This window comes from Anomaloglossus baeobatrachus, chromosome 10 (genome assembly GCF_048569485.1).
Source record: "Anomaloglossus baeobatrachus isolate aAnoBae1 chromosome 10, aAnoBae1.hap1, whole genome shotgun sequence".
NCBI classification, from domain to species: Eukaryota; Metazoa; Chordata; class Amphibia; order Anura; family Aromobatidae; genus Anomaloglossus; species Anomaloglossus baeobatrachus.
Window position 1 is genome coordinate 87793522 of NC_134362.1, and position 269205 is coordinate 88062726.

General features: G+C 45.0%; 1 protein-coding gene across 2 annotated transcripts; it reads right to left on the bottom strand.

The window, feature by feature from the left end:
* Positions 1 to 45187: 45187 nt before the first annotated feature.
* LGR4 (leucine rich repeat containing G protein-coupled receptor 4) lies at positions 45188 to 185799 on the bottom strand. Of its 2 annotated transcripts, none has more exons than XM_075325498.1 (18): positions 185386 to 185799; positions 127538 to 127609; positions 103222 to 103293; positions 99806 to 99877; positions 82139 to 82354; positions 81054 to 81125; positions 65922 to 65990; positions 65652 to 65723; positions 64267 to 64338; positions 63060 to 63128; positions 54724 to 54795; positions 54573 to 54638; positions 54356 to 54427; positions 52063 to 52134; positions 51491 to 51616; positions 50172 to 50293; positions 49751 to 49828; positions 45188 to 48693 (listed from the first exon to the last, which is right to left on the bottom strand). In XM_075325498.1, the coding sequence occupies exons 1-18, from the start codon at positions 185589 to 185591 to the stop codon at positions 47417 to 47419; spliced, it is 2877 nt and encodes a 958-aa protein (XP_075181613.1). In that variant the 5' UTR covers positions 185592 to 185799; the 3' UTR covers positions 45188 to 47416. The 2 variants fall into 2 exon arrangements, with proteins under 2 accessions (XP_075181613.1, XP_075181614.1); XM_075325499.1 differs by lacking the exon at positions 185386 to 185799 and adding an exon at positions 130143 to 130230.
* Between the last annotated feature and the right edge of the window lie 83406 nt (positions 185800 to 269205).

The window sequence follows — 269205 nt, forward strand, 5'->3', positions numbered from 1 at the left end:
GTCTGCAGTGTGAACACAGTCTCCTGCACACATCAGTGAGCGTCTCGGTCCAGGTTTCCCCAGTGTCACCGGTGAGGGCAGAGTGTCACCAGTAGAGATGAATCGAACCGTTCGCCAATTTCAAATTCGAGTGATTTTGGTCGGTGTTTGAGTCGTTCTACAGTTCGAGTTACGTTCGATAACAGTTTGATCACCAAAAGCATAGCTAGTTACTAGCTGGCTTTTCACTGTAATACTGTCAGTCACTGTTACTAATGATATTATCAAAATTCAGCCTATAGTGTGCAGGGGGGACGGGGTATAGATCACTGCTGCTGAGTGCTGAAAGAATGGCGATCGCCATTTTTTTTTTCCCCCTAACCGCGCGTACAGTGGGGCGGGCCAGGCTGTCAGCCAATCACAGACACACACAGCAAAGTGGATTTTTGACAGACAAGCAAGGGTATGTGTCATAGGCTGTGCATGTCACATGTCCTTGCCTTATAAGACCCGGCCATTTTCCCCATCGCCGCCATTATCTCTCTGCTACGGGTGTGTGTCAATCACCGCTCCCGCTGCTGCTGCTGTGGGCGCTATACACTTATACAGTGCAATCTGCACATCGGTTTATGGATTAGGGACTACTTGTAATTTCAGCCCTTTTCAGGGCTAGATTAGAGTTGTTCATAACCATTTTTTCTAGGCAGGTCTGAGCCAGTGCTGCGCAAGAGTTTATATCACAGCGTCTGGCTAAATCATCTCAGGCAATTCTTTGGGGCATAGTTTCCTTGTCTGGGATAGTCAGTGACGTTCCTCTGCTGACAACAAAGCTATACCACCTCTGCATTCTACACCACCTCTCCATTTTTGATACCCATTTTTAAGTGCAACAAACAGTGTCCAATTTGTTCACAAACAAAATGAGTGGCAAAAGGCCAGATGCTGGTGGAAAGGAGAACAGGCGTGTATGAAAGGGGAAAAAGTTTGTGTCCGTGGGGTAGGTGGTAAAGCAACAGTAACATCTGCTGAAGAAAGGCCATCTTCCAGCAAAAGTAAGATGTCTACTACTTTCCGTGGACAATCTGATATGATCCCTTTGTTACGGAAACGATCATTGCTACCAAAGGTAGATGAGGCACAAAAACAGCAGATTGAATGGATCTCAAGTGCTCCATCAAGTGGCCTCTCCTCCACCTCTACTTCAACATCCCAAAGACTCCAGTCCTCTGAGTTGTCACCCCAATCTCACTTGCTTTCTCACAGCTCTCAAGTCTCCACCCGCCCTGCAGAGGATGGGGTAACAGAGATGGTTGAGTCTGCAGAGCTCTTTAGTCACACTATTGCCTGGGAATCAGAGGTCTGCTCCAAAGCTACAGTGAGTACAGACCAGGAAATGATCTTCACTGATGCCCAGAAGCTTTGTGAGTCAGATTCAGGCCCAGATGAAGAAGGTTCTGAGCATAATGTAGACCCTCATTCCCAAACAGTAACTCCTCTTGGTGGAGACAATGAGGAACATACTGATGACGATGAGACTCAGATACCCGATTCAAATGACAACTTAACTATTCGGTCAGGGCAGGAAGAGGTTGGCTCTGAGGACGAGGGGAGTGCAAACACACCGGGTGATGATGAGGTTGTAGATCCCACTTACTGTCAACCCACAGTCAGGCACTCGATGAGGTCAGCAGAGGCGGTGGAAGAGGATGCGACTGACGACGAGTTTAGCTTGCGCCATCCTGGACACAGACGGAGTACTGGAAGCACGTCAACAACTGCATCCTCAGCCACAACTCTACCTCTGAGCAGAAGTCAGGGTGGCTCTGCAGGTCACATGGGCTCTAAGCCTTGCCTAGCCTGGTCCTTTTTTGACATCGCAAAGGATCTCCCAACTCATGTCATCTGTAAGATTTGTCGCCAATCTCTAAGTAGAGGCCAAAACCTCACTAGTTTGACTACTTCGTCAATGAACCGTCACATGGATATGAAGCATAAGTCGCAGTGTGAAGCTCAATGTGCTACAATGCGGCCTAGCGAAGCGGGCCAACCACCGTCTGCCCCTTCAAGTGCATCCGCGCGCTTTTCATCCTCTATGACTGTGGGGACAGCAGTCACACATGCTTTTCGACGCAGACCTTCCACCTCTTTAACCACAACAGGCAGTGTGATTGGCAGGTCGTCAGTTGTTTTGGAAGTGGAAACAGCTGCTGGTGTTGAGCTCTCTCAGACATCGAGAGCACCACTTTTGGATGAAGGCAACATTATGTCTCCGCCCGCACTTTCCTCACAGACCAGCAGTTTTCCAGTGACACCCTACTCAATGCCGTCTGAGCACAGAAGCCAGCCATCGCTTCCTCAGATGTGGACAAGTAAAAGACCATTTCCTCCTAGCCATAACAAAGCTAAGAGATTGACTTTCATCATCTGCAAGCTGTTGGCTACAGAAATGCTGCCTTTCTGCATGGTGGACACAGAGGATTTTCGAGACCTTATGTCCGTCGCAGTGCCCCAGTACCAGATGCCCAGTCGCCACTACTTCTCCAAGAAAGGTGTGCCTGCGCTACACCAGCATGTCGCACACAACATCACCGCTTCCTTGAGAAACTCTGTGTGTGACAGGGTGCATTTCACCACCGATACTTGGACCAGTAAGCATGGACAGGGGCGTTACATGTTGCTGGGTAACTATGGTGAGAGATGGAGAAAGGTCTGCTGTACAAGTCTTGCCATCCCCACAAGTTGTGCATCAATCCTCTGTATTTAGAAGTTCCTCAACTGCTTCTGCCTCTTCCACCTCATCTGTGTCCTCCACCTCCGCTCAAAGCCTGTCTGGTCAGGCCACCCGCGTTGTAACTGCGCACAAGGAATCCCGCACACCTCCTTACTATGCTGGCAGCAGAGCTCAACGGCATCAGGCAGTCTTTAAGTTGAAATGTCTGGTAAATGTGAGTCGCACAGCTGCCCAATTGTGGTCAGCTCAGGAGATCGAGTTTCGTCAATGGTTGTCTCCACTCAACAGGCAGCCAGGGAAGGCCGTGTGCGACAATGCTGCAAACCTGGGTGCGGCCCTTCGGCGGGGCAATGGGACACATGTGCCTTGTATGGCTCTAGTGTTGAACCTTGTTGTCCAGCAATTTTTAACCCACTATCCCGGCATAGATGGGCTTCTGCACAGGGCATGGTCACTATGTGCTCACTTTCGCCGTTCACACGCCGCAGATGAACGACTTGCAACGCTCCAGAAGTCTTTCGGCCTGCCAGTTCACCACCTGAAATGCGATGTGCCGACATGCTGGAATTCGACTCTCCACATGTTGCAGCGACTGTGGCAGCACCGCCGAGCCCTGGTGCAATACGTTATGACGTATAGCCTGGGCCAACGAGATCCAGAAGTGGGGCAGATCACGCTGCTGGAGTGGTCTCAGATCAAGGACCTATGCACCCTTCTGCACAGTTTCGATATGGCGACGAAGATGTTTAGCGCTGACAATGCCATTATCAGCATGACAATTGCAGTCATTTACATGCTGGAGCACACTCTAAACAGTATTCGGAGTCAGGGGGTGGGACAAGAGGAAGGGGAGGAAGTACAGGAGGATTCATATGCGGAAGGGATACCAAGATCTACAAGGTCCAGATGTTCAGCATCACCAAGGCGGCAGGCATGGGACGGTGGGGGAGAGGGATTAACAAGGGTGCATGGTAGCAGCCAAACTGTTGAGGAAGGTGCAGGAGCCCAGGAAGAAATGGAGGACGAACTGGCAATGGACATGGAAGACTCAGCAGATGAGGGAGACCTTGATCACATTTCTGTTGTGTGAAGTTGGGGAGAGAGGGCAGAGGAAGGAAGCATGATTCTCACCTCGCCGCCACCAACACAGCAAGGACTTGGTCCTCCTGGATGCGCAAGACACATGAGCCCTTCTTGCTGCACTACCTACAACATGACTCTTGTATTGTCAGAATTAGAAGTAATGCTAACTACTGGGTTGCCACACTCTTAAATCCCCAGTACAAGTCAAAATTTGGCGAAATAATTCCTGCCATAGAAAGGGACGCATGTATGCAGGAGTATCAGCAGAAGCTGTTACGCAATCTTAGCTCGGCTTTTCCACTAAACACCAGTGGTGCACAGAGTGAATCTCACAGTTCTAACTTGCCAACCATGGGACTGTCGAGTCATCATCACTCAAATCATACCAGCAACAACGTATCTGGTGGTAACAGCAATTTTTTGGAATCGTTTCATGAATTTTTTAGACCATCCTTTGCAAGGCCACAAGACACAAGAAGTCTAACACATAGTCAACGCCTGGAGAGGATGATACAGGAGTATCTCCAAGTGAATATCGATGCCATGACTCTGCAACTGGAGCCTTGCTCATTTTGGGCTTCCAATCTTGAAAAATGACCTGAGCTCGCCACGTACGCCTTGAAGATCTTGTTTTGTCCCGCAGCCAGCGTTCTCTCGGAACGTGTCTTCAGTGCTGCTGGGTGTGTGCTGACAGATAAGCGTACGCGTCTGTCCACTGACAATGTGGACAGACTAACGTTCATCAAGATGAAGAAGTCATGGATCAGCAAGGACTTTTATACCCCTGTGTCATCCTGGGGAGAGGAAAGGATTGTGGATTTTGATTGTGCTTCATGCAAATCAACATGTTAAGTTTGCAACTGTGGGACAATTGATGCCACTTAAGTGGTGTCTGTGGCCCAATTTTTGGAAAAAAGGGAGACTCTGGTTGGAGTCCACTTGCTATGTTTTAGATGATCGTTCATCAAGATGAAGAAGTCATGGATCAACAAGGACTTTTCTACCCCTGTGTCATCCTGCGGAGACTAAAGGATTGTGGATTTTGATTGTGCTTTATGCAAATCAATATGTTAAGTTTGCAACTGTGGGACAATTGATGCCACTTAAGTGGTGTCTGTGGCCCAATTTTTGGAAAAAAGGGAGACTCTGGTTGGAGTCCACTTGCTGTGTTTTACATGATTTTAGAAGGGCATGACATGCCTATATCTGTGTCTCCTCATCCTTTTACTCGTCCAGCTCTTTTGTTTTCGCATGAGTATATGTACTTGTCACTTTTCCATGTGTTCGTGGTATCTTGTGAGTTGTTTGTCACCTTTTGGATACCTTAGAAGGTGTTTTCTATGTGTTTGTATGTGTTTGTGTTTGCCTGTCATTGTTTTCAATGGGGTTCGAAGGTGTTCGTCGAACATTCGCTGAACACACCCGCCATTCGACGAAGCGAAGCGAACTCAAACACTAGGGGGGTGGCTCATCACTAGTCACCAGTTTTCTCTGAGTTTCCTCAGCTTCTATCAGTCCATGAAAAGCGGATAATAATCTGTTGGCCTCTTAGTGCTGTACAAATTTTTCATGGACCCTAAAGATTTTCATTGCCATATTTAGTCTGACACATGTATCAGCAGCAGACATTTTTCCACAGATCAAACAGTCCCCAAGAAATCACTGACACATGAATGACCCCATAGACGTGCGAAAACTGAAGTGTGAATGAGCACTAAGGCGAGACCGTCAGGTTTTCAAGGCGTCAGATTATCAGGATTTCATGGTGTCAGATGGTCAGGTTTTCATGGGGTCAGAACGTCAGGTTTTCATCACGTCAAATCATCAGGTTTTCATGGTGTCAGATCATCAAGTTTTCATGGCATCAAGTGGTCAGGTTTCATGGCGTCACATTGACAGGATTTCATGGGGTCACATCGTCAGGATTTCATGGGGTCAGATCATCAGGTTTACATGGGGTCAGACCGTCAGGTTCTCATGGCATCAGATCGTCAGGTTTACATGGTGTCAAATCGTCAGGTTTTCATGCGTCAGAACGTCAGCTTTTCATCACGTCAAATCGTCAGGTTTTCATGGCGTCAGTTCGTCATGTTTTCATGGGGTCAGATCGTCAGGTTTACATGGGGTCAGATGGTCAGGATTTCATGGAGTCAGATCATCAGATTTTCATGGTGTCAGGTCATCAGGTTTTCATGGGGTCAGAGCATCAGGTTTTCATGGCGTCAGATCGTCAGGTTTCATGGCGTCATATTGACAGGATTTCATGGCGTCACATTGACAGGATTTCATGGCATCACATTGTCAGGATTTCATGGGGTCAGATTGTCAGGTTTACATGGAGTCAGGTGGTCAAGTTTTCATGGTGCCAGATAGTCAGGTTTTCATGGTGTCAGATGGTCAGGTTTTCATGGCATTAGGTCGTCAGGATTTCATGGAGTGAAATCTTGAGGTTTTCATGGGGTCAGATCGTCATGTTTTCATGGTGTCAGGTGGTCAGGTTTTTATGGCTTCAGGTGGTCAGGTTTTCAGGGGTCAGATCATCAGGATTTCATGGAGTCAGATCATCAGGTTTTCATGGAGTTAGGTGGTCAGGGTTTCATGGCATCAGTTGGTAAGGTTTTCATGGTGTCAGATCATCAGGATTTCATGGGGTCATACCGTCAGGTTCTCATGGCATCAGATCGTCAGGTTTACATGGTGTCAAATCGTCGGGTTTTCATGCGTCAGAACGTCAGGTTTTCATCACGTCAAATCGTCAGGTTATCATGGCGTCAGTTTGTCAGGTTTTCAATGGGTCAGATCGTCAGGTTTTCATGGGGTCAGATCATCAGGTTTTCATGGGATCAGATCGTCAGGATTTCATGGAGTCAGATCATCAGATTTTCATGGGGTCAGATCATCAGGTTTTCATGGCATCAAGTGGTCAGCTTTCATGGCGTCACATTGACAGGATTTCATGGTGTCACATTGACAGGATTTCACGGCGTCGCATCGTCAGGATTTCATGGGGTCAGATCGTCAGGTTAACATGGGGTCAGATCATCAGGTTTACATGTGGTCAGGTGGTCAGGTTTTCATGGTGTCAGATGGTCAGGTTTTCATGGTGTCAGATGGTAAGGTTTTCATGGAGTCAGATCATCAGGTTTTCATGGAGTTAGGTGGTGAGGGTTTCATGGCGTCAGATTGTTGGGTTTTCATGGGGTCATACAATCAGGTTTTCATGGCGTCAGATCATCAGGTTTTCATGGGGTCAGATGGTCAGGTTTTCGTGGGGTCACATCGTCAGGTTTTCATGGCGTCCAGTGGTCAGGTTTTCATGGTGTCAGATGGTCAGGGTTTCATGGGGTCACATCATAAAGATTTCATGGAGTCAAATCATCAGGTGTTCATTGCCTCAGGTTTTCATGAGGTCAGGTAGTCAGGCTTTCATGGCGTCAGGTCATCAGGATTTCATGGGGTCAGATCGTCAGGTATTCATGGGGTCAGATCGTCAGATTTTCATGATGTCAGATCATCAGGTTTTCATGGTGTCAGATGGTCAGGATTTCATGTGGTCAGGTGGTCAGGTTTTCATGGGGTCAGATCGACAGGTTGTCATGGCGTCAGATCATCAGATTTACATGGGGTCAGATCATCAGGTTTTCATAGTGTCAGGTCATCAGGATTTCATTACGTTACATCGTCAGGTTTTCATGGTGTCAGGTGGTCAGGTTTTCATGGTGTCAGATAGTCAGGTTTTCATGGGGTCAGGCCATCAGGTTTTCATGGGGTCAGAGCATCAGGTTTTTATGGGGTCACATGGTCAGATTTTCATGGCGTCAGATGGTCAGGTTTTATGGTATCAGATGGTCATGTTTTATGTTTAATCTCTTTTTATTAAACTTTCAAGATATTACAATACAAAATTAACAGTATGTACTGTATAGTCACCTTATATCAACTATCAAGTTATAACCAACTACATATTTTGTGAAACCAAATGTAACGAATGATGATCTGGAAAGATCTGGAAAGATATATGGGTCTCTGCAAAAACAAGATTAACCATCGATTAGGCTGAAGCTGATCGGACGTGTCCCGGGAGTCTGCAGAGAGGTGAGTATAGTTTTTTTTCTACTGATGCATCAGCTGATTGGTTAAACGTTTTTTAAACAATCAGCTGATGTGTCATCTGATTCAGGTCCTTGTACCTGACACATCATCTGATCGGTTTGTCGATGACTTTGGATCCGTATTGGACAATGCGGGACCTCAACCCAGGACTACGGCAGAGGGGGAGTTCTTTCATTCAGTAAAGATGGAGTCACTAATTGTGTTGTGTATTATTTCTAATAAAAATATTTTTCTCTGTGTTGTGTTTTTTTTATCTTTACTAGATATTCATGGTGGCCATGTCTAATATTAGCGTGACACCATGAATTTCGGGCTTAGGGCCAGCTGATAATATACAGCTGGCACTAACCCAATTATTACCCAGCGAACCACCGGCACCAGGGCTGCTGGAAGAGTTGGATACAGCACCAGAAGATGGCACTTCTATGAACGCGCCATATTCTGGGGCGACTGTGGACTGCAATACACAGCGGGGGGGCAAAAAGCTTGGGCCACCCTGTACTGAGAATTCCAATGCCCAGCTGCCTTGTTGTACCTAGGTGGACACAAAAACTGTGCAAAGTTCACGTAATAAATTCATGAAATAATTAAAAAAAGGACTTCCCTATATTTTTGGTTCCCAGCTGGGTACAAATAGGCAGCTGGGGCTTGGGGCAGCCCATACCTGCCTGCGGTACCTTGTTGGCATCCAAAAATATGGTGAAGCCCATGTCGATTTTTTCTAAAAAAAAAAAAATTACAATATCAAAAAAAAAAAATCCCAAACACATAACCCTAAACCTAGTTATAGTATAGTAAGCCTAACCTAACAAGCGGGTTACTATTAGAGATGAGCGAACCGGTCCCGGTTCGGCTCGAGGCCGGTTCGCCGAACGGGGGTCCCGTTCGAGTTCGGTTCGTCGAACGTTCGACGAACCGAACTCGAACGTATAGGCTATAATGGGAGGCAATCACAAACACATAAAAATGCATTATAAATGTACACAAACAGTTAATAAACATTGCCATAACACTTACCGGTCCTCGCGATCCCTTCTGCACTCTGTCTCCTGCCGCTATTCCATCCGATGATCGCTGAATCCTCCCGGTGACCTGCACTGCCAGCAGAGAAGCAGGACCTATCGTGACGTCAAAATAGCCATGTGACCAGTCACGTGGCTATTATCTCATTGGCTACAGACTGGTCACATGACTATGACACGTCATGTAGGACCTGCGAGTGCATCTCTCCGGTACACGGTGCACATATGTGTATCGCCGTGTACCGGCGACATGCTCTAGCACACGGTCGACTCCCCGTTCCGTTAGGGACCGGCTGACACAGCCGGTCATTAACGGAGATCACCGTTGCCATAGCAACGCAGTTAGCGGTGACGTCACCGCTAACCGCAGCTCCGTGAGCACCGTTGCTATGGTAACGCGTCTGTCAGCGTTACCGCTAGCAGCCAGCAGTGATCACTCACGGAGTGAAGGCTGCACGCTGCTTCCCGATTGTAGTGAGCATTGTAGTTAGGATGGAGGTTCCCCAGCCCCAAGTGATGCCCCTCACTACAATCGTCACTACTACTACACTAGAAAGAAAGAAGACAGAAGAGCAGGATCGTGGAGGGCTGACAGGGGTAATAAAGATGGAGTCTCTAATGTGTCTGTGTATTTATTTCTATTAAAGTATTTTTTCTCTGTGTGGTGTCTTTTTTTAACCCTTTATTGGAGATTCTTAATGGCCGGGTCAAACGTGCCTGACATTAAGAATCTCTGGCTTAATACTGGCTGGTAAAACAAAGCCAGTATTAACTCATGATTACCCAACAAGCCACCCGGCTCCAGGGCTGTTGGAAGAGTTGGATACAGCGCCAGATGATGGCGCTTCTATGAGAGCGCCATTTTCTGGGACGGCTGCGGACTGAAATCCGCAGCAGAGGCGCCCACAAACCTCGGGCTAACCTGTGCTGCGGATTCCAATCCCCAGCTGCCTAGTTGTACCCGGCTGGACACAAAAATAGGGCGAAGCCCACGTCATTTGTTTTTTAATTATTTCATGAAATAAGTGAAATAATTAAAAAAAACGGGCTTCCCTATATTTTTGGTTCCCAGCCGGGTACAAATAGGCAACTGGGGGTTGGAGGCAGCCCGTGGCTGCCAGCTGTACCTGGCTAGCATACAAAAATATGGCGAAGCCCACGTCATTTTTTTGGTGGGCAAAAAACTTCTGCATACAGTCCTGGATGGAGTATGCTGAGCCTTGTAGTTCTGCAGCTGCTGTCTGCTCTTCTCCATACAGACAGACAGCAGCTGCAGAACTACAAGGCTCAGCATACTCCATCCAGGACTGTATGCAGAAGTTTTTTGCCCCCTGAAAAAATTATGTGGCTTCGCCATATTTTTGTATGCTAGCCAGGTACAGCAGGCAGGTACGGCTGCCCCCAACCCCCAGTTGCCTATTTGTACCCGGCTGGGAACCAAAAATAAAGGGAAGCCCTTTTTTTATTATTTCATGAATTTCATGAAATAATTAGAAAACAAATGACGTAGGCTTTGCCCCATTTTTGTGTCCAGCCAGGTACAACTAGGCAGCTGGGATTGGAATCCGCACCACCGGTTGGCCTGAGCTTTCTGGGCCCCACTGCTGCGAATTGCAGTCTGCAGCCACCTCAGAAAATGGCATTTTCATAGAAGCGCCATCTTCTGGCGCTGTATCCAACTCTTCCAGCACCTGCCTGCTATACCTGGCTAGCATACAAAAATATGGCGAAGCTCACGTCCTTTTTTTGTAGCTTTTTGGCAAAAAAAAAAAAAAATGCTTCCCTGGATTTTCCATTGCCAGTGAAGGTAACACCAAGCAGTGGGGGTTAGCAGCCAGTAGCTGCTTGGATTACCCTTAGCTAGCAATACAAAAAATGCAGTGGGAGCTAACATATATTTTTTTTAATTATTTATTTAAATAACTAAAAATAAAATGGGCTTCCCTGTATTTTGATTGCTGGACATCACAGTGCTGTAAAAATAAATCTTTAAAAAAATGACGTAGCGCTCCGCGGTATTTTTGATTCTCAGCGCAGATAAAGCAGACAGCTATGGGTTGCCACCCCCATCTGCCTGCCGTTACCTTGGTTGGCAATCAAAATACAGGGAAGCCCATTATTTTTTTCTATTTAAAAAATAGTTAAAAAAAAAAAATTACGTTGGGTCCCCCCATTTTTGATAGCCAGCTAGGGTAAAGCAGACGGCTGTAGCCTGAAAACCACAGCTGGCAGCTTTACCGTGGTTGGGGATCCAATGTGGAGGTCCCCTCAGGCTCTTTTTTATAATTATTTTATAAATATTAATAATTACACAATAAAAGTAGGGGACCCCCCAAATTGGATCACCAGCCAAGGTAAAGCGGACAGCTGTGGTCTGGTATTCTCAGGGTGGGAAGGTCCATAGTTATTGGGCCTTCACAGCCTAAAAATAGCAGGCCGCAGGCACCCCAGACGTGGCGCATCCACTAGATGCGCCAATCCTGGCGCTTCACCCCAGCTCATCCCGTGCCCTGGTGCAGTGGCAAACGGGGTAATAAATCGGGTTGATACTAGCTGTAAAGTCACCTGAGATCAAGCCCAGCAGTTTGTGATGTCATGGCGTCTATTAGATACCCAACATCATAAACTGTCAGTACTAACAAAAACAAAAAATCGACAAAAGAAATTTATTTGAAAAAACAGTCCCCAAAACATTTCCTCTTTCACCAATTTATTGTAAGAAAAAAAATAAAGGGGTCCCACGACGACTCTGGACCGTCTAGAATATGGGGGGGAGACACTCAGGGAACGTATCCCCCATTTTCTAGGAGTGCGGACCCTTCATGTGAGGAGTGTGGGTGCAATGAATCTGCACTCACTCTCCCCGGCTCCACAGCAGCAGAGTCCATGTCGTAATGGTTGCTACCAAAGCTGCAATGCCCTGCTCATGAGGTAAGGGCATGCCTAATCAGGAGAACTACTGTAGAGGAAGCTCTGCTCACTGGTATATAGGTGCTCAGAGGTAATAATAGATAAAATTAGTGAGTAACCTCGGCACTCTATATCTCCCAGACTAAGTCAGTAAGTCACAACGGATAGTAATGCAAAATCACTCTTTATTGGTCCGTATTAAGAAAAATTTTTTTTCATAAGCATATATGTTTTTGTCCAAAACAAGTTACAAATGACGTTTCGGCCTGAGCCTTCGTCAGATTGGACTTATCTGCATGTAATCATGAAAAATGACAATAATCAGTATCACATAAGAGTGAGAGAACAATAACATAAACTCGAACAATGTAGAGGTACAATTGGGATGCAGCAAAAAAATTGCAACACAGCAAGAAATGAAACACATGATACAAATGTCATAATACAGTACAAGGACAATATAGTAATGACAAATATGGGGTCAGAGTAGACTTAGACAGCTCTGGTACGAAAGAGATGTCAATCATAAAGTAACATGTGCAGTAGGTGTAGAGCTACACTATGCATGGCAGAGCTAATGGGTAGACCGACCATAGAAAAAGTAGAGAAAAAGTGGAGAAAAAGTGGAGAATAAGTGGAACATAAGAGGAGAAAAAGTGGAGAAAAAGTGGAGAAAAAAGTGGAGAAAAAGTGGAGAAAAAGTGGAGAAAAAGTGGAGATTAAGAGGAGAAAAAGTGGAGAAAAAAGTGGAGAAAAAGTGGAGAAAAAGTGGAGCATAAGTGGAGAAAAAGTGGAGAAAAAGTGGAGAAAAAGTGGAGCATAAGAGGAGAAAAAGTGGAGAAAAAAGTGGAGAAAAAGTGGAGAAAAAGTGGAGCATAAGAGGAGAAAAAGTGGAGATTAAGAGGAGAAAAAGTGGAGCATAAGAGGAGAAAAAGTGGAGAAAAAAGTGGAGAAAAAGTGGAGAAAGTGGAGAAAAAAATGGAGAAAAAGTGGAGAAAAAGTGGAGAATAAGAGGAGAAAAAGTGGAGAAAAAGTGGAGAAAAAGTGGAGAATAAGAGGAGAAAAAGTGGAGAATAAGTGGAGAAAAAAATGGAGAAAAAGTGGAGAAAAAGTGGAGAAAAAGTGGAGCATAAGAGGAGAAAAAGTGGAGAAAAAGTGGAGAAAAAGTGGAGCATAAGAGGAGAAAAAGTGGAGATTAAGAGGAGAAAAAGTGGAGAAAAAGTGGAGCATAAGAGGAGAAAAAGTGGAGAAAAAGTGGAGAAAAAAGTGGAGAAAAAAGTGGAGAAAAAGTGGAGAAAAAGTGGAGCATAAGAGGAGAAAAAGTGGAGAAAAAAGTGGAGAAAACGTGGAGAAAACGTGGAGAAAAAGTGGAGAAAAAGTGGAGCATAAGAGGAGAAAAAGTGGAGATTAAGAGGAGAAAAAGTGGAGAAAAAGTGGAGAAAAAGTGGAGAAAAAGTGGAGCATAAGAGGAGAAAAAGTGGAGAAAAAAGTGGAGAAAAAGTGGAGAAAAAGTGGAGAAAAAGTGGAGATTAAGAGGAGAAAAAGTGGAGCATAAGAGGAGAAAAAGTGGAGAAAAAAGTGGAGAAAAAGTGGAGAAAGTGGAGAAAAAAATGGAGAAAAAGTGGAGAAAAAGTGGAGAATAAGAGGAGAAAAAGTGGAGAAAAAAGTGGAGAAAAAGTGGAGAAAAAGTGGAGAAAAAGTGGAGCATAAGAGGAGAAAAAGTGGAGAAAAAAGTGGAGAAAACGTGGAGAAAACGTGGAGAAAAAGTGGAGAAAAAGTGGAGCATAAGAGGAGAAAAAGTGGAGATTAAGAGGAGAAAAAGTGGAGAAAAAGTGGAGAAAAAGTGGAGAAAAAGTGGAGCATAAGAGGAGAAAAAGTGGAGAAAAAAGTGGAGAAAAAGTGGAGAAAAAGTGGAGAAAAAGTGGAGATTAAGAGGAGAAAAAGTGGAGCATAAGAGGAGAAAAAGTGGAGAAAAAAGTGGAGAAAAAGTGGAGAAAGTGGAGAAAAAAATGGAGAAAAAGTGGAGAAAAAGTGGAGAATAAGAGGAGAAAAAGTGGAGAAAAAGTGGAGAAAAAGTGGAGAATAAGAGGAGAAAAAGTGGAGAATAAGTGGAGAAAAAAATGGAGAAAAAGTGGAGAAAAAGTGGAGAGAAAGTGGAGAAAAAAATGGAGAAAAAGTGGAACACCCTTTGGTACCTTTCATGTGGCACTAAGGGGTGCTTAGCTTTGTATTTAGCCAAAAAAATGAAAAAAAATGACATAGGGTTCCCCCTAGTTTTGTAGCCAGCTAGGGTAAAGCAGACGGCTGCAGCCTGCAGACCACAGCTGGCAACCTCACCTTGGCTGGTAATCCAAAACTGAGGGCACCCCACGCTGTTATTTTAAATTAAATAAATAATTAAAAAAAAAAACACGTAGGGGTCCCCCAAAATTGGATCACCAGCCAAGGTAAAGCAGACAGCTGGGGCCTGATATTCTCAGACTAGGGAGGTCCATGGTTATTGGAATCTCCCCAGCCTAAAAATAGCAGGCCGCAGCCGCCCCAGAAGTGGCGCATCCATTAGATGCGCCAATCCTGGTGCTTCGCCCCAGCTCATCCCGCGCCCTGGTGCGGTGGCAAACGGGGTAATATTTGGGGTTAATACCAGATGTGTAATGTCACCTGGCATCAAGCCCTGGGGTTGGTGAGGTCAGGCGTCTATCAGATACCCGACATCACCAACCCAGTCAGTAATAAAAAAAAATACACGACAAACACATTTTTATTTGAAAAAACACTCCCCAAAACATTCCCTCTTTAACCAATTTATTAGATTGAAAAACAAATCCAGGTCTGGTGTAATCCAAGGGGTTGCCATGACGATCCACACTGTCCCAGTCAATGAAGAGCAGGATGTTCCCCATTGGCTGGGAGAGCAGTGCAGTGACCTGAGCTAACATCAATGGGTCAGCCCAGGTCACTGCAGGGGGGTGACAAGTGCTGCTGTCAGTGAGGTACATTACCTGCGCTGATCTCCAGCACACTGACAGCCCCTGTCACTGAGGTCAATGACCGGCGCCTTCACATCAAGTATCGCGAGAGGTCCGTGACGTCACCGCCAGTGTCAGTCTCGGGTCGGAAGCGATAGGTGATGTGACAAGCGGCGGCCATGGAGGACAGTGACAGCGCTGAGGTCGGGATGGCGGGACTTCATCACCGCAGGTAAGCCGAGCGAGCGAGCGAGCGAGCGGGCGGGCGGGCGGGCGGGGGGGGGGGGTGGATGTGTGTGTGTGTGTTTGTGTATGTGTATGTATGTGTACATGCCGCGGGCAGGAGGGGGCGGAGCGAGCTGAGCGGGAAAGTGTGGGCTTCCTGCACGTAACTAAGATAAACATCGGGTTACTAACCAAAGCGCTTTGCTTGGATACCCGATGTTTATCTTGGTTACCAGCTTGTGGCAGGCTGCCAGCGATGGCTCCTGCTCACTGTAGCTGTAAAAAGCCCTGCTTTTTGCTGCTAGAACCGTTCTCGAACGTATCTAGAACTATCGAGCTTTTAGCAAAAAGCTCGAGTTCTAGTTCGATCTCGAACAGCCCAAAAATCACTCGAGCCTAGAACTGGAGAACCACGAACCACGAACCGCGCTCAACTCTAGTTACTATAGCAACGGTGATCACCTGATACCCGGCGTCACTATTCACTGTCTCCTGCATAAGTCGGTGAATACCGGTGCCGGTAAACAGGGAGTTAACTGCTGCAGCTCATTAATAATCTGAGAGCCCTGAGATCCACAGAGGAAGAAGACAGTTCTCAGGGTGTCCAGCCGCCACAGATTACTGGCATGGCCGATATACTGGGTCGTGCAAAACGATTTGTACCAACTGTATTCTGTGTACCTGGAAGTGAGATGGTTGGCTGGTCTAGAAAAAATATTAAATGACGGACGATCGACTGGATGTGGCCGATCAGTGGTCGTTTAATAGACATTATTGGCCATTGTAAGCGTACTGTGCTTCCCACTACTTATAAAACTGTATGCAGATGAGAGCAACTGGACTCATCATTCCCTTAGCTCACAATTACTGGCTGATTGGCCACCAGTGATACACTTTACATTAGGGCTACACAGCGGCATGTACGGGCGACATCTAGATCATGTGTCTCATTGCTACATTGAAAGACAAATGTTTCCAAATGTGTTTGATTTTCTGTTTTTCTTTATTTCAGGAAAATAAAAAAGACGACATAAAGTTATATTATAATATTCTACCTTTTATTGCTGCCAAACTTACTATACTTATAAATGTGAGGTTCTTAGTGCACATTTTAAGCAAATTGTGTAAGCCCATCTGCCAACGACAAGGCGACCTCATCAGATGGGGCCCTACACAAACCTATTTATTGTATTTATAATATTATTCTTATTAGCCTAGTAACCTACTCATTACTATTACAATATTATTATACTTATTACTATCATTACTCTAGTACTATAAGATCACTAGAATTAAAGCTGTTGATCCTGAAGAAGGCGAAAGCCCCAGACACATTCAGCCAATTTATGTCAAAGGGAAAAACTCCTTCTCAACCCTGGGTAAAGGCGATCAGTCCAAGAACCCTGGGTCAAATCTGAAGGTACCTAATAATATATTATGCTATTATTATTTTATTCCTAATAATAATGTAATATTATATATTACTATTATTTTTTAAATTACTATTTCTATTCTTTTAACTTATTCTTTCTAATATTATGAATATTATTACTAATATTTCTATTATTTCTCTATTTACTATTAATTAAATCCCTATTCCTAAAACTGTTGATCCAGAAGAAGGCAAAAACCCCTGGACACATTCAGCAAATTCATGTCACAGAGGAAAAATTCCTTCTCGACCCCGGGAAAAGGCGATCAGTCCAAGGACCCTGGATCAAATCCCCTAAAACCTATTAATTATATACTAATTATTCTAGTCATTACTATAAATACTATATTATTATTATTACTAATATTTTTGCTATTTTTAGTTTGTTGCTATTTTACTGATCTTATTACTATGCTATTATTATTATTCTACTCTGTAATATTTTCTTTTAGATATCTTTGGATTATTGCTATTTTATGATTACTATTATTACTAACATTTGTATTGATACTTTACTAAAATTATAACTTAGATTCCTATTCCTAAAGCTGTTAATCCAGAAAAAGGCAAAAAAAAACAAAACTGACACATTTAGCCAATTCATGTCACAGGGGAAAAATCCCTTCTCGACCCCAAGAAAAGGCGAGAACCCTGGATCAAACCTGCTCAGATTATTTTTATGGCTCTAATTATCATCATTATACAATTAATGTTAGAGTTACTGCTCTTATTATGATATTAGATACTACTGCTCCTACTATAAGTCTTTTTAATGTTTTTACTACATTTTTAACCTATTTCTAAACCTAATAATTACTATTTTATGTTTATTATTATACTTACTAGATTTGATGCTGTTGATGTTCTTACAGCTTGTTTGTTGGGGCCACACAGTTTATCAGCGTCTCATCGGTTTGAGGATTATGGTCCACATGGTGTTTCTAATTCCTCTGAGCTTTCTGCTGATGTATTTGAATATGGACTGCTGGCGGATCATCTGTCTCCGTGCCAGCTGGTTCTGAACTTGTTGATTCTGTGCCAGCTGGTTCTGAACTTGTTGACTCTGTGCCGGCTGGTTCTGAACGTGTTGACTCTGTGTCGGCTGGTTATGAACTCGTTGAATCTGTGCCAGCTGGTTCTGAATTTGTTGACTCAGTGCCAGCTGGTTCTGAACTCGTTGTCTCCATACCAGCTAGTTATGAACTCGTTGACTCAGTGTTGGCTGGTTCTGAACTCGTTGACTCTGTGCCAGCTGGTTCTGAACTCGTTTTCTCTTTTCTGCCTGGCTCTGAACTTGTTGACTCTGCCTGGCTAGTTATGAACTTGTTGTCTCTGTGCCTGCTGGTTCTGAACTCGTTTTCTCTGTGCCGGCTGGTTCTGAACTTATTGACTCTGTACCGGCTGGTTCTGAACTCGTTGTCTTTGTGCTGGCTGGTCCTGAACTCGATGTTTCTGTCCCGGCTGGTTCTGAACTCGTCTCTTTGCCGGCTGTTTCTGAACTCGTTGTCTCTTTGCCGGCTGGTTCTGAACGCTTGTTGTTGTTTTTTGCACCATTCTTTTTTTAACTCCTGAATCTTTCTTTTTTTTCTTCTTAGTGTCTTCTTTTTCATCTTCTTCCAGGTCTTTCATCTCCTGATACTTCATAGGTTCCATTATCACCAGTTCATTCTGCTGTACTGGCGTCTTCTTAGTGTCTTCTTTCTCATCTTCTAACTCTTCATTCTGCTCTTCTGGCGTCACTGTTGGCGGCTCAGGTCTTTCTTCATATAAAGGAAACAGCAGTTATTTTTCCTGGTCTTCGCGGTTGGTTGGCATCAGGCACTAAGAAAAGAAGAGTTAGTTAATTGTATGCTGAGATGTTCCTTTACATCTATGGACAGAACATGAGGTTATAATATGTGGTGTGATCAGTCACCTCCATCTTGAAGATCGGTGATGGGAGATACCTGGTGCAGTAAATGAGAAATTGGTTTTCCGCCTCCTCCTTTGTGCTGGGACAAGCTGGAGAGAAAACAAAAGCAGATAATGGGATCAATCATACAATGTCCAGAAGGCGTCAAATCCTGAAAATTGCAGGAAAATTCCTTTAACACAAATCACCATGACCTGCTGGATTCTGAACGATTCTGTGCACAGAAAATCACACAAATTACTTTGGAAAACTATTTTCTAACTGACTTTCTGCTCAATCTACAATGTGTTACATATGGAGGAGAAAATGGGTTTGGTAGGGCCATACATAGTAGGAAACATGAAAAATGCACCCAAACAGTATAAATAAATAATATATATTTATTATATCATTATAACATTACAAATAGGGGCACTGTCATAACCTAAGTTTATAAAAGTATAACAGTAGCTGAAAGAAGAAACAGAGGTATCCCCACTAGGACCTCAACAGCATGTGAAAAATCAATGGGGTAGCCAAAGAAGATTGAAAAATGGTAATATATAGCACAGGAGCACAATATGACATGTAAACAGACCGAAAGGGTATAAAGTGGACAAAACCTGTCATATCCTATGCAGAATATAAAACAACTGCTTACCCATAGCTAAATGCCAGTGCAGTCACCGTATCAAGGGTCCAGTGGAAAGGAGGGGAAGCCCCGACGCGTTTCGCTGAAATGCTTCCTCGGGGGGAAGTGTGACCCTGCCTGGTGTGCCCCATCTATATATACACAGAATAATGAATGAATAATTGCCGGCGTTTAAACACCACATGCGCCGCGACGATATCCGCGTCCCGTGCATCACTTCCGGGTCTCCCGGCGGAAGTGACGTCCACAAGGGGGACGTCACTCAACGTCAAACGGAGTTCCCTCAGTGCGCACGAGAGTGCAGACAGCGAGGGGCTTGCGAAACACGCACGGCCATCTTTAGTTCTGGCAAGCCAATAGGTAAGTAAAGAAAAAGTGCCCATAATGATAGTTAATTAAATATGCAGGCGAACATAGTCCCCATATCATGTCACTATCCGATATGGCAGTATAGAAAACCATGGAGGAGACAGTACCACAAAATACCCCTTTGCCAATATCCTAAAACGCAGGTCCTGTGCAGCCAAATTGGGTTCTGGCACCCAAATAGGACAGATATCCAGCATACTTATCCATATTTAATTATACCTTCTATAAGGCAAAACCATACCCATAAGGCAAGCACATATTCAATCCTGCATTCAATCAGGGTAAGGGTAAAAACACCAAAGGACATAATCTCCAAAATGAACACTCCCCTAAGGGGAGAGGGGGGAGGGAAGGGGGAGGGAAAGGGGGGGGGGATTGTCTATCAATCTACAATGTGCTGTAATGCAGTGTTGGACTAATACATGTTCTGGATTATTAAATGCTAGATTATAGAAATTACACTTTATTCTCAGATTAACTGGAAATCCTTATTATATAAAATAATAATCTTACATGAGAAGTATCCAGAACCGAAGACGCATTCCTGGCGGCGGTAGATGTACTAAAGAAAACATAATCCAGTGAGTGTCCACTTATAACTCATCAGGGACGGACAATAGGACGAGGCGCCGCCAGGTGGTCACACACAAAATAGACCCCCACACAACACCTTCCCTCATAGGGTTACACCGAGCCGAAAAAACCCTAGTCACCCCCCCAGGGTAGGAAAGGCACACCAGTGGGAGGGACCAGGCGGAAGGAAAACACCCACCTAGGGGTCTAGAGGATCCGGGGCGGGAAAAAGAGTAGTGAGTGAGTGCAGAGTGCAGAGAGCAGAGAGGAGAGGAGAAAGTGAAGTTGAAGTGGAAGCCAGAGAGAAGAGGCATTGGGGTTGGAGCCCCGGCGTGCTGGCTAGGTGACAGACGGTGGTCCGAGTCTGTCAGGAGACGGGAAGACGGCTGCTGGAGATCCGAGGTGGACCGGGACATGGTAGGAGCCCACCGGTACTGACACCGGATAACCGACCTGGAGACCCTGAAGCAAGGACCAGAACCACCGGCTTTGTTAATTCACCAGTTGAGGACAGGATGATAGGTCCTGTCCCACCCAAAGTCCCAAAAGAGAAGACCAGCAGCCCACCGAGGGGGATAGGGCATCCGCCAGGGCCCCTTTAGATCCCACGGGTCAGCGTTTGCGGGCAAGGCTCCAAACCGCAGTTCTGGGAGCGGACTCCCGTGTTCCACACCGGGAAGTCCAAAGAGAACTAAACCTTGCAGAGGAAAGTGACACAGACCATCACCCCGGGTGAGGGATCAGAATACACCCGGCCGCGGCGGCCGGCCACTGGCACCTTGGTTTGCCATTGGACTTGCGTGATTTCTTTGACTGTGAGTACACTAGCATCCCCCGGTCCGACCAGGCGCGCCGGCCCCTGCAGCCACCATCCTCAGCACAGTGACACTGGGCCCTGGGGCATCCACCCCTACCCACGGAGGGTTAAAAACAACTAGCTGCCATTCCAATGCCCCCGGGTGCTCCCTAATAGCAGTGGTGGTACCCCACCTTACCACACGCTGTGGGTAGCGTCACGGACTATACAGAAAATCCCACATACAACCAATCCCCCTTTTTATTCGAAGTGTCCGCGAGAGCCCCGGGTCCGGAGATCCCTCAAGCCACACTGCAGGTCCGGATCCGAGCAGCCCGGCTGCTGGCTTGGGGACGGCACATATAATACAGCTGCAGACCTCCAGAGAGCGGCGGCTCGCTGCCATCCTATAAATGTCCTGAATTGTAGAATCCATAGGAAAATCTGTGAATCCAAAAAAGATTTAGTCACAGATTTGATAAAAACACAAACACCGCAGCTTCCCCCACATATTCATAGTGAGCGTACCCCAGGTATTGGACCCCATTACACCCATACATGGAGGCAACATTACCACATGGAGCAAAGTCTTTACTGGGTGTTTGTAGTCTCCAGTATTGGTAATACCACATGCAGAACATTGTACATTGGATTGTACTGGGGCCTGTAAATAAAGATATATGGCATACATGGATTTCTATGCTCTTCATGCAAATAAATACAGGTAACCCTACAAAAATGGCAAAGAAAGTAACTTCATAACCAGCACATAGAGCCTGACCCCCGATAACAGGACACTAATCCCACTGACATTAGTGGTAAATAATGCCCCAATAAATAATACCGGCAGCAGTGTCCTGTGTAACCTAAACATGAAATTCTGCTTTCCTGCAGCCACTAGGGGGAGCACAGTGCACCAGTAAATACAGATTACACAGATAGCACCCCCTAGTGGCCGGTGACAGCAGCTGTTGTGGCAGAATTCTCTGCTCTGCCCGTTGTTCTCACCTATTTTGAGTTTAGGTGAAATTATAAAATCATCAGCGGATTCCAGATTACAGGAAAGAAGCATCGAGGAGATGAGATAAATCAGTGTCAGGTCATCAGGGGATGTGATGGCAGCTACTCACCGATATATAACTCCACTGGTCACTGTCTGCAACAGACTGAGGACGAGTGACAGTTTGTTTGTGTTTTCTATCAGATTCAAATCCAGCAATCTTATTGGCTGCTGACCAGTTGTCATGGAACATATAGAATTTAAAGGGACAGGACGCTCTTATTTCTCCACAGTGCATTTCATATAGACGTGCTATGACTCTGCTTAATATATAAAGCTGGGGAGATAATCTCGGGGAGCAGCTATATGTTTTCATACTCAGCAATTAAAATGTCACTATCGATATTGTCAGAACATTATAGTCTACATATATTATTAGAGTATCGGTGCATGAAGGAGTTAATTATAAATTACATTATTTTCAATTACCTCTTCCTGAACAGGGCATTTTACAAAATTTCCTTTTTGTCACACGGCTGATGGTTTATTTCTACATTACTGACATGTGAATTAATTAAGCTGACTGCGGCCGAGGTGTCAGCCTGACTCCAATATCATCACTGGGATCCATTGGTTGCAATAAGTTCTGAGCTGATGGCGCTGAGGAATATTTTCTGATTCAGAAGGGAAGTGATCATGTTATGTCTTTCATCTGCTGCACTTTCCTTGACCAATCACTACATGTACAGTGCTCAATGTTTCCCATTTCTTGGTGCATCTTTGCATATGGATCTGAAAAAAGGAGCCTTTGTGCTCTGAAAGCTTGCTAATATAATTTTTCTGGTTAGCCTATAAAGGTATCACTCTTAATATACTTTTGTCATTTTTGGGACATAGTATTTCAATTGGTGCATATTTAAAATTCCTTGAACAACAAATCATGGAACCCCAGTCTGCTTTGAAATTGTTGCCACTTTTTGCTGTGTTTTGTCTTGACATGATATTGTCTTCATCATCCTCACCTTTGTGGTTGAGTTTGACTTTCCTCACCCAGTTTTTGTTTATTTACTCACACACCTGACTATAATCCCTCATAATCCCTGACTTTGTGTTATGGGCAGCACAGTAGCTCAGTGGTTAGCACTGCTGCTTTGCAGACCTGGGTTCAAATCCCTCCAAGGACAACATCTGCAAGGAGTCTGTATGTTCTCCCATGTTCACATGGGTTTCCTCCGGGTGCTCCTTTTTCCTCCAACACTCCATGATATCTATGGATCATCACACCCTGTACCATGGTGGTCAGAACCTGGGCAATCATTAATCAGCAGTTCCCAGTAGAGCACAGTTTTTACAGCACAGTCATTTTCTATTTAAAGAGTCACTGGGTAAATCTCTTTCTTCTGTAGAGTGTACGCTCTTATGGTCAGCGGGATTGTCTTTCTTCTGTAGAGTGTAAGCTTTTATGGTCATCGGGGTCCCTTCTCTCTTTCCTATAGAGTGTAAGCTCTTATGCTCAGTGGGGTCCTCCTCTTTTCTGTAGAGTGTAAGCTCTTAAGCTCAGTGGGGTCCTCCTCTCTTCTGTAGAGTGTAATCTCTTATTGTCAGCAGGGTCCTCTCTCTCTCTCTCTCTCTCTTCTGTAAAGTGTAACATCTTATGGTCAGTGAGGTCCTCCCTCTCTCTCTCTTCTGTTGAGTGTAAGCTCTTATGGTCAGCAGAGTTCTTTCTCTTCTGTAGAGTGTAAGATCTTATGGTCAGTGGGGTCCTCTCTCTCTACTGTATAATATAAGCTCTTATGGTCAGCAGGGTCCTCTCTCTTCTGTAGAGTGTAACCTCTGGTCAGCAGGGTCATCTCTCTCTCTCTTCTGTAGAGTGTAAGCTCTTATGGTCAGTGCGGTCTTCTCTCTTCTCTAGAGTGTAAGCTCTTATGATCAGCAGGGTCCTCTCTCTCTCCTATAGAGGTCAGCAGAGTCCTCTCTCTTCTGTACAGTGTAAGCTGTTATGGTGAACGGAGTCCTCTCTCTGTCCTGTAGAGTGTAAGCTCTTATGGTCAGTGCGGTCTTCTCTCTTCTCTAGAGTGTAAGCTCTTATGATCAGCAGGGTCCTCTCTCTCTCCTATAGAGGTCAGCAGAGTCCTCTCTCTTCTGTACAGTGTAAGCTGTTATGGTGAACGGGGTCCTCTCTCTGTCCTGTAGAGTGTAAGCTCTTATGGTCAGTGCGGTCTTCTCTCTTCTCTAGAGTGTAAGCTCTTATGATCAGCAGGGTCCTCTCTCTCTCCTATAGAGGTCAGCAGAGTCCTCTCTCTTCTGTACAGTGTAAGCTGTTATGGTGAACGGGGTCCTCTCTCTGTCCTGTAGAGTGTAAGCTCTTATGGTCAGTGGGGTTCTCTCTGTCTCTTCTGTAGTGTGTAAGCTTTTATAGTCAGCAGGGTCCTGTCTGTCCTGTAGAGTGTAAGCTCTTATGGTCAGCGGGGTCCTCTCTGTTCTGTAGAGTGTGAGCTCTTATGGTCAGCAGTGTCCTCTCTCTCCTGTAGAGTACAAGCTGTTATCCTCAGCAGTGTCCTCTTTAGAGTGTAAGCTGTTATGGTCAGTGGGATTGCCTCTCTTCCATAGAGTGTAAGCTCTTATGGTCAGCAGAGTCCTCTCTCTTCTGTATAGTGTAAGCTGTTATGGTGAGTGGGGTCCTCTCTTTTCTGTACAGTGTAAGCTGTTATGGTGAGCGGGGTCCTCTCTCTGTCCTGTAGAGTGTAAGCTCTTATGGTCAGTGGGGTCCTCTTTCTCCAGTAGAGTGTAACCCTTCTGATCAGTGGGGACTCTCTCTCTCCTTTCCCCATTTACATTTTCTGAACAATTACAAGTTTCCCAATATTGGGATTTATGCAAATTTGTTTACAGTTGTCCATTCGGAGAGTCTTTTAAAATCATCCAGCAGCTCTGCTCCATAGAGGCTGAAAAATTGCTAAAAAATTGCTTGTAACACACTTTTTCATTTGCATTTAAAAACGAGTTTGCAGTTCTTACATTCAGGCTTCTGAATCTTCTTTTATCTTCAGGTTTCCATACATGGCAAGCATTTAAACAAAGTGATCGGACCATTCTTCTGGAATTTTCTACTATTAAGTCATTCTATACTTTAGAATAGAAGTTAATTAGAATGCAAAAAAAAAAAATCACAAAGTCGTCTTGGTGTGTTTACCTAATTTTGGAATATTTTTCCTTACTTAATGGATTAAAAAGAAAACAAAAAAATGGGCACAAGAAGCACTTAAAAAATTGTTAAAAAAATGTTAACAGACAACAATTTAGAGGAACCATTAGCAAAACGCTACGTTAAATGTAAAGACGATGGTAACAAAAAAATTGTGAGGACAAAAAAATGCCAAGAATTGTCACATAGAAGGAGCAATTCCGGAAGCGGTTTCCACAGAAAAACTTCATATTTGAATTCAATGTGGGACATGATCGAGAAATGTAGGAAATTATGGGGCAATGGGGGACATTATTGGGTAATATGGCACATTATAGGGCAATGTATGATATTATGGGGCAATGTGGGACATTATGGGGCAATGTGGGACATTATAGGGCAATGGGGGACATTATTGGGCAATGTGGGACTTGCTAGGGCAATGTGGGACATTATGAAGCAAATAGGGACATTGTAGGGAAAAAGTGAGAAATGTGCTCTGGTAGTGATCGGCTATAGGTGACTGTGTTATTTTCTGTAGAGTCGAGTCATGGCAGGAAGAAATGATGGTGGTCAGCGCCAGATGAAGAAGAAAATGAAGATGAATAACTTCAGTTAGAGAGGTCACTGGTAAGTCCGTGTGTTACATGTACACACACTATACACTATATACAGAGTTCCTGTGTATAATGTCACTAATTAATGTCACTGGTGATCACTGTATTTTCTGAGCACTATATACAGATCTTCTGTGTATAAAGTCATCGGTGATCACTGTATTAACTGTACACTGACACTATATACAGAGCTCCTGTGTGTAATGGCACTGATGGTAATATTAGTGTTATTAGTATTGTGGTTTTTATTCATGATCATTATTGTATTTTATTCGTGCACTCTGTGGTGATAATATGTGGTCTGGTCACAGTGTGGGGGTATTTCTCTGTTGTATGTGGTATTATTTGGTAATTTATGTGGTCTGGTCATAGTGTCGCAGTATTTCTCCCTTGTAGGTAGTAATATTCGGTCACTATGTGCTCTGTTTATGGTGTGGCGGTATTTCTCTCTTGTATGTGGTTGGTATTATTGGTCTTGGTATAGTGAATTGTGTTGTGTCTGGTGGTCATTTTTTCTCTCAATAAAGGGAAGACTATTTCCAGTAGAGATTAAATACTTGAATGTTTTACCCCTCCCTGTCCTGTAACTATTACACGGTAGCAAATATTTTAAGTAATCACCTATTCTAAGGCCATGTGCCCATTTTGAGTATTTAGTAAGTATTTTACATCAGTATTTGTAGCCCAAACCATGAGTGGTAAAATCAGAGGAAAAGTCTAATAGAAATGCCTATGCTTTTTCAACCACTCCTAATTTTGGCTTAGAAATACTGATGTAATTTTCTGACCAAATACTGAACGTGTGAACGTGACCTAAGGATAAGTGATAACTTATTCATCTGTGGGGACCGATTGCTGGGACCTGCACCGATCGTGCAACTTTTATCCCCATTAAAGTGGAGCACATGTGCGACTTGACCACTGATCCATTCATTCAATAAGTGATCACCTGACTAACCTGTGGATCAGTGATAACTTGTTTTCACCAAAGATGCCCCTTACTGCAAACTACTGTAATTGTATATCAGTTATTGTGAGTGCACAGGAGATGTGCAGGAACCGCCTGTGCTTTACAGTCAGTGCTACACTATAACGGGGATAACGGCAAACAGGTATCTGCATATCACTGTAGGGTGGGCCCCTGGAGTCAATTTCCCCTGTGGGCCCCAGAGACCCCAGTCCGACCCTGACTATGACTACGCAGAAGGGACTGGAAGAGAACACTCAGACTGGGCTGCGTAGCGCCAGAAACCCCTTCCCCAGATCACCTCCTGCCCCACGATCCTCTTTCATCTTCTGAGCTGCAGTGATCCATATCGTCAATATAGGGAGGAAGAGACCCAGAAATTCAATGGGTGACATTGGGTAGTCTGTTATCTAACAAAAACATTTCCTATACCTACATATAACACTATGTTTTTGTAACAGAAATTCATTGTTGAAAACTTTAGTTTCTCCATGGATTTGCACCATTTAGGTCAATACTGCATACTAAGCCACTGATTCATCTGTGTTCTCCAGCTTTATCATAGAAAACGTCTTGTAATATTGCAAAAATTTTGCGTAACTGAAAAGCTGCACAAAAATGTTCAGACTTTTGATGTTTTTACTCCAGTTGTGACCACCCGAAGGGGCGAGGTCCAGTGCGGCCAAAAGAGTCATCATTATTTAGGCAAAAAAAAATGGAATCAATTGTGTTGATGCATGCTAAAAGATATGCCAATTAATTAGGAGGCGCTCCAAAGCACTATTCATCAGGCTAGAATACAAAATTGAAGTTTTAGTGAAATGGGGACTAAGGGGGAGATTTAGTAAGGTTTTTGACAGAAATCTGGTGTAAACACCTTAAAGAGAACCAACCACTAGGAATTTGCTATGTGAGGTGCAGGCAGTGCTATACAGGCAGTAAGATGCTGAATCTAGACATACCTGTTATAGAAAGATCCGACGCTTGGTTGATGAAATATCTTTAATCAGAGTTGTAAAAATGCCCTGCACTTTGATTGTGTGTATCGGTGCCGGCCTTTGTGGGTCGGGTCCTTGGCATTTATGTCTCCTCCATCATCCTCTTGGCTTGCCTCCATTTATTTATTTGTCTGCAGCAAATACTTGTGCATATAGCCTTAAAGTTTTTGACTTTCCTGCATTGACTCTATGCAGTATGAAAGGGGACAGCTGTGCTATTATGACTGATCTGTCAATGGTTGCCATTAGATAGGAGAAAGTGCAGTGTGATGAGATCCATACATACTGAAATAACCCCTGTAATAGGATTCCAGTATTTTTGATGGTAAGAATAACCAGTTTGGCTAACAAAATACCCTTGTCCAAAGAGGACGAGGAGAGTTTTCCAATTGATGGCATAAAATAAGCCTGTGTTGTATAAATATCTATACTGGGGAGAACAAAATTTACATCATATTACTATTAAAAACATGTGTCGAATATAGCAAAATTGAAAAGTGGCATGCCAGAAAAAAGACGAACATTACCTAAGGCTTTATATACTATAAACTGGTCTGATGACAGATTTCCTTCTATAAATTTCAGTGTGTAACAAGAATGAATTTTTCACTTTTCTCAGAAGCAATAAAACAAAGGTATTTCAGGTCAGATCCCAATGCTCCGGTAGTTAACATGTTAAAACGATAACTGACAAACCCGAAGGCTTTCCTGGGATAACGTGAAGGAATCGTTCCTTAAGCCCCTGTTATGCTTCTCATTAAAACTGATAATCTTTTAAGAAATGTTCCCACAAACTGCATATACTAAAGTGTCTTAAGACAATTAGTTCAGCTGTCAAACATTGTTAACTTTTATTTCTTAAAACACTAAACAATATAGAGTAAATCGCACTGGCGCCGGTGTATCCATGTGGGTGTGTAATTCCTGTGGTGCATCCTGTGCTCACAGGTACAGAGTGCTGTGTCTAGTAAACCCCAAAAACAATGAGTAATTGGAATCTCATGAATTCTATGTGAATACGTGTCCTCACGAGGTAACAGTATATTTACAGGGTTCTTACGTGACATATATATTGGTGGTCTTAGATACCGTACTGGTCATAACTTCCATACTACAAAATACTCCCACAAATGGGGGCCCTTGATTACAAACAAGATTTGTTAGTTTGCACATCAAAAAAGGAATTTTCCTAACAAATTAATTCAAGACCATGTTGCAAAAATGAGGAAATCCCAATGAAAGTGTTAGGAGCAAAATCCAAAGTTTAGGGTGGCTTCACACATCCGGCATTTCGCCGGCTTGCCGGATCCCTCACACTTCAGTACAGTGCAATACAGTACAATGGGCATTGCGGAAAGTCAACATGCTGTCATAAGACCGGAGCATGTGACTGGAGCTTGCCACGATGCCATTGTACTGTATTTCACAGTACTGGAGTGTTACGGATCCGGCAAACCGGCGAAATGCCGGATGTGTGAAACCACCGTTAGATTCCAAAATTCCAATTAAGAAGAATTCAACCATAGGGAAGTCTAATTATTCATTACACAGGTGTCAAGCAGACAGTTGGTTATAATAAGCCATTACAAAACAAAGAAAACTGCTTCACATTTCAGCAATTGCACCACATGGAAAAGAAATGTCACAAGACCTGAGAATGAAAATACTTTCTTTAGGCTATGTGCGCACTTACCGGATTTTGCCGCAGATTTTTTGCGGTTTTGCTGCATGTTTCGCTGCAGAAAATGTTCATAACATCTCTGCAGTGAATCACCAGCAAAACCTATGGGAAAAAAAAATCCTGTGCGCACTAGGCGGATTTTGACAGCTGCATGTTTTGCTGCGGGATTCCCGCAGCAAAAACAATTGCATGTCACTTCTTTTCCGCACGTCGCTGCGGGATTTCACTCCATTGACTCCAATGTAATCGTGAAATCCCGCAGGGAATAACGCAGGCAGCAAATTCTGTGCGGTTCACTGCGTTTTCCTGCGTTATTCCCTGCGGTATTTTGCGGTTTACCTCCGGTAATGTACATCGCTTGTCTGCGGTTTTGCAGGGAAGTGATGTCATTACAGGAAGAGGAAGCCGTGCAGAGAGTAAACAAACACACAGATCACAGACACAGACATAGAACACATAGACACAGACACATAGAACACACATAGAAAGCAAACGGAAATATAGAAAACAAAACACGTGGGCTCCGCTGTATATTTACCGTCCAGCCAAGGTAAGCACACAGCGGCGGCCCAGTATTCTCAGGATGGGGAGGGAGAGGGGCAGGGTTAATGTCCCCCGCCTCACTCCCCCTCCGGCAGCCGAGAATATCAGCCACAGCTGCCCCGGCACTGTCGCATGCATTATGCGGCAGTACCGGCGTGTCCCCGGCTCTTCCTGCCGCCGTGTAGCAGTGGCAGGCAGGGTAATACAAGGGGTTAATGGTGGTGGATCACCGCCATTAACTCCAGGCTTGATCATTGCAGCGTCTATGTGACAGCTGACATGATCAACCCGTAAGTAAAGTGAATAAAACACACAGAAAAATCCTTTATTTTAAATAAAACACAAACAAGCCTTGTTCACCCTTTTATTAACCCCTACCGAAACAAAGCTCTGGCGTAATCCACAGCTCCGACGTCCTGCGAGGCTTGCATCCAGCCGCGACTGACACACAGCGCTGAATGAATGCAGCCTCGCAGCAGACAGCAGAGGTAATTACCGGTCATTTCCCACGGCCGGTAATGTGAACTCACTGCCGACCGTGGGAAATGCAGCGATCTGTCCTCTATCTATCCCTCTATCTATCTGTCTATCTATCTATCCCTCTATCTATTCTTCTGTCTCTTTATCTATCTATCTATCTATCTATCTAAGAAGGAAATGATTTTTTTTTTCTTTTTTTTCAATGTGCTTTATTGCATTGAATGCAATAAGCACATGTACCAACCCACACGCGGCAAAACCGCGGCAATACCGCGAACAATACCGCGGTAAAACCGCAGCAAACTGCGGCAAACCGCATGCGGTTTTCGGGTGCGGTTTGCCGCGTTTTTTAACGTGGGTGCGGTAATCTTTGAGAGCATGCGGAATTTTCTCAAGAAAATTCCATTTCCCAGTGCGCACATAGCCTAACACAAGAAAGGTGAAAGCTACAAGATCAGTCAGAATATATATCAAAAGTGAAACAAAAATGAAACAAAGTTGGAACTTCAACCACCTGACAGAGACATCCACACCGACAACAAAGGTTACTACCTAAACAGGAGCGTCTTTTGATGAGAAGGCTTTAAGAAAAACATTATGTAGGTTCATGTCAATTAGCTAAAGTAGTAAAAGGGCAAACTGGGGTTAGTTTCAGGGCCGACGCTGAATAATAAAAAGACTACTGGGATTCTATACTCTGGAGTGATAACAATGAGGTATATAGATTTAGAAAAGAAGGTTTCAAAACTGCATAGCTTTGCAATGGTGAGTAATTCAAAGAAAAATGCATGGTGTTTACAGTGAAACATGGTGCTGGCATTTCCTTATGAGGGGCTATGTGAGCGCTGTTCATGTCGGGGACATACATTTTATTGATGTTATCATGAATTCACAGGTGTACTGCTCTATATTGAACAATAAGATGTTACCATCACTCCGTGTCCTAGGTAGATGTGCATTTTTTCCAACTTGACAATGATCGAAGAAACACATCTAAGGCCACTGTTGTTTTACTGAAGAACAGTGTGAACGGGATTAATTGGCTAAGTATGTCTCCTAATCAAAACCCAACCAAACACCCATGGAGAATTCTGAAGAAAAAAGGTGAACGGCACTCTCCATCCAGTATTAAGGCTCTAAGAGGTCGTTCTTGAAGAATGGAAAAAAGATAGATGTTGCAATATGTGATTTGTTCATTCCATGCTTAGAAGACTTTGTGCATTAACTAATTTTAGTAAAATTGAAGATTTTGTAATGAAAGTCACAGCAGGTGAAAAAAGTATTGAGCATGTCACCAATTTTTTAAGTAAATATATTTCTAAGGTGCTATTGACATGAAAGTTTCACCAGAATTTAGTAACAACCCATCCAATCTACACAAGTAAAGAAATCAAACCATAGATGTCCATAAATTAAGTTATGTGTAATAATGTGAAATGACACATGCAGAAAGACAGGTGCAAAAAGCCATGGAAAGTCATGACACCTGCTGAAATCTATCATTAATTAGAAACCAATCCTGCTACTTAGAGAAAAAAAATATCAGCTGGTTCAACTGATGGCCTATAAAATGGTTTCTCATTACCAAGGTGCACACAAGAAACATCTCATGATGGGTAAAACTTGTGAACTGTCTCAAGACCCTTGCAACCTTAATGTTGCAAAACATCCTTATTGCATTGGTACAGGGCAATTTCTAAACTACTGAAGGTTCCAGTGAGCACTGTTGGGGCCATAATCCAGAAGGGTAAAGAACATAATTTTACCATAAACCGGCAACGTCCAGGTGCTCCCTGCAAGTTGGCAACCAGAGGAGTGAAAAGAATTATCAGAAGAGTTGTTCAAGAGCCACAGACCACCTATGGAGGGCTACAGAAAGACCTGAAATCAGCAGTTACAATTGTTTCAAAGAAAACAATGTGTTGCACTCAACCTTCATTGCTTGTATGCACACTCACCATGCAAGACTTGATTGCTGAACAAAAAGCATGTTCAAGTGTGTTTAACGTTTGCTCAACAACATTTAGACAAGTCTGTGAAATACTGGGAGAATATAGTCTGGTCAGATGAAACAAAAATTGAACTCTTTGGATACCAAAGATTTCCACCCCATAAATACCATAGCAACACTGGTGTTTGGAGGAGGGAACATCATGGCATGGGCTGTTTTGTGCATACGGCATTGAAACATAATTTCGTTAAAAGAAGCATGAATGGAGAAACTTACCAAGGTATTCTTGATAAAAATCTGCTGCCATCTACCAGGATGATGAAGATGAAACGAAGGTGGACATTTGAGCAAGACAATGATCTCAAACATACAGCCAAGGAAATTCTCAAGTGGCTTCAGAGAAAGAAAACAAGGCTGCTAGAATGGCCGAGTCAATCACCTGACCTGAATGTAATAGAAAATTTATTGACGGAACTAAAGCCTAGAGTTCATAGAAGAATGCCACGAGACCTTCAGAATTTGAAGAGTTTGCGTGGAAGAATGGGCCAATATCACACCTGAGCAATGCATACAGTTGGCATCTTGAAGCTGTTATCACCAACAAAGGCTTGTGTATAAAGTATTAGTTATATTTTAGTAATTGTGTTTAATACTTTTTTCCTGTATCATTTCTCATTATTACTTCATTTATGGACATATATGCCTGTGTGTATTGAATGGGGTGTTACCAATATCTGCTGAGAAATTTATGTCAATAGCATCTTTACTTAGAAAATTGGTTACATGTTCAATATTTATTTCACCTACTGTATGTTAGTAAGCTTACTTTCATGTTATGGGTTAAAAAATGTTCTATGAAACTCAGCCTTGTCAAAATTTTTGAAATTGTTCCTGCATTGAGTAAAATGTTGCTTAAAATCTTACTATTGATAGGTTTTTTTTAAGGCGGATTTTCCTAGTTCTATTTAGGAAAGTCGTGGCTGTTCCAGACCGTATTTGTTCTGTTAAAAGTCCCTTTCCAGGAGGGGATTTCATTTCACTATACATTAGTGATCAGTAATTCATGTACAGTGTATGCATTAAAACACTTACCAGTCACTGTCTTCTGCCGTTTCCAGCAATGCTCCGGTCCCTTTTCTGCATCAAGAGACCACAGGTCTTTTATACCAACTCACAAAGCCGATCATTGCTTCCTTTCTTATTGTAGCATATGGACGCCTCATTCTTTTTCATAGACTTACATTGAGTAAGTGACTTCTGCACCACACAGGAGACGCTGCAGTGAGTTGGCTTGTCACAACTGCGGCCATAGGATGCTTATGATCAGAGCTGTGCTGTAAACAGCACAAGACAGCAACAGGTATTTTATTGCATGCACTGTATATACAGAGCTAAAAAAAAATACAGATAGTGAAAAAAAGGAAAACACTGGTGTCGTACTTTCAATGCAGAAGCGTAAAACCGACCCAAAGCTGGGGCTCTGTGGTGACACGTGTAATGATGCTCTGTGACAGGACAAACTGGATAAAAGTATGTGCTATGTACAAGGGTGATGTTATGTGACACCATATTGCAGAAATTTATGTTTTGCACATGCAGATTTCTACAATGTGTTTTCAAATAACATCCAACTGTATGACATTAAAGGGGTGGTCCACTACTTTAATAAGTCATCAAAGTCTGATTTGTTGGGGTCTGACATCATGCACCCCCGCCGATCCGCTGTTCTTGGGGCCAGCAGCAGGAGGCCAGAATTGCTCAGTTCCGGAGCTGCCTCGTCCTCTGATAGCAGCCATGGACGGGTACTGCACATCTACCTATCATTCAAATCAATAGGAGATAGATGTGCAGCACCCGGCTGCAGCCACTGAGGATGGGGCAGTTCCGGAGCTAAGCATTTCAGGCCTCCCGCTGCCAGCCCCAAGAACAGCTAATCTTCAGAGGTGCGGATCGGGCCCCGGCCGATCAGACATTGATGACCTATTCAAGAATCAGCCATCAATGCAAAAGTAGTGGACAACCCCTTTAAATGGAGTTGATATTGCAAATGTGAATTTCTGGAATCTAGAGTTAAAACCTTTTTTGAAAAGATAATAAAAAAATTATACTGGATTTAATGTGACTCATTTTATTAGAAGTGTCATACACCGATCAGTTACAACATTAACATAACCTGCCTAATATTGTATAGGTGCCTCTTGTGCTGCCAAAATAGCCGACTTGTTGAAGCTTGGCCTCCACAAGACCTGACCAGAAGATGTCCTGTGGTATCTGGCACCGACACGTTCACAGCAGATCCTTTAAGTCCTGTAAGTTGAGGTGCGGCCTCCAAGGATCAGACTTGTTTTTCCATCACATCCCGCAAATGCTGTGATTGAGGTCAGGGTAATTTGGAGGCCAAATCCACACCTTGAACCTTTTGTTCTTCCAACTATTCTTGAAGTGTTTTTACAATGGGGCAGGAGGGCACATTATTCTGCTGAAATAGGCCACTGCAATTAGGCAATACCACTGTTTTAACCAATTCATTAACAGGTGATTTTCCATTGGTTGTTCTGTTTTTTTTGTTTTGTTTTTTTTTATGTTTCGGTTGACAAAGCCATATGAGGGCTTGTTTTTTTCAGGATGAGTGGTAGTTTTCAATGACACCATTCATTTTACCATATAATGTATTATAAATAAAGGGAACAATTCTAAGTGCAGTGCTATGCTGGGGAAAAGAGATTGCAAATCTCTAGATTGTATCACTTAAAGGGGCTGTACAGGAATGAAGGAACACAACCCCTATTTATCATGTTAGGTCTTGAAATGTACAGGGTGTGTGGGCTAGTTTATAGAAGGGAGCCATGTAATTTAAACTTGGACATAAGATCCATGCTCAGTTTGTATGTATATTCAAGAGATATATAGAAGGGGTTAAAGCCGCGCATCAGCCACATATGAAACTGTAGAAACGTTGATGAAGGATAACAATCTTTTTATTTCAATTTCTTTTTATTTCATCGGTCAGTTTGTATGTATGTGATATATCGATCATATATATAAAATGGCTAACATTATTTGCTTCATGCAATCTTCACATACTTGAACAATCCAAATTGTGTACTAGGATAGGTAGAAGAGCTGCCTTTATAGATAATAAATGCCAAAAAACACAGCAGAACACTAACTATGTGCACGAGGATACAGTCATGGACACAAATAATTGGAATCCTTGATATTGTTACAGAAAATGAAGTATTTCTCCCATAAAATGATTACAATTACACTTTTTGTTATATACGTTTATTTCCATTGTGTGTTTTGGAACAACATAGAAAAATGGAGGGGGAAAAAAAAGGTAAATTGGACATAATTTCACACAAAACCCCAAAACTGTCCATAAAAAATTGTTGGCACGCTCATCTTAATATTTGGTTGCACACCCTTTGGAATAGTACTGCAATCAATCGCTTTGCATATTTGAATGCTCCTTCTCCCTACAGCAATTTTAAAATCTCTCCACAAATGTTCAATGGGATTTAGATCCGGACTCATTGCTGCCACTTCAGAGCTCTCCGGCACTTTGTTTTCATCCATTTCTGGGTGTTTCTTGAAGTGTGTTTGGGGTCATTGTCCTGCTGAAAGACCCATGACCTAGGATGAAAACCCAGCTTTCTGACACTGGACACTTCATTGCAACCCAAAGTCCTTTGGTAATCTTCAGATTTCATGATGCCTTGCACACAGTCAAGGTTCCCAGTGCTACAGGCAGCAAAACAACCTAAAAACATATTTGAACCTCCACTATATTTGACTGTAGGTACTGTGCTCTTTTCTTTGTAGGCCGCATTCCGTTTCTTGATTATATTGCACACCATGGACAAAGAGACAGCAAAATCTCTGGATATTGACTTGTAACCCTGAGATTATTGATATTTTTCAACAATTTTGGTTATTAAGCCCTCAGGCAGTTCTGTAATCCTCTTTCTTGTCTCCATGCTTAGTGTGGTGCAGACAGATACACAACTCAAAGATTGAGTCAACTTCTCTTTTTTTATTTGGTTTTAGGTGTGACTTTCATATAACACGCGTTACTTGCCACATGTGAGTTTGAACGAGCATCACATGTTTGAAACAAAGTTGTTTACTCACAATTTTGGAAAGGGGACAGCAATTTTGTCTGGTCCATTTTTGGAGTTTTGTGTGAAATTGAGTCCAATTGCCTTTTTTTTTCCTGTTTTTTGTGTTGCTCCAATGCACACAAAGGAAATAAACATGTGTATAAGAAAACGTGTAATTACAAGAATTTTGCTGGAGAAGTATTTAATTTTCTGCAGCAATGTCAAGGGTGCTAAAACTTTTGGCCATGACTGTATATGGTTTACATCTTGTGCATGAACTCTCCCATATAATTTCCTTTAAGCACAACTTTAAAAACACCGAGCAATGTATGTGATGTGATATGTATTAAACACTATGTTATTGAAGTCTACAATCTGGCAGCATTATTTCTGTGTTGGAATCAATTACACTTGATATCAATGGTGGCAGTAGGATGCTTGCCTTCTGATGGGCATTACACGTACATTGCTACTACCCAATGCACTCATGGGATTCGCCGCACATATGGCTTTCTCAAGGGAACTTAGGCATTGACATCATCACTAAGGCATATCATCAGGTGACAATCCAACTGGTCCTTCTCACTGCATCATTCTTCGTCACTGATTAGTTCTCACCACAGCCAATCTGCTGTCAATGGGGAGCCACTGTTCAGAGTGGACCTGCCCTGCAATCTGTCCAGTCACATTCTCTTCCAAGATATATGCAAATACCGAATAGAGAAATTCTAAATGTAATTACTGCTATAAAGACTAAACAAATTTTCAACCTTGTGTGTACCCACCAGCTATGCCAAGGAGTTTTTTTTTTTTTTTATTTGGTGTAACCCTATCGAAATTAGGCCTTATTCAGAAATCCATGTTTTGTCACAAATAGAACACCTACCCACTATTGTCTATAGAGCTGATGACACGTTCGACTTTTTATCCAAACACACAGGCCTAGATTAATCAAGAGCGGAGTTGTTCATGCAGTTCTTGAGGAGGAGATGGGTTGGAGTTACACGATCCAGATTCATGAAAAGGAGTATGACTCTTGATTCAGGAACGTAGGACAAGTGGCTTGCACGTTGTTCCTGCTGGAGTAATATTTGTGTAGTAGTGTTTGCTGCCGCTTGTCATGAATTTAACAAATGTTGTTCATCATGCCCATGTCCTGCTACAGCATCCCCCATTTTCTTGGAACTAGGCAAAAATGGAGAGACAATGCCAAAAGTTGCAACATTTTAGTGCAGCAGTGCTGCTCAAGAACTTTTACTTTTGAGAAACTTTACACCAGAATTCTGGCAGAAAAGCTATAATAAATCAGACCCAAAGGTCCTTAAAGAAAAAAAGGCCTGTCCATTATCGATCTGAATCATGCAAGTTTAGATGAAATGATACACTTATGTAATATTGTTCTGAAACCTTATGTAAAAACTCGATCCTGAAAATAACAGACATTTCTACAAACATTTCTAGATAGAACGTATGTAATGCTGATGTAACCCTTTGGGTAAAACTCATTCTTCATAATAGTTTATGGCAATGAGAGGATCACATTATTATTGTGGTTTGTTTTTTGAACACTTAGTGGGAGGAACATGATGGTTTGTTTTATACTTCACATTGTTATCACATATAAAGTGTAAACTTTTCAGCAAAATTTACAGTTAACAATAAAATATTTGGTTAAAATAAAGCTTTGCTTGTGCCAGTGAAGATATGACTGGAAGAATAAAGTCTGAAAAGGGCCAGTGAACAATCCTAGTGTGGTTTGATCTTGGCAAGTTATATTATCATTATGTTAAATAATGAAGATTTTAGAACTTGCTCGCACCTACGCTCTAGTAGAGCATGAAATAAACCTGGAACGCACAAGCCATGTTTATCCATTAATAAACGCACCTGCAAAGTGGTCATTGTTAACATCTGAAATATGTGTTTGTCATTGACAATCTGGAATGAAGTCAGGGTCAGTATGACTGGAAACACACGAGGGATCGCTGCTAAATACGCCTTCACACCAGTTAGAGATAAAATGGATAGGATTTGTCACATCAATTAAAATACATGTTACAATCATTCCTTTGTGAAAGATGGTTATGCAATTTAGGGAATGGAAGATTCAAGTTCATGAAAGAGTTCTCAAAAATAAACAAATTATCCACTTTATAAAGCATAGGGAATAAAATTGATTGCTAGAGGGAAAAAAATTCACAGGTATCCCCAGAACTGGGCTCTGCAAAACCCCATCTCGAATGGGGTGGAAGTATGTATGGTCTATCTCATTATCCATAGGACTGCTGGAAACAGAACAGTCCCATAGACAATGACTTCTCGTTTTCAACATTGCTTGAGGTTCCTTTGGTCAAACTATCAACAATCAGCAAGTTATCCTCCATCCATGATGTACAGTGGGTGCAGAAAGTATTCAGACCCCTTTACATTTTTCACTTTGTTTCACTGCAGCCATTTGGTAAATCCAAAAAAGTTCTTTTTTTTTCTCATTAATGTACACTCTGCACCCCATCTTGACAGAACCCCGCCAAATGTAGAAATTTTTGGAAATTTATTAAACAAGAAAAACTGAATATCACATGATCATAAGTATTCACACCCTTTGCTCAGACACTCATATTTAAGTCACATGTTGCCAATTTCCTTGTGATCCTCCTTGAGATGGTTTTTCTCCTTCATTGGAGTCCAGCTGTGTTTAATTAAACTGATGGGACTTAATTTGGAAAGGCACACAAGTCTGTATAAGACCTCACAGCTCCCACTGCATGTTAGACCTAATGAGAATAATGAGGTCAACTGAACTGCCCAAGGAGCTCAGAGACAGAATTGTGGTAAGGCACAGATCTGGCCAAGGTTACAAAAGAATTTCTGCAGTACTCAATGTTCCTAAAAGCATAGTGGTCTCCATAATCCTTACTACTTTCTGTACCCACTGTATGCAAACATGTATAACGGGTAAGCAGATTCTGGGAGTAATCCTTAAAATCCCCCGCCCCACCACCCCCCCTCCCCCCCCACAAAAAAAAATGTTATAATTGATGTTAATTTAAATAATTTTCATAATTGGATTTTATTAGATTTTATTACGGATTTTAAACGTGCAGTGAAAGTGACCTGGTCCCTTTGTTCGTCAGATCAATATACCTATTTTATGGCTTAAGAAGAGGGGAGAAAAAAAGGAGCTTTAATATTTGATTCGTTTTGCCATATTTTTTTTTTTTTCTTTTTACCAATGCCTTTTTTTAATCTTTCCCCATTAGTGGAGCAATTTGAGGGCATGTTTATTTTTCCCCACACAAGCTAAAGTTTCATTATTACAATTTTGTAGTACTTGATACTTTTTGATCATAGTTTCTTCAATTTTGTTGGTGAAGGAAGTACAGAATAAAAAAGGTGGAGGACTGCTTTGTTTGCAGTATGAGACATTTTTTTTAAAATATCCTAAATCTATGTCAGATTGTGTTTTTTTTTTTTTTAAAGTCCTGTTGGGTGGCATGAACTTACTGACATAGTATGCGGTGGTCAGAGGCAGATGTGTGCTGTGTAACATGCTGCACTTGCCATGTATAAAGCAGGCTCCGCTCCTTTGCCTGCACAGTGCCCCTGTACCAGATATGCAACATATACAGTGCCTTGCGAAAGATTTGGCTCCCTTGTATTTTAAACCTTTTGCCACATTTCAGGTTTCAAAAATAAAGATAACATTAAAATTGTTATGGTGAAGAATCAACAAGTGGTACACAATTGTGAAATTGAACAAAATTTATTGCTGATTTTAAACTTTTTTTAAAAAAAAAATAAAGTTTGAGCATGCAATATTATTCGGCCCCTTTACTTTCAGTGCTGCAAACTCACTCCAGAGGTTCATTGAGGATCTCTGAATGATCCAATGTTGTCCTAAATGACCGATGATGATAAATATAAGGCTAGGTTCACATTTCCGTTGTTTTAAATCCGTCAGCGGCGGATCAATCGTTTTTTTATATGTCAACTGACGCAACTGATGTGTTTTTCACAGGAATCCGGTGAAAAAACTGATGCGTCGCGTCCGTTAAGGCTGCTTTACACGTTACAGTTTATTGTGCGATCGCACCCGCCCCCGTCGTTTGTGCGGCACGGGCAATTTCTTGTCAGTGTCGCACAATGCTGTAACCCCTCGTCACACGTACTTACCTTCCAAATGACCTAGCTGTGGGCGGCGAACACGCACTTCCTGAAAGGGGAGGGACGTTTAGCGTCACAGAGACGTCACACAGCGGCCGGCCAATTGAAGCGGAAGGATAGAGATGAGCGGGACGTAAACATCCTGCCCACCTTCCTTCAGCATTGCCAGCGGCCGCAGGTAAGCTGCAGTTAATCGTTCCCGGGGTGTCACACAGAGCGATGTGTGCTGCCCCGGGTACGATGAACAACAAGACGTGCGATTTTTAGAAAACGAGCAACGTGTCAGCGATGAACGAGGTAGTGAGTATTTCTGCTCGTTCATAGCTGTCACACGCTACGATATCACTATGTCGGGTGTGCGTCACTTACGACGTGACCCTGCCGACATCTCGTTAGATATATCGTAGCGTGTAAAGCCCGCTTTACATCTGCTGTGCGTCCGTTTTTTGATGGATCAGTCATGATCAGTTTGTGTTTGGGACAGCCCAGTGGGTGTGCCAAACATGGTGGGAATGCTCAGTAGAGCATGACAGAATCCAGCACCATAGACCTACATTACAAGCTTGACGGAATCCTGCTCGGTGCGTTAATTCACGGCCAGAAAAACGTTACATTCTGCGCTGTTCCCGCCCAGCGGTCAGTCCAAAAACGACTGACCGCTGCGCAGCGGATGCAACACAAGATCATCACTCGCAATCCGCCACTAATACAAGTCTATGGGACACAACGGAATCCGCTAAACGGATTGCGTTGTTTACCAGAGCCGAAGATTGTGACTGATACATTTTAACGGTAATGTGAACCTAGCCTAAGCCACCTGTATGTCAAGTCTCAGTATAAATGCACCTGCTCTGTGATAGTCTCAGTGTTCTGTTTTAAGCACAGAGCGCATCATGAAGACCAAGGAACACAACAGGCAGGTCCGTAATATTGTTATGGAGAAGTTTAAAGCCGGATTTGGGTACAAATAGGTTTCCAAAACTTTAAAACATTCCAAGGAGCATTGTGCAAGCGATCATATTGAAATGGAAGGAGTATCATACCACTACAAATCTACCAACACCCGGCCGTCCATCCAAACTTTCATCTCAAACAAAGAGAAGACTGATCATAGATGCAGCCAAGAGGCCCATGATCACTCTGGATGAACTGCAGAGATCTGCAGCAGAGGTGGGAGAGTCTGTGTCCATAGGACAACAATTAGTCATACACGGCACAAATCTGGCCTTTATGGAAGAGTGGCAAGGAGAAAGCCAGTTCTCAAAGATATCCAGAAAAAGTGTTGTTTAAAGTTTGCCACAAGCAACCTGAGAGAGACACCAAACATGTGGAAGAAGGTGCTCTGGTAAGATGAAACCAAAATTGAACTATTTGGGCAAAATGTCAAACGATATGTTTGGCGTAAAAGCAACACAGCTCATCACCCAGGACACACCATCCCCACTGTCAAACATGGTGGTGACAGCATCATGGTTTTGGCCTGCTTTTCTTCAGCAGGCACAGGGAAGATGGTTAAAATTGATGGGAAGATGGATGGAGCCACATACAGGACCATTCTTGAAGAAAACCTGTTTGAGTCTGCAAAAGACCTGAGACTGTGATGGAGATTTGTATTCCAACAAGACAAGGATCCCAAACATAAAGCAAAATCTACAATGAATGGTTCACAAATAAATGTATCCAGGCATTAGAATGGCCAAGTCAAAGTCCAGACCTGAATCCAATTGAGAATCTGTGGAAAGAGCTGAAAACTGCTGTTCACAAATGCTCTCCATCCAACCTCACTCAGCTCCAGCTGTTTACAAAGGAAGAATGGGCAAGAATTTCAGTCTCTCGATGTGCAAAACTGAGAGACATACCCCAAGCGACTTACACCTGTAATCGCAGCAAAAGGTGGCGCTACAAAGTATTAACGTAAAAGGACACAAATAATATTGCACACCCCAATTTTCAGTTATTTTTTTTTAAAAAAGTTTAATAAGCAATAAATTTTGTTCAACTTCACAATTGTTTCCCACTTGTTGTCGATTCTTCACCATAACATTCAATTTTTTATCTTTATGTTTGAACCCTGAAATGTGGGAAAAGGTTGAAGAATTCAAGGGGGCCAAATACTTTCGCAAAGCACTGTAAGCATATAACATTTCAAGAAAGGCAGAACGGAGCACAGGCAGAGCCATAGGCGTAGTGACCCATGACTCTCCTTTGCAGGGCAACTAAGGGGTTAATTCTAGCTGCAGGGGGGGGGGGGCACCACTTCGGCGCAAGGTACCAATAGTGCAAGGTCCCGCCCTATGTTTAATCTTCTGTGGGGCTGGAAGGGGGTTGGGGGGGGGGGGGGGGGGGAGTTGGGGTAACTAATTTACTGTGCTGTGTTTGGGTCATTTTTGGCTAGCGGTGGCGAGGGGGCTTCTTGGAGTTGGTGGAAATGTCGGGGGGGGGGGGGGTGTAAATCGGATAGATGGGGACCACCCCCCCTTATTCTAGAATGGTAATTGCCTGGCGGACTTGGGGGCTCTCCAGGGTGGGGTCCCCTGAGAGTTGGTTAGGAACAAGATTTTCCGGCAATGGTGGTACCCCCGAACTTGTGGTTGCGGTTGGGGGCAAATATGCCGGATGGTTTAATAAACAGTATTTGGTGTCAGTCAGGTTTTGGGGCTCCAAGAACCTCCCTTGCATTTATTTAAATGGTTAAATGTATTGTTTATTAATAAAAAGGGGCCGATTTGGCCAATTTACCCAATGGTAATTAAGTGAGAAAGGGCATTTTTATGTTTTGGGGGTTTAACAAGCCGGTTGGAGAAGCCTCTGCAGTAGGACAAGTCAGGGCTTAGCGTACCCCTCCAGCATGTTTTTTTGTTTTATTTAATTGCTGGAGTGTTGCTTACATTGAACATCACCTGCCCCCAATCTTATACTCACCTGCTACCATTTTTTTTTCTGTTCTCTAGTCAATTTTTGGCAATTTGTGATCTGCCAGTGTTTCATGGAGTGTGCTAGAGGTCACAAATCAATACATCACTATGAAAGCTTTGTTCTGGCCTCGTTCTAGCTCCCAGACTTGTTTTGAAAGCTTGTGACATTTCTGACTTGCAGTCAGTCAGAAGTTATGGGCAATTGATGGCGCTGCAATGTGGAGCCGACAAAAAAAAAAAAAAAAAAAAGTAATGAAAAACGTCAGAGGGGGAGTATGAGGCTATGTGCGCACGTTGCGTAATTGCATGCAGTTATGCTGCGATCTGCACCGCAGCGTAACTGCATGCGTCCTGAGTACAATCTATGGAGATTGTGCAGGAGACATGCGCACGTGGCATATTAGAGCGCAGCGCTTCGACTGCTGCCCGAAGCGCTCGTTCTAAGAAGTGACATGTCACTTCTTTCCTGCGCTTTGCCTGCATCCCCCGCCCTGTCTATGGGAGGAGCTACAGTCAGAGCGCCTGGAATCCGCTTTTTTTCATTATGGACTATTTCTGCAGAGATTTGAAGTGCACATGTACGTGTGCTGTTCAAATCTCTGCAGAAATTTCTGCAGGGACAGTACGCAACGTGCACACATAGCCTAAAACTGGGGACAGGGGCTTGTAAATTCAAAGCACCACTTTAGCAGTGAAACAACAAACCTTGTGCCCTGTAGCTGTTCTAGCTTGGTCTGTGGACGGAGAAGCCACTGTCGCCCGCCACCCTAGGTCACAGCTATTCGCACGATACGGATAGTGATAAATACCTCTCTTTTTCCACCATTCAGCGTGTAAGATAGCGGTGTGAAGGGTCAGTGCAGTAGGGCAGCAGGGGAACTTCACAGAGGGGAGTATGCAGTTTTTCTTTCCTGTATATGAGCACATACTGTATATAAAGGGGGTTATGTGAGGATTAAAAATTATATAGGATGCTATGTGGAGCTCACATATAGAGGAGGCTGCATGAAACTAATGTATATAGGAGGTTATGTAGGGGCTCAAAAAATAAATAGATGACTATATGAGGGCTCATACTGTATAGGAGAGGCCATGTGGGGGCTCACTGTATATAGAGGTACGATGTGTGGGCTCACACGGTATATAGACATGCCGTGTAAGCTCATACTGTATATAGATGTGCCATTTGTGGGTTCACACTAAGTAAGGGTCTGAATTGGCTCATACGGCAGATAGGGAGCTATGTGGAGGCTCATATTGTACATAGGGGGCTGAGAGTGCACTCATACGGTACATGAGGGGATGTCAGCATATTTCATTTTGCTCAATATTAAATATTTTATATTGTAATATTAATATTGAGCATAATTAACTTCAGCCTATTTGTGTGGCCTCCACACCAGTCACGGTCTCTCATATGGCCCCTCGGAAAAAACAATTGCCTACCCCTGGTCTAGAGAATCAAAAAGTATCTGGCTAATAATTGCAATGGCAGCAGTTTTGTGCTGCATCAGATATACAGGATGAAAGTCTCTGTATGGTGCAAAATGCCATCTATATTAATAGAGCCCTACCTAGAATGATGTAGAGAGATTTTCAACATAAATATCTGTGCAATGACATGGGCTTTGGGGGGTAATAAAGGGTCCTCCAGCTACCCCAATTGAAACAGGTTATTAGCACAGCTATTATATATATTTTTTTTAAAAGGAATTTATGCCATTATCTGAGAATATCACCAACCTCTGATTTCTTTAGGCGTTTATAACGACACCCTCATCGCATAATTCAGACTATGCACAAATCATTACCCCTCACCCAAGAAGACAACACACAAAATGGAAATAATTCTTTACTTGTTAAAAGCTTTTCATATAAAAAAAACAAAAATTACAATATACAGAGTAAAACCCCTCCCATGATTAATATACAACAACTTGTACAGCGGCTATGTACAAAAAAAAGCTTATTTACAAGGCAAGAAAAAGTAGATAAACCGATTCATTCTGCTACTGGCAGCCAATATAGTTTAAAGGAGGTAGCTTTAATTGACAAAATAAAACTGAACCATCCCAACCTTGTGCTCTATCAAATAATTTAGAATAGAAAGATAAAAAAATATGCTCACTATATACAGCTTGATTTGTAAAACTTCAATCTAGCTTCAAGGTTAAGATCGGAATGTCTCTAAAACAAAAGGGAAAATGTGGGGGACAATGTGGGGGACAATGGGGTGGGGGTTTAACAAATTGTGCCATTTGTGTGCACACAGATTATTCATCGAAAGAATTCGAGCCCAAAAAAAAAAAGTTATCAAGAAAAACCTGAATATTTACCATTTAAGATTGAGGCTAAAGATTAAGAAATCATTTTACAAAAATCAGGTGTATTAAAACTAAGTGCTTAAAAATGTCTTTTTGTGAAGTTCTTATGATTTCAAGTGTCAGTAATGTGTCTGTGGGATCTGGAAACCCACTTCCAAATACGTTATGAGGGTATTTTCTGGTATAAAATGGTTCCCTGTTTAGGACGAATCTATTACCAAAGCAGTGAATAGCTCCAAAGTCTTTGGAGGCCCTTACGAGATTATGCATTATGCAGAAATAAAAAGATTTTAAAATGGGCATCATGTAATACTTCAATTTCCTTGCAAATGTCCAAAAATGGACATTAGCTGCTTGGTTCCTAAGCAAAAACAAAAAGGAGACTTTTCTAACAAAAGTGGACAACACTTTTTAAAAAGGTAGAGGGAATAAAACATGAATGCTGGAGGCCTGCATAGAGATGTGCTCTGTAACTTACCAAGGTGGCAGAAGATTTGTCGTCCGTTCTATGCAGCTCGTATAGGTTTTGGCAGTGTTCACAAACTATGTGTAGCCTCGGAGGAGTTCATAGACAGTAGAGTGTACTATTGCATGGAAACAGCCTCCCATATTATACATCTTGGCACCTTTTGCAGGCAACTTTTGTGCTATGCTTTGTGTCTTCCCATAGCAGATTGCATTTCCACTAAGAACCCGGCACTGGCATGGTAAACGGTTTACTCACAGAAAGACCCTAAGAGATAATTACCAGGTCATTATCAGATATTCTGGAAAATATGGGAAGGATAGATGGCTTACACCACAATGTGGGTGCCCAAGCAGGCCCCTCAGGTCGATAAGGCACGAGTAATATTCTCTCATATTAGTAGTTCAAGACTGCTACAAAACGTAAATTTTTGCAATATTTGCTGTTTTTGTCATATACTGGAGAGCCCCAAAAAAACCCATATGGATTATACGTGTATCCAGCTCGTGTATGGTAGGAAACTAGCACTAGAAAGCCTATTAATGTCACTAGAATTTCTAGCCCTTGTAAGTGTTTAGATAATACTGTAATTTTATTTTTGGTCTATGCTTATCTACAGGACAGCTGTTAATCTGAAGCACACTTCTGCTAAATCTAGGTTCCACTTGGGTGCCAGCGCAGGTAAGGGTGCATCATGGCACTGCTGGCTGTGATGGACCTGGTATAGTCTTCCATACAGACATATTACCAAAACTTCGGATCACAGTATCAGACTGTATCCCTTTTAGGTCCTGCAGTAAGTTATCCCCAGCTATAAAACATACAGGCTACTTTGCTGCAGATGACCATTATCAACTGTCTTCACACAATGCCATTCCCTCAACATCAGCGCAGCGCGGCATGGCTGATCTATACGACGATGCTGAGCTAACATACAAAGACATCATACGGTAGAAAAAGACAACACGTTACGTAGATTAGAAGACAGACATAACAAAACATTTGCAGGGAAAATTTTGGTTTACATATTATTTGTAGTCCAAATAGTCAGTCTTTAGACTTCTGTCTCCTGCAGAGGCATGTAACTGCTTGCAGCGCAAAATACACCGCCCCATAGACAACAAAGGGTTGTGTTTAAGAGTCCTGACATCCCTTGTCGTCTTCCCTTCTTATAAGTGACATGCTTATATAAAAGTGCTCCCTTTGATGTTCGGTCGGTAATGGATTGTGCTCTTCGACCACAGCTATATTCCTTAGAACAGGTCCATAATTGCTTGTTCAGTCTTTCATTCTTGGTATGTTATATGCATAACGAACCAAAGGGAATCCACGACTCTGGTAGAAGCAGGCTCGGCCACACGCCTGGACCTGGTCGGAGCTGTCGGACACAAATGAATCTTCTTCATCTGCGCAGTCAGAGTGGGCAGACTGAGTTCCAATGTCTGACCAGTAATTTTCTGACCGATGACAGGGCACAACGGCCAATGTTGGACAACTGTGAGACTTTATTAAGTGTTTACAAGGTGGAGGATTCTTTAGGAGGACAGACTCACAGTAATCACACACTGCATAGTTGCCTTGTAGGTGAGAATACATTCCAAAGTCATAGTAAAAATCCTGAGTCACACATCCCCTCTGGGCATTGGTCACGACGGCAACGGAGCCACGTCTCTTGGTCAAATGCCACCGTAGTAGCTTCCAGTCTTCCTTAAACTTGGGGTTAAAAAACACATACAGCACAGGGTTGAGGCAGGCTGGCAAAGGAAAAAATATCAAAGTCACGGATTTCATGATTTCAGGAGTTATGGATATTGCAGTGATGAGTGGTGCAAATGAAAAGAAGGCAACAGGGCAAAAAAAGATGCAATTGGTGAATATGAGCCAGGCGACATGCTTGATCATACTGGACTCTGCATTCTCAGAGAGGTCTTCTTTCTCCAAAGTGCAATATAGTTTTGTATAGGTTATAACCATCACCAAAAACGCCAAGGAGTTTAGAAGAACTAGCGTAACTGTAAAGCCTAAAGATGGCGTCTCTCCGGTTGGGAAAGGCAAACACAGAGGAGAAGATGAAAATTCTCCAACATGAAACAAAGGCAGGCATCCCGCTCCTATTGCAAGAAACAGAGCAACGACTGAGGCAATCTGAAATTTCTTTAAATGTTGGCTCTTTTCCTTCTTAATGATATACTTTGCAGACAAGCTCCGTTCAATGGCTGCCAAAGTCAAGAAGAAAATGGCACTCTCTGAAGAGAAAATTGCAAGGAACCCAGCCACTTTACATCCACTGCCAGTTTCCCACCAGATGCCAAACTCTGCAAACTGTCCCCAAGAAGCTGTGTCCAATACAGTCAAAATTCCTGTATAGATGCCCATGAAGAGATTGGAGACGGCAATGAGGCCTACAAAGAGCTTGGCGGAGGTCATGGTGGAACAGGAAGCAAACATGGTCATGAGGACTATAACGTTGAATATGACAGCTAACAGGAAGATGAACCACACAGTCAGCCGAATCATCCAGCTGCCAAGAAGGAATTCACAGGGTTTAAAAGCACCTAAAGAAAAAATTGGGAGAATTAATTAGATCGTCCAGCAATGTCTAAATGGTATAGATCTGAGCAAAGGAATGCAACTTTAGGATGGGTGAAAATTGACTGTAGTTAATATAGCTGGACTCCTCATGCACAATGGTCATTCATCCTAGGCTTACTGATGACAATCTACGTAGTACTTTGCCATAAACAGACTAAACCTTGCTAGTTTTTAGTCTGATCCGAATAATTACTTGATAAAATGGCCCTAATGTACATACTTTAGGTGTTGCAGTAATTCTCATGCACAGTGACTAAGAAAACTGCCCCCATATACATTAAAGGGGCTGTCCACTACTTCGACAAGGCCTTCTCAATTGGTGTTAGCCAGTGTTAAAACAAAAACACCCATACATACCTTTGGTGCAGTTTCAGAGGTGTCTGCATGCGCTCTCCCGGGGCTCACATAACATTATTATGTAATATGAGCCCTGCGTCAGATCAGTGCAGGCTCCCTGCCTTCGGATAAATCAAACATCAATAAGCGATAAGAGCTGCGGCTGGAAACTCACTTCCTATTGATGTTTGATACATCCTGTGTAGAGAGCAGGAAGTTGGCACTGATTGGGTGCATGGTTTGCGTGATATAGTGTTACCTGAGACCCAGGAGAGCAAGTGTCCCCTCTACAGGAACAGTGCTGGCACAGGAGGAGAGAATAAATGTTTTTATTTTAACGAGGGAAAATACTCTGAAAGTGGTGGTCTGAGTAGGGGACAACCCCTTTAAAAAGGGGTATCTATAAGTTTGAAAGTTATCCCCATCCCCAGAATGGAAGAGAACGTTCCAATCTTTTAGGATCTGCCCCCTGTTAATTATACACCCAACTCTTTGGTTATATATATATATATATATATATATATATATATATATATATATATATATATATATATATATATATATATATATATATATATATATATATATATATATATATATATATATATATATATATACATATACATATACACACACACACACACACACACATATATACATACATACGGTATATATGACACTTACCGGTAGAAGGATTGCAGTGAACAACTGTTTGCACATGGTCTTTAACCTCCTCTGATATCATATAATCTTCAATGGCACCTATGTGAGAGGGTACATTTGTTACGCTGCAGATATGAGGCGCGTTACTTATTACTTTATAAAAGGGGTTGATCCCATCGTATTACTGTGTCCCGCCTGTTAATGCCGCTCGGTTTCCTTTATGTGATCCGGCCTGAGCTGCAGGACCAGATAGTCAAAGTCGCAAGAACGGCAGTGTGCTATGACAACAATGAAGATGATGTGGTGCTCGCTGGAGTGCCACAGCCATATCTTTATGAACATGAGCGAGGATCCGGTGGGTTGAACCCTCTCCGATTACAGATCAGTGCAGTCTGTTAACTTTAAATTACTATTTTTTTTTTAGACACATTTAGGAAAATACCTTTCTCATGATCCAGCAGAAGCTTCTGGTACTTTGACCCATCATCTTCCACAGTAGTGGTCACATAAGAGTCACATGCGGAAAATGCACAGCACTGATAAGCGTAAGGAACAGACACCGACCTAAAGCAAAGGGAGGGGAATTAATTCAAGTCATGTTCATCTCATGTATGCACAAGTGAAAATAGAAAAGGAGATATTAAGTGTATTCACTGTATCCCCAGGAAAACTGGGAATTACATATTTTATAATGATTATAAGGAGCCTTAAGTGTTATGTACCCTCTGCCATTAATCAAGTCTTTATGGGTGTTGGAAAAAAATCTGGGTGGGTTAGAAGGTCTTTGTGTGCCTTCGGCTGTTATACTGGTAATGGGAGACTCTGGGTGTCGCTACTGGGCATAGATGATTCTGGATGTGGCTTACAACCATCTCTCAGAACTTAAAGGGAATCAATCACCAGGATTTTTGTATACAACCTAAAGCCAGTGCTATACTGGCACTATCAGGCTGATTCTATACATACCTTTAGTGGTCAGCTCAGATGTATAGGTTTTGAAATCCAAGAAAGTAAGTTTATAAAATTAGCTGCTTGAGTGACAGCAGCTGAGGAACAGATAATATCTGGAGGGTATTTAGAGTTATCCCCTCCCTCTGTTAGAATTAGCATAACTATTATACAATCGACCTAGTAGGACCTGTGTGAGGTCATACTCATGTGACCTGGTATCCAGCTTTGTTGACCAAGTCCCCGCCCCTTCTGGTCACAGGGGTATGACCTCACCACAGATCCTGGTAAGTCGATTGTATCATACTTCTGCTAATTCTAACAGGGGGAGAGGATAACTCTGAATTCCCCCCAGATATTATCTGATCCTCAGCTGCTGGCACTGAAGAAGCAGCTAATTTTATAAACTTTACTTTCCTGGATTTCAAAACCTAAACATCAGAGCTGACCACTACAGGTATGTAGAGACTCAGGCTGATAGTGCCAGTATAGCACTGGCTTTAGGTTATATATGAAAATCCTGGTGGTTGGTTCCCTTTAATGTGGCTTTCAAGGGAAGAAAGGTTGGGTACCAGTGGTCTATGGCCTGCTACAAGATAAATAAACGTAAGTCAAAGCTCTAACAGGAGCCATCTAGACTATTGAAATGATGGTCTATCCAATCCTTGTTCTGCTGTTTGGGTTGCATCCCCACTGCTTATACATGGGATTCCTTTGGTGCTACTAGATATGTGAAAGTCTAGAGAAATTGTACAGCAGTAAAAATGAGCTGCGTATTTCTAGCGTACCACCAAGATACGGAGGATCACTTACTGCAGCTTGAGGAAGTCTTTCGCTGACAGCGAGTCTCTGAAGGTTGGATTTCCCGTGAGTTTTAGCTGGGTTAATGCATGAAGTCCTCCAGATGGAAATGACGACAACTGATTGAAACTCAGGTCTCTGAAAGTGTCAATAGGCAACATAATCAGAAGAAAAATTACAATGACAATTCACAGCCTCGGCACATTGGTCACCAGCGGTCTGTTCTTCTTATTAGGTAACCAAGTGGTTTAATACTGCGAGATTACGGCAGTCGGCTCAGCACATGCACTCGACATTTCTTTCCAACGCCACAAAAATTTTAATCTGACTAAAATGCCCTTTCAAAGCACATTTGTTATTTCAACGGTAAATTGTGCTGATTTCTGGCGATTACCCTGGGGGAATATAATCTTATTAAATACTTCGAGAAGGTAAATCCTCTTAGCATACAAAGACAGATTACTGTATGTGGTAATTGAAAGAGCAAACAAAAAGGAGGGAGGGGAAATGTATTAAGATTCATTAGAGTCCTAGGTTTTCTTTCCTAAGATGATGGGAGTGATGGTCTTAGGGTGGTCACTTACAGCCTAGATATAGATGTCAGAGTGCTGAAAGCATCCCCGTGGATCCGGCTGATCGCGTTTCTGCTGAGGTCCCTGTAATAGAGAAAAACACAAGCAAAATTAGCCATCATGAAGAGGACATTTCTTTTATATTCAGGTAGAGATCCATACAGGACTCCTAGGCTGTGTGCCTATACTGCGTTTTTCATGCTTTTTCTCTTGCAGATTTTAATCCATACTGCAAGGAAAAACTCATCCCAGCAAAGTCTATGAGAATTCTGACATTGCAGACTTTTCCCTTGCAGATTTTGGTGCAGAAAAAATCTGCAGCATATCCATTCTGTGTGTTTTTTTCCTGCGTATTTAATCCCCTGCAATGCTAGATCACTGACGTGGATTATATCTGTCATCACAGCACTGACACTTCACCTCACACAATGCATACAGCATTGTCTGTGAGGCGATCCCGTACCTCAGTAACCCGCGGAGTCATAATGGTGATGACCCAGGGTTGCCATGGCATTACAGTGACCCGATCACCAGGGAAAGGCAAGAGATTCGGTCCCCTGCCTTCTTAATTCTGCAACGATTAATTGATTGCAGCATTTAAGGGGTTATACTGCCAGGAGCAGTGGGGGCAGCACTCCTGGCAGTGAGCCGGGTCTCAGCTGTAACATCAGCCGGAGACCTGGCGGCGAATGCTGGGATACAGCGCAGGAACCCCCGCGATCACCATGACCTAAACTTTTCCTACTAAAATATGCAGTTGTGAGTGCAGAAAATCTGCACACAAATTTGCTACATGGGCACATACCCCTATAGTCACTGCCCACAGCAGGGTTAGATCCTGGAAGGACAAAGCAACAGCGTTTAATGTGGATTGCCCTGTCACCATAATACTCCACTAATAATGAGCGAGTTTCAAAATACTCGGATTCGCGATACTCGTAATGAGTACTGTCTAATACTCGCTTATGCATTCCGAATAGTGTGTGCAATGCAAGTCAATGGGCAATACTCGCAATGTAACAAGTAAACCGAATGTCGTACTATTTGCTACTCGCACAAATGGTACAGCATTCGGATTACTCGTTACATTGCGAGTATTCCCCATGGACTTGCATTGCACATATGAGAGTATTTAACAGTACCCGTTACGAGTATTGCGAATCCGAGTATTTCGAAACTCACTCATCGTTAGTTGAGTATTATGGTGACAGGGAAATCATTATAATGGAAATCCACTGTTTAATGGGAACCTCTCACTGTATTCATGATGCAGCGTTTAAGTAAAAACGTAGTTTGCAAAGCTGTCCAGAAAGTATAGGGACAGACCTGACTAATCCAGGCCGGCTCCTCCCTGCCCCAGTTGATTGACAGGCCTCTCCCAATGAACACATGTGAGGGAGCCCTGTCAATTACCTGCATTGGGGAGAAGCCGGCCAGGGACCATGCCAAACTAGTCAGGTCTCCCATAATAATCTGATGTTCTTCACACTATACATTTAGTCTTACACGCTGCAGAATTTCACAGAAAGACATATCTGGCTGCAATTGCGAGGCAAGCTCCGATTCATGCTGCAGACACAAGAATCTGCAGCAAATCCCAAATCCACAATCCACAATGGAAAAAAGGCCTAAGCAGGCTGTCATACATGGCATATAATGAAGACTATTACAGCCTGCAATTCTTGAATGGCCTCTTCCATATATTGGTAAGATCCAACAGGTGATCCGCACTCCACTCTCAAATGTTGGTGCACCTGGAAAGTAGTCCAGGAAAGAAGAAAAGAACCCAGCACTCAAATATATTCAATCCATTATGTTTCTTTATTCAGCTCTTCAACGTTTCAGCTCAATCTTGAGCTTTCAAAAGCCGATAGCTCAGGATGGAGCTGAAACGTTCAAGAGGTGAATAAAGCAACAAAATGGATGGAATATATGAGTGCAGGGTTCTTTTCTTCTTTCTTACATGTAATGAGCAGCTAACTGTCTTAAGGTTTAGTGTGCCTTTAAGGCTCTACCGAATCTTGTCATTCGAGCACGTAATGCATATGGCTGGGAATGCTCATATGTTGCTTCAGAAGACCCAGTCATCGATCCCTTTTACAATTTTCAAAAAGACACTTTTAGCCTTAGTCAAGACAAAGTGGTAAGTGTAGGCATAGCGTGGTATACATTATTCTACATTATTGGCTCACACAAGAAACCGAAATAGACTTATGTCAGAGATGACTGCAACTGTATTCCTCAAAGAAAATGTGAATAAAAGCTTAAGGAATAATAATGAGATCTCAATATCTCATGTACTCACAGCATGCGGAGGGAGGTCAGGCTTTGTAAAGACTCGTTTTGAACCTCTGTTATTTGATTGTGCTGCAAGGATCTATAAAAGAAAAAAATATATATTAGAGATAATTATAACCTCAGCTAAGAGCTTGGGTGTAACCGCTGATGCATGTTACAAAGATAGGAATCCACACTAATACAAAACAGAAATGGCCACATCATTCAGATGCATGTCTCCTTACACTTCTTCCAGCAAGCTGCAGCCCTTCAGTCCGGTTAGTGATGCAATCTCATTGTAGGAGAGGTCCCTGGAAGAAAGAAAGAAATACATGGAAAGGAAGATCAAAAGAATAATTGAAGGTTAGAAGGAGCAGACTCCAGATCTGGACTCACAGAGAGCGAAGCATCTTCTGCTCCTGGCACAAGTTCAGTGGGATGCTTCTTATCTTGGTGCCTGTCAAGGTCCTGTACAACATATAAGAGAAGTGTATGGAAGTGAGATGTAGAGATTAGATAAGCGAGAAGACACAGATTGCAGGGCAAATGTGGAGAAGAACAACATTACTGAACGCATCAGCAAATGCTTAGAGAGCGCAACAGGTCGTTATATAGAAGATGGGTGAATAAACTTATTCTTTAGAAATCTCTTTATATAACCCATCTATTCTTACTAATTCTATTACCCCACCACACCTCCACTGGCATGATCTAAAGGAGAGTTAATATTTAAAGGGAACCGGTCATCTGATTCATGCTGCATACACCACAGTCATCTTGAATCCGATCCTGACTGCACAGTTGCAACAAAGCATTTCAGAAGGAAATGTACCCAACATTTCGGAGAAAATAGACCTTTCCAGCGCAGCACTGGTATAGGTGATAGACAAGTTTGTTAAATAGCAAGCAACCCATCAATCAGCTGGGGTGGAGCTGGGAAGAGCCGGGCAGGGGTGGAGGAAGAATACTCCAGTGTTCAGCTATGGCCCAAGGATTACTGGTGAGCGAGCACCAAGATGCTAGATTCCTCGAAACAAGCAGGGCGGATGCTCGGACGAGCTCGACTCGAATACAGAATATAAAGGAAGTCAATGGGAAACTGGAGCATTTATCCAGAAGAGTTTTCCACAAAAATGCTCAAGTTTCCCATTGACTTCCATTATACTTAGTAATCGAGTAGAGCATGTAAGAGTATCCGACCTGCTTGTTTCAAGCACTCGAGTATTTTTTGCTCGCTCTTCACTAGAGTTGAGCGCGGTTCGCGGTTCTCCAGTTCTAGGCTCGAGTGATTTTGGGGCCTGTTCTAGATCGAACTAGAACTCGAGCTTTTTGAAAAAGCTCGATAGTTCTAGAAACGTTCGAGAACGGTTCTAGCAGCAAAAAAACAGCTAATTCCTAGCTGGCTTTCCGCTGTAATAGTGTAAGTTACTCTGTGACTCACACTATTATGACATTTCAGTGTATAGTGTGCGGGAACAGCGCCTTCAGATCACTGCTGTTTGTATAATGGCGATCGCCTTTTTTTTTTTTTTCCTTGTCTTCCTTCCCTAAGCACGCGCGTGTAGTGGGGCGGGCCAGCATGTCAACCAATCCCAGACACACACACAGCTAAGTGGACTTTTAGCCAGAGAAGCAACGGCATGTGTGATAGGATGTCCATATCACATGTCCCTGCATTATAAAACCGGACATTTTCCTCCAGGACGCCATTTTCTCTTCTGCGTCCTTGTTGTCAGACATCACTTGGGCAGCTCCGTCCTTTGTCCTATCGCTGATACAGCTGTATGCGCTCCATACACAGCGCTGGACAGCATAGGGATAGCACTTTCTATCAGTCCTTTTAAGGGCTCGTACCGGCAGGGTCAGAGCCATAGGTGACAGGTCCTGAAAACAGCGACAGCGTCTGTGTAGCAAAGGTCAGGGATTTCCTCCCTGCATTTCCCCATTAGGAGGGAATAGAAAGGCAGGCTTCCTTTCCTCTACCCAGAGCCCCACAATCCTGGCACTGTACCCTCCTGTCCTCTGCACACTCCAACTCTTTTTAACTAAGCCATTATACTAGCAAACAGTCAGTGTACCTAGTGGCATCCTAAACGTGGCTATTGGACTTTTGTCTAGTCACACTAGTGCAAATCTATGTGCAGCACCTGTGCATGACACCCTCCTGCTCTGTTTTTAATAAGCTATAATGATAGCAAAAAATACTGCCATTTAGTGGCATCATAGAACTGGCTGTTGTATTCCATTAGTGCCCCACTGGTGCCAAGCTATTTCTAGCACCTGTGCATGACACCCTCCTGCTCTGTTTTTAATAAGCTATAATGATAGCAAAAAATACTGCCATTTAGTGGCATCATAGAACTGGCTGTTGTATTCCATTAGTGCCCCACAGGTGCCAAGCTATTTACAGCACCTCTGCATGACACCCTCCTGCTCTGTTTTTAATAAGCTATAATGATAGCAAAAAATACTGCCATTTAGTGGCATCATAGAACTGGCTGTTGTATTCCATTAGTGCCCCACTGGTGCCAAGCTATTTATAGCACCTCTACATGACACCCTCATGCACATTTTGCTACGCTAATGTTATAGCAAACTCAGGGAATTCATTGCTGCGTTTGTTAATTCGGATGGATAGAAAGTGAGGCTTCCTTTAGCTTTTCCTTCTGTTCATAGACAGCATCTCCAAGTTCACACCCGAAGAGCAATTTCTCCTCCACGTGTAAGTGTGGAGAGGCAGCTAGTGCGCATGCGTGTGCCGATTTACCCCAGCTGCAGCCTAACTACAGTGTTTCGCCTAGTGAGTATGCTCAGCCTGACTGTGCCATTCCTGACGCTAAGTCTTCATTTCGGGATACAGCGCATGCTCCCACACTAAGTGTCAAAAGCCTCTTTGCACAGGTACTTGCATTCCGTGCCAGGTCTAAGTCCTGTTTTGTGCCTAGACACCATGCTAAAGCTGATAGTCTTTTTTCAGAGACTGTATTTCATGCTACTGAGCATGCTCAGGCACTTACTGCATCAGAGACTAGGTCCGGTAATGAACTCTTTGGCCCTGCCCCTGATGTGGGGGTCCCATATAGACCACAGGGCATCAGGTGTCCTGACTATGTGGCCAGGCCACTCCCAAATGGCTTGCAGAGGCCCACCCCTATGACTTGTCACCGCATTATTGATGGTCAGACGATGACTGGTGAGGTGTTTGGGTCATGGCAGCCATGAGGTCATCATTGAAGTTGCGGTTCCAAATAGGACGCTAGTTATGCCACTCATGACGTGTCACTCTACTTTTGTCTCCAGGAGGTTCATTGTGGTTCACCCTGGTTTGGGGCGGACCCAGGTTATTAAAGGGGCTGGAGCCAACAAGGAGGTGCGCATTCTTCTATTATGCTCTGAAAGAGCACACCTCCATGTGTTGAACCCATTGCGGCTTTAGGCCAGAGGTAGGCAGGGATAGGGTGTCGATGCAGGCCACCACCACAGTTGGTAACGCAGAACGGTTAAGACCAGCTCCTGTCCTACCAGTCCTGCTTGTGCAGCCCAGTGGCATTAACAGGCTTGCTGCTGCTGATGCGCCTGCTGTCCACAGGTGTGGCCCCTACGCACACGGTCAGCGTACTCAATGGCTCCTGTGTTGTTAACAGGGAGTTCCTGGGCTGGGTGGGCATGTGGACCCTGTGACACTAACAGGGCTCCCAGTCTCCAGATCCGAGTGGCGTCTAACTCGGTTCAGGCTACTATTAGTTTCATAGCCACACAGCTCTGTATCCTCCACCAAACCTTCCAGTTGCCAACCTCTCATTTTCCAACTGGGAGCACGGTGGACACTGACTGCTGATGGGGATATATACCTTTCTCTTTCTTTTCTTATTAATTTTCATTATATAGCGGTAACATAGTATATACCACCTTATCCAAATCTGCCAGTCCCACTGTAACAGATGGTGTTTCTTCATCAAATGTTACTTTTGCTTAACCACCAACTCCACGGACCAAAACTTTTTTCCCCTTTCCAACACACCTGTTCCCCTTTCCACCAGCATCTGTCCTTTTTCAACTCATTTTGGTATATGACCAAAAGTGCAACTGTGCAGGGACATCGTACTCAACGCCATCTCAGCACAGCAGCCAGCCCTCGGTCCCTCCGATGTGGACAAGGAAAAGACCATTTCCTCCTATCCATGACAAAGCGTTGAGATTCACTCTGTGCAGCACTGGTGTTTAGTGGAAAAGCAGATCTAAGATTGCGTACCACATTCTGCAGATACTCCTGTATACGTGCGTCCATTTCTATGGCAGGAATTATTTCGCCAAATTTTGTCTTGTACCGGGGATCTAATAGTGTGGCAACCCAGTATTCAGGATTACTTCGAATTCATACAATCCGAGGGTCATGTAGGTAGTGCAGCAAGAAGGCGCTCATGTGTCTTGTGCATCCAGGAGGACCAAGTCCTTGGTATGTTGGTGGCAGAGAGGGGAGAATCGTGCCTCCTTCCTCTGCCCTCTCCCCACAACCTCGCACAACCGAAATGTGAGCAAGCTCTCACTCATCTGCTGAGTCTTCCATGCCCATCGCCAGTTCGTCCTCCATTTCTTCATGGGCTCCTGCACTTTCATCAACACTTTTTGCTGATACTATGCGCCCTTGTTAATCCCTCTCCCTCACCATGACTGCCGCATAGGTGCCGCTGACCATCTGGACCTCGTAGATCTTGTTATCCCTTCCGCATATGACTCCTCCTGTACTTCCTCCCCTTCCTCTTGTCCCAACACCTGACTCCGAATAATAATTACAGTGTGCTCCATCATGTAGATGACCAGAATTGTCACGCTGAGAATGACATTGCCAGTGCTAAACATCTTCGTCGACATTTGTAAACTGTGTAGCAGGGTGCATAGGTCCTTGATCTGACACCACTCCAGCAGCGTGATCTGCACCACCTCTGGATCAAGTTAGCCCAGGCTATACGTCATAACGTATTTCAACATGGCTCTGCGGTGCTGCCACACACGCTGCAACATGTGCAGATTCAAATTCCTGCGTGTCAGAACATCGCATTTCCGGCGTTTAACTGCCAGACCCTAAGGCTATGTGTCCACGGTAGAATGTATCTGCCTGCGGACTTTTCTGCCTGAAAATCCGCGACTTTCGCGGCAAATCCGCACCCGCGGATTTGCCGCGGATTTTGATGCGGATTTTTTTTTTTTTCCATTCTATACCCAAATCCGCACCAAAATCCGCAACAAACAATTGACATGCTGCAGATTTCTCCGCATCAAAATCCGCGGCAAATCCGCAGCGGAAAAATCCGCAGCATGGACACAGCATTTCCAAAATGCCATTGAAATGGCTTGGAAGTGCTGCTGCTGCAGATTTTCGGGAAATCCGCGGCAAAATCCGCAGCGTGGGCACATAGCCTTAGACTTCCGGAGTGATGAAAGTTGTTGAGCTGCTGTGTGCGCACGATGGAAGTGAGCACATAGCGAGCGTGCACGCTGCACAAGGCCATGTAGGCCGGGATGGTGTTTTAAAAATTGCTGGAGAATTAGGTTCAACACGTGAGCCATACAAGGCACGTGTGTCACATTGCCCTGACGATGGCCCGCAGCCAGGTTTGCATCATTGCCGCACACGGCTGTTAAATCACCAACGGAGTCCGCTCCGTCAATTTGTACTCCGGTCGCCAGGTGACAACGTGTTCCTTTCATGCATAGTGCTGATGATGGGAGAGGAGTCGATGCCAGCGGCACAGGTGGACGCAGGTTATGCTTACCCACTGGGCTGCATTACCTTGACAGATGCAGAATCTCTGGCTGAATGTAGCTGGTGGGTATCTCACAGATGAAATACCATCATTCAGCTACAACCAATGGGAAGACACCACACCCTTTTTTATGCCCATCCTGTCTGCAGACCACTGCCAGACATAGCTATGAACCTCTGGTTAATTTTACCCCCAGTTCAGTTTTATGATTTTGTGTGCTTGTTACCTGACTACTTTTCCTGCTTGCTGTTTATGTACCTTGTTGGCCGATCCGCATTTCACCTCTGCTTGTTTTCTGATTAAGTCCTGGCCGTCCCATTCTGTTCCTGTTCCTCAATTAATGTTTTGACCCTGCCTGACTACTATTCTCTGGAACTGCAGCCTTCCACAGGTATTGATCACCTTGGGCCCTGTGTAATTCCTAATCCCTGTATAGGGGTTAAAGGGTTTCAGGGTTCTAGGGGTCCTGCTTGGTGAGTGGCTTCCCTCTAGCCTATCATTTACAGCCCATCTGAGTGTGTGGATCAAGGAAGGCGTTACACCGTGCTCTCTGCAGAAGGCCATGTGGGCCAGGATAGTGCTTTAAAAATTGCTGGACAACCAGGTTCAACACGTGAACCACACAAGGCACGTGTGTCACATTGTCACAGCGAAGGGCCGCACCCATGTTTGCATCATTGTCGCACCCGGCCTTCCCTGGCTGCTGGTTGAGTGCAGACAACCATTGATGAAACTCGGTCTCCAGAGCTAACCGTCCACAACTTCTCAGCGGTGTGACTCACATTTCCCATACATTTCAAAGTAAACCTCTGACCGCCTGATGGCATTGAGCTCTGCTGCCAGCATAGTAAGGAGGTGTGTGGTAGTCCTTGTGTGCAGTTACAAGGAAGGGTGGCCTGACCACACAGGGTTTGCGCCAAGGTGGAGGACCCACACGAGGTTGAAGAGGCAGAAGCAGTGTATTAACTTCTACATACAGAAGAAGGATTGACACAACTCGTGGGGACGGCAAGACTTGTACAGCAGACCCTTCTCCATCTCTCCCCACAGTAACCCATTGCCCAGTCAGCGACATGTAACGCCCCTGTCCATGCTTACTGGGCCAATTATCTGTGGTGAAATGCACCCTGTCACACAGAGTTTCTCAAGGAATCAGTGATGTTTAGTGCGACATGCTGGTGTAGCGCGTGCACGCCTTTGTTGGAGAAGGAGTGGCGCCTGGGCATCGGCTCTTGGGGCACTGCGATGGGCATAAGGTCTCGAAAATCCTCGGTTAAAAAGGTTGGAAAGGCAGCATTTTGGTAGCCAACAGTTTCCAGATGCTGAAAGTCAACCTCTAAGCCATGTCATGCCCTTCTAAAAGCATGTAAAACACAGTAAGGGGACTCCAACCACAGTCTCCCTCGTTGCCACTAATTGGGCCACACACACCCCACTTGACTGGCATCAGTTGACCCCCCCCTTTTGAAAAAGAAAAAGATGCTTGGCATGAAGCACTCTCAAAAATACGCGTGCCTTTCCCGTCCCCTGGCTGACCCAGGGGAAGAAAAGTCCTCTGAGAGCCATGACTTGTTCATCTTGGTTCTTTTAGAAACAGCAAGGGGACTCCAACCACAGTCTCCCTCGTTTCCACTAACTGGGCCACACACACCCCACTTGACTGGCATCGGTTGACCCAATTTTCAAGATGAAAAAGATGCTTGGCATGAAGCACTCTCAAAAATACGCGTGCCTTTCCCGTCCCCTGGCTGACCCAGGGGAAAAAAAGTCCTCTGAGAGCCATGTCCACATTGTCAGTGGACAGACACATGTGCTTATCTGCCAGCAGACCCTCAGCAGCACTGAAGACAGGTTCCGAGAGAACGCTGGCTGCAGGACACGACAAGATCCCCAAGGCGTACGTGGCGAGCTCAGGCAATTTATCAAGATTGGAAGCCTAAAATGAGCAGGGCTCAAGTTGCACAATAATGGAATCGATGTTTCCTTGCATATACTCATATATCTGTGTGTCCTCCTCTTTTTCCTTGTCCAGCTGTTTTGTTTTCGCATGAGTATATGTCCTTGTCACTTTCCCATGTGTTTGTGTTGTGTTGTGAGTTGTTTGTCACCTTTTGGAAACCTTTGAGGGTGTTTTCTAGGTGTTTTTATGTGTTTCTGATTGCCTGCCATTGTTTCCTATGCAGTTCGAGTTCGGTTCGTCGAACGTTCGACGAGCCGAACTCGAACGGGAGCTCCGTTCGGCGAACCGACCTCGAGCCGAACCGGGACCGGTTCGCTCATCTCTACTCTTCACTACTAAGAATCAAACTGTATTTTCTCTGAAACGCAAGAGCATCACAGAATATATAATACTTTCTACAATCTATATTTAACGGGCAGCAATGTAGCTTAGTTGCTTAGCAGCGCTTGGGTCCTGGGTTCAAATCCCACCAAGCAAAAATATCCTCCAGGAGTTTGTATGTTCTACCAGGGTTTGTGTGGGTTTCCTCCCACACTCCATACTGATAAGGAATTTAGAGATTGTGAGCCCCAATGGGGACAGTGATGATTATGTCTGTAAAGCGCTGTGGAATTAATGGCACTATACAATTGATGCATAATAAATATCTATCTCTTCACACACCTGGCTACAGCCTGGCTCTGATTCATGCTGTCCATGGTTTGGGAAGCACGAATCTCGTGACTGGTTCCCATAAAACCAACCATTCATTGAACATTGGAAAGATATAAACTACAAATTGATGCACCCAGGTCTGGCAGTACAATAATGCTGGATCATGAAGCAGCCAGTTAAACGCAGCTTTGGATGTAACTGGAGAAGATGACAAATTGCACATTTAGGTCTAGGAAAAGATGGGGCCTGATCTGCAAGCATGACAGATCAGTTGAGTTTACTTTGTGTAGATGAGCGGGAAAAAAACAAAAGCAAAAAACACACAAAACAGTAAAATCAAAATAAATACTCACAGGCTTTCAAGATTAATTGTTCCAGTCAGGTTTGGAAACCACTGGATATCAGATGCTCCTCGGATAACCCTTAGGGAAAAAAAAAGGTCATTAGCAACAACTTGAAAGTTATATATACACAGAGATATATAATAAACAGCCATCTTAAAATTGAGGATTTAAGGTTTACTTGTTAGAGGAAAAAATTTTTTAAAAAATGAGCACACTACATCTGGACCGTCAGCGATTCTTTCCCATACTCTGAGCCCTCCGGTTCCGATAAAATGAAAGATGACATATTGGGTGGCTTATAACTATCTCCCACAGAAAGGCCAGACTGGGTACAAGTGGAGCGCAGGCTCAGCTGTAAGGACCCCATACACATTAGACTAATGGCGGCTGAATATCAGCAGAGGAAAAAATCCAGCATCATGGAGATTTTGTAGAAATAAACTTTATTTTATTGTAGCAGAATAAAAACATGCAGACTGTGCAGTGGGCACAGAGGCACAGGTGAAACGCGTTGGATAACCCACATTTTTCACCTGTGCCTCTGTGCCCACTGCACAGTCTGCATGTTTTTATTCTGCTACAATAAAATAAAGTTTATTTCTACAAAATCTCCATGATGCTGGATTTTTTCCTCTGCTGATATCCATTGCCGCCCGGGCCAGGCGTTTCCTTGCATCAGTGCAGAATCCAGGAGTGAAGAGGGGTGAGCTGACAACCTTTTTTATTCTCATGGCGGCTGAACACACAGATTACGATGGGTTTGGCCGACAGTGTAATGTGTACGGGAGCCCTGGACAATTGAGTGTTTCGGCCAAGCCATCTGATGTGTATAAAGGCCTTACGTCTGCACCTTCCTATTCACCATCACTTCATTTTAAACAGGATTTGAAAATAGATTTATCAAAACAGGCGCAAAAGAAAAGCGGCGCATCCCTTCACTAACAGACTCACTTTTCAGAGGCCTCTTGGAAATGTCGAGCAGTAACCTGGCTGCTATAGACATCACTCCACTATTTTTGCATCACTTTTTATTTTTTTCTCCCATCTGAATAAGCTTTACTTTCATATAACTACAAAATCCCTTCAAGGTATCCTTAATAGAGGTCATGGGGCGACTATAAAGTCACACAGCAGTAACTGAAGGCAGACGGAGCCACTACAGCTGTGTCAAGTGTCTCACTTCACACGTCCTAGCAAAGGGCAGACAAGTACTTACAAGAAGCGGAGGTCTGATAAGTTCTGAAAAGCAGAATTCCCGACGAACGACAGAGGATTATCATAAAGTTGTCTAGAAAAAAAACAAAAACAAACAAAAAAAACATTAACACTAAATAAGAATATAGAGCATGGGTCCGCAGCATGTGGCGCTACAGCAGGACACACCACAAACTTAAGCATGTCCAGTATTGTTATCCAAGGACGCTGAACTATGAGGTCTTACTACAACTCTAGGTTATAGGTCCTGGCATAAGAGGTGTTGGCTTGGGCTAACCATCCATAGAGGACCAAATCATCACAAATGCATTAAAAAAAATAATGAACATTGATACAAGATAACTCCAGAAACACCAGAGTTACAATCTTAAGGGTTAATCTCGCATGCATTTACAAACCATACACAGACATATGTCCCAGAAATAAATGGACATACGCTGTCTCTGTTGCCAACCAACAGTGGCTGCATATAGTGACATATGCCTGTGAATTTATTCATGTATTTTTGAGGGTTATCAACTGGGGATGATGTGCTCCACTTTGTGGGTTCTTCCTGTTTTTAATGTTTATGAAATTGAATCAAAAAAGTTTTGTACTTTTAAAAATTTGTAACGCATACGTTTTTCACTTCATACCCGAACATTATGGTGCTCAGGTTGTTGTTTTGATACGTTTTGGGCTGCCTGTAACGTTTATTTAAACAGTTGTTTTAAAGGATTATTCCCCAAAATACAAGTTATCCCCTATGCAAAAAAGGGGTGATAATTTGATCAGTGAAGGTCTGACAAATAAGTGCAGCGCCAGTTTGGAAGTGGTTAACATATATTGGTGACGTAAATCTAGAGAGCTGATTAAATGTACTGGGCTGCAGAAGGTGTTATTTCCAGTGACCCTTTATCTAAGCCAAGGCTGTCTGGCCACTCGGCGGATGGCACCGCTCTGGCCACTCGGCGGATCGCACCGCTCTGGCCACTCGGCGGATCGCACTGTGGTCTTGCAGCACTGGGGTCTTGGGATCAAATCCCACCAAAGACTACATCTGCACAGAGTTTGGATGAGACCCATGCAATATGGGGAGAACATACAAATACTGTGCTTTCCTCCTGTACATCACAACCATACTGATAGGGAATTTAGACTGTGCGCCCCGATGAGGACAGTGGTAATGATGTCTGTAAGTTGCTGTGGAATAAATGGTGCCATGTGAGTGAGTAAAATGAAGCTCCCCACGTGTGATATGTTTAATACAAGCACTCAGCACTTAGCATGCGGGAACTGGTTGCTCAACTGTATTATGAAACCCCAATTAAACATTAACCTAGAAAGGCGGTGGTACAGGACGGAGCCTGGTGAGCGGCAGCCCATGTCTGCACCACAGCTACTTACATGCTTTTCAGTAAAGGGTTCTTCTCAAAGGCCCCATCAGGAATCGTAGTAATGGAGTTGCTGTGAAAGCCTCTAAATACACAAAAACATGGAGAAATAGTTTTAGTGCTCAGCCAATTTTACAGATTGCAGACTCAACACTAAAAGGCATCAGCCGTTATGGTGTGCAGTATTTACATGGTGCCCAATAAAGAGGGAAATACTGGGCAAACTGCAGCCGGACACTTATTACACCGGCACATGTCACATAGGCAGGGGCGCAGTACTTACAGCTCCTTTAAGTTACTCAGCGACTTTATGACAACTGGAAATCCCACAAGGTTATTGTAGTTGAGGTCACTAAAATTATAAAAGAAAACTCACAATAAGGCATTGAATACCAATTCTAACATAAGAAACCAAGTATAGCTGGCATCCTAATAGATGGCATACAGGCTGCGGGCATCAGTCAGTACCAGGCACTATACACCATAGCGTTACTCTTATTAAAAGGGTGGACACTATGGAAGCCCAGGGACTCAGGCACTCTATAGACTAGATAATCACCTACACCGCTATTCCACCCAACTGCAACACACCACCAACTCCACAGAGCATGAAGGGGCCATGGGTAGGGGGAAATAAGACCCTGCCAGACCCCTCAGATATCAGCTCCTCTCCCTGAGAGCAATGATTGAACATGTGTCAATTCAACTGTTCTGCATCATCTCTGCCTCCAACATCTGCTGTTGGGATATATTCGGGGGACCCTATCGCATCTCCAAATTCCTCCAATCTTATACAGGGTTTTTTTGTGGCTTTTGTTTTCCAGCACCATGCACCTCTTCATTAGGTACCTAAAGCACTATGGACATAGTAAGTTTCCATATAACTCTGTGTCAAGTCAAGGACACAACGCCTGAGCGTGGAGGCTCAAATAGGAAAACCCATCCACTTGCTATATCAGGGGCCTCATACACAACACATTGGCTGAACAATGGTTCAGTCAATTGTTCAGCCGACCGTTCTCTCCCCTATTGCCTTCCATACAAGAGAGCACTCTGCTTTCTGCTGAATGATCCTGTGTGATCTACGAGAAAGCAGCTGACAAACTCCTCTGGCAGCAGCTTATGCCGCCAAGAACAAAAGGATGTTTTGCAATGACGTATCTAATGAGCGTGTGCAGAGGTTATTGTAAAGGGAGGATCAGGGTCTGCGGAGACATCACCCAATGTGATTGGTGGATCCTGTGTTATCAGGTGTATAGAGATGGTACCTGTCACTGTAACCCTGCCTCTGGGTCATTCCATGTTACAATCAGAAACCAAAAACTGAGTTAATAATGGCTACAGACTGTTCTCTGAAGGCAGGTACAAAAATGAGTGACTGTGTATTGTACATTTCACTATTCTCAATAGATTTCAACACAGTTTGATTTTCCAACAATAAAAATTAAATACAAAACACAATGTTATTACTTGGTAACTTACGTTTCTTTTTGTGTAACGCAAGTTACCAAGTAATAACATTGTATTTTGTATTTAATTTGTATTGTTGAAAAATCAAACTGTGTTGAAATCTATTGAGAACAGTTCAATGTACAATATACATTCACTCATTTTTGTGCCTGCCTTCAGAGAACAGCCTGTAGCCATTATTAACTCAGTTGTTGACTTGTGAATGTAACGTAATTATCATGGAATGACCCCTCTGATAAGAAGCCTGCTGAAAACACAAGCAATACGATTCTAAAAATTAACAAAAAATAAACCAAAACAAACCAAACTGCAAACATCAGTGTGAAAACTGCTATAATATAATATAATATAATATATATATCACAAGCTCATTGCCTTTGAGTAACCCTCGACTCTGCTCTATCCTTCAAGCCACACATCCAAGCCCTCTTCAACTCATGCCGATTACAACTCAAAAATATCTCCCGGATCCGTGCTTTCCTTAACCAAGAATCTGCAAAAAAACATTAGTGCATGCCCTCATCATCTCCCGCCTCGACTACTGCAACCTCCTGCTCTCTGGCCTCCCTTCCAACACTCTTGCACCCCTCCAATCTATCCTAAACTCTGTGGCCCGCTTAATCTACCTCTCCCCTCGCTACTCCCCAGCCTCGCCACTCTGCCAATCCCTTCACTGGCTTCCCATCGCCCAACGACTCCAGTTCAAAACATTAAGCATGACATACAAAGCCATGCACAACCTGTCTCCTCCCTACATCTGTGACCTAGTCTCCCGGTACCTACCTGCACAGAACCTCAGATCCTCACAAGATCTCCTCCTCTACCCACAATTGCGTACAAGATTTCTCCCGTGCATCCCCCATACTCTGGAACGCTCTACCTCAGCACATCAGACTCTCCACTACCGTGTAAAGCTTCAAGAGGAACCTCAAGACCCACCTCTTCCAACAAGCCTACAACCTACAATAGCCCTCGGTCCAGTAGACCACTGCGCAACCAGCTCTGTCCTCACCTATTGTACCATCACCCGTTCCCTGTAGACTGAGTCCTCGCGGGCAGGGTCCTCTCTCCTCCTATACCAGTCTGTCTTGTACTGTTAATGATTGTTGTACGTATACCCTCTCTCACTTGTAAAGCGCCATGGAATAAATGGCGCAATAATAATAATTTTATTTAAATAAATATATTATATATATATATATATATATATATATATATATATATAACACACGCAGTAAACAAAACAATGGGTCCTTTACAGATGATCGCTTCCCTTCTTTTTAGTAAGTCAAATGGACCTATATGCTAGATATATATTGACTACAGAAACAAAAGGCATATTATACTTAAACAGATCCGCCTAAAATACAGTGGAACGGCTGGCGGGTAAATGAAAATCTGTGGTATCCTTTATCCCCTGGTTACACCACACTATTTGTCTTTCCATCTTTAATTACTTCCTTCAGTGTGCAGTTTATATCTGATCCAGCAAACAATGGCCAGGGGTCAGCTCAGTTCAGACCCGCAGCTTCATGCGTGCTATATGGTAATGCAAGAAAATAAAAAAAGGACAGATTCTATGAGGGAATATCTTACTGGGGTAAAAAGGCAATAAAAGACGACCAAGACAAAAACAATATGCTTACAGCATTAAATAAAGCAGTGTATAAGACCCGCATATAACAACGAGGGACCTGTGAGAGCCGGACCTCTGGCTCTGTGTTGGATTGAGCAGAGTCGTATGTAGCAGAACGGAGTTCACTTCTCATGCAGCAATAACACATCAAGCTCAGACAATGCAGGGAGTTGGGGGTGGGCGAGTTAATGAGGTTTATTTATTCTCGTATTTTCTCCTCCCTGTAAACCTGCCCTAGCTCCCACTCACACAGAAGAAGGAAAAAGAAAACAAGAAAGAAAAACAAAACACACCACCAGCAATAATTTTTGCCCATTCTTCCAAGACTCTTATACTTATTAAAACCAAAGAAATGAGCTGGAACACAGGCTGCTATAAGTGCAATGTGTAGGTGCACATCCACACTATCTTTATTACCAATATATATATAAAAAAAACAAAAACAAAAAAAAAAAAAAAAAACAAAACAACCTGAGATAAAAACCAAATGAGCAAATCTCCTGCAGGAAATAATAAATAGTACATTTATAACATAGCGCACTTAGTGGAGACTATATACCCACCGCATAGAGTACCCCATGTTCTGTTTTTTTGGTTTTGCATTCGTTTTTTGTACATTGAGGGGCAGGACTCCCCCATTTTGGGCTATGCATTTATTCTGTATAGTTTTCTCTAGACGGATGTTTGGGCAGTCAGCCTGGGTCCTGCTCTGCGCCCTCTATTTTGCGGTCTGCTGGCACAAAGAATTAGAGCCATCCTTAGTAGCTACACCTTCTCAAAGCTTTGATTCTTTTTTTGATCGAAAGTGTCAACTACGTACCTTAGGTTATTTACATGTACTATTACTGTTTATTTACCTAGTACAGAGTATTTTCTCACTTATACTTATTATCCCGGCTAATATAATGGAACCTATAACTTAGACTAACCGGTTTCCATGCACAAAGGGGGTATACAGTTTTTAGCAATAACTACCCTTGCAAATCGTTACCAAAAAGAAATTAGATCCTTAGACCCTTATGTCCCATTCCCAAATTTAGTGATAAGGTTTAGTTAAATGTTTGTATTTTTTTGGGGGGGACCTAAAAATAATTTGTTGCTCATGGGGGGGTTTATTAAAAAGTGTTCTATATTTTCCATGGAAACCACACACACACTATTGTGCCATATAACAAAACAAACCTGACCCTAAATGGGGCAAGTTCCAACCAGGATTCAGAGGAGGACACCTGAGCATCTGTCAGCGGTCTAAATTATAGGAAGGGGTTTCTCAACCATCCTGATCCAAGCAGTCCTCCGCTACATAAATATCATCAAGATGCCCCCCAAACGCCTGATTGTCCTTCTGATGCAGAATGGGGCACAGTGTGAGGATCCCTTAGAGGGGTGCACAGTTTATTATGGTCGTATCTAGTAGAGGATTGGGTCCTCATCTCTTGGCTAAAGTAAAGAATCATCACAAAGTGTCTTTCGCTCTGGAGGACCAGTCCACCGTTCGTTAGAGAAAAAAAAAAGGGGAAGGACAGCCTACAGAAATAATTGGGCACCAACTATTTTTTTTCATTTCCCTGTGGAGGTGCTGCAGGGAATTTAAACATTTGCAGTTTCGTTTCCACAAAAATGATCAAAGGTCCCAGTGTGGAAACTGAACGATCAGCTCATTGACAGAAGGACCAATCTAACAGGCAGGGCAAGTGCTCGACCCCTTATAGGTACTAGTCTCACTATTACAGTCTAAAGATAACATTTTTGTGTACTCACCGTAAAATGTCTGTCTTTCTTGGAGCCTTTCATTGGGGGACACAGAGTGGGTATTATAGTGTCTCCAGGGGAGGCGTGACACTAGATTTGCAAAAGTGTTAGCTCCTCCTCCCACAGCATATACCCTAGCTAGGCAGGAAACTAGCTCCGTTTGGTGTAAAAGAAGGAGAAAAACAACGAAAACACAAGGGTGGGAGCTGTGTCCCCCAATGAAAGGCTCCAAGAAAGACATTTTACGGTGAGTACACAAATGTCATTTCCTTTCTCGCCTTTTCATTGGGGGACACAGACAGTGGGACGTCCCAAAGCAGTCCCTGGGTGGGAACTGAACTATTAACAGTGTAGAACATCAGCGTAAGAGCTGACTAACAACTGCAACTGCAGTGAACACATATCACCGTCAAGAAACCGAGCAGTGGCCACTTATAAATGGGCCACTGCTGCCTGAAGGACTTGTCTTCCAAGAGCAGCATCCGCGGAGGCATGCATATGCACTCTGTAGAATTTTGTAAATGTGTGCACACTGGACCAGGTAGCGGCCTTGCAAAGTTGGGCCGCTGAAGCCTGATGGCGGAAAACCCAGGAAGCACCAACTGCTCGCGTAGAGTGGGCCCGCACAGATTGAGGGGGAACAGAACCTCATGCTTTGTATGCCTCACAGATGGCAGTCCTGATCCATCGAGAAATCGTGGATTTAGAAGCCTGGTTGCCCTTTTTGTTTCCTTCTGAGAGGATGAAGAGGGCATCGGACTTGCGCAACGGCGCTGTTCTGGAGATGTAGATCCACAGAGCCCTGACAAGATCGAGAGTGTGAAGGGCTTTTTCAAAAGGAGTGGACCGGGGCCGGACAGAATGACGGCAACACAATGTCTTCATTCAAGTAGAAAGAAGATACGACCTTTGGAAGAAAGGCGGGGGAAGGCCGAAGGACCACCTTATCGTGATGGAATATCAGGTAAGGTGAGCGACAGGAAAGGGCCGCCAGTTCGGACACTCGTCTGATAGAGGTAATGGCGACTAAAAAGGCAACCTTCCAAGAGAGACGTTCAAGAGAGATTTCTCTTAAAGGTTCGAAAGGAGGAAGCTGAAGAGCTCCGAGAACCAGATTCAGATCCCAGGGATCTAAGGGGTGGCGATAAGGAGGGACCAAATGCGCTACCCCTTGAAGAAAGGTACGGACCTGAGGGCGAGAAGCCAGCTGCTTCTGGAAAAAAATTGACAAGGCGGAAACTTGACCTTTAAAGGGTACTGAGGGCTAGTCCCGAGTCCAGACAGTCTTGCAGAAAGGAAAGTACATCAGGGATTGAAAAAACAAGGGGCGACCGGTGATGACTGTCACACCAGGAAAGATAGGTCTTCCAGGTCCTGTGATAGATACTGGCGGAGGAGGGCTTCCGAGCATTAAGCATGGTATGAACTACCTTAGAAGAAAGACCTGACTTGGCTAGAATCAAGGATTCAAGCGCCACGCCGTCAAATGCAGCTGTGCTGTATTCTGGTGGAATATTGGACCTTGTGACAGAAGATCCGGGCAGTCGGGGAGATGCCAGGGAGTGTCGCTGAGAAGTTGGAGACGCTCTGGGTACAATCAAAGTGAGGAGTTACTCCAGCACAAAAATGTCCATGCAGACAAATTGTTAAAGATTAAAAAAACAACATCTTTAATTCCTAATAAATAAAAAAATACACAGTGAGGATAAAATTTCCTATCTATTAGGAATTAAAGATGTTTTTTTTAATCTTTAAACAATTTCTGTCTGCATGGACGTTTTGTGCCAGAGTACCTCCTCACTTTGATTGTCTACAGCCTTCCTTGTTCTACTGAACACCATCCAGGAGCTTTCATCCAGCTGAATTTACAACAAACTGGTGAGCTGAAAACCCTTTTTTTTTTTCTTCTAGAAGCTCTGGGTACCAGGCTCTCCTGGGTCAGTCCGGGGCCACGAGGATCACAGGAATTCCCTCCACCTTGATTTTCTTGATTACTCTTGGAATGAGAGGAAACATGTAGGGCAGGCGAAACTGCGACCACGGGAAGACTAGAGCGTCGGAGCCGAGCGCTAGCAGGTCTCTCGACCGGGATATGAAGGGATGTACCTTGGCGTTCATCTGAGACGCCATGAGGTCCACATCTGGGAGTCCCCAACGAAGAGTGATCAGATGGAACACTTTGTCCTGGAGGGACCATTCCCCTGCCGCTAGACCCTGTCTGCTGAGAAAGTCTGCGGCCCAGTTGTCTACTCCTGGAATATGGACAGCTGAAATAATGGGAATGTGCATCTCTGCCCAAAGAAGAATCCAGGATGCTTCTTTCATCGCTGCCCTGCTGAGAGTTCCTCCGACGGTTGATGTAAGCCACAGCTGTGGCATTGTCTAACTGGATCCGAACAGGGAGACCCAATAGCAAGGGCTGAAAGTTCTGAAGGGCCAAAAATATGGCTCTGATCTCTAGAACGTTGATGTGAAGGGAGCATTCGGAGGGAGACCAGTGTCCGTGAACAGTGTGGTGGAGAAACACCGCTCCCCAGCCTATGAGGCTGGCATCTGTCGTGACTACTTGCCAGTGGACAGGACGGAAGGACTTCCCTTGAGATAGGGATTAGACTTGAGTCCACCAGACGAGGGAGTGGAGCGCAGTCCGAGATAAGCGGACTGACCGGTCTAGAGAAGCTGGATTCTTGTCCCAGAAGGATAAAAGATCCAGTTGTAGAGGGCGCAGATGGAATTGGGCAAAGGACACGGCTTCCATGACTGCCACCATCTTGCCTAACAATCTCATCCCATTCCGAAGGGATGTGTGACGGCGGGAGCGGAGGGATTGGGCGGCCCGGATGAGGGAAGACCTCTTGTCTTCTGGAAGGAAAACCCGGGACTGAGCAGGGTATCAGCATACCTAAAAAGGTGATGCGCTGACAAGGAATGAGGGATGACTTGTTGAAGTTGATAAGCCACCCTAGCCTTGACAGCGTGTCTAAGCATATCTGCACGCTTTCTGAGCAAACCTGAGGAGAGCTCCCCTTGATAAGTAGGTTGTCCAAACAGGGAACGGCCAGAACGCCTCTGGGGGTGCAAAATGGACATGACGGCCGCCATGACCTTTGTGAAGACCCGAGGTGCAGTGGCCAGTCCAAAGGGGAGGGCCCTGAATTGGTAATGACGGTGTCCTACGGCAAAACGAAAGAACCGTTGATGTGATTCACATATGGGAATGTGTAAATAAGCATCTTGAACATCTATGGAGGCTAGGAATTCAGGTTCCATGGCGGCTAGTACTGCTCTCAATGACTCCATTCGGAAGGTCCGAATGCGTACGGATCTGTTCAGTCTTTTGAGATCCAAGATAGGGCGGACAGAGACATCTTTTTTGGGAACGAAAAAAGGTTTGAATAGAAACCTTTGCCGCGCTGTTCTAGGGGCATTGGAATAACGTTTGCTTTTTGTAACGAGGCTATGGCCTGAAATAAGGCCTGGCTTTGCGTTTCAGACTTTGGGAGACGAGAACGCAGAAACCTGCTGGCCGGCAGGGAATGGAAATCGATCTTGTAAACTGAGGTGACGATTTCTCGAACCCAAGCATCGTGAGTGTGGTCTAGCCAGATATCCCGAAAAAGCAAAAGCCGCACTCCAACAGAAGTCGGATCTGCGGGATACCTGGCGTCATGCTGAGGGGGCCTGTGCAGGGCCCCTTGAGGGGCCGGATCCTCGATCTGAGTGTTGGGACGATCCTTGTACTGAAGGTTTTTGGGAGCCGGGCCGAAAGGACTGCCTGCGCCAAGAAGATTTTTTTAAAATTCCTGGATACAGGCCGCTTTTGTGGAAGAATGGGACTTTTTCCACCCGTCGTCTCAGATATGAGTTTGTCCAGGGATTCTCCAAACAGGCGAAGACCATGGTAGGGGCGTGTGGACAGGGATTTCTTGGAGGCACTGTCCGCGTTCCATATCTTTAGCCACAGGACTCTGCGGGCAAAAACAGCATTGGCTGCCGTTAGGGCTGACAAACTAGCTGCATCTAAGGAGCCGTGAAGAAAATAATTAGAGGCTAGGGAGATCAAATCAAGGGTCTCAAAAGCCTCCGGAGGAATATTACAAGAGCGAAGCATCCTGCGTAGGTTCTTACTCCACACACCCATAGCTCTCACGACCCATGTGAAGGCAAACAGGGGGTGAAGAGAGGAGCCTGAAGCCTGGAAAATAGACTTGACCGTCGCATCAACTGCGCGGTCGGACGAGTCCTTGAGACGCGCTATCTGAAACGGACATAACCGTGTGCTTAGCCAGCCTGGATACTGGCGGGTCCACAACGGGGGGTACTGACCAGGTCTTAACCATTTCAGATGGAAAAGGATAAGCGAATGAAGTGAAAGGTTTTTTTATTAATCCTTCTATCAGGGTGATCAAACCGTTTAGACACGATTTGACGAAAAAAACGGATCCTGGCCAAAGGACTTAGGAGGCTTCTTGGCCCGCTTGATTGCAGACTGAGAAGTCGGGTCCGGAGGCTGATCAGAAATCAACAGTGATTGACAGCTGAAATTAGTACATGCCTAGACTCGGAAGGGACATCTGAATCAGAGTCAGAGTCTTGGGAATCGTGACTACTAAAAGTCACAAAGCCCGAGTGAGACTGACCATCGTCCGAGTCGGAAGAGGCGTAGAGGTCGCAATGGCAGCTCTTGGAAGCAGCCTTTTTACGTTCTGGGGTAGAAGGACCAGGCGAAGCAGGCGGGCTCCTCTGAAGGAGCTGAGCCAGGGGAAGGCTGCCTGAGGTTTTTGATATCTGAGTGACAAGGTCATCTATCCTTTTAGATATTAGAAGAGCCTATGCAGGAAGAACATCATCAGACGGGGGTGCTGCCTGGCCGGTGGCCGAGGCAGAATCCAAAACCTGCGCGGCCTCCTGGTCTAGCAACTGGGTCTGTTGTGACATGGTAGTAGGGGCATCGCAGCCCTGGCATAGTGGATAGCTTCGGCCATTAGAAAACGAGCGTCCACAGGTGGTACAAGCATAGTACAGGTCCGTAGAGGACGCCTGGGAAGCTTTATCACCCTTGCGGTTACACATGTCAGCAACAGAGTCCTACAGCCCTATATAGGGATATGCCGCTGTTAGTATGAGTGAGGAGCCACTAGCAGTATTATAAAGTGACTGCTATGCAGAGCCGGTATATACCGATCCCAAAATGGCATATACTGTCAAACAGTCGGCATATACCTGCAGGCAGAGCCAGTATATACCGCTAGTAGTTGATATACACCGCTAGCCAGCAGGCGCACACCGCTAGAGAGACAGCGATATACCGCTGAGCAGAGCAGTATATAGTGCTGCAGAAGTGCAGTGCCAAGGAGGCGATCTCACCAGTGTTTGCTCCCCACGTGGAAAATGGCGTCCAGTGTTCCTGGCAGCATGGAGGAGAGAGACGGCCCCCGGAGACTGATTTGTCTCAGGGCTGGCACTAAGCGTGACGGCCAATCGGAAAGGAGCTGCTCCTGAGTGAGGGAGCGGCTTCCAGAGCAGTGAGAGGGGGCGTTGCTAGAATGCAGGCCGAAGCCGGGGGCTAAATTAATGATGCTCCCCGGGATCACGGCCTGCATCACCCCACCGGCGCCTTTCCAGGCGGCGGTTTGGATGCAGGGGACAGATGACTCGTCGTCTCCCTACCTGCTCCTGGCTCCGTCTGAAGACGCGTCGGTCCGGTGATGCGGGGATCTCGGGGACGCATCTTCGGCTCAAGGCTGAAGCAGGTCCTCGGCTCTGCTTAGCCCTCTGGAGCTACCTTGGTGTGAGGTGCTTCCAGGGAGCCTGGAGGGGTACGCAGACCCGACCACTTTGGCACGAGGGAAGACTGACGGCTTGTGCACGCCAGGTTTCCTCTGCCCGTACGTGGGGGGGACACGGGGGTGGCAGGGCACCCTGGTATTGCTCCATATCAAAAATAGAATAAGAAAAAACAAAATAAAAAATATAAACAAAATAAGCTGGCCTGAGGCACCTGGTAGGGCAAGGCCAGACATGTCAGACTCCCTGCTGACACTAGAAAAAAAAAGGAGCTAGTTTCCTGCCTAGCTAGGGTATATGCTGTGGGAGGAGGAGCTAACACTTTTGCAAATCTAGTGTCACGCCTCCCCTGGAGACACCATAATACCCACTGTCTGTGTCCCCCAATGAAAAGGCGAGAAAGGAAACAAGTCTGCCTGGTGATTATCTGATCGGCACAGGGTTGGCTCCTGAAATCTTCGGTTATCAGCAATAGTTACTAGGCTGAATACCTAGAGGTTGTGCACTGTACCTCATAGAGGGTTTCTAGATATTTACTAGAGATGGGGTGCTGCTTTACCTCAGAGTGTTTGTAGATATGAGGTACTGCTGTACCTCAGAGGGGTTCTAGGTATGGGGTGCCACTATACCTCACAGAGGGCTTCTAGGTATGGGGTGAGCTATACCTCAGAGGTTCTAGGTATGGGGTGCCGCTGTACCTCACAGAGGGGTTCTAGATGTGGGGTACTGCTGTACCTCACAGAAGGTGTTCTAGATATGGAGTACTGTTGTACCTCACAGAAGGTGTTCTAGATATGGAGTACTGTTGTACCTCACAGAAGGTGTTCTAGATATGGAGTACTGCTGTACCTCACAGAGGGGTTCTAGATACGGGGTGCCACTGTACCTTACAGAGGGGTTCTAGATATGGGGTGCCGTCCAAGACTTTCTGATGCCCGGCTTTCTAACATATGTCCCAGTTCACAGGTTTCCTTGCAGTTTGAAGAAAGACCCGTCAGCTGTCAGCTCTAAGTCTGTGCAAACGGCGTCCTTTGTGTTGAAGAATGTGTGTGCAACACAATCTCTGATAAGAAGTGACTGGCATGCCCGTGTTTACTGATCATATCTCCTGGGCCCCGGCTGTGTCTACACTCCTCCTGTGTGTGACTTTCTACCTGTAGTGAATTGGTAGAGCCATAGCTGCAGTTACATGGACTGGCAGAAGGATGGGCTTTTCCACTTTACACAAGTTATAAACGTTCCATACTCTTCACAAAACCCACCCGGCTTCCGTGTGAGGCGATGGCAGTAATGGAGGCTGCACAGGATCAGGGGAAGGAAATAGATACCTTTATGTTTAACAAGTCAAGAGGAACAAATGGGTTTCAGCTTGACTTGTAACACATCTGATAAAGCAAAATTACATCTCTAGGAAGCAGACATGCTGGGGGAAAGGCTACATGCCAAATCATAAGATAAGGCCTTCATTTCTGATATGGCACCAACAATGTGCAGCATTGTACAGAAATTCCCCACTCACATCAGTGCCCGTCACTAATGAAGATCACATAGTCCTATTTCTCCATCACTAATACACGCACATGAGGGACAAAGTAATTGAAGAACAACAATGTACAATGCCAACGTTTTTTTTACCCAACGATTTGTAGTAAGAAATCTTGCAGCTTTCACTTTGGTTACTGGGGCTTTTTTAGATTAACTTCCTGTTTCAAGAAATAACACATGTACATTAGCCACAATGGTGACTATCTTTTGTATTGAAGTGACTAATGAGCGTGTGCAATAGTCATTGTGAAGAGTGTCTGCTATCACATCACACGAGCATCCTCCAAAAGGTGATGCATCAGTTGTGCTCTCCTGATAAAGCGCCCGCTGAAAACTCTTCCTGAAAGTACAGGTAGAGACTAAAGCCCCAGTGACCAGAGATAAAGTTGAAAGAGAGGGAATATATATATATATATATATATATATATATATATATATATATATATATATATATATATATATATATATATATATATATATATATATATATATATATATATATATATATTTTCCAAGAGAGAAAGAGTCGCACTCCGCAAGGATCTCAATGTTGTTCCATCTTTTTATTTTATGAAGACATACAGGTACAAGCGGTAGGGGAGGTGAGGCAAGCCATACAACGCCGAACAACGGCGTGCCGTTTCGCTAATACTTAGCTTCTACGGGTCCAGTGCCAGGCCTTCATGTTAAAATAGCTGCTAAGAAACCACTGCTAAGGACAGGCAACAAGCAGAAGAGCCTTTTTTGGGCTAAAGAACACAAGGCATGGACATTAGACCAGTGGAAATCTGTGCTTTGGTCTGACGAGTCCATATTTGAGATCTTTGGATCCAACTACCGCGTCTTTGTAGAAAAGGTGAACGGATGGACTCTACATGGCTGGTTCCCACCGTGAAGCATGGTGGAGGATGTGTGGGGGTGCTTTGCTGGTGACACTGTTGGAGATTTATTCAAAATTGAAGGCATACAGAACCAGCATGGCTACCACAGCATCTTGCAGCGGCATGCTACTCCATCCGGTTTGCGTTTAGTTGGACCATCATTTATTTTTCAACAGGACAATGACCCCAAACACACCTACAGGCTGTGTAAGGGCTATTTGACTAAGAAGGAGAGTGCTGGGGTGCTATGCCAGATGACCTGGTCTCCACAGTCACCAGAGCTGACCCCAATCGAGGTGGTTTGGGGTGAGCTGGACCGCAGAGTGAAGGCAAAAGGGCCAACAAGTGCTAAGCATCTCTGGGAACTCCTTCAAGACTGTTGGAAGACCATTTCCGGTGACTACCTCTTGAAGCTCATCCAGAGAATGCCAAGAGTGTGCCAAGCAGTAATGAAAGCAAAAGGTGGCTACTTTGAAGAACCTAGAATATAAGACATATTTTCAGATGTTTCACACTTTAAGTATTTCATTCCACATGTGTTAATTCATAATTTTGATGCCTTCAATGTGAATCTACAATTTTTAGAGTCCTGAAAATAAAGAAAACTCTTTGAATGAGAAGGTGTGTCCTAACTTTTGTTCTGCAATATATAAATATAATATATATATCGATATATTTATTTTTTACATATATACATATACATACATACATACACACATATACATACATATATATACATATATACATATATATACATATATATATATATATATATATACATACATATATACACACACACACATATATACATATATATATATATATATATATATATATACACACACACACACATATATATACATATATATATATATACACACACATATACACATACATATACACATACATATATATACACATACATATATATACACATACATATATATATATATATATATATATATATATACACATACATATATATATACACATACATATACACACATATACATACATATACATACATATACATATACACACATATACATACATATACATACATATACATATACATACATATATACATATATACACACACATATATATATATATATAATATACATATATATATATACATATATATATATATATATATATAATATACATATATATATATACATATATATATATATATATATATATATATATATAATATACATATATATATATACATATATATATATATATATATATATATATATATATATATATATATAATATACACATATATATATATATATATATATATATATATAATATACACATATATATATATATATATATATATATATATATATATAATATACACATATATATATATATATATATATATATATATATATATATATATATATATATATATAATATACACATATATATATATATATATATATATATACATATACACATACATATATATATATATATATATATATATACATATACACATACATATATATATATATATATATATATATACACACACACATATATATATATACACACACACACACATACATACATTTTTTTTTTTTTTAATAAATCACATACTACACAAAAGAAAAAAAAAAGATCCTATAGATCATTTTATGATGAGCACTACTATTTAGGCCAAGCCATATGAAATACACAGTACTTTGCAACGATTATTGCAGCCAATAAAATGCTATGATCGTAAAGACTGAACACACGCTTTCTTGTCAAATTTGTAGACTGGTTGCCCCAATGCTGCACTTTACATTTGTAATCATGCTGGAAACATTACTCATATCTTAAAGGGATTGTCTAGAATTAGAAAAACATGGCTGGTTCCAGAAATACAAGTTTCTACACAAAATTACACACTTTTTTTTTTCCTTTTCTAATATTCCACTAGTGTTAGTCTTGATTCATGAGCTACAGAGAACAGTACCAGACAACAATGTTTATTAATCTATTCTGCAGTCAATAAAAATCTGATTTATTGTACAAATTACTCCGCGATGGTCTCATGTCCTTACGGTGGGGGTGTAGGATACACTAGAACCAAAAAAAGTTTCATTTTACACAGCGGAGAAGTCTTTAGAATCTCATGGTGAAACAAAAAAGGTATATGGCCTCCCTTGTACTCTCCGAGAAATGTCTTCTAGAAAGTCAGCCATCTCCTCCTGCACATTTTAAAGAGAATTCTAAAGTAACGACCCTGGAGATGAAACTCGTCCCAGGAGCCCTATACCCCCAAGTAAGGGATCGATAATAAATAGAAGTATGCCCGGACAAGGCACTACATAGAGCATGTACTTACAGCGCCTCCAGACTGTCCAGTCCATCAAAGCAGTGAGCTCCAAGGGTTTTGATTTTGTTGTTGTGAAGATGTCTGAAAATAATAATTGAATATTTGAAGACATAAAGCAAATTAGGACATCTAAGGCTACTTTCACACTTGCGTTGAACGGTATCCGTTGCATTGCGTTGTGTAACGGATGCAACGGATGTGTTGCATATAGTGACACAACGGATGCAACGGATGCTGCAAAACAACGCAATTCGTTTTGATTTTTTTTTTTTTTTTCCCGGTTTTACCAGCGGCAGACTATAGTGAACGATCAGCTGATCGTTCCCTGCAGCCGGCCGCTGGGTGATCAGCTGATTGCTCCCAGTAGCCGGCCGCCGGGTGATCAGCTGATCGCTCCCGCCCGCCGGGTGATCAGCTGATCGCTCCCGGCTGCCGGGTGATCAGCTGATCGCTCCCGGCAGCCGGCTGCCGGGTGATCAGCTGATCGCTCCCGGCCGCCGGGTGATCAGCTGATCGCTCCCTGCAGCCGGCCGCCGGGTGATCAGCTGATCGCTGTCACTTGCCGGCGCCCGGGCATGCCGGCGGGCGGGCGCTCAGCTGAGCGCTGTGACTTGCCGGCGGCCGGGCATGCTGGTGGCCGGTCATTCAGCTGAGCGCTGTCGCTTGCCGACGGCCGGGCGCTCAGCTGAACGTTCGGCCACCGCGAGCCAAAATAAAGTTTGATTTAAAAAAAAAAAAAAAAAAAAAAAAGGAGCATGCGCAGTGAAATCCAGAGGATTCCGCTGCGCAAAATAACGTTACATGCTGCGTTCCTCCCGCTGGGCGGAAGCAACGGAGCGTCGCCCAGCGGAAGCAACGCAGCTCCTTTTGGTACAATCCGTCAACCATACAAGTCTATGGGAAACAGCGGAATCCGTTAACGGATTCCGCTGTTTCCCAAAAGGGCGGATTGTAACGGAAGGAAAATAACGCAAGTGTGAAAGTACCCTAAATCAGTCTTTATCCTCTACTTATATCAATAATAATAATAATAATAATAATAATAATAATAATAATAATAATAATTCAAGAAGTAATAATTCAAGATGACTTACAAAACAACCAGGCTGGAGAGATTGGAGAAGGCATAATCCGGTATGTGAGTGATTTTGTTTAGGGCCAGCGTTAAGGCCTGAAGGGATGGCAGATTGCTGAGTGGACGGACAGGCACCTCCGTTAAGCTGTTGTCATCCAGCCATAGATGCCGGAGCTGCACAAGCCCCTCGAAGCTGTCATCTGGCACGCTGACAATGTGGTTTGCGTCTAGTCTCCTGCAAAAGAGACATTCAATTCATCAGAATAGTTCAGAGCACATTTACCGGACAGGAAGCCAGGAAATAAATACTTGTGAGTGTTTGAAAAAATATTGGCAAAGACAAGAGCACACATGGCACCGTATAGTAAAGGAGATGGGGTATAGTTTTATATAAATAGGGGATTTGGCTGTAGTATATAGGAGGCGGCTCAGTCTCACGTGCATCTAATTATGTATGGTCTTTGTACATGGAGGGTGGAAGCTGAGATACAGGGAGCGGGTTATTTGGCAACACACTTCAGGGTTGTGTCCCACCAGCCGGCCTGTGGAAGTGCTGTAGTCACGGACTGATGTCACTTCACAAAACTATGCATACAAAGTAGAACCATTTGCCACAGTATTCGTTCACTTAGTGTTTCCTTCATGGCATTCATTGTAACGACTTTTCAAACAAACCCACAAATCTCAACTTCCTGGACCATAACGCCTCCCATATACTTTAGATAGGTGATGGATGAAGGAAGGGTCAGCAGACATTTCAGCCAGCAACCATCTTACCAGACTCCTACACGAGCTCGGCCAAACGCTCCTGTATTCCCTATGACAGTGCCGAGCAGATCTACAGTCATATGGAAAAGTTTGGGCACCCCTATTAATGTTAACCTTTTTTCTTTCTAACAATTTGGGTTTTTGCAACAGCTATTTCAGTTTCATATATCTAATCACTGATGGACTGAGTAATATTTCTGGATTGAAATGAGGTTTATTGTACTAACAGAAAATGTGCAATCCGCATTTAAACAAAATTTGACCGGTGCAAAAGTATGGACACCTCAACATAAAAGTGACATTAATATTTTGTAGATCCTCCTTTTGCAAAAATAACAGCCTCTAGTCGCTTCCTGCAGCTTTTAATGAGTTCCTGGATGAAAGTATATTTGACTATTCCTGTTTACAAAACACTTCCAGTTCAGTTTGATGGTCGCAGAGCATGGACAGCCCACTTCGAATCATCCCACAGATTTTCAATGATATTCAGGTCTGGGATGGCCATTCCAGAACATTGTAATTGTTCCTCTGCATGAATGCCTGAGTAGATTTGGAGCTGTGTTTTGGATCATTGTCTTGCTGAAATATCCATCCCCTGCATAACTTCACCTTTGTCACTGATTCTTGCACATTATTGTCAAGAATCTGCTGATACTGAGTTGAATCCATGTGACCCTCAACTTGAACAAGATTACCGATGCTGGCATTGGCCACACAGCCCCAAAGCATGATGGAACCGCCACCAAATTTTACTGTGGGTAGCAAGTGCTTTTCTTGGAATGCCGTGTTTTTTTTGCCTCCATGCATAACGCCTTTTTGTATGACCAAACAACTCAATCTTTGTTTCATCAGTTCACAGGACCCTCTTCCAAAATGTAACTGGCTTGTCCAAATGTGCTTTTGCATACCTCAGGCGACTGTTTGTGGCGTGCTTGCAGAAACTGCTTCTTTCGCATCACTCTCCCATACAGCTTCTGCAACGTGCGCTGTATTGAGGAATGCACATTGACACCATCTGCAGCAAGATGATGCTGCAGGTCTTTGGAGGTGGTCGGTGGATTGCCCTTGACTGTTCTCACCATTATTCTTCTCTGCCTTTCTGATATTTTTCTTGGCCTGACACTTCTGAGCTTAACAAGAACTGTACCTGTGTTCTTCCATTTCCTTACCATGTTCCTCACAGTGGAAACTGACAGTTTAAATCTGAGACAACTTTTTGTATCCTTCCCCTAAACAACTATGTTGAATAATCTTTGTTTTCAGATCATTTGATAGTTATGAGAAGCCCATGATGCCACTCTTCATAGGAGATTCAAATAGGAGAACTACTTGCAAGTGGCCACCTTAAATACCTTTTCTCATTATTGGATACACCTGCCTATGAAGTTCAAAGCTCAATGAGGTTACAAAACCAATTTAGTGCTTTAGTAAGTCAGTAAAAAGTAGTTAGGAGTGTTCAAATCAAGAAATTGATAAGGGTGCCCATTAGTGTAATGACAAAAATGAAACCATGTGCAATCGAGGAACTTTTATGGGTAATTTAAGAATAAGTATTGCTTTTTTTTGTTTTTTAAAAAAAGTTCCCCCTTTCATTCAAATGAATGAAGGCAAAAATTATTTTTTCCCCCGAAAAAACGACATGCAATTTTGCATTATTGAAACGATAATAGTAATAACTAAGCAAATTTTATTATTCGTTTTTTAACAAATACGGTATAAAAAAAAGTTAATTATAAGTATAATATGTACAAAAGAAGTGTTTAAAAATAATTTCCTATGAATTTTAGATTCAAAAATTCATTTTTTTTCGATTTCGCATGTAGTTCCTCCATCAGTTTTTCAGCACGTTCAGCATTTTGGTTAGATCTGGGAATAACAATTAATGACTCCTCGACCAACCAGTGCGCCTTCAAACACTTAATTGCCTTCTTGCAGTTTGTCTTGGTGAGTGAGGTTAACAGTTCATTGAAGGACGCTTCCTTGTGGTGTTGCGACTGGAACCAGGCATTTGCCCATTCATAGCAGATGAAGTCGCATGCTATACCGAGGACGCGGCGCCACTCTGGTATCAGAAAAAATGCTATGAAAGCATATACAGCTCGCGAGTTCCATCTTGCCTTGTGCAGGTTTGGGAGTTTCTTCCAACTGATTTGAGGCCAACGCGATGTTTTGTAATGACGATATGCCTGACAGTTCATATAAGAACTTGAAATCATCTCGCGATCCAGGATTCTCGCCTGTGTTGACATCATCTGTTGCAACTTGGTGGTAATCAATCTGAAGTGAGGCATAGATTTCTGTTAATTTGTCAATGAAGAAATAATTGAGTTCTGGTTTCTTCATTGACTCTGGAATAAGGAAATTCATGACGTGCTTCAGTAGGAGGTCGAGTACATAGTGTTGACAGCCAATGTATTGTGGCTTCTGAAAACCCTTTCTCAAGGCATCATCCTGTATCAGCGTTACAATCCCGTTCAAACGACCAGTATTTACTGCTGCCGTGTCGCAGATTATCATGCGAATATTTTCCCAAGCGTCGTATTCATCAATTAGCTGATGTAGTTCCTTGTGAATAGCCGTGGCAGAACCACTCTCACATTTCAGAATGCCGAGTTTGATTTCGGTTGTGGTATTTTTCAGCAGAACTACTTGATACTCTTCCCCTTGGATTCTTTTACCATTGAAGTGGAGACAATAGGGATCTTTGCTTTGAAGTTTTTCAAAAATTTTGGTTTTCATTTCCTGTCGTCCTGAGATTATTCGTCTCCAGACACCCGACTGACTTGGAACCGGTACATCATGACCTTATTCAGCAATGGTTGCAAGCACTTTATTTGCTTTATGTGTAGAAATGTTGTTTTTCAGTACCAGTAAACTCGCTGTTGTAGTGATTGCTCTTTTGTATTTCGGTGTGCGTTCGGGAGAAGATGACGCGGAAGAAGAGGTTGGTTGGCTTTGGAGTCTCAGGTAAAGATTCAGAGACAGTATCATGTGTGGATTGCGATTGCGAAGTGCTGGCTTGAGCTTGAAATATTGATAGTCGGATTCGTTTTCTTGGATGAATTGATTCCAAAGGAGCTTGTTTGAGCGTCTAATAACCAACCTTGCCTCCACTCTCAACTTGCCTCAGATAGAGCTCTTTATCCTCCGAGTTTTTCCATTCTCCATTAACGTTGGTGACCTCAAATAACTGAGAAAGTGTTATTATATTACTTAGAAATCTATAAACATTTACACTATTATGATAATTTTATCACCACTTCACTTCATTTACACTTTTTAAATTAAAAAACTTATTCACAGTAAAATTCACTTTCTAGTATCCAAGATGTCTGCCTGACTCCAAATGTACCACATGCTTTTCAATTCTTTCAGCTCTTCTTATAGCACATGTTTGTAAGGCTAGATCTAACTTTTAAAGAAAACGTTAAATATACATTTTTAATGGGTAACAATTAAAAATGTCATTTTTTCACTAGAATATTCTTATTCTAGATGTTCTAAATTATTCCTGAATATTCTAAATCATTCCAGATTCTTCAAAAAATGTACACGAAAAATTATTTTTTGGAAAATTTTGAAATGAAAAAGGAGGGGGAACTTTTTTGAATATTTTACAAATTTGATGATACTAATGTCATTTGAATGCAATTGTTCCTTGAATGTAAGGGGTTTCATTTTCGTTTTGCAAAATTTTTAAAATAGTCATCACACTAGTGCCCATACTTTTGCACCGGTCAAATTTTGTTTAAATGTGGATTGCACATTTTCTGTTAGTACAATAAACCTCATTTCAATCCAGAAAATATTACTCAGTCCATCAGTTATTAGATATATGAAACTGAAATAGCTGTTGCAAAAACACAATTTGTTATAAAGAAAAAAGGTTAACATTAATAGGGGTGCCCAAACTTTTTCATATGACTGTATCTGGCGGTGGGTCATCTCTGATGTCGGGGACAGAAGGAGCAGTCGTGGCAGATTTTTTTGACTGCCGCTCCATTTGTGCGCTATCTCGGAACAGTTGGGAGACTCCTACACACATTGGACAGTCAAGCAAGCCCATCAATAGCCGTGGATTCGGCCAACGTTAATCTAATGAAGCTCCCCACCCGAGCTGGACAATAGATTTGCATATGCTTTTTATTGATATGCAATGCAGATGTTAGAATTTAGGCTTAGGTATACCAAATCTGTTTTATACATATACAAAATAGATTTTTTTTATGCCTTTTTATATTTCCAAAGGTTTCTCACTAGTTGTTAGTACTGACCAGATACATGTTTCACGTTTATTTTAGATCATAATTCCAGGCACGAGGGTAAATCTTAGTCCACAGATTGCCTCTCATCACCATACTGGTGTTATAATGGGCACCATGCACTTCAGTTTGCTGCCCTGATTAACAGATTAAGAAGCTGAATACCATTCAATGTGGTGTAACTGCTAACTATGAATACCAAACCAGGAAAAATCAATGCCCATCTTTACTGGCGATGGACAGGTTACAAACAGGTTGAGAACACAGCATATAACTAGTAGATGGTTGAACAGTAACAACTCCAAGACTTATGCGACTAGGTTATGTTGGGTTCAGATGATTCTGAAAAAAAAAAAAAAAAAAAAAAAAAAAACACGAATTGATTTTTCATTTGTATGGTCATTTGCATATCTATTTTTACATCAACAAATTAACATATTATAGGTTTGATATGCTAAAAATTGCTGGATCCATAAAGCGAATGCCATAGGATGGAGTCCATATGACATCCTTATTTTCAGTTTTAAAGATGAGGAACCCCAAAATACGGTATGCTGCAATATTTTACAAGAGGAACGTTGGTCCATATGTTTAATTTCAGATATGCACATATAAATTATTCATAATTATGAATATTCTGAATTAACTCTAGAGGGAGGCCAGGAAGAAGTGTCTACCTGCCTACAGCGCCACCACGGGAGAAGTGAGGCATTACATAGTCTACTAAAATTCTGTGTAATGTCCACAGAGCACACAAGTCCATCACTATCCACTCCAACTAAGGCTGACCCTGCTCTATTAAAGTGCACCAATCACCAGAATTTTCCTATATAACCTAAAGCCAGTGATATACTGGCACTATCCGGCTGATTCTAAAACATACCTTTAGTTGTCAGCTCAGATGTATAGGTTTTGAAACACAAGCAAGTAAAGTTTGTAAAATCAGGAGCTTGTTGAGTGACAGCAGCTGATAGCTGGGCTGGGTATTCATAGTTATCCCCACCATCTATTTATGCTAATGCTATTATACAATTGTTTTACTTTGTGACTAAAAGGACCTGTGCTGATGTAATACCCATGTGACCAGAAGGGGTGGGGCCTCAGCCAACAGAAAAATGTTGCTTCCTGGTATAAGCTATGTTGGCTGAGGCTCTGCCTCTTCTAGTCACATGAGTATAACATCAGCACAGGTCCTTTTAGTCAAAGTAAAAGGATTGTATGATAGAATTAGCATAAGTAACAGGGGGTGGGAATACCCCCCAGCTATTAGCTGCTGCAGCTGCTGTCACTCAACAAGCTGCTCATTTTACAAACTTTACTTGCTTGTGTTTCAAACCCTATACATCTGAGCTGACCACTAAAGGTATGTTTAGAATCAGCCTGATGGTGCGAGTATAGCATCTATATAGGAAAATCCTTGTGATTGGTGCGCTTTAATTCTGAGTACTAAATCCTTCACATTATGTATGTTCACACAATTTTTTTTTTTCCTTTCTTGCAGTTACAGAATTTTTTGATAAACCCTTCATGAAATACTGGCGTTTGGTCTTAGTCATTTTCTGTAAACCTTTTTTTTGAGCATTTTATTGGATAGTTTTGGCATTTTTTTTTACATCCATCAGGCAAAGCGTAACCTACTGTGCTTTTTATTTTTTAAAGGTAAAAACATACCTTACAAATACATAAAAAATGCAGGATAAAAAAGGAAGTCTTTTTCTATAGAATTAAGTAGGAAGAATTTTTCAAGCTTTTTTGGGGTGCACCTGCTCCAAAAATACTAGAAAAACTGTATACAAAAATGAATGCTCCAGCTAAGAAAAAAAAATAAAACTTTTCTAAGCTATACAATCCACTTCAAAAAGAGAAATGCTAAGAGGCTTTTTCATAGCGCCCATCTGAGAACTCTTTTGTGAGGATTACCAGTTGGAAACATCAGATGTTTACATATAACATATGTAGAGTGGCGCGGGGCAGTAGTCACAGGCGAGGGATCTACTCCGGACGCTCCGGCACTCTCCATAGTAGACATGGTCCTGGCTGGGTGTGTGGGCTTTGGTAGTGTTGGCAGTGTGAAGCTCCAGGCACCATGCTGCCGTTCTTCTCAGCTGGCCAGGACTAACAAGCAATTCAAGAGACAAATTTTTCTTTTTTTGCAAGAGATCTTTACTAGACAAGTCTCAGCATCTCTTCAGTTAGCTATCCAGTTACCTCCATTATTCCTGGTTGGGAACGGCCCAGTGCAACCCAGTCTAACACACCAGTATAGCAGTGATTGTCTCCTTCCCTACAGTGGTTACACAGCCAGTCTGTATACGGGTTCAGTTATCTCCATAGTAAGGGCTTGCGCACCTGGACATCTATAGAGAGTCTACTCGAGTCGGGGGCTACACTCATATGCCAGAAAAGTTCACCCAATTCAATCACGGTTGAAAGGCCCTGGCACTGACTGCACTCCGGCTCCAAATACCTGGGGCCACTTCATCCAAGGATTGATCTTTATCCCTCTTGATGTTCTTGTCCATTCTCAACCCACTATTAGGGTTAGTGCTCTCTCTGCCTGCCACAAGTCACCCAATGCACATGGCATCGACAACAGCAGACTATTCATCCGATGTTCTTCATACTAGGTTTTCTCAACTACACTCTCTAGGATGACCAGTACCTTTCTCTTTATTTGACCCTTCCCCAAGTTGGGCTAGTCCCAACACTAACTATCTGCCCCTGCAGCCTATTGATGGGCAGACTTAACCATTCACCTTGTTCTATATGAACATTCTACACCTTACGCATTACACCATATATCAATACACATTATATATTACATTACCTGCACTGCTACATCTTGTGCACTACTATACCTTACATTATACATTCCTATATTACTACTATACTTCACTATCACAGCAGACATTATACAGGAATGCATTACATCATCAATGCCTATCACACTCTAAATCACACAATATTTACAAGCGATGCAAGACACTATTCACACTATACAACATTAATGTGATTGGTGCCTTCAGGGTTAGGAAAACGACCACCAGTCCATCTGCTTACATATACGAGTCAGTGAACAGTATCTTTTACTTATAGGCCTACATCCTGAAGAAAATTACAAAAAATAAAAAAAATAAAAAAAGGCACCCACATTGTGTGCCAAATAGAACAGTTTGGGCCCCTATCAGTCACAGGAGCCTATGGGCATTTTTCACATATGTGCCATGAATTTTCCAAGCGGTAAACGTGCAGGAGAAACTCAGCGCCAAAAGTGACTATTTACTTAATTCAGTTCAACCCAATAAACAGGACGGTCAGCATCGCTTACGGACTTCAAAGAAGTGTCCTACAAACATGTCCATCAGAACGCGTCCTGCCTGGCGCTTCATCGCTGCTTCACAACAGGCTGTTTATGTGTGTTTTGGAGCCTAAATAACATCAATCGAGCAGAATCTAAATCATCATCATTCAGTAAGATCACAGCCACGTATAAAACAAAGAGCTAAACTTTAAACCCGCACCCCACCTAGGCTATCACATTTCACTGGATGTTTTAATTAATCCTCAGTTACAGGATACTTTGAACTAGGAAATGATGAAGTTACGCTAGAGAACAAAGAGTATGGGTAGACCCCTCCGGCCTGAAAAGGGTTAAAGACGAAACTTGGGCTGCTGCCCCTGTGGCAGGGCCTTGGTTACACTTATAAGTGACAGGCTTCCTCCTAGTTAAACAGAAAACACCTGCACTTTCCCGTCAGCCCGGTGATTAATGGCTGCGCGGCCCAAGCATTAGGCTTCTCCAAACAAAGCACCCAGAGATCATTTACAGATCTCCAATCTACCTTACTGTCAGCGCAGAAATGAAGATGGAATGGGCAACACTTGTAATTTGGTTCCTTTCAAAAAGAAAAACAAAAGCTGATGACTGTGTGCATTATCCGGCCTGTCACGGCCAACATATGAAATCTGGAAAACAGCTGGAGACATGTTGGTTTTTCTTTGTCTGAGGTAAATTGGAGCTTCACCTCCGGTTGCTGAGTGGTCATCCATCTTATCCAGAGTGTAAAACGGATACAATTTATGGGTTGTCAAAAAAATATTTGTCTAAGGTTCTGTGCACACATTCACTCAATCTGATTGTGTCATTTCAGGAACAGAAATGGAGTTTGTGATCAGTTATGCAAACAGAGGCAGAGGTGGTCCCATTCATGGTCAGAAGGCCCGTCCTGGGTCAAAAATTTTTAAATAAAAAAAAAAAGTTCTGCATGCAGGAATCTAAAAATCAGATGACAGATCGAACACAATCAGTGGGGTCCCTCAGGTGCGATAGATCACGTATTCAAGAGCCTCATGTAAGGTGGCCATATAGGACTGCAATGACCTCCATAGACTACTAAAACCATCAATGAAAAGAATTCTCAGCACTCACGTTATATGCTGAACCAGACGCTGTGGTTTATTCAGCCAACTGTACAAAAGTGAACATGGCAATATCCATATAATACACTCGTTTCAGCCCACCCGAAGCCTTTGATATGTCCTATCTATAAGGTGTGCCTCTCTGGGTTATGGAGGCACACGTCCCAGTGTTGAGGTCAGTCATTCATTGGGAGTCCTGTGGACATGTAAATTGCATCTCTTTTAGGCACATGCTATCTGCATGACAAGTTTTACTTTTAAAGACTAAGAAGGGACAGCAATATGCTCGAATGAGGCAGTTCCAATACATGCGTATAGCATATCATTTACATGTGCCGACAGAGTACCAATAAATGACTGATGTCATCAGAGTGAAGCTAAAGCCTTTATAACCCAGAGACTGAACATAGTAATTAGCAATTCAGCAATTGGGAAAGGCTTAGGGAAGGTCGAAACACGTCCTGATAATATATGGATACTGCCATGTTCACTTAGATTGTGTGGTTTATTCAGCCATTCCAATCTGGTTAAAGGGAGGGAATCTGTCAGCAGGTTTTTGCTACCTCAACTGGCAGCAGCATAATGTATGCAAAGAGATTCTGAATCATAGATTACTGGCTGAAGCTTTTCTGAAACAAAGGATTTAGATTCAGGAACACAACACAGCTGCCCCACCCACACCAGGCTCTCAATAGAGATTCTGCATGGACTGGGAGGGGTCAATCAGAGCAGGGGCCGTGCTGGACTGACTTATGAGTTTCTAGTCCTGCAACAGTAATCACAAGATAATAAACCCTTTAGTTTAGGTAAACAACAGCTCACATACAAATAAGAGAAGCACAGCTGTGTTTTTTTTTTGTTTTTTTTTTAACTCTTACAGCATGCTGTCCTCATTTTACATAGCAAAAATATGCTGACAGAATCCCTATAAGCATTACAATGGAGGTGGCGGGAATTAACTTTAGTAATTGATTGGGGCCAACAGCCTTATCCACATGCGCCACGGGGAAGAGTGCGGACATTACATTTTATCATTACCAGGACTGCTTGGCTGACATAAATGGACAGCTTTTTATTGCGACAAATCAACCTCCTCTGGTATGACCTGACATGGCAGAAACTGTATAAAATCAGATGGGTTGAAATCTAAGCTGCCAATTATTACATTTTTACCAGATAATTTTAAAAGAAAATGACTTTCTAGCAACATAAAACCATTTTCACACATTTTCTTCTATTTACAATCTTAGAAGCGGTCATGACCCATATAGCCATACAATATCCTATAAAAGGTTTTAGAAAATAAATTATTATTATTAATATGATGTGGCAAACGGATTTACCTACACATCCCATCATCCGAAGAGTCAAACTTTGATAGTAAATAATCAAGACAGGCAGAATGATAACTTTGCATTCCTCGCTATCCTAAAGGGTACACCATGTAGAAAACGCTAATTCCTTTCATATCAATCCTTCTGTCACTTTGACACATTGCTTGAAGGCTTATTAACGTGTCAGAATTATTTTTACAAGCCAAGAAAGATAGTCTCAAATACACTGTTGATGCAAAGCAGTGACCTTGGACATGACTCCCCTTACGTAATGACACCTGCATGCTTCTTACCTAATGCAAATAAATAATCCTGGATTGATGATTCATTTTTGCCTTCACAGGAGAAAGGAGTATTTAAACAGAGATGCATTAAAATATCTCGGGATACAAAAGGCCCCAGGCGTCGTCAAAAACGAACGAGAAAATACCTGTCCCTCTTTGTCTTCTTATTCCAGATTCATAAACCTCCCCTGAAGATCAAAAAGAAGATTTTCCGGTGGGATAAACTCGTCAAATGTCAACAAAGTACCTCAACTACAGACAAGCAAGATGCAGCCCAATGTCCTCCTGTTAAGTGGGGTTGTGTATCCATCCATGGTCAATCGTCAACTCTACAACCAACAACTCTGCACCGTCAGGGGTAAAGTTCCCAATATAAGAGGATCCCTGGAGTCCATTCAGGACTGGCTCAATAGTGTGAACCACTGGTGGTGGTTTAGGTGATATAAACCAATGGATAGGTTTTATTAAAAGACAGAAGATGGGAACAACCATGTGTAGAAACCACAAGATGCCATCACTATAAATGATGCTTCACCCTCTTGAACCAATAAATAATAATAATAAATCTTTATTTCTATAGCGCCAACATATTCCGCAGCGCTTTACATTCAGTAGGTTCATAAACAAATAACAGTTATAGAAAATACAATAATTGAAGGAAAAAAAACAACCCTGCTCGTGAGAGCTTACAATCTACAATGCAATAAAGGGGGGGGGGCTACACAAGGTACAAGTGCTTATTTACAATGGCAGTCCAGTCATCTCAAGGAAATAGGGGATAGATAATGGCTGCCTGGACCAGTGGCCAGAACCTTGAGATGTATTTGGGTGCCATGGAGTTTGACGTGGGGTTATGTTCTGAGAAGCTTTGGAGGGCCTATGAATTTAGTTCGGCTAGGGAGTGTGATAGGCCACGCTAAAAAGATGCGTTTTTAGGGAGCGTCTGAAGCTGATTAAGTTGTGATTTGTCCTAGCTTCTTGAGGTAGAGCGTTCCAGAGGATTGGTGCATCTCGGGAGAAGTCTTGGATCCGGGAGTGGGAGGTACACAGTGTGGATGTTAGTCAAAAGTCTTTTGCAGAGCGTAGAGAACGGGTGGGCTGATAGACAGAGAGGAGGGTGGAGATGTAGGGGGGTGCCGCACTGTGGAGAGCATTGTGGGTGAGAACAAGCAGTTTGAATTGGATCCTGTGATATATGGGCAGCCAGTGCAATCACTGGCACAGAGAGGAGGCTTCCGAGTAGTGGTTAGCCAGGTAGGTGTCCATGGCTACTGCATTAAGGATGTACTGTAGAGGAGAGAGTCTAGATAAGGGGAGATCAATTAATAGAGTTACAGTAGTTGAGGCGTGAGTGGATCAGGGCCACGGTGAGGGTTTTTGCAGTTTCCATGGTGAGAAAGGGGTGGATCCTGGAGATGTTCTTAAGGTGCAAGCGACAGCATTGGGCAAGAGATTGTATATGGGAGGTGAAGGACAGATCATACCAGATCGTAGCCATTGATCCATCAATCCCAAAAATAGCAGACTAGCCTACTAGAAACTAGGATGCAGTTGATTTGAGGTCCTCCACATCTGTTTTCCTTAAATATGGGTTTTGGGGGGGGGGGGGGGGGGGAAACAAAACAAAAAGCAAAACACGCTACAAGATCTACATCTTTAATGACGTTTGCATGTAGCATATTGTCTATTGAGGACAACTCTAAGAATAGAATACAGTTTTCATTAATGGTATGCATCCCAGATAAATACATTTAGTCATTTATATTAAAGATTTTTAAAGGTTTGCACCCTCAAAAAGTGAGTGCAATCTGGCTAAACTGTTGTAATTTTATAAAAGATAAAATTATATCAACACGGCTAAGTTTGGTGTGCATAATTAAGACATCTTGTTAGATTTGCGATCCAATAACTTATGGAAAAGTAAAATTGAATGTGAGATTTCAGTCATTTGGATTGTGTGCTCAAGGGTTGTTGCTTGGCAGGAGGCTCAGTAGCTGAGCAAACATAGAACTGCTGGAGGATTTGGTTTCGATCAAACAACCTGGTAGGTCTTGTGGAACATGACCCAATGTGCCAAACCTACCAACTTGAAAAAGTTGGCTCTACATGTTAACAAAAAAAACAAAACAAAACAACAGTGTCTTATTCTAAACAGCACCACCTTTCAACAGGACACGTTCTCGTTGGATAGCAGGGATGTCAAGGTGTTTGGCTAGGAGGGCAGCATCAAAACATTGCGTGTGAGGGAATGCGTAGAGTCAGCCTTAGCTAGGTCTCCTACAACACAGACATTCAGAATTTACAGAAATAATTCCTCAATCTCATTAACTTTACCATTCCCACCAAAGTAAAAACACCTAACAGAGTTCATCATGAACATGTTAGAAGATCACATTGGTGGTGTCCATTTGTATGGCACTCAAATCCCTTCATACCTCAGAATGACATTTTTAGCCCAACAAAACTTTACAAGCAGCTGACAAAAATGTTAAAGCAAAAAGTAGTAAATACTCACCTTTGCAATTGTATGCCAAAAAATCCTGTACAGAGCTTTGATTAGCCAGCTATAGGGATTAATATGGGGCTTATATCACTGCAGCCAGTTTTTGGCAGTAAGGACATCAGTGGGGTTTACGAGTCACCGCAGACCAAAGATAAGATGGCATAATGGTAAAGCCAAGCCAACAAGAGCTGGCGGGGCACCAAGTATGCATCAGCACAGGAGGGACGGGATGGACAGGGAGAGAATGACAATACTATGGTCATCAGTTTGAAAAAATGTCATGGGTTAAGACATTTATTTTTATTAAGTTTCTGAAAGATCTTTCAAAATGTATGGATTCTTAACACTGTTCCATCTCTTCCTGAAATTTAGTAGTTGTCCAATCTGATGAACCCTGTTAAATGTGACTTCTGACATCTATTGCATGCCAGAACATTTACGGCTTATGGTAGTAGATGCTATATAAATTTTTTTATTGTGATAATAGCAATGAACATAAGTTTATATCTACTAAACATGGATTTAAGTCAAACAGTAATAGGATTCAAAAAGGGAATATGTCGCATTGAGAATACCGGTTACAGCAGGGGGAGATGAACAGCTTGAGGGAACCTGTCACCAGGATTTACCCTTATAAACTGTGGCCACTACCAGTAAGCTCTAAAATACAGCATTCCAGAATACTGTATATAAGAGCCCAGGGCGATCTGTAGAGCATAAAAACACCTTTATTATATTCCCCTGCAGGGTGATCAGGTCCAATTGGCGTCGCTGGTCTCAGTCCGGCACCTCCTCCATCTTGTGCAGTCACGGGTTCACCTTCCCTGCTCCATGTGGATAACGTTTCCTACATCATCCACGCAGAGGCCTCCATTGTGCTTCTGCGAAAGCACTTTGATCTACCCTGCGGAGGGCAGATCAAAGTATTGTAGTGTGAATGTGCGGGCGGTCTTTGACCTTTACCCATGCATTACAGTACTTCGCTCTGCCCTGGCAGATCAAAGTGTGCGTGAGCAGGAGTGTAATGGAGTCCTCTGTGTGGATGACATAAGACGCGTCATCCACACGGAGCTATGAAGGACGGCGGCAATGGAAGGAAGACAAGACCAGAGACGTCCTCCAGGTGAGTATAGTAAAGATTTTTTTTTTTTTTTTTTTTTTTTACATTATACAGGGTGGCCTGGGCACTTGTATACAGTATTCTAGAATGCTGTATATTAAGGCTCACTGGTGGTGGCTGCAGCTTATAAGGGAAAATCCTTTTGATTGGTTCCCTTTAATAATTTTATGCAATAACATTATTATAGCGCCATTTATTCCATGGCCCTTTACCAGTGAAAAGGATATACATAAAATCAAGTACAATAATCACGGACAATGCAAGGCACAGACTTGTACTGGAGGAGAGAGGACCCTGCCCCCGACGACTCTCAGTCTACAGGGGAAGGGTGAGGGTACAGTAGGTGTACTGGTCTGAGGGTTACTGTAGGTTATAAGCTAGTATAATTGTAATTTAGTCATCTAAAATCTCTGGATTTAGGAGTCCAATGGGCGGTGTTACTCAGCGAAAGTTTATTTTACTCCCTTATATAGCACCACTAATTCCATATCGCTTTACAGTCGTAGTCATCATTGTCCCCATTGGGGCTCACAATCTACATTCCCGATCACTCTTTCTTTAGAGTGTGGGAGGAAACTGGAAAACTCACAGGAAACTTAACACAAACATTGGGAGAACAGGCAAAGTCCTGGCAGATGTCCTTGGTAAGATTTGAAACCAGTTCCCTGGCAATGCCAAGCTACAGAGCTCATCGATGACCCACCGTATTGCCCAATTTGCACAGATACTGGAAAAGCTATCAATTACTGAGCAGGACCGCCCACTGGACTCCTGGAAAAATGAATGAAATGCAAGTTATACTGAATATTCTCCCAGAATTAAATCAGCTCATCTCCTCTATAACAAGGAGCCTCAAACCACCCTTACAACATAAAACGTAGACTTTAACGGTTAACATTTTTAATATCCTCAAACTTCCCCTATGCTGGATATACGTTGTTCTAGAGTAATCTGCACGCTGTCCTTAGATGAAGACGCCATTTAATATAAGCCCTTACCCACAGCTGCCAGCTGAAGCATCCCGACTGACTGCAGACGTTTCAAGCACTCAGCAATGATAGCTGTGGGGATACGGAAATAGAGCTTTGCATAGAATAAATTATAGTGTTCAGTCGGTCTGGAAGCCTCACAAGCGTCTTCCATACTTTAAATGTACATTCTAAACTGGGAAAGGGCACCGGTCCACGAGAGTCATAACATTTATTTATTCTACGGCAACCTAAATCCAGACGTCTGCAGCTGCGCCCGGTGTTATTTGTGCTGCCACCACAACAACCAACGCTACACGACATGCTCAATTTCCAGAATGAAGACACTGACATCCAAATCATGGTATTTAAAACCGTCCCTCTAAAATTAAGTGTCCTTACAAAGTGGAGGTATGCCATAGGGGTGACCCAGGGCACGTGTTTAATTAGTAGCGTCTAGACTCCAGTATAATTTTAGTGATGGATTACCCGCTCTTAAAAAAAATAATAAATAAATATCTAACACATCAATTAATAATATGGCAGCATAAAGTATTCTACGGCTTTGCTCAAATCATGTTATGTGAACACATTTGGTGTTTTTGCTTGGAAAGCTTCTGGAATTTGCACTGAATATATCTCCATAGGGTCCCTATAGACCCGATTGATTTAGGACAGGAGCGTCCCTTTGCCATATTGTTGGCGGACATCATTGCCTTCTAAACAGAGACAGGCACAATATTACGGTTTTTACCACAATGGGAGTCAGTGGGTGCCATATGATGCTGTGTGTCTGCACACGGGAACATAACAGCCTTCCAGCAGAAGGAAAGGTCAGGGAATACGCCTGAAGTACATTTTTATAAAAAAAAAAAAAAAGTGATGTGAACAGAGCCCAATATAATTAAAGGGGTATTCCCATCTCCAAGATCCTATCCCAATATGTAATAATAATAATAATAATAATAATAATAATAATATTAGCAAATACCTCCAATTGGAAATGTAGTATAGTTCTCCTGACAACCATGCATGTCTCTTACCTCATGTGCAGGGCATTGCAGCTTAGATATCATCCATGCTTACGTCCACTCATACTGTGACAGTCGCTTGTGGTTGTAACTATAGATACCCAAGGTGCAATGCTCTGCAAATGAGTGGAGATGTAGCCAATCAGGAGATCTATACTACATTTCTAATTGGAGAGATTTGCTAATATAATTATTTTCACACCTACTACCTATTGGGATAGGATCTTGGAGATGGGAATACCCCATTAACTCCCCAATATAGCTGTACACTATAGCTGCTCACAATTGGTGTTGCCATAGGGATTTAACCCTTTAGTAACTGCTATCAATAGAGAAAACAGCAGCTAGATGGTTAAAGTGTGGGGGGCCCTCATCCGCAACCAGTGGTAAAAATAAAAATGTTTCATTCTACTTGGTGTTAAATTACTGACATGCAATCAAAGGGATAAAGCACCCGACCGCAGTAGTGAATATGTTGAGGGGCGCCGTTTTTAAAATTATGTCACTTAAGGGTTTTCCAATATATTGTTTCCCCAATGTCACTTCAAAATTGAATAAAATCAATAAAAAAAAAATAAAATAAAAAAAAAAAAAACGTTTAGTAAATTTACAAAAAAAACCCCCAAAAAAACCGCACCTAAATTTTTAAACCTATTTAAATCCCAACAAGAAAGGACACTTTACAGTGGGTGCTGATGTAAGGCAGACATGATGTTATTAACCATTTGGTGTGCTATACCCATCTAGATTGCCGGTATAAACACTGAAAGTTTTAAAATACTTTATATTTTTTTACATTGTTGCTTTGTTAAATGTCGGATACTTATATATTGGCTTAAATTTAGCACTAACAAAAACCAAATCTGAAAATGGCTATAATATGATAAAACATTCCAGACTTCTTGCCAGATAAAGTGGTATGTCAGATTTGACAAAACTTGGCTGTCGCTAAAGAGGTTAAATATCTGTAAAACGCCATGAGCATAAAACCACTTACAGGGATTGCAGAGATCCCAGGACCTTTAAGGCATCGCTGGGGACAGTCTTCAGCTGGTTGTTTTGGAGAGTCCTACAAAAAACAAATGTGGGGTGGATAATTAACATTACGGCAAACATTACATGAAATGTTTCTCAAGTGTCATTGGAAAAGCACAAACACTTCAAACATGTCCTCGAATGACACCGACTTAACCTTTAATAACACCTGAATGAACAGCTACAAGGCAGGAATGTGCACACATCCTTCACGGGGCTCTCTGCATGTGCACGGCCAGCCTTAAAGGGATCTGTCAGCAGGTTTTTACTATGTAATCTGAGAGGTGCATGATGTAGGGGCAGAGAACCTTGTTCCGGTGATGTGTTACTTAGTGAGTTTCGAGTAAAGCCCCGTGTGACACTGAGTGCCATGGCGGCATCAGACGCTGGTCACACCACAAACTGCAACTCCTCACTATACTTTCTCTGGTGCTTCTGAGTTGCAAAGGCAGACTCAGGCATCAACCAGCTGTGTGCTCATTAGTGATTGGACTAGCAGGAGTTAATTTCTGCTGGGTACCTTTTGGATCACATGTGAGATCTATTCGAGTTACTCCCAGCCTTTTTAAGATGGTAGAATTTGTCTTCCTATGCTGACTATCGCTTTCTGCTATCCCAGTGTGTGTGCTGTTTTCCAGTCTGGTGATTTACTGCGTGTTGCTTGGTGTGCTGTTGAATTCCTGTCTGGTCTGGTTACTTCCTCCCTGGTTTAGTTTTCATCCATACTATTTGTCAGATTACTCTGTGTGAGTGTGCTGTGTGACAGAGGTTTGGTTTCCCCTGTCTATCACTATTGGTGCTTACACACTCCTTTCCTGCCCCCTCTTCCCTGGGGTAGGCATGTAGGGGGTAATAGATCAGGTCTGGTCAGGAGCAGGGGTAGGAACGTGGCCCAGACAGACACTATCAGATGCATCTGTGGGATCAGGGACTACTAGGGCCCCCTAGCCTGAGGGCCGGTTTAGGAGCCCCAGTCCCTTGTCATCCCCTGCCACCCTGTGACTCACTGGGCTGCTTGCTATAGTCTGGAAAGGATTCCTGTTATCTGCTGTATATGTAGCAGTGCTCAGAATGCTGAGCTGTGTGTAACCCACCCACACCACTAGTTGGCAGCTTCCTGTGTACAGTGAAAGCAAGCTGTCAATCAGTGGTGGGGAGGGGTTACACAAATTAGCCTGCCTAGCACATGAGACCTACTCAGGCAATGTATAATCTGCTGATAAAACACTGATTGTACCGAAACTTTAAACACAGCCTAGTAAGTGACATCACTGGAATCTAGGTCTGTCTCTACATTATGCTGCTCTCAGATTAAATAGCAAAAAACTTCATAGATTCCCTTTAAAAAGGTCATTTTATGTGAATAAGTATATCCATCTATCTAAAACTTAAAGGATAAAATGAAGATCAGTATTGCACCGCATGGTATTCAGAGGAGGCCAAACTTGCATGTTTGGAGGTTACATTAAGTGTATGAGCAAGGAATGCTCCCGCTACATTCAGCAAATGGATTCTTAGGCCCTCGAACATCAAAAAAAGTGCCCATTGTATATACAGTCATGGACAAAAGTTTTGAGAAGGACACCAAAATTATATTTTCACATGATCTGTTGCCCTCTGGTTTTAATTGTGTTTGTCTGATGTTTACATCACATACAGAAATATAATTGCAATCATATTATGAGTACCAAAAGGTTATAATGACAGAATGAGTTAATGCAGCAAGTCAATATTTGCAGTGTTGACCCTTCTTCTTCAGGACCTCTGCAATTCTCCCTGGCATGCTCTCAATCAACTTCTGGACCAAATCCTGACTGATGGCTGTCCATTCTTGCATAAGCAATGCTTGCATTTTGCCAGAATTTGTTGGTTTTTGTTTGTCCACCCGTCTCTTGATGATTGCCCACAAGTTCTCAATGGGATTAAGATCTGGGGAGTTTCCAGGCCATGGACCCAAAATCTCTATGTTTTGTTCCATAAGCCATTTAGTGATCACCTTTGCTTTATGGCAAGGTGCTCCATCATGCTGGAAAAGGCATTGTTGGGCGCCAAACTGCTCTTGGACAGTTGAGAGAAGTTGCTCTTGGAGGACATTCTGGTACCATTCTTTATTTATGGCTGTGTTTTTAGGCAAGACTGAGTGAGCCGATTCCCTTGGCTGAGAAGCAACCCCACACATGAATCGTTTCAGGATCCTTAACAGTTGGCATGAGACAAGACTGGTGGTAGCGCTCACCTCTTCTCCTAATAAGCTGTTTTCCAGATGTCCCAAACAATCGAAAAGGGGATTCATCTGAGAAAATGACTTTACCCCAGTCCTCAGCAGTCCACTCCATGTACCTTTTGCAGAATATCAGTCGGTCCCTGATGTTTTTTCTGGAGAGAAGTGGCTTCTTTGCTGCCCTCCTTGAAACCAGGCCTTGCTCAAGCAGTCTCCGCCTCACAGTGCGTGCAGAAGCACTCACACCAGCCTGCTGCCATTGCTGAGCTAGCTCGGCACTGCTGGTAGTCCGATCCTGCAGCTGAAACAGTTTTAAGATACGGTCCTGGCGTTTGCTGGTCCTTCTTGGGCGCCCTGGAGCCTTTTTGGCAACAATGGAAGCTCTCTCCTTTAAGTTCTTGATGATGCGATAGATTGTTGACTGAGGTGCAATCTTTGTAGCCACGATACTCTTCCCTGTTAGGCCATTTTTGTGCAGAGCAATGATGGCTCCACGTGTTTCTTTAGAGATAACCATGGTTAACTGAAGAGAAACAATGATACCAAGCACCAGCCTCCTTTTAAAGTGTCCAGTGGAGTCATTCTTACTTAATCATGACTGATTGATCGCCAGCCCTGTCCTCATCAACACCCACACCTGTATTAATGGAACAATCACTAAAACAATGTTAGCTGCTCCTTTTAAGGCAGGAATGCAATGATGTTGAAATGTGTTTTGGGGGTTAAAGTTCATTTTCTTAGCCAATATTGACTTTGCAAGTAATTGCTGTTAAGCTGATCACTCTATGACATTCTGGAGTATATGCAAATTGCCATTAGAAAAACTTAAGCAGTAGACTTTGTAAAAATTAATATTTGTAGCATTCTCAAAACTTTTGGCCATGACTGTAGAAGATTCCCACTTAACTGGAAGACCGGGCTAATGTTTCTATACTCAATATGGAAAGATGTCTGTACATAGCTCATTGGTAGCCAAGGTAGGCAACGTTACAGCCCAGAACTACAAATATTAGACATCATTAGTTAAGGGGGGGGGGGTGCAATGTCACAGGAGGACAGCCAATTTCCCCTGGGCCTGTGAGGGTTAAAGAGAGGCTTGCTGTGCTGACAGAGCAGGGCAGGCATGTAATTACTAACAAAACTGCACAATTACTTACAGAACTTTGAGTTCTCTCAGGCCAGACAAGGCCATGGGATGGATGAAAGAGAGGTCATTGCCCGCCAGCCGTCTGCAAGAAAAATTGTAATAATAATCAAGTCTCAAATAAGAAAAAAAAAAAAAAAAAAATAAAAGTTAAAACTTTTTTTTAAAAAAAAAATGTAACTTTAATAATGAGCGCACAAAAGTAAACTGAGGCATCACTAATTGATTGTCAAAAACATGCAACCTATTATATCCCAACAGAGCATGGCAAAAAGGAGACATTGTACAATAATTAGACCTGGAAAGTGCCCAATCAGGACAGCTCGCACCATCACACAAGGACTCCGCAGATTTACTTTTTTTTGTCCAGTGTTCGGCCTTAATGAGAACACGACAGCTCAGCACCTGTATCTAAAGGGGCTCGTTATTAGTCACTTGCCAAACAAATAACGAACGTCAAGAGGGAAAAAAAGTATTTAACATTACCGTAATAAAATAATCCTATAAAGGTGGTGTCACACACAGCAACGACGACATCGCTGCTAAGTCGCCATTTTCTGTGACGTAGCAACGACCTCAACAGCGACGTAGCTGTGTGTGACACAACGATCAGACCCCTGCTGCAAAGCGCTGCTTGCTCCTGAGTGTTCCAGGTCATTTTTTGAGCGCTGCTATCCCGCTGCGCCATGATGATAAGCTCAGTATCCTTGTGTTTGACAGCGCAGCAGCGACGGTCGCGACGACGCTGAAGGCAGTGACATAGGACTGAAGGCAGGACAAGGGCGTGTTTTTGCGGTGTATTTTGCAACGCCCCTACGACTCCGATTGGTGGTTACAACAGCATTCAGATTGGGTACCTTGCCGAAGGAGTTACAGGGATTTCATTCTTTAAGTTCCATTCTTTGTTCCACGTAGTAGATTCTCTGTCTGGTGTCGCTAGTGTGTCGTTCTTTGTGGATCTGAATGAAATGAAATAGAATGAATGAAAGCACTACTGCGTCTTCCTTTGGCAGAGTCAACCAATCAGACGCCGCTGTAGTGATCACCAATCGGAACAGAGGGGCGTGAAAAAAGGCAACGCAAAACATGTCTAGGGGTAAACACCACGCCTCCATCAAGGTCTGAGTCGTCGCATAGCAACGCGTGTGACACCGCACAACGACAGTCGAGGTCGCTATGATCGCTGCTCCGTCGCTGCTTAAAATTACTTGTTTGACAGCTTACTAGCGATCATCTAAGGTCGCTGTCACGACACAGGAAATGGTGACGTAACAGAGACGTCGTGTGTGAACCCAGCTTTAGACTATAACAACCTACAAGTTATCACTTAGCATTCCCACTACAGAGGGCACCATCACTTTTTCCTCTCTCCCGCTTTCCCACTACAGAGGGCACCATCACTTTTTCCTCTCTCCTGCATTCTATTACAGAGGTCACCATCACTTTTTCCTCTCCTGCATTCTATTACAGAGGTCACCATCACTTTTTCCTCTCCTGCTTTCCCATTACAGAGGGCACCATCACATTTTCCCCTCTCCCACTTTCCCATTACAGAGGGCACAATCACTTTTTCTCTCTCCCGCTTTCCCATTACAGAGGGCACCATCACTTTTTCTCTCTCCCGCTTCCCCATTACAGAGGGCACCATCACTTTCTCCTCTCTCCCGCTTTCCCATTACAGAGGGCACCATCACTTTTTCCTCTCTCCCGCTTTCCCATTACAGAGGGCACCATCACTTTTTCCTCTCTCCCGCTTTCCCATTACAGAGGGCACCATCACTTTTTCCTCTCTCCCGCTTTCCCATTACAGAGGGCACCATCACTTTTTCCTGTCTCCTGCTTTCCCATTACAGAGGGCACCACTTTTTCCGCTCTCCTGATTTCCCATTATAAATAGGTGAAAATGTTTCATTGTCATTTCATAATATAAGAAACTTTGTAATATATCTTATCAGACAAATTTGTTTCTCTTTCTCCTCCTGGACTGATTTTTCATTATCAAAATTCTCAATACCCAGATAAGATCTAGATCAGTGAAATCTTTCCCCATTACCAAGATAGAACATGGCAGTTTTTTTATAAAATTCCATGCAGAAAAGAGGCGGAGCTCTGCACCTAGCTCCTCCTCTGTCTCTAGCTCCTCCCATAATAGAATCTTCGCCCCATCCGCTATCTTCACTGAATACAGATGTTAACTCAGAATCGTCTACATTTAAACACTTGCAGCTCCAAAAGGGATTGTCTAATACTTTAATATTGGTGGTCTAGTCTTAGGATAGGGCATCAACAACAAATTGTTAGGGGCTGCGACAGCCGACAACCCCGACGATCACCTTTTCTCATTGCCGAATGTGAGGAGATGCGGAGCTGAACACTGGCATAGGAACATCCAGCCACGGCGCAGATGACAGAGCTGGACGACTGCTTCGCAACTAAGGGCATCCGGATGCTGCTGGCATCAGGAAGAGCTGATCAGCAGGGGTGACTAGTTCCATATGCCCACCAATCTGGAACTGACGAACTATCCTGAGGATACACCAGTATGAAGGCACAGATCAACATCTTTTGAGAGTAACCGGAGGTTTAATTTTTGTCTCAGGAATCAATAAGTATACATCAAATGATGCACGTCCCGGCAGCCGTCTTTTGCGAATTATCATCTGATCGGCCATCTTTTGTGAATGATCAGCCGATTACCTGGCTTTTGTAAATGATCATCGTTCAGAAAAGACGGCCGCCGGCCGGCCGATCAGCTGATCGTTCACAAAAGCCAGCTGATTGTAAATTCAGTTCCAGCAGCCGGAACTGAATTTACAGTCCTATGGTTTTTTACTGTGCGCATGCTCACAGTAAAAAACAGATCCGCTGCACACAAAAAACGTTACATTTAGCATGGCTCTAGCCTGATGGTCAGTTAGTAAAGAACTGATCAATTACGCGACGGATGCAACGCAGGGCCATCAGTCACAATTCGTCGCCAACAGAAGTCTATGGGGGGAAAAAAATGGATTCCTGCAAAATATTTTGCAGGATACCGTAATTCCTCAAGGTGACAGATTGTGACTGATGCAAAACAACGGAAATGTGAACTTAGCCTTAATGGGGAACTCTCAGCAGGTCAAAAGTGACCAGTTTTTGCCCTTTATTCCTGCTGCCACCTGTGTAAGGTTTCTTATGATACACAGATTTTTTCTTCTTTTTTTTTTCATAATTGCGTGCCAATTTTTGGGCCTTGAAAAGGGAGGATTGCGCACACGATTATCTGGGGTATGTTTTTAGCCAGTTTTGTATTTATTACCATAGGAGCCTCGCCTCACTAAAAAAAGACCATAAAAATTTGCACAAAATAAGAAAGGCCCATCTCTCTGGAATAGTATAGCAGATAAAAAAAAAATGTAATATTCAAGGGAGCAGTAATAATACCCAAAAAGACACACCAACAGGCTCACAAAATAGGACTTGTTTGCATTTTGTTAATGAATTTATATACAGAGTTAAATAGGGTTTTACCAGACACAAAGGAGGGTAAATGCTACAGATTTATTATATATATTATATATATATATATATATATATATATATATATATATATATATATATATATATATATATATATATATAGAGATACAGATCTACAAAGATCACCAAACATAGTGATCTCTCCTAGATGTGCATTCATCTCACGGCGTCCCTTCCTCCTGGCTTGTTTTTTCTGCTCGTCTTGCTTCCCGATAAACATTTTCTGTGTGGTCCAACCTTTGCTTGCACCAAGGCTTAAATATCACAAGCCCCTTCCTGAATGCAGAATCAGACAAGTGCTAAAATGTGGCACACCTAGTAATCCCAGCACCAGGCTGCCAACACCAGATCGCTTTACACGGTAAGCTGAGCACAAGCTGAAGGCTTCCTTTCCCTGAAGAGGTGGTGGGGGCTCACCGGGAATGTCTCAGGCCAGCTCTTCACAATTTACATGGCTATTACAGAGGGGATGTGATCTTAATTGCTAGATAATGGTTTTTACATCTGGTGTTTGGCAGCAAGTTCTTCCTATCCGCAGCATAGTACATAACGGGACAACACAACTTGCCTGATCGCGACTAGTGTAAAATTCAAGTCTATAGATTCGACTGTGCCCCCAAAGAGTTGGCCATAGATGAGAGACTAGGTTTCCAAAAAGATCCAAATTTTGATCAAATTGCCAAAAAGTGTTTACGTCCCAAAGTGACTGACAATCTTCCAAAAATTTCATTAAAAAGGGACTGTCCGCACAGAATGACAGTTGAGACCCTTTAAATTATTTTTTTTTGGGGGGGGAGGCAACGAGTCAGCTCCAAGGCGAGAATCATAATTAACTGGCTCATCAGAACAAGTCTTCCCAAAGTTGGTGTGAAAAACGCCGAGGACATACAAAAAATAAAAAAATTATTTAAACTTTGGGTTATTCAGTTTGGAAAAACGAAGGCTTACGGACTCTGTTAAATATAAAGAAGATCACAAAAGTACACCCCTCCAATTTCTAAGTATTTTATTATATCTTTCCATGGGACTACTCTGAAGATCTGACACTTTCATATAATGTAAAATACTCAGTGTCCAGCTTCTAAGTGTAAATTTGGTGCCCTCTAAATAACTCAACACAACCACTAATGTCAAAACTGCTGGCAACAAAAGTGAGTACACCCCAAGTGAAAATGGGCAAATTGTACCCAATTCACCATTTTTCCTCCCTGATGTCATGTGGCTCATTAGCATTACAAGGTCTTAGGTGTGAATGGGGAGCAGACGTGGAGAATTTGGTGCTCTCTCACACACACACTCTCATAATGGTTACTGGAAGATCAACATGGCTCCTCATGACATAGAATTGTGAGAATCTGAAAAAAAAATTGTTGTGTTTCATAAAGATGGCCTAGGCTATAAGAAGATTGCCAACACCATGAAATGGAGCTGCAGCACGATGGCCAAGACTATACAGAGGTTTAACAAGACAGGATCTACACAGAAGCCTTGCCAAGGTCGATCAAAAAAGTTAAGTGCACATGCTCAGCGTCATATCCAGAGATTGTCTTTTCAAAATAGATGTATGAGTGCTGCCAGCATTCCTGAAGAGTATACAGGGTAGGGGGTCAGCCTGTCAGTGCTCAGACCATACGCTCCAGTCCATGAAATGGTGGAGCTGCTGACAGGTCACAAATTGCTGGAGACATTCAAAAGACATTTGAGAGGCGGCAAAAGTGGGCAAAACCATTGGAAGGCAAGTATAAGACAGGGGTTGGGAGACTTTGATTTTATGCACCACTCCAGCGGTGTAATGAAAGAAAAACCAAAACAAAAAATGCTGGAGTGGTGCTTTAATAAATATGTTGCATTTTACTCCAGTGCGTTTCAATCAACACCAGCATATGAACCTATGTGGGGTTAGATGACCTGGAGCACAGATTTCTGCACTCACAGTAGAAGAGTGGCTTTTATCAGTCTGTCGCAATCATTGGAGAAATCCACAATTAGGCTCCATAAGTTCCCATTGCTTTTTCCCTTATATAAGATACAGGCTCTACGTTACATTGCTGGGATCAGATGATACTTTGGCTGTAGACATAGGAGTGGATATAGGGATGAATAAATGACTCTGCGATGCTCCACAATGTGGACCGTTCACCAGTGACACTAGTGGATTGTGAGATGGGACACGCTGGAACCAAGAGCCGTTGCGTGACTTCAAGTAGATGTGAATGGCCTACCTTAAAGCAACTCCTGTTTATTCAGCCTGCTAAACCAACTAACAGAAGAGCAATGCACCCAGCATCCGCTTCTCCTCACTTTGGCAATCTTCCAGGAAACAGGATACAACTGGCCGAGTATGCGAAAGGTTTTTCTAACATGCCTGCCAAATATTCGTGGGCCGTTGACGGACTTACTGCTTATAAGGGTCAAGAACCTCATAATTAGAGGCGGGGAGGGGATGTGCACTATTAGCACTAGACACAAGCTCTTCAGATGATATAAATAATGCCTTCAGGATTGAGGAAACGGAAGAGGAGACGTTTCTTAGCCTGCAGGCAGCAGTTTTTTTGTTTTCCTTTTTAAGTGACTTATTAAACCTTTAACATCAAGATATTACCTGCAAACTTATATCCGTAGCACATGGATTAGCTCAGGGATAATACCCAATTTTGGGTCAATTATATATGTGGGCTGATTTTCACAAGAATGTTCATGAACGTGAACACAAAGGGGTTAGCCCACAACTAGCTGCTAAATTCTTGCAAGTGCGTATACTTGTATCCTTACAGTGACCACGTGTACTGCTCTACAAAGACTTTCTATAGGTAGAAATGCATCATTCTTCTATGATGCTGCACCCAAGGGGTCATTTTTCTTACAAGTTCCTATGATACGTTTGACAGGCAGAGCGTCATCACAACCATCCACTGAACACATGCTACCTGTAGTGTTATGTAATGTAGAGATAAGTGATGTGCGGGCACTACCATACTCGGGTGCTCATAACGAGCAGTGACCCTCGGACGAGCTGAACTTATGTAATTTTTACATTTTCTACCTTTATAATGTACCGTAGGTACATCCTATCCCAAAAATTACAGTGGAACCTTGGATTACGAGTATAATTGGTTCCGGGAGTGTGCTCTTAAACCAAATTACTCTTACACCAAAGCAAATTTTCTTATAGGAAATAATTGAAACAGACAATTCGTTCCACAACCCAAAAATATTTACTGTATTTAAACAACCTTATTACAGTAATACAATATAATGCACTGTATTCATAAAATTATTACAGTACACTAATACAAAATACTGTGCAGTAAAAGCATATAAAGCAAATTAAACTGCACATTAGCGCACAATAGAATTGTTGCTGTGCGGGAGGTACAGTATAGAGAAAAAAATGACGTATAAATATGACAACCTTTATTCTAGTATAATATACAAAAACAGACCCTAAGGCGGGTTTTGCACACTACGACATCGCAAGCCAATGGTAGCGATGCCGAGTGCGATAGTCCCCGCCCCCGTTGCGGCTGTGATATCTTTGTGATAGCTGCCGTAGCGAATATTATCGCTATGGCAGCTTCACATGCACTCACCTGCCATGCGACGTCGCTATGGCCGGCGAACCGCCTCCTTAAGGGGGCGGGTCGTGCAGAGTCACTGCGACGTCACACGGCAGGCTGCCAATAGAAGCGGGGGGGCGGAGATGAGCGGGATGTAAACATCCCGCCCACCTCTGTCCTTCCGCATAGCCGACGGGAGCCGCGGTGACGCAGGTAGGAGATGTTCCTCGTTCCTGTGACTTCACACACAGCGATGTGTACTGCCGCAGGAGCGAGGAACAACATCGGACCATCGCGTCAGCGTAATTATGGAATTCGCCGACGCTACACCGATGATACGATTATGACGCTTTTGCGATCGTTAATCGTATCATCTAGGATTTACACACTACGATGTCGAGAGCGACGCAGGAAGTGCGTCACTTTCGACATGACCCCTCCGACATCGCACCTGCAATGTCGTAGTGTGCAAAGCCCGCCTAAATCTATTCTCTCCAAAATAAGGGCAGAACCAAGCTAAATGTAGGGTAGGAATACTGCACAGGCAATTACGGTAGATTACAGTGCTAGCAATGTGCTGTACTGGTTAGCAGAAAGTACAATACTGTATCCACAAATGCAAATTGATAGAAATGCTACATAGTATATACTCTACAATGGTGTACAGTATACAGTACATATGTACAGAAAGTTACCTCCAGAGCGGGTCAGAGGGCGGTGAAAGGACAGAACCAGACGTGTGCACAGTCATTATTTGCTCTTATTGCACATCATTGCTCTTAAAACAAGTTACACATTTGTAAAAAGCTTTGCTTGTCTTGCAAAACGCTCTCAAACCAAGTTACTCTAAAGGTCCAGTCACACTAAGCAACTTACCAGCGATCCCAACAACGATAGGGATCGCTGGTAAGTTGCTAGGAGGTTGCTGGTGAGATGTCACACTGCGACGCTCCAGCGATCCCACCAGCAACCTGACCTGGCAGGGATCGCTGGAGCGTGGCTACACGAGTTGCTGGTGAGCTCACCAGCAACCAGTGACCAGCCCCCAGCGCCGCGTGGAAGATGCTGTGCTTGGTAACTAAGGTAAATATCGGGTAACCAACCCGATATTTACCTTGGTTACCAGCGCACGGAGCTACACGTGCAGAGAACAGGGAGCAGCGCACACTGAACGCTGGCTCCCTGCTCTCCTAGTTACAGCACACATCGGGTTAATTACCCGATGTGTCCTGCAGCTAAATGTGCACAGAGCAGGAGCCGGCACTGACAGTGAGAGCGGCGGAGGCTGGTAACAAAGGTAAATATCGGGTAACCAAGGACAGGGCTTCTTGGTTACCCGATGTTTACTGTGGTTACCAGTGTCCGCAGAAGCCGGCTCCTGCTGCCTGCACATTTAGTTGTTGCTGTCTCGCTGTCACACACAGCGATGTGTGCTTTACAGCGGGACAGCAACAACTAAAAAATGGCCCAGGACATTCAGCAACAACCAACGACCTCACAGCAGGGGCCAGGTTGTTGCTGGATGTCACACACAGCAACATCGCTAGCAACGTCACAAAAGTTGTTAGTTAGCAGCGATGTTGCTAGCGATGTTGCTTAGTGTGACGGGGCCTTTAATCCAAGGCTCCACTGTGTATCTACAAGAATTAGGTCAGTAAAATTTAGTGGATTTCAGAAATGGAGTAAAAAACAGGACAACTTGTAGGATCACTATGGGGAGATAAGGTATGCACACCAGTGACTATGTAAGGGGAATACATGGAATAGCAGAAACTGCTGTGTGAATACTGACATGAAAAATTCAATAGCTATATGTAAGGATGAAATGTGAAAAATGGAATCTGCATTACTGCCATGAACATATGAATCAAGAGAAATTTAGCTACTGAATTGATCAATGCAATAGAGCCCCAACACTACGCCAAAGTATTTCTCTACGTTGGGGTCCCTAGCTTGTGTGTGTCCTCTCATGCAGTTAAAAAACTTACCGTGTATGGGAAGCTGAGACCCAGGCTATATATACGATGTGGATTGGCAATAGGTGTGTATGGGGAGGGTTCACAAACGAAAAACTACTAACAAATAAGAAATAACGTTTGGAACTCCATTCTATGTCTGAACTGGGTGCAAAAACACCCAGTAGAGAAATACTTTGGCGTAGTGTTGGGGCTCTATTGCATTGATCAATTCAGTAGCTAAATTTCTCTTTATTCATATATTCATGGCAGTAATGCAGGTTCCATTTTTCACATTTCATTCTTACATATAGCTATTGCATTTTTCATGTCAGTATTCACACAGCAGTTTCTGCTATTCCAGTATTCCCCTTACATAGTCACTGGTGTGCATACCTTATCTCCCCATAGTGATGTTTTTTTAGGTTTTTGCACCCAGTTCAGACATAGAATGGAGTTCCAAACGTTATTTCTTATTTGTTAACTTGTAGGATCAGACCACATAAGCATGGTTTGCAGTCTACCAATGGACACAAGTCTGCATGAAGCTAGAGACACAAAATGGTTAAGACAATTTGAAAAAGTTTTTCATTTGAGTGATTGATGTAAAACAAAAAAAAACAAAAAAAATACAAAATGTGGACATAGCACTTAAATTACAATTCAAAATCACTGACAAAATTTAAAAAAAAAAAAAAAAAAAAAAAAAAGAGCATAAAAACAATTAGTAACCTAAACTCTTCCTTCATACCAGGACACTCGTCACATATATTACTCTGTGTGGAAACTGCTGTAATAAAACACTTAGGTGTCAATACAATTTTGCAGATACCCAGCTGAGTAATTTGCTGAACTACGAACAGGGATTAGCAAAACTGTAGCTGGGGTTTTATGTTTCGGGAAGAAAAATCTAACAACATTTTTCAGCTGCAGAAGAGACAAGCTCCAGTCATTAGATGTATAATGGGTAAAGCAGCAAAAACAATTACAAAAAGTAAATAAAAAAACCTCCATAGGTCCAATGACAATCACAAAATGAAATAGTGAAGATATTAGGAGCGTCTAAACGTGGAGGCCATGGATCAATGGATTTTTAAAATGTATCCATAAAGCAACACGTTAGGCGGCGCTTACATCAGCGATATTTTGCCGCAAAACCGGATCCATCATAAATGCATTTCGGTTCCATTCATTTAAAGTGGAATCGCGGCAAGATGCGGTGAAATGCAGTTGCGTGCGGCATACACAACTGCATGTGACCGCATCTTGCCGCAAATCCATTGTAAATGAATGGAACTGAAACGCATTTATGACGGATCCAGTTTTGCGGCAAAATACAGCTGAAGTTATTATGACAAAACATAGGTGCAGATTGAGCAAAGCGTTGGAGCATGATGTAGATATATGGTTCCATCAGATGGATCTACCATATTTGTGTTTAAACAGTCTACAGTTTAGATTGACAACCGAAATCCTCCTGCAGATTCACAAAATCAAACTTACAGCACCATAAGGATCTACCTGAAATTTGGGGAGTCTGCTGCAACCCCCAACGGTCTACTTTAACTGTCCTGTAATCCAAATAGGCGAGGGACCGCACGTCAAAGTGGCGTAATGCTTTGACAACATTGTTCCCAGAAGCTACCTTTGTTTCAGAGTTGCATCCAGGTGCTGTTCATGCTGTTCACATTCAGTTCACCACTTTTCCATCCATTGCAGCATTTTTACAGCCCTGCCAGACATTCTGGGAGGGTACAGCAGAAAAATTATTTGTGCGTCCCATTGACTTGCATTAGATTTTTTATTCGTAATGAAGACACCAATGGCACAAAATATTCAAGAAGAATAATGTGAACCCGAATATTTTAGCATTCACCGGTCACCAGTTGCAATAAATTGATGCAAATGCAAGTCAAATCATGGGGTGGCAGAAGAAGTGTTTAACAGGTCTTGAAAGAGACTCCAAAGATTATGTTGCCAGGGCCACTGGGCAAAAATTGTGGCAATTTCTTTTTTGCAGTCGACACCAACTGTTAAATGCAGGCAACCATACTATTAATAGTCATAGGCAACATATTCATACTAGGCCAGTACGCCAGTTCAGCATTTTTCACTATCTTTAGAAGAATCATTCCATTGGTGCACTGATGTTCTAGGTTCAAGACATGCGTTGTATTTGTAACTCTGCATTTTACAAGTGTCCTTAAAAAGCTAGGGAGGTTTAATAACTGGCTTACAATGAAAACAGATGAAGAATGAACATGAAATAAAAAAAAGGCAGGGCATGTACGTACAGTTGAAACTAGAAGTTTACATACATTATCTAAAAAGACACATCTGCATGTTTTTCTCACTATCTGACATGAAATCAGGATAAACCTTTCCCATTTTAGGTCAATTAGGAACCAAAATTATTTATATTTGCCAAATGCAAGAATAATGAGAATTTTTTAAGGAATTTATTACTTTCTGCAAAGTCAAATGTTTACAAACACTAAGGCTATGGTGCCCACGCTGCGGAAAATGCGCGGATTTTGCCGCGGATTTCCCGAAAATCTGCAGCTCAGGCACTTCCCAGCCATTTCTATGGCATTTTGGAAATGCTGTGCCCATGCTGCGGATTTTTCCGCAGCGGATTTCGTGCAGATTTTGATCCGGAAAAATCTGCAACATGTCAATTATTGTTGCGGATTTTCATCCTGATTTTGGCTTTAAAAATTGGGGAAAAAAAACCGTACCAAAATCCGTACCAAAATCCGCATCAAATCCGCACCTTTGAAAAGGTGCGGATTTTGCAGGAAAGCTGCGGATTTGGATGCAGAAAAATCCGCAGCTACATTCTCTCGTGGACATATAGCCTAAGACCACTATGCCTTTAAACAATATGGGGCAGCCCATGATGATGATGTCATGTCTTTGGAAGCTTCTGATTGGTTTATTGGCAACATCTTGAATTAGACACCTATGGAAGTATTTCAATGTACACCTGAAACACACTCCTTTGTGTAGGATCATGGGAAAGTCAAAAGAATTCAGCTAAGATCTCAGGAAGAGAATAGTGGACTTACACAAGTCTGGTTCATACTTGGGTGTAATTTTCAGATACCTGAAGGTGCCTCGTTCATCTGTACAAACAATTATACGCAAGTACAAACAAGATTTGAATGTCCAGCCATCATACTGCTCAGGAAGGAGACAGGTTCGGTGTACTACAACAGATGAATGTGCTTTGGTCAGGCATGTGCATATCAACCCAAGAACAAAAGCAAAAGACCTTATGAAGATGCTGGCGGAAGCTGGCAAGATTGTGTCATTATCCACAATGAAACGAGTACTGTATCAACATGGGCTGAAAAGCCACTCTGCCAGGAAAAAACCATTACTCCAAAAGAAAGATTAAAAAAAGCCAGATTAATACTTGCAAATGCACACAGGACAAAAACTTAATTTTTGGAGACATGTCTCGTGTTCTGGCGAAACTAAAATTCAAGTGTTCGGCCATAATGACCATTGTTATGTTTGGAGGAAAACAGGAGAAGCTAAGAAGCCTAAAAGTAAAAACACCAGCCCAACTGTGAAACACGGGGTGGCAGCATCATGTTGTGGGGTTGTTTTGCTGCAGGAGGGACTGGTGCACGTCACAAAATAGATGGCATCATGAGGAAAGAAGATTATGTTGCAATAATGAAGCAACATCTTAAGGCATCAAACTAGAATTTAAAGCTTGGACGGAAAGGAGTCTTCCAAATGGACAATGACCTGAAGCATACTGCCATACTGGTTACAAAGTGGGTTAAGAATAACAAAGTCAACTTTTGGAGCAGCCATCACAAAGCCCTGATCTCAACCCTACTGAAAATGTTTGGGCAAAGCTGAAAAAAGGCCGGCGTGATTAAAGCGACCTACAGACATGGCTCAATTACACCAGTTCTGTCAGGAAAGATGGGCCCAAGTTACTACCAACTATTGTGAGAAGCTTGTGGAAGGATATCCAAAATGTTTGACCCAAGGCATACAGTTTAAGGGTAATGGTACAAAATACTAATAATCTCTCTCTCTCTCTCTCTCTTTATTATGGCATTGGGCAAATATAAATAATTTTAGTTTCTAATTGACAAAAGGTTTATTAAGATTTAGGCCCTGTGTGCACACTGCGTTTTTACCCGCGGTTTTGCTGCAGAAATTTCTTGAGAAATGTTTGTAATCTTTCTGCACATTTCCCAGCAAAACCTATGGGAAAAAAGATAGCTGTGCGCACACAGTTTTTTTTTTTCTCAAGAAAATTCTTTCTGCAAAATTTCTTGAGAAAATGTGCATGTCACTTCTTTTCCACAGGTACCTGCGGTATTTCACTCCATTCACTGTAATGTAATCACGAAATACCGTGGGTATACACCGCAGGTAGCAAATTATGTGCGGTATACCATCGGTATAGCCGCGATTTACCTGCGGTAATGTTAATCACTGCCCGTTTTGCAGGGAAGTGATGTCATTATGACAGGAAGAGGAAGCCATGCAGAGAGTAAACACACACATCACAGACATAGAACACACACACACACACACACACACACACATCCTTTATTTTAAATAAAGGACAAAAAGACCCTCTTACACCCCTTTATTAATCCCCCCCAAACACACAGCTCTCCACACAGGTCCCACGACGCTTGCATCCAGCTGCGACTGACACTGTACAGAATGCAGCCTCGTAACGAGCCTGCAAAGGTAATTACAGGTCATTTCCCACGGCCGGTAATGTGAACACACTACCGCTCGGGAGAAATTCAGTGTCCTCACAGGGACTATATTGATTGATCTGTCCTATCCATCCATCTATGATTCCATCCATCTATGGATTCCATCCATCCAGCCACCCATCTATGGATTCCATCCATCCAGCCACCCATCTATGGATTCCATCCATCCAGCCACCCATCTATGGATTCCATCCATCCAGCCACCCATCTATGGATTCCATCCATCCAGCCACCCATCTATGGATTCCATCCATCCAGCCACCCATCTATGGATTCCATCCATCCAGCCACCCATCTATGGATTCCATCCATCCAGCCACCCATCTATGGATTCCATCCATCCAGCCACCCATCTATGGATTCCATCCATCCAGCCACCCATCTATGGATTCCATCCATCCAGCCACCCATCTATGGATTCCATCCATCCAGCCACCCATCTATGGATTCCATCCATCCAGCCACCCATCTATGGATTCCATCCATCCAGCCACCCATCTATGGATTCCATCCATCCAGCCACCCATCTATGGATTCCATCCATCCAGCCACCCATCTATGGATTCCATCCATCCATCCACCCATCTATGGATTCCATCCATCCATCCACCCATCTATGGATTCCATCCATCCATCCACCCATCTATGGATTCCATCCATCCATCCATCCATCTATGGATTCCATCCATCCATCCATCCATCTATGGATTCCATCCATCCATCCATCCATCTATGGATTCCATCCATCCATCCATCCATCTATGGATTCCATCCATCCATCCATCTATGGATTCCATCCATCCATCCATCCATCCATCCATCCATCTATGGATTCCATCCATCCAGCCACCCATCTATGGATTCCATCCATCCATCCACCCATCTATGGATTCCATCCATCCATCCACCCATCTATGGATTCCATCCATCCATCCATCCATCTATGGATTCCATCCATCCATCCATCCATCTATGGATTCCATCCATCCATCCATCCATCTATGGATTCCATCCATCCATCCATCCATGGATTCCATCCATCCATGGATTCCATCCATCCATCCATGGATTCCATCCATCCATCCATGGATTCCATCCATCCATCCATGGATTCCATCCATCCATCCATGGATTCCATCCATCCATCCATGGATTCCATCCATCCATCCATCTATGGATTCCATCCATCCATGGATTCCATCCATCCATGGATTCCATCCATCCATCCATGGATTCCATCCATCCATCCATGGATTCCATCCATCCATCCATGGATTCCATCCATCCATCCATCTATGGATTCCATCCATCCATCCATCCATCTATGGATTCCATCCATCCATGGATTCCATCCATCCATGGATTCCATCCATGGATTCCATCCATCCATGGATTCCATCCATCTATCTAGGATTCCATCCATCCATCCATCCATCCATCCATCCATCATTTATCTATTTCTCTATCTATATCAGAAGGAAATGACTCTCTTTTTCAACATGATTTACAAAAAACTGCAAGGACCAACCTGCTGCAAAAACGCATGCGTTTTTCCCGCGGTTTTGGTGCGTTTTTTTACCGCAGATGCGGTAATCTTCAACTCCCAGAAGTTTCTCAAGAAATTTTCTTGAGAAAAATCACTTTAGTGCGCACATAGCCTTAATGTCAGATAGTGAGAAAAACCCTGCATGTGTCTTTTTAGATAGTGTATGTAAACTAATAGTTTCAACTGTACATACACATTTGATAATCCCTTCAATGTGATGTAGATCAGAAGGCATTCAGGTCCTGAACCTCCCCCACAGATTGCTCCAGGGATTGTACAGAACATCAGGGCTCAGCAGGCAAAAGCCCTCCACACCTCCTTTCCGGTGGATCCACAGAATAGTCTCAGTGAGGTGCAGAGAGCTTCCGACTGCTGAGCCCTGCTGTACTGTACAATATTTATAGCACATTGGAAAGGGTAATAAAAAAAAAATAAAAATACTAAATGATAGTTACACATTAAATTTACACAGTCCATGGTAGAGGTGCAGTTTCAAACTTTCAAATGACACCGCTAAAGCAATGCTGAACCTGTTTTCTATGTGGTAATCCTTTCTAAGGCGCCCCACCTTGTTTTGTGCTCCAAGATGGAAAGCATTAGGAGGACATGACATGTAGGCACCTGGTAGGTATGGAGTACAGATCAGTTTAGTGTTCAGAGAGAACACAGGTTGAAGGTGTAAAGCGTAGGAGCATGTAATAAGTACACACTTGTACTGATGTAGGGCAGAAATAGCTGTGCACATATTGCGAAACTAAAGGCAAACATTGCAGGCACCACCAGAGCACCTGTAGGTTGAGAGAACCTGACCGCTCTGAATGAACACCTTCCCTGTCTGGAGATTAGGATTTATAAACATCTACAAACTCCAAATATACTTCAGGTCCAACTTTTCTATCAAGCTTTTCAGCATTTCAATCTTAGGGTTCCTCAATGTCTTCATAGTGCATTCAGGGTGAATATTTCCAATCATGGTTTAGTCACCCTAGGTGCTGAATGTTTAATAAGTTTATATCCAACACAGTAAGATCTAGTGACGTTACAAAAAAATGTAACCCAGAAATAGAGGCAGAAATGTCATACTTCACATGGGAAGGTGGAATGTAACCTGAAAGGCTAATAACTTCTAGAACAGAACTATAAAACATATAATTAAGTGATCCGAGCAGGATATTCTCCACTTTTGATTACTTAAAGGGGTTGTCAGACAAAAAAAAAAAAAAAAAAAAAAAAAATCTACCAGCAAATTATATATCCAAACCCCCAGGAACCCCTCTGATTCCAGCACACCAGGTCTTTGGCAGGACAGGTGCCATTGTGGCGCCCTGGACTAGCCAGGTCATCACACGTACTACAACATACACCCCCACCCTGAGACAGGCACATCAGCCAGACATAAAATCCTTGTTGCCTCCCTCCAGGGGCTGATGTCCACACCAGGTGGGGTGGAGCCAGGTGGTTGGCCCCACCCACTGAGGAGTTCACAGTCCTGGAGGGGGAAAAGTCAGATCAGTGAGTGAGGAGTAGAGAACAGTTAGGGAAGTGGTAGGAGAGGAGCAAACTGACCGTGTCCCGGTGTGTGGCCCAGGCACCAAGAGCAAGGTTGGCAGACAGTAGTGGCCGTCTGCAGGAGAGGCAGATCAACGCAGAACCGTAGGACCGGGGACGGGCGGTGGCCCACCGGTACCAAACCGGGGAGCGAAGTGAAGCCAGCACACTCAGGCAGGGCCTACGGACCCCAACCAGGCTTGGAGTCGCCATTAGAGGTCAAATCAGTCAGTGACCAGAACCCCAGGGGTTTCCTAACAGCCAAGACCCGATTGAAGGCAACCATCCAACCAACAGAAGGAAATACAGCTACCGCCACAGCTAGAGTTCCAAGGGCCAGAGCCTGCGGGCAAAAGGGCTCCTCCGGCACATATACACGCTGGGGAGCGGGTTACCGGTGGGAATCCATTGGGACCGAACATACACAAAGGTGCAGGGAAAGGCAGCCACCACTAACCGTCCAGGAGAGACTACAGCAGCCGGCTGCGGGACCCGTCCATCCAGCCGTTTGGTTTACCAGAGACTTTGCGTACCTTTGTGGCTGAGTGAATACTACCGTGCCATCTGGCACCGCGCAGCGCAGTCCAAGCGACCCTGCACCCATCCAACCCTGCCTCCCTGTCATCTCACCGGGCCCCAGGACCACCAACCCCTACCCATGGAGGGGGAAAACAACATCCCAGCTGCTCCCTGCCATCGCTCCCGGGATCCCCGTCACCAACAGCGGTGGTGCCCAACCTCACCACAACCCGTGGGTGGCGTCACGGACCAAATCCCCAAACCAAACTACCCCCCTTTCACTCACGGGCGAGGAGCGCCGCTCGAGTCCCTGGATCCGGCCCACTGCTCGAGCCACCGAGCAGCCATCGCAGCAGCGCCGGACCCGAGCGTTAGCGAGCGCAGTGCAGTGGCGTCCTTCCCCGCCCGCGACATCCTGTTTTTCGGTCACCTGGCTGCCGACATACAAGGCCTATAGGGTGGGGTTGCAGATTTGGAACAACTCCTTTTAAATGACATTTATTTTTTTGCAGAGCTAAATATTATTTAGAGGGTTACTCAAATTTAGCACAGCCGGAAATAACAGAGTGCTGTATTCGGCTATCTCCGTACTGTTTTCGGCCATTTCACAGTCCCATTCTCGGACAGACCCCCACCGATCAGTAATGTATCACCTATTCTATGGGATTAAAATAATCCTTTAACCTTGGGGGCACTAAGGGTACAGTCACACTTTAGCGACGCAGCAGCGATCCCACCAGCGATCCGACCTGGTCAGGATCGCTGCTACGTCGCTACATGGTGGCTGGTGAGCTGTCAAACAGGCAGATCTCACCAGCGACCAGCCCCCAGCGACGTGCAAGCGACGCTGCGCTTGCACGGAGCCGGCGTCTGGAAGCTGCGGACACTGGTAACTAAGGTAAACATCGGGTATGGTTACCCGATGTTTACCTTAGTTACCAGCGCACACTGCTTAGCTTAGCGTGTGCAGGGAGCAGGAGCCGGCACTGGCAGCGTGAGCGCTGCGGAGGCTGGTAACGAAGGTAAATATCGGGTAACCACCTTGGTTACCGGATGTTCACCTTGGTTACAGCTTACCGCAGGCTGTCAGATGCCGGCTCCTGCTCCCTGCACATTCAGGATTGTTGCTCTCTCGCTGTCACACACAGCGATGTGTGCTTATCAGCGGGAGAGCAACAATAAAAAAACGAACCAGCACTGTGTGTAACGAGCAGCGATCTCACAGCAGGGGCCAGATCACTGCTCAGTGTCACACACAACGAGATCGCTAATGAGGTCACTGCTGCGTCACAAAAAACGTGACTCAGCAGCGATCTCAGTAGCGATCTCACTGTGTGTGAAGCACCCCTAACACTGTGGGGGGGGTGAATGCTTTTTAAGATCAGCTGAAGAGGACCTGTAACGGTAGACATCAGAGTTACCAGCTCATCTTAGGTCCCAAACCTACCAGATTATCAGCGTTACTAAAGATAAAAGCAGTAAGTACGTGCCGAATCAATAACCTGCCAAAAGTCCATTAAATAGCTGCATGTTGCAATCTAAACAAAGCTTTTAACATTTCTCTATTGTCTGCCGAGACTCATCTGGAAGCAATTTACAGATGTCTGTAAGGCTGCATCAGCCAAGACACTGGGACCACCGGGAGTGGTGCGTGGCATACAGGAGGCACACGCTCGGCCACGAGTAGGATGGTGAAGGGAGGTGGGTGGCAAGCAAAGAAAAGCCACTTTTTGTGTTTGGCCACATTTCATATCCACACCCTGCCGAGAGGAGATAGAACAGGATGAGTGGTAAGCACTGCTATTAAAGTGACAGGACGAGCTGGTGTTCTGTGCCTGAATATAGACTACTTTTTATAGGATGTAAACGAAAAAAAAATAGGAGTCATATTCGCGTCAGCCATTAAAAGGCCCAATGGCTGAGCGATACTTTAGCTCCAAATCTAACTACTGCTTCAGACTTTAACTTTCCAAATCATACAACAGGGTGAATCCACCGAAGAGGAGTAATGCATGGTATTCATCATTATCCAGCCTGTCCAGCGCTCGTACAGGCTTCAGAGCTGAAATCTCCCAGCGATAAACACAGATATGAATATACTGATTGTAACCAGGATTTAGAGATGATAATATTTACAAAGTGGCTCAAATTTCATATAAATCATGCAGTGGAGTTAAAATTTTAGAGACCCTTTAAATCCCATAAAGTGAACAAGTCTAAATTGGGTGGCTTAGATGGTCACCAAGAAAAATAGACTCAATATGAACAGAGGGAAAAATAGTCACAAATGCAAACTCAGATGTGTAGTTCACTTGAGTGATCTTGTTTTTCGTGTCTAACCAGAAATGATTGTCCGGTGTGTCCTCTAAGATCTCTAACAATGAGCTGTACCTTTTCAAAGTCTTGCACTTAGTGCTTACATTTCCCTGTAGCGCCACCACAGGAGAAACTAAGCATTACATAGTGCCAACTAAAATGAGTTATTGGTGTAATGAAGGTCCTCCTGAGCTGGAGGCAATGTAACCACTCTTCAATACGCCCAAGAAATAAGAAATTCTTTCACTTAAAAAGGGAATCTGTGATGTTGTTTTTTGATATTAAACCGCCTCCGATGTGTTTTAAATGGTGCAATGTGCATCACTAATATGGTTAAAAAAAATAATAAAATTCCATATACTCATCTTAAAAAAAAAAAACAAAAAAAAAAAAACACACTTTATATCCTTAGTTGAATGCAGTAAATACCTTAGTTTTCAGTCATAGGGGTGAAGCTTATGATTAGTGCCAGTGACTGAGCCCAAGTTCAGGTATTTTTTTTTTTAACTTCGTGACACCCCCTCAGAATTGTAATTGATTACACCACAGGTCCTTCTACATCACTCCTCTGCTGAGCACCGCCCATTACGGTTACAACATTGTGACCACAGCACAGGTCATGATCGGGCTACCTAAATGGGCGGCATTAGGGATCAGGATTGTAGAAGTGGTGGTGAAGGTCCTGTGCTGATGTCACAATCATGTGACCTTAAATGGACAGAGCTCAGCAGAGAACTGATGATGAAGGACCTGTGGTAATCAGAAGAGAAATGGTTGTGCAGGACCTGTGCGAGGCCTCGATCATGTGACCTTAATGGGCGGCGCTCAGCAGAGAAGTGATGTTTAAGGACCTGTGGTGTAATCAATTACAATACTGGGGGCATCACCAAGTTAAAAAAAGAATCATGCCTCAATTTGAGTGACAGGGACTGATCCCAGCAAATTTGCCTCGCCTATGACTGAAACCTAAAAAGAAGTTACTGCACTCACCAAAGCATAGAAAGTATTATTTATCAAGATAAACACATGGAAGTTTTTTTTAAAGCATGTTAGTCCCTACATGCATAGTTCATTCTTAAAAAGACACACACAGAGAAGTCTGACACCGCTTTGGTCTGTTTGGCTACAGTGATATTAATGGGACATCACCGCTGCAGCCAATCACTGAGCTCAATAACTGAGCAGCTCATACTGTCTACACGGGCAGAGCTGCTGAGATTACAGACTGCCTGCAGCAATGTTTTGCAACCCTACCACTGCAGACAAACAGAGAATAAAAAAGCAGTGTCTGAGCTTGCTGGACCCAGGGAGGGGTAGTAGAGCACAGTTTGTTTTTTCCAACGGACTTGGCATATAGAAAAACAATTTACTTAAAAGAGAACCTGTCGCCTCATTCATGTTGCCTAAACTGTGGGCAATATGAATCCGATCCTAGCTGCATGATTGCTTGAATGTTTCAGAGAATAGATTTTAGCCGGCTAGTGACCATAGCCAGGAGCAGTCTTTCCCGTTGCGCCCCCCCAGCACTGCTGGTGGTGATTGACAGGTCTCTCCATCATGTGTACATAGGGACATGTCAATCACATGCAGCAGCGCTGGGAGGAGCCGGCTGGGGATCTGTAAAGTTTATCTCCTCTGAAATGCCAGAATGTTTCAGAAACAAATATACTTTATGATTCATGCTGCCTGCAGTTCGCCTAAGTCGACAGGTTCTCTTTAAAAAGGTGATAACTAACTAATGGGGTGTACAGTACAAAGCTGGGTTCACACATAGCGACAGTGACAACGACGTCGCTGTTACGTCACCATTTTCTATGACGCAACAGCGATCTTGTAAGTCGCTGTTATGATCGCTGCTTAGCTGTCAAACAGCAGAAGCAGCAGCGATCATAACGACACGCGTTGCTGTGCTACATGTGCAGAGAGCAGGGAGCCGCGCTTAGCGCTGGCTCCCTGCACTCCTAGCTACAGTACACATTGGGTTAATTACCCGATGTGTACTGCAGCTACATGTGCAGAGAGCAGGAGCCGGCACTGTCAGCGAGAGCGGCGGAGGCTGGTAACAAAGGTAAATATCGGGTAACCAGGGAAAGGTCTTCCCTTGGTTACCCGATGTTTACCCTGGTTACAGCTTACCGCAGCTGCCAGACGCCGGCTCCTGCTCCCTGCTCGCTGCTCGCTTCATTTCGTCGCTCTCTCGCTGTCACACACAGCGATGTGTGCGTCACAGCGGGAGAGCGACTACCAAAAAATGAAGCTGGACATTCAGCAACGACCGGCGACCTCACAGCAGGGGCCAGGTCGTTGCTGGATGTCACACACAGTGACAGCGACAGGACGTTGCTGCAACATCACAGAAAATGGTGACGTAGCAGCGACGTCGTTGTCGTCGCTGTGTGTGACACCACCCTAAGATGGTCTAAATTAGACCACCCCCTTAAAGATCGGAAAAGATGCCTTGTACTGTTTCCTTTCTCCAACTACTCAATGTGCTCAGAGATTTGTTCTGCTAATAGGTGTTAATTAAAAATTCCACCCTCGTCACACCCTTTGTTATGCATGAAAGTGGATTTCTCACAACTTGTGATATTTCCAAATGCTCTAACTAGGTCACGCCAGTCCAGCCTCAGTGATTATCATCCACGGCAGAGAAAGCGCTCGTCCTTGGAAGGATATGAAAATAGAAAACCAACATTTTAGCCATTTGTGCGGCACTAAACCAGAACGTGCTTCCTTATACTCTGTGTAAATACTGAAGAAGCTAATTTTTCATCGGATTTTGACAGAATGAAGCAACATTCTCATGGTGTGAGCACAATGACAGGATGGGCTAATTGGAATCAGTTGGAATAGCAGTCTTGCAAACATTTCCATATACACAGCCTGCAGATCTCAAAGCTCCCACCCACTTAGATCGTGTAAACACCAATTAGTTTCACTTTACGCCATTTTGAACACACATGGACAAAATACAAAAAACAATAAGAATTGGCCCAACATAGAAAGTTTTATGGCTCAATACATCCGGTTTCAGATACATATGGAGAAACTGTATTACCCACTCACACAAGCAAAAAAAATAAATAAAAAAAAAGTGTTGAGAATCCAAGGAGATCTACAAATAGTAAAGAAAGCAAAGACTTCTAATTCTAGTTTTGGGAAGGGCAAAAGATTGGGTTTTATTTCTCAATGTTGCCTATGCTACTTCTAGCAACAAGTTTAAACGTTTCCTCACAGATAGCTAAAGGACCATCACTGACAGCAGGAATCTCTCCCGATTCCCCTTATACAGGAGCTGTAGGACCATTCACTGCAGCCATCTCTCCCGACACCTCTTATACAGGAGCTGTAGGACCATCACTGACAGCAGCCATCTCTCCCGATTCCCCTTATACAGGAGCTGTAGGACCATTCACTGCAGCCATCTCTCCCGACACCTCTTATACAGGAGCTGTAGGACCATCACTGACAGCAGCCATCTCTCCCGACACCTCTTATACAGGAGCTGTAGGACCATCACTGACAGCAGCCATCTCTCCCGATTCCCCTTATACAGGAGCTGTAGGACCATTCACTGCAGCCATCTCTCCCGACACCTCTTATACCGGAGCTGTAGGACCACCATTGACCGCAGCCATCTCTCCCGACATCTCATACAGGAGGTGTAGGACCATCCCCGATAGCAGCCATCTCTCCCGACACCTCTTATACAGGAGCTGTAGGGCTATCCCTGACAGCAGCAGTCTCTCCCGGCTCCTCATACAGGAGCACTCACTCTGTCCAATGCTCCTGTGTTGTCTAGGAGAGACGATTTAAGACTAGTTTGACAGCGACTTATACTTCTGATAAGAAAAGGCCCGCTAGTCCGAAAAAAAGCCATACCATGCCATCTACCCCAAAATAATAATTAATGATTTTATTCATTTATATAGCGCTATTAAATTCCACAGCGCTTTACATACATTGTGAGCCCCAATGGGGACAGTGTTGCCAATCTAGAGTCCCTATCTGTATGTCTTTGGACTGTGGGAGGAAACCGGAGTACCCGGAGGAAACCCACACAAACACGGGAAGAACATACAAACTCCTTGCAGATGTTGTCCTTTGTGTGATTTGTACCCAGGAACCCAGCGCTGCAAGGCTGCAGTGCTAACCATTGAGCCACCGTGCCACCCATTTAATCTATGGACATCGAGTAGAAAGGCCCTATACACGATTGTCAGCAGAGCCTACAGAGATTGGCGAGTTCAGCTGACTAGGTTCAATGTGTATGGGGCCTTAAGAAATTAAACACATGCTCTAATTTGTTGCCTTTAGGGTCAATATTTAGAAAAGAAAAAAAAAAAAAAAAAAAAAAAACCTACAAGTTTCAGTAGGACCTGATGTGCAAACTCCAACTCAGAAGAACTACTGTGGGCCAAAAATAATAATTAAGGGTTTCATTGCTGAAATCTTTGACTTTCATTCCCCACTCTATATATATATATGGTACACTGAGTGCCTACAGTAATGAAAGCAGTCCAGTAGGCACTTCATATACTGTCATACTTTTATCAGAATTATTTTCAAACTAAATATTTCTTGTATAATAAATAATATATATACTTACAATTCTACAAGATAGGGTAAGCCTTTAAATGCACCTTCTGGCAACTTTGTTATGTTATTCATGCTGATATCCCTAAAAATAAACAAAAAATAATAATTAGAATCCATAAGAACAAAATATTAGAACATTTTGATCATTGGATATACAAACCCTGGAAAAAATTATGGAATCACATGGCTCTGAGGATATTCATTCAGTTGTTTAGTTTTGTGCCATGTCTGTGATCTGCTTTTTTTTTTTTTTTTTTTTTTTTAAAAACAAAAGTAAAGTCATTTCAAATAGCAACTTTCTGGCTTTAAGAAACACTAAAAAAAACAATAAAAAAAAAAATCATGAAAACAATGTTCGCCAGTAATTGTTACTTTTCAAAACCAAACAGGTGGAAAAATTATGGAATCGCTCAATTCTGAAGTAAAAATAAACAGAATCACCCTGTAAATTTTCATTCCCAAAACTAACATCTGCATCAAATAAGATCTGCTCGTTAGTCTGCATCTAAAACGGAGTGATCAAACCATGGAGAGCTGTTGCACCAAGTGGACTGACATGAATCATGGCTCCAACACGAGAGATGTCAATTGAAACAAAGGAAAGGATTATCAAACTCTTAAAAGAGGGTAACTCATAGCGCAATGTTGAAAAAGATGTTGGTTGTTACAGTCAGCTGTGACTAAAATCTGGACCAAATACAAACAACATGGGAAGGTTGTTAAAAGCAAACATACTTGTAGACCAGGGAAGACATCAAAGCGTCAAGACAGGAAACTTAAAGCAATATGTCTCCAAAACAGGAAATGCAATAAGAAAACAAATGAGGAACGAATGGGAGGAAACTGCAGTCAATGTCTGTGACCGAACTTTATGAAACCGCCTAAAGGAAATGTGATTTACATAGAGAAAAACTAAACAAGAGCTATCATTAACACCTAAACAGAAAAAAAACAAGGTTACAATGGGCTAAGGCCTAAGCAGTCGTGGACTGTGGATGGCTGGATGAAAGTCATATTCAGTGATGAATCGTGAATCTGCATTGGGCAAGGTGTTCATGCTGGAACTTTAGTTTGGTGTCGTTCCAATGAGATTTATAAATATGACTGCCTGAAGAGAACATGTAAATTTCCACAGTCATTGAGGATATGGGGCTGCATATCAGGTAAAGGCACTGGGGAGATGGTGGTCATTAAATCTTCAATAAATGCCCAAGTTTACATTGAAATTTTGGACACTTTTCTTAGTTCATCAATTGAAAGGATGTTTGGGGATAATGAAATAATTTATCAAGATGCTAATGTATCCTGCCATAGAGCAAAAACTGGAAACATTCCTTGAAAGAAGACCCATAAGGTCAATGTCATGGCCTGCAAATAGTCCAGATTTCAACCCGATTGAAAATCTTTGGTGGAAGTTGAAGAAAATGTTCCATAATAAGGCTCCAACCTGCAAAGCTGATCTGGCAACAGCAATCAGAGAAAGTTGGAGCCAGATTGATGAAGAGTACTGTTTGTCACTGATTAAGTCCATGCCTCAGAGACTGCAAGCTGTTATAAAAGCCAGAGGTAGTGAAACAAAATACTAGTGATGTATTGGAGTGTTCTTTTGTTTTTCATGATTCCATAATTTTTTACCTCAGAATTGAGTGATTCCATAATTTTTCCCCGTTTGGTTCTGAATAGTAACAGTTACTGGCTGGCTAGCACATTATGTTTTCATGATTTTTTTTTTGTGTTTCTTAAAGCCAGAAAGTTGCCATTTGAAATGACTTTAGTTTTGTGCCATGTCTGTGATCTATATGTTTGGTTTTTTTTTAACAAAAGTAAAAACTGAATGAACATCCTCAGAGCCTGGTGAGTCCATAATTTTTGCCAGGGGTTGTAGAGCAATTTCTATTAGGAAAAAAAAAAGAAAAAAAAAAAAAAAAGAACAAATTGTACATTTATTTTGCGTTTCTTTCCGTACGTAAAACAATTCCTTAAAAATTATAGTAAGACAAAATTACGTAGGTGCATATAAAATTTATACAGAAATGACTAGTGATGAGACGGGATGAGCCGTACGTCTTGCTGGGCACAATCGCAGGTGGCAATATGGCAACTCCACAAAGCATTATTTGCAACTCCTCTAATATTTATAACTAGTAAAAAGTGAATCTACATTTTAAAAGACAAAATGAAAAAGCTGCCAACACAACATTTTTAAAAATATGTTTTCATTCCATAAACCACGAAGTGTGGATGTCAGCAATCTACGGACCGTGAAAAAAAAACAAAACTAAGAAAAGGGTCAGCTGTGGACAAACATGTGTTCTGTATCTTAAATTAGTATCCAGTTATGATTTACAGCGCAAGTAAATATAGGGCTGCCGTGTTGAATTTAGTGCCATGAAAACCTAAATGTGTCGGTATTTTTGGTTTCCACATAAGCAGCAGAATGGTGCCAAGTCTGAACTTTCATGATCATTTCCAGCAAAACATTTAAAGGGTAATTCTGAAAATCACAATGTGTTCTACGAGAAATGTACACACCTTTATCAAACTGAGAAATCTGCCCTTTTTTGCAAATATCCCCACCAGAGTGCCCCTCCAGGCTCTATCTACCCTAGAGTTACCACTATAACTGTCCGGTAGTTCCAGGAGCTGTGGTCCATTCTCAGCCGGATTTCTGCCCAACTGTGCCATTTCTGGAACGGAGCTTCTACTATGAGGGATTTTGTCACGGGAAAGGAGCGACGCCTCAAATACAGAGCAAAGCTCATACCGAGACTACTGTTTGCCCAGAAACCAGGCAGGACATCAGTGGCCTAGAAAAGTTACATTGTGATGGTCATGGTGCTAAATTCAGAATGCTCAACCTTGACTATTCTCATGAACATCTGTCCTTGAGCCAAACTGTGACATTAAAATTGGAAAAACAGACTGAAGGTCATGGCCTCCTACTGAAACGTCTCATTTAATCACTGTTGGTATAATCCAGAAGGTATCAAGTCATAAATTCACAGATTTATACCTAGAAAAGTAGCAGTAAAGCAACAACCATAATTCTGAAAAACTGCACCTCCATTGCAATAGGATATCATTATAATCTAGCATACTTGACTATTTGTAAAGCAGAGCCCCCTAACCTGACTGGTAGCTATGTGAAAATACTTCGGCCCTAAAGTAAAACTCTTCATGGGCGCTACAAAATTAGTTTATTTAACATGATCACTATGTACTCTGACCATCCTTTAAACCACCTATTGAAATGTGACAGTTTTTAATGGTGGAAGACTATCCTATCCCTAGCCTCAGGGATACTCCTTATGGTGCAGAGGCCAGAGACTCCTTCCTAGCCCTGCTCCTGACCAGTTCTGATCTTATTCCTCTCCCCCTCAAGGAGGGACAGGATAGGAGTATGTTGAAAACCACAAAAATAGACAGACCGGAAGAAACCAATACTGTAACTCAACATGCACACAGAAGTATAAGACAGAAGTATAAGACAGTAAGCGATTAGAAGGTAAACAAGAGCAGGAAGGAAGCAACAAGACAAGTGTAAACTCCACAACTGCTCCAAGCAAAAGCAAACACTTTCACCAGAAAGTCTGGGACATCAAAGCTCGCAGAGCACCACAGAATAACCCATAGCTAGCATGAGCAAAAGGTTTCATCAAGTATAAAGACAGGAGCAGATGTGATTGGCTTCCCCACCACATGTGATCACAGGAGCCCAAAAAGAAGAAGACTAGCAGAGATTAATCCCCCCTAGCCTGCCTATGAATCAGCACACAGCAGGTCAACACCCGTCTCTGCATGTGTTGATCCCAGACACTAGAGAAAACTATTGGGTGGAGTGTCAGAATCTGCAAAGTGAACAGAGCCCGATTCCCCTATGACAGTCTGCAAAGTTTGTGCAAAGCTCCGTGTAACAACTAGAAGAACCTACAATGGTCATGAAGTAGCTCGAAACATAAAAATAAAATTAAACAAATTAAACAACACCCTATTGACAACCGCCTGGACAAAAACAAAAGGCACCCCTTGAAAGATTGAAAATAATTTCACCATAGGGACACGTTAAACTACAGGGTGTCCTGTAATTAGCATTACAGGTGTCCATAAACTTGTAATCAGTCTGCCTATTTAAAAAAAAAAAAAATGATGAAAAGTAGTCAGTGTGCTGTTTGGCATCGTGGTGTATAACCCGTTGAACATGGACCAAAGAATGCCAAGGATAGGGTTGTCTTAGACAAAACAGAAAATGAGAAACTTCTTAAAAAAGGTAAAGACTATAACACCATCTCCAAACAGATTGATGTTCCTGTTACTATAGTTGCACATATTACTTAGACGTTTATGGGACTGTAGCCAAACTTGATGGCTGTGGCCACAGGGGCGAAATTTATGACAAATTGAAGAGGCAATATGAAGAGAAATTGCCCAAAACTTGCAAACAGATTAAAAGTGAATTCAAAGGTCAAGGTATTAAAAAGAAAAAAAGAAAAAAAAAAAGCGTCAGATCACAGCATCGGTTATTGTCTTGGGCAACTGAGGAAACCAAGTCATAAAAAAAGGAAGACTGGATTTTGCCAAAATGCATATCGCCAAGCCAAAAAGCTCAGAGGGAATGTCCTTTGGACAGACGAGCCAGAACAAGAGCATTTTGGCAAGTCACATCAGCTTTATTTTAAGAAATTCAAAAATGAGGCATTCACATAAAAGAACACTGTCCCTACTGTGAAACATGGAGGAGGCCCAGTTAGATTTTGCGGCTGCCTTGTCGCATCTGGCACAGGGTGCCTTGAATTTGTGCGGAGTACAATGAGAATATAAGACTATCATCATCATAGCATTCTAGAGCAATATGGTCTGCCCAATGTCAGAAAGCTTGGTCTGACTGGCAGGTCATGGGACCTCCAACAGGAAAATGACACACAACACAGCTATAAACATCCAAGAGTGGCTAAGAGAAAAGAATTGAACTATTTTGAAGTGGCTTCAGCTTCCCCACAAAGTCGGCCACCATACCCATGTACAGAAGGCTCACTGATACAAGGATATCATTTGTTTGCAGTAATTACTTCAAAAAGTGGTGCTACAAAGTATTAAGTGTAGGGTTTTCAGCTGCATTTTATTGCGGTGGCCACGGGTGTTTTTTTACTTTAAACAGGAGGTACCAACAATTTGTCCGTGATCGAACTGAATGCTGTATTTTAACCTTATTTTTAATTATTCTTTAACAACAACTTTACCAAAACAAAAGTACCAGGGTACCTGCTATTTACATATACTACCAGTAACGGTGAGGGATCTGACAGACACAGATCTCTGTGTGAGAGCCTACCTACCATCAGCACTCGCCAACAATAATTGGGCTGGTGAATGCAATTTTATTTTTTTTTTGAGGGGGGGGGGGTTGGTTCCACACTATGTGAAGCATTTAATCTATAAAGCGTCCCACAGGCAGGTGGCTGCAGTTGGTCCCCGTCCTCTGCCTTTATTCACATGGATGTCACGACACAGGATAAGGTCACTATTAGATTCGGATCGCCCCGACTGGTTACATCTTGTAGCGGTGGGATGGCTGTTACACTTTTTGATCAGTATTAACGAAGTACCATCTTATTGACATGTACTACTATTTACTTACTATAGGGTTTATGCTTTGTGTTTTTCTCTTGGGCTTTATGCATGTGTATCTCACAAAACGAGTTTTTAGGATATGAACTTAGCTATTGAGCCACCGGTAAAATTAATAAAATGGTGCATTGCCAGGACTTAGTAGTAAATGTCACAGTATTGAGAAAATTAATTCTAAAAAGAAGAACCTGACATTAAAAAAATGCAAGTGAGGTTACAACAATTCAGAAATAAAAGAGGAAAAAAAATGTGGAAAAAGCAAAACACGCAGAAGTTCGGGAATAGATAAGTTATAAAAACAGCACAACGTGTAGGCGAGCCAGTTAATACTTTGCCACTTCTAAATTAGACATGACGCTTTGGAAATGTCAAGCTCTGAGCGGAAATAGCCTGAAGTAGCACAAGGAATAGATAGTCCTAAAATGGAAAATATGCTATAAATTTGGCACTATTATTTTTGACTAAAAATATGTTTTACAAGTCTGGACTATTTATTGCACTTGGTCAGCCATTGTGTTTTGATGGTTTCCTGCAAACTGGCAGCAGTATAACTATGGGATTAACTTATTCACAAATTGCTACATGAGAAACTGTGGCAAAAACATCCCGTGATAGGGAATCTGTCACCAGGATTTTGCCACCTAATCTGAGTGCAGCATAATGCAGGAGCAGAGACCCTGATTCCAGCAATGTGTCACTTACTGAACTGTGTGTTTATTGATTCAATAAAAAAAAAAAAAAAAAAAGTGTTTTATCAGCAGGAGATTATACGTACAGAACTAGGTGTCTCATGCCTCCTAGTCAACCTGTTCTGTATAAGCTAGCCTCCACCACTGATTGACAAAGCTGCTCATCAGCGATGTGGCGGGGTGATACACAGCTCAGCATTCTAAGCTCCGCTAGATCCACAGCATAACCGCTGCACCCAGTAAACTAAGTGATACATTGCTGGAATCAGAGTCTCTGCCACTAAATAATGCTGCGCTCAGGATTCTAAAGCAAATACAGATTCTTTTTAAAAAAAATAATCTGGTCCATTCAGTTATTTAATTTATTTTTAGACACAGACTTAGTTTCCTGTCCTTTAGGAACAGGTTTTTGCAGGCTTCTTATTATCAGAGGCAGGAATATAACATAACAGGATCCACCAATCACAATAAGCAATGTCACAGCTGGCCTGCTCACCCTCCCTTCACAATGACCTCTGCACATGCTCATTTGATGCTTTAAAACAAAATACAGGGTCATGTCCAGACCATTGTGGCTGTTTCATGAAACATGGGAGTGGATGGGTCCATGACCTAAAATGTCTTTTTCACATCTATTTTTAAAACACTAACCAATTTTGAAGTTAGCTTTATTGCACAATACCCTACACTTCGCCCTCTCTAGCCAAGTGCAAAAATGCGTTATCCCCCCTCAGTTCTTGTATGGCTCCAATCATGGCGATGATTCATTTGAGAGTGGTCCTAGAAGCAGTAGGGTCTCACTGGTGTCACTCACAACTTCTATGTCCTGTTCCAGGTGGGGCAATATATGCTGGAGAGAAGCGAGTGCAGCTCCGACCTCCTGTGATGCCACATTTGAGAATCCTCTGAAACTTAACCCCCTTTTCAGTCAGCATGGTTTCTGCTATTAGAGTAACACACCTCTGGTGCTGTTCCAGCAGTATCAGAATTCACTCTCCCGAGGCTCACATGACATGGTTACGTCATGCAAGCCCCGAGCCTAGTCAGCGCTGGCTTCACTCTCCCAGTCTTCAGATGAATCAAACATTTAGAGGCAGTCAGAGCTGTGGCCACGCACTTCCTACTGATGTTTGATATGTCAGAAGGCCAGGAGAGCGGTTGCCGAAGACAGGGCTTGCAAATGTCATGTGAGCCTAGGGAGAGCGAATGCGGATACTACTGGAGCGGTGCCCGCATGGGTTGTGTTATTTTACTGGAGGGACACGTACTGTTTGAGACAGGGGTAAGCCAAGAATTGGACTACCCCTTTAACTTCATAGGAAATGAAGAGATAAAAAAATAAATAAACATAAAAAATAAACATAAGAAAAAAGCACATGTAGGGATTAGTAGAATATGGATAAGAATTGTATAATAAAGAGAATTACAATTAAAAATTTAAATGTAAACATAACCTGATCGAGCCTTATTAAACCATGAATGTACAAGAAAATGCAAAACCTCTTACATCCTAAAAGATAATAATACAACCTTATACAAAGTATACAGCTAATACCAAGAAAAAAACCTCAAAAACTACTTTTGGGTCAGGACCTTCCTCAGATCTGATGTGATGCATGTAGAATACATTGTGTGGCTAAAGGAATGCAAATATTAACATTTAAATGGATTTTTGACTTCTACATTTGAGTGCAGAGAGAAAAACAAACAAAAAAAAAAACACAACACAAGGGACAAATAATTGCCATAGTTTCCTGTCTAGTTACCCAAGGGTTAAATGGCCATTCATGTGAAAGGGAGGACCCCACCCCGGTCCATTACCCCGGGGAGCCCCACAGTGAATGTGTCCCATTCACACCACACTCTGCCTCTGCAGAGGTTGGAGATAATGAATTCAGGGGTCAGGTATTTAAGATAAGACTTGTATTACTAGACTAGCAAGAGAGGGAAAAGGAAAACACTGAATGCCCCAGAAAAAAAAAAAACCACAAGAATTTTACTATTACAAAATGATTCTGTACAACTTCCCCAGAGATAAATGTCTCCTGCAGGAACACTGGAGAAGATCCACACTAGAAGTGTCCCAACAGTAAATCTATACACAAGACCGGAGAAAAAAATGAAAGAATGACGACTTGGGTGAAGAATTTGTAGTGTGCCGCTGTCCAATTACATGGCTGAGAGACCGACACTAAAACAAGTTTTACGCACAATTAGAAACTTTTGGTATTTTTTTCCCCAAGAAACAGTAGGGCTCCTGATCTTGGTTTACAGCTACTCCCCATTCAGGTGAATAGGATCAAGCTGCAATTCCAAACACTGAGCGAGGAATATGGTCCGATCAGTAGGCACCCAAGCCCTCTTCACCTGATGCCGACTACAACTCAAAAATATTTCCCGGATCAGTGCCTTCCTTAACCAAGAATCAGCAAAAACATTAGTGCATGCCCTAATCATATCCCGCCTCGACTACTGCAACCTCTTGCTCTCTGGCCTCCCTTCCAACACTCTTGCACCCCTCCAATCTATCCTAAACTCTGCAGCCTGCTTAATCCACCTCTCCCCTCGCTATTCCCCAGCCTCACCACTCTGCCAACCCCTTCACTGGCTTCCCATCGCCCAAAGACTCCAGTTCAAAACATTGACCATGACCTACAAAGCCATCCACAACCTGTCTCCTCCATACATCTGTGACCTAGTCTCCCTGCACACAACCTCAGATCCTCAAAAGATCTCCTTCTCTACTCCTCTCTTAGCTCCTCTTCCCACAATCGCACACAAGATTTCTCCCGTGCCTTCCACATACTATGGAACGCTCTTATACCAGCATATCAGACTCTCCCCTACCATGAAAAGCTTCAAGAGGAACCTGAAGACCCACCTCTTCCAACAAGCCTACAACCTACAATAGCCCTCAGTCCAGTACACCACTGCGCAACCGGCTCTGTCCTCACCTGTTGTATCCTCACCCATTCTCTGTAGACTGAGCCCTCGCGGGCAGGGTCCTCTCTCCTCCTGTACCTGTGTTTTGAACGGTTAATGATTGTTGTACTAGTTTTTATGTATACCCTTTTTCACTTTTAAAGCACCATGGAATAAATAAATAATAATAATAATAATGTTATATCATAGATCTGCACTGCCTCATTGAATCACATGGGTCAGAGTGCAAGCCCTTTTCTTCTCACATTGCACTAATTGTATTTACAGTATATGCTAGTGTGAGTTAACCCTTAGAGTACAACTAAAGGGGTGTTCAGGTGTGCCAAAACCTAGACAAGCCGTCTGCAGTCAGAAAGTCTGCCAACACCCTATGTAACTGCAGACTTGTGACTCTTCATGGAGCGCACATCGCCTGCCGTCAGGAGCCTATGGTGAGGTGACCGGAAGTATGCATTGTACATACTCCCAGCCATGTTCTGACTAGATGTGCATGGCCGCACTCAATGTGAGTGATTTGAGCTAGGCCGCACACGTCTAGTTGGAATGTGGCCAGAACTTTGAATATTGCATGCTGATGGGCACATGACTGCCGCACCAGGCACCGCAGAATCCTGACAGCAAGTCATGTGCACTCTGAGGATTCACAAGTATGTACATTTTCTTGCCAAACCTCGATTATCTCTAAACAACTTTGTAAATAGTTTTCATTAAAATGTTCTGCTATTTTGCTGCTGCATAGTCTTCCTTTATGTACAGTAACGCTGATTTTTAACATTATCACAAAAAGCACAGTCACAGCTCCTGCTGGATTTGTTTGCCCCCTTTACCCTTATGTCTCAGTGTTAGGCCCCCTTCACACGTCCGTGAAAAAACACGCACATGTGTTACGTCCGTTTTTCGGGTCAGTTTTCCATTTGTGTCCTTTTTTTTGTGTCAGTGTGCCATCTGTGTGAATGCCGTATGCTAGCCGTGTGTGCGTGTTGATTGTCAGTTTATGCGTGAGAGAAATAACTGACATGTGTATGTGTTGTCCGTGTGAATTTATGCGTGTTTGTGATGCACAATGTCGTAGATACATACCCGCTGACAGCAGAGTCGCGCGTAGAGAATGAACTGGGGTGAACTTCACCCGACTTCATTGTCATACCGTGACTCTGTGTCACGTCCTGATTAGCGGTCACCCGTGAAGGACTCACCTGTGACCGCTAATCACCAGAGTGACTGAATGGAGTACCCCTCTCGCATACTCACCGGTCCCCAATATCTGGTGCGGCGCGGAACTGCACGGCTATTCTCTAAACTCCGGCGGCTTTTCCACTTTTGAAAAAGCCGGCCGTTCAATCAATCTCGTATTCCCTGCTTTCCCCGCCCACCGGCAAATATGATTGGTTGCAGTGAGACACGCCCACACGCTGAGTGACAGCTGTCTAACTGCAACCAATCACAGCCGCTGGTGGGCGTGTCACTATGGAGCAGAGAAATAAATAAATTAAAAAAAAAAAACTGCGTGCGGTCCCCCCAATTTTAATACCAGCCAGATAAGGCCATACGGCTGCAGGCTGGTATTCTCAGGATGGGGAGCCCCTTGCTCCCAAAGAAGAATCCTGGATACTTCTTTCATCGCTGCCCTGCTGCGAGTTCCTCCCTGACGGTTGACGTAAGCCACAGCCGTGGCATTGTCTGACTGGATCCGAACCGGGAGGCCCAGAAGCAAGGGTTGAAAGGTCTGAAGGGCCAGAAATATGGCCCTGATCTCCAGAACGTTGATATGAAGGGATCGCTCGGGGTGAGACCAGCGTCCGTGAGCAGTGTGGTGGAGAAACACCGCCCCCCCAGCCTAACAGGCTGGCATCTGTCGTGACTACGTGCCAGTGGACAGGGCGGAAGGACTTCCCCCGAGATAGAGATGAAACCTGAGTCCACCAGATGAGGGAGCTGAGGGCAGTCCGAGATAAGCGGACTGACCGGTCTAGAGAGGCTGGATTCTTGTCCCAAGAGGACAGAAGATCCAATTGCAGAGGGCGCAAATGGAATTGGGCAAACGACACTGCTTCCATGACTGCTACCATCTTGCCTAACAGTCTCATCCCACTCCGGAGGGATGTGTAACGGCGGGAGCGGAGGGATTGGGCGGCCCGGATCAGGGAACACCTCTTGTCTTTTGGAAGAAAAACCCCGGGCCTGAACCGTGTCTATCAGCATACCTAAAAAGGTGATCTGCTGATGAGGAATGAGGGATGACTTGTTGAAGTTGAGAAGCCACCCTGGCCTTGAGAGCGTGTCTGGGCAAATTTGCACGCTTTCTGAGCAAACTTGAAGAGAGCTCCCTTTGATAAGTAGGTCGTCCAAATAGGAAACGACCAGGACGCCTCTGTAAAATGGACATGACGGCTGCCATGACCTTTGTGAAGACCCGAGGCGCAGTAGCCAGTCCAAAGGGAAGGGCCCTGAATTGGAAATGACTGTGTCCTACGGCAAAACGAAGGAACCATTGATGCGATACACATATGGGAATGTGTAAATAAGCATCTTGAATGTCTATGGAAGCTAGGAATTCTCCCGGTTCCATAGCAGCTAGTACGGCTCGCAATGATTCCATTCGGAAGGTCCGAATCCGTACAGACCTGTTTAGCCTTTTGAGGTCCAGGATAGGATGGACAGCCATCTTTTTTGGGGACGACAAAGAGGTTTGAATAGAAACCTTTGCCGCGCTGTTCCAGGGGCACTGGAATGATAACGTTTGCTTTTTGCACAGAGGCTATGGCCTGACATAAGACCTGGCTTTGGGTTGTGGACTTTGGAAGCAGAGAACGGAGAAACCTGTTGGCTGGTAGGGAATGGAAATCGATCTTGTAACCTGAGGTGACAATTTCTCGAACCCAAGCATCGTGAGTATGGTCTAGCCAGATATCCCGAAACAGCAGAAGCCACCCTCCAACAGGAGTCGGCTCTGAGGGGTATCCGGCGTCATGCTGAAGGGGCCTTCGCGGGCGAGGTCCCTTGGGTTTAGATTTCCTGGCGTTCCCACTCCAGGCAGAGTCCCTTGAGGGACCGGATCCCCGATCTGAGCGTTGCGACGACCCCTGTGATGTTTTTAGGGGGCGGGCCGAAAGGACTGCCTGCGCCAAGAAGACTTAACAATTTTTGGATACAGGCCGCTTTTGTGGTAGAATGGTACTTTTACCACCCGTCTCAGATATAAGCTTGTCCAGTGATTCTCCAAATAGACGAAGACCCTGGAAGGGGAGTGTGGACAGGGACTTCTTGGAGGCACTGCCCGCATTCCATATCTTTAGCCACAGGACTCTGCGGGCAAAAACAGCGTTGGCTGCCGTTAGGGCTGACAAACTAGCTGCATCTAGGGAGCCGTGAAAAAAATAATTAGAGGCTAGAGAGAACAAATCAAGGATCTCAAGAGCCTCTGAAGGAATATTGCAAGAGCGAAGCAACTTGCGCAAGTTCCTACTCCACACACTCCTAGCTCTCGCCACCCATGTCAAGGCAAACAGGAGGCGCAGAGAGGAGCCCGAAGCCTGGAAAATAGATTTGACCGCAGCATCAACTGCGCGGTCGGACGAGTCCTTGAGAGAAGCGGTGTCTGAGACAGACATAACAGTGTGTTTAGCCAGCCTGGATACTGGCGGATCCACAACGGGGGGTACTGACCAGAGCTTAACCAGTTCCAATGGAAAGGGATAAGCGAATGAAGGAGGATTTTTTTTATTAAACCTCCTATCAGGGTGATCCCACCGTTTAGATATGATTTGATGGGGAAAAAAAAAAAAAAAAATCTGATCCTGGGCAAAGGACTTAGGAGGCTTCTTGGCCCGCTTGATTGCCGACTGAGAAATCCGAAGACTGATCAGAAATCGACAGAGTGATTGACAGCCGAAATTAATGCGTCTTCCATATGTCTAGACTCAGAAGGGCCATCTGAACCAGAGTCAGAGTCTTGGGAATCGTGACTACTAAAGGTCACGGAGCCTGAGTCAGACTGATCATCGTCCGAGTCGGACGAGACGTAACGGTCACAATGGCGCCTTTTGGAGACAGCCTTTTTACGTACTGGGAATGAGACACCAGACGAAGGCGGGCTCCCCTGGGGGAGCTGAGCCGGGGGTAGGCTGTGAGAGCCTGTGGAAGGCTGGGATATCTGAGCGGCCAGGTCATCTAACCTCTTAGACATTAGAAGAGCCCAGGCAGGAATAACGTCATCAGACTGGGGTACTGCCTGGATAGTGGCCGCAGCCAAATCCACAGACTGCACGACCTCCTGGTCCGGCAGCGGAGGCTGTTGTGACACGGTAGTAGGGGCATCGCAGCCCCGGCATAGTGGATAGCTTCGGCCATTAGAAAACGAGCGTCCACAGGTGGTACAAGCATAGTAGAGGTCCGTAGAGGACGCCTGGGAAGCTTTATCACCCTTGCGGTTACGCATGTCAGCAACAGTTCCACAATAAGTATAGTGAGCCTCTAGCAGTATTATAAAGGGACTGCTATGGGTGAAGAGCTGCTAGCAGTATTATAAATGACTGCTATGCAGAGCCGGTATATACCGAGTAAAGTAGCACACCCTGTCAAACAGTCGGTATATACCTACAGGCACAGTTAGTATATACTGCTAAAAGCTGATATACACCGCCAGCCAGCAGACACACACCGCTAGAAAGACAGAGATATACCACTCAACAGAGCGGTATATAGTGCTGCAGAATCGCAGAGCCAAGGAGGCGATCTCACCCGTGTCTGCTCCCCACATGTAATGGCATCCAGTGTTCTCTGGCAGCATGGAGGGGAGAGACGGCCCACTTGAGGGAGCGGCTTCTAGAGCAGTGGAGGGGGCGTTGCTAGAATGCAGGCCGAACCCGGGAGCTAAATTAATGATGCTTCCCTGGGATCACGGCCTGCATCGCCCCACCTGCGCCTTTTCAGGCGGCAGTTTGGATGCAGGGGACTGACTCGTCGTCTCCCTACCTGCTCCTGGCTCCGTCTGAAGACGCGTCGGTCCTGGGATGCGGAGATCTCGGGGACGCATCTTCGGCTCAAGGCTAAAGCAGGTCCTCGGCTCTGCTTAGCCCTCTGGAGCTACCTTGGTGTGAGGTGCTTCCAGGGAGCCTGGAGGGGTACGCAGACCCGACCACTTGGGCGCGAGGGAAGACTGACGGCTTGTGCACGCCAGGTTTCCTCTGCCCGTATGCAGGGTGAACGGGGGTGTCAGGTCACCCTGGTATTGCCCCATATCAAAAATAGAATGAATAAGAAAAAACAAAATAAAAAAGTAAAAATAAGCTGGCCTGAGGCACCTCTGGTGGAGCTCAGTCCAGACATGTCAGCCTCCCTGCTGACACTAGGAAAAAACTGAGCTAGTTCCCGCCTAGCTGGGGTATATGCTGTGGGAGGAGGAGCTAACACTTTTTTCAAACCTAGTGTCACGCCTCCCCTGGAGACACCATATAACCCAATGTCTGTGTCCCCCAATGAAAAAGGCGAGAAAGAAAGACCGACATCACATGAAAAAAAAAAGCACAAAACGTACACGGAGCATACAGAGATGCGTCCGTGTCACTGGGGCGTGCGCACAGCCCCATTGCCTTTCATGCGTGTTGCGTGCTGAAAACTGACATGCTTCCGTGCAAAACGGAGACACAAACGTAGCACACACGCGGACCTTAATGAAAAACGCACATGTGTCCTCAAACATTAAATAACATTGGTGCACGTTTGTCCGTGTCTCCGGTATATACGGGACGGACAAAACTCGCACGTGTTTGACGGACGTGTGAAGGGGGCCTTAGAGATAGCAGCATGGAGGGGGAAGGGGTTGCACATAACATTTCCAAAGACTCCAGAAAGGAGATGCTCACAAACGAAAAATCTGAACCTTTGAGGAGTTAGCCAAATGCATATGAGGAGGTCAGAAAATGAATAAAGGAATGAAGTATAAAACTTAGTGGTGGCCTTTAGTATAGAAGATAGCTATTACATATGTAAGTGTTCAACATCAGAGCCATTAAGAGTTGATTGAAACATCCCAATATAGAAATAAAATCTGAATCTTACTATAGGGGTAGACCTTGTAATTAGCCACTTGCGACTAATAATGAAAATACTTAAACCATTCAGTCAACTGATTACAAACTCTATAAAATTAAGAAAACCAGATACAAGACTGAAGCACGAGCAGCTGCCAAACTGGGTGGCTTGTGACATACGTCGGCCGCCACTTCCCGTGTGCCACAGTTTGCTCTCGTTCTATTGACTCGCCAAGAGCTTTACAAGTGTCCAGGATGGCAGAAATGGGAAGAGAAGATAAATATTGGCATGTACGGTATACAGAGCAGCTGACTCCAAGCCAAAGTGCAAAACAAACAATGTCAACTGGAGACAGTCACAGAGCGTCATGTAGTAGCGGGTGATCTGCCCCGACGCCGAGCTGCTCCTCCACATTTACCTCCATGCACAAACCATGAGCAAAATGCAGCAAAAGGAGCTTAGTTTTTTTTTCTTAGAGTTTACTTAGTTTATGTTCTAGATTTTCTAAGTAAAATACATAAACAATAAAACAAAAACAAAAAAAACACCTCAATTCTCCCATTAAGGAAAATTGAAGTCTGAGAATGATCAGACCATGGGTAGGTACATATACCTTTGGCATTTTGGGGCAGAAAACATGCACACACTAAGAGTAGTCCGTTTCGACCACTTAAGGGGCCCGTTTGATTTTCATATTAACCAGCAGGAAGAACCTACATTGACCTCAATGCAAAATAACTGCGACAAGCATGTTTCTAGGTGCGTGAGACATGGAGGTTAGGTGGTCACTGCTATTTCTGTACTTTAGTAGCTATAGCTTTATTATTATAGCGACATTTATTCCATGGCGCTTTACAAGTGAAAAGGGTATACATTAAGAAAAAGGAAAAAAAAATAAAATACACAGACCAAAAGTTTGGACACATCTCAAAGAGTTTTCTTTATTTTCATGCTCTGAAAATTGTAGATTCACATTGAAGGTATCAAAACTATGAATTAACACATGTGCAATAAAATAAATGGTCTCAACCGCATTTATAAGGCAAGAAATCCCACTTATTAAACCTGACAGGGCACACCTGGGAAGTGAAAACCATTTCCGGTGACTACCTCTTGAAGCTCATCAAGAGCATGCCAAGAGTGTGCAAAGCCGTAATCAAAGCAAAAGGTGGCTACTTTGAAGAACCAAGAATATAAGACATTTTGACAGTTATTCCACACTTTTTTGTTAAGCATTTCATTCCGCATGTGTTAATTCATAGTTTTGATGCCTTCAATGTGAATCTACAATTTTCAGAGCTATGAAAATAAAGAAAACTCTTTGAATGAGTGTGTCCAAACTTTTGGACTGTCTTGTGTGTGTGTGTAAATATTTATACTAGCTGTACTACCCGGCTTCGCCCGGGTTAATAACTGCTGTTAAGAAAATAGCCTAATACATTCTATGTGCGCACGTTGCGTATTTGCATGCAGTTACGCTGCAATCTGCACCGCAGCGTAACTGCATGCGTCCTGCGTCCCCAGCACAATCTATGAAGATTATGCAGGAGACGTGCGCACATGGCGTATTCGAGCGCAGCGCTTCAGCTGCTGCCCGAAGCGCGCGTTCTAAGTAACATGTCACTTCTTTCCTGCGCTCTGCCTGCAGTCCCTGCTCTGTCTATGGGAGGGGCTGCACTCAGAGCGCATGGAATCGGCTTTTTTATTTTTTCTTTCTGCAGCGATTTGAAGCGCACGTGTGCTGTTCAAAGCGCTGCAGAAATTTCTGCAGGGACAGAACGCTACATGCGCACATAGCCTTAACAAAAATGTATTCTGCACACAAAAACCACAAAACAAATAGAAATGTAATTATTAAAAGGCAAAAATTAAGCTAATAGAAGCATTTCACAACATAGATTTCAACACCCCAGATAGTCCACACAGATTTAACTAAATTGGCCAAGTAATGTGCTCCGTCTGCCTCTATCTCTGCCTCTTTCCCCGTCTGCCTCAATCCCCGTCTCTTTCCCCATCTGTCTCCCCGTCTCTTTGTCTCTATTTCTCTGTCTCTTTCCCCATCTGTCTCCCCGTCTCTTTGTCTCTATTTCTCTGTCTCTTTCCCCATCTGTCTCCCCGTCTCTTTGTCTCTATTTCTCTGTCTCTTTCCCCATCTGTCTCCCCGTCTCTTTGTCTGTCTCTATTTCTCTGTCTCTTTCCAGGTCTGTCTCTTTCCCCATATATGTCTCCCCGTCTCTTTGTCTCTTTCCAGGTCTGTCTCTTTCCCCATATATGTCTCCCCGTCTCTTTGTCTCTTTCCAGGTCTGTCTCTTTCCCCATATATGTCTCCCCGTCTCTTTGTCTCTTTCCAGGTCTGTCTCTTTCCCCATATATGTCTCCCCGTCTCTTTGTCTCTTTCCAGGTCTGTCTCATATGGGGACAGAGACAGACCTGGACAGAGACAGACCTGGACAGAGACAGACCTGGACAGAGACAGACCTGGACAGAGACAGACCTGGACAGAGACAGACCTGGACAGAGACAGACCTGGACAGAGACAGACCTGGACAGAGACAGACCTGGACAGAGACAGACCTGGACAGAGACAGACCTGGACAGAGACAGACCTGGACAGAGACAGACCTGGACAGAGACAGACAAAGACGGGGAGACATATGGGGAAAATCTCCCCGTCTGTGTCCAGGTCTGCCCGTCTCTGTCCAGGTCTGCCTCTCTCTATCCGTCTCCGCACCGACATCTTATTACCTCACATATAAGCTTCTTATACTATGAAGGTCTTTTGTTCCTATAGCAACCACTCACAGCTCCTACTAATAGCCTGTAGTTCCAGGCTCCATTTACTTTAATGGAGCCATGTTTTTTGGAGCGCAACTGTAAAATTTAAATTTTCCTGTCAAAACATAGTCTACGACGTTCCCTGAGTCAGATGAGGTGTCTGTGTAAAATTTCGTGATTGTAAATGCGACGGTGCGGATACACTTTTCATTTCACTTTTTCCCCCATTATGTAGATGGGGGTAAAATTGGATTGGTAAATTGGAACGCGCGGGGTTAAAATTTCACCTCACAACATAGCCTATGACGCTCTCAGGGTCCAGACATGTGAGCGTGCAAAATTTTGTTGCTGTAGCTGCGACGGTGCAGATGCCAATCCCGGACATACACACACACACACATACACATATTAGATAGATATTAACTTGAGAACGGCAGCAGCTATGGGAATGGAAGTGGTGTCTAGGTATAGTAAAGTAGTCATGCACAACGCAATGAAACCACCTATAGCGCCACCTGGTGGAAGACACCGGAGTTAGCATTTTTATCTTAAAAACGGAACGAGAGAGAAAAAAAAAAAAAGTTTACTACAAAGTTGTAGGGCATCATCAATTCAATACGAATCGACACCTTGCATACACAAATGATATGAAACCCATGCCCCCCCCCCCCCAAAACATTGAATGCTGGTCATGCATATGGCGCTCATTTAACTTTGATGCTCAAAGTGGCCCCCGTCAGCTGCAATGCACATCTGAACTCTGGGCAGCATACTGTATCTTGCTGCACGTTATGTAATATGGTAGGTGACACGTTTGCACAAGCATTTGTGATACGTCGTCGTAGGTCCTGCAATGTTGGTGGAGGGGTCGCATACACCTGCTGTTTGATGTGACCTCACAGATAGAAGTCCAATGGGGTCAGGTCAGGTGAGTGTGGAGGCCACACCACGCAGCCACCATACCCAATGACTTGTTTGAAGGTCTCCATGAGGAATCGCTTCACGTCCGCAGCCTTGTGAATTTTACACGTTCTAATCATAGTATTTCTGTATGCAAGGTGTCGATTCGTATTGAATTGATGATGCCCTACAACTTTGTAATTCACTTTTTTTCTCTATCTTGTTCAGTTTTCAAAATAAAAATGCTAACTCCGTTGTTTTCCAGCAGGTGGCGCTATAGGTGGTTTCAAGTTAAGTTGATGTCTTATGAAATTTTAAATGTTGGGGTTTTACAAGAACTATACTACATGTAAGTCAATTAAAAAAGTAAAATGGAAAGAAAAAAAAAGCCCTGTTCTATATGTATAAGGCTAAGTTCACATTTCCGCTAAAATCTATCAGTCACAATCTGCTGCTCTTGTAAACAGCGGAATCCGTTTAGCGGATTCCGCTGCTCCCATAGACTTGTATGAGCAGCGGATTGTGACTGATGATGCTGCGTTGCACCCTCCGCCCGACTGATCAGTCGTGGAACGACTGACCGCCGGGCGGGAGGAACGCAGCATGTAACGTTTTTTGAGCAGCGAGATCCGTCGGATTTCGCTGCGCATGCTCTCTGGCTCCCTGCACACGTCACCAGCTTTGGTTGGTTACCCGATATTTACCCTGGTTACGGTGCAAGGAGCCAGCGCTAAGCGGTGTAGGCCCGTAACCAAGGTAAATATCAGGTAACCAAGGTAAACATCGGGTGCTTTGCTGTTACCCGATATTTAGGATGGTTACGTGTGCAGGGAGGCCGACACTTCCCCGCTCGGCCCCGCCCCCTCCCGCACTCCGCACATGTATGTACACACACACACCTGTCCCCAGCCATGCAGACAAGCACTGACACCCTCGTCTGGCCCCGCCCCCTGCTCGGCTCCGCCCCCTCCCGCACTTTGCATGTGCACACACACACATACATACATACATACATGCACATACATGCACATACACACACTCACCTGTCCCCAGCCATGCAGACCGCAGCACTTCCACTGACATCCTCAGCGCCTGGCCCCGCCCCCCGCTCGGCTCTGCCCCAGAACTCCGCCCCCCGCACACAACGGAATCCGACAAAGAATTCTGTTCTTTGTCATCCGTTGTACAGCGTTGAACAGCGCATCAGTCACATGCGTCAAGCGACGCATGTGACTGATACAAATCAACGGAAATGTGAACTTAGCCTAAGTGTCCAAATCTAATGAATAGGCATCTTCCTTCCACACCTGAATGATGCCATGTACACCGCAGTCGGCTTTTTCTTATTGGAAGCCTGTGTTTACTCAAAATTGGCAACTACAAATCAGAAAATGGTGAAATGTTAAGATCCTCACTGAGGACAATGAAAATATAAAATAGTATCTAGAGGACGTATAATGGAAGGTTTGCATGCCTATTTTGCCAGTGTATACCAATAAATGGAATTTATAAGTCCCCATTATTCTGGTTTCACAAGTAAACTAACACGCTGACCACCAAATCCACATCTACAAGGCTCAAAATATTTAACAGAATTTTTCAGCCTAAAAACAATAGTATGAAAAGAAAAATCACACAAGTAAAAACTGAGAAGAAAAAAAAAATTAGATCAGCCCCAAATCATCACAGATCCAAGAATATTTGCCTTTTCTCCATCACTCTGCAGCTGCCCTTCACAGGAGGGGGGGGGGGGGGGCAATAATTGGCTTCTTTCACCTCCGTTAACCACGAACAAAAGTGTCAGTTATGTGCAGAAAGCGCACAGGGCACCAATAGCCGGCCGCTAAAGCGGGCCAATGGGGACAGCCAACAATGAGCTGGAATCAGACTTTTTCTTTGGCCTCTTTTGTTGAGGCGTACAAAGCCCTTAATTAAGGGGCACACAAAGCCCTCCCACTGGCTCCGCTCAATAACGAATTACACGCCTGTTTTGCTGAATTTAAAGGAAAGGGGAGAAAATAGCAAGGGTCTCCAAAATCTGACTACATGTAATATATTATATATACTTATAGGGTATAAAAACATTTTTTTTAATAAAGAAAATACATAAAACGCCAGCTTTTTATAAACTATCAGCATTTCTGATGAAATGAAGAATATATCTTTTTCTAATCTATTAAAAACTCACCAGGCATCAAAACAAATTAAACTATGTTGGTTAAAGAGAAGAATAATAACCAAAACTTGCTGGATCTGCACTCCGCCTCCCACTGCAGCAGTCTGTCCTGATCTGACTGCTGCAGCCACTGATTGGATGCTCAGGACCCCTGCAGCCAATCAGTGGCTGCAGCGGTGAGGGAGTAGTGATGTCACACACCACTAGTGACCTAAGCAGCAGTGGTGAGGATGCTTTTTTTGGTATTTTTAATCTACTGGTGGACAACTCCTAAATGTATGTTTTGGACAAAGTATCCCTTTAAGGCTGTGTGCCCATGCCCTGTTTTTCAATGCATTTTTTCTTGCAGATTTTAATCCATACTGCAAGGAAAAATGCATCACAGCAAAGTCTATGAGAATTCTGACTTGCTGTGTACATGTTGCAGATATTGGTGGAGGAAAACTGTGCATGTCCATTCTTTGTGTTTTTTCCTGCTGACATAATCCACTGCAGTGATCGAGCATTGCAAAGGATGCTGTCAGTGCTGCACTCGCAGCAATCACACTTCCACCTCACACATCATTCATCCAGCATGGTCTGTGAGGCTCTCCATAGCTCAGTAACCTGGAGTTATCATAGTGACTACTCCGGGTTGTCATGGCAGCGACCGGGTCCCTGTGATCGCATTACAGGGACGCAATCACCAGTGAGAGGTAAGGGATTCCTCCCCCTGTGAATGCCACAATCACGATTGATTGCAGTACTTACGGGGTTAAACTGCCGGGGACGGCGCGGGCACCACTCCTGGCAGTGAAAGCCAGATCCCAGCTCTAACATCAGCCAGAGACCCAGCTGCAATTGCAGAGGTAGGCTGCTTTCACACATCCGTTTTTTTCTGTGCGGCACAATCCGGTGCTTTGCAGAAAAAACGCAACCCTTTTTTTTTGCTGTCGGTTGCGTTTTCTTTGCATAGACTTACATTAGTGCCGTATTGTGCCACATGGGCATGCGTTCCGTCCGTTTTTAACCGCATGCGGCAGATTTAGCTGATGCGGCGGCCGGATGGAACGCTGCCTGGCACATTTTTTGTCCGGCAAAAAAAAAAAAAAAAAAAAAAAAAAAACGCATCGCGCCGCAGCCGGCCGATGCGTCGCGATTTGCAATGCATGCCTATGGACGCCGCATGCGGCGTCCTATGGCAAAAACAGCATCCGGCCGCCGCATGCGTTTTTTCCACTGCGCATGCTCAGTAGCCTGCCGCAAGCGGCAAAAAACGGACGGGCCGCATGTAAAAAACTTGTGCAAAGGATGCGGTATTGTCGCCGCATCCATTGCATAGGTTTTAGAGTCTGCCAAAACAGTTTTTGTGTGCAGAAAATCTGCACACATCTGTTTTGTGGGCACATACCATTACACAAGCGAGTGTTGGAGGAGGCAGACAGCCCAGGCCCTGCGCCTCTGTGTCCGTATTACTAGCACACTATTACAGGACAACACTTTTAGTGGAGCGTGCCTCAGTTGAATGACACCTGATGGAACATGCCAGTTAGTTTTTCTCTGCAGTATTGATATAGATTTCAGCAGGGAGAAAGCAAATATAATTTTAAAAAAAGGTAGTTGTAAAATGAGAATTATTTGTTTAGGGACTGTCAGGCCGATGACATGTTTCCTCTTTGGAGGTTTGGTCGGTGCCACACACGGTATGCTACGGCTCTATGTTCACAAGCAGGAAACGCTGGGAGGCTTCATGAATGACCTGTAGCAACCACGTATTGCAGATTTCAGATACAGTGGAACCTTGCTTAATGAGAACAATCCGTTCTGGGACTGTGCTTGTTAACCAAGTTACTCTTTCAGCAAAGCAAGATTTCCCATAGGAAATCATTGCAATGCAGACAATTCCTTCCACAACTTGTTATATGTCCCACCCTGGTCCCCTATTGTGCCATTCCACACACACACACCTTACCTTACGCTCCATCGCCGGCCTCCTGGAACTTGCAGTTCGCGGTACAGGATGTGTATCTGGTAACCATCGCGACAGGGGAGGATCTTCCGCTGCCAGAGCGCTGACGTCAAAGGCAGGAGCCGCTTGCCTCTGATTGGTCAGTGCGCTGCCTTTGAGTAGTGGCTGACAGCGGAAGTTCCTCCCTCGTCGCGATGGTTGCGGATACACAGCCTGTAGAGGTGAACTACAAGAACCATGAGGCCAGCGATGGAATGGAAGGTACACACATTATGCTCACTTTACCTTCCGTTCCATCGCCGGCTTCATGGTTCTTGTAGTTCGCCGGTACAGGATGTGTATCGGGTAACCATCGCAATGAGGGAGATATTTGCTCTGGCAGTGGAAGTTCCTCCATGGTCGCGATGGTTACCCGATATACATCATGTACCGGCGAACTACAAGAACCATGAGGCCGGCGATAGAACCTAAGGTAAGGTGAGCATAATATGTGTGTGTGCTTGTGTGGACTGCACGACCAAGTTAAAGCGCGGTGGATGTACGGAACCGGAAGTGTGTGCGGTGAGTATTTTACTCGTACAGCAAAGATTGCTTGTAAACTGCGTTACAAATTTACAGAAAGCTTTGCTTGTTAAGCACGGTTCCACTGTATTACCAAACAATAATGCTGCGGTATTACAGCCTCTATCTGCAGGTGTCCGCACCAAAATCCACAACATTCCTCTCTGATTATTGCTGGAGGTTTTATGCTTTTTCCCCTTTTTGTACAGAAAAGATCTGATTTTACACTTAAAAGACGCACTTGCTATTTTCAGCGTTTTATCATATTCTCCATAGAAGCCTATAGGGAAAATGAGCGGTTAAACAGCGTCCTTACACACAGTGGGCAGGAGGTCTCATCACAATCACAGGTACTTTGCTGCGTTTCGTTTTTGTACAGAAATTAGGTGATTAACACTTCAAGCATTTACACTACGTGGGAACATGGCTAAAGCAAAGAAACATATCAAAATAAATCTGTAGTTACATTTTTAAAGACCCTGAATTTTACTATTTCTACTTTGACTATACTCGGTTGACCACCTGTGGGGCACAAGGGTCTCTAAAATCCCTAATATCCGCCATTAGGAATTCTAGATCAACAGATCCAAAACAAGAGGAATCGGACGGATACAAATGTGTCTTAAATGGCAGGGAAAGTAAGATGTTTTCCATCGACACAAATGGAATGTGTCACCAGGTTTTTGCGCTTCCATCTGAGAGCAGCATAATGTAGAGATAGAGACCCTGATTCCAGCGATGTGTCACTTACGGAGTTGTTTTCTGGTCATTGTAATAAAATCAATGTTTTGTCTGCTGCAGATCTAGCAGTAAGGGTTCGGTTCCACTTACGTGCTGGCACGGACGAGTGCAATCCAATAAAACATAGGATTACTTTCACTCTAGTGCAAAACAATGGAGCAGTGTCTATCTGGAATTGATTTCTCAGGTCATAGCGGCATGCGGAATGGATCGCAGTATGCTGCGTTTATCAGCGAGTCTCGGCTCACACACCCCCATACAAGTCTATGGGAGCGTGTGAAACATCGCACTGCACTCGCATGTCAACCAACCACAGTGCGATATACGCAGAGACAGGCCGGGCAGGAGATGGGGATAAAGTGCTCCCTCCCTCTCCTCTGCAGCTGTCATTCGATCACAAGATCACATCACAGTCACATGATCCTTGGCCGAAGCTCGCAGCAGAGAGAGTCATTAGCATATCGCATTCAATACTTTTGCATCAGACGCTGTGCACAAGTGGAACTGTATCTTATACAGAGCTAATTAACATGCTGGACTACCCGGCAGCATGCCAAGTAGTCATCTAATGATAAAATCACTGATTAGTCAACAGTAGATTATTAAAACTACACTAAGCAGCCCATTAAGTGACACCACTGGAATCAGGGTCTCTGCCCCTACATTATTAGGTGACAAAAACCTGGTGATAGATTCCTTCTAAATGGGTTGTTTAAGACTGGAAAAAACATGTCTTTGTTTCGGAAAATGAACCACCCCGGACCATGTGCCGAGCTGTAATACCAGACTAACCCATGGTCGGGGGTGGTGCTGTCTCAGGAAGTAAATGACCATGTGTTTCCAATCCTGGACAGCCCCATTACTCATAACACAGTGAGGAAGCGCTGACAGTGGAGACACAGACCCCTAGGTAAGGCCAAATGATGACACCCTCTGAACAGAACCACTGCCGGAGGCCATGACATTATCCTGCAGGCTCCACCATCAGATAAAGCCTGGCCGCACCCACTGTGAGATAGCGATGTGAAAAAGACGAGAAGATAGTTTCATATTACAGCCACGCTGGGGTTAGGTTTCTCCATTCAGAGTTGACAATAACAAAGTTGACTTTCCACACATAAATCAAGGCATGAAGCGCTGTCGGCCATCACTGGAGGACATGTCACCTTTTATTTTCAATCATTCCTGATGTATATATGACTGGGAAGTAGATTGATTAACACCTCTCTGCCACTAATGAGCTCAGACCAACCCTAACCTTGTGAACAAGGCGTCTACGAGTCCTTCAATCAGTGGCCCAGAATGACGGGCTTCCCGAAACCACGACCGCGCCGGAGGCATCTGTGAAACAAAAGGCTAAAAACCGCAACAGTAGGAGCACTTATGTAACCATTTTATTGCTTTTGTAACTAAAGCTAAAGTCTAATTGGTTTTGTTTACAGCTTCTCCAGAGCTATGCCTCTCCATGGTAATGGACTCCACGTAGCGTGCACATTACACAGCTCTTCTCCAGAGCTATGCCTCTCCATGGTAATGGACTCCACGTAGCGTGCCCATTACACAGCTCTTCTCCAGAGCTATGCCTCTCCATGGTAATGGACTCCACGTAGCGTGCCCATTACACAGCTCTTCTCCAGAGCTATGCCTCTCCATGGTAATGGACTCCACGTAGCGTGCCCATTACACAGCTCTTCTCCAGAGCTATGCCTCTCCATGGTAATGGACTCCACGTAGCGTGCCCATTCCACAGCTCTTCTCCAGAGCTATGCCTCTCCATGGTAATGGACTCCACGTAGCGTGCCCATTCCACAGCTCTTCTCCAGAGCTATGCCTCTCCATGGTAATGGACTCCACGTAGCGTGCACATTACACAGCTCTTCTCCAGAGCTATGCCTCTCCATGGTAATGGACTCCACGTAGCGTGCCCATTCCACAGCTCTTCTCCAGAGCTATGCCTCTCCATGGTAATGGACTCCACGTAGAGTGCCCATTCCACAGCTCTTCTCCAGAGCTATGCCTCTCCATGGTAATGGACTCCACATAGCGTGCACATTACACAGCTCTTCTCCAGAGCTATGCCTCTCCATGGTAATGGACTCCACGTAGCGTGCCCATTACACAGCTCTTCTCCAGAGCTATGCCTCTCCATGGTAATGGACTCCACGTAGCGTGCACATTACACAGCTCCTCTCCAGAGCTATGCCTCTCCATGGTAATGGACTCCACGTAGCGTGCACATTACACAGCTCTTCTCCAGAGCTATGCCTCTCCATGGTAATGGACTCCACGTAGCGTGCCCATTCCACAGCTCTTCTCCAGAGCTATGCCTCTCCATGGTAATGGACTCCACGTAGCGTGCCCATTACACAGCTCTTCTCCAGAGCTATGCCTCTCCATGGTAATGGACTCCACGTAGCGTGCCCATTCCACAGCTCTTCTCCAGAGCTATGCCTCTCCATGGTAATGGACACCACGTAGCGTGCCCATTCCACAGCTCTTCTCCAGAGCTATGCCTCTCCATGGTAATGGACTCCACGTAGCGTGCCCATTCCACAGCTCTTCTCCAGAGCTATGCCTCTCCATGGTAATGGACTCCACGTAGCGTGCCCATTCCACAGCTCTTCTCCAGAGCTATGCCTCTCCATGGTAATGGACACCACGTAGCGTGCCCATTCCACAGCTCCTCTCCAGAGCTATGCCTCTCCATGGTAATGGACTCCACGTAGCGTGCCCATTACACAGCTCCTCTCCAGAGCTATGCCTCTCCATGGTAATGGACTCCACGTAGCGTGCCCATTACACAGCTCCTCTCCAGAGCTATGCCTCTCCATGGTAATGGACTCCACGTAGCGTGCACATTACACAGCTCTTCTCCAGAGCTATGCCTCTCCATGGTAATGGACTCCACGTAGCGTGCCCATTACACAGCTCTTCTCCAGAGCTATGCCTCTCCATGGTAATGGACACCACGTAGCGTGCCCATTCCACAGCTCTTCTCCAGAGCTATGCCTCTCCATGGTAATGGACTCCACGTAGCGTGCCCATTCCACAGCTCTTCTCCAGAGCTATGCCTCTCCATGGTAATGGACTCCACGTAGCGTGCCCATTACACAGCTCTTCTCCAGAGCTATGCCTCTCCATGGTAATGGACTCCACGTAGCGTGCCCATTACACAGCTCTTCTCCAGAGCTATGCCTCTCCATGGTAATGGACTCCACGTAGCGTGCCCATTACACAGCTCTTCTCCAGAGCTATGCCTCTCCATGGTAATGGACTCCACGTAGCGTGCCCATTACACAGCTCTTCTCCAGAGCTATGCCTCTCCATGGTAATGGACTCCACGTAGCGTGCCCATTACACAGCTCTTCTCCAGAGCTATGCCTCTCCATGGTAATGGACTCCACGTAGCGTGCCCATTACACAGCTCTTCTCCAGAGCTATGCCTCTCCATGGTAATGGACTCCACGTAGCGTGCCCATTACACAGCTCTTCTCCAGAGCTATGCCTCTCCATGGTAATGGACTCCACGTAGCGTGCCCATTACACAGCTCTTCTCCAGAGCTATGCCTCTCCATGGTAATGGACTCCACGTAGCGTGCCCATTACACAGCTCTTCTCCAGAGCTATGCCTCTCCATGGTAATGGACTCCACGTAGCGTGCCCATTACACAGCTCTTCTCCAGAGCTATGCCTCTCCATGGTAATGGACTCCACGTAGCGTGCCCATTACACAGCTCTTCTCCAAAGCTATGCCTCTCCATGGTAATGGACTCCACGTAGCGTGCCCATTACACAGCTCTTCTCCAGAGCTATGCCTCTCCATGGTAATGGACTCCACGTAGCGTGCCCATTACACAGCTCTTCTCCAGAGCTATGCCTCTCCATGGTAATGGACTCCACGTAGCGTGCCCATTACACAGCTCTTCTCCAGAGCTATGCCTCTCCATGGTAATGGACTCCACGTAGCGTGCCCATTACACAGCTCTTCTCCAGAGCTATGCCTCTCCATGGTAATGGACTCCACGTAGCGTGCCCATTACACAGCTCTTCTCCAGAGCTATGCCTCTCCATGGTAATGGACTCCACGTAGCGTGCCCATTACACAGCTCTTCTCCAGAGCTATGCCTCTCCATGGTAATGGACTCCACGTAGCGTGCCCATTACACAGCTATTCTCCAGAGCTATGCCTCTCCATGGTAATGGACTCCACGTAGCGTGCACATTACACAGCTCTTCTCCAGAGCTATGCCTCTCCATGGTAATGGACTCCACGTAGCGTGCCCATTACACAGCTCCTCTCCAGAGCTATGCCTCTCCATGGTAATGGACTCCACGTAGCGTGCCCATTACACAGCTCCTCTCCAGAGCTATGCCTCTCCATGGTAATGGACTCCACGTAGCGTGCCCATTACACAGCTCTTCTCCAGAGCTATGCCTCTCCATGGTAATGGACTCCACGTAGCGTGCACATTACACAGCTCCTCTCCAGAGCTATGCCTCTCCATGGTAATGGACTCCACGTAGCGTGCCCATTACACAGCTCTTCTCCAGAGCTATGCCTCTCCATGGTAATGGACTCCACATAGCGTGCCCATTACACAGCTCTTCTCCAGAGCTATGCCTCTCCATGGTAATGGACTCCACGTAGCGTGCACATTACACAGCTCTTCTCCAGAGCTATGCCTCTCCATGGTAATGGACACCACGTAGCGTGCACATTACACAGCTCTTCTCCAGAGCTATGCCTCTCCATGGTAATGGACTCCACGTAGCGTGCACATTACACAGCTCTTCTGCAGAGCTATGCCTCTCCATGGTAATGGACACCACGTAGCGTGCCCATTACACAGCTCTTCTCCAGAGCTATGCCTCTCCATGGTAATGGACTCCACGTAGCGTGCCCATTACACAGCTCCTCTCCAGAGCTATGCCTCTCCATGGTAATGGACTCCACGTAGCGTGCCCATTACACAGCTCCTCTCCAGAGCTATGCCTCTCCATGGTAATGGACTCCACGTAGCGTGCACACTACACAGCTCCTCTCCAGAGCTATGCCTCTCCATGGTAATGGACACCACGTAGCGTGCACACTACACAGCTCCTCTCCAGAGCTATGCCTCTCCATGGTAATGGACACCACGTAGCGTGCCCGTTACACAGCTCTTCTCCAGAGCTATGCCTCTCCATGGTAATGGACTCCACGTAGCGTGCCCATTACACAGCTCTTCTCCAGAGCTATGCCTCTCCATGGTAATGGACTCCACGTAGCGTGCCCATTACACAGCTCTTCTCCAGAGCTATGCCTCTCCATGGTAATGGACTCCACGTAGCGTGCCCATTACACAGCTCTTCTCCAGAGCTATGCCTCTCCATGGTAATGGACACCACGTAGCGTGCCCGTTACACAGCTCTTCTCCAGAGCTATGCCTCTCCATGGTAATGGACTCCACGTAGCGTGCCCGTTACACAGCTCTTCTCCAGAGCTATGCCTCTCCATGGTAATGGACACCACGTAGCGTGCCCGTTACACAGCTCTTCTCCAGAGCTATGCCTCTCCATGGTAATGGACACCACGTAGCGTGCCCGTTACACAGCTCTTCTCCAGAGCTATGCCTCTCCATGGTAATGGACTCCACGTAGCGTGCCCGTTACACAGCTCTTCTCCAGAGCTATGCCTCTCCATGGTAATGGACTCCACGTAGCGTGCACATTACACAGCTCTTCTGCAGAGCCATGCGTCCTCATGGTAGTGGAATCCACATAGTGCGCACATAAGAATTTTTATACTTGCCTGTCTCTGGCGCTGCTGTCCCTGTCTCTATTACTTCTGGGCCCAGCATATTCCCTTCACTCAGCACGGACCCGGAAGTAGCAGCAGCGCCAGAGACAGGTAAGTATAGCAGCTCATGCTGTCCGGGTGCTATCCAGATGTCACAAGGATAGCACAGGTACACATACACACTTATGCACCTTCACCACGAAACGTGCAAAACGTTCGTGTTTTGAATAGATGTGTGAAGGAGGCCTAAGGCTATGTGTCCACGAGAGAATGTTGCTGCGGATTTTTCTGCATCAAAATCCGCACCTTTTCAAAAGGTGCGGATTTACCGCGGATTTTTTTTTTTTTCATAATTTTAAGCCAAAATCCGGATCAAAATCCGCTGCGGAAAAATCCGCAGCATGGGCACAGCATTTCCAAAATGCCATAGAAATGGCTGGGAAGTGCCTGAGCTGCAGATTTTCGTTAAATCCGAGGCAAAATCCGCGCATTTTCCACAGCGTGGACACATAGCCTTAGGCTGTGTGTACACGCCACATTATTTCATTAATTTTTTCTTGCAAATTTTAAATACCGCAATGAAAAACACATCCCAGCAAAGTCTATGAGAATCCTGAAGTGCTGTGCACATGTTGCAGATTTTGTTGCAGAAAAACCTGCAATCAATTGACAAGTCAAATGTTTGTGTTTTCCTTATCTAAAAACGCACAAAAAAAAAACCTGAAGTCTTCCTCTGCAGCATTTTTTCTGCCAAAAGTTGCAGTTTTTGGTGCAGAAAATCTGCAATGTGGGACCATGCCCTTAAGCAGACAAGAGCGTAGTCTACCGCACCATGGCGTTTTCCTAAAAAGACTGAGTGATCCCTCTAGTAATATAAAATAAAAAAATAAAAAAAAAAAAATTCAGCAACTTTCCAGTATTAACAGTTTGGGGACTCACAGCTACATGAGGAGTTAGTTACGTACATCATGCCTCACTATGTAATGATGAGCCAGGGGAGCCTCCGGCCTTGTAGTCGTGGCTGTAGTTTTCAGGCTTGTCCCTGGACTCACCACTACCTCAAGGTCGGGAGCTGACTTGGTGGGGCAGAGTGTGATGGTGCATTCGCCGGACGGTGTACAAACGATCTTCAGGCAAAGGGTCGTGGTAACAAAAGACATCCTTTATTGTACACAATAATCCGGCAACAGACTCAGGCACTTTCGGTGGAGTTGGGGGCAGCCTGCCCTAACGCACCCTCTGGTGGGGATATGCCCGGGGTACTCCACTTCGCCGGGCTCCCACTCTTCGGTTACAAGCACACCGGACCCACACCAGTTGCTGCACACCCTGAGGTTTCGTTCCACTCCTTTCTCTCCGGCACCCCCTGTTGGTCCCGCTCACACACTCTGCCCCTTGATGTTCTCACCCTTCCGTCCCGGATCCAACTAACTCACACACACCTAACCCTTCCCCTGTATCAGCCGGCTCCTCCTTCCCCGGTGGCAACAGCCGTTCCACCCGGCCACTAGGGGGTTTCAAACAAATGACATTTACAATGAACACACTTTTATTAATAGCATTTCCGGGCTAACTATGTTGGTCTTGGTAGGGGGTAGGCTCACCCACTACAACTACACAGAGAGCCGGATTGTCATTTCTCAATTCTTTAGCTCCTGGATGAATTTTGTACTTCTTTAGTGTCGCAGTTTTTGGGGTTTTGTTTTCGGAGGACAGGAGGTTCCTTCTCTGTCGCTGATCTACCAGGGCATTTAGAGTTTGATCCTTGTGTCACCAGTAGCAAATGTGTTACCAAGTCAATAATAGACAATTTCTGGATTGTCTGAACTGTTCTTTCCAGGAGCCACAACAAACAGAACAAGAAACATTTGTTGTGAACTTTTCCTGGAGATCTGGAATCTTCCTAATGAAGCACTTTGTTACAAATCTACCTAAGCAGAAAGTTCATCAATAACCAGAACAGCACATGCCAGAAATGCTCAGATGGAGACACCTTGTGAACCTGTGCCTGAATACACACGTGCACTCCGTACGACTCGCTGGGCCATTTGTTCACATGTCGCTCAAACATGAGCACTCAAGGAGGGTTACCATCAAGTCAAAAGGGTATGACGACTCCAGATATGAAATCCTATCAGTGCCAAAAAGATGTGGAACGCACACAAAAAAGGAAAATTATATATATTATTGTTAATGTTTTGGGGGTTTTTTCATTCGCATTGCTTTATAAGAAACAAAGCAAAAAACACAGAATTGAGACAATGCAGATTTAGGCTATGTGCACATGTTGAGTATTTGGTGCAGAAATGTTCTGCACCAAACCTGCACCTTCTGGCAGAAAAAAAAACATTAAAAATGTTTGTTTTTTTAAATGAAGTCAATGTGTGGAAGGACTAAAAAATGCAGGCAAAAATACACCAAGTATTGACATGCTACAGATTATTTTTTGTACCACAAATCTGCACGGAAAAAGCAACACGTGCACACTTCAGTATTTTCATTGACTTTGCTGGCATAAGGATAAGCATGCAGATTTGTGACAATACGACGCCCAACAAAAATATAAATATGCATTAAAAAAAATGCAGTGTGCACATGGCCTTAAACAACATAGGAAAAAAAAATGTGCATGAGATTTCTGAAAAAACGCTGCTTTTGCTGATACAGTACGGGTATTTTGCCATATTGCAGACTTGTCTGCAGATTTTCTGCACCTAAAACTGATCTCATGGCAGAAAAAGCACTGTGAAAAAACGAGCGTTTTTTGCCACGATGTTTTTTTGATGTTTTTTTTAATGCACTGTGATAGGGAAAAATGCAGAAACAATTGACATGTCAATTGTTTGGTGCAGTTTTTTTTCTGCTCACAACGTGTGCACAAAACCTAAAGAGCAGCTTTAAATGTTCATAAAAAAAAAAACAAAAAAAAAAAAAACAACACACGTGACCATGTGAACACGTACTTGCAGTGTAAGGCTATGAAGTTCAGTCTTACAAAAACTACCAGAGAGAAAAAAAAAATAAATAACCAAGCAAGATCTGGATCTATGAAGCTATGTGGTTGAATGGACTTGAATGAAACCTCTGGTCACACCTGATGAGGTCACTGACAAACTGTCCTTGTGAATCTGGTGAGGCCCGCCATATTGGAGTCTTTACTTTGCAGAACACCAGCCGTAATGAACCTGATCCTATGTGTTTTGAACAGTCTTGTAGAAGGAACCACGTAGAGCCGCATCCTACAACCGCCATGCGCTTCCACCGAAAATTTTACTCCCGTAGACGTACGTTTTTATGTACTTGAGGGAAAGGGAATTCCACCAAGCTATAAAAACGCTGAAAGTCAACTTTATTATGCGACTTTAAGGCTATGTGCCCACGCTGCGGATTTACCGCGGATTTTGCCGCGGATTTCCCGAAAATCTGCAGCAGCGGCACTTCCAAGCCATTTCAATGGCATTTTGGAAATGCTGTGTCCATGCTGCGGATTTTTCTGCTGCGGATTTGCCGCGGATTTTGAAATCTGCAGCATGTCAATTGTTTGGTGCAGATTTGGTCCGGATTTTTGGTTTTGAATGGGGGGGAAAAAAAAAAAAAAAAAATGAAATCCGCATCAAAACCGCGGGTGCGGATTTGCCGCGAAAGTCGCGGATTTTCAGGCAGAAAAATCCGCAAGCACATTCTACCGTGGACACATAGCCTAAAACTACAAAAAAAAAAAAAAAAAAAAAAAAAAAAAAAAAGAAGATGCAACATTTCAGAGTGATTTACTCTAGACAATTGGAGCAAACGCCTTGATGTGTCACCCACAAATATTTGGGCTGGAACCGGAATAAATGGGTGAGAAACAATTTAGCCTTGATCGACCCCTTTATTGGTTTTACAAGGAGCCACAAACATGCTAATTATAGTGTAAGAAGTCACATTTCACACGGTCCCACACTACAGCAACGCTCGATAAAAAGGGGAAAATGGAATCAAGTCTCAAAGGTCAGATCTGAATAAAAATATGAAGCCACTGACAGAAAAAAAAACAAAAAAACAACTTACTACAGAAGTTTCACATCCGTAAGAAATGGACCATTTTCTCCCCAGAGTCATCATCCTAGTGGCATCTTTTTTTTCCCCATCTCCCTGAAAAGATTGGTTTGATCCCAAGTCAATACAAAGACTCCTAGAAGATTATATTTTAATTCAAGTAAGTCAAATTTATCACCAAGCAGCTCAGCCACACAGAAGCTTTCCGATTTACGTCCATATTTTACAGATCCCCATTGACTTCCATGGCCAAGACCTGCTAACTCTGATCAGAAAAGGATGCCTAGGATTCTCATCGATTTCACACTACCGAGCCGTCATTTTCACAGATACATGTCTACATCCATAGAAATCAATAGGTCCATGTGCTGGCAAATAAATAAAAATGCAGGACACCCCAACTACACTTCACATGGACGTTTTATTGTAGCAAAAGGATGATAGAAAAATAAGTGTGGGGCCCAGATGTTATATCAAAGTATGAGAAAATAGTAAATGAGCTAATACGTTAGTAAAATTTAGTATTATACATTTATTTTAAAAAATTATATATATATATATATATATATATATATATATATATATATATATATATATATATATATATATATATATATATATATATATATATATATATATATACACATATATATATATATATACACACACATACACACATACATATACACACATACATATACATACATATTTTAATATATTATATTTATATATATATAAATATAATTTTTTTTTTAAAATTTGTGAAACCCTAAATCACTAAAGTATTTTAAAATTGTAAAAAAAAAAAATCCCATTTACTCTCATCAGATTTTGGATCCAGGCCCCTGCAGGCTCGGTCTCCTAATCGAAGCGTTGAGGTCGCATTTGGCACCAGTCACTCCAACTCCCCCAAAATTAGAAGCCGTAAAAATGCGATCGGCCTCAAACGTTTGCAGGGAGCGAGACAGTCAGGGAGACATTTGCCTCCTGAAGCCGATGACAAGTTATTTGCTTTTGTTTGATATTTGACTAAAATTGATTTGCTGGTGTTCTATTCAAAAGGGGAGCTGCAGCAGCCGGGGCAGCATGTACATGTGAGGCACTCCGGCCCAGCTCACTTTGTGAGGCATAAATCACGTCTCGGGAGGGCTTGAGGCGCTGCCTTGTTTGGAAATGCTCACCGAGCAACAAAGTTTCTCCAAACAAATGTTACAAAGGCCAAAGGGCAGGGAAGGTAATTATTGTGAGGAAATCTCTCACTAAGCCATGGAGTACAGAGGAGATGTGATTGTGATGGGGGTTAGGAAGGTAAACGCTGCTTGCGAAGGAGAACTTTTTGCCTTTACAATTTTCATCTAAAAAATGGGACCCATCATGTATTAAAACAGACTCAGAATGGCATTAGTCTATAGCAGCCAATCAGAACTCAGCTTACAACTCACAGAATGCACCAGAAAGATGACACATTGACTCTGATTGGTTGAAATGGGTGACCAGTTACCACAGGCGGTGGCTTAGTGGTTATTTCCATTGTCAGATTCTGCTAGGGGCCTGGGTTCGAATCTGATCAAAGGGCGACATCATGGTATCTGGAGGATATCCTCAAATTTGAGTGCGTTTCCTCTGAGAACTTTAGTTCCTCACAAACTTCAAAAATATAATAGGGTAATACAGATTTAATCTGTACCCCAGGGGACCGGCAGAGTTGTGTGATGACAATCTCTGTACAGCGCTGCACAATAAGTTAGGACTATATAAGGCCCTGTGCGCACTTACCGTTTTTTTCCCGCGGATTTCCTGCGGTTTTGCTGCATGTTTCGCTGCAGAAAATGTTCATAACATCTCTGCAGTGATTCACCAGCAAATCCTATGGGAAAAAAAATCCTGTGCGCACTATGCGGAATTTGACAGCTGCATGCTTTGCTGCGGGAATCCCGCAGCAAAAACAATTGCATGTCACTTCTTTTCCGCACGTCGCTGCGGGATTTCACTCCATAGACTGCAATGTAATCGTGAAATCCGGCAGGGAATAACGCAGGCAGTAAATTCTGTGCAGTTCACTGCGTTTTCCTGCGTTATTCCCTCCGGTATTTTGCAGTTTACCTGCGGTAATTTACATCGCTGCCTGCGGTTTGCAGGGAAATGATGTCATTATGCCTGGAAGAGGAAGCGGAGCAGAGTAAACACACACAGATCACAGACACAGACAGACATCGCACTCACACACAGACATATAGAATACACATAGAAAGCAAACGGAAATTTAGAAAAAAAAAAAAAAAAAAAAAAAAACACAACACGTGGGCTCCGCCGTATTTTTACCTTCCAGCCAAGGTAAGCACACAGCGGCGGCCCGGTATTCTCATGCTTGGGAGGGCGAGAGGCAGGGTTAATGTCTCCCACCTCCCTCCCCCCTCCCGCAGCCGAGAATATTAGCCGCAGCTGCCCCGGGACTGTCACATGCATTATGCGGCAGTACCAGAGTGTCCCCGGCTCTCCTTGTTGCCGTGATGCGGTGGCAATCAAGGGAATGTAAGGAGTTAATGGCGGCGGATCGCCGAGACCAAGTCCAGGCTTGATCATGGCAGCGTCTATGTGACAGCTGACATGATCAACCCGTAAGTAAAGTGAAAAAACACATACACCATAAAATCCTTTATTTTAAATAAAACACAAAAAAGCTCCTGGTTCACCATTTTATTAACCCCCCCCCCCCCGAAACACACCGCTCCGGCGTAATCCACATCCAGCGATGCTTGCATCCAGCCGCGACTGATACACAGCGCTGAATGCAGCCTCGCAGCGAGAAAGACTGCAGAGAGGTAATTACAGGGCATTTCCCACGGCCGGTAATGTGAACTCACTACCGACCGTGAGAAATGCAGCGTGTGCTCACAGGGACTCTATCTATTCTTCTGTCTATCTCAGAATGAAATTACTTTTTTTTTTTCCAATGTGCTTTATTATTGCATTGAATGCAATAAAGCACATGTACCAACCCGCATGCGGCAATACCGCAAACAATACTGCGGTAAAACCGGTTTTCGGGTGCGGTTTGCCACCGTTTTTTACCGCGGGTGCGGTAATCTTTCAATGCCTGTGGAATTTTCTTGAGAAAATTCCATTTTCCAGTGTGAACAAAGCCTAAATGGGAAAAAAAATATATGAAAGCTGGTCAGTAAGGTGTAAGCGGAAATAAAAGGAAAAAAAACTGGGGTCATGCACGGATTTTGGTGACGTGACAAGAAAGGTCATAGTAAAATGACACTACAAAGCGTGTGTGCCCCTTCATAACAATGCCATGTCAGACTCCACTGTAACACCGATGCCAATGGCACCCAGTGCCTTGTAAGACCACGTGCACACCTTCAGAATGCTACCTCAGAATGCTACCCCAAAAACAGGAGTGAAACAATCAGAGGGAAAGTAGGCGGCCATGTTCCCACAATCAGCTTTTGTGGATTTTCTGCATCTTCTTAGCACCTTTATTTACTCGCATTTTTTTCAAATGTGCAGCGTTAAAAATGTGATAAAAGCTCACAGTGGGCATGTACCTTAATAGAAACACGTGCGCCACTCAGCGTTTTTCACCCACTCCTGGTTTTACCTACAAATATTGAGGTAAAATACTCAATGTGTGCACAAGGCCTGATGGGGGCCTCTGGGGTGTCCCACATAACAGGTGTGGAGCCATTCTTGCCCACAAAGCTTCTGGATGAACGTTCCTGACTGCACAAGGCCAATCGACATTAAGGCCATGTTCACACACTGCGTTTTTTACCTGCGTTTTTGCTGCAGAAATTTCTTGAGAAATTCTTGTAACCTTTCTGCAGACATTCCCCAGCAAAACTTATGGCAAAAAAAAATTACCTGTGCGCACATTGCGTTTTTTTTTTTTTTTAAGAAAATTCTTTCAGTAGATTTTCTTAAGAAAAAGAATGAGCATGTCACTTCTTTTCTGCAGCTAACTGCGTTATTTCACTCCATTGACTGTAATGTAATCATGAAATAGCGCAGGAATAATGCAGGTAGCAAGTGATGTGCATTATTCCCGCGTTATTTCGCGTTTTTGGGACATAGTGTACATCCCTGCCCTGCGTTTTGCAGGGAAGTGATGTTACTAGGACAGGAAGAGGAAGAAGGAGAAACAAAAAGTGTGTTCTCCGCTGTATTTTTACCTTCCAGCCAGGTAAACACACAGCGGTGGCCCGGTATTCTCCTGCAGCCCAGAATCTCAGCCGCAGCTGCCCCGGGACTGTCGCATCCATTATGCGACAGTCCCGGAGTGTCCCCGGTTCTTCCAGATGCCGTGATGTGGTGGCCATCCAGGTAATAAGGAGTTAACGGCAACCAATAGCTGCCGCTAAGTCCAAGATTAGTAATGGCAGTGTCTATAAACACGCCGTCACTAATCTGTAAGTGAAAGTAAAGAAACACACACACACACACACACACACACACACACACACACCCCCTTTATTTTGAAGAGACAAAAAGCCTTTCTTTCTCCAGTTTATTAACCCCTCCCAAACACACAGCTTCGACGTAATCCACAGCGATGTCCCGCGGCGCTTCCAGCCCTGCTCCAGCCGCGTGTGACAGTTCTCCACGCAGCCTCGGTCAGGGAGCGAGTACTGAATGCGGCTCCTGTGCGAGGTGCAGAGGTGACTCCAGGACATTTCTCACGGCCGGTGATGTGAATACATTACCGGCCACGAGAAGTGCAGTGTGTGGGGGGAAACATCATAAATAAAGCTGGAATATCTATCCCTCTATTGTCTGTCTATTATCTATCTTTCTATATCTATCTATTCTCCTAAATATCTATCTCTATCTATCCCTCTATTATTTATCTCTATCTATCTCTATCTATCCCTCTATTCTCTAACTATTGCCCTAAATATCTATTATCTATCTATATCTATCAATCCATCCATCCATCCATCCATCCATCCATCCATCTATCCATCTCTGTATTATCTATTTTTTTCTTTTTTCATTTCCAACATGCTTTATTGCTGTAAAAGCATTAAAAAACGCAGGGACCAGCCTGAAAAAAAAAAAAAAAAAAAAAAAAAAAAAAAAAGCACCAAAAACACACCTGCGTTATTGGTGCGTTTTTTTAACGCAGGTGCGCTAATCCTTCACTCAAGAAATTTCTTAAGAAAAATCATTTTTCTAGTGTGAACATAGCCTTAAGAATCCATCAGTGTAACTAAAATCTTGTTATAAATCTGCTGGCAGTGCATTCATGGAGACGGAGGAAGGTCACAATACACTCGGCCACAGCTTACGTGAAACATTAACAGGTTGTTGAACACATGGTGCCCAAAGCAAACAGCGGCCTAACCTGTGGCCACATGCTGCACTTCCCAAAGAATTACTCCATGTCTGACAATGTACTCGAGTACTGGACAATAGGAACAGCTCTAATGGGCCAAAATGCAAGACAAAATTGGTAAAGGGTGATAATATTGGTGACGTTTTCTGACCAGAAAACTTCAGTGTGTTCTGTTCGCTTTTTTCTTGGATTGCTGTACATTTGTTTTGTTTTCTATAGTGTCACTGATCCAGTCAGACTTCAGTTCTAAACTGGGTCGTTAGATGTCCGACATCCTCCTGTGCTCTGCCATTAAAGTCTATGGGGATCGATATACTATGACAGAAAACATATTAAAGACAGACTTTGCACTTAAAGGACGGCGGATACAAATTGCCCAAACTGTAGGCAGCACATATCAGTCACAGGCGGCATTATCTCAGCCAAGTATGGTTGACTAACGTCAGAGGTTTTAATTAATTTCATTTTATTTTAATAGCTGGCCAGGGACTGAGCCCCACTGTCGGATAGGCAGGTACACGGTGGTGTCCGCCGCCCACTACTCTTGACTGACAGGTCTCTGCCTATACTCACATGCAGGCAGAGAGCTGTCAATCGCGGTCAGCGGCTGGGGACCCGCCTGGCTGACTAGTCTACAGCGCAGTTCAGTCTCCGGCAGCTGTTAAAGTAATTTTTTCATGGTTAAGAGTCAGAAGTTTTTTTAAAAAAAAATAAGAAGAGTATTCAATATTAACTAGGATAACATCTAAGGAGGAAGGTTGGGCTGGCAAGGATCTCGGATGGTACTCACAGATGTGTGAATGTAGCCTTAAGTTAAGGCCCAGTCACACACAACGACTTACCAGCGATCCCGAAAACGATGCGACCTGATAGGGATCGCAGGTAAGTCGCTGGGAGGTCGCAGGTGAGATGTCACACAGTCAGATCTTACCACCGGTGCAGGAACAATACAGGGCGCAGTAGCGACCTGTATAACGATCTCAGCAGTCACTGTGACCCTGTCACACAGTGTCAAACACAGCGATGTGTCCTGCCCAGCAGGACATCGCCTTTGAAGAAAATGACCTGGACCATTCAGCAACGACTAGCGATCTCACAGCAGGGGCCTGATCGCTGGTAGGTGTCAAACATAAGATCGCTAACGGGATCGCTACTGCGTCACCAAAACGGTGACTCAGCTGCGATCTCGCTAGCGATCTCGTTATGTGTGACAGTACCTTTAGAAGGAGCACCATCTGATAACCAGATTCACCTTGCTGAGACTTCGGAGATCATATGGATAGCAAATACCGATAACAGTCATTTAAAAAAAAAAAAAAAAAAAAAAAAAAAAATCAAAATCACCCTTAATGTCTTCGTATATAGGAAGCTGCTAATGCAAACAAGCTGATTTATGTAGAGCCGAGTGCCAGGTGTACCAAAAATCCTTGGCACATTAAGCAGCCACTAAGAAAGCTTGCCTTCCCGTCCAGCCCCAAGCTCTGCCAGGATGAAGGGCAATGAAAAATCACATTTGCTTGCTTTGCAAATAAAACACGCACACGAATGCAAAGCCACTGATGGGTTCGTGCACACGCAAAGTATTTGGTACAGAAATTTCCGCAGCCCTTGAAAGAGAAATGCTGATTTTTCCCATGGAAGGAGAAAATACTCAACGTGTGCACAGACTCCAGGATTCTCATCGGTAAACGCTTGCAGTAGGTTTGTCTCAGATTTATTCTAAGACCCTTAGAAACCCACTTGAGAGTATGTTCCAACTGGGTGAATGTGTGTGTAATAATCAGCTGTGCATTACCAGGCTGACAATGAAACGTGTGATGTGCTGTGGAAACTGATGCAAACGTGGCATTTGGGAACCTAAGTGGCTGGAATTTTCAACCGTAAACACTTGTTATATCAAAATAGGGAGATATGGAAAAAACATTCATCACGCTGATGAACTCCAATTACAAAAATCAGGCTTCCTATATCTAAATGAAAGAGAGGAGCTGCCTGGAGCTCTACTTATTCTTTATGGGAGAGATGAAGACATCAGAATTCGGTGTGTGCCATTTGCCACACAAGGAAGATTTCCTTGCAGAAGTAATACAATAATATTCGTCAGTTTGGGGTGGAGCAGACAAGTGGAGGGGCCACAAAGGCAGTCAGGTTGATTCCCAAGAGTAGGCACTCTGAGTCAGGTCTACAATGGCTTTTACCCACGAGGTGCAGAGGTTACATCTCTTTGAACCTCCCTTCATGTCATGGATTACCTTGGAGTAACAGGCAATCCTTTTCAGACACAGCAACAAAGTAGTAATAGGTCTACAAAAACCAACCAAGGCGGCTTTAGACTAATGAAGGAGCATGTACCCGCCCTGGGCCACCCATGTATAAGGCTGCTTTCACACATCCGGTTTGAGCTGTGCGGCTCAATCCGGCTGTGAAGCCTATGCAACGGATGCGGTGAAAACACCGCATCCTTTGCATAAGTTTTTTACATGCGGCCCGTCCGGTTTTTGCCGCTTGCGGCATGCTACTGAGCATGCGCAGTGGCAAAAACCGCATGCGGCGGCCGGATGCGGTTTTTGCCGCATCGCGCCACATCCGGCATCCATAGGGATGCATTGGGGAAAGCGCCGCATCGGCCAGATGCGGTTTTTTTTGCCGGAGCAAAAAACGTGCCAGGGAACGTTTCATCCGGCCGCCGCATCGGCTAAATCTGCCGCATGCGGCAAAAACCGGACCGAACGCAAGCCCATGCGGCACAATGCGGCACTAATTAAAGTCTATGCAGGAAAAACGCAACCGGCAGCAAAAAAAAAACGGTTGCGGTTTTCCTGCAAAGTGCCGGATTGTGCCGCATTGCAAAAGCCGGATGTGTGAAAGCAGCCTAACAGAGCCCGGACAATCACTGATCAAAGCCCATCTCCACCTGTTATAGGCAACTTTAAGACTAAAAGCGGCAATTTTCCATGACAGAGCTGCTTACAAGATCCAACAATAGTTTACTACAGTTGGAAAGATTTACAATCAACCCGATCATCAGAGGTGATAAGTGACTATGAAAGGCCGGAATAGGAGCGCTGCTCACCACAGATCCTACCGAACAAGCCCCTCACTGATCAACTGTGGCCAAAGAGATCCCACCTACACGCTTCATCTGAGCACACCTCGGAGAAGTAGGTGTCTGGGCAGTCAGTGTGTCAGATGCTGTAGGGTAGAAAGCCACTAGAAGTGCAATGAATGCCGCCTAGTCTGTGCATGGAAACCACACGCCTCCTGTGCACCACTTTACCCAAAAAGGGGGACCAATTTTGGCTGTGTCTGGTATAAAATGCTCATTCCATTTCCAGTGATTTGAATGATCTTTAATATCCGACAGCCCATGGCCAGGACTGGTGCATTACACGTTACTTCTCTTGCTACCCAGCCATGCGAGGCCAGCCGCAGGAATTACAACTACAGGCCTGCTGCATTTCACAAGTCTGATCCCTTGAATGGGACAACAGGTTTCTTTAAGAAGAAAGCTTCTACTCCCAAGACATCATATTCTTGTCAAGATTGTTCCCATTTGCACAGTCTTCTCCTTCCAAAATTCAATCCAAGATCATCCCCATCCTTTGAGAGAACGGATGCCAAATGGACAGTCATAAACAGGACTAGTCACTTCCAATATAGCAAAAGGCAATAAGACAGCTCTTCCCATCCAGGGAGGGGGAAGGTAGAAAACCCATGAGGTGCTAAACACAAACTGTGCCAGACAGGTCTGTAACACTTGGGTGGCAGGTTTGCCTCCGGCACAGTAGAAGTTTGTGCCCCATCGCTTGTCTGCCCTCCTATACAGGCAGGTGATGCAAGAAGACTCATAGGCAGACAATTGTAAGTTTGTATCTCTGTGTGAGGCCAATTTATTCCTCATTACATTTCATAAACTCTATTTGTGTAGCTGGGGAGAACAGTAAAAAAAAAAAAAAAAATATTTCAGGCCCAATTCATTATTGCATTTTCTTCTGTTTTTGATGTACAACAAATTCACCTATTTCCACCTTAAGTCTATTAATGAGTGGGGGTTTTGCCACTGTGGATGAGGTTTATGCTTTCCACATTCTTTTACCCCAGTCAACATTTTGAAAAGTCAGAAAAGTTGCCACAAATTTACTCCAGTCCCCAAACAGGTGCCAGATTATCAAATATTCTGGATTATCTGACGTTCACAGAAAATAGCTGCAAACCACTTCTTTATCGTAGACTACTTTAAAGAAGCAAGGCTGAAATAGAACCTACACTTCATATATCCGTGTGATTGTTAGACAAGGCCATTAAGAACTTTATGGGGAACTAATCAGCCAAATCCAAAACCTGAACCACAGGCAGCGTATCTCGGACACTGGATGCATTATTTCAGCCGTGTTGGATTCCCTCTGGATGAAGGTTTCTCGGAGGACTAGTCCACAGCAGGTACCCGGAAGCAGCTTCTTTCCGCCCTCATTCTCTAGACTGACAGGTCTCCTCCTATACAAACAGGGAGAGACCCATCCGGAAGAGCAGTGTAAACAGAAGCCCACGGGGACCTGCCTCTAGTCATTCCAGATGCACAGACCCCCTACAATGTTTCAAAGTATAGTTTTCTTCGAAAAGCGGCAGAATTTTACAGTAAAACACACCCGACCGCAGCAAATGTCTGCTCGGACAGCATGAATCTGCTGTCAGGTGCCCTTTAACCCTTGCCTGGTACCATGAGGTTATTTGACACCATGCAGATTGGTACAACTATTGAATTTTTTTTCATCGTACCAGACAAGGATTAAAGGGAATCTGTCACCAAGTGTGTTACCTCATCTGAGAGCAGAGACCCTGATTCCAGTGATGTGTAACTTACTGAGCAGTTTTCTGTAATGTTGATAAAATCAATGTTTTCTAGCAGTTATACAGAGCTCATGAATATGCTGGACTACCTGGCAGCATGCCCAAGTAGTCATCTTATGATAAAAATCACTGATTAATCAGCAGTAGATTATCAAAGTTAAACTAAGCAGCTCAGCAAGTGACATCACTGGAATCAGGGCTTCTGCATTCGGATTAGGTGGCAGAAATCTGGTGACAGATTCCCTTTAATATAGCTGGGTTACCATTGCAGTGGGAGAGGAAACTGCTGCCATATTTGTTAACCTGCTTTTCATGAACTGATAACAAGCCCAATAGAAAACGTTGAAAACTGAGGATGAAAGACTTCTATATTCTAGTGAAATAGAAAAATGTATTTCTTGTACAATTCGTAGACCATAACTGAACAAGTGAGATGTGGAGCGTGATCCGGACAATCGCCTTCTTAGTAACCTAGAACTAAAAGACATAAAATCGCAATAAACAGAGAAGATGAAAGCCGGAGACTCCAGGTGAGCGCACGCTGATGTGAGCGAGCGGCTCCGGCCGTGCTCCCGACTTGTCGCTGCTTGCTTGTTTACCTTGAAATTCCTCTGCTACAATAGTGATCAACCAAAGTGGGAGAAATGGCCAAGCCGTACAGCGATTACTAGGACACAGCAATCACATACCGTCTCCCTGCACACGGCTTTTGTTGCAGAGGCTTTTTTAAAAATCCAGAAAATCCCTGATGGTAAAGCCATTGCCATTGTATATAAAGTGCTAGCAGGAGGAATCAATAAGCAGATCTCAAGAAAGAAAAACACAACACAAGCGGAGTTTCAGCCAAGACCACACACAGCAAGGTGAAGAATAAGATGTACAGAAGGAGCAGAATAAATACAAGGTTAGACCCGAGATGGCAGGAGGCAGGGTACAGGACCTGTGCCAAGGAGGCTTCACCTACACAGAAAAAGAAGACATTTCCAAACACACAACTGCTTAAATAGCAACTCCCTAATATACAGCCAACTTGGCAATACCAACATCACAGCCCTGGAGAGAGTGTAGGACTCGGACTATGATATAAAGGGCCAATATGAATAAGAAAACTTTAATAACGTTATACTATTGATTGATAGAAATTTTTAGAACTAATATAAATAATTTTCTATGAAAATAATAAATATATATTTTTTTAAAGATGGAGAGCGCATATTTGGGTGGACTCCGTAGCCCTATCTGCATATAATGAATAAGCAGAGACCGCAACTACAATGGGTGGACAGGTCCCCCGGGTCTGTACTGACGAGGACCAAACAGCCAGCTACACCAGGGTATATGCCCCACGCACACGCCGCAGTTTTTGATGCTTCTTTGGTGCAGTTTGTGGTGACCTTTTAGTCCTTCCCCAGCAAAGTCTATGAGTATTCAGATTGCTTATTTACTTGGCATATCAATTCTTTTGCATTTTTCACTTTTATTTTATTTATTTTTTTTAAACCAAACACATTGAAAAACAAATTATCAAAATAGCACTATAAAAAAAAAAAAAAAAAAAAAAGCATGCTTTTTTTTTAGCTAAAAGATGCGTTTTCTTCTGGTCACCACATAAAAATGCAGTGTGCGAACATAGCCAAGTCTGCTGCAAATACACAACACTGACTTGGAGAGAAAAAAAAAACAAAAAAAAACTAAATGTGAACATAGCCTTAAACTCCAGACTTCGACTTAATTGACTTAGGCCAGTTTCACACATCCTTCTTTTTGCCGGTTTCGCGGATCCGGCGCGCTCCCATACAGTGAATACAGTACAATGACAGCGCAACAAGCGCCAGTCACGTGCTGTCATGTGACCGGCGCATGTGACCCGGAAGTTACAGCACTGTCATTGTACTGTATTCACTGTATGGGAGCGCGCCGGATCCGCGAAACCGGCAAAAAGAAGGATGTGTGAAACTGGCCTTAATGAGAACTAGTAAATCCCAGATATTACAGGAAAATCAGCTCTATGACCTTGGCGGTCCACTGGTGGCTTATGTTCGATTGTAGATTGGAATCCCGGGGGTAAAAACTGAGTATTTTGGAGATTAGAGCCACTGCTTAGGCTATGTGCGCACAGTGCGTTTTTCGCGGCGTTTTTGGCCTCAAAACTGCAGGACTTTGCTTCCCCAGCAAAGTCTATGAGTTTTCATTTTTGCTGTCCGCACACATCTGTTTTTTTTACCTGCGTTTTTGAGTTAAAAAAAGATGAACATGTCAGTTCTTTCCTGCGTTTTTCTGCGTTTTCCCCCCATGCAATGCATTGGAAAAACGCAGCAAAACGCAGAGATCAAAAACGCAGCAAAACGCAGCCAAAAACGCATGCGTTTTTTGATGCGTTTTTTCGACGCAGGTGCGTTTTTAGCGGCCAAAAACGCACAAAAACGCAGCGTCAAAAAGACGCAGTGTGCGAACCTAGCCTTAAAGTGCACACTACTAAAGACTCCATGGGGCTGTGACTTCTTGCTCGGGAGATATAGCATTTCCATTCTCCACTCAGTCAATGACTGCACAGCTACATACAGGGGATCAATTCATCTGCACGAGGATTCCTGGCACCAAGTTTTGGACTCTAATCAAATATCGTCTCGGAGGCGTCATATTATGGTCAAATCAATCACACATTATACCAGATCTATGGTGCCGATGCAGTTTGTAGCCATTAAATCCCATATAAGCCCAGCCAATAATACCGCCAGATGCCTTTCCACCCAATTATCGATTTAAATGGCACAGTCTTTTGTGCAGCTAAATCCATAGCTTCATGAAAAGATAGTCATGCAAGTTACGTTTCCATTTAATAAAGTCTCCACTTGCATTACTGGGCTGCATAGACCCATAGAAATGGAAAGAGGAAAAACTACAAGGTAATTAAGCGAGCTGTTAGTAATGGAAAGCAAAGGGGGAAAGAGGAAAAGAAAAGAAAAATCACCATCTTGCCAAACTGTTGACCTGTATCGCATCTGGAGTAAGGAACAAAACTCATATTGAATTAATTTATAGCCAGGGCAGGGTATAAGACTTCTGACCAGAAGAATGCAGACTCTGCAATATCATTGGGGAAAGATACTGCCTGTATTGTGCCATATAGTGCAGATAACAGCAATAAAGTATTCCTCACCCAAGGTCAGTGCCGCACTCTTAAGGTGGTGTCACACACAGCGACAACGACGTCGCTGCTACGTCACCATTTTCTGTGACGTAGCAGCTACGTCCCGTCGCTGTCGCTGTGTGTGACATCCAGCAACAACCTGGCCCCTGCTGTGAGGTCGCCGCTCGTTGCTGAATGTCCAGCTTCATTTTTTGGTCGTTGCTCTCCTGCTGTGACGCACACATCGCTGTGTGTGACAGCGAGAGAGTGACGAAATGAAGCGAGCAGGGAGCAGGAGCCGGCACTGGCAGCTGTGGTAAGCTGTAACCAGGGTAAACATCGGGTAACCAAGGGAAGACCTTTCCCTGGTTACCCGATATTTACCTTCGTTACCAGCATCCGCCGCTCTCGCTGTCAGTGACGGCTCCTGCTCTCTGCACATGTAGCTGCAGTACACATCAGGTAATTAACCCAATGTGTACTGTAGCTAGGAGTGCAGGGAGCCAGCGCTAAGCGGTGTGCGCGGCTCCCTGCACATGTAGCAGAGCGACGCGTGTATGATCGCTGCTGCTTCTGCTGTGTTTCACAGCTAAGCAGCGATCATAACAGCGACTTACAGAAAAATGGTGACGTAACAGCGACGTCAATGACGCTATGTGTGAACCCAGCTTTACACTTCTACAAAGGCCACATTCACTTATTTTAACTGATAAGACATGGACACATTATAGCCTATAGAGTTAAGGCCCAGTCACACACAACGACTTACCAGCGATCCCGAAAACGATGCGACCTGATAGGGATCGCAGGTAAGTCGCTGGGAGGTCGCAGGTGAGATGTCACACAGTCAGATCTTACCAGCGATGCAGGAACAATACAGGGCGCAGTAGCGACCTGTATAACGATCTCAGCAGTCACTGTGACCCTGTCACACAGTGTCAAACACAGCGATGTGTCCTGCCCAGCAGGACATCGCCTTTGAAGAAAATGGCCTGGACCATTCAGCAACGACTAGAGATCTCACAGCAGGGGCCTGATCGCTGGTAAGTGTCACACATAACAAGATCGCTAATGGGATCACTACTGCGTCACAGAAACCGTGACTCAGCGGCGATCTCGCTAGCGATCTCGTTATGTGTGACAGTACCTTTATTCATAACAAGAGTTCCCAAATATAGGTAGAAATCAGTCTGGACTGATAGAGACAAAAGTATGAATGGATCAGGGATGTGACTGTGCAGCACAGGAACCTATGAGCTCAGCCTAATGAGAAGTGTGCACAATGTATCAGGTGGATCCACTTCATAATCCACCTGAAAAAACACTGAAAACGAAAAAATGACTACTTGCAATAACTTGCTATTCTTATGATCAGTCTTCTAAACACTTCAAATTTCCAAGAACGCCAGGCGATTAAAAGAAGAGATCCTGAATCCACCAATGTATCACTTAAATTACTTGGTGCAGCGGTTCTGACAATCAGTTGTTCATTTATCCATGTATCAGAGCTGAGAGCTGTCACCGCCCACATCAGGCCCTGTATATACAAAGTCTATAGACAGAGCGCTGCTAATCACAGCATGGCATGTGTCAGACTACCCAATGAGGCAGTGTAGTCCAGTAATGATAAGATCCTGGTGCTAAAACAACATGGACCTTGATAAGAGTGGCAACACTGGAATCTGTGTTTTAACTCCTACAGCATTCTGCCATCACATTACATGCTGTCAGATTTCTTTTAACTGCCCACCACAACACATGAGGTTGACAAACCCCTCCAGATGTGGTCAATCTTAGTGAGAAAAATGGATTGTAAATACTAAAATTACCAAACCCGACCCTTATCATACAGATGATGCATTGGCTGTTATATTTGTGATATTAGATAGCTGCCAATAATTCATACAATGTGTATGACTGCCTGAAGGTTGAGGTCAATAATGGACAAAAAAGTCAGAAAAGTCCAAGGGTGGCCTCTGCCAAAATCAATGGCTGGCCAGTCGCCCTTCTGCATGGCCTGAAGGAAGATTTATCAGATCTAAAAAGCAGACTATTGTGGCAGTCTGACGAGGACAGGTTCGGGGAGTCAGGGGGGCACAAGCAGATGATGTGAGCGGTAAATACATGGTCTGTTGTCACAAAGAAAGGAGATAGATTTATGGCCTCCCATAATACAGCAGGTCCTCATTCAGCCAGCAGGTTATGCAGGTTTATTTAGAATTGTGTCTAATATCCCCTTTAGGTGGGGTGTACAGATTAGAGAAGCTACTACATATAGATACATATTTATACAAGGATATAAAAGACCTGGGAAAAATCTTCAGGTGAAGGCTTGGCATTTGCTGTGACCCGAGGTCTCAGAGCCCAGTTATCTTACAGTGCAGTCTTCATATCATGCCACCATGCTGACAGTGAGTGCCAACATCCGAAACACCATCAGCGAGTGTACATTACAGATACAAGCGGAAGCTTAAGGCTATGTGCCCACGCTGCGGATTTACTGCGGATTTTGCCGCGGATTTGCCGCGGATTTCCCAAAAATCTGCAGCAGCAGCACTTCCAAGCCATTTCAATGGCATTTTGGAAATGCTGTGTCCATGCTGCGGATTTTTCCGCGGCGGATTTTGATCCGGAGAAATCTGCAGCATGTCAATTATTCTTGCGGATTTTGGTGCGGATTTTGGGTATAGAATGGGGAAAAAAAAAAAATCCGCGGCAAAAAAAAAGGTGCGGATTTGCCGCGAAAGTCGCGGATTTTCATGCAGAAAAATCCGCAGCAACATTCTACCGTGGACACATAGCCTTATAGGAGCACATTCACCATATGTAAGGAGGTGACCCACCCAGGCCACAGAAGAACCTCAAGAAAGTGTCCGCCGCAAATTGACTGTCAATGTTCCTCCACAGACTCCTGAGGGTCAACAATTACCAGAACCTCAGTCAGCCAAACAGACAGCCACAAGCTGGAGGGTCCACCCACGGGCCTACAGCCGGCCATACACTAGTCCAGTCCAATAGAGCACACTACTTCATACCATTGTACACAAGAATAAACTGCATGACATGTGGTCTTACAATTATGCCCATTAGTGAAGTATCCTAAAGCCTAAAAAGTAGGATGCACCACAGCCTATTGTCAGAGGCATTGGATATCCTCCCAACGTATACACCTTGCACTGGTTTCACACAGACTTTTTGGTTTGCTGCAAAAAGCATAAAAAAGACGAACCAGCACTTCCAAAGATTGATGATAGTGTGAATAGGTGCAAGCTGTCGTGACTATGCGATGTGCAAACCAGAGAAGACAGCAGCCTCTGAATGGCCACGATTTCTACAACATTAAATACGTGAAATGAAAACTGCATTACAGCTATACAGAATAGAACTATAAAATTACAGTACTACATGCACAAATGGGCCAATCCATAAGGGCCCAACAGCCACGTCAAGGTGAACCTTTATCTGGATGGACCTCACCATGTGCCTCTCCTGGGCATACCTGCAATCACTATTTTTATGCATAAATCAATAATCCATTACAATGAACAGGTTTTTCACATGTCCTTCTTTGGGGGAAGGAGGCGACAGGTTGTCTGCAGGATAAGGAACAGAAAAAAAAAAAAAAAGGGAAAGATGGACAGGCGGACAGGCTTTACTCTGATCTGCACTGTGGATCAAACTTACCAATGCAAGTCAGTGGCACCAAGCGAAAAAGAAATGGTAACATTTACATGGATTTCTAAAGGGCAAACTGTCGAGTGTGTGTGTTTATAGTAATGAACAACACAAACTGCGCTGGGGTCCTGGATTCAAAGCTCACCAAGGAGGTGTCCTCCCACTCTCCATAGACATACTGATCGGGACCTTAGATTGTGGGCCACAATGGGGACAGTGATTATCATGTCTGTAAAGCGCTGTGGAATCAATGGCGCTATATAAGTGAATATATATTATTATTCTACTACTAGTAAACTGACAAACTATACACGACAGAGAAGACTAAAAGATATACAGTAACCAACACCAGGAGGTAAAATAAGAAACTAAGTGTCATCGGTGCATCTCCGTGATGTAACTACAACACAAGACCTCGGACTCTAAGGCTATGTGCACTTTCGTTTTTGCTGCATTTTTTTCTGCAGCCAAAACAGCTGCTTCCGAAAAGTAGGTTTTGCTACCTTTGTGGTGTGTTAATTGTCCACCGTTATATTTAAATAAAGTTAGTTTCAGTCATCACAAAAGCAACAAAAACCCAGCAGACGAGTGTTTGCCATCACATTGCTTTCAATGGTGGAAAAACGCTGAAGAACTGACCTGCTGCTTCTTTCAAAATAAATGTAAAATTTAAAAAAAAAAAAAAAAAAAAAAATTGTGCATGACATCTAAAGTCTTATAACCTTTGCTGGTACTGCATAAAACAGCGCAGCAATAATGCAATAAAAACGCAACGTGTGAACACAGCCTAACCAGCTAAACGAGGCAGATGACGTTCCGGCTTCATCCTCACAATTCTGCATGTACCAACCAATGTATGACATTCTAGCAGCCCCTAACCAATGCCAGAGGGGTCATTACTGATCATGATCTAGAAATGTCCTCACTAGTGGCCATTGGCTCCTGACACTGTCTTCCGTCTACAGGAGTCTGTCTGTCGGGGGTCTGCAGGACGTGCTGAAGTAGCCGCCTGCACAGCATCTGGGTGGGCGCAGGATCACTGGGGGAACGGCAGAAAGCCCATCAGTGCTGTGGAGAAAGCCTGGTCCTGGCTCAGTCTCTGCAGCCTCCTTCCTACATATGACCCCCCAGATCTAACATTACCATGGTGTCACCCCGCAATATCACAGCACCCAGCTCCTCCAGACCCCTGGACTGCAAACCTATAGTTCTATAGTAACTCAGGCAATGGGGATATCACTGAGTGACGGAGCCCCAATATCATCCACAAACACCTACAAGACAGAAAAGGGCTCCAAGAAATTAGATTTAGTTTTCTTCAACTTGATTAAGGTACGTGCCGGCTACACCAGGCGAGGGGATAATGCTGAGCTTAATCGGTCATCACCCAACTTTCTCATGGACAGACAAGCGAAAAACCCAAATACAGCTGTTCACAGGGACTGCGCCATCTGATGCCTGACACCCAGGAGCTCACGCATTCTAATGCCACTATGTACGTATGCTTCACGACAATTATTACAGCATCTATAATACACTATATAAAGTATAAAACATCCACCAATAACTCCTCCTGGCAATAACAGGACCCATCGCCATCTACTAGGACATAGGGGCCACAAACGACAATAGAACAATCCAGAAGTATTATGGTTATTTTGGGTTGGTCGGCCATGGATCAGGGACCACACGGATCACTTTCAGATTTGACACTTGAAGATACAAATGTTGCAGTTGTAACATTGTTTACATTGTCAACAAACGTCTAAGCCCCATCTTCAAGCCGTTGGGGTGGAGCGGCTGCTGGGAGTTGTAGCAGCAGAACATCAGATATTTCATCCAACACAAGAAGCCAATTAAGAACAACAGGTAGAGAAAACAGAAGACACTGTGAGGAGCCGCTCAGTGCACCAGGCCGGCACGTAGGATGGGACCACCAGATTTACCAAACATCCGCTGTATAGAACACAGCAACCACCAGGGGCTCCAGCAGAGGGCACAGCACTGTCTGCCGCAGGGTCCGCGTGCCAGGACGGGGATTTGGTATTGCTGGAGGAAACCAGGAGATGGTAACCATCAGCCAATTATTGGCCATTGCAAACCAGACAAATTAGTTTTTTTTCCAATCTCAAATTTGTCAGACTGTTGATGGTTCAATCTATATATGAATGATGTGACGGAGGTCCGATCAGCGGACCCCCCGCTCCGCCTGTTAGATCAGCTATATAGTGATGTTTACAGATCAAACAAACCTCTCAAACTACAAGTTTTCATTTGTAGTTGGGGCAAAAAAATTGAACTAGCAGACAGGGACGCCAGCCATCGCAACATCATATGAGGGGGCGCCAGCCGTCACAACATCATATGAGGGGGCGCCAGCCATCGCAACATCATATGAGGGGGCGCCAGCCGTCACAACATCATATGAGGGGGCGCCAGCCATCGCAACATCATATGAGGGGGCGCCAGCCGTCACAACATCATATGAGGGGGCGCCAGCCGTCACAACATCATATGAGGGGACGCCAGCCATCGCAACATCATATGAGGGGGCGCCAGCCGTCGCAACATCATATGAGGGGGCGCCAGCCGTCACAACATCATATGAGGGGGCGCCAGCCGTCACAACATCATATGAGGGGGCGCCAGCCGTCACAACATCATATGAGGGGGCGCCAGCCGTCACAACATCATATGAGGGGGCGCCAGCCGTCACAACATCATATGAGGGGGCGCCCGCCGTCACAACATCATATGAGGGGGCGCCCGCCGTCACAACATCATATGAGGGGGCGCCCGCCGTCACAACATCATATGAGGGGGCGCCCGCCGTCACAACATCATATGAGGGGGCGCCCGCCGTCACAACATCATATGAAAGGGCGCCAGCCGTCGCATCATCATATGAGGGGGCGCCAGCCGTCACAACATCATATGAGGGGGCACCAGCCGTCACAACATCATATGAGGGGGCACCAGCCGTCACAACATCATATGAGGGGGCGCCAGCCGTCACAACATCATATGAGGGGGCGCCAGCCGTCACAACATCATATGAGGGGGCGCCAGCCGTCACAACATCATATGAGGGGGCGCCAGCCGTCACAACATCATATGAGGGGGCACCAGCCGTCACAACATCATATGAGGGGGCACCAGCCGTCACAACATCATATGAGGGGGCACCAGCCGTCACAACATCATATGAGGGGGCACCAGCCGTCACAACATCATATGAGGGGGCACCAGCCGTCACAACATCATATGAGGGGGCACCAGCCGTCACAACATCATATGAGGGGGCACCAGCCGTCACAACATCATATGAGGGGGCACCAGCCGTCACAACATCATATGAGAGGGCGCCAGCCGTCACAACATCATATGAGGGGGCGCCAGCCGTCACAACATCATATGAGGGGGCGCCAGCCGTCACAACATCATATGAGGGGGCGCCCGCCGTCACAACATCATATGAGGGGGCACCAGCCGTCTTAGTAGGGGCACCAGCCGTTGCACCATCATACCGAGGGGGCACCAGCCATATGAGGGGGCATCAGCCATCAAAACTAAGGCCTTAGCCATTACATCGGCAAACGAGAGGGCACCAGCCATAATAACTGCACATCAACCATCGGACCAGCATATGAGGTGGCGGCGGCGGTCGCACTGTGCATGGAAGGGGGGGCAGCAGGGGGTCGCACTGTGCATGGAAGGGGGGGGCAACAGGGGGTCGCACTGTGCATGGAAGGGGGGGGCAACAGGGGGTCGCACTGTGCATGGAAGGGGGGGGCAACAGGGGGTCGCACTGTGCATGGAAGGGGGGGGCAACAGGGGGTCGCACTGTGCATGGAAGGGGGGGGCAACAGGGGGTCGCACTGTGCATGGAAGGGGGGGGCAACAGGGGGTCGCACTGTGCATGGAAGGGGGGGGCAACAGGGGTCGCACTGTGCATGGAAGGGGGGGGCAACAGGGGTCGCACTGTGCATGGAAGGGGGGGGGCAGCAGGGGTCGCACTGTGCATGGAAGGGGGGGGGCAGCAGGGGTCGCACTGTGCATGGAAGGGGGGGGGCAGCAGGGGTCGCACTGTGCATGGAAGGGGGGGGGCAGCAGGGGTCGCACTGTGCATGGAAGGGGGGGGCAGCAGGGGTCGCACTGTGCATGGAAGGGGGGGGCAGCAGGGGGTCGCACTGTGCATGGAAGGGGGGGGGGGCAGCAGGGGGTCGCACTGTGCATGGAAGGGGGGGAAGCAGGGGGTCGCACTGTGCATGGAAGGGGGGGCAGCAGGGGGGGTCGCACTGTGCATGGAAGGGGGGGGCAGCAGGGGGGTCGCACTGTGCATGGAAGGGGGGGGCAGCAGGGGGTCGCACTGTGCATGGAAGGGGGGGCAGCAGGGGGTCGCACTGTGCATGGAAGGGGGGGCAGCAGGGGGTCGCACTGTGCATGGAAGGGGGGGCAGCAGGGGGGGTCGCACTGTGCATGGAAGGGGGGGGCAGCAGGGGGGGTCGCACTGTGCATGGAAGGGGGGGGCAGCAGGGGGGGTCGCACTGTGCATGGAAGGGGGGGGCAGCAGGGGGTCGCACTGTGCATGGAAGGGGGGGGCAGCAGGGGGTCGCACTGTGCATGGAAGGGGGGGGCAGCAGGGGGTCGCACTGTGCATGGAAGGGGGGGGCAGCAGGGGGTCGCACTGTGCATGGAAGGGGGGGGCAGCAGGGGGTCGCACTGTGCATGGAAGGGGGGGCAGCAGGGGGTCGCACTGTGCATGGAAGGGGGGGCAGCAGGGGGTCGCACTGTGCATGGAAGGGGGGGCAGCAGGGGGTCGCACTGTGCATGGAAGGGGGGGCAGCAGGGGGTCGCACTGTGCATGGAAGGGGGGGCAGCAGGGGGTCGCACTGTGCATGGAAGGGGGGGCAGCAGGGGGTCGCACTGTGCATGGAAGGGGGGGCAGCAGGGGGTCGCACTGTGCATGGAAGGGGGGGCAGCAGGGGGTCGCACTGTACATGGAAGGGAGGGGGGTGGCAGCAGGGGTCACACTGTGCATGGAGGGGGGGTGGCAGCAGGGGTCGCACTGTGCATGGAAGGGGGGGCAGCAGGGGTCGCACTGTGCATGGAGGGGGGCAGCAGGGGTCGCACTGTGCATGGAGGAGGGGGGGGGGTGCCAGCAGGGGTCGCACTGTGCATGGAGGAGGGGGGTGCCAGCAGGGGTCGCACTGTGCATGGAGGAGGGGGGTGGCAGCAGGGGTCGCACTGTGCATGGAAGGGGGGGGTGGCAGCAGGGGTCGCACTGTGCATGGAAGGGGGGGCAGCAGGGGTCGCACTGTGCATGGAGGGGGGCAGCAGGGGTCGCACTGTGCATGGAAGGGGGGGCAGCAGGGGTCGCACTGTGCATGGAGGGGGGCAGCAGGGGTCGCACTGTGCATGGAGGAGGGGGGGGGGGTGCCAGCAGGGGTCGCACTGTGCATGGAGGAGGGGGGGGGGGGTGCCAGCAGGGGTCGCACTGTGCATGGAGGAGGGGGGTTGGTAGCAGGGGTCGCACTGTGCATGGAGGGGGGGTGGCAGCAGGGGTCGCACTGTGCATGGAAGTGGGGGCAGCAGGGGTCGCACTGTGCATGGAGGAGGGGGGTTGGTAGCAGGGGTCGCACTGTGCATGGAGGAGGGGGGGGGTGGCAGCAGGGGTCGCACTGTGCATGGAGGAGAGGGGGGGGTGGCAGCAGGGGTCGCACTGTGCATGGAAGGGGGGGGTGGCAGCAGGGGTCGCACTGTGCATGGAAGGGGGGGGTGGCAGCAGGGGTCGCACTGTGCATGGAAGGGGGGGCAGCAGGGGTCGCACTGTGCATGGAGGGGGGCAGCAGGGGTCGCACTGTGCATGGAGGAGGGGGGGGGGGTGCCAGCAGGGGTCGCACTGTGCATGGAGGAGGGGGGGGGGTGCCAGCAGGGGTCGCACTGTGCATGGAGGAGGGGGGTTGGTAGCAGGGGTCGCACTGTGCATGGAGGGGGGGTGGCAGCAGGGGTCGCACTGTGCATGGAAGTGGGGGCAGCAGGGGTCGCACTGTGCATGGAGGAGGGGGGGGGGTGCCAGCAGGGGTCGCACTGTGCATGGAGGAGGGGGGTTGGTAGCAGGGGTCGCACTGTGCATGGAGGAGGGGGGGGGTGGCAGCAGGGGTCGCACTGTGCATGGAGGAGAGGGGGGGGTGGCAGCAGGGGTCGCACTGTGCATGGAGGAGAGGGGGGGGGTGGCAGCAGGGGTCGCACTGTGCATGGAGGAGGGGGGTTGGTAGCAGGGGTCGCACTGTGCATGGAGGAGGGGGGGGGTGGCAGCAGGGGTCGCACTGTGCATGGAGGAGAGGGGGGGGTGGCAGCAGGGGTCGCACTGTGCATGGAGGAGAGGGGGGGGGTGGCAGCAGGGGTCGCACTGTGCATGGAGGAGGGGGGGGGTGGCAGCAGGGGTCGCACTGTACATGGAGGAGGGGGGGGGGGGTGGCAGCAGGGGTCGCACTGTGCATGGAGGAGGGGGGGGGGTGGCAGCAGGGGTCGCACTGTGCATGGAGGAGGGGGGTTGGTAGCAGGGGTCGCACTGTGCATGGAGGAGGGGGGTGGCAGCAGGGGTCGCACTGTGTACGGGGGCAGCAGTCACCTTTCCCAGCTGCCATACTTACAGCATGTTGGTGAAGACGCTCAGCCCCTCGGGCACCGCCACCAGTCCTCTCCCGGAGCAGTCCACGCCTCTGTCCGCGTTACAGCGGCACGGCACCGGGCAGGGGGGCGGTGAGGAGACCCCGCTGGGCCCACCTGAGGAGCGGGAGATCAGCAGTAGCAGCAGGAAGGCGCCCGGCGCCCAGAGACCCCCGGGACGGCTCGTCATCCTCCGCAGCAGCAGCCAGAGCCCCTCGTCCTGGAACGTGCGACAATCCCGCTCCCGGAGTCCGCACTTGTGTCTCACAGGCGATCGCTAAACAAACAGGAGAGAATCCGCCTCCTCCTCCTCCGCCGCCGATCACTGCGGACACAATGTAACCGCTGCAGCCATTCCGCTCCCTCCTGGCGCCGCGCGCTGCCTGCTCCTCATGCTAATGAGCCAAGGTGCATGCTAATAAGGAAGGCAGCTTCTATTGGCTGGGACTCTTTCATATGTAAATTCCAGCACGGGCATAACAGCCCTCGTTCTGATTGGCTTACAGTGAGGGGGCGGAGCCGCAGGAGGAGAGGGGTTGGGCTGCGGCTGCGGTGTGTGACCTGAGTCGCGCCGGTGAGTTCGCTGAGAGGAGCAGCTCAGACTGCTACCGCCAGTGCGACCCCCGACCCCCGACCCCCGACCCGTACACGGCTGTGAGGGTGACTGTGTGTGAGGCGTTTACATTCCCGCCGTGCACTCTCTGCCGTGCTCGCTCGTTTTGTTGCACGGTTTAAACACTCGGTAGTAGATTTTGATACTATTCACAAAGCGGAGAAATTAACCCTTTCACGACCTTGCCATTTTATTTTTTCGTTATTGTTTTTTCCTCCTCTTCTAAGAGCCGTAACTTTTATTTTTCCGTCAATATAGCCGCATGAGGGCTTGGTTTTTGTGGGTATTTTTGAATGACGCCATTCCTTTTCCAATATAGTGTGTTGTAAAAAGTGCAGTGAAATTGCAAAAAAAATACAATTTCACGATTGTTTTTTATTGTTTTTATTCTTCATGTTCACTTTATGGTAAAACTGGCAGTATATTCCCCGGGTCAGTACGAGGTTGGAATTACCAAACAGTGGGGGTTTTTTGTTTTGTTATTATTATTTAACTGGTGGAATAAAATTCAGAAGTTTTTGTTTATATAAAAAAAATAAAACAAAATCACTTGTTACCTTTTTCTGAGGGCTGTAACTTTATTTGTGATCTGGGGCAGTGGGGGCTTATCTTTTTACGCCCTGAGCTGCTGTTTTTGCTAATACAATGTTCTGATTGCTTCATTGGTTTTTTATTGCAATTTTGTCTCATCCAAAGAAGTGTAAGTGGCGTTATGCGTTTGTTTTTTCTTTCTTCCCTCATTCTGCTTTTTACAGATTGGATTAATTTATATTATGACTAGAAGGTGGCCCTATTCTAACGCATCGGGTATTCTAGAATTTATTGTGTAGTTAATGTATGATTTTTGTTATATATATATATATATATATATATATATATATATATATATATATAATATAATATATAGATGTTGTGTGTAGTTGCCAGTGTTTGTGTAGGGCACTGTAAATGTTCTGGGTGTTGTCTGGGTGTGGGTGTGTGTGAGAGCGGTGTTGTTTGTGTGCTGTGTTGTGTGTGTTGCGTTGTTTGTGGAGCGCTGTGGGTCTGCAGTGTTGTCTGTGTGTGGTGCTGTGTGTGTTGCGCGGTTTGTGTGGAGTGCGTGTTTTGGGGGAGGTATGTTTTGTGCAGTGTGTGTGTTGCGCGGTATGTGCGTATATTTGTGTATGCCGCGGTGTTTGGGTGTTGTGTGTGTGTGTGTGTGTGTGTGTGGGTGTCTGTGTAGGGCGGTGTTTGTGGTTCCCAGTGTGTGTATGGTGTGTTGTGCGGTGCGCGTGTGGCTGTGTGTGTGTGTGTTTTGGGGGGAGGTGTGCACCCCCATCGAGCTCCATACCCCATCGTGCTCCATCCCCCATGCTGCGCACCCCCCATCGTGCTCCATCCCCCATGCTGCGCACCCCCCATCGTGCTCCATCCCCCATGCTGCGCACCCCCCATCGTGCTCCATCCCCCATGCTGCGCACCCCCCATCGTGCTCCATCCCCCATGCTGCGCACCCCCCATCGTGCTCCATCCCCCATGCTGCGCACCCCCCATCGTGCTCCATCCCCCATGCTGCGCACCCCCCATCGTGCTCCATCCCCCATGCTGCGCACTCCCCATCGTGCTCCATCCCCCATGCTGCGCACTCCCCATCGTGCTCCATCCCCCATGCTGCGCACCCCCCATCGTGCTCCATCCCCCATGCTGCGCACCCCCCATCGTGCTCCATCCCCCATCGTGCTCCATCCCCCATGCTGCGCACCCCCATCGTGCTCCATCCCCCATGCTGCGCACTCCCCATCGTGCTACACAGTCACACATCAGACAGTATACACGCACACATCTGATCGCATACACTCACACCCCACTTCTCCCTGTGCCCTCCGGTGGGTGGTCCCAGCAGCTGTGCTGCACGCCGTGCTCCTCTGCCTTCTGCCGACACTCACAGATCCGATCGCATACACTCACACATCAGAACACACGCACACATCCGATCGCATACACGCACACATCCGATCGCATACACACACTGACGATATCGCACATACGCGCTCACACACACAACATCCGGAGATACCACATGCTTCCGGCCATGTGATCCTCAGGCAGGTCCTGGAATGTCACTGCACGCACAGTATCACCGCCGAGAAGTAAGCGATATCACTGGATGTTGTGAGTGTGTGGATGCGATCTGATGTGTGTGTGAGAGTGAGTGTGATCTGATGTGTGTGTGTGTGTCTGTTCTTATGTGTGTGCGCGTGTGTGTGTTCCGCCGCTGCAGGACCTTGATGCGCTCACCTGCTCCCGGTCGGCGTCTGGTGAGTATGACTGCGGGGTCTTCTTTCTTCTGTCTTCTCTCTTCTGGGGGTGCCCGCTGCCTATAATGAAGTGTCTTGCAGTGTCTTTAACTCTTTCACCACTGCATGACACTTCATTATTGATCGCAGCGTATGCCGGCTCCCTGCACATGTGTACCGGGAGCCGGTGTTCGCTGGTAACCATGATACACATCGGGTAACTAAGGGAAGCGCTTCCTATTGTTACCCGATGTTTATCATGGTTACCAGCGTACACCGGCTCCGTCACGATTCCAGCATCGCAAGGTTATGTCTGGGCTGGGGGAGTTGGGGCTTCGTTTGACCCAGCGGCCAATCCGACAGTTGTCACTCTAATGACACTGTCACGGTAACACTGTCACGGTGACACAATTTTGGAGCAAGGCAGACAGACAGACAGAATAAGGCAATTATATATATAGATAGGATTTTTCTGAACACAATGATACCAAATACGTGTATTTAGTTTCAGTGGGGCAAAAGGGGTGAGTTAAAGGGGGGGTTAAACACATATATATATATATATATATATATGTATATATGTGTGTATATGTGTATATGTATATGTGTGTGTATGTGTGTGTGTGTGTGTGTGTATATGTATGTATATATATATATATATATATATATATATATATATATATATATATATATATATATATATATATATATATATATATAATATATAATATATATATATACATACACACACACACACACACACACACACACACACACACTTTTTAGTTTTTCAGTGTGCTTACTAGTTCCCTTAGGAGACTTGAAGCTGTGATCTTCCTATTACTTGTGCTGTACAGAGCTCCACTCTGTTCAGCAGAAATCAGCCTCCTATGAATGTCGTTCCCGGGAAGTTTATCATGACTGACACGGGTCGTCAGGTGACCCACAGCTGTTATGACAACCCATCGGCACCCAGAGAATGATGTGCTCCCCGCTCATGTGTATTATAGGGTTTTTCCCATCTCCAAGATCCTATCCCAATATATAGTAGGTCTAATAATAATAGTAAATGCCTCAAATTAAAATTATAGTACAGTTCTCCTGATATAGCCATGTGTCTTACCTCATGTTCAGGGCATTGCAGGACCTTAGGTATCCATGGTTACGATCACACATACAGTCAGAGTTAGTTACTAGTGGGTACCTAAGCTGCAATATCCTGCACATGACACAAGAGACATGGCTACATCAGGGATACCAATCTAAATGTCTAATTCCAGGTATTTGTTGTTGTTAATAATAATTAATATTACACCTACTAAATATTTGGAAAGGCTCTTGGAGATGGGAATACCCCTCGCTATCAAAGATACAGTGGGAATTAACTGGTTACCAGCGACAGTGGGATCTCCAGTCCACTCGCAGGTGTCGAGGCACATGTCAGCTGATCAGATCATGTGTAGGGAAAGATGTGGGCTTGGGTGCAAGCCTGCATCAAAGTAAGGGACATGACCTAGGACAAACCAGTACGTCATAGGTCGTCAAGTGGTTAATGGGAACCTCTCGTGATTCCTGCTGCCCAGACCGCAATCTGCATTAAAGGGAACCTGTCACCACTTTTTAGGCGTATAAGCTGCAGCCACCACCGGGCTCTTATATACAGCATTCTAACATGCTGTATATAAGAGCCTAGGCCGCTGTGAGAACATAAAAACACTTTATAATATAATACTTACTCTCCGTTCTTCGGTGCCGTCGCCGCCTCTTTCGGCCATCTTCATCCTCCTTCTGACTCCTGTGTGCATGAGGCGTCCTACGTCATACACACTCGCCGGTCCTGCGCAGGAGCACTACAATACTTTGATCTGCCCTGCTCTGGGCCTGAATGCCGGCGAGTGTGGATGACCGCATTCTAACAACATATAAGAGCCCGATGGTGGTGGCCGTAGCTTATACGCCAAAAAAAGTGGTGACAGGTTCCCTTTAATTCGCACCATGGCTGCGTTATCAAAGCCGTGTGTTATACATGGTTTCAGAGTGGACCCTGGCCTGGGCTGTGTCCGGTGTGATTTGTCTGAGGCAGATCCCCCCCCCCTTTCCCTCTGACTGACAGGTCTCCCTCTATGTGGTATGTAGATGGGGGGGGGGCAGTAAGAAGCCAATGGGGACCTGCCTCAGACTAATCATGCCAGACACACAGACCCCCTCCCCCCTTAAGCAGCCCAGTAAACTTACTGGAATCAAGGTCTCTGCCTGAATATCATGCTGCGCTTGGGGTATCTGGAGACAGATTACCTTTCAATACAACTCTACTTCTTTAAGGCTATGTGTCCACGTTGCTTTTTACCTGCTGTTTCTCTAGTCCCTTCCACGACAGCATAGGGGGGGAGGTTGTCTCTCCACGCCCTAATTGGGACAGGAAGTTCAAGAGGTTTAAAAGGACCCTCCCACCTCCCATAGCCAGTGTCTTTCCTGTCCCCATGGGGCATGGAGAGGTTTTGTTTTTTCTCCTATGCTGTGGTGGCCGGCGAACTGCAGTATATATTTTTTTTTTCCCCCCCCTATTACCTTCAGCCGGACGGCATCGGTCGGGCCTTCACCGCTCCTCCCTTGCTGTTCCCTCACGCTGTGGGGGACCGCTGCTCCAGCCTTCCGGATCCTCCTGAGGGGTGATGCAGGCTGTTGAGCTCCCCGGCCGGCGTCCTCCCTGAGCCGCCGGCCGCCTCCCGCATGCACGCTGCCGGAGCGATCCGGAAGTGCTCCCGGAGGCGGGACTTCTGGTCTTGCGGACTTCCGGTCGAGCGCTTCCGGTTTGCGGAGGCAGCGTGGAGGCACGCCGACTGCGACTCGACCTGCCCAGGACCGGATGCGGGAGGCGGGGAAACGTGCACCGTCACTGGGGAGGCAGGCCCTTGTCCATAAGGGCTGCCACGAAGACATCAGATCATGGTAAGACCGTGCTCCCTGTCATGTCTTCCGCTGCAGCTGCCTCTGCAGAACCCAGTGTGCCCCCTGCTACTGTGAGCATGGAGGGGACTGGTCCCTCGGACATAGGTCTCATCAGTGATTATGGCTCTCTGCTCTGTGTTTTCTAGGAGGACAAGGCCACCAAGAAAACTGACAGAAATGAGAAATCAGAGAAGCCTGAGAAGTCAGAAAAAACTGACAAGTCCGATAAGCCTGATAGACCTGACAGAGTGGACAAAATTAAAAAATGTCCCATCTGTATAAAGAAGCTCCCTGCAGTATGGGATAAAAAGCTTTGCCAGCAATGTACGGACCAGGTTATTAGGGCCGAACAACCATCTCCGATAGATGAGTTGCGGTCCATGATGAAACAGGAGATTAGGGCCTCACTGGCTTCTCTCCCTGTGCCTGGCCCTGTTCCTGGCCCTGTGCCTGGCCCTGTTCCTGGCCCTGTGCCTGGCCCTGCTCCTGGCCCTGCTCCTGGCCCTGCTCCTGGCCCTGCTCCTGGCCCTGCTACTGGACCCTCTCCTCCAAAAAAGAGGAGACTCCAGTCGACCCCTTCTGATCAGGAGGACGCTGATTCCACCTCTGAGGGTCCTGATGAAGGATTTCCATCTGGGGGGTCTGACCAGTCCTTTCTTTTTAACTCAGAAGAGTTGGGGGATCTTATTGAGGCAGTTCGGAGCACTATGGGTTTAGAGGAAGTGCAGTCTCTTCCTTCAATCCAGGACGAAATGTTTGCTGGCCTGAAGTCAGTCAAACAGTTGGGATTCCCAGTTCATGCCAATATATTGGATATTGTTTCTCAGGAATGGGAATGTCCTGAGAGGCGGGTACGGAGTGACCTTAGACGCCGGTTTCCTCTGGAACCTTCGGGACTACATTGGGAGATCCCAAGAGTAGACGTTCAGGTGGCTAGGGTAGCTAAGCAAACGGCTCTTCCCTTTGAGGATACTTCCCAACTGAAGGATCAAATGGATAGGAAGGTAGAGGGCCTGATGAAGCGGTCCTGGGAGGCATCGTCTTCCTCTATTCAAGCCAACATTGCCTCCACCTGCGTATCCAGGTCCCTAATTAGGTGGTTGGACCAGTTGGAGGCTCATATTTCCCAAGGGACCCCTAGGGAGGAATTACTGGAATCCCTTCCCTTGCTTAGGAAGGCTACCTGTTTTCTGGCAGATACCTCGGTGGAATCTGTCCGCCTGGCAGCCAGGACCTCGGTGCTTTCTAACTCTGCCCGACGTGCCCTCTGGCTTAAGGCCTGGAGTGGAGACTCCACCTCTAAAATGAGGCTTTGTTCCCTTCCTTTTAAAGGGGATTTGGTGTTTGGACCTGCCCTGGATGATATCCTGGACAAGGCGACTGATCGTAAGGCCTTGCCCGATCCTAGACCTACCAGGAAGCGGTCCTTTCGTCCCTCGATGCCTCAGGCCTCCCAGCCCAGAGGGAAAGGGAAGGCAGGCAGGTGGAGCTATCCCAAAGGTAGAGGGAGAAACATCCTCATCCCTCCACCTCAGCAACGTCCTCAGCAGGACAAGCAGTGACTCGGCCCGGGTGGGGGGAAGACTCTCAGCGTTTCTTACCCAGTGGCAGTCCATAACCTCTTGCCAATGGGTTCTGAAAATCATCTCGGACGGTCTTCTCATAGAATTCCTTTCCCCCCCTCTTCCGGGTCTCCGAGTCACTGCGCTGGCATCGCCGGGTTCACAGACTCTGTTGTACACAAAGATTTTAGAGTTAGTGCACTCGGGGGTCGTTTCACCGGTCCCGAGTCGGGAAGAAGGGATAGGACACTACTCCCGTCTCTTCCTGGTCAAGAAGCCATCCGGCGACGTCCGTATAATTATCAATTTAAAAAGTCTAAACCGTCAGGTCAGGTACCGGCGGTTCAAGATGGAGTCGGTGAGATCAGCTATTCCCCTGATAGGTCTACACCACCAGATGGCCTCTATCGATCTGAAAGATGCCTACTTCCATGTACCCGTCCATCCGGGACACAGACAATACCTCAGGTTTGCGGTGCTTCACGGGGAAGAAGTACTTCATTTCCAATTCAATGTACTTCCCTTCGGGATCTCCTCAGCTCCAAGGATCTTTTCCAAGATCATGGCAGAGGTGGTCGCCTTCATAAGATTGCAGGGTATCTGTCTAGTTCCGTATCTGGACGACTTTCTTCTCATGGCTCCGTCTGCTCCAACCCTCCGGAGCCATGTGGAGAGGTCTTTGGGAATCCTTCGGTCTCTGGGATGGATTCCCAATCTCAAAAAATCACAGTTAACCCCCTCCTCCACACGGCAGTTTCTCGGAGTGCTGCTGGACTCCGACAGACAGGCATCTTTTCTCCCAGAGGGCCACAGGATAGCTCTGTTATCCAAAATCTCGAAGCTCCGCAGGCAGGCTCGCCCAACGCTTCGAGCGGCTATGTCGGCCCTGGGTTCCATGACATCCTGCATCCCCTCGGTCAGGTGGGCTCAGGCCCATTCTCGGTGTCTCCAGGATCATATCCTGACACACTGGGACAGACTCCCGTCATCCCTAAACAGAAGGTTTCGCCTCTCGGAGTCCGTCTCCTCATCCCTTCTCTGGTGGCTGAGTCCCGCCAACCTGCAGGTGGGGGTTGCCTGGACTCAGAAACCCCTGGTTACACTGACCACAGATGCCAGCCTACGTGGATGGGGGGCAATGGTGGCAAATTCCCCATTTCAAGGGGTCTGGAGTCCTTACGTCAGCTCCCAATCCTCCAACTACCGGGAGCTCAGGGCAGTCAGGGAAGCCCTCCTTGTGGCTCAGGACCTCGTCCGGGACTCTCACGTCCTGGTATATTCAGACAATGTCACAACAGTGGCACATCTCCGCCATCAGGGCAGTACACGCTCAGGCGCCCTGAAGTCGGTATCCTCCCGAATCTTTCAATGGGCAGAACAATCTCTGCTCTCCCTTTCTGCGGTCCATCTGAAGGGCTCCCTCAATCTTCAGGCGGATTTCCTGAGTCGTCGGGATGTTCATCCAGGGGAATGGAGCCTGGATCAGGCAGTGTTCTGCTCTCTAGTGGCAAGGTGGGGTGCACCAGAGGTGGACCTCTTTGCCTCAGCAGAGAATCGCAAGGTCGCAACATATTTCTCCCTGAACCCAAGGGACGAGGCTTTAGGGGTAGACGCTTTCTGCCACAGTTGGTCCTTTCGCCTCGCTTACGCGTTCCCCCCTCTTCCTCTTCTCGCACGGGCCCTGAGGAAGATCAGAGACGAGGGGGTCCCAACTATACTGGTAGCCCCTCTGTGGCCCCGGAGGAGTTGGTACAGCTTGGTCATGACGCTAGGAATCGACGGCCCAGTCCTCTTAGGTTCGGACCCCAGCTTACTGTCACAGGGTCCGATTTTCCATCCGGCTCCTCAGAAACTCAACTTGGCTGCCTGGCTTCTGAGGCCCGGGCACTGAAGGCTCAAGGGCTTTCTGACAAAGTTGTGGCTACGCTGCAGAAGAACCGTAAACCTGTGACTAATAGTATATACAACAAAATCTGGAAGAGATTTTCCTCCTGGTGTGGTTCTCGGCCTCCTGACCCTTTTCGGCCTAATATTGCGCAGATTCTGGACTTTCTCCAAAGTGGTTTAGACTTAGGTCTTAGGCCCAGCTCCCTGAAAGTTCAGGTGTCAGCACTCAGTGCAGTCTTTGACACGGCTCTGGCAGATCATCGTTGGATCCGTCGGTTCTTTGTGTCCGCTGGTAGACTCTGTCCACGTCGGAGGGTCCTGACGCCTCGCTGGGATCTCAATGTGGTCCTTACAGGACTATCTCAATCTCCGTTTGAACCTCTGTGCTCTTGTAACATTCGTTCCCTTTCTCACAAGACTGCTTTTCTTGTGGCTATTACATCTGCTCGCAGAGTCGGCGAACTTCAGGCTTTGTCTGTTAGGGAACCTTATCTGACCATCAGAGATGACAGCATTGTTTTTCAGCTGGACCCTTCCTTCCTTCCCAAGGTGGTTTCGGATTTTCACCGTTCGCAGTCCATCGTCCTGCCTTCATTCTGTCAGAATCCTCGGACTCCGGGTGAGGAAGTGTTTCATTCTTTGGATGTCCGTCGGATAGTGTTGCACTACCTAGAGGTTACTGCTTCTTGGCGCCTTGATTCTAACCTGTTCATCCAGCCCTTTGGCCGCAATAAGGGCAAGAAGGTGGCTAAGAGTACAGTCGCCAACTGGATTGTGCGAGCAATTAGAGATGCATACCTCGCTCAGCATCTCTCTCCGCCTACTGGATTCACGGCGCACTCCACCAGGGCTACCTCTGCCTCCTGGGCCGAACGGGCAGGGGCCTCCCCTGAGCAGATCTGCAAGGCGGCTACGTGGTCTTCGCTCCATACCTTCACGAAGCATTATCGTCTGGATCTGGATTCCAACAGGGATTTGGCCTTTGGCAGGAAAGTCCTGCAGGCTGTGGTCCCCCCCTAGGTATCAATTCTTTGGTATTCCTCCTATGCTGTCGTGGAAGGGACTAGAGAAATAAGAATTATTCTTACCGATAATTCGCTTTCTAGGACCTTCCACGACAGCAGGTAATTCCCTCCCCTATGTATTCATGTATTCCTGAATGTGTAGTACTTCTCATATGCTATGGATTCTTTGTAAGACACTGGCTATGGGAGGTGGGAGGGTCCTTTTAAACCTCTTGAACTTCCTGTCCCAATTAGGGCGTGGAGAGACAACCTCCCCCCCTATGCTGTCGTGGAAGGTCCTAGAAAGCGAATTATCGGTAAGAATAATTCTTATTTTTTGCTGCTTTTTCAACTGCAGCGTTTAATGCCAAAATGGATGTGTTCTGCTTTTCAAGCAAAGTCTATGGGAATTTGGGTTTCTTGTGCGCACTATGCTGTTCAAAATGCTGCCTTTTTGTGGCAGAAATTTGGACAAAAACTTCTTTGCAGTTCAAAACTCAAATGGCAAAAACAATTGACATGCTGCTTCTTTGAACGCATGGTTTTTGCCACAAATTATGCTAATTAAACACAGCGTTTTGAAACACAAAGTGCTGACAGGAATTCAACATTTTCCATAGACTATCATGGAAAACCAAAACGCATGCATTTTGCCATGAAAACGCTGCAGCTCAAAACGCTGCAGAAACGCAGGTAAAAACGCAAAGTGCAGTCAAAGCCTTACTGCTCCTGTGCCCGCTCATTCAGTTCCAGGGCTGCTCAATTACCTTCATTACATATGCACTGCTTTCCCCGCCCATCAGTGTCTGTGATTGGTTTCAGTCAGACGTGCCACCAAGACTGTGTGACAGCGTCTGACTGCAAACAATCACAGATCTGGGTCTACCGCACAGTAAAAATAAATACTAAAATTGTCGTAGGGTCCCCTCATATTATGATACTGAGCACAGATAAAATATACGGCTGCAGCCCCCAGCCGTGCGCCTATGTTGGCTGTGTATCAAAAATAGGAAGAACCGCATGTGGCTTTTTTTTTTATTTATTTTTTTAGTAATTTAAATTTTAAAAAAACAGCTTGCGGTCCCCCTCAGTTTTGATGCTTGACAGCTGGAGGTTGGTGTTTTCAGGCTGGGGATACTCATGGTTATTGGGCCTCCCAGCTTAAAAAAGAAAAAAAAAAAAGGAGCCGCCCAAGATTGCCGCATCCATTAGATGCGACAATACTAGCACATTACACGTCTCTTCCTGATTGCCCTGGTGCGGTGGCAATTGGGGTAATAAGGGGCTAATTACAGCTCACAGCTGCCACTAAGCCCTAGATTAGTAATAGGAGGTGTCTGAGAACCCCCTTCCATTACTAATCTAAAAGTGAAAAGAAATAAACACAAACACGGAGAAATCCTTTATCTAATATATAAAGATGTATGTATGTCCAGTATTGGCATCTGCACCGTCGCAGCTGCAGCCACAAAATTTTGCACACTCACAGGCTATGTTGTGAGGTGAAATTTTAACCCCGCATGTTCCAATTTACCAATCAATTTTGCCCCTATCTACATAATAGGGAAAAAATGAAACGAAAAGTGTATCCGCACCGTCGCATTTACAATCACTAAATTTTGCACAGACACCTCATGTGACCCAGGGAACATAGTAGACTATATTTTGACAGGAAAACTTAACCCCGCGTTTTACAGTTACGCTCAAAAAAACATGCCTCCATTAAAGTAAATGGAGCCTGGAACTACAGGTTATTAGTAGGAGCTGTGATTGGTTGCTATAGGAACAAAAGCCATTCATAGTATAGATAAGTCCTTAATCATAAGCATCATGCTTATGATTAAGGACTTATCTATATTCCAACTGTCCGAAACGCGTCAAGCCATGATGTTTTCATGGAACCGATGATGTTTTTCTTGGATTTTTAATCATTGAATAAAGTTTCTACATTTTTATATATTTTTCGTTGGATTTATATTTTTTGCTATCCTGGAATTGGTGCTGAGTCCCGTCCTTCCTCCTTGCTAATACCTGGAAAGAGGCATACCTGGAAAGAGGCATACCTGGAAAGAGGCATACCTTGAAAGAGGCAGACCTTGAAAGAGGCAGACCTTGAAAGAGGCAGACCTGGAAAGAGGCAGACCTGGAAAGAGGCAGACCTGGAAAGAGGCAGACCTGGAAAGAGGCAGACCTGGAAAGAGGCAGACCTGGAAAGAGACAGACCTGGAAAGAGACAGACCTGGAAAGAGACAGACGGAGCACATTACTTGGCCAATTTAGTTAAATCTGTGTGGAGTATCTGGAGTGTTGAAATATATGTTGTGAAATGCTTCTATTAGCTTAGTTTTTGCCTTTTAATAATTATATTTCTATTTGTTTTGTGGATTTTGTGTGCAGAATACATTTTTGTTAATACATTCTATTTTGTTAACAGCAGTTATTAACCCGGACGAAGCCGAGTAGTGCAGCTAGTTTGAAAGAAAATACAAAAAAAAATCACCACTTTATTAACCCCCAAAACACCCAAGTGTTAAAAAAAAAGTGTTAAAAGTTGTAAAGGGCTGGGATTGTTGCATCTAATGGATGTGACAATTCCGTGTTGTTTACACAGATTAGGACAGAAAATGGAACCATATCAAAAATATATAAATGGACTAGACCCTAAAATGAAATATTTATAGTGAGAGAACTAGAGGGGAGACATAGTACTGGTCATATGACCACAGAAATCAAAAACAAGTCAAATACTACTTGCAAAAATATAAAACATTTATTAAATAACATTATAGCAAGAAGTGAAATACAACATCATCAAATCATAATTATCAGGTTTTAAGAGGGAGTCCCTGAAGACAATTCAGAGGGCCAGCAAACCACACATGGCAGAAAGTAAAAAGTTGTTTTTAGAATAATCATATCCCATATATAAATCATGGGTTTTAATATGTACATTAGTTGTTTTTTTTCACGCTAAAGTGCAACCCCCAGCTAAAGAAGGGTTTCCAATTAGGAACTCCCACATGGCATAATACTCCAGACAAGTGAAAAAGCCATGATGCAGTCTTAAAAGCAGTAATCACTCACCCGTGGTGGTTTAAAATGCCCAACAAAAACGTGCCCCGATGCGCACATTTCGATATCTTCTTGGGGGGCATGACATGACACCATACGTCACATCACATGACACCACGGACCTCTGAAGAAGATATTAAAACGTGCGCACGTGGGAAAACAAAATGGCAGAGTCTAATGCGATATTAACGGCAACTGAGAGAAGAGGAATTATAAAATTCTTGTTTCTGCAAGGAAAGTCCACGAAGGATATTGATGGTGATATGTCGCAGACATTGGGGGATCAATGCCGTTCATATTCCACAGTTAAGAACTGGGTTGCCAAATTTAAAACGGGCTACTTGAGCACCAATGATGGACGACTGAGAGTGGTTGTTGTTCCGAAGATCATCGATGCTGTGCACAACCTCATACTAGAGAATCACCGAATTTTAACTAAAGCAATAGCAGACATCATGGGGATTTCCCGTGATCGTGTTTGTGTCATTGACACGCCCGCACCGGGGCCTGGGGGTTACTCGTTACTGGGCCGCGGTTATGTTCCTGGGATGCTGTGGTGGCGGCAAGGCCCGGTTCCATGACCCCGGCAGTGTCAGTTAAAAGGGAGATGACAGGGATGGTAGTTCGTGACGCCACCTATGGTATGTGGCAAGTTAAGTATCGCCGCTGCGGGATGGGGATCTCTGGGGCAGATGGTGACGCAGCTTAGATGGTGCAGCTCTTCACAGGTAAAGCTGGGCCCCAGATTGTAGTAGGTGAGGGCAGGGGTACAGGGCCGAAGGCACAGGCGAATAACGGAGTGACACAGGGATGCAGTCTCAAGGTTTTCACTCACTGTAGCAGGTTCCATGGTAACACGACATGTCAGTGACCGCCTTCTGAGTGCTGGGGTTTCACTCTGATGAGCTCCAGCCAATACCGGATAGTTCGGAAGTCAATACCGGTGCACCCTTCTAGTGTTCCTTCCCTGGTTGTCTTACTGCACTGACTTCTCTCTCGCCTTTCCCGTACCTACGCACACAGTACCCTGAGCCGATGTCCGCAGGCCCTGTGAGGGTAGCTTGAAGCTTTATCTCTTGGCCCTATGTGGTCACCTTCCAGTGGATTCGTGTGCAGAGTTGGCGTTGGTACTAAATGGTCTACTGCCTCTGGTTTTACTAGCAGAGAGCGTTGGTTCTTCTCCCCTAGTCTAGGGATCAGTCCCCGATCTGCAGCCAAGTCCTTCCACTCCAAGGTGGTATGTGGAACAAGGCCATGGGAGTATGTCGCACTTCCCGTGGTCTCTACGACCCCTTCTGTCTCGCGCCTGGGTCGAGCTGCACCAGCTCCAGACCACAGATCTTTACTCCTCCACTGCTCTGCTCACTTTCTACAGGCTGCTCCCACTAATTAGACTCCACCCCCCAGCTTGGCCTGGACTGTGCATTCCTATGACGTCATCAAAGGTGCACCTTGCCCCAACCACGGTCCAGTGGAATGTTGCTGAGTGAGTGTCTGTGTTTTGTGTGCATACCGATGGATGAAAATCAGAAAGTATAAGGATTGTTCATAAACTAAAAATATATATTACCCTTAAAATCATCAATTTATTAATTCTTGCTTAAAAACATCCTCAATAAACACAAAACTATACAAAAGACTAAAGTGCACAGATAAAGAAGAGAGGAGGGTTATAGATCATGCCCTACCGGTTAAACTCCCTCCTGTCCACTACCTCATGCGAAGTTTGGCACCCTAATAATGGACGATATGGCGCCCCCATTCTCCAATGGCTATCCCTAAACTGCCCTGCCTCATCCTAGCAACAGATATGAAAGGTGCTCATATCTAGCAACAAAGTGTAGAATAAAATACTCAATATAATGATTTAAGCGGATAGCTAGTGAGGTTTTTGTCAATAGTGAGCTCGTATCAATGTCCCAATTCAGCCTCGTACTCGTCAGCAGCAAGGTTGAAAACAATTGGATCTTAGTGCAGGAGTGGGAACAGGGTTATATGTAGATACCCTAATATAAATCTTCCTCCTTTCCACCATCTCACGCGGAGGTCGGCACCCTATTGATATACACTATATCAGACCTGGGCAAGGGGCGGCTCGTGGGCCACATTCGGCCCGCCTGCTGTCTGTGACCGGCCCGCCCATCTTCAGCCGGTGCAGTGGAGTCAGGCTGCTGTGTGCCGGGCAGGGAGAGATCCTGCAGCTGTGCACAGTGTAGGCAGCGGAACGCAAGAATCTCTCCTCTGTTCCCTGACGGGCACCTTTCTCTGTGACACACGCGCGCGCTCTGATGTTGTCAGTACGGCGCGCGTGTGTCATTTCAAAAGTTCCCACTGGGCAGGAGAAGACGCTGCAGCAGCCTGGGCCTGAAGAGAAGCAGCGGCGGGGGCCCCTCGGAGAACAGCATCGGTGCAGCCAGGGCCAGTACAAGAGAAGGAGCAGCTCAGCGGGGGGCCTGTATGGAGGTGCCTGAGGACGGGGATGATAAGAAGGGAGAGGTAACTAGTGACTAATAAGCTGAGGAGGGGACAATGGGGGAGGGAGGAGGGGGGCTGGTGACTAATACTGGGGGTGTAGTGGTGTAGTTTTACAGGTTTAGTATATGGTGTGTGTATATAGTGGTGTAGTATATAGTGGTGTAGTATATGGCGTGTAGTGATGTAGCTTTATTACAGGTGTAGTATATAGGGGTGTAGTGATATATATTACAGGTGTATATAGGGGTGTAGTGATGTAGTATATTACAGGTGTATATAGGGGTGTAGTGATGTGGTATATTACAGATGTAGTATATAGGGGTGTAGTAATGTAGTATATTACAGGTGTATATAGGGGTGTAGTGATGTAGTATATTACAGGTGTATATAGGGGTGTAGTGATGTAGTATATTACAGGTGTATATAGGGGTGTAGTGATGTAGTATATTACTGGTATATATAGGGGTGTAGTGATGTATATTACAGGTGTATATAGGGGTGTAGTGATGTGGTATATTACAGATGTAGCATATAGGGGTGTAGTGATGTAGTATATTACAGGTGTAGTATATGGAGGGGGTGTAGTAATGTAGTATATTGGGTAGGATTGAGTTAATTATATTAGTCCTGCCCTCTAAAACCATCCCAATTTCTCATGCGGCACCATGGGAAATGAATTGCCCACCCCTGCACTATATGGTGCCCACACTCGATGAAGACCGTCCCTGAAATACCCCAATGTACCCTAGCAGCAGATAAATATATAAAGGGCCTGTGCTGAATTAAAGTGCATGACAGTATAAGGGTAGTTCAATACGGGATTTACATCAACCTAATGCATCTTAGCAGCAATGAATTTTAAAGTGCTAGTGCTCTAAAAGTGCATAACAATGTAAACCAGGACAGTCAGAGGTACTTAGCCATACCGGTGGATGACCTCATCTGTACCCAGGATGGAATACCACAACTCTGGCTGAGGTGCAGTTCCTCTGTGGCGACTGAAGCCTCATGGACGCCACATCATTATCCATGAACATTTGGACCTGAGGAAGCTATCTGCAAAGTGGATCCACAAATGTTTCACAACAGATCAGAGTAGCATGTGTCGCGGGCAGGGGCCAGTCTCCCGTCACGGGGGCTGCCCGGGGAGATCACGCTCTAGTCCGGTACCTTCTCCTTGGTGGCTCGAGTGGGCCGGTCCCGGGGCTCGGGCAGCGCTCCTCGCCCACGAGTGAAAATGGGGATTGGGTTGGTGATCGGGTGGGTGTGCGGCCGGGGCCGCTATGGAGATTGTTCGTGACGCCACCCACGGGTCGTGGTGATTGTTGGCACCACCGCTGCTGATGATGGTGGGGGCTCCCGGGTGGCGGTGTTGTGGCGCAGCTAGGTGTTGACCCCTCCGTGGGTAGGGGGTGTGAGTCCCGGGGCCCGCTGGGGTGATGGAGCTGCTGGAAGGGTGCAGGGCAGGGTGGCGTAGCGCCGCGCTGTGCCTGAGGGAACTAGTGTACTCACTATTCAGATTAAAGTCACACAGAGTCCTTATAGTGAGCCAAGGCTGGATGCTGGTAGCCTCTGCAGGGGTGTGCTCAGGTCCCACACACAGATGCACAGCAAGGGCCCTTACAGCCACCCAGTCTGGTAGTCCAGGGCCCCAACCCTCGGCCACCACTTTCTCCGGGGAGCTGCAAGCCTCCCCTGTCAGCTTTTCACTGACCTCAGCACAGACTGACTAAACTCTGTTCTAACACTTCCTCAGTGCTTTCCAATCCCTCCTATTTTCCTGAGGAGGGGGTGAGTATGGCCTGATTGGTTTGTGTGCATCTGTGTGAGGACTGTGTTGGTGCCAAGGAGGAGAATGGCCTGCACTTTGCTGGATTTCTGCAGGCTCTGTGACACCCTGGTTTTGCCAGGGCGTCACACATGCCAGGGAAAACTTCCCAACTTCCCGGTTCATTTGTCAGCATTTCCGGACTGATAAGAACTTCCTGAATCGACTGGTCACTATGTATAAGACCTGGATTTGGTTGTATGACCCTGAAAACAAGAAGCAGTCAAAAGAGTGGAGGCACGGTGGTTCTCCTCATCCAAAGAAGTTCAGGGTGCAAAAATCGGCCACTAAGGTGATGGTTTCTGTGTTCTGGGATAAGGAGGGCATGCTACTAGACAACCTTCAAAAAGGTTCCATCATCAATGCGAGGTATTACATTGAACGTTTGGACCAATTGAAGGCAGCTCTGAAGGCCAAAAGGCTCAGCAAGCTGTCCAAAGAAATATTGTTCCTGCAAAACAGAGAGCTGGGCTTCCAGCTGGTTGACCACCCACCTTATTCACCGGATCTAGCTCCCTCTGACTATTATCTGTTTCTAAACCTGAAGAAACACCTCAAGGGTACCAAATCTCACACCATTTCTGATGCCATGGCTGCTACAGCTACCTGGTTTGAGGCACAACCGAAATCCTTCTTTTTGCTAGACTTACAGAACTTGGAATACCGATGTAAGAAGTGTGTTGACAGCAGTGGAGAGTATGTGGAATAAATGTAAAGTTTCATCATCCAATCTCGTTTCGTTCTGGGTAAAGCCAAAGAGTTATCAGCAGCCCCTCGTATCATAGTGGTTGGAGCTATTCAGGGCCGGCCCCAGGTTTTTGTGGGCCCTGGGTGAAAGAGTCTCAGTGGGCCCCATCCACACATAGACATGCACAGATACATACACATAAAGGCATACGTATACATACATATTTATAGAGAAATTCACAAAAACATATAAATAGACATAAATCTAGACACAGTCATAAACACTGACATACATAGATACACATCATACATGCACACACAGACACATTAGAGATATTTCTAATATTGGGAAGCCGGCAACAGCTCCCCCACTTGTCTCATATCCAGCTCCTACTGGGCATGTGTCTGCGCCATGCTGATTGGTGGCCGTCACTAACATACATGGCCGCACATAGAGCGCACTGACACTGCTGTATATACATCACAAGAGAGGCTGGGGACATACACATTACTGGGGGGGGGGGAAACATATTACTGAGGAAAGGGGTATACAGCAATGGGGGCATACAGCTCTAGAGGGGGGCAGTGGCTCTGGGGTAGGGGGGGACAAACAGTTCTGAGGTGTTGGGTGACATGCAGCTCTGGGGGTATACAGCTCTGGGGTGGGCGGTGAAATTCAACTCAGGGGGGTATACAGCACTGGGGTGGGGGTGCATTCAGCTCTGAGGGGGTATACAGCTCCGGGGTAGAGGGGACATACAACTCTGAGGTATAGTAGTATGCAGCCCCCATATTCCTCCATATAGTGTTATGAAGCCCCCATTGTCCTCCACATAGTATTATGTAGCCTGATATGGTACTATGCAGCCCCGATATGGTAGTATGCAGCCCCCATATGGCACTGTACAGCCCCATATGACACTATGCAACCCTTATATGGCCCTATGCAACCCTCATATAACATTAAGCAGCCCCCATATAGCATTAGGCACCCTCATGTAGTATACAGCCCCCATATAGCACAATGCAGCCCAATATAGCATTAGGCACCCTCATGTAGTATACAGCCCCCATATAGCACAATGCAGACCCATAAAGCATTAGGCACCCTCATGTAGTATACAGCCCGCATATAGCAGAATGCAGACCCAGATAGCATTAGGCACCCTCATGTAATATACAGCCCCCATATATAGCACAATGCAGACCCATATAGCATTAGGCACCCTCATGTAGTATATAGCCCGTAAAATGCACACTGCAGACCCAGATAGCATTAGGCACCCTCGTGTAGTATACAGCCCGTATATAGCACAGTGCAGACCCAGATAGCATTAGGCACTTTCATGTAGTATACAGCCCCCATGGTCATCTAGCCACAGTGATTGAATACATACTTCTCCTCGTTCACCTGCTGCTCCGGTCAGCTCAGTGTGTCCACTGTTGTCGCTATGACCTCACTGCAGGCGCGCAGTGTTGATGTCATCGTGCTCCGCTGCTGAGCTGTCAGAGCACCGACAGACACAGACAACTGCGATGCCGATACAATTGAAAGTGCGATCATCGGCGGGGGGAAGTCCGGTGACAGCGCGGACACCGGGCCACCCTGAGTAGCGGTGACTTGTCCTGCCACTGCAAGTCGGCCCCCCTGGCAGTCCAGGGCCCCAGCATTTGACCGGGTTTGCTGGGTGCTGACACCGACCCTGGGGCTATTTGATAAATTAGGCTTATTTAATGACTGACATGTCTACGTTTGCACCAATTTTTCTTTGGCTTTTTAGCTTACTTAGTAACTAGAGATGAGAAAACCGGTCGTGGTTCGGCTCGAGTTCGGTTCGTCGAACGGAGGTCTCGTTCGAGTTCAGTTCGGCGAATGTTCGACGAACCGAACTCGAACCGCATAGGAAACAATGGCAGGCAATCACAAACACAGAAAAACACCTAGAAAGCACCCTCAAAGGTGTCCAAAAGGTGACAAACAACTCACAACACAACACAAACACATGGGAAAGTGACAAGGACATATACTCATGCGAAAACAAAAGAGCTGGACAAGGAAAAAGAGGAGACACAGATATATGAGTATATGCAAGGAAACATCGATGCCATTACTGTGCAACTTGAGCCCTGCTCATTTTAGGCTTCCAATCTGGATAAATTGCCTGAGCTTGCCACGTACGCCTTGGGGATCTTGACGTGTCCTGCAGCCAGCGTTGTCTCGGAACCTTTCTTCAGTGCTGCTGGGGTCTGCTGGCAGATAAGCACACGCGTCTGTCCACTGACAATGTGGACATGGCTCTCAGAGGACTTTTCTTCCCCTGGGTCAGCCAGGGGACGCGAAAGGCACACGTATTTTTGAGAGTGCTTCATGCAAAGCATCTTTTTCATTTTGAAAAGGGGGATCAACTGATGCCAGTCAAGTGGGGTGTGTATGGCCCAATTAGTGGCAACGAGGGAGACTGTGGTTGGAGTCCCCTCGCTGTGTTTCTAAAAGAACCAAGATGAACAAGTCATGGCTCTCAGAGGACTTTTCTTCCCCTGGGTCATCCAGGGGAGGTGAAAGGCATGCGTATTTTTGAGAGTGCTTCATGCAAAGCATCTTTTTCATTTTGAAAAGGGGGGGTCAACTGATGCCAGTCAAGTGGGGTGTGTGTGGCCCAATTAGTGGAAATGAGGGAGACTGTGGTTGGAGTCCCCTCGCTGTGTTTCTAAAAGAACCAAGATGAACAAGTCATGGCTCTCAGAGGACTTTTCTTCCTCTGGGTCAGCCAGGGGACGCGAAAGGCACACATATTTTTGAGAGTGCTTCATGCAAAGCATCTTTTTCATTTTGAAAAGGGGGATCAACTGATGCCAGTCAAGTGGGATGTGTGTGGCCCAATTAGTGGCAACGAGGGAGACTGTGGTTGGAGTCCCCTCGCTGTGTTTGTAAAAGAACCAAGATGAACAAGTCATGGCTCTCAGAGGACTTTTCTTCCCCTGGGTCATCCAGGGGAGGTGAAAGGCATGCGTATTTTTGAGAGTGCTTCATGCAAAGCATCTTTTTCATTTTGAAAAGGGGAGTCAACTGATGCCAGTCAAGTGGGGTGTGTGTGGCCCAATTAGTGGCAACGAGGGAGACTGTGGTTGTAGTCCCCTCGCTGTGTTTTACATGATTTTCGAAGGGCATGACATGCCTAAGAGGTTGAGTTTCAGCATCTGCAACTTGTTGGCTACAGAAAGGCTGCATTTACACCCTTTTGAGACCGAGTATTTTCGAGACCTTATGCCCATTGCAGTGCCCCAAGAGCCAATGGCCAGTCGCCACTCCTTCTCCAAGAAAGGCGTGCCCGCGCTACCACAGCAGGTCGCACACAACATAACCGATTCCTTGAGAAACTGTGTGTGACAGGGTGCATTTCACCACAGATACTTGGACCAGTAAGCATGGACAGGGGAGTTACATGTTGCTGACTGGGCACTGGGTAACTATGGTGAGAGATGGAGAAGGGTCTGCTGTACAAGTCTTGCCATCCCCACGACTTGTGTGTCAATCCTTCCTCTGTATGTACAAGTTCCTCCACTGATTCTGCCTCCTCAAACTCGTGTGGGTCCTCCACCTCGGCCCAAACCCTGTGTGGTCAGGCCACCCTTCCTTGTAACTGCACCCAAGAAATCCCACACACCTCCTTACTATGCTGGCAGCAGAGCTCAACAGCATGATGCGGTCGACTCTTTACTTAGAAATGTCTGGGAAATGTGAGTCACACCGCTGATGAGTTGTAGACGGTAAGCTCTGGAGAGTGAGACCGAGTTTCATCAATGGTTGTCTCCACTCAACCAGCAGCCAGGGAAGGCCGAGTGCGACAATGATGCAAACCAGTCTGCGACCCTTCTTCAGGGCAATGTGACACACGTGCCTTGTATGGCTCACGTGTTGAACCTGGCTGTCCAGCAATTTTTAAAACACTATCCCGGCCTACATGGCCTTCTGCAGAGGGCACGGTGTAACACCTGCCTGGATCGACACACTCAGATGGGCTGTAAAGGATAGGCTAGAGGCAAGCCACTCACCAAGCTGGACTCCCAGAACCCTGAAACCCTTTAACCCCTATACAGTGATTTGGAATTACACAGGGCCCAAGTTGATCAATACCTGTGGAAGGCTGCAGTTCCAGAGAATAGTAGTCATGCAGGATCAAAACATTAATTGAGGAAGAGGAACAGAATGGGATGGCCAGGACTTAATCAGAAAACAAGCAGAGGTGAAATGCGGATCGGCCAACGAGGTACATAAACAACAAGCAGGAAAAGTAGTCAGGTAACAAGCACACAAACTCATAAAACTGAACTGGGGGTAACAGTAACCAGAGGTTCATAGCTTTGTCTGGCAGTGGTCTGCAGACAGGAGGGGCCTAAAAAAGAGTGCGGTGTATTCCCATTGGTTGTAGCTGAATGATGGTACTTCATCTGTGAGATACCCACCACCTACATTCAGCCAGAGATTCTGCATCTGTCAAGGTAACGCAGCCCAGTGGGTGAGTATAACCTGCGTCCACCTGCGCCACTGGCATCGACTCCTTTCCCATCATCAGCACTATGCATGAAAGGAACACGTTGTCACCTGGCGACCGGAGTACAAATTGATTGAGTGGACTACGTTGGTGACTTAACAGCCGTGTGCGGCAATGATGCAAACCTGTCTGCGGCCCTTCGTCAGGACTTATGGCTCACGTGTTGAATCTGATTCTCCAGCAATTTTTAAAATACCATCCCAGCCTACATGGCCTTGTGCAGCGGGCACGCTGCTATGTGCTCACTTTCATCCTTCGCACCCAGCAGCTCAACAACTTTCATCGCTCCGGAAGTCTTTAGGTCTTGTGGTTAAACGCCTGAAATGCGATGTTACGACATGCAGGAATTGGAATCTGCACATATTGCAGCGTCTGTGGCAGCACCGCAGAGCCCAGCTGAAATACGGTATGATGCATACCCTGGGCTAACTTGATCCAGAGGTGGTGCAGCTCACGCTGCTGGAGTGGTGTCAGATCAAGGACCTATGCACCCTTCTACACAGTTTACAAATGTCGATGAAGATGTTTAGCACTGGCGATGCCATCCTCAGCGTGACAATTCTGGTCATCTACAAGATGGAGCACACTGTAAGCATTATTCGGAGTCAGGTGTTGGTCCAAGAGGAAGGGGAGGAAGTACAGGAGGAGTCATTTGCAGAAGGGATAATAAGATCTACAAGGTCCAGACGGTGAGCGGCACCTAGGCGGAAGTCAAGGGACGGTGAGGGAGAGGGATTAACAAGGACGCATAGTATCAGCAAAAATTGTTGCGGAAGGTGCAGGAGCCCATGAAGAAATGGAGGACGAACTGGCGATGGGCATGGAAGACTCAGCTTGCTCACATTTCGGTTGTGCGAGGTTGGGGGGAGAGGGCAGAGGAAGGAGGCACGATTCTCACGTCTCTGCCACCAACACACCAAGGACTTGGTCCTCCTGGATGCACAAGACACATGAGCGCCTTCTTGCTGCACTACCTACAACATGACCCTCGGATTGTACGAATTCGAAGTAATGCTAACTACTGGGTTGCCACACTGTTAGATCCTCGGTACAAGACAAAATTTGGCGAAAGAATTCCTGCCATAGAAATGGACGCACGTATACAGGAGTATCTGCAGAAGGTGGTACGCAATCTTAGATCTGCTTTTCCACTAAACACCAGTGCTGCACAGAGTGAATCTCAACGCTTTGTCATGGATAGGAGGAAATGGTCTTTTACTTGTCCACATCAGAGGGACCGAGGGCTGGCTGCTGTGCTGAGATGGCGTTAAGTACGGTGTCCCTACAGAGTTGCACTTTTGGTCATATACAAAATGAGTTGAAAAGGACAGATGCTGGTGGAAAGGGGAACAGGTGTGTTGGAAAGGGGAAAAAAGTTTTTGTCCGTGGGTTTGGTGGTTAAGCAAAAGTAACATTTGCTGAAGAAACACTATCTGTTACGGTGGGACTGGCAGATTTGGATAAGGTGGTAGATACTATGTTACCGCTATATAACGAAAATTAATAAGAAAAGAAAGAGAAAGGTATATATCCCCATCAGCAGTCAGTGTCCACCGTGCTCCCAGATGGAAAAGGAGAGGTTGGCAACTGGAAGGTTAGGTGGAGGATACAAAGCTGTGTGACTATGAAACTAATAGTAGCCTGAACCGAGTTAGACGCCACTCGGATCTGGAGACTGGGAGCCCTGTTAGCGTCACAGGGTCCACACGCCCACCCAGCCCAGGAACTCCCTGTTAACAACACAGGGGCCATTGAGTACGCTGACCGTGTGCATTGGGGCCACACCTGTGGACAGCAGGCGCATCAGCAGCAGCAGGCCTTTTAATGCCACTGGGCTGCACAAGCAGGACTGGTAGGACAGGAGCTGGTCTTAACCGTTATGCGTTACCAACTGTGGTGGCGGCCTGCATCGACGCCCTATCCCTGCCTACCTCTGGCCTAAAGCCGCAATGGGTTCAACACATGGAGATGTGCTCTTTCGGAGCATAATAGAAGACTGCGCACCTCCTTGTTGGCTCCAGCCCGTTTTATAACCTGGGTCCGCCCCAAACCAGGGTGGACCACAATGCACCTCCTGGAGATAAAAGCAGAGTGACACGTCATGAGTGGCATAACTAGCGTCCTATTTGGAACCGCAACTTCAATAATGACCTCATGGCTGCCACGACACAAACACCTCACCAGTCATCGTCTGACCATCAATAATGAGGTGACAAGTCATAGGGGCGGGCCTCTGCAAGCCATTTGGGAGTGGCCTGGCCACATCGTCAGGACACCTGATGCCCTGTGGTGTATATGGGTCCCCCATATCAGGGGCAGGGCCAAAGAGTTCATTACCGGACCTAGTCTCTGATGCAGTAAGTGTCTGAGCATGCTCAGTAGCATGAAATACAGTCTCTGAAAAAAGACTATCAGCTTTAGCATGGTGTCTAGGCACAAAACAGGACTTAGACCCGGCTCGGAGTGCAAGTACCTGTGCAAAGAGGCTTTTCGCACTAAGTGTGGGAGCATGCACTGTATCCCGAAATGAAGACTTAGCCTCAGGAATGGCACAGTCAGGCTGAGCATACTCACTAGGCGAAACACTGTAGTTAGGCTGCGGCTGGGTTAAATCGGCACACGCAAGCGCACTAGCTGCCTCTCCACACTTAGACGTGGAGGAAAAATTGCTCTTCGGGTGTGGACTTGGAGATGCTGTCTATGAACAGAAGGAAAAGCTAAAAGTGTGTGTTACAGCAAGGAGCCACCGCGGAAACACTTCGTTCAATTGTGAGGGGAGTCATTTTGGAGTTTGGTGAGGAGTACCGTAACGCCAGTGAGCAGCATCCTGTGCCACAGACCAACATTCTTACGGTGCTGTCTATACTGCTTACCGTGAGAGGAGCGTAAAGTCTGTATTTCTGACAACTGGACATCACAGTACCCGGGTACGGTAGGCTGTGCCCAGACAATAATGCGGGCACGCAACACTTTGTTTTATTAGCAAAACACATATCTGTTCTGGGTAGGCTGACTATTTACAGACAATAAGACTTGCTGCCTCTGCACTGTCAAATTGTCACGTACACTTTAAATCATAGAGGGACAGCGACACATGTTTGCATTGACTTTTGATTTTCAAGATTTCCATGACTGTGTTGCAGAGCTGTGTGGTTTGCATTCACACTGTTATCATCTGCCTTATCTGTGAGGCTTTAGCTAACAAGGGTATTCAGGGGGGTAATGTGTTTTGTCTATGTTTACGTAGATAACTGGGAAGCTCTTGTGATGCGCCACTGGTAAGTCGTGTTCGCACACACACACACAAATACACACAAACACACACAAACACACAATTACTGCTACGCAGAGGGATTAGCAGGTAGTAGGCAACAGAATAGATTGTTCAATTATTTAAATTGTATGCATGGTTCTTATTGTTTGTTTTGGTAAAGTTAAACAATCATTTATCAACCCAACTGGCTAGAGTCCTTTTCCTGTTGCCTGGTTTTGCTGCATACTGGGGAGCCCACCCTGTACACGACTTAAAATGAAACATAAGTCGCAATGTGAATTTCACTGTGCTACAATGCGGCCTAGCGTGCCTGTGCAACCACCGCCTGCCCCATCAAGTGCATCTGCGTGCTCTTCATCCTCTGTGACTGTGGGGACAGCAGTCTCACAAGGTTTTTCACACTGAACTTCCACTCCTTTGCCCGCAACAGGGAGTGTGATTGGCAGCTCATCACTTGTTTTGGAAGTGGAAACAGAAGGTATTGTTGAGCTGTCAGACATCGAGAGAACCATCATTGGATGCAGGCTACATTATATCCACGCCTGCACCTTTGTCACAGATTGGCTGGACTACCTGCATTTAATAATTGCATTCCAGAAATGGAAAGGAGTGTAGAATGCTCATGTGTTGTACCTTGCTTGGCAGCAAAGAAACACTAACTTAGTATTACAGACAATTTTAGGATGGCAGAAAAAGAGTCAGCTCTTTGGGCAAATTAAATAGAGTGGCAAAAGTGGACAGGTGGGTACAGTGGCTGTGTTCTGTGGGTACCAGGACAGTAAAAGAAGCCTCACTTTCTATCCCTCCGAATGATCAAATGCAGCAAGGAATTCCCTGAGTTTGCTATAAAATTAGCGTAGCAAAATGTGCATGAGGGTGTCATGCAGAGGTGCTGCAAATAGATTTGCACCAGTGGGACAATAATGAAATACAACAGCCAGTTCTTGTATGCCACTAAATGGCAGCATTTTTTGCTATCATTATAGCTTATTAAAAACAGAGCAGGAGGGTGTCATGCAGAGGTGCTGCACATAGATTTGCACCAGTGGGGCACTAATGGAGTACAACAGCCACTTTTAGGATGCCACTAAGTTTACTCAGTGTTTGCTAGTATAATGGCTTAGTTATAATGAGTTGGAGTGTGCAATGCAGGCAGACGTGCTGCAAATATCTTTGCACTAGTGGGACAATAATGAAGTCCAACAGCCACGTTTAGGATGCCACTAAGTTCACTCAGTGTTTGCTAGTATAATGGCTTAGTAACAATGAGTTTGAGTGTGCAATGCAGGCAGACGTGCTGCAAATATCTTTGCACTAGTGGGACATACAGAAGTCCAACAGCCACTTTTAGGATGCCACTAGGTTCACTCAGTGTTTGCTATTATAATGGCTTAGTAACAATGAGCTTGAGTGTGCAAAGGGCAGGAGGGTACAGTGGCAGGGTTGTGGGTCTGGGTAGAGGAATGGAAGCCTACCTTTCTATCACTCCTAATGGGGAAATGCAGCGAGGAAATCCCTGACCTTAGCTAAGCAGACGCGGTCATCTTGTGTAGCTGTTAAACTCTGTTTTCACGGCCCTGACTGTCACCTATGGCTCTGACCCTGCCGGTATTAGCCCTTAAAAGGACTGATAGAAACTTCTATCCCTATTCTGTACAGCGCTGTGTATAGAGCGTGCACAGCGGTATCGGAGCTAGGCGCTGCGCCAGCGGTGACTGACACCAAGGACGCAGAAGGCAGATAATGGCGTGCTGGAGGAAAATGTCCGTTTTTATAATGCAGGGACATCTGACAGGGACATCCTATCACACATGCCGTTGCTTCTCTGGCTAAAAGTCCACTTAGCTGTGTGTGTGTCTGGGATTGGCTGACATGCTGGCCCGCACCACTACACGCGCGCGCTTAGGGAAGGAAGACAAGGAAAAAAAAAAAAATGGCGATCGCCATTATCCATACAGCAGTGATCTGAATGCGCTGTTCACGCACACTATACACTGAAATGTCATAATAGTGTGAGTCACAGAGTGACTTACACTATTACAACGGAAAGCCAGCTAGGAATTAGCTGGTCTTTTTGCTGCTAGAACCGTTCTCGAACGTATCTAGAACTATCGAGCTTTAGCAAAAAGCTCGAGTTCTAGTTCAATCTAGAACAGCCCCCAAAATCACTCGAGTCGCGAACTGGAGAACCTTGGACCGCGAACCGCGCTCAACTCTATTAGTAACATAATAACTTTTTCGGTGCACATAAGGTTAGGCCCCTTAGATACATTCTCTTTCAGCAAGGCCACCTCCTTGTTGGACATGGAGTAGAATATGTGTAAGGCCTAAAACACACATCCGTGAAAACCACGTCCGTGTAAAACGGGCCATTTTTTGGGTCCGTTTTCCGTTTTTAGGTCCGTTTTTATGGTACGTGTGGCCTGCGTGTGTATCCCGTATGCTAGCCGTATGTACGTGTGGAATGTCCGTGTGTGCGTGAGTGAAATAACTGACATGTGTGTGTTGTCCGTGTGAAATGTACGTGTGTGATGCAAAATGTCGTTACTACATGTCGGAAGACAGAGTAGCGGGATGAGACTGAACTCGGGTGAACTTCACCCGACTTCATTGTCATGCTGCGGCTCTGTCTGTGCCGTGTACTGATTAGCGGTCACCAGTGAAGGATTCACCGGTGACCGCTAATCCCCCAAGTGACTGAAGTGTCCCCCCCACTCTCATACTCACCGATCCCCGATCACCGGCGCTGCACGGCGTTCACACTGCTCCGGCGGCTTTTTCTAATTTGAAAAAGCCGGCCGCTCATTAAACAATCTCGTATTCCCTGCTTTCTCCCCCCACCGGCGCCTATGATTGGTTGCAGTGAGACACGCCCCCACGCTGAGTGACAGGTGTCTCACTGCACCCAATCACAGCAGCCGGTGGGCGTGTCACTATGGAGTATAGAAATAAATAAATAATTTAAAAAAACGGTGTGCGGTCCCCCCCTATTTTAATACCAGCCAAATAAAGCCATACGGCTAAAGGCTGGTATTCTCAGGATGGGGAGCTTCACGTTATGGGGAGCCCCCCAGGCTAACAATATCAGTCAGCAGCCGCCCAGAATTGCCGCATACATTATATGCGACAGTTCTGGGGCTGTACCCGGCTCTTCCCGATTTGCCCTGGTGTGTTGGCAAATCGGGGTAATAAGGAGTTATTGGCAGCCCATAGCTGCCAATAAGTCCTAGATTAATCATGTCAGGCGTCTCCCCGAGATACCTTCCATGATTAATCTGTAAGTGACAGTTAAAAAACACACACACACCTGAAAAAATAATTTATTAGAAATAAAAAACACTAACAAAGTCCCTCATCACCAATTTATTAACCCCGACAAAGCCCTCCATGTCCGGCGTAATCCACGGACCTCCAGCGTCGCATCCAGCTCTGCTGCATGCAGGTGACAGGAGCAGCAGAAGACACCGCCGCTCCTGTCACCTCCACGCAGCAACTGAGGTGAGTAGCGCGATCAGCTGAGCTGTCACTGAGGTTACCCGCGGCCACCGCTGGATCCAGCGGTGGCCGCGAGTTACCTGACTGACAGCAGCTGATCGCGCTACTCACCTCATTTGTTGCGTGGAGTTGACAGGAGCGGCGGTGTCTTCTGCTGCTCCGGTCACCTCCATGCAGCAGAGCTGGATGCGACGTTGGAGGTCCGTGGATTACGCCGGACATGGAGGGCTTTGTCGGGGTTAATAAATTGGTGATGAGGGACTTTGTTAGTGTTTTTTATTTTTAATAAATTATTTTTTCGTGTGTGTGTGTTTTTTAACTGTCACTTACAGATTAATCATGGAAGGTATCTCGGGGAGACGCCTGACATGATTAATCTAGGACTTATTGGCAGCTATGGGCTGCCAATAACTCCTTATTACCCCGATTTGCCAACACACCAGGGAAAATCAGGAAGAGCCGGGTACAGCCCCAGAACTGTCGCATATAATGTATGCGGCAATTCTGGGCGGCTGCTGACTGATATTGTTAGGCTGGGGAGCTCCCCATAACGTGAAGCTCCCCATCCTGAGAATACCAGCCTTTAGCCATAGGGCTTTATCTGGCTGGTATTAAAATGGGGGGTGGACCGCATGCCGTTTTTTTTAATTATTTATTTATTTATTTTACTGCACAGTATAGACACGCCCACCGGCTGCTGTGATTGGGTGCAGTGACACAGCTCTCACTCAGCATGGTGGGCGTGTGTGACTGCAACCAATCACAGGCGCCGGTGGGCGGGTAAAGCAGGGAATACGAGATTGATTAATGGGCGGCCGGCTTTTTCAAAATAGTAAAAGCCGCCGGAGTTTTTATAACAGCAGTGCAGCGCCGAGCCGGAGATCGGGGAACGGTAAGTATGAGAGAGGGGGGGAACTGACCGACAGACAGCAAGAGGGACAGATAAGACAGAGAGACCGATCGACAGACATAGATACCGACCGACGGACTGATCGAGAGAACGAAACAGAAAAAGAAAAAAGACCGACATGACATGAAAAAAGCACAAAACGTACAGGGAGCAAACAGAGATGCGTCCGTGTCACTCGGACGTGCGCACAGACCCATTGACTTTCATTGGGTCCGTGCTGCGTGTTGCGTGCAGAAAACGGACATGCTTCCGTGCAAAACGCACACAGGTACGGATCACGGACACGGACAAACGGACATGCATCAAAAACGCACGTGGAGCTTTTATCATACAATAACATTGGTGCACGTTTGGCCGTGTCTCCAGTATACACGGAAACGGACCAAACACACACGTGTTTCACGGATGTGTGTTTTAGGCCTAAAACACGTAATGAATGTGGTGCAAATCTTTTACAGGGCAAATTGCCCCAGAAGTCTGACATATTTAGCTTGATTTATTTCCTTCACTTTGCTTATTTTTCTTTTTGCTTCTGTGGATTTTGGTTCCAAATTGCATGGCCTGTAGCAGGCAAAATAGGTACAACCAAGCAGAATTATTACTACAGTCTTAAATTATAACAGGCTAATAAGAGGCAGGGGATGTGCCAAATCTAACACAGTGCCTCAATCAGTGTGATAGATTTGTGCAATAAATGTAGGTGGTATAAAAAGTATCTAAGCACATAATAAATTTGCTATGTTTTCCCATTATTTATTTATATATTTATTTTTTTGCTCAAAATCATCCAGATCTCTGCTGTATTTTGCTTTGTAAATCTCCCCCTGAATTGTCTTGAGCAAATCTTAAGCAGCGTGGACCGATGACACTGGTACAGTAGGGTAGATGAGTTGGTGCACATAGGTGATGAAGGTGGAACTGAGTAACAAAACTGTAGAAATTGAGAAATGTAGTAGGACTAGAATTACAGAGGTGTTTATGTGCAAACCGATGTATTGCAGCTGGAATAGCAATTACTGATTCATAGGTGAAACCGCATTGTTTGATATAGCAGAGCTGGAACAGTGGTGAATGATGTAGCAAAGGTATGACTGTAATCACTGATATAGCGGAGCTGGAAACAGGGATGATTGAGGAAGCAGGGGTGGAACAGCAATGACTGTTGTAGCAGAGCGAGAACTGCAATGGAGATCCTGAGCTATTGTTATGCTTGCAGGGTGAGCACAGGGTTGGTGGGTCCACTGTACCAAAGGTACCGATAACTGGCATGGAGGGGTAAGGACACAGAATGTGGAGTAAGAGAAGGGATGCAATAATACAACACAGGGAAAGGGAGACAGACAGGGGGAAATAGACACAAAAAGGAAAACATTTCATGCTCTTCCAATGCAGCTAAACACTGCAGCTGCAATTGTCATGACTCCTCAACTCCTTCCAGAGATTGGTTCCTTCCAAAGTGGTCAGCATATGCATGAAGATTCTATAACTGGATTCAGATGATAAGACACGTGAGTTTTTATAGCAAAGGATAGCCAGATAAGAAAGAGCCCTTAACCCCTTCAGCACCAAAAGACAGTAGATTCACTCAAACACAAGCTGCAGACCTGCGCATAATAAGGCGTTGCGACCTTCTGGTCCCCAGACTTGCCAGACGTCTCCCCAGAGCGGGACACACCCATGACAGAGGTACAGTGTGTGGGTCATATTTTGTTCAGGGAACACAGTGAGGTGCAATTACTTATTCAGGGGCACAGCATATGTAAAATCTTTTTATTCAAGATTATAATCATTCAACTATTTCTAAGGGCATCGTGTAGGGATGTGCTGTACAAGACAGGAAAAGACGGAAGTCTGCAGAGACAAGCTGTGAATGTGAAAAGTCATCATGGTGTATGGACAAGATGAAGAAAAGAAAGCGTTTTGACTCACTTGGGTGCAAGTTGAGGTATCACAGGAATCATTTGATTTAAAAAGCTTTACTGGTTTCCTTTCAGTCCACAAAAACCATTCCATAAGAAAACATAAATAAAACAACCTTTCACCAGCATAAAGGTTCAAACATAGATTGCAAACAGTCCGTGTAGCTGCGGGATCATCTGCTCAGGATAAGACACGTTACCTTGACACAGGTGTCCCACTGGAGAGGTAGCGACTGCCACACACGGACAACTTCTCAGGCTCCCGATCTTCATTTTATATTATGTATCACTCCCAATGGTGGAGTATATGAGCAGTCAGTCTCGACCATCTCTCCGGCTGCTTGTAAAACCTGGCCCTGATGCACCCTAATAATGCTCGTGATAATAGGTGTACTAGAGCTTGCATCCATGCTTACATCACAGAGGAAAACCACCTCTGTGATACAAACCTCCCATCAACTACATGTCTGGCAGTCATCTTACAGTCTCAATTAATAGGTTAGATATGTCAAATGGGGTGACATTCCCTTTAAGGACAAACTAGGAGTTCATGCGATACAAATATATATGAGTCTGACCTTACATTACAATTTATGTACTGATGTTGGTTCTTGTGATGTATTTCTGTACTGCTGGTTATTCTGGTGATGGATTTTGATACTGCAGGTGGTCCTGATGTATTCTTGTCCTTTTTTATCTCTGATCCTGTACATTTGTAATAATCCGTAACTATTACGTTATGCATGGTTATGTTAATAAAGTATTGTGCTGTTTGACAAGTTAAGGGTTACTATGTTTATTTATGGCCAAGTTTGGGCTGAAAGTCTACCATCGCTCTATGTGACTGCAGACTTCTGAATTCTCACAGCGTGTGCACTGCATGCTGTTTAGATTTTCAGGAGCAGGTGGTGAGAGTGGGAGGTTACAAAACACCTATGCAATTTATATACATGCGGTTATGTGCCAACTAAACATGCATGGCCTCGCTCAATATACTGTGAATTGAATATACAAAGTGAATTGAGTGAGGCCTCACGCGAGTAGTCGAAATGACATCTAGCTTCTTTTGTTGCTTCTATCAATGACTCAGAGCAGTAGTTTTCCACTGAACATTGAAAGAATTAGGAAAAACAGCTCGTCGGCATGTGATTGTAAGTTCAATTCATATATGAATGAGGGGGTCACATGACGAATACTGAAATTGCATGTGGGGGGAGGAAAGAATACCAAACTGAATTCTTGCCCTGGGGCTGGAAGACCTAGATCTGCCTCTGCCCATCGCCCCTTCTGCATGTCACGGGTTTGTCACGGTTGGCAGATAACTCTTTGGTATCTGGCTGCAGAAGGTCGCTGCGTTTGTCTGTACAAATTGATATTTCATTCTTTGTTTCTCTGGTGTATATTGTGTTCCATGTATCTTTTAAGGTGAAGTCTTTCCCTTTTAGGACTCTGCAGATATTTTGGGAGTTTAGCTGCAAATCCTCATCTCCACTCTCTGTGTCCATATATACCTGCATTTTCTCTTTGGTTTGTTGCTGGTGATAATAGTTTTACTCTTATGATTTTCAGATTGCAAGCAGTTGACTTGGAATCACCTGTGGAGACACATTATATGTTGCTGTACTTCATTTATTGTCAAACTACTGTGTTTTCTCTTTTAAAATCATAATGACAACCAAAAACATCCAAATGACCCTAATCAAAAGTTCACATACTCTGGTGATTTTGGCCTGATAACATGCACAGAAGTTGACACAAATGGATTTGAATGGCAAATAAAGGTAACATCCTCACCTGTGACCTGTTTGCTTGTAATCAGCGTGTGCATATAACCTGATTGAGTTTCTGGGATCCAGACAGACTCTTGCATCTTTCATCCAGCCACTGACATTTCTGGATATTGAGTCATGGGGAAAGCAAAAGAATTGTCAAAGAATCTACGGGAAAAGATAGTTGAACTATATAAAACAGGAAAGGGATACAAAATTATATCCAAGGAATTAATAATGTTAGCAGTGTTCAAACTGTGATTAACAAATGGAAAATCAGGGGCTCTGTAAAAACCAAACCACAATCAGGTAGACCAACAAAAAATGTTGGCCACAACTGCCAGGAAAATTGTTTGGTGTGCAAAGAAAAACCCACAAATAATGTCAGCTGAAAACTAGCAGTGTGGCTGTTTGAAGATGCACTTGAAGAAAAATTGGCTGCATAGTTGAGTTGCCAGAAGAAAGTCATTACGGCACAAATGTCACAAAATATCTCATCTATGCAAAGCAGCACAGAGACAAGCTTCCAAAGAAACTTCTGGAATAAGGTATTTGGAGTGATCAGACCAAAATTGAACATTTTGGCCACAACCATAAATGTTACATTTGGAGAGGTGTCAATAAGGTCTATTCTGAAAGGAACACCATTCGTACTGTAAAGCACGGAGGTGGATTGCTGATGATGTGGGGATGTGAGAGCTATAAAGGCACAGGAAACTTGGTCAAAGTTGAAGGGAAGATGAATGCATTACGTTATCAGCACACACTGGAGGCAAATTTGCACTCATCAGCCCGGAAGCTGTGCATGGGACATACTTGGGTGTTCCAACATGACAATGATCCAAAACACAAGCCAAGTCGACCTGTCATTGGCTACAGCAAAACAAAGTGAAGGTTCTGGAGTGGCCATCTCAGTCTCCCGACCTCAATATCATTCAGCCACTCTGGGGAGAACTCAAACACGCAGTTCATGCTACAAAGCCCAGGAATTTACAGGAACTGGAGGCTTTTTGCCAAGGAGAATGGGCAGCTTTACCATCTGAGAAAATAAAGAGCCTCATCCACAACTACCACAATAGACGTCAAGCTGTCATTGATGTTAGAGGAGGCGATACACAGTATTAAAAACTGGGGTATGTGAACTTTTGATCAGGGTCATCTGGATGTTTTTGGTTGTCATTATGATTTAGAAACAGAAAACACAGTAGTTTGACAATAAATGGCTTCACCCAACTGCTAACTATGAGTGGGAAAAAAGATGTTGTGTTATCATTCATATTTCTCTGAAAAGGCCAAAAAAGCAAAAAAAATCTGCCGGGGTATGTAAACTTTTGAGCACAACTCTAAGTTGACAATTTGAAATTCTCTGTTTGTTTATTTTCTATGTGTGTTCTTTAGGACTTAGGGGGGTTGACTAGTGCTCATCCCATCTGGTCACTACTTAGGGCCCATTTCAGGGACAGCTAGGGCCTAGGTATCCTGCTACATTCTACACCTATCAGTAATCAAAAACTCCATATACAGTCACCAAAGTGAACTGAATAAATAAAATAAAATCCCCATTAAAGTGTAGGCAGTAAACAACCATAACGGGGATCATGATTCAGAGAAAAAAGTATAATTAAAATAACAGACTTCATTACATAGTTACATAGTTACTTAGGTTGAAAAAAGACCTAGGTCCATCTAGTTCAACCTTCCTCCACCAGTTGTACATTTAGTCACTAAGTCATTTATAACCAACAATGTTTTGTGTACTGAGGAAATCATCCAGCCCTTTTTTAAAAGCTGTTATAGTATCTGCCATTACTACCTCTTGTGGTAGTGTATTCCACAGTCTGACCGCTCTAACTGTAAAGAACCCTTTCCTATTTAGGTGTCGGAATCGCTTTTCTTCCACTCGCAGTGAGTGCCCCCTGGTCCTTAGTATTGTTTTCGGAAGAAATAAGTTATGTGCCAGTCCTTTATATTGACCACACATGTATTTATACATATAAATGAGATCTCCTCTGAGACGTCTTTTTTCTAAGCTAAACATATCTAACTTTTTCAATCTGCCATCATATGGGAGGCCTTCCATTCCTTGTAATAGTCTAGTTGCCCGCCTTTGAACTGACTCTAACTTCTGAATGTCCTTTTTAAAATGTGGAGCCCAAAACTGGATCCCGTATTCCAGATGTGGCCTTACAAGTGATTTATAGATGGGTAACAATACGTTGGGATCACGGGATCTAATCTCTCTTTTTATACACCCTAGAATCTTGTTTGCTTTAGCAGCTGCTGCCTGACATTGAGTGCTGCTGCTCAGCTTATTTGTAATGAGAATACCCAAGTCCTTCTCCTGTTCTGTAGTCCCGAGTTTACTTCCATTTAATGTATACGCAGCTATAGGATTACTCCGTCCTAGGTGCATTACTTTACATTTATCAACATTAAATCTCATTTGCCAAGTATCTGCCCATTCTGACATCTTATCCAGATCTTTTTGTAATATTGTACTATCCAGGTCAGTTTTTAATATCCTACATAGTTTGGTGTCATCGGCAAAGACTGACACTGTACTATCAATCCCATCCACAAGGTCATTAATATAGAGAGTAAAAAGAATTGGTCCTAGCACAGATCCCTGCGGCACCCCACTGCTGACTATAGCCCATTTAGAGAATGTAGCATTTATGACTACTCTTTGTTTCCTATCTTTTAGCCAATTCCTTACCCAGTTGCATATTGTGTCCCCTAGTCCTTGCTTCTGGAGCTTTAGTATAAGGCTATTATGTGGTACAGTATCAAATGCCTTTGCAAAGTCCAAATAAATCACATCAGCTGCATTACCAATATCCAGGTTTGCACTTACCCCCTCATAGAACCCCAACAGGTTGGTTAGACACGACTTATCTTTCATGAATCCATGCTGTTTGTCAGTTATCATATTATTTTCTGCAATATATTTTTGCATGTCATCCCTTAAAATGCCCTCAAAAACTTTGCATACTACTGATGTCAGGCTTACTGGACGGTAGTTGCCTGGATCTACCCTCTTACCTTTCTTAAATATCGGTACCACATCAGCAATCCTCCAATCCTGAGGCACCAATCCTGTTACAAGTGAGTCTAAAAAGATGAGATACAGCGGTCTGTCGATTACGGAGCTCAATTCCCTCAATATTCGTGGATGAATGCCATCTGGCCCTGGGGATTTGTCAATGTTTAATTTACTCAGACGTAGGCGTACTTCATCTTGTGTTAAATTAATTATATCGGGTGGTGGACTTTGATTTTTCACTTGTTGAATGATCCCTGGTACAGTCAGTTCCTTGGTGAATACAGATGAGAAATGCCTATTTAATATCTCAGTCTTTTGTTTGTCCTCTATAACTAACTTGTTATTATATTTTAAGGGTCCGATACTATCCTTTGTTTTCCTTTTGGCATTAATGTATTTATAAAAGATTTTGGGATTTATTTTAATGTCATTGGCGATTTTTGTTTCAGGCGCTAGTTTTGCTTGTTTGATTTCTTTTTTGCATTGCCTATTGATATCTTTATACTCCTGCAATGCTATTTCTGTATTCTCAGCCTTTAAGATGTTAAACGCCCTTTGTTTTTGTTTTATTATACTTTGTACAGTCTTATTTATCCATAGTGGTTTCTTTTTATTCCTGGACATTTTATTACCAGAGGGTATAAGTTTTTTACAGGACTCTAGCAGTATATCCTTAAACTTACCCCATTTATGTTCGGTATCCCCAGTTACCATGACTCTGTCCCAATCTACACATTTAAGCTCTTCCCTTAATTTGTTGAAATCAGCTTTCCTAAAATTCCAGGTTTTAGCATTCCCCCTTTGAAATGTTCTATTGAATATTATGTCGAAGCTTACCATATTATGATCGCTGGTGCCCAAGTGCTCCCGGACCTGTAGATTTGAAATTGTATCCGGTCTATTTGACAGGACCAGATCTAGCAAATTATCTCCCCTGGTCGGTTCATCTACCATCTGAGAGAGGAAATGGTCCTGAATGGTAGATAAGAACTTACAGCTTTTAGCAGAACCAGAAGATTCTATGTCCCACTGTATGTCTGGATAGTTGAAATCCCCCATAATAAGAACCCGATTATTATTATTAGCTGCCTTTTCAATTTGTTCCAGCATTTCACCCTCTATTTGTTCAGGTATGTTAGGAGGCTTATAGCAAACTCCAATTAGCATTTTTCCATTATTCCCCTCCCCATGTACATTTACCCATACTGACTCTACATTGTTGCTGTTCCCCTCAATGTCATCATACAACACAGGTTTTAGGTTAGATTTGATAAATATACACACCCCACCACCTTTTTGGCCTTTCCTGTCCTTCCTAAATGTACTATAACCCTGTATGTTTGTCACCCAGTCATGGCTTTCATCCAGCCAGGTTTCCGTAATGCCCACCACATCATAATCCATGGTTGACATAAGAGTCTCCAATTCATTCATTTTGTTTGCAAGACTTCTTGCATTTGCCAGTAGACATTTAATCCTATTAACACCTTTATTACTCCTAGCCTCCCTACGTTCCTTGTATGTCCCATCCCCCCCTAATCCTTCATTGACCCCTACCGTCTCCCTGTCTCTATCTGCTCTATCTATCCCCTTATTTGCTCCACTACCCTCCCTCCCCCCCGATCCTAGTTTAAAAGCTCCTCCATCCGTCTGACCATTTTCTCCCCCAGCACAGCTGCACCTTCCCCATTGAGGTGCAGCCCGTCCCTACCGTAGAGCCTGTAGCCGACTGAGAAGTCGGCCCAGTTCTCCATGAACCCGAACCCTTCCTTCCTGCACCAATTTCTAAGCCACATATTTATCTCCCTAAGCTCCCGCTGTCTTTCTAGTGACGCTCGTGGCATCGGTAGTATTTCTGAAAACACCACCTTGGAGGTCTTGGACTTCAGCTTCTCTCCTAGTTCCCTGTAATCATTTTTAAGGACCTTCCACCTGCCTCTAACTTTGTCATTAGTACCAATGTGCACCATGACCGCTGGGTTTTCCCCAGCCCCACCCAGCAATCTGTCTATCCGATCCACAATATGCCGAACCCGAGCACCCGGCAGACAACACACTGTTCGGCATTCACGGTCTCGGCGACAGATGACCCTGTCTGTCCGCCTAATTAGAGAGTCCCCTACCACCAACATCTGTCTGGGCTTTGCTGCACTCCTATTTCCCTCCTTCCTACAGCAGTTGTTTTCCTGGTTGCTAGGAGCAACGTCCTGCTGTAGTGACCCTAGTCCAGGCCCTTCATTCCTAATATCAGCCAAACAGGCATATTTACTAGGTTGTGCCAGGTCAGGACTAGGCTCCCTGACACTTTTCCCCCTACCTCTTCTTCTAACTGTTACCCAGCTACCTACCTCTGGGTCCTGATCTTCCCCACTTCCACCCTCCTCCATATCACTGGCCCCAGCCAGAGAAAGCTCAGTGAGCTCTAAACTCCTCTCCAGGTTTGCAATGCCCCTTAGTGTTGCAAGCTGCTTATTTAGATCAGTTACCTTGGCTTCCAAATACGCAACATGCTTGCATCGAGTGCAGACATATTCACCCTCGAACGGCTGCTCAAGGCATGCATACATCTGACAAGATACACACCTGGTAGCATTGTCCATGGAGCACCTATCAAATGGGGATCAACAGTAAAGTAGAAAAACAAAGAGAAAAAAACGAAAGAAACCCAATGGGAAACGTATAAGGATAAATTCAAACTATGTTCTTGTGTTGAAACTATGTAATTGTGTTGAAACTATGCACTTATCTTAAATTCAGCACTTTACTTCAGTTCAGCACCTCGCTCGCTCAGCCCCCTCGCTAGTACTGGCTGGTTTATATAGATGTACAATGAGTATCAGAAGCTGCTGGAAGCTTCTAGAAACAGGTGTGACTAATCCTACTAATTAAATCACAAGACTAACCTTTTTTTTTTTTTTCCCTTTTCACAGAATCACAAACAGACACACAATTCCCTAATGAAATTCAACAATTACAGTTATCACCACTATGTAATTGTGTTGAAACTATGCACTTATCTTAAATTCAGCACTTTACTTGAATTCAGCACCTCGCTCGCTCAGCCCCCTCGCTAGTACTGGCTGGTTTATATAGATGTACAATGAGTATCAGAAGCTGCTGGAAGCTTCTAGAAACAGGTGTGACTAATCCTACTAATTAAATCACAAGACTAACCTTTTTTTTTTTTTTTTCCCTTTTCACAGAATCACAAACAGACACACAATTCCCTAATGAAATTCAACAATTACAGTTATCACCACTATGTAATTGTGTTGAAACTATGCACTTATCTTAAATTCAGCACTTTACTTGAATTCAGCACCTCGCTCGCTCAGCCCCCTCGCTAGTACTGGCTGGTTTATATAGATGTACAATGAGTATCAGAAGCTGCTGGAAGCTTCTAGAAACAGGTGTGACTAATCCTACTAATTAAATCACAAGACTAACCTTTTTTTTTTTTTTTTTTTTTCCCTTTTCACAGAATCACAAACAGACACACAATTCCCTAATGAAATTCAACAATTACAGTTATCACCACTATGTAATTGTGTTGAAACTATGCACTTATCTTAAATTCAGCACTTTACTTGAATTCAGCACCTCGCTCGCTCAGCCCCCTCGCTAGTACTGGCTGGTTTATATAGATGTACAATGAGTATCAGAAGCTGCTGGAAGCTTCTAGAAACAGGTGTGACTAATCCTACTAATTAAATCACAAGACTAACCTTTTTTTTTTTTTTTCCCTTTTCACAGAATCACAAACAGACACACAATTCCCTAATGAAATTCAACAATTACAGTTATCACCACTATGTAATTGTGTTGAAACTATGCACTTATCTTAAATTCAGCACTTTACTTGAATTCAGCACCTCGCTCGCTCAGCCCCCTCGCTAGTACTGGCTGGTTTATATAGATGTACAATGAGTATCAGAAGCTGCTGGAAGCTTCTAGAAACAGGTGTGACTTATCCTACTAATTAAATCACAAGACTAACCTTTTTTTTTTTTTTTTCCCTTTTCACAGAATCACAAACAAACACACAATTCCCTAATGAAATTCAACAATTACAGTTATCACCACTATGTAATTGTGTTGAAACTATGCACTTATCTTAAATTCAGCACTTTACTTGAATTCAGCACCTCGCTCGCTCAGCCCCCTCGCTAGTACTGGCTGGTTTATATAGATGTACAATGAGTATCAGAAGCTGCTGGAAGCTTCTAGAAACAGGTGTGACTAATCCTACTAATTAAATCACAAGACTAACCTTTTTTTTTTTTTTTTCCCTTTTCACAGAATCACAAACAGACACACAATTCCCTAATGAAATTCAACAATTACAGTTATCACCACTATGTAATTGTGTTGAAACTATGCACTTATCTTAAATTCAGCACTTTACTTGAATTCAGCACCTCGCTCGCTCAGCCCCCTCGCTAGTACTGGCTGGTTTATATGGATGTACAATGAGTATCAGAAGCTGCTGGAAGCTTCTAGAAACAGGTGTGACTTATCCTACTAATTAAATCACAAGACTAACCTTTTTTTTTTTTTTCCCTTTTCACAGAATCACAAACAAACACACAATTCCCTAATGAAATTCAACAATTACAGTTATCACCACTATGTAATTGTGTTGAAACTATGCACTTATCTTAAATTCAGCACTTTACTTGAATTCAGCACCTCGCTCGCTCAGCCCCCTCGCTAGTACTGGCTGGTTTATATAGATGTACAATGAGTATCAGAAGCTGCTGGAAGCTTCTAGAAACAGGTGTGACTAATCCTACTAATTAAATCACAAGACTAACCTTTTTTTTTTTTTTTTTTCCCTTTTCACAGAATCACAAACAGACACACAATTCCCTAATGAAATTCAACAATTACAGTTATCACCACTATGTAATTGTGTTGAAACTATGCACTTATCTTAAATTCAGCACTTTACTTGAATTCAGCACCTCGCTCGCTCAGCCCCCTCGCTAGTACTGGCTGGTTTATATAGATGTACAATGAGTATCAGAAGCTGCTGGAAGCTTCTAGAAACAGGTGTGACTAATCCTACTAATTAAATCACAAGACTAACCTTTTTTTTTTTTTTTTTTTTCCCTTTTCACAGAATCACAAACAGACACACAATTCCCTAATGAAATTCAACAATTACAGTTATCACCACTATGTAATTGTGTTGAAACTATGCACTTATCTTAAATTCAGCACTTTACTTGAATTCAGCACCTCACTCGCTCATCAGCCCCCTCGCTAGTACTGGCTGGTTTATATAGATGTACAATGAGTATCAGAAGCTGCTGGAAGCTTCTAGAAACAGGTGTGACTAATCCTACTAATTAAATCACAAGACTAACCTTTTTTTTTTTTTTTTTTTCCCTTTTCACAGAATCACAAACAGACACACAATTCTCTAATGAAATTCAACAATTACAGTTATCACCACTAGAGATGAGCGAACCGGTCGCGGTTCGTCTCGAGGTTGGTTCGCCGAACGGACCTCCCGTTCGAGTTCGGTTCGTCGAACGTTCGACGAACCGAACTCGAACTGCATAGGAAACAATGGCAGGCAATCACAAACACAGAAAAACACCTAGAAAACACCCTCAAAGGTGTCCTAAAGGTGACAAACAACTCAAACACATTGGAAAGTGACAAGGACATATACTCATGCGAAAACAAAACAGCTGGACAAGGAAAAAGAGGAGGACACACAGATATAGGCATGGCACGCCCTTCTAAAATCATGTAAAACACCGCAAGGTGACTCCAAGCGGAGTCTCCATTTTTTCCAAAAATTGGGCCACACACACACCCACCCCTTCAGTGGCAGCAGTTGTGCCCCAGTTGTACACTTCACAGCTACATTTGCATCAAGCACATTCAAAAATACGCCATTCTTATCCGTCCCCAGGATGACACCGGGGTAGGTAGCAAAGTCTTTCCTGATCCCAGCTCTGTTCATCTTGGCTTCTTTTAAAAACACATCAAGCAAGGGTTACTCCAAGCGGAGTCTCCCTTTTTTTCCAAAAATTGGGCCACACAGACACCCACCCCATCAGTGGCAGCACTTGGGCCCTAGTTGCAAACAGGATGTTTTGATTTGCATCAAGCACATTCAAAAATACGCCATTCTTATCCGTCCCCAGGATGACACCGGGGTAGGTAGCAAAGTCTTTGCTGATCCCAGCTCTGTTCATCTTGGCTTCTTTTAAAAACACATCAAGCAAGGGTTACTCCAAGCGGAGTCTCCCTTTTTTTCCAAAAATTGGGCCACACAGACACCCACCCCATCAGTGGCAGCACTTGGGCCCTAGTTGCAAACAGGATGTTTTGATTTGCATCAAGCACATTCAAAAATACGCCATTCTTATCCGTCCCCAGGATGACACCGGGGTAGGTAGCAAAGTCTTTCCTGATCCCAGCTCTGTTCATCTTGGCTTCTTTTAAAAACACATCAAGCAAGGGTTACTCCAAGCGGAGTCTCCCTTTTTTTCCAAAAATTGGGCCACACAGACACCCACCCCATCAGTGGCAGCACTTGGGCCCTAGTTGCAAACAGGATGTTTTGATTTGCATCAAGCACATTCAAAAATACGCCATTCTTATCCGTCCCCAGGATGACACCGGGGTAGGTAGCAAAGTATTTCCTGATCCCAGCTCTGTTCATCTTGGCTTCTTTTAAAAACACATCAAGCAAGGGTTACTCCAAGCGGAGTCTCCCTTTTTTCCAAAAATTGGGCCACACAGACACCCACCCCATCAGTGGCAGCACTTGGGCCCTAGTTGCAAACAGGATGTTTTGATTTGCATCAAGCACATTCAAAAATACGCCATTCTTATCCGTCCCCAGGATGACACCGGGGTAGGTAGCAAAGTCTTTGCTGATCCCAGCTCTGTTCATCTTGGCTTCTTTTAAAAACACATCAAGCAAGGGTTACTCCAAGCGGAGTCTCCCTTTTTTTCCAAAAATTGGGCCACACAGACACCCACCCCATCAGTGGCAGCACTTGGGCCCTAGTTGCAAACAGGATGTTTTGATTTGCATCAAGCACATTCAAAAATACGCCATTCTTATCCGTCCCCAGGATGACACCGGGGTAGGTAGCAAAGTATTTCCTGATCCCAGCTCTGTTCATCTTGGCTTCTTTTAAAAACACATCAAGCAAGGGTTACTCCAAGCGGAGTCTCCCTTTTTTCCAAAAATTGGGCCACACAGACACCCACCCCATCAGTGGCAGCACTTGGGCCCTAGTTGCAAACAGGATGTTTTGATTTGCATCAAGCACATTCAAAAATACGCCATTCTTATCCGTCCCCAGGATGACACCGGGGTAGGTAGCAAAGTCTTTGCTGATCCCAGCTCTGTTCATCTTGGCTTCTTTTAAAAACACATCAAGCAAGGGTTACTCCAAGCGGAGTCTCCCTTTTTTTCCAAAAATTGGGCCACACAGACACCCACCCCATCAGTGGCAGCACTTGGGCCCTAGTTGCAAACAGGATGTTTTGATTTGCATCAAGCACATTCAAAAATACGCCATTCTTATCCGTCCCCAGGATGACACCGGGGTAGGTAGCAAAGTCTTTGCTGATCCCAGCTCTGTTCATCTTGGCTTCTTTTAAAAACACATCAAGCAAGGGTTACTCCAAGCGGAGTCTCCCTTTTTTTCCAAAAATTGGGCCACACAGACACCCACCCCATCAGTGGCAGCACTTGGGCCCTAGTTGCAAACAGGATGTTTTGATTTGCATCAAGCACATTCAAAAATACGCCATTCTTATCCGTCCCCAGGATGACACCGGGGTAGGTAGCAAAGTCTTTCCTGATCCCAGCTCTGTTCATCTTGGCTTCTTTTAAAAACACATCAAGCAAGGGTTACTCCAAGCGGAGTCTCCCTTTTTTTCCAAAAATTGGGCCACACAGACACCCACCCCATCAGTGGCAGCACTTGGGCCCTAGTTGCAAACAGGATGTTTTGATTTGCATCAAGCACATTCAAAAATACGCCATTCTTATCCGTCCCCAGGATGACACCGGGGTAGGTAGCAAAGTATTTCCTGATCCCAGCTCTGTTCATCTTGGCTTCTTTTAAAAACACATCAAGCAAGGGTTACTCCAAGCGGAGTCTCCCTTTTTTCCAAAAATTGGGCCACACAGACACCCACCCCATCAGTGGCAGCACTTGGGCCCTAGTTGCAAACAGGATGTTTTGATTTGCATCAAGCACATTCAAAAATACGCCATTCTTATCCGTCCCCAGGATGACACCGGGGTAGGTAGCAAAGTCTTTGCTGATCCCAGCTCTGTTCATCTTGGCTTCTTTTAAAAACACATCAAGCAAGGGTTACTCCAAGCGGAGTCTCCCTTTTTTTCCAAAAATTGGGCCACACAGACACCCACCCCATCAGTGGCAGCACTTGGGCCCTAGTTGCAAACAGGATGTTTTGATTTGCATCAAGCACATTCAAAAATACGCCATTCTTATCCGTCCCCAGGATGACACCGGGGTAGGTAGCAAAGTCTTTGCTGATCCCAGCTCTGTTCATCTTGGCTTCTTTTAAAAACACATCAAGCAAGGGTTACTCCAAGCGGAGTCTCCCTTTTTTTCCAAAAATTGGGCCACACAGACACCCACCCCATCAGTGGCAGCACTTGGGCCCTAGTTGCAAACAGGATGTTTTGATTTGCATCAAGCACATTCAAAAATACGCCATTCTTATCCGTCCCCAGGATGACACCGGGGTAGGTAGCAAAGTCTTTCCTGATCCCAGCTCTGTTCATCTTGGCTTCTTTTAAAAACACATCAAGCAAGGGTTACTCCAAGCGGAGTCTCCCTTTTTTCCAAAAATTGGGCCACACAGACACCCACCCCATCAGTGGCAGCACTTGGGCCCTAGTGGCAAACAGGATGTTTTGATTTGCATCAAGCACATTCAAAAATACGCCATTCTTATCCGTCCCCAGGATGACACCGGGGTAGGTAGCAAAGTCTTTGCTGATCCCAGCTCTGTTCATCTTGGCTTCTTTTAAAAACACATCAAGCAAGGGTTACTCCAAGCGGAGTCTCCCTTTTTTTCCAAAAATTGGGCCACACAGACACCCACCCCATCAGTGGCAACACTTGGGCCCTAGTTGTACACTTCACAGCTACATTTGCATCAATCACATTCAAAAATACCCCATAATTAACCGTCCCCAGGATGACACCGGGGTAGGTAGCAAAGTCTTTCCTGATCCCAGCTCTGTTCATCTTGGCTTCTTTTAAAAACACATCAAGCAAGGGTTACTCCAAGCGGAGTCTCCCTTTTTTCCAAAAATTGGGCCACACAGACACCCACCCCATCAGTGGCAGCACTTGGGCCCTAGTTGCAAACAGGATGTTTTGATTTGCATCAAGCACATTCAAAAATACGCCATTCTTATCCGTCCCCAGGATGACACCGGGGTAGGTAGCAAAGTCTTTGCTGATCCCAGCTCTGTTCATCTTGGCTTCTTTTAAAAACACATCAAGCAAGGGTTACTCCAAGCGGAGTCTCCCTTTTTTTCCAAAAATTGGGCCACACAGACACCCACCCCATCAGTGGCAGCACTTGGGCCCTAGTTGCAAACAGGATGTTTTGATTTGCATCAAGCACATTAAAAAATACGCCATTCTTATCCGTCCCCAGGATGACACCGGGGTAGGTAGCAAAGTCTTTGCTGATCCCAGCTCTGTTCATCTTGGCTTCTTTTAAAAACACATCAAGCAAGGGTTACTCCAAGCGGAGTCTCCCTTTTTTTCCAAAAATTGGGCCACACAGACACCCACCCCATCAGTGGCAGCACTTGGGCCCTAGTTGCAAACAGGATGTTTTGATTTGCATCAAGCACATTCAAAAATACGCCATTCTTATCCGTCCCCAGGATGACACCGGGGTAGGTAGCAAAGTCTTTCCTGATCCCAGCTCTGTTCATCTTGGCTTCTTTTAAAAACACATCAAGCAAGGGTTACTCCAAGCGGAGTCTCCCTTTTTTTCCAAAAATTGGGCCACACAGACACCCACCCCATCAGTGGCAGCACTTGGGCCCTAGTTGCAAACAGGATGTTTTGATTTGCATCAAGCACATTCAAAAATACGCCATTCTTATCCGTCCCCAGGATGACACCGGGGTAGGTAGCAAAGTATTTCCTGATCCCAGCTCTGTTCATCTTGGCTTCTTTTAAAAGCACATCAAGCAAGGGTTACTCCAAGCGGAGTCTCCCTTTTTTCCAAAAATTGGGCCACACAGACACCCACCCCATCAGTGGCAGCACTTGGGCCCTAGTTGCAAACAGGATGTTTTGATTTGCATCAAGCACATTCAAAAATACGCCATTCTTATCCGTCCCCAGGATGACACCGGGGTAGGTAGCAAAGTCTTTGCTGATCCCAGCTCTGTTCATCTTGGCTTCTTTTAAAAACACATCAAGCAAGGGTTACTCCAAGCGGAGTCTCCCTTTTTTTCCAAAAATTGGGCCACACAGACACCCACCCCATCAGTGGCAGCACTTGGGCCCTAGTTGCAAACAGGATGTTTTGATTTGCATCAAGCACATTCAAAAATACGCCATTCTTATCCGTCCCCAGGATGACACCGGGGTTGGTAGCAAAGTCTTTGCTGATCCCAGCTCTGTTCATCTTGGCTTCTTTTAAAAACACATCAAGCAAGGGTTACTCCAAGCGGAGTCTCCCTTTTTTCCAAAAATTGGGCCACACAGACACCCACCCCATCAGTGGCAGCACTTGGGCCCTAGTTGCAAACAGGATGTTTTGATTTGCATCAAGCACATTCAAAAATACGCCATTCTTATCCGTCCCCAGGATGACACCGGGGTAGGTAGCAAAGTCTTTCCTGATCCCAGCTCTGTTCATCTTGGCTTCTTTTAAAAACACATCAAGCAAGGGTTACTCCAAGCGGAGTCTCCCTTTTTTTCCAAAAATTGGGCCACACAGACACCCACCCCATCAGTGGCAGCACTTGGGCCCTAGTTGTACACTTCACAGCTACATTTGCATCAATCACATTCAAAAATACCCCATAATTAACCGTCCCCAGGATGACACCGGGGTAGGTAGCAAAGTCTTTCCTGATCCCAGCTCTGTTCATCTTGGCTTCTTTTAAAAACACATCAAGCAAGGGTTACTCCAAGCGGAGTCTCCCTTTTTTCCAAAAATTGGGCCACACAGACACCCACCCCATCACTGGCAGCACTTGGGCCCTAGTTGCAAACAGGATGTTTTGATTTGCATCAAGCACATTCAAAAATACGCCATTCTTATCCGTCCCCAGGATGACACCGGGGTAGGTAGCAAAGTCTTTGCTGATCCCAGCTCTGTTCATCTTGGCTTTTTTTAAAAACACATCAAGCAAGGGTTACTCCAAGCGGAGTCTCCCTTTTTTTCCAAAAATTGGGCCACACAGACACCCACCCCATCAGTGGCAGCACTTGGGCCCTAGTTGCAAACAGGATGTTTTGATTTGCATCAAGCACATTCAAAAATACGCCATTCTTATCCGTCCCCAGGATGACACCGGGGTAGGTAGCAAAGTATTTCCTGATCCCAGCTCTGTTCATCTTGGCTTCTTTTAAAAACACATCAAGCAAGGGTTACTCCAAGCGGAGTCTCCCTTTTTTCCAAAAATTGGGCCACACAGACACCCACCCCATCAGTGGCAGCACTTGGGCCCTAGTTGCAAACAGGATGTTTTGATTTGCATCAAGCACATTCAAAAATACGCCATTCTTATCCGTCCCCAGGATGACACCGGGGTAGGTAGCAAAGTCTTTGCTGATCCCAGCTCTGTTCATCTTGGCTTCTTTTAAAAACACATCAAGCAAGGGTTACTCCAAGCGGAGTCTCCCTTTTTTTCCAAAAATTGGGCCACACAGACACCCACCCCATCAGTGGCAGCACTTGGGCCCTAGTTGCAAACAGGATGTTTTGATTTGCATCAAGCACATTCAAAAATACGCCATTCTTATCCGTCCCCAGGATGACACCGGGGTAGGTAGCAAAGTATTTCCTGATCCCAGCTCTGTTCATCTTGGCTTCTTTTAAAAACACATCAAGCAAGGGTTACTCCAAGCGGAGTCTCCCTTTTTTCCAAAAATTGGGCCACACAGACACCCACCCCATCAGTGGCAGCACTTGGGCCCTAGTTGCAAACAGGATGTTTTTATTTGCATCAAGCACATTCAAAAATACGCCATTCTTATCCGTCCCCAGGATGACACCGGGGTAGGTAGCAAAGTCTTTGCTGATCCCAGCTCTGTTCATCTTGGCTTCTTTTAAAAACACATCAAGCAAGGGTTACTCCAAGCGGAGTCTCCCTTTTTTTCCAAAAATTGGGCCACACAGACACCCACCCCATCAGTGGCAGCACTTGGGCCCTAGTTGCAAACAGGATGTTTTGATTTGCATCAAGCACATTCCAAATCCACAAGCATTTACTCTCCCCAGGATGACACAGGGGTAGTAAATTCCTTCTGGATCCATGACTTGTTCATTTTGATGAACGTCAGTCTGTCCACATTGTCACTGGACAGACGCGTGCGCTTATCTGTCAGCACACACCCAGCAGCACTGAATACACGTTCAGAGACAACGCTGGCAGCTGGACACGACAAAATCTCCAAGGCGTAACTGGAGAGCTCTGGCCATTTTTCTATGTTTGAAGCCCAAAAGGAGCAAGGCTCCAGTTGCACAGTCATGGCATCGATGTTCATTTGGAGATACTCCTGTATCATCCTCTCCAGCCGTTGAGTATGTGTCAGACTTGTTGTCTCTGGTGGCCTTGCAAAAGAGGGTCTAAAAAAATTATGAAAAGATTCCATAAAATTGCTGTTACCGGCACCAGATACGGTCCTACTGGTACGGGTAGACTGGTGAAGATGACGAGACCGTCCCATGTTTGTCAAGTTACAACTGGGAGATTCCCTCCCTGCACCTGCACGGTTGTTTGGTGGAAAAGCCGAGCTAAGATTGAGTAACAGCTTCTGCTGATACTCCTGCATACGTGCGTCCCTTTCTATGGCTGGAATTATGTCACAAAATTTGGACTTGTACCGGGGATCTAATAGTGTGGCAATCCAGTAGTCATCATCACTTCTAATTTTGACAATACGACTGTCATGTTGGAGGTAGTGCAACAAAAAGGCACTCATGTGTCTTGCGCAGCCATGCGGACCAAGTCCACGCTGTGTTTGTGGCATAGAGGTGCTACCCGTTCTTTCTTCCTCTGACATCTCCCCCCAACCTCTTTCAACTGAAATTTGACCAAGGTCTCCCTCATCCGCTGAGTCTTCCATGTCCATGGACAGTTCGTCCTCCATTTCTTCATGTTCTCCTGCACCTTGCTCAACATTTCGCCTGCTACTATGCGCCCTTGTCGATCCCTGTTCCCCATGGTCCCATGCCTGCTGCGTTGGTGATGATGAACGTCTGGACCTTGGTGATGTTGTTGTCCCTTGCACATATGAATCCTCCTGTAGTTCCTCCCCTTCATGTTGTCCCACCCCCTGACTCCGAATAGTGTTTAGCGTGTGCTCCAGCATGTAAATGACTGGAATCGTCATGCTGATAATGGCATTGTCAGAGCTAAACATATTCGTCGCCATGTCGAAACTGTGCAGAAGGGTGCATAGGTCCTTGATCTGAGACCACTCCATCAGGGTGATCTGCCCCACCTCTGCATCTCGTTGGCCCAGGCTATACGTCATGACGTATTGCACCAGGGCTCTGCGGTGCTGCCACAGTCGCTGTAACATGTGGAGAGTTGAATTCCAGCGTGTCGCCACATCGCATTTCAGGCGATGAACCGGCAGGCCGAAAGACTTCTGTAGCGATGCAAGTCGCTCAGCTGCGGCGCTTGAACGCCGGAAGTGAGCAGACAGTTTTCGTGCCCTGTTCAGAAGGCCATCTAGGCCGGGATAGTGTGTTAAAAATTGCTGCACGACAAGGTTCAACACGTGAGCCATACAAGGTACGTGTGTCACCTTGCCCAGGCGAAGGGCCGCACCCAGGTTTGCAGCATTGTCGCACACGGCCTTACCAGGCTGCAGGTTGAGTGGAGACAACCATTTATTAAACTCGGACCGCAGAGCTGACCACAACTCCTCAGCTGTGTGACTCTTATTACCAAGACATGTCAAGCTAAAGACCGCCTGATGCCGTTGCGCTCGGCTGCCAGCATAGTAATGAGGCGTGCGTGATTCCTTCTGCGCAGTGAGAACGCTGGTGGCCTGACCAGGCAGGCTTGGGGCGGAGGTGGAGGACCCAGATGAGGTGGAGGATGCAGAAGCTGTGGCGGAACTTGGACAGACAGAGGATTGACACACAAGTCGTGGGGACGGCAAGACTTGTGCAGCAGACCCTTCACCATCTATCACCATAGTTACCCAGTGCCCAGTCAGCGACATGTAACGTCCCTGTCCATGCTTACTGGTCCAAGTATCGGTGGTGAAATGCACCCGTTCACACACAGAGTTTCTCAAGGAAGCGGTGATGTTGTGTGCGACATGCTGGTGTAGCGCGGGCACACCTTTCTTAGAGAAGTAGTGGCGACTAGGCATCTGGTACTGGGGCACAGCGACAGACATAAGGTCTCTAAAATCCTGTGTGTCCACTAGGCGGAAAGGCAGCATTTCGGTAGCCAACAGCTTACAGAGGGATAGAGTCAACCTCTTAGCTTTGTCATGGGTCGGAGGAAGTGGCCTTTTATTTGACCACATCTGAGGGACAGAGATCTGGCTGCTGTGTGTAGACGGTGTTGAGTAGGGTGTCCCTGGAAAAATGCAGGTTTGTGAGGAAAGTGCAGGCGGAGACATGATGTTGCCTTCATCCAACGTTGGTGCTATCGATGTCTGAGAGAGCTGTACACACTCACTTGTTTCCCCTTCCAAACCAACTGACGACCTTACAAGCAAACTGCCTGTTGCGGTTACAGTGGTGGAAGTTTTGCGTGGAAAAACAGGTGTGACAGCTGTCCCCACAGTCCTAGAAGATGAAGAGCGAGCGGATGCACTGGAAGGGGCGGGCGGTGGATGGTTCGCTCCGCTAGCCGGCATTGCAGCACGGTGAGCTTCCCACCGGGACTTATGATATTTATTCATGTGACGATTCATGGAAGAAGTTGTCAAACTGCTGAGGTTTTGACCTCTACTAACAGAATCATGACAAATGTTACATATCACATGAGTTGGGCGATCTTTTTCGATGTGAAAAAAGGCCCAGGCTAGGCAAGGCTTAGAGGCCATGCGACCTGTTGATCCACCCCGAATAATGCTCATAGGCAGAGTGGTGGCTGAGGATGCAGTTGTAGACGTGCTACCAGTGCTCCGACTCTGTCCAGGAAGGCGCAAGGTAACTTCGTCGTCGGTTGCATCCTCCTCCACCGCCTCTGTTGACCTCCTCGAGTGCCTGACTGGGGGTTGACAGTAGGTGGGATCTAGAACGTCATCATCAATTGTTGTGTTTGCACTCCCCTCCCCCTCAGACCGAGCCTCTTCTTGCCCTGACCGAATATTTAAGTTGTCATCCCAATCGGGTATCTGCGTCTCATCTTCATCAGTATGTTCCTCATTGTCTATAACCACAGGTGTTACAGTTTGTGACAAAGGGTCAACATTATGCTCAGAAACTTGGTCCTCACGGCCTGAATCTGAGTCACAAAGGTTCTGGGCATCACTGCAGACCATTTCCTGTTCTGTACTCACTGTAGCTTGGGAGCAGACCTCTGATTCCCAGGCTATAGTGTGACTGAACAGCTCTGCAGACTCAGCCATCTCAGTTCCACCATACTGTGCAGGGCTGATGGAGACTTCAGAGCTGGGAGAAATCAAGTGTGATTGGGATGACAACTCAGAGGAATGGTGTTTTTTGGATGCGGTACTTGAAGTGGCTGAGAGGGCACTTGTTGGACCACTTGAGATCCATTCAAGCATTTTCCTTTTTTGCCCATCATCTACCTTTGTTCCTCTTGTTCGTGTCCGTAAAAAAGGGAGCACATCGGATTGTCCACAATAAGTAGTAGACATCTTACTTTTGCTAGTAGATGGTCTATCTTCAGCAGATGATAATGGAGCTTTGCCACCTTCCCCACTGACAAAACATTTTTTGCTTTTTCCACCACGCCTCTTCCCCTTTCCACCAGCATCTGTCATTTTGCCACTCATGTTGATTGCGACAAGATTGTGGACTGAAAATGTGGTAGTAAAAATTGAGAGGTGGTGAAGATTGCAGTGGTGGTCTAGCTTTATTAACAGCAGAATAATAAAGAATAAATATCCCTGACAATGTAACTTAGTTATAATTTGTTGGAGTGTGCAACGCAGGCAGACGTGCTGCAAATGTCTTGGCACTAGTGGGACTATAGCAAAGTCCAATAGCCACGTATAGGATGCCACTAGGTACACTGAGTGTTTGCTAGTATAATGGCTTCGTTATAATTAGTTGGAGTGTGCAACGCAGGCAGATGCGCTCTGCAAATGTCTTGGCACTAGTGGGACTATAGCAAAGTCCAATAGCCACGTATAGGATGCCACTAGGTACACTGAGTGTTTGCTAGTATAATGGCTTCGTTATAATTTGTTGTAGTGTGCAACGCAGGCAGATGCGCTCTGCAAATGTCTTGGCACTAGTGGGACTATAGCAAAGTCCAATAGCCACGTATAGGATGCCACTAGGTACACTGAGTGTGTGCTAGTATAATGGCTTCGTTATAATTAGTTGGAGTGTGCAACGCAGGCAGATGCGCTCTGCAAATGTCTTGGCACTAGTGGGACTATAGCAAAGTCCAATAGCCACGTATAGGATGCCACTAGGTACACTGAGTGTTTGCTAGTATAATGGCTTCGTTATAATTTGTTGTAGTGTGCAACGCAGGCAGATGCGCTCTGCAAATGTCTTGGCACTAGTGGGACTATAGCAAAGTCCAATAGCCACGTATAGGATGCCACTAGGTACACTGAGTGTTTGCTAGTATAATGGCTTCGTTATAATTAGTTGGAGTGTGCAACGCAGGCAGATGCGCTCTGCAAATGTCTTGGCACTAGTGGGACTATAGCAAAGTCCAATAGCCACGTATAGGATGCCACTAGGTACACTGAGTGTGTGCTAGTATAATGGCTTCGTTATAATTAGTTGGAGTGTGCAACGCAGGCAGATGCGCTCTGCAAATGTCTTGGCACTAGTGGGACTATAGCAAAGTCCAATAGCCACGTATAGGATGCCACTAGGTACACTGAGTGTTTGCTAGTATAATGGCTTCGTTATAATTTGTTGTAGTGTGCAACGCAGGCAGATGCGCTCTGCAAATGTCTTGGCACTAGTGGGACTATAGCAAAGTCCAATAGCCACGTATAGGATGCCACTAGGTACACTGAGTGTGTGCTAGTATAATGGCTTCGTTATAATTAGTTGGAGTGTGCAACGCAGGCAGATGCGCTCTGCAAATGTCTTGGCACTAGTGGGACTATAGCAAAGTCCAATAGCCACGTATAGGATGCCACTAGGTACACTGAGTGTTTGCTAGTATAATGGCTTCGTTATAATTTGGGAGTGTGCAACGCAGGCAGATGCGCTCTGCAAATGTCTTGGCACTAGTGGGACTATAGCAAAGTCCAATAGCCACGTATAGGATGCCACTAGGTACACTGAGTGTTTGCTAGTATAATGGCTGAGTTTAAAAAACTTGGAGTGTGCAATGCAGGCAGATGTGCTCTGCTAATGTCTTTGCACTAGTGGGACTATAGCAAAGTCCAATAGCCACGTATAGGATGCCACTAGGTACACTGAGTGTTTGCTAGTAAAATTGCTTAGTTTAAAAAACTTGGAGTGTGCAATGCAGGCAGATGTGCTCTGCAAATGTCTTGGCCCTAGTGGGACTATAGCAAAGTCCAATAGCCACGTATAGGATGCCACTAGGTACACTGAGTGTGTGCTAGTATAATGGCTTCGTTATAATTAGTTGGAGTGTGCAACGCAGGCAGATGCGCTCTGCAAATGTCTTGGCACTAGTGGGACTATAGCAAAGTCCAATAGCCACGTATAGGATGCCACTAGGTACACTGAGTGTTTGCTAGTATAATGGCTTCGTTATAATTTGTTGTAGTGTGCAACGCAGGCAGATGCGCTCTGCAAATGTCTTGGCACTAGTGGGACTATAGCAAAGTCCAATAGCCACGTATAGGATGCCACTAGGTACACTGAGTGTGTGCTAGTATAATGGCTTCGTTATAATTAGTTGGAGTGTGCAACGCAGGCAGATGCGCTCTGCAAATGTTTTGGCACTAGTGGGACTATAGCAAAGTCCAATAGCCACGTATAGGATGCCACTAGGTACACTGAGTGTTTGCTAGTATAATGGCTTCGTTATAATTAGTTGGAGTGTGCAACGCAGGCAGATGCGCTCTGCAAATGTCTTGGCACTAGTGGGACTATAGCAAAGTCCAATAGCCACGTATAGGATGCCACTAGGTACACTGAGTGTTTGCTAGTATAATGGCTTCGTTATAATTAGTTGGAGTGTGCAACGCAGGCAGATGCGCTCTGCAAATGTCTTGGCACTAGTGGGACTATAGCAAAGTCCAATAGCCACGTATAGGATACCACTAGGTACACTGTGTGTTTGCTAGTATAATGGCTGAGTTTAAAAAACTTGGAGTGTGCAATGCAGGCAGATGTGCTCTGCTAATGTCTTTGCACTAGTGGGACTATAGCAAAGTCCAATAGCCACGTATAGGATGCCACTAGGTACACTGAGTGTTTGCTAGTAAAATTGCTTAGTTTAAAAAACTTGGAGTGTGCAATGCAGGCAGATGTGCTCTGCAAATGTCTTGGCCCTAGTGGGACTATAGCAAAGTCCAATAGCCACGTATAGGATGCCACTAGGTACACTGAGTGTGTGCTAGTATAATGGCTTCGTTATAATTAGTTGGAGTGTGCAACGCAGGCAGATGCGCTCTGCAAATGTCTTGGCACTAGTGGGACTATAGCAAAGTCCAATAGCCACGTATAGGATGCCACTAGGTACACTGAGTGTTTGCTAGTATAATGGCTTCGTTATAATTTGTTGTAGTGTGCAACGCAGGCAGATGCGCTCTGCAAATGTCTTGGCACTAGTGGGACTATAGCAAAGTCCAATAGCCACGTATAGGATGCCACTAGGTACACTGAGTGTTTGCTAGTATAATGGCTTCGTTATAATTAGTTGGAGTGTGCAACGCAGGCAGATGCGCTCTGCAAATGTCTTGGCACTAGTGGGACTATAGCAAAGTCCAATAGCCACGTATAGGATGCCACTAGGTACACTGAGTGTGTGCTAGTATAATGGCTTCGTTATAATTAGTTGGAGTGTGCAACGCAGGCAGATGCGCTCTGCAAATGTCTTGGCACTAGTGGGACTATAGCAAAGTCCAATAGCCACGTATAGGATGCCACTAGGTACACTGAGTGTTTGCTAGTATAATGGCTTCGTTATAATTTGTTGTAGTGTGCAACGCAGGCAGATGCGCTCTGCAAATGTCTTGGCACTAGTGGGACTATAGCAAAGTCCAATAGCCACGTATAGGATGCCACTAGGTACACTGAGTGTGTGCTAGTATAATGGCTTCGTTATAATTAGTTGGAGTGTGCAACGCAGGCAGATGCGCTCTGCAAATGTCTTGGCACTAGTGGGACTATAGCAAAGTCCAATAGCCACGTATAGGATGCCACTAGGTACACTGAGTGTTTGCTAGTATAATGGCTGAGTTTAAAAAACTTGGAGTGTGCAATGCAGGCAGATGTGCTCTGCTAATGTCTTTGCACTAGTGGGACTATAGCAAAGTCCAATAGCCACGTATAGGATGCCACTAGGTACACTGAGTGTTTGCTAGTAAAATTGCTTAGTTTAAAAAACTTGGAGTGTGCAATGCAGGCAGATGTGCTCTGCAAATGTCTTGGCCCTAGTGGGACTATAGCAAAGTCCAATAGCCACGTATAGGATGCCACTAGGTACACTGAGTGTGTGCTAGTATAATGGCTTCGTTATAATTAGTTGGAGTGTGCAACGCAGGCAGATGCGCTCTGCAAATGTCTTGGCACTAGTGGGACTATAGCAAAGTCCAATAGCCACGTATAGGATGCCACTAGGTACACTGAGTGTTTGCTAGTATAATGGCTTAGTTAGAATGAGTTGGAGTGTGCAGAGGACAAGAGGGTACAGTGGCAGGATTGTGGTGCTCTGGGTAGAGGAATGGAAGCCTGCCTTTCTATTCCCTCCTAATGGTGAAATGCAGGGAGGAAATCCCTGACCTGGGCTACACAGACGCTGTTGCTGTTTGCAGGACCTGTCACCTATGGCTCTCTGACCCTGCCGGTACCAGCCCTTAAAAGGACTGCTAGAATGTGCTCTCCCTAAGCTGTCTAACGCTGTGTATGCAGCGCATACAGCTGTATCGGCGATAGGACAAAGGACGGAACTGCGACAGTGATGTCTGACACCAAAGACGCAGAAGGCAGATAATGGCGATCGTGAAGAAAATGTCCGGTTTTATAATGCAGGGACATGTGACATGCAGATCCTATCACACATGCCGTTGCTTCTCTGCCTCAAAGTCCACTTAGGTGTGTGTGTGTCTGTGATTGGCTGACATGCTGGCCAGCCCCACAAGACGCGCGCGCTTAGGGAAGGAAGACAAGAAAAAAAAAAAAAAATGGCGATCGCCATTATAGAAACAGCAGTGATCTGAAGGCGCTGTTCACGCACACTATACACTGAAATGTGATAATAGTTTGATTCACAGAGTGACTTACACTATTACAGCAGAAACCAAGCTAAGATTTAGCTGTTTTTTGGCTGCTAGAACCGTTCTCGAACGTTTCTAGAACTATCGAGCTTTTGCAAAAAGCTCGAGTTCTAGTTCGATCTAGAACATGCCCCAAAATCACTCGAGCCTAGAACTGGAGAACCACGAACCACGAACCGCGCTCAACTCTAATCACCACTATGTAATTGTGTTGAAACTATGCACTTATCTTAAATTCAGCACTTTACTTGAATTCAGCACCTCGCTCGCTCAGCCCCCTCGCTAGTACTGGCTGGTTTATATAGATGTACAATGAGTATCAGAAGCTGCTGGAAGCTTCTAGAAACAGGTGTGACTAATCCTACTAATTAAATCACAAGACTAACCTTTTTTTTTTTTTTTTTTTTTTTTCCCTTTTCACAGAATCACAAACAGACACACAATTCCCTAATGAAATTCAACAATTACAGTTATCACCACTATGTAATTGTGTTGAAACTATGCACTTATCTTAAATTCAGCACTTTACTTGAATTCAGCACCTCAGCTCGCTCAGCCCCCTCGCTAGTACTGGCTGGTTTATATAGATGTACAATGAGTATCAGAAGCTGCTGGAAGCTTCTAGAAACAGGTGTGACTAATCCTACTAATTAAATCACAAGACTAACCTTTTTTTTTTTTTTTCCCTTTTCACAGAATCACAAACAGACACACAATTCCCTAATGAAATTCAACAATTACAGTTATCACCACTATGTAATTGTGTTGAAACTATGCACTTATCTTAAATTCAGCACTTTACTTGAATTCAGCACCTCGCTCGCTCAGCCCCCTCGCTAGTACTGGCTGGTTTATATAGATGTACAATGAGTATCAGAAGCTGCTGGAAGCTTCTAGAAACAGGTGTGACTAATCCTACTAATTAAATCACAAGACTAACCTTTTTTTTTTTTTTTTTTTCCCTTTTCACAGAATCACAAACAGACACACAATTCCCTAATGAAATTCAACAATTACAGTTATCACCACTATGTAATTGTGTTGAAACTATGCACTTATCTTAAATTCAGCACTTTACTTGAATTCAGCACCTCGCTCGCTCAGCCCCCTCGCTAGTACTGGCTGGTTTATATAGATGTACAATGAGTATCAGAAGCTGCTGGAAGCTTCTAGAAACAGGTGTGACTAATCCTACTAATTAAATCACAAGACTAACCTTTTTTTTTTTTTTTTTTTTTTTTTTCCCTTTTCACAGAATCACAAACAGACACACAATTCCCTAATGAAATTCAACAATTACAGTTATCACCACTATGTAATTGTGTTGAAACTATGCACTTATCTTAAATTCAGCACTTTACTTGAATTCAGCACCTCACTCGCTCATCAGCCCCCTCGCTAGTACTGGCTGGTTTATATAGATGTACAATGAGTATCAGAAGCTGCTGGAAGCTTCTAGAAACAGGTGTGACTAATCCTACTAATTAAATCACAAGACTAACCTTTTTTTTTTTTTTTTTTTCCCTTTTCACAGAATCACAAACAGACACACAATTCCCTAATGAAATTCAACAATTACAGTTATCACCACTATGTAATTGTGTTGAAACTATGCACTTATCTTAAATTCATCACTTTACTTGAATTCAGCACCTCGCTCGCTCAGCCCCCTCGCTAGTACTGGCTGGTTTATATAGATGTACAATGAGTATCAGAAGCTGCTGGAAGCTTCTAGAAACAGGTGTGACTAATCCTACTAATTAAATCACAAGACTAACCTTTTTTTTTTTTTTTTTTTTTTTTTTCCCTTTTCACAGAATCACAAACAGACACACAATTCCCTAATGAAATTCAACAATTACAGTTATCACCACTATGTAATTGTGTTGAAACTATGCACTTATCTTAAATTTAGCACTTTACTTGAATTCAGCACCTCAGCTCGCTCAATATTGAAAATATTAAAACCGATATTAACAAATTATTGCCAATTGAGAAATATATAGACTAGAATGTTACTTTCTAGCAGCAAATTAACAGGAACAAAAGTGCTAATAGTGCGATACAGACCATGTATTCCACCAATAGGATAGGGCTCACAACAATGAGACAACAACCAAAGCGAATGGATACAAATGGATACAGTAATCAGTTACATTATGCAATATTGTAGACCCAATATTATAAAATACCATTTACTGTACCAATATCGATTATTGTGAAAAATAATATATATTAAACAGCTATACTGGTGTAATGCTGACAAAATTGCCCTATTTGACCAATTAATAAACCTTATTGGGAGTAATAAGGGTCGGTAATACATCCATAAGGAAACTACCTTGGTGGATGGTCCGATATTCCTGCATGCTGCCAACCCCACCTACACCTAAGCACCGATTTAGGGACGTCAGGAGAGCCAAGGGCCAGCAAAAGGTTTTATCAAGGGTCACTATCTTTCGCTTGCCTAGAGACAGGGTTTACATCTTTCCTCCTCTCCCTTTTCGCCGTTTGCTTGGTATGTCCCCATATCTACAGTGTCAACGCAATTGTGGAGTACCGATGGTTTGCAATGCCAGTCAGAAGCCTGATGATGATCACTACTGCAGTCATTTTAGTCCTCCTTTGGGAGTATCATTTTCACTATGCTACAAATCAGTATTACTGAAAATAGAACAAAAAATAAATAAAATATATGTATCTATATATATATATATATTTATTTATCTGTCTATTTATATATATATATATATATATATATATATATATATATATATGTGACACCTGCTTTGGGAGCGATCTATAGTGTTTCACCCACATTCACCTCTACAGATGCTGCTTCTTTGGTTGAACTGGAGAATACTACAATTCCCAAAGTGCCTTGCAAATCTGGGGGAGGAGGAAACAGGACGGAGGGGTGGAAGGAAGCTGAGTCATCTTGGAGGGGGAAGCTGCAACTCTGTGTGAGGAGAGACTGTCTAAGAAAGTGACAGGAGGCACCAATAGCAGGAGCTGCGGCCTTCCAGGTTTACCACACCGAAGAAGGATTTTGCCTGCTGTACCAACTCCCTCCCAGACATTGAATCCAGACGCCCCAGTGTGGAATAGTCTGAGAGAACAGACCTGCTGCAGCCAGAAGTGAGTAGGACATTGCTGTGACTTGTAGTTCTACAGTTTGAGAAGTGTGCTGGAGCAAATTACAATGCCTTGCTAGAGAGGACTTTTGACTGCACTAACTGGGAGTTTGTATAGGACCAGCCCTGGGAAATACTGCCTTCATTACTTTAAGTGCACCAACGTACTGCAAGCGCGCCGACATCTGCGGCAACTGGGGCCCCAATTTGGGACTGTGTCAATTGTGAGGCTGCAGCTGTTAGTTGGTAGATTGTAAGTAGTCAGCAGAGTGTGTGGTGTAGGTTAAAGAGGAAGCATTACCCCTAACCTTCAGGTCTATTACAAAGAGCCCCTCCTGCATTTTTGTAGAATACTGCATAACAATACCTGTCGTTTCACTGTTATTTGCTTGTTCCCTGCAATTACCATTGTCATCCTCCTGCAAATAAACCTGTTAAGATTTCTAACCTCAGTTATTGTGAGTGTGTACGGAGCGTGGGTAGGGGTTTCCCGAGTCGACCCCTAGCAGAAGACAAAGACCCTTCTGCATTCCACTAGAGCTCCTAGCAAGATTCGGGTGGAGGCACTGCGTCATATCAAGGTGAGAACTACCGAACACCCTGCCCCAGCGGCAAATTAAAGGGGTGTTACAGTGGAGGCACTGCTGAGATCGATCAAGACAGGTATCGCTGACATGGAGGCTTTAACTGAAGCACAGGTGTCCACATGGTGTGGGGAAAGAAGTATACTTGAAGAACACAGTTTTGCAGTATGCGGTGAACTCTCCAAGGTACCGGATGAAGAAGTACTGAAGATTGTGAACCAAGTTCATGGAGTTGTCCATCCCAGAGTGGTTGACAGAAGGACTGATGAAGGGAGTCCATTATCAGCAGCTCTAATCACTACTGAGGGGACACTAGATAAAGGGTACTTTCCATCTGTCATAGCTGTGCCATTAAAACATGGACCACATTGGAAGATCACCTGGCCTGTGAGGTCCGAAGCAGGGACATCATCTTCGGGTGCAAGTTCACAGCCTAGGAGATCTAGTCGATGTCTACCTTCCACTCCAACTCGGGACAAATCTGAAGAAACAACCATGATGGTTGACGTGGTAGTGGCAGCCATGGAGAAGTTAGTCACCCAGTTTACAAAATTACAACCTGAAGGGGCCTACCGTCGTCTGAGAACCTTCTCGGGTGTCACTCCTGTCCCAGCTGGTGAAGAAGGGTATGACACGTGGAGGGATGTTACTCTGCAATATCTGGAAGAATGGCAGTGTACTGATGCAGTGAAGAAGCAGAGAATTGTGGAGAGCCTGAAGGGGCCTGCTATGGAAGTGGTGCAGGCTGCTTGGAGAAGTCAGTCAGAGACAACTTCTAAAGATTACATGACTGCTCTTGAAGATGCTTTTGGATCCCCAGAGGATGCCACTGATCTCCTTTATCAACTCCGCACCACCTATCAAAACTCTGGTGAGAAGATGTCAGATTATCTTTATCGATTGGACAAATTGGTGCATAGGGTCGTATCCAAGGGGGGACTTAGGCCCGAACAAGTTGATCAGTGTCGTTTAGAACAAGTGCTCCGAGGAGCTCTGACTCACGATCCCATTGCTCAACGACTGAGGTGTTGCGACAAAGGGCAGATTCCCCGTTCTTTCCATCAGTTGCTTAAAGAAGTCAGACAAGAGGAAGCTCTCCTGGCCGCCAGAGAACAAGTGACCCAGCGAGTGGCTGCTGCCCCTGTACATCTTGAATCCAGCCATCGAGAGGGAGAGTTCTTGAAGGTCATTGAGAGGCAAGGGGAACAGCTGGCCCAACTTCTAGCTGCCCAGGCTCTGAAGGTTGACCAGCTAAAGCAAATTGTTGAGACAGCTGTCAAGAGTCAAAGACCGCCTTTGCAAGTGGCAAGTGATGACCACAGTCTGGTAGAAGATACAAAGCCAGAAGAATGTTTTGTCTGTGGGAGCACCCATCATATGGCTCGCCAGTGTCCGAAGAGGTGGAATTTGAAGAGATCTCGGGACCCCCCACCTAACAAGAAGGGGCAGACGGGAAACGGGAAAGGGGGCCAGTAGAGTCCTATACTGGCCCCCCTTCAAAATCAGAGGTATATTCTACTGCTCCATCTAACCCTGTCCAGTCAGAGCAATTTCCTAAAGGTCTCGTAGGACCAGCACCACATGTACCGGCCTGTATCAATGGGCAGCCATGCACTGTATTACTGGATAGTGGTTCACAAGTGTCCATCATTTTTGAGAAGTGGTACAGAAAATACTTGCCAGACGTGCCCTTGCAACCCCTATCTGGACTTGTAGTCTGGGGTTTGAGTGAAAACAGTTACCCCTACAAAGGATACGTGGCTGTCACACTACGATTCCCAGAGACTATAGCTGGGGTGGAAAGAGAGGTTCCCATCATTGCATTAGTCTGTCCAGACACTGATGAAGACCGGGAAACAGTGCTTGCCATAGTAGGGACAAATGCCAACCTATTCCGTACTCTTGCTCAGTGGTGTCGCGAAATTGGAGGTAATAGATACTCGCAGGCCCTCACAATCCATCCTGTCTGTTTGGCTGCTTATGAGAAGAAAGAGGAAGAGGAAAGGAAGGAACTACGTCCTGAACATTTTGACCTCTGTTTTGAAGGTAGTGATCTGAAGAAGGAGGAAAAGCAGTCAGTGATAATTGGTATGATGAAGCGTGCCGGAACCTTCTCATTGGGTGATTGGGACCTGGGCCTTGCAAGAGGAGTGGAGCATCACATCCGGCTGATTGATGAGAAGCCATTTCGAGAAAGATCCCGACGATTAGCTCCCGCCGATGTGGAGGATGTTCGAAAGCATTTACGGGGTTTACTGGACACTGGAGTCATAATAGAGTCCAACAGCCCATACGCATCTCCGATAGTGATCGCTCGGAAGAAGAATGGAGCTATTAGGATGTGTGTGGATTATCGCACCCTGAACAAACGCACTGTGCCTGATCAGTATGCTATGCCCAAGATTGACGAAGCTTTAGATTGCCTGCAGGGAAGCCAGTGGTTTTCTGTGTTAGATCTTCGGAGTGGATATTACCAGATATCCATGAGCAAGGAGGATCAGGAGAAGACTGCTTTCATTTGCCCTATCGGTTTCTATGAGTTTCAACGGATGCCGCAAGGAGTGACCGGTGCCCCTGCTACTTTCCAGAGATGTATGGACAAGGTGATGGGAAACATGAACTTTCGTGAGGTCCTGGTTTACCTGGATGATCTGATTGTATTTGGCCACACCTTGGAAGAGCACAACCTGAGGTTATTTAAGGTGTTGGACCGGCTAGAGGAAGCTGGGTTAAAACTATCCCTCGACAAGTGCCTGTTCTGCCAGAAATCTGTGAAGTATGTAGGACACATTGTCAGCCGAGAAGGAATCTCCACGGATCCAGCCAAAATAGAAGCTGTGATGGAGTGGCCCAAACCCACCAAATTGGGGGAGCTTAGATCTTTTCTAGGTTTCAGCGGGTACTACAGAAGATTTGTGCCACAATATTCCAAGATCGCAAAGCCATTGACAGCCCTCACTCAAGGGTATCCCCCACCTCGAGGGACAGCTCGCTCCAAGAAACCTGCAACAAAAACCTACTTCAAGGTGAATGAGCCTTTCGGAGAGAGATGGACATCAGAGTGTGATGAAGCCTTTGAGAAACTCAAGTACTGCTTGACCCAGGCACCTGTACTGGCCTATGCAGACCCCAACAAGCCATATGTACTTCATGTGGATGCTTCTTTTGATGGACTTGAAGCAGTCTTATACCAGGAGCACTATGGCGTCCTGCGGCCAGTCTACTACATCAGTCGTGGATTGTCTCCGAGTGAGCGCAATTACCCAGCACATAAACTGGAGTTCTTGGCCTTGAAATGGGCTGTGGTGGACAAGCTGCATGACCACCTCTATGGAGTGCATTTCCAAGTTCATACTGACAACAATCCACTGACCTATGTGAGGACTACAGCAAAGCTGGATGCTACTGGCCATAGATGGCTCGCCGCACTAGCTATATATGATTTCAGCCTGAAGTACCGACCTGGTGCCATCAACATCGATGCAGATGCTCTGTCCCGCCTGCCCAGGCAGATGGTGAATGAAGAAGAAGAAGCCTGGATTGAGGTTCCAGCCCCAGAGGTGAAAGCTATGTGTCATCGACATCAAGGAAGGATTGCTCAATCAGGGGGCTGTGCTACCTTCTTAGGGGCTCCAGAGGAAGCTCTTCCACTATTGTTCTGTCAACTGACCAACGTTGATGCCGGCTCCCTGCCTCAACTGACTCAAAACCAGATTGAAAAGGCTCAACAGGAAGATCCTTCTGTGGGAGTTGTTCGATGGTGGGTGAAAAGGGGCCAAAAGCCTGAGAGGAATGCTCTGAAGACACAAGAGTCTGTTCTCTTGACCCGACAGTTAGACTTTCTGGTGGTGAAAAATGGATTGCTGCACCGCGAGGTCAAACGCCAAAATCGAGAAGTTCGTGTCCAGTTGGTGCTTCCTGCTCAGTTCCGTGAGATGGTCATAAGGGCACTGCATGATGATCATGGACACCTTGGGGTGGAAAAGACCACCAGCCTCATAGCAGATCGGTTCTATTGGCCAAAGATGGAAGCTGACATTGAACAATACTGTAAATCTTGTAAGCGGTGTATCCTAAGGAAAACCTTACCTTCTCGGTCCGCCCCCCTTGTCAACATAACCAGTGATGGCCCCCTTGATTTAGTGTGTATCGACTTCCTTTCCATTGAGCCTGATGAAGGAAACGTCAGCAACGTTCTAGTGGTCACTGATCATTTCACAAGATATGCTCAAGCTTACACCACTAGAGATCAGAAGGCAACCACTGTGGCTAAAACCTTGTGGGAGAAATTCTTTGTGCATTATGGGCTGCCAGCACGCATCCATTCTGACCAAGGGAGAGATTTTGAGAGTCGGCTAATTAAGAAGTTGTGTGAGGTTTGTGGGATCAAGAAGTCCAGGACCACACCATTTCATCCGCAAGGAGACCCTCAGACTGAAAGATTCAACCGTACCCTTCTTAACATGCTGGGCACTTTGGATTCAAAACAGAAAGGAAGGTGGAGTCGACACATAAGTCAATTAGTTCACGCCTACAACTGCACCAAAAATGAGTCAACAGGGTACTCGCCCTACTTCCTCATGTTTGGAAGGGAAGCCAGACTACCTGTGGATATTAGTTTTGGAGTGTCCCCTGGCAATTCATCTGGGAAGAACTACCTGAAGTATGTGTCACAGCTGAAGGAACAATTAAAGGAGGCCTACAAGTTGGCTGATGAGGCCTCTGGTCGATCCGGGAGGCGAAACAAAATGTACTACGACCGCAGAGTCCGGGACCAAGTCCTGCAACCTGGAGATAGGGTCCTCATCCGTCAGTTGGGCCTCCATGGAAAACACAAGCTTTCTGATCGATGGCGTTCAGAACCTTATGTGGTGGTAGAGAAGTTGCATGGCATCCCAGTCTACAGAGTGAAGCCTGAGAAAGGTGGGGGGGGTGTTAAGACCTATCATCGTCAGCATTTGCTACCTATAGGACAGAATGTCCGATTCCAGTCGCCACAACGCACCGAAACCCATGCAACCACCCGATCTCACCGAAGGAGTCTTCGGCCGCCGCAAGCAACCCATCCTGTGGTCCCTCCTGAAGGTAGTGAGAGTGATTCCAGTGATGAATGTGGACCATGCTTCAGATGGACAAGTGACCCAGGCTCTGTAATTCCAGATCATACAGACCAACCAGCTGAAGAAGTGTTCCAAGACGAGTGTGGTCCGGCACCAAACCCATGTTGCGATCAGTCGGGGGAGAGTTTAGAAAATGCAGAGCTGCCAAGTGAAGAGGTTGCTGTCATAGAGCCTGAAAGTCAAGAGCTAGGGGTCGATGAGGGGGTCCCTGTCCCTGCCGTGCACACTCGTCCAAAACGGGACATTAGACCCCCCATGATGCTGACATATGACCAGATGGGGCAAGTCACTGAGGTTCCTAGAGTAGTACACCCCTATTCCAACTATGCGTGGCCCTATTTCCCCCCTACAGCTATGTGGCCTGTTAGTGATTTGGGTGTAACTAGTTGTGGTGTTAGTCAGGATGCTTTAACACAAAATTTCCTTCCAGGTGGTGAGTCTTCATTTTGTGCTTGGGAGCCTACAGCAACTCACCAGGGGGAGAGTGTGACACCTGCTTTGGGAGCGATCTATAGTGTTTCACCCACATTCACCTCTACAGATGCTGCTTCTTTGGTTGAACTGGAGAATACTACAATTCCCAAAGTGCCTTGCAAATCTGGGGGAGGAGGAAACAGGACGGAGGGGTGGAAGGAAGCTGAGTCATCTTGGAGGGGGAAGCTGCAACTCTGTGTGAGGAGAGACTGTCTAAGAAAGTGACAGGAGGCACCATTAGCAGGAGCTGCGGCCTTCCAGGTTTACCACGCCGAAGAAGGATTTTGCCTGCTGTACCAACTCCCTCCCAGACATTGAATCCAGACGCCCCAGTGTGGAATAGTCTGAGAGAACAAACCTGCTGCAGACAGAAGTGAGTAGGACATTGCTGTGACTTGTAGTTCTACAGTTTGAGAAGTGTGCTGGAGCAAATTACAATGCCTTGCTAGAGAGGACTTTTGACTGCACTAACTGGGAGTTTGTATAGGACCAGCCCTGGGAAATACTGCCTTCATTACTTTAAGTGCACCAACGTACTGCAAGCGCGCCGACATCTGCGGCAACTGGGGCCCCAATTTGGGACTGTGTCAATTGTGAGGCTGCAGCTGTTAGTTGGTAGATTGTAAGTAGTCAGCAGAGTGTGTGGTGTAGGTTAAAGAGGAAGCATTACCCCTAACCTTCAGGTCTATTACAAAGAGCCCCTCCTGCATTTTTGTAGAATACTGCATAACAATACCTGTCGTTTCACTGTTATTTGCTTGTTCCCTGCAATTACCATTGTCATCCTCCTGCAAATAAACCTGTTAAGATTTCTAACCTCAGTTATTGTGAGTGTGTACGGAGCGTGGGTAGGGGTTTCCCGAGTCGACCCCTAGCAGAAGACAAAGACCCTTCTGCATTCCACTAGAGCTCCTAGCAAGATTCGGGTGGAGGCACTGCGTCATATCAAGGTGAGAACTACCGAACACCCTGCCCCAGCGGCAAATTAAAGGGGTGTTACATATATATTTAAATTTCAAAGATTCAATTACCCCACCCCCTTTCCCAGTCTAGAAAAAAAAAGAAATATAATGGAAACTATTTGGTACTGTCGCTTCCATATAAGTTTCATCAAAATGTAAAATTAACTAACCCATATGGTAAACCTGTTAAAGGGAACCAATGACCAGAATTTTTGTATGTAACCTAAACCCAGTGCTATACTGGCACTATCAGGCTGATTCTATACATACCTGTAGTGGTCAGCTCTCGGATGTATAGGTTTTGAAATCTAAGAAATAAAGGCAAGACTACTTAAGAAGGCTGTTCCACATTATTAAGCAGCCTACATTTTTTGCCAAAATGGGAAAGAAAAAGGATGTGTCGGCTGCTGAGAAGCAACAAATTGTGGAGTATTTAGGTCAAGGCATGACTACAATCAACATTGCCAAGACACTTCATCGTGATCATCGCACAATCAAGAAGTATGTAGCTGATTCACGGCACACTCGTGTGCGTGCTGATAAGGAAATTGAGGACTCTTTCCAACAGGCAATTGCGTCAGGTTAAAAGAGCAGCTGTTAAAATGCCTTGTCATAGCAGCAGACAAGTTTTTGAAGCTGCTGATGCCTCCAACGTCCCCCGAACAACAAGATGCAGGGTCCTTCAGAGGTTTGCAGCTGTGCGTAAGCCATCCTGTCGACCACCTCTATCCACTGCACACAAGCAGAAACGGCTCCAGTGGGCCAAACTATACATGAAGACTGACTTCCAAACTGTTTTGTTCACCGATGAGTGCCGTGCAACACTCAATGGTCCAGATGGATGGAGTAGAGGATGGCTGGTTGATGGACACCCCATGAAAACACGGCTAAGGAGTCAACAAGGAGGAGGTGGAGTAATGTTTTGGGCTGGAATCATGGGGAGAGAGATTGTCGGCTCCTTTAGGATCCCTGAACGGGTAAAGATGAACTCCATAATCGATGTGTAGTTTCTAAAACAGCACTTCCTGCCATGGTTCAGGAGGAAGAACCGTGCATTCCGCAGCAAGATCATTTTCATGCATGATAATGCACCATCTCATGCTGCAAATAACACATCTGCATCTCTGGCTGCTGTGGGTGTGACGCCCTGGGCAAGCCAGGGGTCACAGGTCATTACACCACCACACCCTACATCCCAGTTAGGAACACCAAAGCTAACCAGAAATCCTTGTTGCCTTCCTCCAGAGGCTGATGTTCACACCAGGGGGTGGGCCAGGCGGTTGGCTCCGCCCACCGAGGAGTTCACAGCTCTGGAGGCAGGAAGTACCAGGCAGATTAGCTCAGGGGGAGCTTGAGTGAGGAGTAAACAAGTAGAAGTGAAGGAAGTAAAGTAGTAAAGGAGGAAAGCAAGAGTGGTGACAGGAGGAAGGAGAGTGAAAAGCCTGAAGTAGTCCAGCTGTGTGCAGGACAGGGTCAGCAAGGTCAGCAACGACGGTGACTCTCCAGAGGGGTGACTGTTCGGGAGTTCCTGGAAGGACCGCGGACGGGTAGTGACCCAGCGGTCTGGAGCAGCGTGCAAAGGACAGTCAGCACCAGGGCAGGGGCCTCTCGGACCCCAGCAAGGCTAGGAGTCGCCATAAATTGCCGAATCCGTCAGTGAAGGGGACGTAGATCCCCCAACAACCAAGTCCCGATTGAAGGCAACAGTCCAACCAGTAAGGAGGAACACCGCCACCGCCAAGGCACCAGTTCCTCAGGGCCAGCGTCTGCGGGCAAAGTAGAGCTCCTCCGGTCCAGCTTGAAGCCGGGGAGCGGGTTACCGGTGGGGACCCATCGCTACCAACTTAGAAACATCAGGTGCAGGTCAGAGGGACATCACCGTCACCTACTGGGAGAGCAAGTGCAGCCGTCCATGGGAACCGTCTTTCCAGCCGTGTGGTTTACCGTAAAACTGTGTCAACGTCTCAGGCTGAGTGAGTACCACAGTGCCGCAAGGCACAGCGCTGCCCCCGCGTCCCTGCGCCCACCAGGCCCTGCATCTCCCATCTCATCACCGGGCCCCGGGATCACCACCCCTACCCACGGAGGGGCAATACAACACCTGGCTGCTCCGCATCACCATCCCCGGGATCCCCATATTGAGCAGCGGTGGTGAAATCACCACAACCGTGGGTGGCATCACGGACAATAAACTATTCCCACACCCAACAACCCCCTTTCACTCACGGGCGAGGAGTGCCGCTCGAGAACCCCCGGGATCCGGCCCACAGCTCGAGCCACCACTGAGCAGCAGCCGCCGGACCCGAGCAGAAGGGGTGAGCGTAGTGTGCCGACACCCTCCTCCCCGCCCGCGACATGGGCATAAAAGAGGACAAACTTATGGTGTGGTCACCATCTTTCCCTGACCTCAACCCCATTGAGAACCTCTGGAGCATCATCAAAAGGAGTGTCTATGATGGCGGGAGGCAGTTCACATCTAAGCAACAGCTCTGTCCACATGCAAAACAATTGAAGCACAAACCATCCAAAAACTGACAAATTCAATGGACGAGAGAGTTCAGAAGCTTCTTTCAAACAAGGGGTCCTATGTGCAAATGTAACATCACCTAGAATTAAGTTTTGACTTGAACTGTTTGATTTCATTTTGTAATAAGCTGATAATGCTTATAATTTCACAATTGACCATTTTGGTTTTCAAAATAAAAATAAAAAGGTTGAAAACTCTGCTGTGCATAATAATTTGGAACATGCATTTTGAGTGCATTTTGAGTGTTTATTATTTTTAAAAATATACTGTTTTCATAGGGAGTCTGATCAAAGACATTTCAATTATACTTGAATAGTAGATGACTGGAAAATAACAATGACTGCAATTCATAAAGCTAATTTAGGAAAATATGAAAAAATATTTTTTGCATAATAATTTGGAACACAGTGTATATACCTTTTGATATCGTCAAAATAAACCTCGCTCGAAGAAGGTTGCTAGGTTATTTTTACTGCATACTGAAATTCAGTAGCGCAAATCCCATAAGCAATGTCTGAAATGCTTTTATTTCACCTCACATTGTTTTTTTTTCTTCCCTGTTTCTCAGTACATGATATGATAAAACGAATTCTATGATTCATAACCACAACTTTTTCCATAAAAAAAAATCATCATATGGCTGTGTTGATGGAAAAAATAAAATAAATTATGCCTCTTAGAATAAGGGCCGGACAAAGCATGTTAAAATATTGAATAATTGTTCACTCGTGAAGGAGTTAAAGGGGTTATCCAAAATATACTACCAGTGAGGAGTGAGAGGAATCAGTGGCACATCCATCTGAGGAAAAACATTGTTTTTTTAACTGTTTGTTATTGAAATTTTTCAAACAAACATAAATGCACATATCACTTGAAACATACATACATATGACAAGGGTTAGCCAAAGCCTGCAATCACAAGTAGGCTGCATTATCATGAGATAGTAAGTAGTAACATACACCATGTTCCAAATTATTATGCAAATTGGATGTAAGTGTCATAGCGATTTTTTTTTTTATTTCTATGAAACTAATTGATGGTATTGTGTCTCAGGGTTCTTTGGATCACTGAAATCAATCTCAGATACCTGTGATAATTAGTTTGCTAGGTGAGGCCCAATAAAAGGAAAACTGGATGTTTCCAATATTAAGCAGGCCACAGTTTTCAAGTAACATGGGAAAGAAAAAAGATCTCTCTTCTGCCGAAAAGCATCAAATAGTGCAATACCTTGGACAAGGGATGAAAACATTAGATTTTTCACGAAAACTTAAGGGTGATCATTGTACTGTGAAGACATTTGTGGCTGATTCTGAGCACATATGTGTTCGTGCTGATAAAGGCAAAATGAGGAAGGTTTCTGCCAGGCAAGTCCATCGTATTAAGAGAGCAGCTGCTAAAAAGCCGTTACAAACCAGCAAACAGATATTTGAAGCTGCTGGTGCCTCTGGAGTCCCTCACACCTCAAGGTGTAGGATCCTTCAAAGGCTAGATGTGGTGCATAAACCTACTATTCAGCCACCCCTAACCAGTGCTCAAAAGCAGAAACGATTGCAGTGGGCCCAGACATACATGAAGACTAATTTTCAAACAGTCTTGTTTACTGCTGAGTGTCGAGCAACCCTGGATGGTCCAGATGGATGGAGTGGTGGATGGTTGGTGATTGGCCACCAGGTACCAACAAGGCTGCAACGTCAGCAAGGAGGTGGAGGAGTCATGTTTTGGGCCTGAATTATGGGGATATATCTGGTAGGCCCTTTTATTTTTCCTGAAGGTGTGAAAATGACCTCTGCAAAGTATATAGAGTTTCTGACTGACAACTTTCTTCCATGGCACAAAAAGCAGAAATGTGCCTTCAGAAGCAAAATCATCTTCATGCATGACAATGCACCATCTCATGCTGCAAAGAATACCTGTGTCATTGGCTGCTATGGGCATAAAAGGAGATAAACTCATGGTGTGGCCACCATCTTCCCCTGACCTCAACCTTATAGAGAACCTTTGGAGTATCAACAAGCAAAAGATCTATGAGGGTGGGAGGCAGTTCACATCAAAACAGCAGCTCTGGGAGGTTATTCTGACATCATGCAAAGAAATTCAAGCAGAAACTCTCCAAAAACTCACAAGTTCAATGGATGCAAGAATTGTGAAGGTGACATCAAAGAAGGGTTCCTACGTTAACAAATAACTGGGCCTGTTAGTATGTTTTGGATTTAAATAGCTTTTTATTTCAGTGAATGTGACCTCCTAATGCTGCAAATTCCACAAATGGCATTTTCAGTTCTTTAAATGATATAAAATGTTTAGAAACTCTACTGTGCCTAATAATTTAGAACAGTGCATTTTGAGTTTTTTAAGTTTGAAGAATATACTGTTATCATTGGGAGGTTTCTTTAATAAAATTTGATGTATAATCTAACGGGTGATGACTTTTATTAGACTGACTGTCATTTGCACCCACCATTTAGCAAAATCAGAGAAAAATATAATTTGCATAATAATTTGGAACATGGTGTATATATTCCAAGTAGGGTTACTTTGATTCAAAGAAAAATAAATCAAAAACTGGGAGGGGGGAATGGAAGGAGGGGAGAGAAAAGCATGTCTGAAACAGGTACCTCTTACATATAAATCACTCGACATGGCTGTGTAACCCTAGTCTCTCTTTGAGAGTTCTCCGGACCCACCGACACTCGGATAGACCTCCAACACCTAGAAGTATCTCTATACAGTGGTTCTCCTAAAGGTACTTTATACAGGTGCTTCTCGCAGTAATAGTTTCTCTTGATGCCACACTATAGGTTGGAAGCAAATTCTAATGTCATCCTGAATACATTGTGGAAGCAGAGAGATGAAAATTTCCCAAATTTCAAAGAAAGCCTGCACCTTTACCTCTTTATGTAGGGAGGCCTCAGCCCAATATATCTGAACCAGAAATGACAATTTGAGTAGAAAGATCTTAAAGGGGTGGTTCACCCATATTTTTTATTGTCTAGTTCGATATTATGTTGAGAAACAATGTTTCTCTCAAATACCTTGTGTTGGCAATAGTGCCTGTGAGAGGCGCTATTGCAGACCGCTGTTCCCCGTCCAGTGACGTACCCGTCAAATGCTGCCACGTCACATCCGTGCAGCCGGCTGCATTCTGAGCCCATCTGCTCCCTGCTCCTCCTCCCTCCCAGCACAGTGCGTCTCTTGCTTGCAGCGTTCTGCGAGGAGGTGGGAGGGAGGGGGGAGGAGGAGACGCGCCATGCTAGGAGGGAGGAAGGAGGAGGGAGGAGGGAGGAGGGAGCAGCAGACGCGCCATTCTAGGAGGGAGGAGGGAGCAGGGAGCAACAGATGCGCCATGCTAGGAGGGAGGAGGGAGGGGGGAGCAGGAGACGCGCCATGCTAGGAGGGAGGAAGGAGGAGGGAGGAGGGAGCAGCAGACGCGCCATTCTAGGAGGGAGGAGGGAGCAGGGAGCAACAGATGCGCCATGCTAGGAGGGAGGAGGGAGGGGGGAGCAGGAGACGCGCCATGCTAGGAGGGATGAAGGAGGAGGGAGGAGGGAGCAGCAGATACGCCATGCTAGGAGGGAGAAGGGAGCAGGGAGCAGCAGATGCGCCATGCTAGGAGGGAGGAGGGAGCAGGGAGCAGCAGATGCGCCGTGCTAGGAGGGAGAAGGGAGCAGGGAGCAGCAGATGCGCCATGCTAGGAGGGAGAAGGGAGCAGAGAGCAGCAGATGCGCCGTGCTAGTAGGGAGAAGGGAGCAGGGAGCAGCAGATGCGCCATGCTAGGAGGGAGGAAGGAGGGGGGAGCAGGAGACGCGCCATGCTAGGAGAGATGAAGGAGGAGGGAGGAGGGAGCAGCAGATGCGCCATGCTAGGAGGGAGAAGGGAGCAGGGAGCAGCAGAAGCGCCATGCTAGGAGGGAGGAGGGAGCATGGAGCAGCAGATGCGCCGTGCTAGGAGAGAGGAGGGAGGAGGGAGCAGGAGACGCGCCGTGCTAGGAGGGAGGAGGGAGGAGGGAGCAGGAGACGTGCCGTGCTAGGAGGGAGGAGGGAGGAGGGAGCAGCAGACGCGCCATGCTAGGAGGGAGGAGGGAGGGGAGAGCAGATGGGCTGTGACAGCAGTGAAACACCGCTCACAGCTCAGAGTCTGGAAGAATGTAACCGGCTGCACGGATGTGACGTGGCAGCATTTGACGGGTACGTCACTGGACGGGGAACAGCGGTCTGCAATAGCGCTATTGCCAACACAAGGTATTTGAGAGAAACATTGTTTCTCAACATAATATCGAACTAGACAATAAAAAATATGGGTGAACCACCCCTTTAAAAGGAGATAAAAGGAGGAGCTTGGTCATGGATCCATACCTGCAAAATGGCTTTTTCCGCTTTACGACCAAGGATGTCCTTAGTCGCCTCCCTCTGGTTACAGCAGGCTCCACCCACACCTGTTAACCCCTTAGATCGTGCTGTCAAATACTGACAGCGTAATTTAAAGGGCCATGGCGGGGATCGTGCTGTTCCCCGCCGCCGTTGGTGACCCCGTGACGCCATCACAAGGCGCCAATGTGTTGTCATGGAAGTGCGAGGTCACCTGATGACCCTTGATGCTGCCATGATTCTCTTCTTGTGAGAGCTGATAGAGCGCTGGCACTCACAGGAGATGAGCATTTCTGCTAATCAGAGCGATGCTGCTCTGATCAGGAGAAATGCACAAGCGATTGGACTGTGCAGTGATAAAGTCCCCTGGTGGGAATAGAAAAATAAATTAAAAATGTAAAAAAAAAGTTTTAAAAGATATGAAAAAATTAAAAAAAAAAAAAAAAAAGACTAAAACTTCAAATCACCCCTTATGCCCCAAAATAAGACAGGTAAAAAAATATATACATAGCTGGTATCGCCGTGTTCAGAAATGCCCGATTTATCAAAATATAAAATCAATTAATGTGATCGGTACACAGCGTGGCGAGAAAAAAATATCCAAGCACCACAATTACGTTTTTTGGTCGCTACATTTCTTTATAATGCAAAAACAGGCGATCGAAACAGTGTATCTACACAAAAATGGAGACGGAGGGTTGTTATTGAGGAAGAGACTTAAAAATGTAATAATGGGAGATATAGAGTCCCAGCTTGTATTTCAGTAGAACACGTCTGCTAATTTTTTTGCAGTGAAGGGTTAACTTATGCAAACAGCGAAAATGCAGAAAAAAAATAAATAAAATAAAACTTAAAAGGAATCTGTGTTACCAGGTGTCACATGGAGTTCAATTCAAAACGTGACAATTGTCATGGAGACATCAGACACTGTTCACAATACAGAGTCTAAAGCTATGGTTTCTCTGGTGGTTGTGAGATACACAGGCAGACTCAGGCGTCGACCAGCTGTGTACTCAGTCATGGTCAGGATAACAAAAGTTAACCTCTGCTAGCCTGCTGGATTACCTCTGGGGTCACATGTTATGGGAAACCTATCACATTTACTCCCCACCTTAAGATGGTGGAATCTGTCTACCCACGCTGACTATAGTTTATTGCTGTTTTGGTCTGTGTGCTGGTGTGTCCCAGTCCTTCTTGTGATCATATTGCGTGGTGCTTTGAGTTGTTGGGGAGTTCTCCCGTCGTCTTGTTGCTTTCTCCCTGCTCTTATATTTCTTCTTACCTCTTATCTTATACCTTTTTTTGAGTGCGCTGTGAGATAGAGTTTTGGTTTCCCCTGTTTTTCTATCTCTATTGATTTAATCACACTACTGTCCTGACCCTCACTTGACATAGGGGGTATAAAATCAGGGCTTGTCAGTAGCAGGGCCCGGAAGCGGCTCAGGTATCCTCATCTTCAGAGGTAACTCTGAGATCAGGGATAGCTAGGGCCTCCTAGCCTGAGGGTCAGTCTAGAAACCCTTGTCCCCAGCTATTTCCATAACCACTGTAACACCAGGTTTTTGCCATCTAATCTTGGAGCAGCATAATGTAGGGGCAGAGATCCTGATTACAGCTGTGTTTCACTTACTGGGCTGCTTAGTGTATTTTGATAAAATCACCGATTAATCAGCAGGAGATTATCATTACAGGACTACTTGGCGTGCTACCAGGTAGTCCAGCATATTCACGAGCTCTGTATAACTGCTAGATCTACAGCAGAGAAAACATTGATTTTATCAAAATGACAATTAACAGCTCAGTAAGTGACACATCGCTGGAATCAGGGTCTCTGTCTCTACAGTCATGGCCAATAGTTTTGAGAATGACACCAAAATTATATTTTCACATGATCTGTTGCCCTCTGGTTTTTAATTGTGTTTGTCTGATGTTTACATCACATACAGAAATATAATTGCAATCATATTATGAGTACCAAAAGGTTATATTGACAGTTAGAATGAGTTAATGCAGCAAGTCAATATTTGCAGTGTTGACCCTTCTTCTTCAGGACCTCTGCAATTCTCCCTGGCATGCTCTCAATCAACTTCTGGACCAAATCCTGACTGATGGCTGTCCATTCTTGCATAAGCAATGCTTGCATTTTGCCAGAATTTGTTGGTTTTTGTTTGTCCACCCGTCCCTTGATGATTGCCCACAAGTTCTCAATGGGATTAAGATCTGGGGAGTTTCCAGGTCATGGACCCAAAATCTCTATGTTTTGTTCCATGAGCCATTTAGTGATCACCTTTGTTTTATGGCAAGGTGCTCCATCATGCTGGAAAAGGCATTGTTGGGCGCCAAACTGCTCTTGGACAGTTGGGAGAAGTTGCTCTTGGAGGACTTTTTGGTACCATTCTTTATTCATGGCTGTGTTTTTAGGCAAGACTGTGAGTGAGCCGATTCCCTTGGCTGAGAAGCAACTCCACACATGAATCGTTTCAGGATGCTTAACAGTTGGCATGAGACAAGACTGGTGGTAGCGCTCACCTCTTCTTCTCCTAATAAGCTGTTTTCCAGATGTCCCAAACAATCGAAAAGGGGATTCATCTGAGAAAATGACTTTACCCCAGTCCTCAGCAGTCCACTCCCTGTACCTTTTGCAGAATATCAGTCGGTCCCTGATGTTTTTTCTGGAGAGAAGTGGCTTCTTTGCTGCCCTCCTTGAAACCAGGCCTTGCTCAAGCAGTCTCCGCCTCACAGTGCGTGCAGAAGCATTCACACCAGCCTGCTGCCATTGCTGAGCTAGCTCGGCACTGCTGGTTGTCCGATCCCGCAGCTGAAACAGTTTTAAGATACGGTCCTGGCGTTTGCTGGTCCTTCTTGGACGCCCTGGAGCCTTTTTGGCAACAATGGAAGACCTCTCCTTGAAGTTCTTGATGATGCGATAGATTGTTGACTGAGGTGCAATCTTTGTAGCTGCGATACTTTTCTCTGTTAGGCCATTTTTGTGCAGAGCAATGATGGCTACACGTGTTTCTTTAGAGATAACCATGGTTAACTGAAGAGAAACAATGATACCAAGCACCAGCCTCCTTTTAAAGTGTCCAGTGGTGTCATTCTTACTTAATCATGACTGATTGATCGCCAGCCTTGTCCTCATCAACACCCACACCTGTGTTAATGGAACAATCACTAAAACAATGTTAGCTGCTCCTTTTAAGGCAGGAATGCAATGATGTTGAAATGTGTTTTGGGATTGAAGTTCATTTTCTTAGCCAATATTGACTTTGCAAGTAATTGCTGTTAAGCTGATCACTCTTTATAACATTCTGGAGTATATGCAAATTGCCATTAGAAAAACTTAAGCAGTAGACTTTGTAAAAATTAATATTTGTAGCATTCTCAAAACTTTTGGCCATGACTTACATTATGTTGCTCTCAGATGAGGGAGCAAAAACCTGCTGACAGATTCCCCTTAAGGAGGCATTTGTAAGAAGGATTAACATGCATATTTTACTATTCTTTTCACAAGTCTGATATCGTTTTGTGTTTTATAACTTTGGCTTAGCATTCGTTTTGCAATATTGGCTTGCCAGTCCTCTGGTGAATCAAGCTTATAAAATTGTTTCCTATTATTATTTCGTTAGTTTTCTCTATGAGTCATAATATTACTCATCTAGCCAATGTAAGGTTTCCTTTAGAAACCTGCTTAGTCTGGAGAATGTGACGTGTACCTTTTATTTGATGCATGTTAATTCTTTACAGGACGGGACAATACCAACGATTTTCTATACATCTTTTTCTGTACTAAATAATTGAAATCTTTTGTTATATAGCTGTGTCTAAAGTTTACATTTTTTTCATTTATCACAAGTCTCCAGCAACTTTTAGGAGCATAGTAAAATATTGAGGTCACATAATGATCACACAACCCAAAGTGGCAATAGAGCTCTATCATTATGCCAAGCTGACATTTGTGTAAAATGGTCACAGTACTTTCAAGTCTTTTATGTCTCTGCCCCTGCTCTCCTGTCAGTCAATGACACAAGTGTGTTGTGTCTGCAGGTTACATCTTGTGTTGGAGTGGATTTACTTTAGATGCTCTTTCCTTTCTAGCTGAGATGACTCATAGCCTTAATCACAGCTGCTGCAGCTTGTCATCCTATCTACTATATTTAGCCACGCCTGGTTTTACTTCATTGATAGGTCTTCTATACTGACCACTTTGAAGGAGCCTTTCTCTGGAGAAGCTGAGGTGTTGTTTCAGTTGCAACTGTGATGTTTCCTGATGAAGAAACCAAGGAGTGTTATTTGTTGTGTATTTCCCACCCATTTGTCTTACCTTCTTTATGTTGTTTTACTGTAGTAGTGGGACTAGTGTCTTGCTGACCTACTTACTAATCAGGGTAAGGTCAGGGTCAGCGTCTAAGGACATTAGGAAGCTCAGGCATCAGTCACACGTGAGTGTTGGGTGGTGACCTCTTTTTCCTTCTCCCTATCACAAAGGCCTTCCTTAACATCTTCCCAGGTTTTCCCTTCATGTTGCGCTGCACACTGGGCGTTACTTCGCCTCGAGCGTGACAGTCAAAACTGCATACAGGCATAACAGGGCGGTGACTTTCGGTTTAGGGCAGGCAAACTATTAGCCAATTTCAGGCAGAGTGCATGCTGGGAAGTACTACCACCGATAGTACAGGCAGAATACCCATGAAGAAAAAACGCCCACTCAAAAAAAGTGGATGACAAATTAACCTTTTGAAGCTGGACGACTTTTACATATATTTGACAGGTATGTGCTGTTATACCCTCTAAAGTGGCACGTCTTTGGGGATGTTTCCAGTATTTAGTGGTCGGTATCCACCAAGAGTGGTCCAAAGAAGAACAATGTATAAACCAGTTACCAGGTCATGGGTGTCCATGGGTTACCAATGTCCATGGGTTACTGAGGTCAATAAGTGGCAAAATGCATCAGCGCTGGTCTACTCCATCAGCTACTGTGACAAATTGTGCAGTACAGCTCGCCTGATAGAAATGGAGCAGTATGGACCAGCTGGTGATGAGCGCGTGCGCCATTAGCCTTTCACGACGGGGACAATTTCTATTTTTGTATGTTTGTATCTTTCCAGAGCAATAACTATTTTATTTTTCTGTCCACATAGATAGATGAGGGCTTGGTTTTTGTGGGACGAGTTGTGCTTTTAAATGCCATCATTCATTTTACCATATAGTGTAGTGGAAAAGGTTTAAAAAATTCCAAATGGGGAGAAATTGTGGAAAAAAAATCCCTAGACCTTTTTCTGTGTTTACAAAGCTGTCTAAGGACATGTTTTTACGTAACAAGCTGTGCTTTTTATTAGTACCATACGACTTTTTGATTATTGTTTATTGTATTCTGTTGCAAGGTGGGATAGAGAAAAATTACAATTCTAGCGTTTTTTGTTTTCAAATCTTACTAGGTGTTCACTGCATAGGATAAGGCCGCTTTCACATTTTGTTTTTACCTACGTTCAGTGGTCCCGTCAGAGCTTCCGTCTGAACACCCCTGCAAAACGGGTTTCGGACGGACCCGCCGACGGGCCATTGACTATAATGAAGCAGACGGAGTCAGCGTGTGCTCTGTCTTGCACCATTATAGTCAATGGCCCCGTCAGCGCATGCATCTGAAACCCGTTTTGCGGGGGTGTCTGGACGGAAGCTCCAACGGGACCACTGAACGTAGGTAAAAACAAAATGTGAAAGCGGCCTAAATACTGAAATTGTTTTATAGTATTGGTTGTTATGATGAATGTGACAATACCAAATATTTGTTGTTTTGTGAGATTTTTTTTATGCAAATAATTGTTTGTTTTTTAACAATACATATTGGTCACTCATGAGATCCTTTGGTTGCACTGATAATACACTTTTCAGCTATTTAGTACAATGCACAATCTGACCTGTCAGTCACAGGCAGTGTATAAAGGCTGCTTTACATGGTACGACCGATTGTGTGATTTCACAATCGATCATACCCGCCCCCGTCCTTTTTGCATCACGGGCAAATCGCTGCCCGTGTTGCACAAAGTCGGTAACCCCTGTCACACGTACTTACCTCTCGTGCGACCACGCTGTGGGCGGCGAACGTCCACTTCCTGGAGTGGGAGGGACGTTCGGCGTCACAGCGACGTCACACGGCCGCCGGCCAATAGAAGCAGAGGGGCGGAGATGAGCAGGATGTAAACATCCCACCCACCTCCTTCCTTCCACATAGAGCCGGCGGCTGACGCGGGAGGCAGGTACGCGATGTTCATCGCTCCCGTGGTGTCACACGGAGCGACGTGTGATGCCACGGGAACGATGAACAACCGGTGCCCGATTTCAGAACCGATATTATGGAACCTAGCGACCAGTACACGACTCACGATTTGTGAGCGATACTGCGTCGCTAGGAGGTGTCACACAGGCCGGCATCGCCAGCGATGCCGGATGTGCGTCACAAAAACCGTGACCCCGACGATCTATCGCACGATAGACTGTCTGGTGTAAAGCAGCCTTAACACCCCACCCCTGGCGGGATCTCATAGGCTGCTGTGTATGGCAGGCATAGAGGCCATTGTTAGTCATCCAGATATTACAGCAAACCATAGGCATCCTGAAAACGTGCTGCGGGGTGCCAATGGGCAGACAGAGTGAGCAATTTCTCTCTGTCAAAGCCTTCACAATGTGTGGCCAATGCAACTCTGGCATTTAAGAAGTTAAACAACCAGGATTGCACTTAGCTGTCCCTGTCAATTGAGGCCACATTATGCATCTGAATATTTGCCCTCCCTTCCTTTGTGTATATGTTTTTGAATATAATTTTAGTCAAGCACTTTAATATTCTTGATGACGCTATGCTGTTTTGTTTGGTGTAATACAATGTTATTGCTACATACCTACCTGGAAAAAGGAATTAAGGCGACCTCGTCTGAGAACTAATATCATGTTTATGGTGTGAGTGCATCACATGGGGAAGGAATCACAGCACAGTCAGCTCCAGTTGTGTCCACACCCCTAAACTTTGACAAACGACCATGCAGTGTATCAATACGGAGCCGGCTGTCAGTCAGTGCTGTGCTTACAGCCGCCGCTGACAGTGCTGGAGAGGTGACTGAAGCCGTGTCATCATGGCTGTATGACTGAAAGTCGGGGGCTCCCTAGAGGAAGAAAGTTCATTTTCTACTGGGAATGGAACTTTCAGTGCAGCAGACAGGTCCCTTTATAACGCTATTATCTTGCAGATTAACCCTATGTGTCTGTAAATATTGTTATCCAATGTGAACAGTTCCCTTTAAAGCACCACTCCAGTGTTTTTTTTTTTTTATCGTTTCACTGCTGGAGTGGTGCTTTAAATCAAAGTCCCCTGCCCCTGGTTTTATACTCACCATTCAGTGACTTCAACTTCTTTCAGTGTCACTCTGGTCCAATGGTGCCATATTGTGCCTGTAACTTCAGACTGGCTAGAATTGAGAAGTTATGTCAAAAGTTCCCAATACAAGTCTATGAGAGTCGGGATGAGGCTCTCATAGACTTGTATTCATTTGTGACCTCTGATGCATTCCATGAAACACTGGAGCAACCGGCAGATTACAAATCACCACTATAAGCTGCGGCCACCACCAGTGAGCTGTTATATACAGTATTCTAGAATGCTATATCCAAATGCCCAGGCCAAGCTGTACAACGTAAAAAACACCTTTTATTATACTTGCCTGTGGGGCAAACCAGTCCAATGGATGTCGCTGGTCTCGGTCCAGTGTTTCCTATCTTCTTGCGAACGCCATCCTCCTTCCCTACTCTATGTGGATCACGCGTCCTATGTCATCCACACAGAATCCTCCTGTGCACGCACACTTCTCTCTGCCCTGCTGTGGAAAGAGCAAAGTACTGTAATGTGCAGGGATAGGGATGGGTAAAAAACTGCATGCGCATGCACACTACAATACGTTGTTCTGCCCTCCGCAGGGCAGAGAGAAGTGTGCATGTGCAGGAGTGCAATGGAGGCCTCTGCAGGATGTATCATTCACACGGAGCTGGTAAGGAGGATGGTGATGGAAGTAAAAGTGAAGGCATCGCACCAAGACCAGAGACACCCAATGGGCTGGACCACCCCGCAGGTGAGGATAATAAAAGCTGTTTTTTATGTTATACAGAGCGACCTGGGCATTTATATACAGTATTCTAGAATGTTGTATATAAGAGCTTACTGGTGATGGCAGCAGCTTGTAGAGAAAACAATTGGTGATAGGTTCGCTTTAAGCATAGTCCGAAAGGAAGAAACAAGAGGGGCACTCATCAAAGTTGAAACAATTCACGTAGATGACAGGAGGTATAGGTGTGCAGGGTGGTGCGGGCACCAAGTGGATAACGGTGCACACCCATACCCCTGTCTTTTACATGAATTTTTCACCTTTGGTGAATGCCCATCTTGCTTCTTCCTTTTGGTCTTTGTATGAGCTGCTGGATCTTTTTGAGGGTTATGCACCACCAGCACAAGAAA

Excerpts from the sequence above, each read along its gene's own strand:
- LGR4 (XM_075325498.1), bottom strand. The coding sequence starts at position 185,591 with ATGACGAGCCGTCCCGGGGGTCTCTGGGCGCCGGGCGCCTTCCTGCTG. Across the intron at positions 81,126-82,138 it reads CTCTCCAGCCTGGTTGTTTT|ACATCTTCACAACAACAAAA; the intron begins GTAAGTCATCTT and ends TATTATTTTCAG. Across the intron at positions 54,428-54,572 it reads TGCAGCTTGCTGGAAGAAGT|ATCCTTGCAGCACAATCAAA; the intron begins GTAAGGAGACAT and ends TTTCTTTTATAG.